Source organism: Papio anubis, chromosome 6, assembly GCF_008728515.1.
Source record: "Papio anubis isolate 15944 chromosome 6, Panubis1.0, whole genome shotgun sequence".
NCBI classification, from domain to species: domain Eukaryota; kingdom Metazoa; phylum Chordata; class Mammalia; order Primates; family Cercopithecidae; genus Papio; species Papio anubis.
Window position 1 is genome coordinate 102,812,864 of NC_044981.1, and position 213,473 is coordinate 103,026,336.

At 42.5% G+C, this 213,473-nt stretch overlaps 1 protein-coding gene, 2 long non-coding RNA genes and 1 pseudogene across 21 annotated transcripts; 2 read left to right on the plus strand and 2 right to left on the minus strand.

Annotated features, from left to right (window-relative positions):
* Positions 1-2,986: 2,986 nt before the first annotated feature.
* On the plus strand, positions 2,987-175,280 carry LOC101015920 (sine oculis-binding protein homolog). 17 transcript variants are annotated; one of them, XR_646291.2, is made up of 8 exons: positions 3,371-3,611; positions 16,256-16,394; positions 18,822-19,007; positions 45,193-45,344; positions 100,690-100,785; positions 147,773-149,731; positions 152,796-152,965; positions 173,334-173,401. XR_646291.2 is itself a non-coding variant. In XM_021937653.2 (8 exons), the coding sequence occupies exons 2-7, from the start codon at positions 9,515-9,517 to the stop codon at positions 149,726-149,728; spliced, it is 2,583 nt and encodes an 860-aa protein (XP_021793345.1). In that variant the 5' UTR covers positions 3,645-8,546; positions 9,416-9,514; the 3' UTR covers positions 149,729-149,731; positions 173,334-175,280. The 17 variants fall into 17 exon arrangements, 15 of the variants coding, with proteins under 15 accessions (XP_003898025.1, XP_009204039.1, XP_009204038.1 ...); XR_646290.2 differs by lacking the exon at positions 173,334-173,401 and adding an exon at positions 155,041-156,378; XM_021937653.2 differs by lacking the exons at positions 3,371-3,611; positions 152,796-152,965 and adding exons at positions 3,645-8,546; positions 9,416-9,568 and having other exon boundaries at positions 173,334-175,280.
* LOC103883906 lies at positions 22,370-24,375 on the minus strand. 2 transcript variants are annotated; one of them, XR_004184573.1, is made up of 3 exons: positions 24,090-24,375; positions 23,110-23,325; positions 22,370-22,432 (listed from the first exon to the last, which is right to left on the minus strand). It is a non-coding gene; the product is annotated as an uncharacterized LOC103883906 (long non-coding RNA). The 2 variants fall into 2 exon arrangements; XR_004184574.1 differs by lacking the exon at positions 23,110-23,325.
* On the minus strand, positions 36,420-58,172 carry LOC116275458. The gene is made up of 3 exons (XR_004184576.1): positions 58,089-58,172; positions 46,744-46,856; positions 36,420-36,561 (listed from the first exon to the last, which is right to left on the minus strand). It is a non-coding gene; the product is annotated as an uncharacterized LOC116275458 (long non-coding RNA).
* On the plus strand, positions 49,472-56,891 carry LOC103883904 (annotated as a pseudogene). Its single transcript, XR_004184572.1, has one exon. The product of XR_004184572.1 is annotated as a V-type proton ATPase subunit G 1 pseudogene (transcript).
* Positions 175,281-213,473: the final 38,193 nt, after the last annotated feature.

Below are 213,473 nucleotides of genomic sequence, written 5' to 3' on the forward strand. Positions count from 1 at the left end.
CTAGTGGTTGGGGAGCAAAAGGATACATCACTGGAGCAGGAGTGGGGCTCTTCTGTAATGCATATAATGTATTGTTCCTACCTGTGTAGTTATACTCTTGTGGATTATGAAGTTATTCAGGGAACATTATTTAACTCATGGTATATCTAAATTCGTAAAGCATCATCTGTTGTTATAATTGTCTTCATCTACAGTACATGTGAAGAAACCTAGGGTCATTAAAAGGTGTAACAATCATCATTACTTCTGAAGTTCATTCTAGACTAAAAGTTTTCCTCATATATACTTTATGAGCCTTCTTTCTGTCACCAAAGATGTGCATTGTGGATTTCAATACAATGTTCTCACCTCAGTTTTCTGAAGGACATATGCTTGTGAAGGAACAGGTGACTGTTTAAGATCATTATTTTTATTAAATGCCTGAACCATCACAGAGTAAGTAATTTTCTTTAAAGGAAGTATAGCTGCCTCTAAATATAACTCTGGGCTACAGTTCACCTTTTCTGTTTATTTTATTCTTAACTTGTGAAACTGTATCTTAGGACTTGGGGTATATAACTTGTTATTTGATACCAGCTGCTCAACAGTGAATCAATTGTAATGCTCCTGGCACCAAAGGAAACAGAGGGGGCTTAAATATGTTTACAGAAGACAAAAGGCTTATTTTTGCGTAGTTTACAACATATGTTTCCACAGTTTTAAATATTAAAAAGCATCCCCCCAAAGTTTTTTCACTATTTCCCTCATTAAAGACTAACAGGATCAAACAGAGAAAACAACTCTACAACCCACATATTATTTATCAGATGTTTTGGATGAAATTCAGATTTAAAAAACCAAAAGGCTCTCTCTTCCTCTCCCCCTCCCAGCAAGAGCATTAGGGAGATACTCCCCACTGCAAAATAGACCCACTCACACACTGGCCAATGTTGCACTATCATTCCAGGAGCAGGGTGAAAGTTGCTGCGACAGCCTTACGCTCCTCTCCGCGTTATTGGGTCGTCGTAGGTGCGCTGTGGGCTGCTGCGGGGTTTGAGACCCGGCCAGAGGACTCGCGGCTCACGACCTGAGTGTGTACCTGGATAAGTTCTCAGAGGCTACTGGGAACATTGCAAATACAGGACGCCTGTACTGCAAAGCTCTCCCTAAAACCTCATCAGTCCTCCTCTCTTGACTCTTCGTCGTCCCAGGAATTTTAACTTTTCCTCGGCGCAAGTGTTTCTCGTGCGGACCCCTTGCAGGCGCAAAGCCTGGCTCGCTCTGGCCTCCTGGCTTGCCCAGGATCCAGGCAGCCACGCGGAGCATGGTGCAGCTTCCCCCCGCGACGGTGAAGAGAAGAAATCAGGAGGGAGGAGGTACTCAGCCCTCCTGGGTGCACTCCCAGATGTTTTTAAGTTGGCCTTTATGAAAAACAAAATGATGCCAAAATGCAAAATAGGCAACGTGGAGGTACTCAGCTCTCCTGCGTACACGCCCAAATATCTCTAATTTGACGTTTACGAAACAGTGCTAAAATGCAAATTAGGCTTTGTAATACCCAGAATGAGCCTTGTTTGACAGGCCAAACTGAGATTTAATGGAAAGCTTACTCATATCCCCACACGAAATTCATTCTTTTAGGAACTTAAAAAAAAATTGTGTAATTTTAAGTTCCACCACTGTCATAACGAACACTCCACAGTAACACGCAGTGGAACAATGGACACCCCCCATATCGCATTGTGTCCGGTAATTATGAAGTGTCGCGGCGCGGGAAAGAGAAGCTGGGAACGTCAATTTGTCCTCTGCAGCGTGTGGGAGCGCTCAGAGCCGCGCGTCTCCCAGAAACATCATCCAACCGTCACCCCCAATGCCTCAACCCAGGGACAGGGACAGACTCAATCAGACCTCGGCCCCAGGCGTGGCAGGAGAGGGCCAAAGAGAGGACGTGTGAGCGCAGAGGAGCGAGCACCGCTCCATGGAGGGCAGGCGCTAGCTGGGAAGTCGGGAGGAGAAAGTGCAACCGGGCGGGGAGGGGAGGATCCCACCGGGGCGTGGCGAGGGCGCCCGGACTCCGGGTGAGCGGGACCCTACGCGGGACCGTGTTCTCCCAGAAGCTCCCACTCAGCCCAACCTTTTGGGCGAAACCCAGGGCAGCCAGATAAGGGTGCAGGCGGGGTCACGCGTAAAGCTGTTGCTTTGAAGCAGAGCATAAGTGAGAAAGAGATAAAGAGAGAAGGAACAAGGGGAAAAAGAAATCAAGGGGCTGAAGGCCGAGATGTCCTACTTCTAAGTGGTTCTTTGCGAGGCAAAAGCTTCATTGCCAGCGCAGTCCGAGGCAGCGCCGCGTGAAGGACCGGCCGGGTCGGGCACGGGGACCTCTCCAAGGGGTCTCCAGCCTCCGCGCACTCTGCGGTGGCCCCCGGAGGGGGAAACTCTATCCTGGCAGCTCAGTGGGGGGAAGCGCGTCGGGGCTGTGGGTTCCTTCCCCCGAGACCCCAGCGCTGCACCCTCGAGGCGGCAGGCTCAGTCAACCCTCCCCGGGGGACGGCGGCCCTCTAGCCAGGCGACCTCAGGTCTCGCGCCCTCCCACCGCTCAACCTCCTCGCTTCACCCCCATTCATTCTTCCTCAGCGGCTCCTAGGACGGGCTCAAAAACCAACTCCACACGCAACCCAGCCCACGTCGCAGAGCTGAGGAGCAGGGCTGGGTTCGGAGCGGGCGCCGGCGCCCCCGGCGCGTGGCTGGGAGTTAGCGGCCGCGGGGGGCGCCGCGAGCCGCCCGTGCCCGCCGCGGATGAACAGGAGGCCGCGAGCAGCCCCCGAAGCCGCGCAGCATCCGCGTATCCAGTGACGGCGGAAGCCACGCCCGCTCGAGAGCCTGGGGGCTGTCCTCGCCCCCCCCCACCTTTCCCCTCCCTCCGACCCCCTCCCGGCCGCGCTCCCTCCCCTCCTCCCGCGCCAGCCCCCGGCCCGCCCCCGGCTCGGCTCGCTGGAGGCGCTGGGCGCCGGGGCTGGCGCGCTCTCCCGGGCTCACACAGAGCCGCGCACGCACGCCCGGGGCCGCTCTCCGCGCCGGCCCTCGCTCCCCGCTCCCATGCCGACGGACAGAGCGACGGAAGATGGCTGACGACTCCACGGGGCCCCGAGGATGCGGCCCGGCGGCGGCGGCGGCGGGAGCGGCAGCGGCAGCGAGGGCGGCAGGGGCAGCGGCAGCAGCGGCGGCGTTGGCTGCGGCGGCGGCGGCGGCGGCGGCAGCAGGAGCCGGAGCGGCGGCGGCGGCATCCCCGAGACTCTTCGAACTACCCTTCCCCGTGACAGCCACTGACGTCCTCCGCCGCTAGAAGAGACCCCGCTTCTCGGCGCCCGCCCGCCCTCCCCCTCGCGGCCCGGCCCGGCCCCGCCAGCACCGCTACCTCCGCCAGCCTCGCCACCATCAGCACCACCTCCGCCGCCGCCGCCGCCGCCGCCACCACCACCACCACCGCCGGCGGCGGCAGCAGCCATTTCATCTCCACAGAAACCAGACACAAAAACATGGCAGAAATGGAGAAAGAAGGGAGACCTCCGGAAAATAAACGGAGCAGGAAGCCGGCTCACCCAGTGAAAAGGGAGATCAATGAGGAGATGAAGGTATTTTTGGATCTCGGGGGCCAGGGAGACTGACTTCTTACTTGCGCCCGCTCCCCGTGGGCCGTGGTATGGATCTGGGGGGTACCGGGGCGCGCTTGTCAGTTTCTGTAGGATGCCCAGAACGGCTCCGCGCCTCCAGGTGTAAAGCAGAGGCCAACTCGCGGGCTGCATCCCCGAAATTGTTGCCAACCTCAGATTTGATGAGGGGGGACCACATACTATTTAACCTTACGAACCCCAGGTTGGCACTGGCGCGTTTCAGAGCGAGGGCACCGGGGACCCGAGCGGCGGTGGGCAGGGGAAGAGGCTTTCCCAGTGGACGGTGCAGTTTCTCCCCCGCTTTTTGGGAATCATTCTCAGGTTCCCTCCAAAGTTAGGAGCCACCTGGCCGGGGCACCCCGGAGAGAGCTCTATTCCACCCCTCTCCCCTAGCTCACCCTCCTTCTCCTCAATCCCGCTTCCCCCCAACCAACCAGCTGCGACGGCGTGAAGAGCCCGTCAGTGCCCGGCGAGCTGCGGCCCGAGAGGCGCGGGTCTGGGCACGGTCCTGACCGCTCGCCTCGCCCACCCCCGCCCGCTCCTCTCCACTGGCAGCCTCCGCCTCTCGCTCGCCTCTGCCTGCCTCACTTCCCAGCGAAGCAGACCCCGGCCAGCCCCGCTAGAGGACAGCTGTCTGAGGGCGGCCTTTGCAGGGCGCCTGCCCATTGTTCCCAAAGGCCGGCCCGGAGTCCTCTCGGCTAGGCCGGGCTCCCCGCCAGGCCAGCGGTGCACCAGAGGTGGAGAGCGCAGTAGCCTGGCGCTCCAGCTGTTCGCGTTAGAGCGATTGCACAAGAGCACTGCTCGGCTCCGGACCCTCTCGTTGCCCCCCAGCCCCTTATTTTCCATGAAGTTGCGGCTTTTGCCTGGGTGAGGGTTTTATTCTGTGTTGATTTCACGAGTCTCTATTGATTTAAAACAATTTATTTTTCTGCGAGCCATCAAAAAGTAGCAGGTTTGCATTTTGCGGTCTTCTTGGTGTTCCCCATCTTCTGCATGAAATCCTTAATACTACCAGGTGGCTAAATACTACTACTTGGCCAGTTTTGGTTCAGTTTGTATTTAAAAGACAAACTGGATAAAAATGGTATGCAAGTAAGTCAAATTTATTGAGCTTTGACGCTTTCTTCATTAGAACAAACATTTTCTGTCATAGCTCACGCTTAGCAGGGGACGCATGGATATACATCATATATGTATGTGTACCTAGGTGCATATGCTTAGCTTTACTTTCCTCTCGGAAATGTCAGAAGCAACCTAAATATCAGAATTAGGGGTTTTATTACTGGATAAGGAACTTAGTACCTGGAAGCTAGAGGTGCAGCATGAGTCCAACGGAGAGTTAAGGGAGATTTGCCTTGAAAATCAATACCATTTCTTATGATGGAAACCACCGTTGATTCCAATGATGGACAGTTATATGTATTTTTAAGACCAGTAGAAGTTGTTGTTTTTTGATAGGAACAAAATTTAAACAGTCCATAATAACCATCCTTCTTCACTTACCCTTGCCTACTGTCCTGCATTTCCAGATTACTTTTGCATTTCATTTTAGGTTGGGGGTGGGGAAAGGGGAGAGAGGTGAAAGCCACTAGGAAATCGCAACCAGCTCTGGCCCTTTAAAACACTGCCTAATGTGATGTATATGGATGGCAGCTTTTAAGTTTCATAGGTTCTAGAATTACAAATTAGCTAATTTTAATCAAAACATGTGAAATGTTATCCCGGCTGGATATAAAGGCTGACTGTGCTCGATGCTTGGGGCTCGCGTTGTTGATTTTGGCTGCAGGCATACTCCGTGGTTTGGGAGATAGTTGTCCTTCTACAGTATAACAGATGTTTGTCTGAACTGGTGAGGAAGAAACAAAAACAACATTGTGTGAAGGGGAAAAATTACACAATTTTTAGCCGATGCTGCAGGACTAAGTATGGAATTAACCTTGGTGCACAGAAATTTCCTCTTTTTAAAATGTTATTTTCCTTCCAAATCACCACCCACTATTTGAAGTTTTAATCCTCACCCTTTCAATCCAGAGTAGTATTAAATAAGAAGTTTTACACAGCAAATAATTCAATTGTCTGTAGGATCAGTATTTTCTCTCTGCTTTGGACCAAAGTAAAATACCCCTAACCAAAATTTTTAGTCATGTTCAAGTATACCATGCCCGAGATCTAGTGGAATTGTTTAGGTGCATTATTCTAATATAACAGCACCAAAAGTCCTCACTTAAAAAGTGGTTTCTCAAAGTCAAAAGGTGGAAGGGTTATTTTGAACTCCTTAATATCTTTCTGTTTTTAATATTAATAATCACATCAACAAAACCCCTCCCCAAACATCATGATACTATTACTCCTCTAGCTCCCTGAACCTAAGTGTAGAGTAACATAACAAGTTGGTTGCCCTGTATATAGTTGTGTGCAACAAAATGTCACCGAGAACACAATGTGGCCTTGTGCAGCTTCATATCGGTGCCGCTGGAGCTGCCTGGCTGTGTTTGCCTTCATCTGAACGGCTTTCATCTGGACCAGTGTAAACTAAGCCCTGGTAAGTAATCACTGCCCGGCAGAAAGAAAGGAATGTATACAGCTAGCGTGGCCTAAGCTGTAAAAACGGAAACCTGAGCCCCCACCTCGGATCACATATCAAGGCTTGAAGGTAGGGGAAATGAAAGGGGGAAAGAGGAGAGAGCAAATGGAAAAGTCAGCCTGGGAAGTGGAGGATCAGGAGGAGGCCCTCCTTAGGGAGATTTGGCTCAGGGATTAGGGAATTTTATCGTGGTGTACAGTGACCTACTCAGGTTTCAACACTGGTTGGATTGAGTTGCTTCTCTGTGAGCTGAAAGAAAAAGGACTGGTGTGTATGTGATTTTTTCCCCCCTTCGGGTAATAGAAAGGACATTGGTACAAGTGTCTATTTTAAGTACAGCAAATGCAGGGCACTGAGAATGAGCAACAAACTTGCCTCATCATAGAGACTTCCTTCAAGATTTCCTAATTGAGATAGTCACATATTTATTTTAAAATGGCTGGAGAAGACAAACTGGCTGAGGTTTAGCTGACACCAGTAATGGCATTGAAGAGTGTCTTCATGTGGCTGAGAGCTAATGCTGGTTGCTGTTTCACTAGATCAGATATTGAGTTACATTTTCGTTATCACTGGTTTAATGTACATGGCAGTTGTAACAAATTTAAATTTGATACAATATAATTTTGTGTATGAAAAGTACATGACTTGGCATAGCTTGCTTGTAGTGTACTCCCTGAAAATATCTTCAAGTAGAAATGTTTGTCTCATTATGACCTTTACAATGTTTCTTTATCTTTCCTTTTCTTCTTCCCTTATCCTGGTTTTTCCTGATTAAAAAGATTGGTTGTACTAATGTACTTACAGTTACTTTGCCTTATTTAATTAGTGGCTAGTAGAGAGAATTTTTAAAAATCAGACAGCAATGCAGTGTATATGTTTCTAAAGTGAATATCGTGATTGTATCTAATATAATATGTCTCAGGTATACTGTTAGCTCACATGTATCATAATAAATGAATGTCAGGAGGGAATTCTGACATATGGGAAGGTTAATTAGTTTCAGGAGTTCATCCAGAGCATAGTAGATATAATATAGAAACTAACTTCTACTAGTGAATGTGTAAGCGTAAATATATGTATAAGGTAAATATTGATGCACTTAAGGATATGTGTTTTGGCACATAGATCTTTTGTGATCAGTAGCTACCAAACAACAATACAACTCAAAATATCCAAACTGTGAGTAGAGATTATGAGTCCAATTTTTGTCTTTTAAAATTCTTTGACAAAACCAGCATGATTAGATCAAGGATTCTGTGCCGGAAACTGTCCTAAACAAACCATAATTAATGCACTTACAATGTTTAACTTCTTTATCAATTGCTAAACTACAGGAGAATCTGTGTTAAATGTCAGAGATGCTTCTTTGCTGAAGAAGTTTTCTGTCTATAAATATTCTCAGTAAGTAATTTGTACCTAAAATTACGCTTCAGTCCTGATGCCTACAATTTGAGTCAGGCACATCTGTTAGAGTTTAGTAGTAAACTTACCACAAGATTTTCTAGTTTGTTTTCTGATGGTCTCGATTTGGCATTAAAAATAACCTGTGTCAATTGCATAGACAATAAAGCAAGTTGCAGAGCCGAGCTGGTGAGATAAATAGCTTGATTTTAAGAGAGAGAGAGAAATCAGAGCGTGGATTGGAAAAGTCAGCATGTTTAAGTTTGAAATTGGCTCATTATTAAAACAGGTATATTTTAAGTTTTGCTGTTGAAACTCTATCCTGGTGTCAGAAGCATAATTCTCAGGAACTTAGAAAGTGAACTTAGGACCCCAGATCCCACTGTGGCATTCACAAATTATGTTAGACTCTCCCTCTAAGCAGTGGCCTCAGGTGTGCCACGTGGCAGAGATGGGGACTAATGTTAGTGGGCATATAGCCCTGGCCTCTTGGAAACAGGTATAAGATGTTCCTGAGCCTTCAGCCTTGCTCTCACTTGTTCTGCCAAAGACTTCAAGCTAAACCTGTAAAAGACTGTCCTGTGAGAGCTTAGAGGGTTACGTATTATGGTCTGTTCAAACCAGGGGTTTTCTGGGAAGAGTCTCTTTCTCCATCCATGAACTGGTGTGATGTACAGTAGAGCATCATTCTCTAAACTTACTTATACAACTCGCAGGTTCCAGAGACGAGGAAATGGAAAGGAACCACTCCACTTCCTCTTGAATCTGAAATAAACATTTGAACTAGAAGAAAATGAGTCTGACAGACTCATTCCCTTCTGCGTTTCCTGCCTCTGTGCTTGCCAAGCACTGCTCTGAGAAGCCAAGCCCTACTCTCCTTGTGTGAAAGACAGACTTACAGAAACCAAGAGGTAACAGAATTTTTAAAGGAAAGTAAAAAACAGGGCCTCAAAAAAGGGCAAATATTAGCGAGCACAGTGGCTCTCTAAAAGGGAGAGTTCTAGGAAAAGGTAGTCTCTTGTTAGGGTAACCAAACTTTTTATATCTTATATAAAATTCTCTTTTATTTACTGAGTCTTCATACTTAACAAAATTATTAGAAGTAGTAGAAGGTATATCATCAAAATCCTTAAAGTCTAAAACTTCCTCTTGCGGAATGTGAATTTAGCCACACTTGTACTATCAAGCTGATAAGATTATTGAATATGTTCCTAAAGGAGAGGGGATATTACAAGTTAGAAGAGGAAGGAAAAAAACACAGAAGACTTTGTTTTTGATAGTGCCCATTGAAGCATGTAAACAGACATGAAAGCATGTGGTAAGTGAGATTTGCTGAATGTATATTTTAGGATCTGTAGACCAATGGGTGTTAATATCTCTTATATAACCAAAGGCCTGTGGAACTCTGTGCTGCATTAAGGCTAGTGACTTTGGCACAGACAGGAAAACAATGTAACAAGTCTTGGTGATTTTTTAAGGCAGTTCTGCAGCTGTGAAAGGACACAGCTGCACACAGCTGTACACCTGCCATGCCTGCCACAGTGTTAGCCTGAGGGCTGGTATTCACAATTTCACAGCATTTGTTTGACCCTTTTAGGACATTTGATGTCCTGGCAGCAGATTAAAATGTGGGGACATGATTGTCTGCTCTGTATCACGACGAGACAGTAAAACACTGTACATTTTATATGCAGAACCACATGATTTTGGTTTCATATGCCAATTATATAGCCATCCAATTTAGGATATATCAATAAGAGAGTAAGACTTTCTTTTCCAGCCTGTTCCAGACCAGAGCTGGGTATTAGTGTTAATGATGTGTCCTCTGCATTAAAATCATCGTGTTGTGGCAAAGAACAATTCTGCAGAATGAACCAAAATGGAGCATAGGAACCATCTTCAAAGAATTTCAAGCTTGAAAGCTGTAGTTCAGGTAAAAACAGCAGGGTTCAGTATGTAAAGTCTGCACTGAGAGTGGGAATCTGGCCACCCTTACTATTTCATGCACATTGATGACCCTCTAGTGGGTCATCTGTGGGGAGCGGCTCGTCCTAACTATACCATTGGATCCAGTGGGATCATAAATGAGGAAGTACTTTGTAATCTGCAAAGGGCTCTTCAAATATTTCTTTTGCACTATTTAAATTTTATGTCATGACCTTTTTCTTGGCAAAACCATAAAATAGAACTGATCCACTGGGTCTGTGTTAAGAAAGACAACTCAGACTCAGCCCTGGGCCAGGCCTGAGAATAGAGCTAGAAACTGACTTCTAATCAGATTCAATTCCTGCTTCACTCTGGAACTGGAACAAGGCTTCTGCCTATCTTCTGCAGATTCCCTTTCTTTATCTCTATTAATGAGTCCAATGATGCTTAATAGATATCTACCCCAGAAGTAAGTCAGAGCATATGGAGATGGAAAGGGAGATAAACTGTTTTCCAGAAATAACCATCATTCCACTATTCATAACCTTAACTAGCAGAGATAGTAGCATTTTTTGCCCCATGCTTTCGCAGTTGTTTGGAATTGGGAGTTTCTTTTTCCTTTGAAAGCGTTTCTCATGTGCTCCACTTTCTTGGATAATGGGTGTCAGAATGTTTTGAAGTTAAGTAATGTAACCGACATATCCTTTTTGTTGTCATTAGGACTGTGACTATCGCTGATGTAGTTGTCTGTGACTGAGACTATGTGTTAATTTTTAATTAAAACTAGTTTTTTATTTTTATGAAAATAATACATGGACATGACAAAAATGTAGAGTAGGCAATAGAAATAAGCAAAAAGAAAAACAAAGGCTGTAATTTTCCCACCCAGATACAATTACTGTCAACATTTTGATTTATGTCTTTTTATGTCCTTTCTCTATATATGATATATAGTTTTTATTAAAAAACTCATACTGTACTAACCTTCCTTTTAAAACTTAATATACTGTTAATAGCTTTTCGTGGCAATAAAAATTTATCTACAGTATTTATTTTAGTGGCAAAATAGTATTCCATTATATGCCCAAACTATAATTTATTTAACTAGAATTCCTATTGTTTGGCATTTAGTTTGTTTCTAAGAAAACAACACTGAGATAAACATTCCTGAAACATGCATATTCCCATAGCTATTTTCCTAGGATAGTTTCAACAGTCCCTAGAAGTAAAATTGCTAAGTCAAAGGGTATGTACAATTTTAAGGCTTTTAATGCATAGAGTCAAATTACTCTTTCTTACAGTTGTAGCAATTTAAATTCCCAATAGCATGAGAGTGCTTACTAATACTACATATTATAATTTTTAAGCTTTTACATACTTATTTTTAAAATCAGATTTTCCTGAATTTTACTTGATCATTTCTCTGTAACTATGCATTTAAATAAATATTTGTGACTGGATTAAGTGCTAAGCATTATGTTAGGTGAGGCATAAAATGAAATTAAGGGTTCCTGCCCTCAGGTAACTTACATTGTATTTGAAATAGATGACATGTTTTACTAGAACTGGGACTTGCAGTGAAAATGGGAATGATGTTTATGGAGAGGGGAAGGGCATGACTTGCCCCTCATTGGGTGAGTGACTGGGGCCTCTTTGAATACTTCCTGCTGTCTTGGGTAGAATATAAATTTGAAAGCACATTGACATTCAGTTTTGCAAGGCCCGGTATGAAAAAATCAGTATCTATGTTTTAAAATCTATTTGTTGTTTTCAAAATAAATAAAATCACCAGTTCTTTTTGAAGATTTTGAAGTACTTGTGTTTCAGAGGTATTTTGAGAATTTGTAATTACTGCTATTTTCAAAGTGTTTTGAAGTCAACTCTTTATTATTTACCTGGTAAAATGTTCAATAAAAAATCACGTAGTGTCATTCACAGCTTCTCAGAAAGGAAAAAAAATCACGTAGGTTGAACTTTGACATTTGTACAGTACTTCCAGTTGAATAAGGAAGGTGTTTGATGAATATCCTGGCAGTTAAGATCCAACAAAAATGATTTTGCTGGTCTAGGAAGAACTCAGGAGGAGTAAAGAAATAGTAAAATTTCCTTTCCACCTGTCTTTCTGTGACCTTTTTGTTTTTGTTTTTATTTTAATTATCAGAAGAGATCATGCTTTCAGACTAAATGTTAGGATTGTCTTTTTTCCTTATGAACCCCTGGAGGTGAGAGAGGAGAATTGGAGAGGGAAGGAAAGAGGCAGAGAAATTAGGTATTAGAAGTACAAAGCAGTTAGAGTTAGATGTAGTATCAAAACATTGTAAAATGAGGAGATTCCATTTTAATTGTGAATCTTGAGCACCCCTGTTAAGGAAAGTAGAGGTCAATGATCACATCCAAAAGCAAGCAAAGTCTCAACGTAAGTAGATATGCCCTATTTAGAAATCTCTTTATATATGATATTGACATCCTCTTGCGTGACATCTTTGCAGCTCTTCGATTGGTCCGGGAGGTAGCTTCTTTGGAATTGCGGACACATTGGGAAGTACAGAATTTATAGTAGAAAGAGATCTGGCTTAAGAATTAGAAAATACATATTTTAGTTTTGACTTTACTAGATCTCTCATGCCTGTCTTTTACCTTTTTGATGCTCTAATTTTCTGTCGTAAAAAGAGGATGTCATATAGGTTCACCAAAAGTTTATTGTGGAAATCAAATACCTAACACGTAGGGTTATTGAAAAGATCAGGAGAATTAAAAGATATAGAAACACTGTAAAGTGCTATAAGACTATTAGACATTATTATAATTACAGTGACCTATTTTCCAAATCCAAATTGGACCACATGGTTTGAGAGATTATTTTTGTGTCACTTCCAAGGTCAAGAAGCAGTCTGCAAAATGTAGTTCAAATGCCAAAATACTGAAATCTCTGGCACATTTTGATGATTTATGGGAGCAATGATAAAATATTTGAAATAGTGACTCAGTAAAATTCATGAGGTATGATCACTGTAATTATGAAATTTCTTTGCAAAAGGTATTTTTTTCTTTTATTTCTTGTATAAGTAGAAGTTCTTTGATTTTACAGAATCCTAAAACTAGGAGGGACTCTTAACAAAAGAGACTCTACTTCATTTCCTGCCCTAGGTCTCCAGGAGAAATGCTGGGTAAAGATTTTGGGGGAGGCAGATTTCATAACCTGCCTTAGTTCAGTGGCTTGTTTTATTACTGAACATCCCTATCTCAAAAATCTCTCTGCATTTTAACTACTATTACCTTTATTATTTTTCATATATATATATGTATATATAAAAGAAACTTAGGAAGTGAATAACTTTTTAAATAGGAAATTCCTTTTTAAGGGATAATAATACAAAAAAAATGCTGAAAAGTAACTGTTGTAATTCTCTGCTAGAAAGACTTGAAAATCTTTATAGGTCATAAACATTAAATTCATGTCTCAGAATATATTATGTTTCTTCAGGCACAGTAGCTCACACCTGTAATCCCAGCACTTTGGGAGGCTGAAGCAGGTGGATCACTTGAGGTCAGGAGTTTGAAACCAGTCTGGCCAACATGGTGAACCCTGTCTCTGCAAAAATAGAAAAATTAGCTGGGCATGGTGGCTCGCGCCTGTACTCCCACCTATTTGGGAGGCTGAGGCACTTGAGCCCAGGAGGTGGAGGTCGCAGTGAACCAGGATTGTGCCACTGCACTCCAGTTTGGCCCACAGAGTGAGACCCTGTCTAAAAAAAAAAAAAAAAGGAAAAGGAAAAAGAATATATTTCTTGGAGGATAATGTTAAAAATATATTTTATTTACTTTGGTTTAGCACCATAATGAACTATGACATATCTAGCATCAAACTTCACCTTGAAATTTAAAATTAAAAATTTTTGATTCCTTGGAGTCCTTTGACTTCTTCATACAATAGTGTATACAACAGAAGTAATAGTCATTTCTTGTAACCGTACTACAAGAAACTTTGGTGATCGTTTTCTCTTTCATCTTGCCCCTTTCGTGAAAGCTTTGAGATTTATGGCTTGAAGTTATATAAACCTTTGTTTTCTGCTTTTGTAGCAGTATATCAAAACATTAAGGTGTTTATTTTTATTTTCCATGACAAGAAAGGGAATGTTTTAGAGTTTATTTACCCTGACATTTATAGTAACTTGAAAATCATGGAATAGATCAAGTTCATATTGATTGTTCCATGAGGCCTCTGACTTTTCAGCACAAACCATAAACTAAACTGATGCAGTTTTGATGCTCAAATAATGTGAATTTGGTGTTAATATTCCAGGTGAGGTTTCAGTTTTTACCCAAATGTCTAAAACTTCTGGATCCCATCCCTGGAACTGGTTCTGAAAGGCTGAATGGCTTTGCAGCTAGACTAAAACAAATCTATATCCTTGGCTAGAGGGTTGCTCCATGAATTAAGCATTCACAGCCTTTGTGTGACTTCAGAGGCTAGACAGAAACAGGAGAAGGTGGCACCCATAGATGACCGGTCTATAAAACTGGATATAGTCACTAGGGTATATGCAAAAGATATTCCGTCTTGGCACAGTTTTTTTAGAGATTGGGGCAAATGGCACACCGACCAATCGGATGGCTTGCATTTGGCTTTTAATGCTGTTGGGAATTGGTTTTTTGATGAAAAGTATAAGCCTCATCCTTGGAGATTTCTGCTGCCAGACCATTGATAGAGGACCTCTATTTGTGTGCCTAGGGATTGTCATTCTCAAGCCAGGCTCTCATCTCAGTGAAAGAAATTAGGTGTTGGGGAGACTGACGCCTCATTAAAGAGATCTCTTTTGATTTAGTGGGGCAGCGTTCAACCCAGTCCTCCTCAGTGATATTCCTAAAGTTGCTGAACTTATTATTCATATTGATCATATTTTTGTGCATTCATGAAAAGTTTGTCTATTTAATGTGGACACGACCAGCCATCAGAGAGAATAAATGCCTCACTAAAGCTTGATATGACTGACTCTTGGCCTTGCGAATGGTAACACTGAATCAATCTGGCTAGTTTTTCTTAATGGTTAATACGCTGTACCGTCACAGATTGACCCAGTTGGAGTTCAGAGCTTAAGTGGGTACTAAAGCAAAAAACCTAGCATTCTGTGGGTAGTTTGAAATGCCAGGTTTGTTTTTGTGGAGTCAGTAGTGTAATGTCTTTTATTTTTTATGCAACCCCTGCTGAAATTTAAAGTCGTGAAATTCAAGAAAACATGGAACTCACACGTTGAGACTGTGCACACTCTGGCTTAGCCTTGGTGCTTTGTTTCAGGTATATAAATTATACATCGCAGTGTAATTCAGAAATGACAGCTTCTCAGAAGGATAATAAAAGATTCTTTGAGCCACAAAGAAGGTTAGAATATATAGTTTTTCTAGCTCAGCTTAGGAAGCTCATGGTTCCCTGCCAGATAGGAATGTTTAAGGCACACACAAGCATTAAGGTCATTAACACACAGAGTCTTACATCTTGTTTCCAGATATAGCAATTGATAAGGTACTAAGATATAGTCACTTTAATGTAAGATATTAAATCTGTCCAATTATACTTATTATTTTCAAAGTATGATATCCATAACAACAGCAACAGTGATATTATCTTACATTTATGTATTGATTTATAGTTTATAAAATGTTTTCTTACAGTATCCCAAATCTGGGCTGGCTAGTAACTTTAAAGTTATTTGGTACTTTTATGTTACTTGTCAGAAGACAATCTTAGTGACCTTTGATTTTATGGAGAAAGAACCTGTCACTAATATAAAGCAACTTATGCATTGATTTTTAAAAAAAAATTTTTTTGAGATGGAGCCTTGCTCTGTTGCCCAGGCTAGAGTGCAGTGGTGTGATCTCAGCTCACTGCAACCTCTGCCTCCCAGGTTCAAGCGATTCTCCTGCCTCAGCCTCCCGAGTAGCTGGGATTAGAAGTGTGTGCCACCAGGGCATTTTTTTGATAGACATGGGGTTTCACCATATTGCCCAGGCTGGTCTTGAACTCTTCATCTCAAGTGATCTGTCCACCTCAGCCTTCCAAAGTGCTGGGATTATAGGCGTGAGCCACTGTGCCTGGCCTGATTTTTGAAAAAAACTCTTGCAGAAGGAAAAAAATGAAAAAGAAAGACCCTTGTAACCTATTGTAACCTAGCTTTCTGTATGGTACTGTTAACAATTGTGAAATTTTTCTTTGTTGAAATTTGGCTTTATCTGCGATAAGAGTTATGTTAAGAAAACAACACCTAAATCAGAAAGCAATTTTAATTTAAATTGATCTGAACCACAAAAGGTTGTTTTCATTTTCAAAATCTTTTCTTAGCTGTTTTTGTGATTCACCTTTCAATATTTTTGTATTGATGTTAGATATAGACTTTATAGACTAATAAGCTAAAATATGACTTCCTATTCACAGGCAAAACTAACAAATGTAGTACCTTATTATCTTATTATCTTTAAATTACAAATATCTGAAGCCCTGTCATAATTGAATGCATCATCCTAAGATTTAAAAACATTATCGTTTTTGAACATTATTTGAAAAATGAACACCACACTAGGGGAAGTGAGGCAGGGCAGCAAATAAATGGGGTAGGACAAGCAGAATTCAATTTATGCATTCTTTTCAAGTAGTTATTGATTATAGAAATAAGTAGTACTACCTATGCTTCTCTTTCAGAACTTTGCAGAAAACACCATGAATGAACTCCTTGGCTGGTATGGCTATGATAAGGTTGAATTAAAAGATGGTGAAGATATTGAATTCAGGAGCTACCCTACAGATGGGGAGAGCCGGCAGCACATTTCTGTTCTCAAAGGTAATGACATTTAATGTCCTTTTGTTCATGCAAAGAAGGATTAACTATCTCAACCTGCCAGAATTGAGTTGCTTTGGGACTCATTTTGTTGATTATGCCAATGGTTGATTTAAACATACATCCCCAATAGTGCTTTCCCATAAGCAGAATTCTGCAGAAATATAAAAGAACAACATAAAACAAAAATAGACACAACTTAATCTCCTCCCAGCTATGGGAGAACTAGATAGAGACTAGCGACCTAAGTGCCATGGTCCTGCATACAAATTTAAAGAAAGGGACAATGTTTGCTAACTAGAGTTTCCTGATGCCTTTGATAGATATCAGTTGTTGGGGACTGGGGCTTCTGTTAAGTGAAATGTTAGGTTTAGATCTTCAGACTGCTAGAGAGATTCACTGTTAGTTTGGTAATCCTCCTTCCTTTTTATTTTTTCAGTGGGAAATCTAAATGATAGTACTATTTTTGTTTTGCTTGACGTTTTCATTCTTTCCCTGCCCCCACACACTTGAATAAGGTAAAAAGAGGAGTAAGAGAGTGGTAGATGATTAGAGCCTATATTACTCTTTAAGAATTTTTTAATCAAAGCCCAGCTAAAGAGTGAAAATTACAGAGCCTTGGCAGAGCTGAATTAACACCGATTCTACCAGTGGGTAGCAGTGCCAGATATCTCATGGGGGAAGTCTGTATGAATACTGAATTTATGAACCTAAATTAGGAATGAGAGCTTGCTTGTCAAAGAAGAGAAGTATGTGAAGAAGCAACCCATTTAAGGAACTTTAATAAAATGTGGGTAAAACAAATTGTACATCATCACTGGCAATTTGATCAATATTTGCATTGCATTCAAAATCTGTTGGCATAAACTACCTGTTCAAACATTTTATTTTCAGTCTTTAAGATAGAGCTTTCCCTTCATATATGCCAAGCAAGGAAATGTAATTGAGCTGTCCTGCAGGCAAGTGGAATTGAGTGTACATGACAAATTTTATGTTAAGCTTACTATAAAATTGTACACATCATGCTACGGAGATAGTATCATCAATTTCACTGTAAATGAAAAATGCACGTCATGAGTTTGTATTCTATAAACTAATAGCTCATATAATACTTGGCCTAGGTAATAATCTTTGCTTCTGGGGAACATACAGCATGCCAGGATATGCTATAGAAGGAAAAAGTTATTTACCATGGTTGAGGTTTTTGTTCATTTGTTTTTTTTAAGTGATTCACATGCAAGGATACGATGTACAAAGCTCATATCATTGTAAGTTTTACAAATTTTTATTTTTGTTATTTTTTAATGGGTATTATCCATACCTTGTGAAGCATCAGTTTTCTTCCCTGCTTCTTTCTCATTGGTTCATGTGATTATATTATGATATAAGTTTATAATACAGTGGGACCTAGTTACAATGCTGGAGGGCATGTTTTAGGCTTTCCCCTGGTAGCCAGAGAGCTATGTTTGCTGTATATCATGTTGTACATGGAAAAAAAGGTTAATTGCCTCTTAATTTTCTTTTCTTTCTTTCTTTTTTTTTTTTTGGAGACAGAATCTTGCTCTGTCACCTAAGCTGGAGTGCAGTGGCGCGATCTCAATTCACTACAACCTCCGCCTCCTGGGTTCAAGCGATTCTTGTGCCTCAACCTCCCAAGTAGCTGGCATTACAGGGGTGTGCCACTATGCCTGGCTGATTTTTGTATTTTTAGTAGAGACGGGGGTCTTACCATGTTGGCCAGGCTGGTTTCAAACTCCTGGCCTTGAGTGGTTTGCCTGCCTTGGCCTCCTGAAGTGCTGGGATTACAGGCCTGAGCCATAGTGCCTGGCCACCTCTCAGTTTTGTTTTGTTTTGTTTTTGTTTTTTGAGATGGAGTCTCACTCTGTCTGGAGTGCAGTAGCATGATCTCAGCTCACTGCAACCTCTGCCTCCCAGATTCAAGTGATTCTCTTACCTTAGCCTCCCGAATAGCTGGGACTACAGGCACACATCACCATGCCTGGCTAATTTTTTGTATTTTTAGTAGAGACGGGGTTTCACCATGTTGGCCAGGCTGATTTTGAACTCCTGACCTCAGGCGATCCATCCTCCTTGGCCTCCCAAAGTACTGGGATTACAGGCGTGAGCCACCTCGCCCAGCCACCACTTCTCAATTTTCTATGGAATTTTACAGTGCTAAAATTTATCACCATGATTCAACTGGAATATTAGCTATCATAGTGGAACAAATTATAAAGGAACCCGTTGGAAATTTATGGTAACCAGACTAAAAAGTTCCTGGATGAACTGGAGTTCTAGTACATTGTTTAAAGATTTGCAAGAAAAAATTTCTTTGGTTCATGGCCATTTTACTTGAGAAAATTAGGAAAAATTTAAGTCTACTGCATTACGTTCTTTGGTCATGTTGAATATGATTTTTTTCTTTTGCAGAAAATTCTTTGCCAAAACCAAAATTACCCGAGGACAGTGTTATTTCACCATACAATATAAGCACAGGCTATTCAGGGCTTGCCACTGGAAATGGACTCAGTGACTCACCTGCAGGGTCAAAGGATCATGGCAATGTGCCCATTATTGTACCTTTAATTCCACCACCTTTCATAAAGCCACCAGCAGGTAAGTCACTACTGGTGTTTTCAGTGATAACAATTCATAGAAAGTTGTTTTAACTATCTTATGAATAATTATTAAATGCTCAAGTTAACTTTGGTAGAGGCTGTCTTAGGGACCTTATAGGTAAGAAATGTTGATACAGGCATTACTTAGAGTATTATTATCATATTAGGAAAATTTCCTTACCTACTACTACTTAGGCTATAAACTTTCAACTGACAATAAACCTTTTCTACCACTGACTACAAAACAATGTTATTTTCCTTCTGTGAAGTCATCTGTTTAAAATGAGAAAAAAACATAAAATGGTTTTTAAAAATAAGATATAGACAATGACTGTTTAGTAAGAAAAAAGTAACCATGGTTGGCCTGTAATCCCTGCACTTTGGGAGGCCAAGGTGGGCGGATCACCTGAGGTCAGGAGTTTGAGACCAGCCTGGCCAACATGATGAAACCCTATCTCTACTAAAAATACAAAAAATTAGTATTTTGGGATTAGCTAGTAATCCCAGCTACTCCGGAGGCTGAGGCGGAAGGATCGCTTGAACCTGGGAGGCAGAGGTTGCCGTGGGCCGAGATCGCGCCACTGCACTCCAACCTGGGCAACAAGAGCACAACTCCGTCTCAACAAAAAGAAAAAGTAACCACGGTTGAACTGGGTGGTGCATAAGGAGGGCCGCCTCTCCTCTGGGGTCTCCTGAGGGGAGGGATAGTTTTATAAAAGGGCATGTGGCAGGCTTGTTCTTCTACATGCCTTCCTCGAAATCTACTAGAGAAACCACCTAGATTAAGCTTGTCCAACCTGTGGCCCAACACAAATTTGTAAACTTTCTTAAAACATTACAAGTTTTTTTTTGAGATTTAATTTTTTTTTTTTTTTCCGAGATGGAGTTTCACTCTTCTCGCCCAGGCTGGAGTGCAGTGGCGCTATCTTGGCTCACTGCAACCTCTGCCTCCAGAGTTCAAGTGATTCTCCTTCCTCAGCCTCTCAAGTAGCTGGGATTACAGCCACTCACCACTGTGCCTGGCTAATTTTTATATTTTTAGTAGATACGGGGTTTCACCATGTTGGCCAGTCTGGTCTTGAACTCCTGACCTCAGGTGATCCACCTGCCTCGGCCTCCCAAAGTGCTGGGATTACAGGTGTGAGCCACCATGCCGGGCCCTAAAACAATTTTTTAATCTCATCAGCTATCGTTATTGTTAATGTATTTTATGTGTGGCCCAAGACAAGATAATTCTTCTTCTAATGTGGCCCAGGGAAGCTCAAATGTTGGACACCCCTGAAGATTATGTATCTTCTCCACCCAGAGTTCTTTCTAATTCCTGGAAACCTCTCTGATAGTTTTTTCTTTTCTTTTCTTTTTTTAATGGAAATCTTTCACTTGTATGATAATGTAATTCATTCTTTTATATTTCCTGAAAATTAGATGGCAGTGTATTAGATCTAGATGGCAGTGGGCTGAGTGTTATGTGATATTGCAAGCTGGGCTATAGGTATGTTTCACACAGAGAAGTTAAATAATATTGTATCTGGCTCGCTATAAAATGTTGGAATCATCCTAGAGTGTTTAGTTGTAACGCTGGTTATTTTTCTGTGTGTTGAATTGAACAATGATAAAACTGAGTTTCAACAGCAGTACTTACTATAACATACTAAAGCTAATGTTTGTGTTTTTATTAGGGAAGATAGGTATTTGGTTATGCATCCATAAACAGTGAAGAAATTTGTAGATACAAGTTCCTCGACCTATGTTATAGATATACTTGCACTGTATTCTAAGTGTTACTCTCATTTTCCTTCATGGTTCCTGCTACATTCTTTTGCTTGGTCTGCTATATTTTAGCAGTAAAAATGTCCCTTCAGCCTGGCATGGTGGCTCACGCCTGTAATCCCAGCACTTTGGGAGGCCAAGGCGAGTGGATCACCTGAGGTCAGGAGTTCAAGACTAGCCTGGCCAACGTGGAGAAACCCTGTCTCTACTAAAACTGCGAAAATTAACTGGGTGTGTTGGCGGGCACCTGTAATCCCAGCTACTCGGGAGGCTGATGTAGGAGAATTGCTTGAGCCCAGGAGGTGGAGGCTGCAGTGAGCTGAGATCATGCCACTGCACTCCAGCCTGGGTGACAGAGTGAGACTCCATCTCAAAAAAAAAAAAATGTCCTTTCATATTGAGGTCTTAGATATGTCATTAAAATCCATTTACCTGTCAAAATCACTTGTAATTGTATTTGTCTACTAATTACTAATGTAATTGGTATATCACATAAAGTTTGCCTTACTAATGTCCCTATTCTTCTTTGGTTGATTGTTTTGTGATATAGAGGGGTCCATATTTATTTCCCAAGGACCAAAGACATACTTTACATAGGCCAAGTGGGAAAAAAAGGGTAACTGATTTTGTAAATGTACAGTTTATGTTTGAATATATGCCCAGTGGCTTAGGGGAGGGGAGATGATGATGAGGGTATCAATAAGGTAGTATGAGTAAGTGACAATTACATGGGGTTCAGATTCAGACAGATTGGGTTCAAATCTAGGCCTTGTCACATACCACCTCTTTGAAGGCGGACAAGTTATATAAGCTCTCTTCCCTTCAGTTTTCTCATCTGTAGAATGGGGATCCCAGCCCTACCTCATGTGGTTGTTGTCGAGATGAGATAAGAAAATGTACGTAAGGCTGGGCGTGGTGGCTCATGCCTGTAATCCCAGCACTTTGGGAGGCCAAGGTGGGTGGATCACCTGAGATCAGGAGTTCGAGACCAGCCTGACCAACATGGAGAAACCCCATTTCTACTAAAAATACAAAATTAGCCTGGTGTGATGGCACATGCCTGTAATCCCAGCTACTAGGGAGGCTGAGGTAGGAGAATCGCTTGAACCTGGGAGGATCGCTTGAACCTGGGAGGTGGAGGCTGCGGTGAGCCGAGATCGCACCATTGCATTCCAGCCTGGGCAAGAAGAGCGAAACTCCATCTCAAAAAGAAAATGTATGTAAAGCCCTTAGCATAGTGCCTGCCACACAAAACCAGACCTTTTTTCTTTTTTTCTGCCCTAGAGTTATCATGCAAATAAATTGTGCATAAGAAGGTGTACATCCAAATGCAAATTGATCTCTAAGATTTATTTGAGCAAAGCAAACAGCTTTAGAAATTAGCATAGCTGAGGCTAACATAAGTTTGGCATGCCAAAAAACCTGCCCTGGAGTTTCCTGGTGAGCCAGCCACGTGGAATTCAAGCACACAGCTCCTATTTAACTCTAATTCCACATCAGATCAGGAAATAAATATGTGAAGGGACAGAGGCCAAAAATTGAGCCTTGAAAGTCTTAGATGTAGGAACTCTGAGGAATTAGAAGCCAGAGTAACTGAACACCAGTGGTTTTATTGGTTTTGTGCTGTCTTCCATGGAATTCCAAGGCGCTCATCTGTTGAAAATAAAATGTAGGGAAGGACATGTTTAATTTTCTGTCTCTGCTCTCAACTTTGATTCTGTCCTACTCAAGGGTTCTATATGACAAGACAAAGATACAAAAAGATTCTCTACTTTTAAGGAGCTTATTCTCTTAGTTACCAAGCAGGAACTTATAGGAAAGTTGAATTTTGATTTAGTCATACTATCTAGGGCAGGGGTCTGCAAACCTTTTCTGTAAAGGGTCAGATAGTATTTTAGACTTTTTAGACCATACTGTCTCTATCACAACTACAGAGCTCTTCTGTTGTAGCAGAAAGGCAGCCATAGATAATACAGAAAGAAATGGGTGTGGCTGTGTTCCAATAAAGCTTTATTTACAAAGAAGACAGTGGGCCGGGTTTGGCCCGGGGCATAATTTGCTGCTTGTGCTAGGGTAAGATTAGCCAAAGTCTCCTGATAGCAGGAAGGTGACTAGAGTTTCAAAGAGTCAGACTGTGGACTTTGCTGAGGTGCACTATGTAATATTTCAAGAAAGGAAGTACAAGGGCAGGAAAATAGTGAGTTTTCAGGGTGTTTGGTGAGCTCTGTCACAATATTTGTTGAATAAATGAATGAATGACTGATACTCAAATCTTATTGCACATATATAAGCATTTCACTGAGAAAATATTTGTCTGGATTAGTCCCAACCTGTTCGACCTTGACCACAGCTTCCTTGATAGTGAAATGAGGATTCCATCACTCTTAATTATCCGTGGCTAAAGTCAACAGATTATCCAGAACTTCCATCTAGTGAATCGTTTTAACTCTTCCATTGCTGAAACTTTTACCAGAGTTGTGATTCAAGGTAATTGAGTTGAGATATGCTGTCAGTTTTCTAGCTATATGTAGGTTAATGCGGCATTCCTATGGGGAAACAAACAAAGGGTACAGTGGCTAGGAGCAAAAGGCCCCTTGATAATCAGCCCTTGAATAATTTAGCGTTGACTGTATCATGCAAGTTCACCTCTCCATATAGGGAAGATGAGGATCACGTGTATGCTTTGGATTCCTGTGTTAGTGTTCAAATTACTGTAAACTGGCTATGTGAAAATGCTAATAATGCCTTTTATTTTATTAAATTTTTTAGACTTCATGAAATTTATTCACATTGATTATTTTATTTAATTTGGGCTTCATATAACTCTGGGAAATAGCATGTTAGATATTGAATTTAAAGAGCTGAAGTTCAAATAGGGTTAAATGGCTTTTTCAAGGTCACATGGCTTCTAAGTACTTGAGCCAAGACTGGTACTGAGGTCTTCTGACTCCTAATCCAAAATTCTTTTTAATGTAAATTGCCTTTTAGCATATTCTTACAAAATTTCCCTAGATTGTATCAGAATAATAATGCCTATTAATATACTACTTCCAGATACCCCAATGACAGGACATACACTCTCTTCCGGCTAAAAGTTACTTTTTCAAGTCCACATTTTTGGGGATACTCGATGAGTTCTTCCCTAACCCTGAGAATCTGTGGTTCTATAAACGTGGATGGCCCATAGGGGTAAAATTTTACAGTTCTTGCCATCATGAGGCAAGTTGCTTCTCTTTGGGGTTACCAGAGGGCTCCATCCAGTCAGGTACTGTTTCCCAAGCATGTGTTTCATGTGCTGGGGCAGGCTTACCACTGGATCCCATCCATGTCTTGGCAGCCAGTGGGCCCAGTGGAATACTCATGATTGGGAACATGGTGATACTGCATTCACTTGGATTTCCACTCTCCTTTCTCACAGCTGCATACAGAATTGTGGGTGTAGCTTACTTCTGGGCCTGAAGAATTGCTCTTCTGGCGTTGCCTTCCCTTTTCTCTGGAGAAGGGGAGCTCCTGTGTCTTGGTGGTTACCACAGCATTGACCCTGCTCTGGCCACACGTGTGCATTCATCTTCCAACTCTGTGCTGCCTTTCCCCCAGCAGAGACAGCCTCTGGCCCTTGGTATAGTTTGTGACATCACAGGCATTACTATGGTAACAGATGTGTTATAAACACAGGATAATAGCTTTGCTTTTGCTTTCCCCATCCCCCGCCCCCATGCAGTGAAGGGAATCACCATGATCCTTAAATAATAATCACAGACTTTTTTGCAGACTCTAGGAAATGAACAGAATAAGGCTTTGTCATATAGGCAAGCCATGAAGAAAACTGTTATAAGAATATTAGAAAATAATAAAAGTATTGACCAACACTTTCTTTTTGTGCAAACACGTCTTTATTCTTTCAGTTTGAACAAATGTAAAAACCTCCTTTGCTAATTTAAAAAATCACATCATGAACATAATCTGAAGTGGCAAAAAATATATCAGAGAGAATTTTGAAAGATAACTTAGGTTAATTAAACTGTAACTTGGCTGTAATTCATCTCATGTTAGAGACTTTAGCATGGGTTCAACCCTTTGAGACTTCATTCGAAGATGATCATGCCTGTAAAGGGCTTAGGCATGGATTGTAAGAACTGTGCTGTAGTGAGTCTTCATTAAGATATTTGGCCTTCTCTGATTTTAATTGAGCATTAAATTTGGTCCCCTCCAAGTTTGATGATTGAGGTAAAGCACTCAGAAGGGATTTTGGATACACATCTTTGTCAAAGGCCTTATAATGGTCTTCACTGCTTTACAAGTGTAATAGCGCTTGGCTGCATTGACTGGCCATCAGCTTTCTGCAGTGGTAGGGCAGGTTTGGGTCTCCCCACCTTGTCAACTTCTGGTCAAAGTAGCCAGGGTAGACCCTGGCCCAGTTGAGACTCAAACCAGGACTTTTTCCCCTCTAGTTTCGGGTTTGCTCCATGACAACATTTTGCTCCCAAGAATTTTTTTTTAAATTAATAAAACTATCAGTGTGATTGTTTTTGTTCATGAGGAAAAATGAAATGAAGCAACTTTTTCTAGTGAGAGCTTTCCTGCTGCAGAAAACACTGTATACCTAGAAAACCACATTTTAGATCTGAATCTTTTGACAGGTTTTCCCAGAGGCTTACAACTTGCCTATTCCAAGTCCAGAATCCCTGTAAATCTCTGAATACTTTAAAATGAAATGAAATGTGAAAAAAAGAGGGAATATACTTCTCTTTATGCATTTATGTGGCAGTCTTCAATGAAGTGTCTTTTACCTCAAATGAAAAGTGCCCTTATTCTTATTTCTTACCATGTTCGCACATTTGAAGTAAAAGGAAGAGCATGTCCACATGGCCCACACAGGTTTGTGTGGAGCAAGATAAGATCAATCCCCTAAAACCAGCTTGATTTCCTGTGTGCAGAAATGTCTTGTCTTTCTTTGAAAACAACGACCATTTCCTGGCCTCCAGGATGGTTTGCTTTTCAGTTAGTTTTCCAAATTTGAGTTCCATTATAGTCAGGGAAATATGATATATTTTTTCAGGCAAATCTTGAAATTCCTAAGGGGTTATAAGAACTGGGCTCTAAGGAACCATTAGCTTAACGGAGAATATGGAAACAGTCACATGATCTGCTAACCTCTGTATATAGCTGAGTAACCCACAGTTAATAAGCATGTTACTTTTTGGCTTTTATAATTCCGACATGAAGTTGTACTTGCAGGGAAATGGGAATGAGAATGTGGTTTGCATTATGGTTATTATTTATTTTATCTGTTATTCAATATTCTTGGGGCTTGCATATGATGATGTGTTCCAAATAGCCATTGAGAAAACAGGATTTAATCAAAATTGCTTTGGACTTTATTTGTCCAACTTTTAAAATATGATTATTAAATAAAATTACCTAGAGTTAATGGGATTGGGATGACTTACTATTTATGAACCAGTTGCAATTCTCAAAAAAAAAAAGAAAGAAAGAAAAAGAGTTCACTGAACCCTCAGTTTTCCCAATCACTTAGGATAAGGACAGGAGGAATTAATGATGAATGGCAGAAATAAGAGTACTTAATAATGTAATGATATAATCTCATCATAGCTAATAGTTTCTGAGCATGTATTATGCGTTGTGCTAATAGATTTATGTCATTTAATTTTCACAACTCTATGTGGATGCTATTATTAACCTTGTTTTACAGATGAGAAAACTGAGGCCCAGAAAAGTTGAGCAACTTGCCTGAGGTTACACAGATACTGAGTGGCAGAGCTGATATTTGAACCTATACATTATGTCTCCTTAGCCTATATCCTTAACCACTGGATTATCCAAAACACTATGCCAGTATTTCAGTCAGTTAAGTATTTACTGAATGTTCTTTACGTTGTGCTAGAAATACAGATATATGTCATCATCCGTGACTACCAAGAACTTAATAGTACTGTTGGCATATGATCAAAACATCATTCTAGTTTGACTTTGGAATGTATGATATAATTTTAGTTGCATATGGAGGGTGGATGGTAGGACTACAAGGGTAATTAAAGTGGAGTAGCAAAAAGTCTATAGGCAGATAATCAATAACTGTTATATTTATACAGTTGAGGGGAAATGGTGCCTGAAACTTAATATAGGCTAGAAGATAGTAATTTAAAATTCAAAGTGATAAAGATCCAAAATGAAACCTGAAAATGTTAGCCACTATGATGTGGGTCCTGCTTTATTGTTCTCTTTATAGTTAAGGGTTCTTGAAAGTGTGTAAGGCATATTTTAGTGTGTTCTGTCATTTTTAATGCCAGATGAAATGTATAATTTGAGTGGTAGCATGTTGTGGTGAAGACTGCCAGAGCAAGAACCAGGAGACCTGGGTTGCTAATGCCAGCTCTGCCATTTATTGGCCATGTAATCTTGAATAAGGTAGTTTCTCTAAGCGTTAGTTTCCTTGTCTGCAAAATGATGTGGTTAGCTTAGGTGATCTGTTACTTCCCTATATTTATAAAATCCTTGTTTTGTGACTTGTATGGTTAGTTGCTCTCCTGATTTTATGATTTGAGGGGGTATGTTTTAATATGCTTTGATATGTACTTGTTAATTGAACAGATATAAAGCAAACTGCGTATATGTATAGTTACAGCAGCCAGAAGTCTGATGAAAGATTTATGCTGCTTGGGACAACTTTTAATGATTGTTACTTTTTACTTTGAACAAATAGTGAATGAAGTAATAAGATTTAACATTTTTTAAGACACCAAGTGCTAGAAAATATGAAATGTGAGTAAATAAAAAGGTTCATATGCTATTCGAACTAATCATTTTGATGTTATGCATAGTGATTACTAGAATAATTCCCAAAGTTTCTTTGACAGAGACATCACATTAGTTTAACTTACCAAAACAGACAGAAGAAATAGAAAACTTGAGTAGTCCTGTATCTATGGAAGAAATAAAATAATTGAATCTTTTCTACAAAGAATATTCCAGACCTAGATGGCTTCAATGGTAAATTCTATGAAACATTTAAGAAAAACAACAACAACAACAACAACAACAAAACCAAAACAACAACAACAAAAAAGAAGTTGGAGAAACTTTTTCAGAGAATAGGAGAAGAAATAAATACTTAGACTTATTTTATGATCTCAGCATAACATTGATCACATTACATGCCAAGGTCATTGTAAGTAGGGGAAACAATAATTTAATGTAATTTTATTACATTAAAATTGAAAACTTCTGGCTGGGTGTGGTGGCTCACACCTGTATTCCTAGCACTTTGGGAGGCCAAGGTGGGGGGATCACTTGAACTCAGGAGTTTGAGACTGGCCTGGGCAACATGGCAAAATCCTGTCTCTACTAAAAATACAAAAATAAGCTGGGCATGGTGGCACATGACTGTAGTCCCAGCTATTTGGGAGGCTGAGGCATGAGAATTGCTTGAACCTGGGAGGTAGAGGTTGTAGTAAGCCAAGATTACAACACTGCACTCCAGCCTGTGTGACAGCGAGACTCTGTCTCAAAAAAAAAAAAAAAAAAGGAAAACTTCTGTTCATCCTGAACATTGATGCAAAAATACTGAGCAAAATTATAGCAAACCAAAGCCAATAATATATACAAAATGTTAATACATATGACTATTTAGATTTTTTTTTTTCTAGGAATGCAAGGTTGGTTTAAATTTTAAAAATCAGTCAATATAATTAACAAAGTAAAACCTCTGTTAAGGTAAAACCGTTAACAGAATAAAGTAATAGCTGCAGCAGCAATTTTGATAAAATTTAGCACTATAAATGATTTTAAAAACTTTTGGCAAAGGAGGAATAGAATGGAACTTCCTTAATCTGTCCAAAGGTATCCACAGAACACTCCACAGCCAATATTATACTTAATAGTGAAGTATTGAAAACTTTCCTCTTGATACCAAGAATGAGATTAAGATGACCATTATTGGCCAGGCACAGTGGTTCCTGCCTGTAATACTAGTACTTTAGGAGGCCGAGGCGGGCAGATCACTTGATGACAGAAGTTTGAGAACAGCCCAGCCTTCAGGGCAAAACCCAGTCTGTACTAAAAATACAAAAATTAGTAGGGTGTGGTGGTGTGCTCCTGTAATCCCAACTACTCGGGAGGATGAGGATGGAGAATTACTGGTACCCAGGAGGCAGAGGTTGCAGTGAGTGGAGGTTGTGGTGAGCTGGGATTGCACTATTGTACTCCAGCCTGGGCAACAGAGCGAGACTCTGTCTCAGAAAAAAAAAAAAAAAGAAAGAAAAAAGAAAAGAAAGACCAGTATCTCCCACTTCTATTCAATTTTGTACTGGTATTAACAGACAATTATTTAATAAGGAAATAAAAAGAAGTAGGAAACTCAAGATTTGTAAGACAGAAATGCTATTTTGTATAGACCTCCCTACAGTCAATCTGCAGGTTAACTATTATAATTCATGACTCAATTTATCAAAGTCTCTAAACACTGTCAATATCTGCATATCAATTATATCTCTATATTCCAGCCATAAAAATTTCAAAAATGAACCTTAAAATATAATTTAAAATAGTATTAGACACATCAAATACCTAGGAAAATAATCACACAAAATATGTGTAAGATTGTTACACACAGAATCATAAACATTGCTGAGAGAAATTAAAGAAGACCTAAATGAATAGAGGGACATGCCATGTTTATAGATTAGAGACTAACTATTGTAAAGAGGAAGATTCCTCCCAAATTGGCTCTATATGTTTAAATCTAATTCTGATAAAAATCCTGCATAAAATTTTGTGGAAATTAAAAAGTTGTTTTTTAAAATGTATATGGAGATGCACAGGAGCAAAAATAGTTCAATCTTGAAGAAAAAAATAAAATTGGAAGACTTATACTCTTAGATATCAAGATTTATTGTAAGGACAGAATAATTATGATAGTAGGCAACGATGCAAGGATATGTGTATAAACAATTACAACAAGAGTCCAGAAACAAATCTAAATTGATACTTGACTCATGATAAATATATTAGTCAGCTCAGGCTGACATAAAATACCATAGACTGGGTAGCTTAAACAACCAAAATTATTTTCTCACAGTTCTGGAGACTGGAAATCAAGATCAGAGTACCAGCAGGGTCAATGTCTGGTGAAGGCTGTCTCCTTGGAGTGTAGATCACTGCCTTATTACTATGTCCTCATGTGGTGAAGGGAGAGAGAGAGAGAGCAGGCTCTCTGCTGTCTCTTCTCATAAGGGCACTAATCCCACTGGACAAGGGCCCCATCCTCATGATCTCATTTAACACTAATTATCTTCCAAAGGCGTCATCTCCAATTGCCATCATATTGGGGATTAGAGCTTCAACATGTGAATTTGGGGGACACACAAACATTCAGTCTATAATGACAAAGATGACATGGTAGAGCAGTGGAGAAAGGATGGTCTTTTCAATAAATATGTTTATGGTAAAAAATGTATGTTGATTCTCTACTTCACGTCATTCATAAAAAGTTCTACATGAATTGTTGATCTAAATGTGACAGGTAAAACAATAGAGCTTCTAGGGAATACCTAGGGGAATATATTTATGATCTTGAATACACCAATATTTCTTAAACTACATACATAAAGCACTAACCATAATGGAAAAAGTTAATTAAATGTAATAAAATTAAGAATGTTTGTTGATTTTTAAAAATCTTTCAGGTTGCTTGGTGGATACAATGTGCGTTATTCCAGTGATGGATACACTGAAGGCCTTGACTTCACCACAGTGCAATGTATCAATGTTGTTAAATTGTACTCATATCCCATGAATTTATACAAATAAAAAAAGAAAAAAATCTTTCAAAAGAATGAAAAAACAAATCACTGAGTACCAGATGATGTTAGTAATACATTTCCCTATAAAAGACTCATATTGACAATGTATAAAGAACCTCTGTCAATAAAAATAAAACAGCTCAATAGAAAAATGGGCAAAAATGTAAACGGGCCCTTCATCAAAGAAAATATCCAAGTTATCAATAAACATGAAAAGTTTTTCAATCTCATTACTCATTAGGGACATCAGATTTGAAATCATAGTGAGACCCCAGTAAACACATACGAGAATGGCAAAAATGAAGACGATTGACAATACCAAGTTTGAGGAGGATATGGAACAACTGGGACTCTCATGCATAGCTGGTGAAAGTGTAAATACATATAACCACTATTGAAAGCTGATTGGCAATATCTATGAATGCTGAACATACACATATGCAATAATTTATACAATTAAGTATTCTTGAAAATGTATAAGGCAATAATTCTGTCTTAGGTATGTTCTCAACACAAATGTGTATATATGTGAGCCAAAGGCACATAAAATAATCTTCATAGCATTTATTCATAATAGCTAAAAACTGGGAACAACCCAAATGTTCACCAGCAATCATTAACATACACTTGGGATTCCTTAGATGGGCTTAGGTGGGTATGTGTAGGTCCTGAAGTTGACTGTGAAATTGTGTATATATCATATGTGCACAATTTAGGAAAGGCTGGTTTTTTTTTTTCCCTCAAAAAGATCCTTGTCTCAAAAAATGCTAAGAATTCCTGCGTGCGTACGAGATCTAGATTTCCATCGTTTTTAAGAAAAGTTTAAACTCCTCCTAATTTAAGCAACTAAGCCCTGGAATGTAATTTAACTTTTTAATCCTATGTTTAGTCTGTTCATAGCTTTCTCAAATCAAGTAGAATATTTAAAATCTCATCATTCCTTATTATTAAGGAATTATCACCAAGTGAAATGCAAATGTATCATGGTGAAGCCTAAAAATTAAGTTATAGGCATAAGGCGTAAATATACCCCTCTGTGGTCTACTTCAGAGCTGCATTTGATATGGTGTAAAGTAGAGAGTAATTAGGGGACACTGGATGAGTGACAAAAGTAGAATATACAATATCTCTATACCAGTGGTTCTTATCAGGGGGTGACTTGGCCCCCAGGGGACATTTGGTAATATTGAGAGACATTTTTGGTTGTCACAGCTGGGAGAAGGGGTACTAATGGCATCTAGTGGTTAGAGGCCGGATATGGTGCTAAATGTCTTGCAATGTACAGGACAGCCCACACAAATTATCTGGCTGAAAATATGAACAGTGCTGTGCTTTAGAAACCAGACTCCACAGTGATGACAGGTCTGTGTGTGGGACACCTCTTGTGTTCCTCTTCAAATCCTCTTGACCCCACGTGTTACTCCCATGATTGCTGTAACACTTTGACTGGCTTGGGCTTGTGCATTCTGAAAGTTACGTGCCTTGCACCTGTGGCATATGTCTCTCGCTTCCTGCTCTGGGACTTCTCTGACATAGCAGCATGGGCATCCCATGTGGATCCTTTTGGCGTTCACTTACACATTTACAAACCGGCAGTGTAGGGGATTAACATATTATATCATCAGGGCATGAGAGTGGAATAGATTTTTCCTTCTTTTGTCCCCTGGGTCGATAGTTATGAAATGTTTTCATAAACTCCAAAGAATTACCTCTGCAATTGAACACCAGTCTTCCTTAGCAGTGGCTGACTCAATAGCACATCCTTCTGCTGGCTCTTTCTTCTCCCTAGGTTCATTTCTCTTGTCCCTCACTCCTACTTCCTGGCATCACATGCCCAATAAAGCACCTACATGCAAGTCTTTGACTCAAATTCTGTTTTCTGGGAAACCCAGGATGAAATACCATGTGTATGGAAGTCCACAGTGAAAGACCAGAAATTAATGGAAGAGAATATAAAAAAGTTAAAATTTTATGAATATTTGTCTTTTTCCCTTTAAAGTCCAGCATGAATATATAATGAAAGAGTAAAAAGAGAGCACCAGATTCTCAGTGACACAATAATGGAGCACTCAGAAAGGGCCATTTCTAAAATTGTCCTGTCTGCCAAAGAATTTTCTAAGCCTCTTATGATAGGGGTAAGGAAAAACAGTGGTGGCTACACAGAAAGAGAAGAAACAAAGAAACTGAGTCAGAAGTTCGAGTGAAAGAGGAAAGAAAAAAGAATATCCTTTGCCTCAACTCCATTAAATGGATTGTGTTATTGTGAGAGCTTTAGAATGCTAGAATTTTACTTAGAAGAAACCTAGAATATCATCTAATTAAATGTTCCCTTTTATGGAAGAGGAAATGAGGTCTAGAGAGGTTAAATGACCTTCTCAAGGTCACTCTGTTGCCTTAATGGCAGAACCAGGACCAGAACTCACTTCTGAAATGGGGACACAATCTAATCATGGATTCTAAATCACATACTTCTGTGATTCCGGAGGCAGCCCAGAACTTCTCTTGACATTCTCTAAACTCTTTTTGGAGTTATGACCTAGCTAGGATAATACTTTCAGGATACCCTGTCCCAGGTCAACAAGGAGCTAAGACGCTAACAGGAAATGAGAGGAAATGTCAGCTGTGCCTTTCCTTTCTTGTTAGAGGGTGGCTGTGTTTCTAGCATTTCTTGTTATTCTAGGGACAGTCCCAGTGCTGACTTCTCAAAGTTCCTGTTAAATGGAGAAGACTTAATTGATTAACTTGACCAAGGAGAGTGGTAATAATGATCCCGTTCTGTTTTAGGGCTTTTCACTGGTGTTTCCCTCTAAGACAACTTTGTTCTCGAAGGCAGTGCCCTTGGCTTCCTCCCACTATTTCCCCACTGGGTATCTAACACCCAAGGTGGACCCAGTAAGAATGCTTTTCTTCTCCTTATGCTGAGGCCCCAGGTCAGATATTTTATTCTAGTGAGCAAGACACATATGCTCCTGTCTTACCTGGCTCACAGTCTGGTGGAAGAGATAGACTTTAAAACACACACACACAAACAAAAACAAAAACAAAAAACAACTCAGTGAAGTCTTGATAATTACCAAGTCCAGAGTGCTGTGGGATCTGACCAGGTTTGGGGTCAGGGAAGGTCTCCCTAGGATGAGGTTTAAGATAAGGTACAAGGGACTGAATTCATCAGTAGGACTAAATTGGCAAAGGAATTTAGGGTTGTAAGGGAGGAAGCAGCACATGTAAATGCTGAGTGGAGGGAGGGCCTCAAGGAAGTGAAAGAAGCCAGAATCCAGAAAGCAGACAGGTGAGAGGCTGGTGTGGTCTTAGGAGCCATGGAGGCCATGTCAGGAGTGCCATTTTCTTCTTGAGGGCAGTGGATGCCACTGAAGGGTTTTGAGCAGGTGAGAGCAGTGGTCATATTTGTGTTTCAGAAGAATTTTCTAGATGCAGAATGGAGAGAAGGAACTACATGACAGTGAGTTCGGAGGCTACTTGTAGTATGGGCAAGAGATATGGGTGGCTTCACTGGGATTGAGAGCAACAAATTCCATGAAGATAAGGCACCTAGAACAGTGCTTCACATATAAGTAGACTCGATAAGCATTCATTGAATGAATGAATGATTGGGTGTAGTATGAAAACTTTTTTTTTTTTTTTTTGCGGCAAGGTCTCATTTTGTCGCCCAGGTTGGAGTCAAGTGGTGCCATCACGGCTCACCACAGCCTTGACCTCCCTGAGCTCAGGTGATCCACCTACCTCTGCCTCTTCAGTATCTGGGACTATAGGCATGCACCATCATGCCCAGCTAATTTTTGTATTTTTTGTAGAGATGGTGTTTCGCCATGTTGCCCAGGCTGGTCTCAAACTCCTGGGCCCAAGCAGTCCACATGCCTTGGCCCCACAAAGTGCTGGGATTACAAGCATGAGCCACCACACCCAGCTGTATAAAAATGTTTAGGAGGATCTGCTGATTAATCAGAATGTGGGAGGTGAGAGAGAGGGAAGAGGCAGGAAAGATGCTGGGTTTCTGCCATCAGGTAACTGGGTAGATAACAGGGCCAGGAACTGAGGTGGGAAACACAGTGAAGGGGACTGGAAATGAAGAGGGATGTGTATGCAGCTGTGGACTTGACTTACTAAGATGTCTGGGAGGCAGTTGGACATAGTAGCTCACGAAAGATAATTTTGTTGATTTGGGAATTGTCATATTATGGATGGTAACTGGAGTCACAAGAACACATAGTGCAGCTCAAGAGGGATATGTAAAGAGAAGAGAGTGCGCTGAAGGATTTCTTGTTAGTGTTGCTCTCTACTTTTCCCATAGCAGGACTATTTTGGCATGCTGTGTCTCATTACATTCCAGAATAGGGATTGGCATGGGGCCCCTTCAGAGAGTCCCTCAACCAATCTTTGCTCTAAGGAATCTAAATAAATATTTAAAGGTGGGAAGACTGAAGAGTGAAGTAAATTATTTTGTTGAAATGTTCTAGTAGGTTCATCTTGGTTCTTTTAACACATTTAGTTGAATGCAGTTCTGCATACCCTTCAGCCTACTAAACTTGACTTTCTGGATGTGACTGCAGTTCAGGGCACTGAGGGAAGAAAAGGGGCTGAGGAGGAGAACAAGCAGTGCTGTCTGTGAGTGCTTAGTCCCTCCCAGGTGTCCCCTTGACACCCAGTCTCTAGCCTGTCAATTTGCCTCCCCTAGGAGGTGGCCCCACGTGGCCTGCTGCTTGGCAGGACTGGCTGGAGCACCAAGGAGGGACTTGGCTTGCTCTTCTGTCACGATGGGCTGCTTGTGCTCCCCTCCAGTGGAAATGCTAACACCCTCCCTTCTACAGTCACCAACACATCTGGCTCCTATGACCTGTCATGGTGATGGAGCCCTGGGAGCAGGACAGGCTTGTCCTTGACCATTTTCTCCTGCACGTTGGCATTTTACACTAGGGGCAGCCATGGGAAGCTCCTTGAGGCCTTGTTAGTGTCCATGCATGTCTTGTTAGTCAGTGTATTTCCAGTCCCTCATACAGTGCCTGGCATGAAATTGAGTAAAGAAATGAATCCTCTGTCTACCTCTGGGGAGATTTGTCAACCACTGGGGGACCCATTAAGTGTAATTATTGGGACAGTCAGATCTCAGAAGGGGAAATGAGCCCCTCAGTTAAAAAGCAGATGACAGAAATGCTTTTCTTGTTCTGAAGCCCTGTATAAAGCAGCTTGACCTTTTAGTCTTCATATGCTGCCACCACTTTTGTATCTCTTTGAAGATGGTGCCCCTCTAGGCAGGGCAAGGCCTCAGAATTGGTTTTCTATGAGTGGTGGGTTTACTGGAGCACACTTTTTGATCGGACTCCCTTGTCCCTCGTCACAACGTTCATTTGTGAACTAGATGCTGAGTAGACTTCAGCCATGTAGGAGAGAGAAGTTTAGCGGACAGCAAATCCATGATTGCAGCATCATTGTCCCAGGACATCTTAAATTGCTCAGAGGTTCAGATTGAGGGCCCAGGGATGGGGATACGATTTTACCTGAGCATCCTGTCTACGGCAGCCACCCAGTGAACATGAGCTATTCGGTCTGTATTACTCTCTCTTTGCCTTGTTATTGATTTCTCCCATTTTCTCTGTAGGGCTTTATAGGAAAAGGATTGCCTTCTCTGTATTTGATGCGAGTAACAGACACCTTGGGACTTTGTGGACCATGGGTGTCTTTAATCAATCTGAACGTGCATATTGAGGACTAGTAGGTGTTGATCAGCGTGCCCAGCACTGGCCACATGGCTGCAGGCCTTGTCTTTCTGCCCAGTGCAGGCAAAGGAGGCTCCTGGCAACTGAGGATATAATTGTGGGCAAAAGACAAGAAACCTTCCTGATAATTAATGACCCACATGGAAATGCTCATGCCTCAGTGCTGATGTAGGGCAGTGGAGCAGCACGTTCCAGGAAGCTTCCTCAGATGTCCAGTCTTGGGAATTCTCTGTGAAAAGACATGTCCACTGTTGAATTTGTGAAATATGGCACACCCTGTCTCCTTTTCAAAGATTCTTAATTGTACATTGGTGGAACCAGAATGTCCTGCTGTAAAAAGCCTGTTGTTTAACTTTGTGTAGCCTGCTGTTTTCCATTCATATTTAATCATGGAAGTCTTTTTTAAAAATCACATCCATGTAAGTACCCTGTGGGCTTAGTGTTCTGTGGAATGTGCTTTGGTAAGTGTTGCATACAGGACTCTGGGTTTTCCTTACTCTAAAGCTCTACCTTTTTCCTTTCCTATTCCAGTTTGTTAGGGTGAGTACATAGGAAAGACAGACTCCACAGTGAACACTGAGAAGCAGAGGCGAGGTTATCAAAAAAACTTACAAGAAGAAGCTGCTTCACTGGCAAGTCAGTGAAATTATGGGGAAATACTCAAATTAATGTCAGGGAGCTGGAGGCATATGTACTTAGTAGTGTCCTGTTAAATAATCCAAGTTCAGCATGGTATTCAAGAGATAATTACAATTTTATGACTTCATGAGTCTCTCCTTTTGCTCTCCTTCTTTATTGGAGTACGGGAGAATAAATGAGGAAGGGACATTGACTGTAAAGCAACTTCATTTTGTTTGAATTTGACTCTGGAGTCAACTTCCCCAAGAATGCTGTGAACTTTTCCCTGGTCTGCTTTGACTAGAAACATGGGAAGATGAATACTATGAAATTTCGGTTACTTCTGGGTTGGCAACATTTCTACATTTTGATAATTGATTTCATCTCATTCTTAAATCTGTCCTCTTCATTTCTGCTGTCACCCTATAGGTTCAGGACTTCATCCCTTTTCCTCTGCAGCCATTTATTCATTTGTCCATTTATTCCTTCATGTAGCATGAGTGCTGCTCTGTGTAAGGCACTGAACACACAAGACAGAAAGAGACATGGACCTGTTCTCACTTTGCTTACTGAAGTCTAGATGTGGAACTGGATTCTAGTCTCTCCAAATTCTGATCCATCCTGTTACTCCTGTTGGAATAACATTTCTTAACACATCTCTGATCCTGTCATGTTCTTTTTTTGAGATGGAGTTTGGCTCTTGTTGCCTGGGCTGGAGTGCAATGGCACCATCTTGGCTCACTGCAACCTCCACCTCCCAGGTTCAAGTGATTCTCCTGCCTCAGCCTCCCAAGTAGCTGGGATTACAGGCAACTGCCACCATGTCTGGCTAATTTTTTTTTTTGTATTTTTAGTAGAGACAGGGTTTTTACCCGCATTAGCCAGGCTGTTCTTGACTCCACAGCCTCAAGTAATCCACCCACTTCGTCCTCTCAAACAAAGTGCTGGGATTAAGGTGTGAGCCACCGTGCCCAGTCTGTCATGTTCTGTTGAGAAACATTTGGGAGCTTCCTGTTACCTGTGGAATAAAGACGAGCTGCTTCCCTCCCGCTATGGCAAAATGACATCCATGAACTCCTTGTTCAGGCCCTATCAGCTCCTGTCTAATCTACTTTTCCCTTCACACAAGCTTGGTCAACTGGATGACTGCAGGATTCTTGCCCACTTCAAGCCTGTCTGCCACTCTCTGGCTCCTGTAGTTCCTCCGTCCTTTCTCTCCTCTGTAACTCTCCTGCCTTCCAAATCCTTCAAGATCCAACCCAAATGCTATGCTCTCTGGAGTGGCTCTCACAACTGTCCGAAACTCTCTCTTACTGCATTCTGCCTGTCATAAGATGAGCCACACACTTCAGGTCCTATCCAGCCCACATGTAAACACGTAATTCTTTCTGGAATCACATCCTTTATATCTATATCTATGTCTATGTCTATCTTCATAATATGAATGTAAATAATTTAAAATTGGATAGAATGTTCCATTAGAAAATTGAAAATTAATTTTAAAGTCTGTCATTTTTCTGTAATTTTGTATAATACATGCTCATTCCTTTTACTTATTGAAATGAATTTTTAATTTATGCATAGACTATTTAGATTTTACTTTGGGGCTAAATACTACTATGTTTAGAGAGGAGTGGACTATTTAAATTCTTGAAATAACTTCAAATCTGTTTTCAAAAGAAAATTAGGAATAATTTTAGATACTACAAAGACTTATGTAGTATTATGGACCTTTGTCATTTAATTGCATTATCCGTTTAAGGAGAACTAAATTCAATAAAATTTTATTATTTCAGACACCACTCTTTGGGAATTCTTGATAGTTCAATTACCAAAGTGGCAGACATTTTTAGTTGTTGCTCTGATACTTTTTAAATGAGCAAACTTCTCAGGCACTTAGGAAGATCCACCCATGTGTGGATAGTTAATGTAATAATTACAAAGAATTCCCATCTATTAATTACAGAATATCTGGCAGTGCAGTGATATATTTGGCAACATCTTGTCAACTATTAATTCAAGTTAAGTACTTTTTTAAAAGAATAGCTGTAAGTGAGGCTTTTATTAATTCTAATGGCTTTACTCTTAAATAATCTAAGTTAGTGAGATTTAACCAATTACTGGGTTCTTTGTATTCAAGGATAGTGGTTCTACAGATGTCATCCACAGGAGGGGATGTGATTGAAGAGACTGGTGCCTGGTCACTGGGCCTCTCCAGATTGCATACAGGTGACACCTACCCTTTTCTTGTGGTTCTAATTGCGACTCCTTCTAAGGAAGGCTCATTTACATATAGAATGTGCATATTTAATCTTATTTGATCCTCACTGAAGCTGTAGTTAGGGTGGGCATTACCAGTCCTTGATCGACTTACTCTTGTCACACACAACTAGAAGGGGCAATATTAGTACTTTCAGCAAAGTCCTCTGTCTTCATCTCTGTGCATCACCACACTGTCTTTCAAATAGTAGCAACTTAGGTTTGCAAATCAATGTACATCTACTACCTCATTTGCTTATAAAAAGTCACCCCCTTGAGATTGTCCTAAGTGGATCCGTGTGTTGCTTTTCTTTTCTCGCAATCCTTAGCTATATGCCATTGTCTACTGTGTTTCATATTCATACTTAAAAGGCACTCTGAACATATTTGACATATTCTACAGTGTCATCACCCTGTCCACACCACCTTCCTTTGGCTGCCCTCAGGTTGCTCTAGCTCTTTGCAAGGCTAGAGATTAGCTAAGTAATATGTCCCAACTCTCCCATCTTTGCCTCTCTACCTTTCTGATTGGAACCCTATCCTCAGCCCTTCTTCCCATTCCTTGTAAAAACATATTCTTCTGAAAGAATCATTCATTTCAAAACATAAATCATTATTTACAAGTATATATTGAGCCTCCTTGCTTTCAGGGAATTTGTGTTTTAATGGCTCATAAGAAACATTTAGCCAAAGAAATGACCTTCTAGTGGTAGAATTTAATCTTAGTGAGCAGCTGAAGGATAATTTTTTGAAGCTAGGATATTCTTATTGGCACCCTTGAAATTACAGAGGTAGGGGGTCTCCCATTTCAACACATGGAAAGCCGGTCGTATCCATGTCCTGCTGGGATCCCTGCTCTTTACAAAAGAAAAGGCTGGCAAGAGTATTGCTTGCCTGTGGGTATAGTAACTGCTTCTTGAGATCCACATATTATTGGGCCTGTCTTATCATTTAATGTTTAAGTAGCACTTGCTGGTGCAAGTTATACAGAGCGTTTGCAGCAATTCCATGTCTCATAGTCATAAAGAAGTAAAGGCTGGCGCTGTGGGCCTTTAACTTGTTTTTTAAAAATCAATAAACAAATATTGATTAACACTTCAGCTGTCTCCTCCAAGACATTTTGACCTTTTTGATTTCATTTTCTTTGTGTATTGTTGTGTTAACTGAGCAATGTGCTGTGTAAGTTGCAAAATCTGTGACAGCTTTTAGTCCTTTTTGTGGAGAGAGGTCTATGAGGATGGTTTATAGTCTTACTGCTTAGAAAAGCCGTGGTCTCTAAGGTGTACTGGTCAAGAGCTTGGGCTCTGGAATCAGGTGGCCTGGTCCTCAGTAAGACTCTGATATGTACTCATCGTGTGATTAGGAGCAAATTACTTAACATATAAACTCACTTTCCCCATTTGCACAATGGAGATTAATGTTAATACCTGCCTGGTTGGTGGTGGTTGTGAAAAAGATTAAATAACGTTGAAATGAGCCATGCACTGTGTGGGCACCTACTAAGTACTGCTAACAATCATTATGTTCTTTGTGGTTTAGTGGTCCCAGTTTTCTCTGGGTCTCCTTGTATGTTCACTCCTAGAACACAGGGAATTGTACAGAAGCTCCTGGTGGGCTCTGTAGAAACTTTAACTTAGATTGCCTTAAAGTCTTTGGAATTGAATTATTTCAAAGAGGAATTTCTTTCTTCACAGAAGCTATAGAGAAAGCAAACTTTAGTTTCTTGTCTGCTTTCCAGACCTTTACTTTATTCTGTTCTTAAATATAGCTGCTGCAACAAGTAGCTTGACACAGTGCAGCCCGGCCATGGGCCATTTCATGTCATTTCATGGCATGGGGAACACACAGGAGTCTCCTCAGACTGCCTTGTAACTTGTCTCAGATATAATCCAGGTCTTTCATTGATTATCTGGATGTGTGCATTCTAGGAACTGTTGGAGGAGATAGATGTCCCAGCAAATACTTTTGGAATTTCCCCTCAGTCTTGGACTCCCATGAAAGTTACAAAGGGGTGGTAAATCTACAGTTTAATTGCCTGGAGTCCATTAATACCCTACTGATTTTCTTTGGGTGCTGGTCAGGTAAGTTAGTATACATGTTTATAGCCAATTTAAATGCCCCAAGAAGATCGCTGACCAATGGCCATCCTTATTTTTTAAAGTCACCAGATAAGGCAATTTCTCAAACAACTTCAGCAGGGCATTCCAGAAATGCTTGATCTCATACTTCTTTGTACTGTGATAGATAAATACAATTTTGATTTTATCTTGGAGTAGTTAATTTGAATTTCTGGGATGTAAAGTAGAAAAATGTTCTACAGCTCTTTAAACATTAGATTGGAAAGAAAATGCCTTAAACATTCTGTTTAATTAAATTCTAAAGAGGTGGTACAAATTTTTCATGATTAATTGAAATATGCATATTTTGACTGATACGTATTTATATGATATTATTGTATGAAAATTTTATTATGTTATACAAAGCGTTCTCTGTGGGAATGTGATTTAATGCTGTAAACATTTTACATTTGTCAGTGCATTGTTTATTATAAAAATGCACAGGCTAATGGCTGTAAGATAATGTAATGTAAAAATCTGTTACGTGAATCTTCTCTCAGGTAATCTCAAGTCTCTAATGGCACAGACCGTTAGCCAAAATGTAAGATAGGTAATTAGGTTTTCCCTAGCTTGAAGAAATATTTTTTTAAATAGAAAAAAATTTAAAGCAGATCAAGTTAGAAAAGTTAAAGTGCTGAAACCTTCTATTTTGCCATTGTAAAGCCTGCATTTCATTTCCATGTTTCAGGTAGAAAGAGATGCAGATGTTGAAGTGGACTGATCCCTTTGGCTTTAACCACTTAAGAAGTGTTCACTTTTCTAGGGGTGCAGTCATAAGATAGGGACACCATCTCATGTCTGGTGACAGAATTTTGAACTATAGTTTGACTGACAATATTAATTTAGATAATCACAGTTCTTTATTAGTTTTTAAAATGTATTACTGATATAAATGACTTTTATTAATCTAGAATGCCTGAAATATCGGAAAATGTTTTTTAAATTTTTTGAATAACCCAATTATCAGACTGTTCTTTGGATCATTAGCTGCTGATAACAGTTTAATACTAGAAAAGGAGAAATCTGATGGGCTTTTTCCAAAGCATATACCTTTATGAAATAGAGTTGCGTGAAAAACTGCTGGGAACGTCGACTTATTTAACAAGGCAGATGCTAACCATCATTCTATAAGTCTTTCCAGCTGCCAGATATAAAAGTGCACAATTTATATGGTCTCATCTCATATTGTTGCTTTGTAGTAAGAATGATTTGTAAGAAATAATCTGTTTTAAAATTCTACCTTTTTGTTCGTTTATTTGTTAGGTCCATTGTAAGAAAGTATTCTTGCCTCCCTTTAAAAAATGACAAGTGGGTCTGTCTGGTGATGATGGATTGAAGCTTGAGAAAGACCCTGGAGCTGCCCTTTGGCCTCAAGCATCATTCCTCCAGGCCAGGCCCAAGCTGCAGGCTAAGCGCCTGGCCTTGTGAATAGCTTTGCACTCTATTCTTTCTTATGTCAGTGTTGGTCCATTATAGCTGAAGATCTAGGACTTAAACAATTTTATGCTTTGTTTCCCAAATCAGATTATTTAAAGGAAGAAATAATGAGGGGGATCTAATGCATGTTCTAAAATGGCTCCTTGGGAAGTGGGGTCTCCTCTTTAAACTGTGAGCCAGGTGATTTCCCGCATAAATTTTTTTCCTTACAGATTTCACCAGAATCAAGCTTACTGCCAGTGGATCATTTATGAGAATTCTGCTGTATCTTCTTTTTCAGGAATTTAAGATTTTAAAGCATCTTATCAATTGGGAAAAATAGAAACTATTAGTTGCTATCTAGTTTAGCAAAGACAGGTGATTATTTTAAAATATATGCTCTTTCTAATCTAAGAAAACTCCTCTACACACTAAGGTAAATTATAAAGCTTTGCTAATTTTTCATACCATGTAAAATGTTCATATGTAGAGAGATGCCATATTAGAGATCATGTAAAATATAAATAAAAGCTTACTTTTATTTATTTTTAAATTTTTTTTGTTAAGGATATTCCTGAAATATCAAAAAGCTTGCTTTGAACAGAGCAAATTATTAAATACAGTAATTGTTTGACATTTGAATTTGTATTATGCCATTTAAAGAAAGTTATCAAAAATGTTTGACATCAAAGGTCATTTTTTATACTATCTCATTTGATAACAATAGATCACAATATGTAATTTGTGAAATACAAAAAGGTCATTAGAATGGCAATATTTATTCCATTGAGGTAAATAAAACGCTGCACATAGTTCTGAGTGCTGATGCTCAGGGGGAAAAAAAGCCATATCACTGCACTACAAATTAGTTTGCTTCTAATTTTGCAGGCTGATGACCACACTGCCTCAAACCAAATCTTTTCCCTGGAAATGAAATGATTGCATGACAGACTCTATGAACCCTGAATATGTCAACACTCGTGGACCAGGCCTTGCTTAGCAATTAGTCTTTGGGGGATTTTATCCAGAAATCAGACAACACTATACTAGTGCTTGTTGGGGATTTTGTGATTACCATTCATGTCTGGAGCATGAGTGTGGGATAATAGTAATAATAAAAATTCCATAAAGGAAGAAGAGATGTGGCAGTCAGTCTCTCTCTCTCTCTCTCACACACACACACACACACACACGAAGCATGAGTGTGGGATAATAATAATAATAATTCCATAAAGGAAGAAGAGATGTGGCAGTCAGTCTCACACACACACACACACACACACACACGCACACACACACTCACTGTCAATTGGGAGGACAGAGAAAACTCAAGATGTAGCAAAAGCTGTTAAGAGGCAACAAGGAAATATTACTTAGGTGTCTACTTAAAGTCCTTTTATTCACCCCTACCCACCCCTCAGAGAGGCCAGTTTTTCCCAGACCTGAATATCACCATCATAATTTTTGTCGTAACTTCTGACTACCCGCACTATGATTTACTGAATATATTTTACTAATTGGCTCACTTTAAAATCCTTTCTTTGTTTTAAGCAGTAGTATTTGTGATATCATGGGCTCATTATGCTAGTTAAATTTGTTTTCTTCTCATACAAAGGAAAAGAAATACAATTTAAATAGTGGAAATGTTTGCAAACCGCCTAAATTCATTCTGAACAACCCCATGACATGACATGAGGGGCTGGGAGGACCACCAATCTGGCTGAGAATGATCTGACATTTCCATTACCATCCCTCCATCCAGGGCCCATGAACCACATCACATGGAGGAGAATTTCAATCAGGCCTGCATCTCCCTTAGGACACCAGCGCCGGAAGGCTGCATTGTCAGAGTCTGTTCAGCGAGCCAGGCTTGTCCCTTTCCATTGCCAGAATCTGGCCGCGCACATCTTTCCTTTTTTGACTAAGAGCATTGCCTGGGAATTATTACATTGCAAGAGTAAACAATAGCACATATCGTTTAACAGTAATAGGGAACATGCCATGGTTGAGCCTGGCGCCTGGTCAAGGTTCACATAAGGGTGTTCCATTTGTAAGTTAGCACCCTACAAATTGTCCCACCCAGTGCAGATCCTGCAGGCTTTCACAGGACCTTTGAAGAAACAGGTTATTTTACAAGCTTCATTAGTACTGGGGCTGGTTTAACTAGGCAGATGAAGCCTTTTTTTTTTTTTTTTTTTTTTTTTTTAACCAGGCTAGGAAGCCCTAGGAGCCCTTGTGGCTCTGCCGTCATGCTCTGGTTTTTAAGTAAATGTCTTTTGGAAACTTAGGAGCCAAAAAAAGAGAAAGAGAGAGAGAAAGAAAAAGCACTTCTCCTCCAAGGTCCAGAAACTAAAATCAGGCCTGGGTAGCTCTGTCAGGTTCAGGGTGTGTCTAAATTTGAAGGGATGTTTGCTTCTGATATGAACATTTTTCTTATACTTTTATTATAGAAGATGATGTGTCAAATGTACAAATAATGTGTGCCTGGTGCCAGAAAGTGGGAATCAAGCGCTATTCCCTGAGTATGGGAAGTGAGGTGAAAAGCTTCTGCAGCGAGAAGTGCTTTGCGGCCTGCCGACGAGCCTACTTCAAGAGAAATAAGGTAAGAGCACCGGAGAGAGAGGCAGCCCCCCACAGGCCTCACCAGCCCACACGCGCATGTGCCACGTAGCTTCTAGCGGAAAACACTGCGCACCTTTTACTCTTATATTTTTATTCTTTCTGTTTTGTTGATTCCCCTTTTGTGTCATGCTTAACCTTTTGGAATAAGGAATCCCCTTCTAATGTGTTTCTCTTGGCTTAGTGTTTGTGTTCTGAGAGGGTGAATGAATCTGATGAGGACACTGTGATCACAGCTGGTATCCTCATGGCCAGTGTCTTTCCAGCAGGAGAGTGCAGACTGCGCTCTGAGTCCATGACAGATAAGTGGTAGATATTCCTTATAAAAGCCAAGTAATTAGCCACAAAAGCATGGCCAGAAAGTTTTAGCCCACTTAGTTTAATTCTTGTACCCAGTGGAAATATTGCTATTGCTCTTTTCAAAATCTGGCCCACGAGTTCTTGTCAAGAAAAATGTTAAGTCTCTCTTGACATCTTATGTTAAAACTGATTGATATTGAGAAAAAATGAAATCATGAATACATGAAACAACATTGCTCACATAGCCAAGCATTTGCGAGAAACATGGTGGGTAAACACAGGAACAGCCATCATTAGAATTTTTTTTTGTTTTATTTTAAAGACATCCCAGGTCTGAAAATGTCCTTTTTGAATAGTGTTAGCCACCATGGATGGGAAATGGAATGCATGATATTTTTACGATCACACACACATGCACACAACTATTTTCTGAATCCTTAAAGAACTGCTGTAGCCTTTGCCACCAACTACTGAGGTAACTTGCTAGTCCTCAATTATTTTCCATTGATATGTAAAGCTTCCTTAATTCATAAAATCTTTACTAAAATTGTCCACATTTTGTTGTTTCCATTTCTATAATACAAGATCCAAATCTGTTCTTTCTTGAAGCAAACAATTATTATTTTTCTAAAAGTGTGATATTTGCAATCCCGAAATGCTAATTATGGGCTCACTGCATTGCAAGAAGCACTGTTGCAGCAAATTATCTCCTGCAAATTTGGGTCACATTCATTCTGCCAAAAAACATAATGCCGAAAGAATTAGGCTGCAGAATTCAGCGGGGTGGAATTTTAGTAGCAGTCTCTAAGAGTTAGGCTCATAATCTTCACTGGAACAGAGAGGCAAGTAAGGAAATTGTTTGGAATTCTTCTGGGACTGTCAGCAGTCAAGTTCACTTTCCCCTGGGAGGAGCCAGTGAATCTGGGGAGGAGGGTGGGAAGAAAATGGGAGACACGTTTTGTTTTAATATAGGGGGATTAAAATGATCTCCGAGACCCTGGGGCTCCCGTTTTGAATGCTGAGCACTGGAGTAACAACCCCAGGAGTGGGCCCAGTGCTTTCTTCTTCAAAGCCCTACTTACCACAACAAAATACTTTGCATTCCATCGCAGAAGATGGCTATAGAACAGGGCTTTTTGTCTTTCTATAATTCTGAAGGTTATGAGTCTGAATCTTGATGGGCTGCCTGTAGGGACTAAAATCAAGCAAGATGGATTTGTCACAATCCTGGTGATACATGTTATATTTTGCAAACTGTATTTTATAGTGAGCCTTTGAAGAAAGGCACCTGATTCCATTTGGAAAAACACTCCAGAATACCATATCTATATCTATATTGTTTACATCATTATAAAGTTTAAGGTCAAACTGAATTTAAGCTTTCATAGTGTACATTTTTGGAAAATGGATAACTGGGAGCCAGAATAGGAGTTAGCATTTGGAATACTTACAGCAGGTAAAGTCAGCAGTGGGAGGAAGCCCATCACATTTCACTTTCTACCAGGAGTTACTGGGGTATGTCTTTGAACATCTTGCTAAACCTGGAAGTTGCAGTGGTTTGGTGTTTAACCAGTGACTTTGCCAGCTGATCTCAGTTGTCTATTAGTGTACAAACAATTCCTGCCTTCTCTGTAGTCTTCATCCTTCCTTATATGTCCCAAAGCTCTGACATGCTATGCCTTCTTGTGTGTTTTTTTTTCCCCAAATAGAGAAATAAACTAGTCATATCACTTGCTGGCTTTTTTTTTTTTTTAATTTTAAAGAGTGTTATCTCTGTTACAATATTATATTGTATTACAATAAACATGTACAGCTGCTGCATTTCTGTTAACTGATAGGATTTTGTGGTCATTTTATTTAGGGCTTGGGTTTCCTAATGGATTGTATTAGATACCAGTCTCCATCCTGCCATTTCTAAGAACTGCTTGTAATAAGCCCCTGGGTGTTCCGTACTGAAGACAATAGCAAATAGCTACTTCTCTTCTTGTATCATTTAACAAAGTCCTTAGTCCTTGTTAATTAATTATGGACTTTCTTAATCTTAGAAAAAGGGCAAAATTCTTCCCATTCCTACATAACAGATTTTTTTTCTGGCTAAATTCTACCTTTTTTAAGTATTGAGAAGTGGATAGGAAACAGAGTGAATAATGTGTGTGTGCAGAACAGAATTTTGCCTTAGGTATAGTGTAGACTTAAAAAAAACATAAAATTAACTGTGCTGTAAATTATGCTTTATAATGACAGCCCGCTTCTTGCTGGATAGCATGCTGGGATCTAAAAATGGTCTCCAAGTTGAACCCAAATTGCATGCATAACTTTACAAAGAAAAATCCTAGTAGAAAAGGTAGCTAATTAGGAGCAGTATTCAGCTGACCTCTGTTTTGTGTCTGAGCAACACCTGCATTTGTGAATGTAAATTGGACAGCTGTGCTTGTGGTCTCTGTGCGTTTCTCTTCACACAGGCTTGGGTGTAGAGTCAGGAATTGATTTGCTGCTAAAAACAAGGACAAAAATAACCCAACTCTCAAAATGATGGCCCACTGAAAATGGGCTCTTTAAATTTCATTTGCCTGTCAATTCTTCATTTCTCTTTGGGTTTTTCTGTCTGTTTAATGGGGTGGGTTGAAAGTGTCACATACATCTCTCACAGATTGTCAGTATGCAATAAGGTGGGATGGATTGAAGCCAGGTTAACCTATATAGTATATAGGTTATATTTTTAACTGAATTTAAATTTTTATTTGAAGAGTTGTCTGGATTGCTACAAATATTAGGCTTTCTTCAAAATACTTCTGCTCAACACTGCCAGGAGAGGACCATGAATCACAGCTGTATTCACTTAAGGACTCTAACTACTAGTTTACACATTTCAGAATGTTGGCTTAAGAAATGGATAGTGTTAATTCATAATATATTTTGTAGGATCCTTATCCCCGAAGGCTTATTTGCTGGCTTAAAATTTTTGAAACAGTAGGTAAGAAAAATACTTGTGTAGTCTGTGGGCAATGTATGACAATGGGATGTAAATCTCATTATTTCATGTGTTAGAGACTTTTCAGGGAACTAATAGCTCACTCTTTTCCCAGCCTGTTTTTGGACCTGAGAGCATTTCTGTCCTTATGATTCACCTAGGAACTGGAAAGTTGCAGAGACTCCTTAGTGATTTTGCACTCTTGTAGAAACATTTAGTTCAACTTGCTAACACCAGTTTTACTTTACATAGTAATACGCACTTAAAAATTCTCTTCCCTAAGGGAGTAATGTCTTGTAACCATTATCCCTCTAAAAAGGAGTAACAAACAAGACCGCAAATATTAGTCACTTCCAAATGGCCTGTGTTTGATCTCTTTCCTTTTACATGGGAAATATCTTATTGTCCAAACTAATATCCAAAAATCAGGAAGGAAATCAAAAGTCAAGACAAACGGCCACTGCAGGCAATGTAAAGGATGATTGTTTACTTTTCTTGTTCAGATCTCAAGTTTTTAGTGTTCTTTGTGGATTAGGAATGTTGATAATTTACAAGTAAACACAAATTCCTAAGAGCACCAAAGTTTTGCTTCCTTGTTCTAGTTTTTCTCATAATTTGAAAAGCCGGGTGCCATGGCTCATGCCTGTAATCCCAGCACTTTGGGAAGTGGAGGTAGGAGGATTGTTTGAGCCCAGGAGTTTAAGACCAGCCTAGGCAATAGAGCGAGACCCTGTCTACAAAACATGCAAAAATTAGCTGGGTGTGATGGTGCTCACCTGTAGTCCCAGTTACTCAGGAGGCTGAGATGGGAGGATTGCTTAGCCCAGGAGGCTGGGGCTGCAGTGAGCCATGACTGGGCCATTGTACTCCTGCCTGGCCAACAAAGCAAGACTCTATCTCAAAAAAAAGAAAAAAAAAGATTGAAATACTTCTTCAATAGCATAATATTGTTGTTCCCCAGCAGTCCATAATGGGAAGAAACCAATGTGGCTCAGAGATGAGGACAAGGATGCATAAAAAAGAAAAAGATGATATAGACAGAAACAACATTTGCAAATGATGCCATTAAGATTTCCTAACAATCATTATAATAATAACATAAATATTCAAGGAGGAGAATATTGTATTATTAGCACTTCTTTTACTTTCAAACTATATTCTTGGTTTTACAGTGATCTCTTCTTAGAAGAGATTTCTTTTGGAAGAACCCATCTCTAATTAGCATGTATCATCATGTTATTTGGAGTCTATTTTATTTAGACATAGTCTATTTGTCTTTTTATTAAAGTTGAATATATCCTGGGAAAGATTTCTCAGTTTCAGACTTAATTATACAACCAAGTAGTGCAGAAGAAATGTGTAACAATTGCCATGTTAATCTAGTGATTAACCTGTCTACTCTTTTTCCTTTAAATACCTGCAAGATTTAATTTGCAAAATGGCTATCATTCTTGAAGGCTTGGAGAAGGACATTAAGAAATAACTTGCAATTAATGTCCCCTGACCACCTGAAGCTCAGGCCACAGACTTGCTTTTGCCAGTTGCTTGCAAATATCCTTGGTCCACAAGTAAATGCACCCGGGGAGCCCCAGGGTTCTTCCTGTGGATTCCCCTTGGTTTTGACAGCCACCAGTGAGCCTCCTGGATCTGTCCAGCTGCACCCTGGCCTGCAGGATGATTGTTTGGTTTTGCAGTGTCCCTTAGTACTGTGCTATAAGCCTATCCACTGCCTCATGTGTATAGTGGCTTCTCCTCCCAGGGATTTAGTCTGCAGGCCAGTGGCTGAGCTCCCTTTCGGTCATAGCAAACAGAGGTGTTCTCAGAAAGCTCTGGGGAAAGAACAACAAACCCAAGTGTTTGTTATTCTCTTGTATTTTGAAATACAGAATGGAATATTGGTGAGCTGCTGCAAATGGGAGGCTGGAGAAAGCAATCACAGAGGAGGGGTAAACGTCAGTCCTTGGAAACACATTTGGCAGTAGGGTTAGAGCAGGAAAGTTCTGGCTAGTGAGGTAAAGTGTAGGTCCATATAAAGTTTGACACACAGGCTCTTGAGGAGAGCCAGAAAGTGTTCCAAGGCAGAGGTTCTGCAGACAGAGTGGGACACAGTACTCTAGAAAGCCATCAGAAGCTTCGGGAGAGGCATGTGACCTCATGTTCACCAAAACACTTGAAAACCACTTGAGAAACTCTGGTCTAAGGGATACCTGGAACACAGCATGGGACAAGTGGGTTTGTACTGAAAGGAACAGCAACCACTTCTAGTTTTCAATGAGCCACATGTTGGGAGACTGTGAAGGAAACAGCAATAATTCTAACCCATTAGCCAGAATGGACATGTGTTTCTGAATAACATTAGATATTTTAGATTAAATGTGAAGAGCTGATCAAAACTCTAAATAGCTTCAAGCCCCAGTCTGTGTTCAACATTTTTCAGTGAACGGAAGGAAGAGAGAGAATTTTTCATAAATCAGAATCTGGTCACCTGGGGATCAATACACAGGGCTATTGACGTATATGTCGGAATGTTAATTTTCAGACATAGTACATCTCTGGCCATCCTTCTGGTGACGGCTAATGCTATTCACTTAAATCAAGTTTTTTCTCATCTGAACTGCTGGTAATTATCCAATCCATCTAAAAGGCACGCTCCCTTTTAACATTAACCACAGTGTCAGATTGCATCAGCCACATTGTGTTCTGGTGACTGCTTCTGCAGAGTGATGAATGTGCGTGTTTGGAGTTCATAGTCCGACTGTCTGTTTGGGCAGTGGGCAGTTCAGTGAAACAAATGATCAGGAAAGGATCTATTTATTTGGGACGAGCGTTCTCCTTATCGATCCAGTCACATTTCCCGCTCTCTCACCTTGCCACTAACAGTGTTCAGCTTTATCTGAACAATGAACATTTAAAGAATTATCTTAATAGATCATTTTGATGTGATTCTCTGATCATAAGCTGCATTCAGCACAGAGTTCCTCTTTGTGCCTGACTTAAAAAGGAAGGTGTTGTGAGACCTTATTAATAAAAACCAGAGGAGGGAGAAGGTTCTGAGAATGCTTGGTGAACTGTCCTGAGAAACCAAGAGATAATGATTATTCATTTTCCTGGAATAGTAGTAATACTCTGTTGATTCAGTGCTTTGTTAAAAATGTTAAGTATCTGAATAAGTGCATGCATAAAAGGGCAGGTGACTTGCCTTGAGATATTTTAAGGTAGTAGATTGAGTCCTGAATTTTTCTCATACACTTTTGCAATGTCTGGTCACAATGCCTAGTATACTCGAGAGGCCCCATGGGGGACCCAAGCTATAGATATGCCTGTGGTTATTTTAATTTCTCCTCCATTTCAATATCTCTGGATAGCTTTTGTACACATAAGCAGAAGTGTGAACTGGCCAAGCCATGTGTAATTCTTTGTTCCTTGGGCTCTTTGCTCTTTGTTTATATTATCACAGATTAGAATGAAATAAAGAAAATCTTGCTACAAATAGGCACTTAATTTCTGTCCTAGCAGTTGAGACTGAGAATGGGAAATTCCCTATGTTACAATCCACTCTTAGGGTGGCTGTGCACACAGTGGAATCTAATGTCTACTGACAGACTGCCTTTGGAGGTTACAAACATCAGTCTATTGCATTCTCTGTAAACACAGGCTGTGGGCCAGAGCTGGACTCTACTACAAGCTCTGTGAGGCAGATCAATGGTTTAATGAATCCATAAAGATGCTTGAACTCTGCTGCAATTTACTGAGCACTCTAGTTAAATGAAACTCCTGTAGTCTTTAACAAAGATAGCGATAATCGATGGTGGGGGATGGAAGTCCATGTCCAGCAGTCACAACCTCCCAGAATTTGTGTTGTCTCATTGCTAACAGAGGGTTAGTCACATTCAGGCTCTGAGGCTCACTGTGTCTATGTTGATATTTGCTCAATGTTTGAGAGCTGAATTTGGCCCAGAGATGACATAATCTTAGTAATGTTGCTTCTGCAAGGACTATTTTTAAACTATGAAATATTATTTAAAATAAATTTCTTTAAAGTGACAAGATTAAGCTCAAGAATTATATTTGTTCTAACAGGTAGTGTCTTTGTAAGTCATCCCCATGATGAAAAGTAAATAGTGGAATAAAATCCATTCCTGATTAAGTCCTCAAAATGTCAAATTGCATAGTGTTGGAGAGCCCTGATTAATTTTTCCATGGTAAAATATTCCTCATTAGTTTGCTATGGTTGAGGGTTAACCACTCCTATTATAAATTCAGACATTAATGTATTTTCTGCTTAATTCATCTTCGAATAGAGGAAAATATAGTTAGTAGATATGAATTTTTTACTTCCAAATGTGCTTTGGAAACATTATACTGATTTATGAGAGAGCTTTGGAGGCATATATTCTAATTCCTTCATAAATATGTTGAAATGTATTTAAAAGTATTTAACCACCTTTGATTGTAGAAAAACAAGTGCCTTGACTTTGAAATGATTATTTTTCCACAGAAATAGTAGAAGTTATGACATAATTCAAAGATTTTGCATCTGATTTTTGTCACAGAAACTTAAACTTTCTTAATGTTTAACTTTCTTGATTAGCTAATTAGCATTAATTAATCCCACTCCAATAACTATATTTTGGAGGTTCCATGGGTAATAGGAATTTTGAGATATTATGACTGCTAATTTTCACTGGCCTTTTGCCAAACATTCCATGATAAAGCGGTGATTTTTATATGGATCTCATAAATGATATGTTATCTTGTAATCTGTTTTGATAGAATGATTTCATACTATTTAAAATATGGTGAGCATTTTTATGACCGCACATCTAAATCTTTGATATAAGGAGAATCTTTGAAGGACGTGACACTTTCTGTGATAATCTGTAGGATTGTATGTTTCATAAGTGGAGCAATATAAATTGATATCAAAGAAAAAGGGGAGTTTGCCCAATAGGAAATAAGTACCTCCCTACAGCTTTTTGTTTGTTTTTAGCCACACTTAAAAGAAATCTTGTTATTTAATCATCCATTAATTCTTTAAAAAATAAAATAAAAAGATATATTGAGCCCGTGTACGACACTAAGCGTGTTTTAGTCTTGGTGGATAGACTTTTGAACAAGAGAAAAAGTCCCTGTCTTAAAGGGACTTACACTCTAGGGGGGGAGATAGATGATATATACAGGCTTAAAAATATCTTTGTAATATAATTTCAGGTAGGAAAAAGTGCTATGAAAAAAAAGCAGACTGAGGGAGAGGCTCGTGAGGGGCTGCTGTTTTATGTCTGAGGACCACAGGAGTTATTTTTGAGGAGGTGACGTGTGCTGGGGACAGAAGGAAGTGACGGAGCTAGCTGTGTGTGAGGAGCTGGCAGCAGAGTGTCCTGTGGAGAAGGGGGAGTAAGTGAGAAACAGAGGTCCTAAGGCAGGAACAGTCTTGGCATTTTTGAATAGCAGCAAGAAGTACAGATGTCTGGAGCGGAATGATCAAGGTGGTGAGAAGCCAAATGACGTAGGCTGGAGAGGCAGTAGTTTGGAGTTCATTCTAAGTGTGATGGCAGCTATTGGAAGCTGTTGAGCAGGATGGGAGATATAATCTGATTTTTGTTGTTGATTGGGCCTCTGTGAAGGAAGTAACACGTTTAGGATCCCGTATGCAAGGGGGATTTGGAGAGTAAGAAAGGCAACAGCATTCGCATCAAAGTTGGGTGTGTCTGGCAATAGAAAACTAAAAATATCTTGTTCACTGAATTATTCATTAGTAGTTATGAAACATTTCCCAGTAGCAAAAGTGTGTTGAACCAATTTAGTTTTGTGTGTGTGTGTTTTGTTTTTTTGTGTGTTTTGTGTTTTTTTGGGGGGTAAGGTGTGGGAGGAAAGGCATCAGGGAGGGATACTGTTCGGTAAGTGTTCTGACACAGCAATTTTCTTTCTATAGGGCAGGTGGGGCTTGTCCCCAATCTGGTAGAGAGGTTAGGGCCTCAGAAGGCAAACTCCATGCAGAATCTAACTCTTGCTCTGGGAGACCTACAGCATCCACGGGCCTTCTCAAGCCCTAGCCTTAGAGGTAGCATTATGGTAAAGAGATGGTAGTCTTGAAGGGACCATCTTTGGCTAAAGGGATTATTTTGAAGTCTGTTTTATTCTGAGAGTGGGTATAGTTTGGTGATTACTTGTAGGGTGTGTCAGGATTTTTAATACAAGTAACAGAAGACCTCAACAATAAAAGACATCATTTGGAGTTATAAAGTCCTAAGCTAGTATGTACTTTGGGGCAGGTTGATTCAGCAGCACAGTGGTCTTATCACGGTCCCATTTCTTTCCATCTCTGTGTTCTTCCATATAGAGTGTTGGCCACATTCCATGGCAAGCTCCCCAGTGGTTATGGGACAGCTGCTAGCAGCAATCAGGGCTACACACTTTCTTGTTGACATGCTCTGGAATGAGTGTCTCTGTCCTAGCATTCCAAAAAAGAGTCTTGAAATTCATACTCGTTGTCTATGCTTAAATTACATGCTCATACCTGAACTGGGGGCGCTATGACGAGAGAGAGCAATGGAATGTCTAGCATGAGCCCATCAGGGCTTCCCTCTGAAATTCAGGTTGAGCTCATTTTCCTCTGAAGCCCATGGGCAGCATGGGGAGGGGTAGCTACCAGAATGAAAGTCAGGAAACTGTTAGGGAGGGGACCAGAGTGATGGCTGATGGGAGATGCCAGCAAATGCCCACAAGAGAGAAAGAGAGATGATTTCCTGAGGTTATTTCATGAAGTTGAATTCTTTACACAATGGATGTGTCACACCTGTCTACTCTTGACATGTGGGAGAAATAATCCAAAGTGGATTGAAAGATAAAAATGTGGTTAGCATTCATCATAGGGTCCTTAGATGAACCACCTCTTCTACCCAGCACCAGCTGTTTTGAGAAACCTGATTATTAGAACACTGGCTCTAGTATCAGGACTGAGGTGATCACTGTTTCCACTCTTTTTGGACTTTAGAACATGAGATTGCACAGAACTAAAACAAAGGGATTGTGGCTAGCTGTTATCCCCATTTATGAAGAGGAACAGTGGTGCCATTACAGCAGCAGATAGCCCAGAATATAGTTTCCTCAGTGTAAGTGGCCTAGGAGAGGCTGGTCAAGGGCTGTATTGGATGTGGGGAGCTAGATGCTTTCAAGTAGAAGTCTGATGGGATGAGGCTGCTGTTACCCATCAAGAGTGAGCTGGTCCAGCTCAGAGTCACTGCCACCATGGCTAGTCAGTCGCAGGGGATTCAGCAGCCGCTGCTGGCCGAGAAGCGGGCAGCCGAGAAGGTGTCTGAGGCCCGTGAAAGAAAGAACCGGAGGCTGAAGCAGGCCAAAGAAGCAGCTCAGGCTGAAATTGAACAGTACCGCCTGCAGAGGGAGAAAGAATTCAAGGCCAAGGAAGCTGCGGCACTGGGATCCCATGGCAGTTGCCGCACTGAAGTGGAGGAGGAGACCCAGGAGAAGATGACCATCCTCCAGACCTACTTCCAGCAGAACAGGGATGAAGTCTTGGATAACCTCTTGGCTTTTGTCTGTGACATTCGGCCAGAAAGCCATGAAAACTACCGCATAAATGGATAAAAGAAGAGAGAACACCTGTTCTGTGGAGTGGCATTTTAGATGCCCTCATGAATATGAAGCTTTAGCACAGCTCTAGTTATATTCTTATGAAATGGCATTAAATTATTTCCATATATTATATAGTAGGTCCTTCCACTTTTTGGACAGTAGCAAATCTAACTTTTTTGTACAGACTTAGAAATTATCCAAAGATTTCATCTTTTTACCTCATATTTCTTAGGAATTTAATGGGTATATGTTATCTTTTTTTCCTATGCCTTTTGGCTCAAGCAACATGCATATCACTGTTGACTTTTTCTTTCTTAGATATAGTTAAAAAAAAACAACAACCACATAACCATTCTTTGAAGAAAGGAAGGGATTAAATATTTTTTTTTTCCCTAACACTTTCTTGAAGGTCAGGGGCTTTATCTATGAAAAAGTAGTAACTAGTTCTTTGTAACCTGTGTGAAGCAGCAGCCAGCCTTAACGTAGTCCATTCTTGCTAATGGTTAGAACAGTGAATACTAGTGGAATTATTTGGGCTACATTTAGTTTCTCTTAATCAAAATTACTAGATGATAGAATTTAAGAACTTGTTACATGTTATTACTTGGTGTATCAGTAATCATTTAAAAGTAAAGACTCTGTCATGCAAAAAAAAAAAAAAAAAAAGGAAAAAAAGAGTTAGCTGGTCCACACATTGAAGCTACTTTCTTTGTGGCTGAAAACTGTGTCTGCTAAACAGAAGGAAAAGAGAAGTATTCAGAAGAATTGTGATACAGTCTGAGGCTAAATGCTTCAAGTTCAGGTGGCCAAAGGAGTAGAAGTATTGAAGATTGCAGCTTTCACCATTATTATTTATTTATTTATTCATTCAACAAATATTTGTTGAACAGTAACTATGGGAGTTGCAGTGGCCAACAAAACCTGGTCCTTGCCCTCATGAATCTTATAGTCCATTGAGGGACAGAAGTTTATTTAAATAATAACACAAATGTGAAATTGTCACTGTGGCAAGTGCCTTGATAGTATTGGGCACAGTCCCATGAGAACCTTTTTCAGGGTGAGTTGACTTGTCAGAAGATCTTGAGGCTTCCCTGAGTAAGTGGGACTAGCACTGAAATCTGAAGGATAAAGAGGTGTTAAGTAAGGAAAGAGAGAAGGAAGAGCTTTTTGGGCTGAGGGCACCGCAGTGTGATTTCTAATTTTGGCATTGATTTGCTCTTTCTTTGCTAATTTCATGTTCTTTATAGAGGAATGGTCCTTTACCCACAAACAAGAAAACAAATTGAGCAAACAGATATTCCCTGGAATGATAACCCCATTCATCCATTTGTTTGCAAATTCATTCCTTCCTTCCTTCCTTCCTTCCTTCCTTCCTTCCTTCCTTCCTTCCTTCCTTCCTTCCTTCCTCCCTCCCTCCCTCCCTCCCTCCCTCCCTCCCTCCCTCTTTCTCTCTTTCTCTCTCTCTCTTTCTCTCTTTCTTTCTTTCTTTCTTTCTTTCTCTTTCTTTTTCTTTCTTTCTTTCTACCAATCCTTGGGGATTCATTGCTTGCCTGCTGGCCTCTGCCTGCTCTGACTTTTTGATCAGCTTCATGGACTATAGAGTTAGCACATTAATACTAAATCACTTCAGAGAGTATACAGCTTGTAACTCTTGAAGATAGAAGCATTTTATAAATACATCATAATACTGTAATAATTACAGTGATAACTATAAGAGCTTAAGTGTTTTTAACTATCAAATGTACTAGAAAAGCAACAATGACAATAGAAAAAAGATTGTGCAAAAATGCACTGATTTGAGAGAGGAGAATAGTGTAATTACTGTCTGATGAATGTGGTTGAAAGATAAATGAGATAACTCACTTTTTGCTGGAAAGAGCCACAGAAAGGGCAGATACCCTCATCCCCACTAGGTGAAGAGATGTAGTTTTGTTATATATAGAGAACTACATAATTACATTAACATTAATGCAAGGGCAGACAGAAAGTTTGGGTAATGATGAATTCCAGGACAGAGAACTGCTGATTGACACTCAGGTCCCTACGCAAGACAATTGTGATAAAATGGAAACAGAACACCATGTTTGCTGGCATAGCAACAGAGGGTGATTTTTGTGGTGCAGTGGTGTGGCGGGAAGGAAGGGATTCTCCTCCCTTTCTTTATATTCTTTGTTTCAGTCTCGCGTCTAATTTTAGTACCTAAAATCATGATGACAACTCTATAGAAATGTAGTGACAAATAAATAGGCAGGTGAGTAATTCAGATTTTATCTTCCTGGGTCTTACCTGGGTGATGTGGACATGGATATTCCTAATGAGAGGAATCTGAATCTCTCTTCAGGATGCCAAATGGGAGAGATGACCCTTTTAAGGCTACCCACACTTTTTCCTGCCTCAGGTGACTGTGAACCCGGGACTTCGAGTTCAGCTGGAGTCAGCAGCCCCTCTCCAGTTCTAGTAGCTCCTGAAAGCCACACATAATGACAGTCATTTCCAAAAGAGGCTGATTTTAAAACTGTGCTGAAAATGGCTAACAGCAGGCTGAAGGTTAAAGTAAAAAACTTAAAAACCATAAAATCTGCCTGGAGGCTATTTAAGCAAACTGTTTTAGAGGCACAGATGGTTCATATACCTCTGAGCCAAAAACAAAAAGGAAAAAGGGGACAGTAAAGCTGGCGTGATTAAGCAGACAAGTATGAAAGTTTTATTAGTACTAAAAAGGCATCCTTTAGAAAGTAAAAGAATCTGTCTCAGGAAATTCGGAAGATATATTAAAGACCAATGGGAAATGGAGAGGGCACACAGATGACATTTCGGAAAGCAACCAAAGATAGTGAAGACACACAATGTACTCATGGACACTGGATATCAGAAGCTGTGCTCTGAGGACCTTAGGAAGCAGTGTAAGAGAAAGATACCGTATATGGACAGTTGGGAGTAGCTTCCCTGTCCTGTATCTGTGATGTAGAGCAGGTTTTATAAGGGTTTTGTGCAACTTAAACAGTGGTTTGAATCTCCAAGGAAAATCAGTTGAAGCAAATTTGAGAAGCTTAAGTGCCATAAATCAGAGGGTCCAAAACATATGAAGGAAATAAAGTACGATGTTGCTGATAGCATTAAAAATAGCACTTATACTTGAGAGTGGAGAAGTCACTGGGGTGCAAGGGCATCCAGCCTCTCGAGGGTCTGCTTTGTTGCATCCTGGATGCAGTCCTCCAAGTATCTTCCCATGAGTGTGCAGGTACCTGCACTCATGTGCACACAGAAAGCCTCTGGATTTGAGATGGGTGAGTATCCATTATCATAATTTTGAGAAAAGCCAGACTCTAAGGAATGACAGAATAGTACAAAGTTTGCAGGGTCACTATATGAGGAGCCTCCTTTGAAGGAAAAAAAACAAAAAACAAAAACAGTATTTATGTCTTGAGTTAGCATTTGATACAAACCTAAATAAAAATGACCAAATATAGCCTTGCAAAAAGTAAGGTAAGTTGTTTGGATTTTCAAAAATCCAAGTAATTCATTTAGAGTTTGGCTGACTCCCCCTGAAGAGACCCTTGAGGAACATAAACAACTGAAGACAAGAAATAAGGCCCCGCCTTGGATTAAGAACCTGGGGAAGGAGTGGATGATATTCCTCAGAGTAGAGAAATTAATAGTGTACCATCCCAGGGGTTTATATTAGGAGTAGTGTCCCTTGGTAATACTGATGGCTTATTTGGCAGTAGATGACAGGAAGAAGGGAGCATTCCCTACTTTCTCTTAGTTGCTTTCATTTGAAAAACCACAGAGAATTACCCTCTCCCCAAAAAGAAACCCTTACAAATATATACATATAATGAGGTAACCTGACATCAGATGCAATTCCATTCACTCAGCCATCAGCGAGCACAAGGGAACAAAACGTTTTAATCCTCACGTCCCTGATATGAGCTGACTCTCAGCATCCCCAGAGAGGAGAACTTGGTCCCATCTGTAGGGGGCTCATTGTGTTGCCTGCCTAGAGTAAAAAAATTAACGTTTAAATGTTTGACTGCATTAAAGACAATTTTTAAAAGCAGACAAAAGTATGTCAAACAATATGCTGATAATCAAGCTATGTCCCTTCTCACAGGAAACGTGTAGTTCATTCTTCTTGAACCTGATTTTTATAAAAGGCTAATGCTGAACTTTAAAAGAGTTGACACAGAGGATTAAATGTATTTTTATTGTTGTGCAGGCTATACAAATATAGGATACAAAAGCCTGAAAAGGTATATTGTTGAGGACAAAAGAACTAATAATAAAACTAAAGAATTGATAAATGTAAATGTAATCAAAGTGTATTCAGTCTCAACACTCAGGGGTAACCTTTGCAGTTGGCCACAATGGGGAAAGACTGGATCAGACTCCATGGCAGATGGTTTAATACATAGTGCATATATTAATCCATGGAGGCAGCCCTGGAAATGCAAGCAGGTTGTTAATGATCACAGATAGCAGTTGTGAGCTGCTCCTGGTCTTGCAGTTAGGTGTTCAGATGTCATGCTTCGGGGTCCAAGTTGATGGGTTTCTAGGTTGGGAAAACATTTTCCCCCTTCTATTGCACTGCACAGCTGATAAGGCATGCTTCGGGGAAGGAGTGATTTAGACTATTGCAGGTGAAGGGAAGGGAGAGAAGGTAGACTTACAACCCAGTCCCATGATTTAGTTTGATGACTTCTTACTTCTAGTTAAAGTGGTACCATTGAGAGCTCATTGAGTGTGAGGGATTTGTAAATCAAATGTAAAGGGAGCAGACACCACTGCTGTAAATCCAATAGAACTTCAAATCTGACATCAAGTCAATACTGCTTACCAACAACAACAAAAGGAATCCCCAATCTCATGGCCTACTGGCATCAGAGAAAACCATGTACAAATAATATAATTTTCTTTTTCTGTGCGTGTGTGTGTGTGTGTGTGTGTGTGTTTGCGAGAGAGAGTCTTGCTCTGTTGCTCAGGCTGGAGTACAGTGGCACGATCTCGGCAAGCTCCGCCTCCTGGCTTCATGCCATTCTCCTGCCTCAGCCTCCCGAGTAGCTGGGACTATGGGCGCCCGCCACCATACTCAGCTAATTTTTTGTATTTTTAGTAGAGCCAGGGTTTCACCATGTTAGCCAGGATGGTCTTGATCTCCTGACCTCGTGATCTGCCCGCTTCGGCCTTCCAAAGTGCTGGGATTACAGGTGTAAACCACCGCGCCCGGCCAACCAATAATATACTTTTCAACTTTCTTTATCATGAATTATTTAATAAGTAGAAAAGAATATTGACCTCCCAAATTTCAGCACATTCAAAGTTGACTTAAAGAGTGAATTAAGGGCTAGGTGCAAAGGCTCACATCTGTAACACCAGCACTTTGGGAGGCTGAGGTGGGAGGATCACTTGAGGCCAGGAGTTCATGACCAGCCCGGACAACATAGCAAGACCGTGTTCTACAAAATATATTTAAAAAAAAATTAGGCCGGGCGCGGTGGCTCACGCCTGTAATCCCAGCACTTTGGGAGGCCGAGGCGGGCGGATCACAAGGTCAGGAGATCGAGACCACAGTGAAACCCCGTCTCTACTAAAAATACAAAAAATTAGCTGGGCGCGGTGGTGGGCGCCTGTAGTCCCAGCTACTCAGGAGGCTGAGGCAGGAGAATGGCGTGAACCCGGGAGGCGGAGCTTGCAGTGAGCCGAGATCGCGCCACTGCACTCCAGCCTGGGCGACAGCGCGAGACTCCGTCTCAAAAAAAAAAAAAAAAAAAAAAAAAAAAAAAAAAATTAGCCAGGTGTGATGGTGCACACCTGTTGTCTCAGCTACTAGGGAGGCTGAGGTAGGAGAATTGCTTGAGCCAGAAGTTTGAGGTTGCAGTGAGCTGTGACTGTGCTACTGCACTCCAGCCTGGGTGACAGAACAAGACCTTATTTTGTAAAAAAGAAAAAAATTAAAAAGTTGAATTAAAAACAGATAAACCGGCCAGGCACGGTGGCTCATGCCTGTAATCCCAGCACTTTGGGAGGCCGAGGTGGGCGGATCACGAGGTCAGGAGATCGAGATCATCTTGGCTAACGTGGTTAAAGCGTGTCTCTACTAAAAATATAAAAAAAATTAGCTGGGCATGTTGGCAGGCGCCTGTAGTCCCAGCTACTCAGGAAGCTGAGGCAGGAGAATGGCGTGAACCCGGGAGGCAGAGCTTGCAGTGAGCCAAGATCACACCACTGCACTCCAGTCTTGGCAACAGAGTGAGACTCCATCTCAAAAATAAAAATGAAAATAAAACAAAACAAACAAACAAACAAAAAAACAGGTAAATGCAGAGAATTAATTATAAAGAGGCATACTCCCAAGCCCTATACTGGGGTGGAGCTCATAGAAATCATTATATTATTGAAGCACAAATTGATTGTAGAAGCTTAAATCAAGACAACCAGAATTAAATAGAAACTCAGGAAAAAAAAAAAACCCTAGATGCCTTATGGTGTTTCATTTAGGGTGTCATTTTGCATTAAATGCGATGAAAGAAGAAAGTTAAAGTGCCCCAAAGTAAATGGAGTTAGAACTTTATATTTCCATTTCCCCAAAAGTACAACTCCCCTCCTCGTTCAAGCCCTTTTGCTCATTTTTTTGCATTTCTAATGTAGTAATTTAGTACTTAGTAAATATCAGTTAATTTTTAATTTTTTATGATCATATAATTCAGCTCTGGATAGGGAGATGTTTGATGTTCCATGGCCTAGATATTTGGCTAAATGTTTGATCAGTTGCAAGTAAAGGTGATGTAGAGTAGACCTCAATGTCCTTCTCCGTATGTGTGCAGGGAGATGGGGTGATGTACTGGAGAAAACCTGTGTCAAAACAACCATGATAGTTAACTCCTATCACCTGCACTCTCCAGGGATGTCCAGGAACCTGGTAAGCTATGGTCATGTTACTCTAACCCAGCAGTGCATGGGAGGAGACATGGAGAGATGGGCCTTACTCATTCCTGGGCAGCCTGGCACCCGTGGGGTCCCTCCTCTCTACACCTGAAAGGCCAGTGGGGACAGGAAGGAAGTTGGCAGCTTCCATTTTGGTCTTGAGTCCGGAAGCTGAAATAATCCTTTCTGTCACTGAGCCCCCTTGCAGGGCAGCTGCTAACAGGAACAATTGACCCACACTCAGCTTGGACCAGGATACTGGAATAGCGTGGGCAGTGAAAGGCTGGAGAGAAGCATAAGAATGCGTATTTGGGTACAGACTGGTGTCTGTAAAACAAGCACATGAATCAGCAATGCAGTGAGGTCCTCAGAGGATGGAACTTGTCTCAGGGCTGGGTGCTGTGGAAATTAGACATCTGAGACGTGGTTTCTGCTCAGAAGAGTGTCTGTTTGAGCGTGTGAATTTTTCTGTGCTTGTGTGGAAGTTGACCTCACACCACACATTTATTCACTTACGCATTTATTTAACAAGCAATATTGAACATCCGCAGCATGAAGGGCATTGTTCTGTGGCTGGGGATACAAAGATAGATAAACAGAGGTCCTTGCCTCTGAGGCTCTCACAGTTGAATGGGGAGAGCAACCAGTAAACAAATGACATGACGCGAGGCATGCTGGAACCGATGCGGGTAAGAAGAACCTGGGCACCACAGGGTGACTTACCCAGCCCAAAGGCCAGGCTCTATGCATGAGTGAGCACATGCTAATTTAGAGACCAAAATATAGATTCGGGAAGTGGAATGGATAGAAAAAAGGGCGGCGAGGCTCACAAAGGATGTGAGTCAGGAATGAGAGTGCCACATGTCACACATTAAAAAACAAATGCATAACCCTTACTGTCATTCCCATGTTGTGCTTTAACATTTTAAAATATCACAGACTTTGTAGGAATGCTTGAAACAATACTACATAACTTAAAAAATGGATTTTTGACATCATTTTTCCCTTGGGATGTTTTATGAAGAAGTCTTCAGGAGATAAAGGAGGCAAAGAAGCAGAGAATCTAACAGACAGGGCTCAGGGCTCATGGATAAAGTAGTGCAGAGACTGACAGGCACGTGAAGAGTTTAATATGTGTCTGCACATTTCCTGAACTGTACAAACTTAAAGTGATGGTAGAAAACTTCTCCAACATCCTCCTCCTACGGCCGAGAAAATTGTGGCCCTGAGAAGTTAAGTGACTTGCAGGGGCCACACATCTAGTCGGGGGTGGATACCACAACAGATACATCAGCTCTGATGAAGTTTCTGAAGTCAATAACAAGAGGAGGCTGTAATTGCAGTTGCCTGAAGAGCAACAGAAACTGGTCTCCTTCATGATTAGAATATCAGTGTTTAGTAAGTGTACATACAAACTTTGTAAAATGGCGTAGTATGCTATTTTTCAAGCTTTTATTTACTATGAACCAGTAGTAAGAAATTTGTTTTATAATTTGGTACGCACACACACAAACTCATAACCAGTTTCACGGAATCTAAGTCACTTTGATGATGGCGTTTTCTTGATGTTACCAGAAGGTATCAATGAAGATTTTCATACAATTATGTCACAGCTGCAAACTGGCTAAAAACAAGGGTAAAATGAATCGTGATTTCAGAAGCGTTAAAATGTGAAAAGTATCTGGATTTTAGAATACACAAAACAGGGCATATGTATTTAAAACTGAAATAAAAATTTTGTGAAATAATACAGTACTTATTTTCCTATGTGATGCATTCTGATATTTTCTGTTTTATTTTATTTAAAAAATTGTTGATTGGGACTGGGTGCGGTGGCTCATGCCTGTAATCCCAGCACTTTGGGAGACTGAAGCAGGTGAATCACTTGAGGTCAGAAGTTCGAGACCAGCCATAACAACATGGTGAAACCTCGTATCTACTAAATATACAAAAATTAGCTGGGCATGGTGGCACATGCCTGTAATCCCAGCTACTCGGGAGGCTGAGGCAGGAGAATCACTTGAACCCAGGAGGTGGAGGTTTCAGTGAGCCAAGATCACACCACTATACTCCAGCTTGGGCATCAGAGCAAGACTCTGTCTCAAAAAAAAAAAAAAAAAACAAACAAACAAAAAAAATTGTCGATTGGGACTTACTGATGAGCTGAGAAGCTTGAAAATAATAGGTAAATAGGTATATTTGTATGAAATGTCATTATCATGGTAGGTTGGGAGCCTTCAGTTTCTCACCATTGGATGGATTCTCCTTGACCTTAACTCTGCAATTTCACCAAGTTAAACCGAGCTATGATCAGATATTCTAAACTTTCATTGTGGGCTCTCTTAGCAGAGTTATATTTATCACTTAAAATGGCCAATGGCTGCTCCATTTATAATTTGTTTTAAGTAGGCATTTGTCTTGATGGAGAACTGCAGGTGATGTGTGTATTGATTGGATAGTAAAAGGAATGCTCACATTTTATGCTGTGCTATATGAAGCTCTTGCATCGGGTGAAAGTGAAGCAGAGGAAGGCAGAGGTGAGTTGGTGGGGAGGAGCAAGGGTGGGAAAGCCAGGGAAGTGGAGGAAGACCAGACAGTGAGGAGGGAGTAGACTCTCACCATGTGTGGCCTGGTCTTCTCCATTCCACAGTCAAATGAGATGAGGCCCAGGCCTGTTCCACATAGCTGTGTTGTTAACCATGGCATGAGACACATCCTTCACAAGGATTGGCCAACATCAGGGGAGTTGATGAGAGAACGTCTTGGCTACCAAATAGAAAGAGTGGCTGACTCTATTTCAAAGTCAGCCACTGGTCAGGGGTGGTGGTATGTACCTGTAGTTCTAGTTACTTAGGAGGCTGAGGCGGGAGGATCACTCGAACCCAGGAGTTAGAAGCTACAGTGAGCTATGATCACACCACTGTACTCCAGCCTGGGTGACAGCATGAGACCCTGTCTCTAGAATAAATAAATAAATAAATAAATAAATAGTAGACTGATGAAGACATGACAGCTAAGGCTTCCCCATTTAAATAGTTTGGTACTTAAAGCCAGATTAGAGATGGGGTGGGTGTGGAGTGGAGAATAAACCTGAGAACTTATTCATGTAACCAAACACCACCTGTCCACCAAAAACCTATTGAAATAAATAAATAAATAAGAAAAAGAAAACTCTGAGCTGGGAGTTCTTAACTGTTTGAATCATGGCCTTCTTTGATAATCTGAAGAAAGCTTCAGATTGGAGTCTCTCTCCATGGAATACACATGCACAGAGAATTTCACACATAATTTCTTGGGGTCCGTGGACTTTCTGAAATCCACTCATGGGCTTATTATTTTTTATTTTTATTTATTTTATTTTATTTTTTTGAGACAGAGTCTCACTGTGTCACTCAGGCCTGAGTGCATTGGCACGATCTCGGCTCACTGCAACCTCTGACTCCTGGGCTCAAGTGATTTTCCTGCCTCAGCGTCCCAAGTAACTGGGACTACAGGTGCACGCCACTACACCCGGCTAATTTTTTTTTTTTTTTGAGATGGAGTCTTCCTCTGTCACCCAGGCTGGAGTGCAGTGGTCTCTGCTTACTGGAACCTCCGCCTCCTGGGTTCAAGCAATTCTCTGCCTCAGCCTCCTGAGTAGCTGGGATTACAGGTACCCACCACCACGCCTGGCTAATTTTTTGGTATTTTTAGTAGAGACGAGGTTTCACCATCTTGGCCAGGTTGGTCTTGAACTCTTGACCTCGTGATCCACCCACCTTGGCCTCCCAAAGTGCTGGGATTACAGGTGTGAGCCACTGTGCCTGGCCAGTTTTTTTGTATTTTTAGTAGAGATGAGGTTTTGCTGTGTTGGTCAGACTAGTCTTGAACTCCTGGTCTCAGGTCATCTGCCTGCCTCAGGCATGGGCTTTTTGAATTCAGGTTTAGGGTCCTATCTAATGTAACATGCATTGGACATGGGAGAATTCAGCTCCCATCTTCTCTTCTGCAAACAAGGTTTCTTCCCTTAAGCCAGAGATGGAAGATGGAAGGTTTTCTGACACGTGCAGCCTAGAATGGAGGTTGGGACAGGTGGAGGTGAGCTGTAAATCCACCAGCCTGAGGGACAGTGTGGCCAGACTGGGTTTTGACTTGTACTGCCTGGTGTGCCTCCCAGCAGATTTTTTGAGTAACCCTCCAGTAATAAACTTTACAGTATTAAGGAAAAGGGCATTTGGCCTGAGAGCTAGAGATGATGCTCCTTCCAGGATGTAGGCCTTGAGAAATAAGTGACAGAGTTTTTCTGCAGTTTGTCCAATACTTAGAGCAGTCCCAGACCTCTCAAAATGGATGGCTTTAAAGTCACAAAACTGGTGATGTTAAGGAGAGATTCTTCCATTTGCATTACAGAGGCTCGATGGATGTAGGGGAGCTCTAGTCGTGGTAAGCTGTTGGATTAAACAATCTTGCTGCCTGGATGTCCTGTCAGATGCAGCGTAATACTTAACAGAACTCCTTACTCCTTGCCACCTCTGAGAGGAATTTAAACTGTCAGCCCATTAAGTGTTCATTTCTAATGTGAAATTTCTAGATGAAGGCAATTTAGCTTAATTTACCAAGACACCTCTTCATGTCTGGGAGGACTGCTGGGAGAAGTAGAGCTGGAATCCATTGGAGCCACCTCTCTGCAGACGTCTAGAACACAAGTGGCACAGAGTGGCTTTGGTGGGTCATTATGGCATTTGTCAAGGAAAAGCAACATTGCCCTCTAACTGACTCTCACTTCTGTTCTGGAAAAAAGGCATCATCATTCATGCCACCATCCCAATAGACATGGGAAAAAATTTCTCTTCAGATTTTGAGAGCGTCCAAGCATTGACTGTTCTTTCTAGAGAGGCCTGGGATGGGGCATGGGAGGTGTTAGAGAAACTATTATTCTGTGAGCCTGGCTGGGTCTGCAGATGGAAGGCTCTGTTCAAGTACAGCAGCATCCTTGTGCTGCAGTTAGTGGTTTTACATTTTTTAAAATCGCCTTCTGAGGGAAATCTGTGATTACATTTTTTTCTCTGCACAGGTGCTAGAATGCATTGCGCAAATACAAACATCCCACTTCATGAGAAAATTTGGAAGTCATTTTCCTTCCATCTGTCTGAAGTAGACTGTGCTCTAAAACTGGCCATCCACCCACCCGTTCTCCCACGCACCTTCTCGGTGACAGGAGGAGATGGCATTGTAAGAGAATGAAAAAAAAGAAAAAAAGATAAACCCTGCAAGGCATTTAAAAGGATGGCTTATTAGTATCAGTTGGACAGCTATGAATAACACATGATAGCTTCTGGGGCGGCATATTATTCATAGAAGAGTCGCCTTAATTCTCCTTCTCTCCTCTTTCCCATTCCACTGTCCCTTTATTACAGATACTCTTCTCCATCAAATTCTCACATCCTTGCCAAACCTGAGTATTTTTTGATCACAGATAATTTTCATATGTCCACAGTGAGTTCTCGCCCACGTAGGTAGGTAAGCAATGTTCCTTCAGAAAAGGGAGGCAGTGCCTGTTTCCAGAGGATGGTGCAGCTGTAAGCGCCTTGCACTCCAACAATCAGAGGCCCAGCAGGGCACCTTCCAAGCGCAGCTGCACGGCTCTCCAAGGCACTGCGCCCTACGTGCAGATTCCAAGCTACATTTAACACAATTGCCCATCAGCACTTAGGAAGCAGTTACCACAGAAACCCAGCAGAGACCAATTAGTCACATGATTAAATTAATTAAAATAACCCAGGGCATCTGCCATCTTGCCTGTTTCTGCCACGGATAGCGCATGACCCAGACAGAACCGCAATTGGTTAGCAATACTGTTGTGTCTCCTAATCCTAGAATTGTCTTCTTACCATGAAAGCGGGTTCTCCTGATTGACTTTTGTTTCCTGAAGAACTCTCTTGGGTTGTTTTGGAAGATACTCCTCGCCTATAAACTAGGCAGGATCAAATTTACAAAACATCAGACTTAATAAAAAATGGGATTTGATATGTTAGGGGTAAGAGGATTTGGAAACATTTTCCAGTTGCACAGTTGAAGACTTTTAGAGATTTTTAAAAATGAGGACATTAACAGTACATGCCAGAGGGTGCTCTGTAATATGCATTTACACTTGACCTGAGAATTCTGTGGCAAGTTGCAGAAACCAGATCATGGCTCTCCTTGTTAATGTAATAGGGATGTTATAAAGGGCACAGGCAGCCTGTGTTAGAAGATGGTTCCAGTCAAGGGTGGTGTCTAATGATCCCATTCAGTGGTTTGTCATGTGTAAAAAGCAGAAATGCACACTCTGAAGCAAACCCAGTAAATCAGTGCTTTGTCCTTGATATGCTGAATGACCTAATAATGGCCTCTCTGAAATCTCCATGTAGTCAAAGGTTTTCTATTATACCAGTGCTATACTTCCATGCACACACACAAATCAGCTTACCTGAAATCTCATAATGCTCACAGCAGCATGATTTCCATCACCTCAGACACTTTCTAGAGACCCATCTGATCCATCACACCTGAAACCAAATCACTGAATACAATTTGGAGGTATCCAATGAGGTAATAGTGTGGTTTCCCAATGTCTTTCTTTGTGAATTGGCTTGACAAAATGGCATGAATTAGTTATATAGTTTGACTGCATTAATGTTTGCCTAACAAAGCAAGTGGCACAACCTGGTCTATAAACCTTGACTCTGAGACAGGGGGATCATGGTTATACATGAATAAGAGGTAGCACGGAAACCATCAGCCTGGGCAGGTCTTTCAGCCGCTGTAGACATTGGGCCAGTCTGCACCTTACTTTTGCCTGGGTGAAACAGATTCTAGTCAAACCTCAGAACAGGTGTGTCCATCTGGCAGTTCCCAACATCAGGTGACTGATAAAAGGGAACCATGTGGTTAGATCCAAACTAAAACTGTGATCTAACATATATAATGAGCCTCAAAGGAAATTAATTGATAGTATATCATCAATAGCAGTAATAATAATAAGAATATACATTTATATCACATTTTATAATTGATAAGGCATTCACATACCTCCAGAATTCAACTTAATCTCTCCTTTCTAATCTTTACCAATTCTTATATTTGGGAGACTATATTGTGTGTGTACTTGGTATACTTATTTTGTTGGTGTTGCAAGTGACCATTTTGTGAATAAAATAAACGTAATATGACTGCCAAAAGAACTAAAACTGAGGTGTAGGAAATGTATTTCACATTTAGAGATTTTTTTCCTTTGAAATCAAGATAAAATGAAAACATATAAAACTTCCTTTGTATAAGTAATTAGTGAATACCTCTGATAGAAGTGATTTGAAAAGCAAAGATGTATTTTAAATATATCATAAGGCTAAATATGAGTGCTTCTGTAGGCTTGCTTTGTACAAGCAGAAATTTGTTTTTGCTATCTCTATATGAAATTGTTCTGAAACTATTAAAAATTATGGAAGATATAGCCATTTGGAAACTTAATGGCTACTCTTTCAAGAATGGCAAAATGAATCAAAAATCAAAGTATACCGGATGGCCTTTAGCTGTGTATCAGACTTGGTCAATATAAACCAAATGTTTGGAAAGTTACTATACAGTGTTTCAGCAGATGGAAAGAGTGCCAAGTAGTGGATTTGAAACAGAGATTTCACTTTTTTTGGTCCCATTTTGTGTAGACGATACCTGATTATTCATGAATTGAGCTCTCACACCAACACAGGGGATTTCCTGTCACCATCATTATTCTGAAATCTGGTTGCTAAGAAAAACTTTGAGGCTGAGTGACTGAGGTTGGTTATGGAGCAGGTTACTGGTTGATTATATATGTTCTTCTGTGATTTTTTAGGTTTATCCTTTGTCTGTGTCATTCAACTTTTCCCATTCTACCAAGGAGGATGAGCAGAAGATGATTCTGCATAATTTATGGATAATTTCTCCTGTCTTTCTGCCTCCATTCTCCCATGTTATATTGACATTCATTGTATCTAGAGTGCAAAATTTAAACATTTTAGACTTAGAATGTTGATTCATGAGATTAATCCTGACATGCTTCTGAGACTGACATCATGAAAAAAATTACAAAGTTAAATTTCTACAAAATGTATGATTATAAGATGTAGGCTGTATTGATTTTTAGCCTTTTCATTTGATCTTCCTTGGAAATCTTGGTTCTCAGGACTTAGTGATATACTTAGATTGTCCGAGAAATCAACTTCGAATGAGAGAACATAAAATACTTTGGAAATGAGTTTGTGTTTCTACTATTTTCATAAAGATCTAGTTCTTTTTTTTTTCCTCCAAGACAGAGTCTTGTTCTGTCACCCAGGCTAGAGTGCAGTGGCATGATCATGGCTCACTGCAACTTCCGTCTCCTGGGTTCAAGCAATTCTTCTGCCTCAGCCTCCTGAGTAGCTGGAATTATAAGTACCTGCCACCACACCCGGCTAATTTTTTTATTTTTAGTAGAGACAGGGTTTCACCATGTTGGCCAGGCTGGTCTCGAACTCCTGACCTTGTGATCCACCCGCCTCAGCCTCCCAAAATGCTAGGATTACAAGTGTGAACCACCGTGCCCAGCCTAAAGATCTAGTTCTTGAATAGCAAAGAGGCAGGGCGATTTATGTAACTGCTCTGTTATAAATCCTTTCTAGAATGAGGCAGGGAAGGTACAGGCAAATTAATAAAATATAAATATATTTTATGTAATGAAATATAAAATAATTAAAACTGCAGAATACCATGGGTAGCATTTTAGTTCTTGTATGTTAATTCATAAGACACTAGAGAGATCAGAAAAAATTTAAAAGTTATTCTAGTGATATTAAAAAGTGAGCACTTTTTATTTTATGTAACAGCTAGCTATTTAGATTAGCAGTTCCCATCCTCTCTAAATGCTTATAACTCCTTTCATTTTTCATAGCATATACTACTACTAGATATTGTATATCTTTTATAGATATTAATTTGTCGGTTGCCTGTGTTTTTCATTATAATAAAAACCCCGTGAAGACAGGGATTTTGTCTGTCTTGTTTACCACTACATCTCCAGTGTTTGAAACTTCATCTGCCATATGAAAATGTCTTGATAAGTATTCGCTGAATGAATGGATAAACTATTTCTGAACCAAATGATGAACTGAATAAACTAGGACTGGCTTTTTGAAATGAAGAACATTGAAAGGAATGTGAATTTGTTTACCAAATAAGATTAAATTTTTTTTTTTTAAAAAGCTGGCTTATAAACTAGTAGATTTCCTCATCTGTACTGTCAAGTGTTGGGTGCATTTTCTTTTCTTTTTTTGTTTTGTTTACTTCCCACACTACACCGATGTAAAGGGTGCATTTTTTGAACCTGGGAACCCATATAGAAGATGTGGAGGCTGTACAAGTAAAGGCTACACTAGTTGACCGGCATATTTTTCTCCCTTCAATATACACATCCTTTAGTACAAAGTATGTAAATGGATCAGAGATGAAAAAATTAAGATGAAATTTATTTAAACTAAGAAAACAATAGAAACAGGCATGAAATAAGAAAAAGAGGAGATACTGAGAACTACCATGTTCATCTAGTCCTGTCAAGAGTAAATGGATCCACAGTCAGAGGATCCTTAATCTCCTTATCATCCATCCACATGTCTTTATCAGGGAATCATGGGTTATACAAAACCTTTGCAGATTAACTAATCAGTCTTCCTAAATTTGTCATGGTAGGAGTAATTATCTTATTCTCAGTCACAGTTGTAATTGTCACGTGAAACCTCTTATTTTGTGTTGTGTGAGAGAATATGGATTTGTATGAAATTTGGGTGACATATAGATCTGATTAGTTTCTTTAATACACATGTGGTTTGTACCGTGCGGCAAACATAGACTCTTATAATCTAAAGTAGGAATCTCAGTCATCAGTCCCTCAGTGACTTGCAATAGACATGTCAGTTTCTCCTCTTAAAAGAAACTGTGTTCAGTGCACTGCATAGAACTGAGTTATGACTTTATTCAGGGGGCTGCAGTGGGGGAGAGGGTGGCCTGATTTCCTGGTGTCTATCAGAGGGAGCCCAGAAAAAGACAGAAAATGACTAATTCAAAATGACCCTTTCACAGTTAAAATAATGCTACGTGCCCTAGAATAACCATTCTTTTCTCTCCTCTAGTTTGTCTGGTGGTTTCTACTTAGCAGCTTCCTGCCTTCACCTTACCAATCTGTTTTTAAAAAACAGGATTTCAGGAGCCTTACCTATCCTTCCCCAGCCCAAGAGGTGTTCAGATATGCTTCATGCAGCTCTCTCCTGGGTCTCCTGTGTAGACCCTGGTAGTAAAGATAGGAGTAGCCCTGGAAGGATTTGAGAATTTCCATAGGGGTCTATTAAAGGACAGTGTGAAGCCAGGGTGAGAAGTCAGCCAAGTGTGACTCTTGAAGTCCGCCTGTTCCCTCTCCAGGGTCTCACCTCTGTCCACCCAATGAGGGATTCCTTCTGCTCTGGATTCTCTCCTTCAAGTACCTGACTCTCCAGGCCCACCCTCCTTTTCCCCAAAACCTGAGCACTGGAGCCTTCCTGACCCCTAACAGGTAGCATCCTCTTCATACACCTATGGATACTCACGGTTTCTCCCATTTTTAAAGTTTTCACTATATTAGATACTGGGCTAAGCATTTTATGTCGTTTAAGCCTCATAATGCCCTGATGACAAAGATGTTAGTGTCCGCATTTTACAGGGGAGGCAACTGAGACTCAGAGAACTTAATCTACTCACTCAGACAGCGCAGGAGTGACCGGGCTGGGAATGGACTCAAGTCTCTTTCCCCACCAGACTGTGGAGGTGGGTATACATGGCCATGTTCACAGCCTCTGTTCTGTTCTGCTTCTCATCTTGTCTCCTATTGACGCAACTGAAATCGCTGGAAAAGCCCAACCACCTTTTCAGGCTTTTTTTCTTGAGAGACTCAGAGATGTGTGCTTCCAGCTGGGAAGCAGCAGTGAGACCATTGTCAATAATATACTCGCTTTCAGTTTCATAAACACTTCTGATGCATGCCCTTTCTTCTGCAAAGGTCTGTCTCTGGGGGTATCTGACCCATCAGGGAGAGATGCCAATGAAATCCGCATGGAATCAGAACATACTCAAATCAGGACTGTGCCAAACCTATCAGCGTAATGATTCTGGGTGTCGTCAAAGTCTCGGGAGTATCTGAGGTGGTAGATGGATGTTAGGGTGAATGCTTCTTAATGTCTTGAGACATTTCAGCTAAACTTGTACTGGAAAACATTACAGAAGGGGAAGCAAGGCATATATAGTTCATGGGGTTTCTTTAAATTAAAAAAAATCCAGCTAAATATTTCATCATTCTCTGGAGAGAAATTAGACTTAGGAGAAAGGGGAGTTTTACAGCTAGATGTGTGGACAATTTCTCCAACCATAGCCCTTTAATGGGAATTATTTTCCATAGCCTTTCATTTCCTTAGATATTCTGTGCTTGCATAGATGGTTCCAAAAACCCCTGCCCCGACTGAGGAAGGCTTTCTCCATGAAGTTGAGGCGACAAGTCGGTCTGGGCTTGACTGGGCTGGGCTGGGCTGGGCCATTTGTCTGGGAGGAGGTGCTTTCTCTTTTGTAGTTCTGTGCTTGTGCACAGCTGCCTGGTGGGAGCTCTGAATATAATAAAGGAGCTTGGCTGGTCAGATTCCTTGTCAGGTGAAGAAGCCTTTTGTTTCTGTTTAGTTTTCTGAAACAAGACAAATTATGATATTTTCTGTTAATTTCTTTCCTTAATGAGTTTCATTAAAATCAAAGCTTCCGGAAGACTGAGCCTTGACAGCTGTCTAAGGGCTGTTTCATTTACTGGGGGCTGCTTAGATGGAATAATTATTACAGCTTGATAGTTTAAAAGGAAGTAAGAACAACAGAAAGAAATAGATCCCTTGAATGGTGTGTCATACATTTTTATTTCTTTCTGTGTGTGAGATTCTGTGGTGTTCAAAAGAGATCACAAAAATCGTGTATTCTTTGAACTAAAATATTACTACATCATCACACACTTGCTTCTTAGTGGCTCCCTGGTTCTTTTTTTTTTTTTTTTTTTGGAGACAGGGTCTCACTGTGTCGTCCAGGCTGGAGTGCAGTGGTGCAATCTTGGCTCACTGCAACCTTCACTTCCTGGGTTCAAGTGATTCTCGTGCCTCAGCATCCTGAGTAGCTGGAGTTACAGGTGCATGCCACCATGCCCAGCTCATTTTTGTATTTTTAGTAGAGATGGGGTTTTGCCATGTTGGCCAGGCTAGTCTCAAACTCCTAATCTCAAGTGATCTGCTGCCTGGGCCTCCCAAAGTGCTGGGATTACAGGTGTGAGCCTCTGTGCCTGGCCTCCCTGGTTCTTAAATAGTGAATTTTACTTAATGATGGTATGTTACAAGGAAGCCTTTTAGAGGTTAAAAAAAGATTGTCTTTAGACCCTGGAAAGCCATCTGGTGCATGGTGCCATGAGGTCTTGATGAGACTGTGGGCGGCAGCATATTTCATATTATGTTGACCAAGTAGTATAGTTAGCACAATCAGTTGTCTTCCTCAGATAATTTTTATATGCCAGTTGGCATAATAAAAGAGACTTTAAATTCATGACCAGAATTCCATGTTTTGTAATAAAATCAGAAGTGTTTTTGTTTTGGGGCAAACAGTTATTTCCTTGTCACCTTCTGCAAAGTAGAGGTGACAAAGTATGACTGAGACATGTTGAGATGCTGAGATCCCTTGAGGAAGGGACTGAACATTGTGAGATGGGTAACCTGAGGGACAAATCTAAAGAATTCTCAAAAAGGAAACTAAAATAACATCAAAATGATGGAAAAATTGATAAAGTGAAATATACTGCTGTACATGAAATGGGATGATGTCTCAGAATTTTCAGGAAGAAAAAAATAAGAAGGGATGGATGAAGTAAGTAAAGTAAAAATCTCAATAATCATTGAAGCTGTGTATTGAGAAATTGGAAATTCACCATTACCTCTATTTTTGCATATATTTTACAAATTCATAATGCAAATTTTGAGAGTAATAAAATGGTAATAGAAACATGGCAGGAGGATTGCTTGAGCCCAGGAGTTTGAGACCAGCCTGGGCAAGAAACTGAGACCCTGTCTCTACAAAAAAATTTTAAAATTAGCTGTGCATGGTGTCGAATACCTGTAGTCCCAGCTACTTAGGATACTTAGGTGGGAAGATTGCTTGAGTCCAGGAGGTCAAGGTTGCAGTGTACCATTATCACACCAGTGCACTCCAGCCTGGGCAACAGAGTGAGACCCTATCGCAAAAAAAGAAGAAAAATAAGAATAATAGATTGTAGGAGTTTGATGGGTCAAAATAATTTCACAAGAAAAACTTTACGTTATTTGAGAAAAACATTTGTACCATTGGGAAATTTATATCATTTGATAAATTTTTATGATTAGGGAATTTACATACTTGAGAAAAAATAATGAGATACAACTCTGTAATTATTCTGAGAATTCTGATTTTCTCAGCAGATAAATTTATCGATTTAAGAGAAATCTTAAAACTTTGTATTTTAGGGAAGGATTTCTAGGAGCAGATCTAAAATTTCACAAAGGACGCACCATTAGTAAAAATACGTTTAGTGGCTCATGTGAGATAAAGGAAAGATATAAATAGTGAGAAATGGACCACTGAAAAGAAGCATTTTCATTGTTCCTTTTTTATTGCTATTGAAAAAAAAAGAAAACAAAAAACTTACAATAGACAACAGGGCGTCTCGCAGTGATTCTCCAGTATGTCCGGAAAAGCAGAGGACAACCTTTCCACATGACTTTGGCCTGAGGGGATGCAGCCTCATAGCCACATTTCCCATGAATGTAGTGCTTCAGGAAAGCACAGTGAGGCCCTCACAGCTTGAGACAGAGAATGGACCAGCACCAGCTACTGGGAGGAGCCAGCTGGCCGTGGCAGCCCTTGATAGCATCCGGTAGGGTTACAGAGCCTCTCTGGAACACTTCCAAAGGCAAGAACTAGTATCCATTTTTGTACAGCTCTACTTAGTGATGGAGTTGGGTGGGTAGTCTAAGTTTCCTTCAAATTCTGAGATTCTATGATTATATAAGACAAAGAGAAATGGAAACATTTGGATGCAAAATAGGTATGTCTGTGAATGTGACAATGCACACCCAAATGTGCGCGCGTTTCCCTATAAAGGAAGACGTATCCATATTGTGAGCTGTAGGCTGGCTGCCCACCAAGTAGCAGACTGAATGTAATCTGGCCCTTCTATTTCTTAAAGCTTTTAATACTAAGGAGCCTGGTCTCTCTCAAGAACTCCTCATTAAAGTATAAAACACTCTCCCGTAGTTTCAACGCTAGGAAGGTGCTCTCCTTCCATAAAGTCTATCACTATCTTATGGAAATCTCTCCCCCAGGAGGTCACTGAGCCCAGAGCTGCAGCTGTGTTTTAATAAGGGCTGGATAATTTTATGACCAATAACATTTGTCGTTACACATGCTACAAGAAGGTTAATCAAATCTCAGCCTTCAGGGCATAATCTGCGTTCCCACAGGAATTTTCTTCCAGAATTCCGTGTTTGGCTGGGGAGGCTTATTTCCCTTCTCATATGTTAGTTGTTGACCATAGCTCTGTGATTCTGGATTTGTGCTTGTTTCTCTTACGGTCACTAGAATATTTCAGTAATAAAACTGTCTAAGGGCACAAACCTGAGTGGAGTGGCTCAGAGTTTCCCAGCTCTCAGAGCTCTTGCTTTCAGGCTGTTACTTTATTTTTCAACTTGAAACTTCTATGAGACTGGAGTATTCAATCTATCTGTTTCATTTGCCTCGGGGAGCCAAAGTTTAAGGCAACTTGCAGACCTGAGATACCAAATATTTTTCCAGCGTTTCTCTGTTGCTTAGGAAACCCATAAACTGGTTCAAACATCTCACTTGGGGAAATATTGAAGTGACATTTAACTCAGAAACAAACTGCCTTTGGTTTGCTAAAGAAAACAGCATCACTGCCTGAAAGGGCAGCAGATCAAAATAAAGAGGGCAAGAGGGAAACAAGAGATGGCTATTGAGAGCTGAAGCTGGGTTGGCTGTAACACAAATTGTGAGATTGTTGATGTTTTTCCTTTGGTTTGGAGTGTATGGCTAGATCAGTCTATAGTATTTCAACTCACACAGTGATGAAGGAGTAGTCTGTCATTTAAAGGGTCAAGAGGTGGTCAAGAAATCATCTGCTCAGGACTCAGTGATATTTAATGAAGCAGAAGAGGTGACATGGACAATCAGAAATAAGACCTAGTTGCCCATGGGTTCCAGAGTCTCTGCTAAGTCCCATTGAGTTCTTCTTCTCCATCTGCCGTAGAATCTGTCTGCACAAGGCTGCCCCTGCAGGTTCAGTCAGACCAAGGTCAGATTGCCTCAGAGACTCCCTCATGGTAGAATTCTATGTTGCTCCACCCCTTCGTGGAATCCAGTATAAGGCAGATGCGAAGGATCGGACCCAGATTGCATGATAGGTGGATGGAGTGGGTGGGGGGCGGGTGGAGAGAGAGAGAGAGAGACCTAAAGCTGACCCACTTCCCATATGGTCATCTGAGTAGAAGTGACTTGCACCTCCGGAATGAGATAGGTGTGGGATGGGTGGGTAGAGCCTCAGGAGAGGAGGAAGAGTCCTAGGGAGTGACAAGACTCTATTAAATTGTAGAATATGCACCTAATCTATAGGCAATAGTGCAGAGCCAGAAGGACTGAAAAATCAAAATGAACCTAAAAGTCATCTGAGTATCCAGATTAATTGACCAGTTTCAGCAACTTCCAGATCTGTAACTGGGAACACTATGGGAAACACAAAAGGAAATTGGAGTGGGAAGGCATCCTGGCTCATCCCGCGCCTCCTGTGCAGGGAAAGCAGTTGAAGCCATGTTCTCCAGTTGCTTCAAGCATAATGTTGTACTTTCCCCCAGTGGGTTTCAGCTCAGTTTGTGTCAGCTTATGTGTACAAACAGATTTTTAAAATTTGTCCCTTGCTAAGGGAGCTGACATCTGCCACTCTCAGAAATTAGAAATGACAGACACCCCAAAGGGTGAAAGGCTGTGAACTAATCGGCTGATTTTTCATCAAAAATAGAATCTACTCCAACTCCACTATTAACTGAACAGACAGCGTTGTCTAATCTGTGCATTTAGTGGTGATTTCAGGTGATGAAGGAAAATGGGCAACTTAGTTCTGTTTAAACCAAAACCCTTCTCACTCATGTGTTTCCCTTTCTTAGATTTAATGCAGTGCCCAGTCCACCTGGCTCAGCAGGTGATGGTGGGTTGTGGATGAGATATTTGATTGTTTCAAAATCCTTACGTTTGTTCACCCTTTGAGGCTCTTTTCCTCTGTAGGATCCCATTCCCCTCTCCCCGAGGGGGAGAAAGAAAATAAGCATCAAGACTTTAGAAAGGGATGGGAGTGGAGTGAAGTTGAAGGCAGAAGATGTTACTGTGTATTTTAGCCAGGCTCTTCAGGAAAGGGGGCTGGAATTGGAAGCAGAAAGCAGTGAGAACTGAGGCAGCTTTGGGCTTGGCTTCTCTCCACCTTTCCTTCTCTCACGGTATCTCTGATTTTCTCTGGCTGTCTGCTCCATGTTTTTCTCGCCGTCGACCAGACCAGATTTCTTTGCATCCCTGTAGCTCCTGGTCTTCATCACTTCAACACATACAAATCCATCACGGCCTCTGCAGCGCCTCTCAACATTGTGTCCTCTCAGTTCAGCTCCCATTCTCACCTGCTGCAGTCTCTTAGTGTATTCTAGTTTACATTCCTGAAGGAGGAAATTGGATTGAAGCTGTACATCTTCTCGCAGCAGAGTGTGTCATGGGTTGCTCGACACCTTCTCTAGTAGCTGCCCTTGGGTCATGTGCCTAACCTTGGTCCAGTCAACTCAGACTAGAGCATGTGATACAAAACCATGGCTACACAGTCCTGAGAAGGGGGTGTGTCAGGCAGATACCTGCAATGATCTCTCTGCACAACATTTGTTACAGACATTTAGTGTAACATTGAAGTTCACTACACAGCATTTACTGAGCACACGTATCAAGCACTATGCTGGACATCAAGGGTGATCAAAAGTGCTGAGTCTTTCATGTTTTAGAAGGACTCACTTTTTCCTGCATTTCTTATTTATATAGTAAAGAAGGAAGGAAAAAATGACCGTGACTAGAAGTAGAAAAGAAATAGCAAGAAGCACATTGGGAAGACAGACAGATTTGTGGTTCTGATCTAAAATCCAGAACACATTTTCTTCCTCTTCAGTCTTGCTCCTTGAGTGTGGAATTGAAAGAGGGACATATCTTTAAAAATTATTTAAAATCCTTATTGAAATCTTACCTACGGTACTCAACTAAAATCCCATGTCCTTCTAACCACTCTAGCCTACGAGGATGGCTATATTTCACTGCCTTGGCTAGCAGGGCACATATTTAAACCAGCATCTGCCACTTATTTACTTTATTTTCCATTAATGTGTATATACCTAATCTTAACCAGGCAGAAAATTCCCTGAGAGAAGGCACCAGCGCTCATGTGTGTCTTTCCTGTAATTCCCGTAGTTGGTATTCTGTGAGATAAAGGAAAATGAGTTCAGAATACTGGAAGAAGTTCCTCTAGAAGGGACTTGGCTCCTGATTGAATATACTTTGTATTAAAATGAAATCCAATTCCAAAATTTTGTGTGTAAAATATGTAGGAATTTTGATGATACAAAATAAAATAATAGTACTTGAAATGCCTTAGAATACAGACTTTAGGAAGTCATTTCTTGATCCAATAAGGACATGGCATAGAAAGCAGCTGCTCATACCTGGGTGAGCCATAATGCTAAGGTGTGTCTTTGCTCTGGGAGGCCTGGAACAAAGGGAATTTCCAAATTCCCTTTGAGCTAGAAAAGGGACTCTAAGAGTAGCCCAGAGAATCTCCCCAGCTCCACCTTTTCTGGCCCCAGAGTAGGTGTGTGGAAGAATGGGCAGTATTTAAGCTCAACTGGCTGGTTCCCTTGTAACCTTGTTAAAAGGTCCATTTTAAGAACCTGGGACTTTATCCAAGTATGTAATATGTCTTTCCCTTAGGTTTTTATATACTGCTTAGAAATCTCCATTAAGAATTTCAGCTGTACCAGTAAGAATGATCACACACTATTGTTAATAGATAGGGTTAAATGACGAGAGTAATTTCCAATTATTGACTTCATTGTATTTTCATATATTTCAACTCATTAAGAAAAAAAAGCAACCGTAAAAACAGAACAAAGAAAAATAAACCTGGAAAATGCTAGTGCTCAACAGTGGGAAACACGGTCAAGTTGCCTGTGGAGTCCTTACAAAACACAATTTTAAAAATATGTATTTTATTGTTTTTAGAAATTTGACAAACTAAAACCATATTGAAGATGAACAGCGGACTCAAATGAGCCAAAGCATGCCTCAGACAACTCTAAGCTTCCCACCAGTTTGGGGCTAACTCCCATTACTGCAAACTTTTGTGAGAGTATATGATTCTAAATAGCATGGAAACTAGATCACAAGTTCTACACACAGAATAAATTAGGGTGGGAGCAACATGCATGTCAGCATTATTAAGCCTGCTGCTCCTCTACTACCTCTGATGTTGCACCATACGAAAGGGTTAGGAGGGAAGAGATGTGTTGAATGAGAAGGAGCTGCCAATCGATAGGGACGCGAGCGGGTATTGTGGTGGATACCTTCTGCCCTTTTCCTTGGGTACTCTAACTCTGTATCTTATGAAGAATCCTGTATTATAATTCTTATTCTGTGCCTTCGGTCAGATCGCCTGGCTACCTTTTGGTTTCTTCATTTGTGAAACAAGAAGGTGTTATCACTCTCAGCAGGCTGAAACAGACTGAGAGAAACCTTCATGCATTGACTCTGATAAAACTGGCTTTATTAACACAATCTTTAAACTCCCACACTTTGTTATTAACGCATATAAGACTAATAAAAAAGAAAGATCTGTGATTGGAAGTGAGAAAGGATTTTTATACTACTCTCCTTATCTGGAGAACAGTTGTTTTAAAAGAGTTATTTTAAAAATCATTATTTGGGGGGCAGGTAAAGGAAGAGTGGGAAAAGAAGAAAGGTCAGAACAATCCACCACTTTGCCCCTTTAATATCCAAAATATACAGGGAGATCTGAATCCTAAGCAGTATCAGATTTTGCTTTTAGAAACACTTAGGAAGTGAAAATGATGCCAGTGACTCTCTAAGGGCAGCGGCATCCCATTGCAGAACAGTAGGCTGAAGACTTCAGGATAAGAAGACAAAAATAACGATTTCATCACTATCCGCTACCAAGGCAAATCTGAGAAATTTTGCTGAAATTGTTTTTCCATATAAATTTCAAACGTTCTGAAAAATAAAGCACCAGTGGATACAGGCAGAGGTTTCCCAGAGGGCATAGTGCATGTGGAAAGGAAGCCCATTCATTGGACCTGAAACCACAGGATGAAGGGGGATGAAATAAAGGCTGGCTGAGAGTCCCCACCTTCCAGAGCTGCCTTTGTTGCAATGAGTGTGAAGCACACGCCTCAACTTTTCGTTACTTTGGCTTTTTTTGGCTAGTGTTGCATCTTATAAGTCACAGTCTAGCTTCTCCTGTCCGTATTTTTACTGCACAGAAGGTTTCCCAATTTGCAAGCGTTTGCAGCACGGCTGGGCCCGGAGATAAAACAGAATGTGTATGTAGTACAGTATGCATTCAACTGATGCACAAGACTCTTTCCACCATATGTGCAAAGTAGTGTGCTTTTCACTCGAGGTGCCCCTGCCAAAATTGCCAGGAGCACATGAATAAGTGGAGGAGAGACGCCCTGTGCGTAATGCAGCTCCAGGCCTCACCCCACCTGGGAAGGAGACCCATGCATTCTGCAGCCACCTGCATTCTTGCCCCCCTTTTCAGCCCATCTCTCACATTGTTTTCTGCTTACCTTTATACACCTCGAACCTCATCCTTCTCCCTCAACTGGGGCCCGTGATGCTAGCCATTGTGAAGGGCAGGTGTAGGGTCTCAGTTGCCCTTCCAGGAAGAGAGAAGCAAGGGTAGTGAGCACTTATGCTAATAAGGATAACAAGACTGGTTAAACAGTCATCAGTTTCAGAGGAATACCACTGGAGGAGAGCAGGTTGGTGTTTTTTCCTTCCCCTTACACATTTATTGTCCTTCGTCTCCTGCAAAGTGTAGCTTACCAAGCATTTTTATTGGAAAGTAATATTGGTCTGGTCTTTGAGGGTAAATCTTCCGGTGGAACATCTTTCATGATAAGATTTATTTCATGATAAGTTTTAAAAAAGAGTGAAGGATATAAAAGAATTGTACTTTTCACTCACCTCTTTGAATCTGTCTTAATCTCCTTGTATCTTTTAGTCTGAATCAATCTAGGGAATTTTTACCTTGATATTCACTGCCTAAAAATTGAATCACCACCTTCCTTGGCTTTACTGAAAATGTGATGTTGATTGGAAAGCATACAGTATTTTTGACTCAAAGTTGTCAGTAGGACACACAACTCAGAATCTTTTGTTGAGTTTTAACTATTGGTATTACATGGTGGTTACAACCACGCTCTCATTCTACCAAGTGTGGGTAACAGGTACGAGCCCTGCTTTTTGGATGGGAAACCAAGCCATGGGGCAGCCACTTCCATTCACCTATCCTTTCATTCTTTCAGCCACCAGTCTGGGAGGTAGGGCTCTTCCACCCACGGGCCCTGCAACAGGGTATGCCTGGCAGAGAGGAGAGATTGGTCCACGTTTGGTGAAGATCTACATTAAGTGTAATAGCAGTGCTATCATAATCCATTGTAAATAGGTCAATATCTCAGCTTTCTTCCTTGACTTTATTTGAGTTACTTGCAAGCTTTCTCCCTCAACATATTAACAAATAACCTTTGGGCCAATAAAAATGCAATTTTTGTGCTTATGGTTTTCATGAATGCAAAGGGATTTTCTGTGTTTGACAGTATTCATCTAGAACCTAGAACAACGCAAGACTCTGTAGGCTGCTTGTATCTACCACACCACTCCTGATCAGTGGATCTGGGGAATTCCTTGCCTGGTGAGGGTACGCTTGGAATGTCAGGGCTGTTGGACTTTGGCATTGTTCTTTGTTACCATGGGGTCTGGTAGCAGATGATGTATATCACAGAGGAAAGATATAGGATAAATACGGCAGATAATGCCCTGTTCACGTGGAAATCTGGGTGGCCAGAGAGACAGTTGTGCCAGTGGGTGCTTGGTGACAGGTGAGGATGATGTGTTCTGGAAAAGTCAAGGAAAGGAAGTGGTGGGGATGGTGTTGAGTTGCCCAGAAAACCTGGCTAACCATTCATTTGTGTCCCTGTTGGAATCTCCATTACTGAAGGGCAGGGGCCAAAGGAGAAATGTCCCGTATTTTATCAAATTCAGCGTAGAGCAGCAAAGGCTTCTTGCAGCCCTGGAGAGCATCCTTGGCTGAGGAGAAGCCCAGACAGAGCCTCCCCTTAACGCCTGAGCTTCGGATGACACATCATCACTTTGCAATGGTGGCAACAGTCGCACTGGAGCTTGATTCTCATTCATTTGGTAATTGGTTATTTCAACACAAACTGTGACTAAGGAACATGATTACACACCTGTCAGCCATATGATGGAGAAGAGAGCTGTCTGCGAGCAGAGGAAGAGGCCTCGTTTCTGCTGGGGTCTCCGTGGAGTCTTTTCCATCAAAGATGTCATTTTTCATTTTAACCTCGAAACAAGACAGATATTATAGCTACTGCCTTGTCTGTATCATTTATAGGAATCGCTGCCACAGATGCTAATCTAAACTAATACAATTTCATTTTGATTATATCTTCGTAGGCATCGGATTCTAGTGCACAGGAAGGCAGGATGTAATAGAAAGAAACAAATGAGCATAAACATTATGTGGTACCTGTGGAGCAGCTTCCTGTGACGAGGCAAGGGACAAGGAGAAATAGCAATTAAGATGTTTTGCACAAGGAGGACATTTTACTGTAAGATGAAATAAATCAGTAAAATAAAAGACAGCTTTTTCAGGTTGCACAGCTGACTCAGGGAGGGGAGTTCTCATTTATGTAGAAGAAATTGCCAGATGATGGAGAATCATGTCTAAGGATTATAAATAAGAGATGATGTTTCAGAAAGATAAGGGTGGACACATTTAAACAAAATCAAACCCCGAAGACAGCAGTTTTGAACTGAATTATAAAATGAAGGAGGACCTAATAAATCTGGCAACACTTAGTTAAAATGAAAAGCCCTAGCCTTTCGAATAAGAAGATAAGAGCTGCAAATTTGCACACTTTTTTTTTTTTTTTTAAGGCAGAGTTTCACTGTATCACCCAGGCTGGAGTGCGGTGGTGTGATCTCAGCTCACTGCAACCTCTGCCTCCTGGGCTCAAGCGATTCTTGTGTCTCAACCTCTGGAGTAGCTGGGACTACAGGTGCCCATTACAATGCCCGGCTAATTTTTGTATTTTTAGTAGAGACAGGATTTTGCCAGGTTGCCCAGGATGTTCTCAAACTCCTGAGTTCAAGCAATCCACCCACCTCAGCTTCCTGAAGTGCTGGGATTACAGGCATGAGCTACTGTGACTGGCCTTAATTTGCACACTTTCTGGAAATGGTGAGCCAAATATCAGATTGTTCAGAAAATCTCCCTCTCATTTATCTTTTCTGCTCCTCACTGTCTTTGGTGAGGTTACTCAGTGTGTGGATTTCAATGTATGTGTGCCCAAGCTCTGCTGAGCGCTGAGCATATAAATCAGCAAATGATAAAGGTGTCCTCTGTTATTGATTTAGAAACAAAGTTTATATAGGGTGAAGTTAGTACCTGGAAAATAAGGAATTGAAAGAGGTGACATAAATGGTAATCAAGGGAAATAACACCAAAATCTTTTTTTTTTTTTTTTGAGACAGAGTCTCGCTCTGTCGCCCAGACTGGAGTGCAGTGGCCAGATCTCAGCTTACTGCAAGCTCCGCCTCCCGGGTTTACGCCATTCTCCTGCCTCAGCCTCCCAAGTAGCTGGGACTACAGGCGCCTGCCACCTTGCCTAGCTAGATTTTTTTGTATTTTTTAGTAGAGACGGGGTTTCATCGGGTTAGCCAGGATGGTCTCGATCTTCTGACCTCGTGATCCACCCGTCTCGGCCTCCCAAAGTGCTGGGATTACAGGCTTGAGCCACCGCGCCCGGCCCCAAAATCTTAGTTTGAGTTATTTGGCAGAGGTGCGGTGAAGGCCATGGAATTCAACATACTGCAGTGCCCACGAATCCTGGGCTGCTCACGTGGGAGCCCGTTGGCGAGTGTGGAAAGTTTGTTGACCGAGATGGTGCTCTGGATATACTAGGAGTAAAGAGATACGAAGGAAACAAAACAATGCCTTTTTTGCAGGAAGCAAAAGGGATAGTCAGATGGCCGAAGAGAGATAGAAGTGGTCGTTAAGTACTGATTGTGTCCAGATTGTGTAGAGGGTTAGGATCCTGATTAGTGGGTGTGTTTGTGCATTTCTAAAATTCCTCCAGCCTTTGGCAGTGTCTTCTGATTGGCATTTGCAGTGGGATGCTGGGCATACCCTTATAGTTGCATGCAATTTAATTTTAATCAAGACTTTAATGATAAGAAAAGATAGTGAGTTCCTATTGCTTTCTTGCCAGCTGAGGTTTTCTTTTTTTCTCTGGAAAAGGAAGCAGATTTGTGAAATTTAAGTAACTGTCATATATTGAGTACTTATTCTGTGCCAGACATTGTGTGACGGATTGTCTCATTAAATCCTTGCAACAAATTTCTGAAATGGATGTTGTGGACCCCATTTTGCTGATGTTTAGGTTCCTCTTTTCCCCATCAGTGGTGGCACCAGGAATCCAGAAATCAAACTCGGGTTGGAGTGGCACCATGTGGCCCTCCTCACCCCTTTCTTACTAATGTCCTGGGCAGGGCCAGAGTCAGGGTGAGGGTGGTGAGCACATGGGGTGCTCAGCCCTTGAGAATTTGCTCTCACTTTTTCTTGCTTTTTACTTCCTTAAAATTCTTGCCTGCTAACAAGAGTATTTTCTACTTCTTGCCTTTCGTAGTTTACTTTTATTTACCGCTATAAAATTGTAATTATTTAAACATCTAAGTTTTAAACAGGATATAAATATATGATCTTTGACACTCCAGATTGGATATAAATAGAGCTTTCAAGGGACCATTTGCTTTATTGTTATCATTGAACTTAAAAAATTAAAATGTACTGAGCGTGCGAGCTGAATACCATTCATTTTAGGTGCTTGATTATTCAGTTGTATACTACTGCCCGGCACACAGTAGATGCTCAGTAAGTGAAGAACAGATGACTAAATGAGTGAATGGAGACCTAAGGAATACATTACTTAAGTGCCCTTGCCCCACTGTCTGCATTCTGTGGGGCCACAATGACACATATAGTGCTTTGGTATAGATATAGAGTATTGCATTCTACAGTTTATGGAACCAGTCAAAACATTTTTATAACTCAAAGGCAAAAAGTCTTTTATCCCTTAAGACAAATAAATGATGGAAATTTCTTTATTATAATAGGATACTTGACTGCATGTAAACACTGCCTGTTTTTATTAAGAAGGGATGGCTGATATCAATAATCTTATGAAATGATCATTCTTATTCCCCTTTTACTATTTTCCACATCAAAGAATAACAATTTTCTATTCTGTGATTAGGCAAGAACCGTAGGAGGAGGTTTATGAATCTAGAATCCCGTGTCCTTGAGAACATGTCTCAGTTTGTCTAGGAACCTGAGAAAAGATTTGAGCTCACTCTCACTTTGATTATGGGATCACTAAAGATCCCATAATCTTTCATTTGTGGGATGTGCACATGAAACTGGAATTTAAGAGATTTCAAAATGAGTGAGCCCTCTGGTGAGAAGTCTGTCAGCTTCAGGGATGTCTCCTTCCCCATCTCTATGCAGGGTTTCTCACGCTGACTCACAGGACTTCGCTGGCACCACTCCTATTTCATCTGCAGCCACCATCCAACCATCCTTGCCTCATCTTGGTCCCATACTCCAAGTCCAGAATACATGGAGAGGCCACCCCGCTGATACTGGTGGGCTTTGGGTTTGGGTCTGCTCAGCCTTTGGCTGTGTTCCTCAGCCTATGAGATTGGCTCTCAGGTTCCCCCATGAGGTGCCAGCTCCCTCACCATCCCTCCGTTTGAGCTGCATTGGACACCAATAATTCACCATGAAGGGGAGAGACCAGAGGGCGTGTTCCCTCTCACCCACAAGGACCTGCAAGGATGTGAGGGTTTGAGCCACGACTTCTCTGCCTTCTAGTAATCCCTGCAGTTTCTGTCACTCATCGTCACCATGCTGCTTCTGCCAACTGTGCTCCTGGGGCACACAAACAGTGTGGCATGGGGGTTGAGATCTGCGCCTGGTGTCATGACACCTGCATTTAGAGCTCAGCTTTGCCTTTTATGGGCTCTTTGGTCTTAGACAAGTTGCTTAACTTCTCTACATGTCAGTTTCTACACTGGCAAAATGGAGGTGGTGAGTAATAGGCAATTCCTAAAGGTTTAAGAAGCTTTAATGAGCCAAAGTCTGTAAAATGCTTAGCACAGGGTCCGGCACAGAACAATCATTAAATCTTATTATTATTGTAAAAGTGGCTTCTATATTGAATCTTCTTCCTTTGTTCCTGATGACAGTTCCATGAAGTAGTCACTGAGTTGGAAGGTTTTGGAATTGGTGGTGCCCTCCCCAGTGGGGTCCAGCCTTCATACAGTGGGGTTTCCAGTCATCTCTGAGATGCCATCTAGAGCAACTCTGTGTGGTTGAGAGATCAGGGTGCAGAGGAACTGGGACAGCTTGAAAATTTTGGTAACTAGAAAGGTTCAGTGAGGGAGGGAATGGAGCAAACAGAAGGGGTAGGGCTGCTCACTGTGCAAGGCAGAACCACATATTATTGTTCTCAGTTTATACTAAGAAGGGAGAGGATGTGGAAACCCAGGTCACTTTTTGTCTTTCTTCACCTGGGCTTTGACCCCAAAATACGCCTCCTGGAAATGTAATAATAATAATAATAATAAGAAGAAGAAGAAGAAGAAGAGGAAGAGGAAGAGGAAGAGGAAGAGGAAGGAGAAGGAGAAGGGAGAAAGAAGAAGAGAGGGTGACAGAGGAGCAACAATTAACTAAAGTTGTCATCCAGAAATGAACTTTAACTTGATACTCAGCTGTTGGCTTCAACAGGTGTGTCCCTAAACCCCAGTCAAATTCTGCTGAAATGATTATCCACTGTTTAAGCATGCCACAATCCCACCTTTTATTACCTCAATTCATCATCTGCAGAATGGCTGGGATTTAAAACAAAGACTCCAGAGAGTATCGTTGGAGCAGAGGTCATTATTTATGAAGCCTCTTCGCCTTCATTGGTCCTGGGTTTGGAAGCAGAGTAATTCAGATATTTTTCTTCCTTAAGTCTGATAGCACCTCCGTTAACAGGTCAAGTGGCACATGGGTCATATTTGGAGCTGTCAGGAAGACCATCCTGCTCAGAATCATGTTTGAACTTCACATTCTGAAAGACCAGGGATGTGTTACCTCATCTTCTTCCTTTGCCTACATCCACTGGCAGAAGTCGCAGTATTGCTGCATATCTGTCAGAACATTTATGTGGCTAGCGCACAGTAAAAGTCAGGATTCTGTCCTGGTTCTAGGCTTTCTCCTTCATGTTCAGGCTGATTTTAGATCTTTACATATATTGTATAATACTCATACTTCTTCCTAAAGAAATCTTACCTTTAAGACAAATTATATTTTGGACAACATTATGCAATGCTGACTGTAACACTGTCCCAGGCCAGAGCAGTGACCAGGGTGGAATACTTTCCTATGTCTGTCCAGAATAAAGACCAGAGTGGCAGGACCAAGGCCATACCCATGGAGGACAGTCAGCTCCAGCCAGGCCGAGTACACAGATCAAAGGGCCAGGGCAGGGCCAGAGTCAGGGTGAGGGTGGTGAGCTGGGAACCGTATGGAAGTGGGCTCAAGCTGAAGCTGCGGGGAATGAGTGGCGAGAGTGCAGGGTGATGGCTGGGAACGGTTTTGAAGCATCTGCAGGCCTGCTTTGCTGGTTGGTGGGCATCTGGGGGATGAGGTGAACTGAGGCTTAGCATATGGACTGGCCAGAACAGATGTAGGCAACCCTGGTTATACCCAGACCCTGATTATAGCATTTCTGTGGTTGCTGGTGGGAGAAAAGAACGTTAAGTTGATCTGAGTGCTGAGCTCTTGTTACAAATAACAATTGTGACGTCATGTCTTTGACAAGTATTGCTGTTAGTAGAAAATTTATAGTCCTTGACCTCAGGATTAGTAACTAATTCACGGACACCATTTGTTTCAATTTGTGACTCAGCTATCCATGACTACCCTCACCAGCATATGCCCTGTGAGTTATTTCTTCCAGAAGCAGTGAGAGATGTGCACTGATTCATCCGCATCCTTTCACATGTTTTCTGGTGTCTGTCTGCCCTTTGCCAAGACCTGTACACATGTGACATGGCAGGTCATGACGAAGGGTGTGTTCTGTGACAGTGACACAGAGCAAGCTAACTCACTCAGGGCAGTGACCTAAGCCTCTTGCTTTGTGCTCCCACCAACTTGAGCTAATTAGCCATCGACCTGCTCAGGGCTGCATTGTTGTACTTCTGTCTCTATTATTCCTAGGAGTGGAGGGCGTTGTGGATGGAGCAGAGGTTGGCCAACTGGCTTTTTGTGCTCCACCCCCTCACCCCCCAAAACAATCACCACAGTCTGGGCAGGTTTCTTGACAAGGCACATCCAGGGACTCAGTTTCACTGATTGGTCCAGGGATATCCACTGCCTTGATGAACTGACTCATGTTGACCAAAGTCACAATCTGCATTCGTATACCAAGTGCCAGAAATATAGGAGACAAGATAGCATGAATGTCCCTTGTAGTCTGTACAGCATCACCTACAGGATTAAAAAAAAATTGTATCATAATATTGATGATGTGTTTAAAAGTCCACAAAGGAGATTGCTAAAGGACCTGCAGAACTGAGTGAGTTTTGGTAGGACATGTTTTTTCTGGTATTGAGAGACCTAGGTGTCATACTTGATGATCTGAGGTTTATTTAATAAGAATCAGATTAAAGAAGTTGGTTTGGCCAGGCGCGGTGGCTCACCCCTGTAATCCCAGCACTTTGGGAGGCCAAGGTGGGCGGATCACGAAGTCAGGAGATCAAGACCGTCCTGGCTAACACAGTGAAACTCCGTCTCTACTAAAAATAGAAAAAAAATTAGCCAGATGTGGTGGCGGGCGCCAGTAGTCCCGGCTACTCAGGAGGCTGAGGCAAGAGAATGGCGTGAACTGGGGAGGCGAAGCTTGCAGTGAGCTGAGATGGCACCACTGCACTCCAGCCTGGGGGAAAGAGTGAGAGTCTCTCAAAAAAAAAAAAAAGAAGTTGGTGTTGAAGATGTTGAAATACCATCTTCCGCAGGCTTCACGAGAGACCTACTGACGTTGCTTCTGAAGCTGCAGGGAACCCTTTTCTTGGGCTCTTTGCAGACTGCCTCTTCCCCTTCCCCTGCACCCTCCTCCCCCATCTTCCCCACCTCCCCACCCCCCGATTCTGTTACATTTGTCATTAAACACTCTATTTTCCTAATTTTCTTGGTATATTCAATCTTGGAGTGCTAAAACCAAAGAAATTTGGAAACTTCCCTCAGTAACATGTTTTTAAAACGTAATGACACCCATGTTTTCAAGTTATTGTACACGATTTACCTTTGCCATCAGCACGCAGGTGGGAGATCATCAGTGTGTAGAATGGGGATTCTGGAACCAGACTGCCTGGGTCTGAATCCTGGTTCTACCACTTGGTAACTGTATGAGTTTGTGTGAACTCCGTAATGTCTCAGTGCCCCAGCTTCTTCATATGTAAAATGGAGATAATGATAGTACCTACTTCATAAGTCATTTTTTTTCCTTGATATATGTATGGGTGTGTGCATTAAATGAGTTGATACATATAAAGCACTAAGGATGTGTCTGGTGCATACATGAAAAGCTGTAGAAATGTTAGCCGTTATTATCAATCCCGGATGATAACGGAGCAGCATCTTAATCTGGTTAGTATTGTGTTTTTTAATCCCATTTGAGGCCAGGTTATTTCTGGGCGAGGCATCCTATAGATAGTGAATCTCCTCTGTAACATCTGGATCCTTTTCTAGCCTTACAGACAGGGTCCTGGAGTTCCCTTCTAGCCCTTGCCTGTTTAACATTTTCTCTGATTTCTCAGGTCCATCATGAGGTCTGCATATGAGCCCAACCCCCTTCTGCCTAGTAATTTCAGAGAAAAGGAATAAAAGGACTACCTGAAATGCCTCGATTAGGTCTATTAATTAAGCATTTTGTGGGTGCCAACCAGTAGCAAAGTGGAATCATTTGTGTTTCCCTTCCTTTTGTTTCCCCTCACTGTGTCCCTGGGTAATAGATGCAAATGACTAGTAAAAAGCCAAAAGGCAGGCAGTGGGCGGAGGAGGAAAGTAGGGGAAGGGGAAGGAACCTGGATAATCCACTGTCGATTAAGCTTCCGGAGTAATCAGAAGCTGCCTGGGGCTTGAGGTGGCATGGCCTTAGCAGAGAATGAAAAAGAAGGGAGCTGCATGCCCCTAGCTGCTGGGCCTTACCTATAGATGCTGTGATATAAAAATTCTTACCAAACAAAGACACTCAGGTGACCTGAGAAAGAGCCCTGCAAGATAAATGCAAAAGGGTCACCTGTCCAATAAAGGAAAAATAGATTTAAAAATAAAAAGTAAAAACAGACATTTTCAGAACTGCTCAAGCAACTGCTCTGATTATTCCAGACACAGTGGTAATGTGCTGGGATGAACATGATATATTTTAGTTCATGTGGAAGCTGTATTTCAGGCTGATGTGGAATCTGTTGCCATAACTGTCATGCAATCCATTAGGGCCCCCGAGTAAAGGCAGCCATTAATCAGGCACAAGATCAGCCCCATAGCCTCACATGCATGCGGCTCTGAGGGGCTCTGACCTGACATCATTTAAGGAGATGCTCATGGAGGCCATAAACATGATTCGATTCCCATTATCTTCATGTTGCATATTTGTTACCATTATTCTTTGAAGACTCCAAATTGGATATTAAAAATTTATGATATATATAAAGGTTTGCATGATGTGAAAAAATAGCTGCAGCAAATAAGTCCATCTCATCCATCAGAGGTGTGTGAGCTGTCAGAGGAGCCTGAAGAGATATGGAGAAGGCCTGTCAGTTAGCCAGTTAAGGAGGATGGAGAATTAGGAGGGCCTTCTCTGTTAAACAGCTTCTCCTACAGCCTACACGCTAAATGGGAATTTAAATACATTTGGTTAAAAGAACGAAGTAAAACAGCACCACTGCAGAAATCCCCATAGACAATCAACAAGCAGATGAAAGGGAAGGCAAGGGATCCTGATGCAGACATTAGTAGTAATGTGAATGGAGCAGATGCCTGGGTCCAGAGATGGATGTTTCTGGGTTACTGGCATATCTCCAGAGCAGAGAGCCTGATGCCAGGTGGGAGCCCTGTGTCCAGGAGAAAGCCCTCCACCCAAGCTGCATGCACACATAATTTTATTTGAGAACCATGCAACTTTCTACAATCTGTTCAGTGACTTGAATATTTGCATATAAATAACTCGTACTTAAGGGATATCCATTCATAGAGGTAAGCAGTTCAGAGTAGAGAAAAACAGAACACTCCAGGCCTTGGCTTAAGGAAGAGTGAGGGCTAATGAAACCATTCGATATATATTTACAGGATTGTTTGTTATGTAAGAGACTTCATACATAATGCATGGTCTCTGCCGTCAAGGAGTTTCCAGTCTGGTAGAGGAGATAAGATATGGATGGTAACCAAGGAGTCTCAGACAGACCTGGGACTCTAGGAGAAGGTGAGATATCAGAAACAGGGAACAAGGTGCCCAGTTGTTTAATCAAGGAATGGACTTTTGAGGGTGAGAATTTGTTGGACAAAGACCAGAGGATCAATCCAGCAGGGATGTGGAGGAGAGAAGCATGTAGGGCGAAAAGATGATTGGCCAAAGTCCAAATTGAGTGCAAAATCTTCTGTGAGGCCAAGACCCTGGTAGCTAACCAAGTAGGAGGAACAGATGTTGGGCAGAAGTGCACTGAATAGTTGGTGAAGGTCTAGGTGTGAGGAAGGTGTGATCAGATAGCTCTAGGAGAGCCCTGCTAAGACTTGGGTATGGAGAAGACTCCTGAGGTTCAGAGGCAGAACACTCAACTGGTAGGGACTCGAGGGCAAGGCTGAATATCCAGCCATAGTGTTAAAGGATAGAAACCCATTCATTTATTCATTTGCTCACTCTGTCATTTATGGAACCCTTATAGTATGCCAGGCACTAGTCCAGGATCTGGACATTTGAAGCTGGACAGAACGCAGTTTCCACACTCAAGGACCTCTTTGATTAGTAGGAGAGGCAGACACACACATGGTCATAATGCAATGCAATAAATCGGTGTGGAATGTAAATACATACAGGGACAGAGGGTGCAGAGCTTAGGTGAGGACAAGGAGGAAGAGTCACCAATGACTTCCTAAAGGAGCTGCAGTCTGAACGAAGGCTTAAAGGACACGTAAGGATCTGCCAGCAGAAGGAGAGATGGAATCTAGTTCCATCAGAAAGAATGGGGTTGAAGGACAGGAGACCCAGTAGAAGGGCACTGAGAATTCAGACCTGAGGAGTTGGGCCACTGAGATGAGCTCAACAGTGCAGAAACTCCAGGGGAGGCAGGGAGCTACTCTGAAGACCTCCCTATGTTGTTCCCATCAGAGGCAGGGGTGGCTGAAGAGAGGTCCCAGGTATCTGTCCACTGCAGGACAAAGAAACAGCACTGACCTTTAGTTCAAGTTCACAAAGACATTCACAGCACACTGAAAGGCAGTGTGTGATAGCTGCTATTTATTCCTGAGCTTCCTCAAGAGAACGTGTGGACACATTTGAGAAAGGAAGGCTAAACCAGAAATGAGATTTCAGAAAATGAAATTCCATGCATTTTCAGAGCAGTGTCCCCATGCTTTTACCTTGAATTTCAAAAAGAAATTCTATTATTTTTGGTTCCAACAATTAGTTATAAAATATAAAATCTATGTCCCCTATTTTCTCCTCTCCAGTTATTCAACTATACACTTATTCTCACAACTTTGAGTTGCACTGTTTTTGGTGTTCTTAAGTCCGGTAACAGTGCCACATGTGTGAGCTGACATGTGCTGTCTCTGCTGCAGCATAGGAGGGCTAAGCTTGGAAACTCTGCTGTGCTCTCCCCAGCCCTGATTCCAGGCAGAACCTTTGCTTGTTTTCAAAAGAAATCCTGAGATCACAATGACACAGAAGTGTAAACTCCCATTCATCACAGGGAGGTATTAACTCTGAAGCCTAATTATTTTTCCACTTAAATGGCAATATTGTTAACCTTTTCATGGAGTCAGAGACATCACACTTCTCTGGGGTAGGCAAGTGGAGCTATTTCTAGAATGTGTTCCACCTTTTCTAAAGGCGTTCTCCAGAGGAGGAAGAATGCCGAGCTTGCTCCAACACGCACATGGCACCGTGACTTTGTCCCAGAGGAAGCAGTGAATTCTTTAAAGAACTAAAGTTTGCCGTATTGTAAGAATCAAAATAAGAGAAGTGAATTGGTGCTGATTCAGAGGGAAAGAGAGGTGAATACAAAGTTTGTTTAAACCAGAGGTTTTTGAAGTAGAGAGGCAATTACTGTAAATTTCTCATATCATCTAATATTTATCTAAATGTTAGGCAAACCATGAAAATGGATACACAACTGTCAGCAAGACAGGGAAATTGCTTGCAGTTTAACTGAAGGATTTTTGTTTCTGTTATGGCAAAAAAAAAAAAAAAAAAATGAAGTTTCCTTTGAATAATAGGTCAAAAATGCACCTTTGTTCTGACAATCACATTTGTAGTAAAATGCAAAAAAATAGTCCCCCATTTGCTTTTCCCTGTAGTTGGCGTAAATATCTAGCACATTAGTCAGAATAAAACTGTTGAAAATAAGACACAAGGAGAGAGTTAGTTCATCATGAAGTGCCTTGATGTGCCTTCTTTCAGAACTTGTCACTCTGGAAAAAAGTCAGACATGAACACAATTCTTCTGGCCCCAGCAGATATCTAGAGCCGACAGTGGGGTGGTCTACTCTCGACAGGCAATTAGAGAATGCATTGTCTGCAGAGGATTTAAGAACAATAATAAAACCAGCCAAAAGTTGGTCTGCTTTATATTATTACCATGAGTCAGTGATTCTGAACAATTTTAGTGTTCACATATTCCTCCCTGAAGGGGTCATCGGTGTCATATGTCCACCCTCCTTGTTAAGTCATTGTCTGGCACCCCAAGTGGGGGCAGATGTAGAATATATTAAATATAGTAAAGCCTCTGACTTTAATGTATAAGAGGTTGTAAAACAGTATGAACTGATTCTCTATGTAGGGTAAGGAAGGTCCTATGGATTTTGTCTAACATTGCCACCAAGTTCTGTGAATGATCCAGCTCATTCTTACAGATCACTTACTGGGCATCAGGCAGTGGCTGGGCTGAAGATACAGTGGTAGAAGATCAGACTCCATCCTTGCCCTTAGGAAGCTTGTAGGCTAGTGAGGGAGACAAAAATCACACCAGTGATTCCAAGGTTGCAACCATGTTGAGTCTAAGAAAGACCACAGCGGAGATATTTGCCTTGGATGGAGAGGTTTAGGAAGGCCTTTTTAAGGAAGCAGTACGGTAGTTCCTCCAAGATTATTGGTCATACCAGAAACTAAGAAACAAACAAATAATGATAGTTTTTGCCCACAAGCAACTAGTTGTGTAATCTCTTAAATCTTTTTTTCTTGAGACAGAGTCTTGCTCTGTTGCCCATGCTGGAGCCTGGTGGCGTGATCATAGCTCACCGTAACCTCGAATTGCTGGGCTCAAGCAATCCTCCTGGCTCAGCCTCCCAAGTAGCTAGGACTACAGGTGCATGCCACTACACCTGGCTAATTTTTTTTGTTTTGTTTTGTTTTGGTAGAGATGGGGTCTCCCTGTGTTGCCCAGGCTTTTTGAATATTTAGGGTAAGATCTATCATAGGGACTACATCCTAGAGGTAGAGTGTTCCTTATCCAAAATGCTTGGGAACAGAAGTGTTTGGGATTTTGGAATATTTGCGTTGTATATGCTTACTGGTCGAGCATGCTAAATCTGAAAATTCAAAACATGAAATGCTCCATTGAGCATTTCCTTTGAGCATCATGTTGGCATTCAAAAAGTTTTGTATTTTGGGGTGTGTTGGATTTCAGATTTTTGAATCAGTGGTGTTCAACCTGTATATCCCCCTCCCCACTGGAGCACAGTGGTTCACTCCAGTGCCTGGGACTGGAGTGGTTAGAGAACATTCTGGCAGCTATGCCAAGGGCCTCCCCTTGATAGCTGTAGACACTCCCCTTAGATCAGCAGTTCTCGCCCTTCCTTGGTACATTACAATCTCCTGAGAGCTTTCTAAAAACCACCTGTGTCCAGGCCCCAATTAAAGCAGAATCTTAGAAGGGAGGGGGGTCAGATACCAATATGTTAAACAAGCCAAAAACAAACAAACCACCCCAGATGATTCTAATATGCAGCTGGGGTAGAGAATTCCTGCCTTAGATGAATGCACTGAATTCCACTTATTCCTGTCATAGTAATTGAAAATTACACATTAAAAACTTCACAATGCAAAGGGGATTACAGTGGTGAGAAGTGTGCGTAAGTTCTTATGTGTGCACACAAATACACGTGAAGGTGATGGTTGGAGAACTCCTTATACTTTGCGTGCTTTTCATTTCTGTGGCATGTGGTGGAAACATGGCAAATGGCTGAAGGATAGAATTTCTTGGACTCTGGAGTCAGGGTGGGTGTTAGAGGACAGGGCATTCCCAGAGCCATGGAAGTTTGATGCAGAGGTGAACATAATAGTTCAATAAAAAAGCAAGTTTCTAGCCTTCTCTCTCCACTTCTGAATCTCTTCAACCCCCCTCTCCTTTCTCTTCCACTGCTACTTTATTTAACCTCATAAATTATGTGGCTTTATATGAAGTGCTTTGAGGAAGCACATTCAAATCTTCGGTAATGGGATTTTTTTTTGTCCTTTAAACACACAAAAAACATTGTGTGCACCTTACGTGTAAGTGGAATGAATGTATTTTTGCCACTAATGTTGAAAATATCCCTAGGCATCTGGTGTGTATGAATGTGTATACATAGTACATGCATAATAAACACATTCCACCTTATGAATATTTATATACAAGATACATATATATTGAATATAGACATACATATGTAAATAGTAGCCCTTGAAAACTATATGCAAAGTGTGTTTCCAAGCATATGTATCATAGTGCATCAGGAATATAATAAAGCTACTACCAAGTTTAGCATATTTTGAGGTGGCATTTTCTACAGAGTTGTTTATGGTAGGGTCTACTTACTATCCACGTATGCGTTTTTTCCATCACTTAAATGTTTGCTAAATATCAACTAAAAGCAAGGCACTGGGCATGGCAGAATAAGAAAGATGAAATTGTTGTGATCCCTGCCTTTAAGAGACCTGTACCTCATAGAGTGGCTTAACATTTTGTTATGAAGAGTCTAATATTGTCACTGCCCATTGGCATCTTCCTGCTTTCTTACAACTGCCTTTCATTTATGTATGCCACTGCTGCCTTTGCCAGTTGGGATTTAAAATGCGACCCATTTGAGCTATATTAATTTAAACCCTGGCATAGCTGCAAAGTTGTTCCGATGCCGTCAGAAGATGCATTGGTCTCAGTGCCTTGTCAGCCACTGGACATGAACAACAATTAAACTTTTTTCTCTGTCACATATAGCCAATCCTATAACTGCATTTTTATTTTAGTCTGATTTAGTAGGAAAAAAAGGCACCAAGCCCTAGGGATATTGATAAATCTCAAAAGTGAACCAAAAGAGAGCAGTCTCTTTTCCCCACAAACTTCTTGTAACCTAAATATTACTGACCATGACATTGCACTTCCAAGTTCCATCTAGTTCCTTCCCTGGGCTAGGTAGCAGCAGCTTTCTTAAACACAAGCAATACATTCTAAAATGTACAAAATATGGATCTCTTTCTAAAATGACAAGCCCCAGTATAGCCAGGGAGCTCTGAGTGACGCTCATCAGGGCAGATTTTACTCCATTAAAGGAGAAACAATACATAAGCGTTGTCATCTCTGCCACAGTGTATGCTCATTGTTTTCTGCCCCCTCAATCCATACATAACAACAGGTAGTTCTCAGCTGTTCCCTTGGTGCCAGACATACATTTTATCTAAAGAGACAGCAGACAGAACTACCTGCTGCTTCCTGTGCGGCTCTCCCTGTGTTTCTCTCCTTTTTCCTACTTCACTAGGGCTTTTAAAAATCAGCTGGCAGGGAGCCAGGAGCTCATCATTTTAATGCAGTGTAAAATGGAATATGCATAATTATATGCAAGCCATATGTGAGGGAGACAGCTCAGCTGTGAATTTCAGGAGGCCAGGAAAGAGAGAGCAGTTAGGGCTAAGATGAGATGAGAGCAGAGCGGAGTGCAAGTGTCACCCAAATGAATGGTTTAATGAGTGTGCTGCAGACACGCCCCCTTTCACCTACCTCTGCCTTCTCTCCCACTCCAAACCAGAAACCGGTGGAGATTAGAAAGAAGACTGTATGCAAGCGGTATTGCTAATGGGTTCTGTTAATGTCTCCATTTAAACTTCAGCTTTCTTAATTAACAGCGTAGATCAAAATAACCAGTAACTTTTTAATGCAGCTTTTAAATTAAGTCTATTTTTTTTTTTACTGCATTTGATTGAAGAATCATGGTTCTTACCAGATCATCGCTCCTTTTAGATCTTTATTTAAAATTGGAGGGGAATCAGTTTATCTCTAATAGTATTACAATGCAAAATATAATTATGCAGATTGCTTTTCTTATGGCCTTGCTATTAGAATTTTTTTAAAGTGCATTATCTAGAGATTGCTTAAGCATGCCAAAAAGTTTAAACACGTATGTATGTCGTATAATCCTAAATGTGCAATGAACAATGTGCACTGAAAAACTAAGGTGGTGGTAATTGCCAACAAAATTATTTGATTTTGGTTTGCTTGATATTGTTTTAAATATTACACCACAATGAATTTGCATGTTCAAACTAAACAATGTAAAGAAGAATAAATCCCAAATTTTGATACCTAAAAGGCGTACTGCGTATTTAAACAAACTTCTTAATATTGTTGTTATTTCTGGATTCCCGTTTGTTGAATGATCTGAGCTGTTGTGCTTTTAGCTTTTTTTCTTCCATTATTTGTAAGTCCCTAAATAGGCCATTATATTTCCCTTCAGGCTAGAGATGAAGATGGACATGCTGAAAATTTTCCCCAGCAGCACTATGCTAAGGAAACTCCAAGGCTTGCCTTCAAGAATAACTGCGAACTACTTGTAAGAATAACATACTTACAACAAGTCTAGAATGTTACTTTAGCACAGTGAAAACAGTTTTTGAAAGGGTTTGTTCATGATTACATAATTTATGAAATATTATAGTTTTCTGTATAGAGTTCTAAATGCTAATTCTGATATCACTGAATATTAATTTTAAGATCTCAAATTGTTTGCACATCTTTTATATCTGATTATAGAGCTTGAATGGCCCTGTACTTTATTAGCTTGTTTTGTTTAGTAGTTTATAAGCAGCCACTTGGAGAATGGCTAGTAAAGTTAAAAATATAGAGAAAGACAGTTGATATATGTAGCTTGGGAAAAAACAACCTCACCCTCACCCCTCCTCCTACGTCCTCATTGTACACTATTTTAGGAGACGACATGGTAATATTTTGTTCTGCTAGGGAAGATAGCAGAGTTGACACGCAGTACTCCCTTTAGAATTCAAGTATTCCTCCACTCTCTTGCCAAACTTAATCGTCTCTCCTATGCAGAAGGAGTCAAAGCAGTGACAGGGTGCGGGGATGTTTACAAGTCGTGAGAGGGAGGATATCAGCTGTGACATTGAGACTCTGTTCCAATGCAGGGTTAATTTGCTGTTCATTTTAGCATTTACAGCCAGGCAAGATGAAAAGCAAGCAGGAATGCCTATTATATTTCTATTAAATGAATCTGTTGGGACCTAATGTTCTTGATTAGCTTTTGAAAATGAGTGCTCTGCAATGCATTTTCTGTTTACCTAAAGTAAACAGAGAATGAATTGTCATTTATTTAGAGATTCAAACACTCCTTTTGAAAATGAAGCTTTATGAGGGATCTAGCTATGTTGTCCCTAAATGTTCTTTTCTTTTCACTTGCATTAAAGCAAAACATTTGTTCCAACTAAATGAAAACACTGAAAGAGAATGAGGATGCTCAGTTGTTACATTTTGAGGTAGTCTAATTTCTGTTTAGTTTTTTGGCCGAATATAGTACAGCTCTGCCAGGTCTCTGCATTAGGAAATCCCACATGTAACAGTCTTTGGATTTAGCTCTGATACCAACTGTTCATTAAAAACAAAGTGTCCAAAGAGCAGGAGAAGAGACAAAAATATAGTTCTTACCCATTCTAGCCGCAGTAGCTACATGTTGACAGCAAGAACCTCCTTTTCCCCCTCCACAGTCTGCACAGTTACAATTGCACTACTCATTCTGTGTGTGTAGTCCCTTGACCAACAAATCCACAGGCAAATTTGCTGCTTATAAATGTAATTTTTTTTTCTGAAAATTTAACTTACCTTATATTTTATCTTAGGACTCTTAAATTTCCAGGACTGCTAGCATTACCTATTCTGAGGAAACCCTTTTTGTTCATTTTGGTTTTAATGTTTGATTATTCAGCAGAAGACCACAGAGGCCCTTATGCTGTGTTTTGGTATCAGAATGCTTTGGGGTAGCTTACTTCTTTTTAGAGACATTGGTAAAAGTAACATGCCATATTTAATTTTTGTCTATTTGTTGGAAAAATGAACATGTTTGAGTCCTGGTTGTGGTCAGTTTATGCTGGAGGAAGCAAAACATATATGTGAACATCGTTTTTAGCTGTCTTTAGGGAAAGTAGATGTTTTGTCATTGCTGTGCTTAAACACATTGTTGTGTTGGCAGTAGTTTTGAGCAATTTGGTACAATCTTTGTCCTTCTAGTCACTGTTAGAAATGCTTTATTTTGGTCAGTATACTTTCCTGTGATAAAATAAAAGGAATAAAAAGAAAACATAAGTAAGCTTATTTCTCCAAGGAGAATTTTAATTTTTTTCAGCTGTAAGAAAAGTGATGGTGTTTGGCTGGTTATGAAGCCCTTCTCTGAGAAGTTATGCTTCTATATGAAAAAGACTTGTTCATTCATAAGAAAGAAATAGGAAATCCTTGGAGTTTTCTTAGTGCAGCTTAGAGCAGATTTTTAAAGAATCTGTCAGAGAAGATTGCAAGCTCCACTCCAAAGTGCTTTTTTAGCTGAAGGGTGGTTCTGCCATCTTCTTGCATGGATTGCTGCAAGAGCATTAGCCAGTTTAGAAAGCGTGGGAGCTCTGGAGAAAGCACTGAGGCACAGGGTGCCTCTGGGCCCCCAGATGATCAGGAGCACATGGCTGGAAGACTAGTCCTCTGTGCCACAGACACTGACAGAAAGTGCCCTGACCAGGTAGATGGGACGTTGCCTTGACTTTATGACTGACTCTAATGTCTCTGCCCGCTCCCCACCCCCACATGACTGCTTCTTGGAAGAGGGAGGAATATTAAGTAACTTAAACAAAAGCAAAGCAAAATCGATGCCCGGAATACACAAGTGTGTGTAATCAGAAGGCACTGACAAACAAAGCATTGGCTGATAGAAAAATCTGCTGTGCAACTGTAGATTTCCTGTAGGGTATTGATTTTTCCATTTAAATCCCAAACTGTGATATGTGCCTTCACACTTAATGTACAACACAGATGACTAGATATTTAGCTTTGTGGCCAAGATCCTTTAGTTGGTGACTGTGCAGCAGTTTCCTTATGCTTTTTATTAATTTTGAAAATGAAAGGCTGTCAAGATGAGTGACATTAGATGAAACGAGTACTATTTGATATGTCACAATTCACTGTGGCCCCACCTACCTCTTCATAGATAGGCATGCACACTTGCACGCATGCACGCACACATGCACACATACGGGTATTTTGCTGGCATATCTAAGTTTATGACTAAAGAAAACTTTTAATAAAATAAAATGTAGGAATTTTCTATCATGTTAACACTATAGCAGCCTGGTTTACAAGAGCCTGGAAAAGGGAACATTTAGAGCCAGCCACGGGTGAAACTAGCCCTTGCCCCAAATTCCAGCTCCATTCTTGGTCCCTTTATCATTACTGCTTCTTTCTTCTGGGACTGGAAGGCTTCTCATTTCCTCGATTCAAATGCTCGTATCTCTGGCGAGAGGTGGGTTCAGAGCTAGAATGAGGAGGACCATAAACACGTTATGAGCTCACTTTTTCTCCTCAGCCATGACTTTCTCAATTTTTGAAAGCCCACTGAGAGTAAAGACCTTGCAGAAATACAGCATGAGCTGGGTCATTGGAGGGGAAAGACCTGTAGTGCGAAGAAGAGGAACACTGAGAGGGTTTTGAGAAGGAACTGAAGACTCCTGAGCCTACTCCCTGAATTTTCAAAAGATCAGTCCAGAGAACATCCCTGTGTTCAGGAAGAAGGTCAAAATATAACCAAAGAATAACAGCAACTGATGGAGTATTATGTGGTTGGATAAAAGCCAGGCTTAGGAAGTTTGAAAGGGGAAGTAAGAGAAAAGAAACTCAGGGGGGTAAAATCAGCCTGTCTCCCTCAGTTCCAGATTCCTGAGTTATTACCTAGACAACGTCTGAATTCCTTTGGCTTTTCCTGAGGCTGTTAGGGGTGAGGGCTTTGCAGAGGGAAAGGGAGGGAGCTCACAACTGGGAGGTGAAATAAAAATAGCATCGGGGAAGAATTCTTCCTGGTCACTTACAATGCCAGTGTAGGGAGAATATGAAAATTACTTTAGTTTTGTGGCTGTGTGATCAGAAGTGATGAGGAGAAGAGATGCTTAGGCTGCTTTTCTGTGGGCTGATTTTTCCATTTCATTTCCTTGTGGATGTAGACAGGTGGATTATAAGAGTTGCATGTAGGCCTTAGGCAGTAGAAATACCCCGTGCTAATCCAGTGCTCAATAAACATGACATTATTGAGCATCTTCTATGTACAAGGCATTGTATTAGACAGTGCAGGTAGGGACACAACATAGAAAAAGACACAGTCCCTTCCCTAAAGGAGCATGCAATTCAGTAGGAGAAATAAGGCACATACAGTATCATAGACATAAAAAATGTGGGCTCTCAGGTCTTGCCCCAGCTAGACTTTATACACTGTCATCTTGGTGGTATAGCTAAGGATCACAGGCACAAAGGCTTAACATTTATTGTAACATATCTGATATCACATCACACTTTTGGATCCCTGTTTCACACCCTTGGATCTCTCTGAGCTTCAGATCTTTTGTAAAATGTGATAATAAAAGGAAATAACCTCAGAGCATATCATAAGGGTGGAAAATGATGACATATATAAAGAGCCAGGCACATAGTAAGCACTCAGTATATATTAGCTGCTGTTATTATCATCTTCTTATAGTCATGATTGTTATTGCATAATGAGCTGTGCCCCAAAAGAACACTAGCAAAGTTCTTGGAGTACAGAGGAGGAAGAGATTTTTTCTGTATGCAGTCATTAAAAACTTAACAAGGGAAGACACCTTTGATCTAGGCCTTTCATGGGTTGGATTTAGATCGTTGCCAGAAAATGTAAGGGAAGAGGGTGTTCCCAGCAGAGGAAAATAGCACAGGCATGGAGGTGGGAAAGTATGGGCCAGGTGCACCACACACAGGTTAGTATCTAGGCTGGCCAAGTGTAGAGTACCCGAAGGCTAAGGAGTGAACAGGCAGGCAGTCCCATATGCAAGGGTCTCAATAACTATCGAGTCTGGGTTTTAGTAATTCTGCTTCATGGGAATTCCTAGCACTTCTGTGGATTAAAAACATTATTATGGAAAATTTCTAAGTATACAGAATTAAAGTAGTGGGAGTCATATAATGACTCCCCATGTACCTTTCGCCTAGCTTCAACAATTGTCAACTCAGGACTAATCATGCTTCATTTTCCTTCCCCACATCCCCCTCCCCCAACCTGCTTTTTTTTTTTTTTTTTTTTTTTTTTGCTGTACTATTCTGAAGTATGTATTCTTTTATGAGGGACAGATTTGGATTTTTAGTGTTTTGGGTTTTCTTTTTCCTTTTGTAAAATCTTTAGGATCCCTCTTCTCTGGCTAGAAAGAATCCATTGATACTGATTAAACCAGGAATTAGAGCTTTGGGACAATGCATACATAAAACAAATCACTCTTGGTTATATATTGTGCTTTTCTTTCCCTGCTCAACACAACCTTGGTAAAGCTTGGCCAATCAGACCCAGTTTTAAAAGCCCTTAAAGTGAAAGACATCACAGTGCCAGTGATGACTTGAACTTTCTTTATTCTCAGGCCCCTGGTTCTAAGTGTATTTATTTAAAAACAAAATCAGATGTCTTTGCAACCCAGCCAGACTCACCAGTACATGTTAGCTTCTCACAGTCGTGAGGGGAAATTCTCGATGGCTGCCATGTATTAGCCATTGCTAGAACTTTTCTGCTAGATCACGAAGATGTAACAAGGACTCCTGAAAGGTGATAGAAACTGTCCTATTTCATTTGAAACTTAATAGGTGTCTCAGAATAGGTGCAATTGACTAAAGACCCTCCCCCTAATGCTGTTGGTCTAATGAAAGTCAAATTTATGCCCCAGCTCAACATGAATTTACATACTATTGCTTTGATGTTACAGCTGAGCAGCACAGGCACTGAAAATTAAAATCATGATGGCACACACTGGAACTCACATCACATCAAACAAAACATCATATGATATATGCATGCATTGTGTACTATGTACCAGTTTCCTGAAATAGTCACTGCAATAGCCCCACAGGTATAAAATAACCAGAAAATCCCAGGGGACTGGCTGCTGTCTAGAGAAACTTAGCCTGTGTCACCATTTTTTTTTTTCCCCAGCCATCTTCCAGATCCCTTTAGTTTGTGGTTATTCCTGTATTCCCATAGTTTTCTAAACTATCTTGGAAAAATAGAACTTTCCAGAAATAAAAGTCACAATCTTAGACTAAGCAAGAGGCAGTTCTGATAGAGGTGGCATAATTATGCTCTCCGCAAGACCATCTAGACTTTAATACAGGCAGAAGGGATGGATTCCACTTGAGTCGTATTTCATCTGCACATTCCTCTGTTCCCATCTGTGCTGGTGTTTCACCTTCTTCTTCAGCTGTGTCTGCCACTTCCCTCTCACTCTTCAGCCTCTTGGCTCCCATTTCTGCCATAGTCTTGTAGTTCAGGTCCTTTCACTTTTCTTGTATAAAGACCCTCTTGACCACAGTTGACCATCTCCCCTCCTTTCCTGTGCATGCAAACCCTATTTTACCTCTCTTTGTAATTCCATTATTTGAGAGAAAATCCACATGAGGGAGGGCTAGAGTTGCTCAGCTTCTGCTCTGATATAGGGGCCTTATTGGGGGACAGAGTCTTGATTTGGCAGGCTCTCCTTTCCAGAGCATGGGGGATCTTTGCCCTTCAGATTTCAGAGCCATTGCATACAAATGTCAGAGGTATAATGGTTTGGTTTTCATGCTGGCTTCTCACACAGTCCATCACAGTGATTCTTGGAGCCAGAGGGAGGTATGAAAGACTGTGTGTTCTCCAAGGGAGGCACTGTGGTCTGGTGGATAAGAGTGGGAGTCCCAGTCCTTTCTCCGCAGATGTGCTAGCTGTGCACCCTGGGCAAGTTTCTCACCCTCCTGAGCCTCAGTGTCTTTTCAATATGGCGAGGATAAATACAGCACCTGCCTCCCTCATAGGGTTGTTTTCAGCAGTCGATGAGATCATGTATATGAAACATTTAGTATACCTAGCACCTAATAAAAGCTCAACAATCAGTAGTCTTATTACTAACAAAATGGAGCTAGAAAGATACAGTAGTTTAAACAAAATCTTGAGGCAGATGCTGGGAGTACCTGTCTTTATTCTTCAGCTTGAGTCTCCTCCCAATTTGTTTGGATAAAAACTCAAATGTAATATTTTTAATTTGGGTAAAAGAACTTCTGAGAAAGGGTTGAACATCTATCCACTTGCCTTTTTATGCCCCGGGAACTAGAGATGCTTGTTGGCGGCATCGGAAATGTTGCTGACTTATGAAGTACTGCAGTATCTGAATACCTTTTCAGAGGATAATCTAAAATTTCCAAAAAATAGTATAGTATTGCAGTGAAGAACTTGGACTCTTAAGCCAGATTATTTTGTTCATATTCAGAAATCTCCTCCACTCCACCCACTGGCTATGTAGCAAATTACTGAATCTCTGTGTGTCTGCGTCCTGATGTGTGAAATGAGGACGATAGTAGCTGTTGGGTAGGGTTGGCCTGGGGTCTAAGTGATGACTACCTGTAAGGTGCTTAGAACAGTATTTGGTAAACAACTGGCACTCAATCAGTGTTGCTGTGATTATGATTATGATTATGATTATGATGATTTATTCCAAGGTTGCTTGCTTTCCAGTACATCATAGACTACTACTTGACCAAATTTACTAGCAATGGAGTACCTGAAAGTTTTACATATGCACATTTGCATGAAAACCCCACAAAATTTCCTTTTGAACAATGAAGGGGACAGCACAAAGATAATTCTTAGCACTAAGCTTAAAGAAAGAAAAAGACTCAAGGAAAACTCTCTACATGGTCCCAGACCTCTTCATTCTGCCTAACCATTTAATAGTAAAAATTTTAATGTTAAAATATGCAACTAAGAACATAAATGCGAAGCAAAGGAAAAAGATGTAATTTACACAGAGCCCTATCTGCCATAGAAAATGGGTGTGCCTCTGATACCGTGCTAAGGGAAGGAGACAAGAAATCCACCTTTGTGAGGCACCTCCAGTGAACGAGCGCTGTGATCTGTCTGTATAGACCCCTTTTAAGGCCCTTTATTCTCACTGTAACTTTTCTCAGTAGATATTGCTGTTTCCATTTTAGAAGTGGGGAAATTAAAATGCAGAGATGGGATACTCCTTGCCCTGGGTGAGGGCAGGAGGCCCGGTGAGCAGGCACAGAGCTGGAGCTTGACCCACATCTCTGACCACACACCCATGCTTGTGCTCAGGCCAACACATGCCGCTGCCTTCTCAGGGTAGGGGCCAGGTCGTACACATTTTTACATTCCAGGATCAGAGAAGGAGTGCAGTCTGTGATTGTGGAAGGAAGGGATTAAGAAATTAATTCAAAATGACTCTTTCTAGTTTCTTTATAGTAACAATTCTTTGGTAGAATTCTGAAGCCAGAAAGAATATTTATGGGGAATGTTAGGAAGGGCAGTTTATTCAGAAAGTCATGGCAATGTTTGCGGATTCCCAGTGCATAATAAATTGTGGGGAACAGAGCCAAGGTATATAGTTTTTAATTTGGTAGACTTGGGACATTAAAAGAACAGCTGTAGACTATAGAAAATATATTTTTCAATGTGATATAAACATTCGAGTGTCTTTTTAAAAATCTGACTGCTATAGATTTTGATACTTTTTTTTTTTTTAGGATCACTAAGGCCTTTTAAAAAAATCTTGAACTATTTTGGTTTGTTAGGGTTGTATTCCTTAGAGTGAATGGATCTATTTCTTTTGAGATTTCTGGCCATAAAATAGCATATGGGAGTCAGTCACATTCTCCTTTATTGTTTTAATTACTAGAACTGAACAATTACCTAAAATACCAAAGAGAATTCACCTCCAGTGGCTTCAAGGAAACTATAGATCATATGTCAAGCAAAACCAGGAAATCAGATAGGATATCAGTTATCAATATTAAAATGTACCAGTAACCAGCCAGAACTAATATTAATCATATTCAGTTATGTGCTTAGTTTATGGTTAGAAGAACAAGCTAATGAAAGTCTCTTGAGAGGAAAAGGGAAAGAGTATAAAAAATATTTGAAGTGGAGAAGAATGACATATGTGAGTAATAAGAGAGGCAAGAAATTAGAGATGGGAGGACTGGTAAGGGAATTTTAAAAGGGAAGAAGGAAGATAGCAGCCCATGCTTAAGCTTCAAATGAGCAGGTTCAGGAAAACAACATTCTTCAAAATAATGTATTTCATTGCATTTTGGCTTAAAATATTTTTCCTAATTGTATTTTTTGCATACTTCCTACTCTTTGTCTCTTCCTGGAGAGCTACGTGCCACCAGGAACTAAGACTTTTGCTAGAGGACAGTAGGCATTCTCTTTTAATTCCAGATGAGTCTACCCTGGCCGAGAGCTTTGTGTGTCAAGAGCCTTGTCTCTCTCGTTCATTGCTGGATCCCTGAGAACCACGCTTAGCTCACACCATTTTTCATGAATTCTGAGATGCACTTTTCCCCCCTAACATTTTAATATCTCAGAAATGGGAGTCATATATTACAATTGATGACCTGTCATTGTTTAATTGCCTGTGTGTGTGTGTGTGTGTGTGTTTCCTGGTGGTATTAAAATAATGGCATTGTAACAGTCAATGGTGATATAGATTCAAGGAACCATGGAGGTGGACGCTTAAGAATTATTTGTTGAATGAATGTATGTAATCAAATATCTCCCTGGTTCTAGTTCAGGTAAAAATGAAATACTTATGAGTTGGTTCTGGATTGTATGTCTGCCGCCAGTGAGGCGGGGTGGAGGTTGGCCTCTGGCTATCTTGGCTGAGCATTTTAATGCTGTTCACTTTTCCTTGAGTGGAACTGATAGATGGCTTGTTCATTCTTGCAAGTGAAATGTTAAATCAATTAAGACATACCCCAGATAAGCCGAGTTTAAAATAAGAAACTTTACTTTTGCCTTATTTTTCTAGAAAATTGCTTTTTGTTCTATTTTGGATTACATATCCATCAATATTTCTCTTGCAAATTCATGGAGATACATTGGTAGATGAGCAATAATCTCTTTCTCTGTCTCTCTCAATAAAACAAGCTATAGATTTCATTAGGATAAAGTATGTTTCTATAGATTAGGATGCCCTTATCCATCACCACCACCGCCACCGCCACCATCTCTTAGAGAGCTTCCCAACCTACAGAAGAGACAAAGTATATATAGGTATATTATCTATACTTTAGAATTTCATAATCTGCATTCAGTATATCAAATTGTGTAGGAGAAGTTATGCCTCAGACTTAACCATGTGAAGTACTCTGCTGTTTTTTGGTGTTCTGATCTCATTTTAGTTTGGTTTCCTTTGAATGGAAAATTTGAACCTGATTTTGATATTGGAGCAGGATGTGCTATTCATTTCTCTCTGTGAACAGGGAGGAGAAAAGAAACACATGAACATTTTTAAATGGCAAAGCCTGACATGGGAAGGGAGGCAATATTTGAATATTGAACATGTGCTAGGATAAGACTTTCACCTAAAAAGTGTTCAGATATTAAGATATGTGAAATATTTGGGGCCCTTCATTAGATAGCTATTTCAATAAGTGATGCTTTTAAGTTTCAAAGTGTCTGGTAATTGTGTAAAGACACTCCCAGTGAAACACCATTTTTGGCTTAGGGAAATATTTATGTACTTACCAGATAGCTTGAATTTTGAAAATATGCAACGTTATTGCATAGATACACATATAAAATACAATATATGAGGGCAAATTTATATATCCCATGTAGAAATGTGGATATTTATATATAGGAAAAGGAAAATAAACAAGCATTACTGAAGTATTTATGAGTTTATGGCATTTAACTCATCTCAAACATTTATGCAGTATTTTTTCTATACTAATTTAATGTTTATATATGAATACATAAAAATAAATAACATGGAAAAATTAAGTTGTAATGGAATTTTTATTTTCATTTTTCCTTAGCCTTCATGCATTTTGATTTTTAAACAATGTTCTGACTGTCATCAAATCAGCCAAGTTGAAAATTGAGCTGCATCAATGGAGACAGCCGGTCTTGATAATTCAAACCAAAAAAGACCTTTTCTCGAGGGATATATTCTCCCTGATTTATTTGGTCTGAGTTGTTTCTCATAGCTCTAATTTATTCTTTTGTATACACTACATGAAGACAATGTCTGTAGAGATTTAAAGCCTTAAAAAAAATCTGGGTATTTAATGTCGTGGACGCATCTCAAAAAGTGGAATTCACATGAGAGCAGGTGGTTATGGGGTGTGTGTGTGTTACCCCGATTTTGAAGACATTTGTCTTTCAGTCGACATGCATTTATTAGGTATCTACTGTCTCCCTAGAGCTGGGCTTAAAAGTCGTGTGTTGTAGTGCAAACAAAGTATAATGTAAAATGTGCATCCTTCTCATAAGTTTACAAATTTGGGCTAGACAAAGAGAACTTTAAAAAAAAAGTTTACAAGCTATGCTTATGTGAACAGTGTACTTCCGGTGTACAATAAGGTGCCAGGTGGGGTAGCATGGTGATTAGACAATGGAAATACATATTAAAATATGTATGTGTGCAATAAGGAAGTAAAGTCTGTTCAATAGGGAAGAAATGATGGCCTGGAGTCATCAGGAATAGGTCCTTGGAAGAGATGAAGGTTGGGCTGGCCCTTGGAGGGTGAGTAGCAATGGAAGCGCATCCTAGAGAAAGAGAAGATGTGGAATGATGATGAGGGGGGTGCGCATCATGCATATGGGGGCCAGTTGGGAGACTGCCTGCACTGGCATCATTCTGTGAGTGGTGAGAATAAAATTAATTCAGTAGGTTGTGGTCAGATAATAAAAACAGTAACAGCCAAACAGCTAATTTTACATTTGGTATTTTGGCTATGGGGATCTCTGTTAGGTACCTGAGCCAGGAAGTACCATTATGAAAGCACTGCCTTCATGGGTTGGAGGAGGGGAGCAGGGAGACTTCTAGAAGGCGGTTAGAACAGTCCAGGCACCCTGTGATGAGGACAAAGACTTCTAACAGCTGGAAAGGCAAGAAAGTGACTCTGCAAATGACTGTCCAAAAATATTGGTCATCAAGTTTTTATGATCATCTTAATATAAATAACTGGCAAAGATTTCATCTCAAGCCAATTTTCCTGTAAATTTAGATTTTGGATAACAGTCTTAAGTAGCTAGTTCTGTGCGGTGGGAAAAACAAGATCGAAGTAGAAGCAAGAAACTGAAGTTTAAAAATATTTGTGATCCAGAGTGATTCAGGGATCAGTACGATTTAAACTACAAAAATGCAAAATAGGAACGAAAGATTCTTAAATGTGGGTAGAGTCTCTAGTACGAGGAATGCAACAACCCCTTCCCCCTGAAAGAGCAGAGAGACCATGTAGTGTATATGCCCTGGAATCACTTCCTGGCTGTGTGGGTTACCGGCTTTGTGGCCTTGGGATGGTCAGTTTCTGCATCTGTAAAACAGAAAGAATAACTGTATGTGCCATTTAGGGTTGCTGTAAAAGCTAATTGAGATAATAAATGTAGTGTGCTTGTCATTTAGTAAGTGCTCAATAAAATGTAATTAATAAAGAGAAATCCTTTTGTACTCAACTTTTAAGAGAAAGAAGGAAATACTAACAAAACTCATATGAGTAGTCTGAATCCATTTTAAAAATGAACCATCTTATGATATACAGCTTTCAATCATATGGATTTAGCTTATTCTTTACACTTTGCACATGTATAGGACTCTAGATAGAGAACTGGTATTTATCCAGTAATAATCCTAAATATTTTCAAGATCTTCATCAAAGAAAAAACATTTTATTTAATTTGCTGGGTTTATAAAGGTAGAACATTTGATTAACATAAGATAATTTTTGAGAAAAAAAAAAAAGGAGGCTGCTGATCTCCCAAATTAAATTTATTAAAATCCCGCATTTCTTAATTATTCTAATTACCTGACCATTTAAAATCCTGACTTTCTTTTGGAAGTGAACACAAGCACCCACTTTTTGGGGTCATCTTTTTTGTTTATATGCTGATAAGTTTCAGAATATATCAATTAGGTACTTATTATTGATTTGATAAATCAGTTTTCCTTTGTTCTGGCTTAGATGTCTGGAATACATTTGGGACTTGTTTCAGTTGTAAAAATGAACAAAGAAAGAAACAAAAATCCACAAGAATGTGGGCAAAATGTCATTTAGTCAAAACTCAAGAGCATCTCCCCTTGATTAGAGCTCCTCTTTGAAATAGTTGGGCTGCCCATACACAGATTATCAAGGTCATGTTCAAGATTAAAATGAACTGTGGGACAATAAACTGCCTATTATGGTAAGAAAACATGCAAACAGAAATTGAGACCTAATGTCTTTCCTCTGTCCTGGCTTTTTTCTTTCTGAGCCTAATATACCTATTTTGTCTGATTTAGTTTTAGCTTTAGTTATGCTTTCTAAAATTACAATGTGTGTGAGGATTGGAATTTTTCTCTTCCAACAGGAATTAGGGTCTGTGTGAAATGCCTTTCCTCCTACGGGAATGGGAAGAGCCACATACCTCCCTACGTGTTGTGCCTGGTCAGGGCTGCAGTGTGGAGCCTCTCACAGGGCCCATGATGTGAATATGCCTCCAAGATGCAGTGGCCCTGCAGCCTTGCTGCTAGAAGGCTGGTTCTCAGTGTTAGCCCCTGCAAACAATGACAATACAAGGATTACTTTTTAGATGATGAAACTAACCATGCAAAGTTAATGTTTAGATTTTGAAGTACAGGTTTAAAAAATATATATGTGGTTGAATCTACTGTTTAAAAAAAAAAATACCAAAATTCATGGGTTTACATTTTAAGTTTTCTATTGCAAGAAAAAAATGACAGGACTGTTAAGGACACTGATAGTTGGAGCTGAAGCCTGAGGATAAGGGCCTTGGAATCAGTTCTCTTTCAGTATCAGCTGCCATAATCATCAGCTCTTTGGTTTATCCTGGCCAAGATATTAGTTTCCATAAATTAGAGAACTTTATGCAAGTGCCATATACCATCATGTTTACCACAGAATCCACATCATCAATGCCATCTATCTAGTCAGCAAGCTTTTATTGGGTACCCACTATGTGCAGGGCACAAAATCATTTTGGATGGGCATGAAATGAACTCGATTTTTACAGATCTCTACCCCTCATTTTTACAAGATCATTATATACTTACTTTATATTATTAAATTATTTAGAATTATATTGTTAAATTATATAATGTATATAAAATAATCTTAATAAAGCCTTTGAATAGACACTCAAGAAATATTGGCTGTATGAATGAATGAACAAACCATACCGGTGTGGCTCTCTATTGGCAATTTTCCCCAGTCAGCTCAGACTCCAAGGTCTCTCCTGTGTCTAGGGAGTTGTCAGGAATGTCTAGAATGTGGCAGCATTGGCTCAGTTGAGTTCCTCTCTGACATTATTTCTGAGTTGTGGAGTTTCTTGGGCAGAATGAATAGAAGCAGAAGTTGTGGCAGCCACCTATGGGCTCTGACAGCTCTCTGTGGCCCCATCCCTAAACTACGGCACATCTCGTGGTCTCCCCATACCCCAATAGCCCAGGTTTGTTTCCCATATAAGAGTGGGACCTGGAAAGAATTTTCTCCAATTTGCTCTCAACTCCCCATATTCACGTGTATGTTTGAATTTAGCTACTAGAGAAGGTATCAAATATTGTAGAAAGACATTAGGTTTAAAAATAAGTGTTTGTCATCTTTTTGAAACTATTTAGATTAAATTTTAAATGCAAGAAACACTTTGGAAATTACTTTGGAAACACGACTCCATTCCTAAATTTAAGTGTCACATTTGCCCTGGCTGGTCTAGCAGGGCAGGCCGGTGCCTCCAGAGCCTCTTCCCCCTTCTGTCTCTTTCTTTCTCTGTGTGTGATTTCCACACAGAATGTCAGTGGGTCCAACATATAGTTGTCTTTGGAACCCCCATTCAGCTAAATTGACCCCATAGAATAATCATACTTCTTTTTGAAATGGAACTATGCAAAGTCTTGAATTTTATTACAGAATTTAATACCAATAATTACTTAAAATTTAATGAATTTCACTACTGACTTAATTGCTTTTGAGTAGTTCCACTTAATTTATTAAAGAGAAGCAAGGACATATTCATTTAATGAGCAGCAGAAGTCTTGCCCTCACATCTGCCTACATTCTCTTTTCAATTAATCAATTATAGTCCAATGGTGTGTAATTACACATTAAGAAAGTTATTGGATAGCTCAGCATGCCTGTCCCAGGAGGCTCATGAATACACTACTATAACACACCTGTAATGACCTGTGCTTAGATCTGCAAATTGTACTCATTGCTCTCTCTCTTTCTCTTTTTTTCCTAAATTAAGATGAGAGCAATTTCCATTAACTTTTTGAGTCACATCTAGTCCATGTGATATAGAGAAAGGGTAAAAGAAAGACTGAAACAAAAGTAAAACTGGAAGAAAAAGATTTGATCTGCAATTATAAGTAATCTGCCTTTTGAAATTAGCTTCCTGAGACTCAGTCCTGATTGGAGAACTGTTGCAGTGTTTCAGAGGAGCAGGGGTTGTCTATCTGAACAGTGTCTCCTGAATCATACCAAATACTTGAGAAAATCAGACCAGCTTTATTTGAACTCAAATAGTGACTTGCTTCTCAGCTTCCTTCAATCTCCTGATGAGAGAAATAGGAAAACAGGAAAACCTTTTGAAATCACATTCAAGCAAATTTGCTTGGCTTGTTTCAAATCAAACCAAAGTCTGGAACTGATCCCCATGCAGGAGCACTAAACCTCTGCATAGCAACTAAGCCACGTTAAAAAAAAAAAAAAAGAAAGAAAGGAAGGAAGGAAGGAGAATCCACTAGAAAGGCAACACAAAGAGCAAATTTTACTTCATTAATGGCCTAAAGGCTCAGGTTAGTGAAGGGGTCTATTCCAGTTATGTCCTGATTTATGCTAAACCAGTAAAACCCAACAAGAACCTCTTAATCCAAGTTACATAGTCAGAGACATTCTAAATGCCTAAACCAACCAAGCGATTTTAAGCAAAATAAGCTTTTGATGTCTGCACAACTCAAAACTCAAGAAGCAATCTGTTGACATTTTCAGCAAATGCTAACTTAGTCTGAGACAGAGGCAGCAGTGGGCTTCTTCACAATATTCTTCTGGGTAAAGTGATTCTTCTCCCATTCCCTTTCCCTTCCCCCCAACAAAAAAACCTCTGCTTCCATTATCTGTTTACTGAAGTACTGACAGGGCAGATCTACTGTGATTAATGGCTGTCCATCAGAATAGAAAGAAGGATACATTGATACTCAGCTAGCAGATGCTCATGAACATGCAAATGAATGTGGTAAGCCTTCCTGGTCAGGAAGGATTTGCTTTGTTGATGTTTTAAACTCTGCAGCCAATTTTGGGCATTTTGTGTGCTGTTTTCCCTGCTACGGCCACTGGCCATGGACACTCTGCTGACACTTGGGCAAAGCCTGCCTCCCAGTGTGCCTTCTGGGGATGCCCTGAATGGAGAATGGGTGTCAGTGGCAGAGGCACCCCGTGTACTTTCAAGGTGTGTCCTTTCCTGGCACTCCTGGCCTGTCGGGACAGATGTCTCTGCCCCAGGGGCTGTCTTCCTGTGTGGGCTACGTTTGTGGCATCTCATGGGCCTCCATGGGGTTGAATTGTAAATAGTGGCCACCACATAAAACATGCCATCTGTACCCCTGTGGGTAGTAGGATGGAACACAAAAAAGATTTATTCCAGGAATATGAACTGATGTTTACAGACATGCCAGGGCTGACTTTTAAAACACAGTGGAAAACTGTCTCAAAAGCAGCTTAAGTACCATGTAATGGAAGACCCCCAAAAAGTACTTTGGGGGCATGAAGGAAACCTCTATGCTCAGAGAGATGCACTAAGCTAGCATATCCACGGCAGGCCCCTTTTCCCTGAAATGTGAGATACCATGAGGTCTCATCATGAGTTTCTGAGAAAGTAGGGCTACACTCAGGGTGCCTGTGGCTCTCATGCTTTGGGGACCTAGAGTTCCCCAAATCCCCAGCCCCTGCAATAATGTTCAGAAAATGAAGGGGAAGGAAATAACTTTGGATTGAGCAATTGGGTCTCCTTGGGAAAGTTTTCTTATTTTCTGGCTGGGACTCAGGGCTCTATTGGGGGCATCCTTTGTTGGTGGCATTATACTCACAGGCAGACATGGGCACCTTGGCTATCATGTGATGACCATATGTCCCAAGATTTGCACACCCTTTTCTGTTTCACCTATAGTGTCTGTTTTCATAAATCATTGGTCTTCAAATGAGTTCAGGTGGCCCAGCATTTGGAAATGTGCCAGTCTTTTGAGAATGCCGTGAATTATTGACATATTTAATTCCCATTGTGTGAACTGAGAGTCATTTTTGCCATCTTTAATACGGTTATGAAATGAAAGTCATAAACAAGAGCCAACAGGTTCACAAATCTATAATCAAGCTGTCTAAGCAGGCTGGACTGTTTCTGGTGTTCTATTAGTATTCCTTTGCCACTTGCTTGTTGGTTTTGTCATCTGTGAATGCTTGTTAGCAGATACAGTAGCCTTGGTCTGTGAGATAAATCCTTGCCTAGTGAATTTGGGCAATTCTTATTTATGCATGCTGTGGTTATTGTCTTGTGATGTAATTTTGTTTCACTGCTCGTCCTGTTCTAGAGACCTGGCCACTCCTCTTATGAAGAGTGGCTCCTGCCCCCACCCCCTAATCCCCCCACACCCTCTATCCCACCTCTACCCCTACCCCACCTCTACCCACATCCCATCCCCACCATCCCCCTCCTTATTACCTGTCTCCTCTCCCCACCTCCTTCTCTTTGGAAGCTAAGAAGGTGAGGTCAGGGGACAGGCGGGCTCCCTGAACCTTTACTGCAATATGCCTATGAGGGCACCCCCAGTGACAAGGCATAATAACACCCTTCAAGTTGGCCCTGAAGCGGGGTGAGGTTTCTGGACCCAGACCTGCACATTGTGTCAGCACCTTGGAGCCTGTGAATCTCTCATCAGGCAGTGGCATGTGTGTGTCTTCATGGGTGCGTGCATGTACATGCAGCAAGTTTCGCTGAAGATTCAAGTTAGTGAAGGGCATTTATGTCACAGCACTGTGAAAAATTTAAAATTAAATATGACATTTCAGTTCATAAAAATTCTTTGGCCATCTGGTCCCTGGAATTTCTCCCTGGCCTCACTTCCCTTCAGGTCCCTGTCACCTGTCAGTCTGCTCAGAGCCTTCTTCCACTTCCCCCCTCCACTCTGCATGTTCATCCCCCATGCTCAAATTTGCCTCAAATTCTGATGCTGAACAAATTAGTCGTCAACCAGACAGCCTTTGTGCTTCCTGTATTCTCTGGATACATTTCCCTTTTGTTCTCATATTTTATATACATACTACAATAGCTCTTTTTCAAAGTCCCAGTGGGAATAGAGCAAGTCAAAGGAAGGCTGACACTTGTACCAGAATATTAAAGACCAGGCAACCCCATTTCCAGGCCCCCGTGGGGCCAGCAAGCTGAAGTGGGGGACCCAAGAGGTGCTGCAGTTCAGGGGTCTCGGCCTCTTGACTGCCCTTATCCTAATAAGAGATGATGGCTTCTAATTAAAGGAAGGAAAATATGTAGGCGAAAAACAAATTTGCTAAATCAGTGCGTTAACATTTCTTTCCAATGGTCTGGGAGAAGAGAGATTTGAGTGCAGTAGCAGCTTCAGCTGATCCAGTTTACCCACAGTGTGTCCTCCGAAGCTGAGTTTGGGACCCACTGTCTCTGCTGTCTGAGAATGTCCCAGGAAGCATGAACCTTCAGCATCCTGGTGTGACTCCCAGACTGCCTCTGGCTCCAGGAACAAAACCCACACCTTTCCTCAGACCCTGTGCCCTGGTTCAAAATTCACAAAATACAGCTCTCATGGCTGTGGCCCGATCTTTCATGTCCAAGTTGTCTGTAGCCTCTCACTGTTCAAGATGTGGCCCACCCACCGGCAGTGGGGACATTGCCTGGGCCCCTGTTAAGAATGCAGAATCCCAGGTCCCACCCAGACCTCCTGCATCTGAGCTGCATTTTGATGAGATCGCTACAGCATTCTTGTGCACACTAAAGTTGGAGATGCTCTAGGCTAGGGGGTGATGATTTTTAGCCTGTAAATTTAGGACAGCTTCAGTGAACTCCTTATCAATATAGGACACATACCCACTACACATTCACACCCCCCAAACTCTTTCATAGCCGTTGAGAAACATATTGTGTACATCAGATAGTCTACTTTTTTTTTTTTTCCTGAAATGGAGTCTCGTTCTGTCTCCCAGGCTGAAGTGTAGTGGTGCAATCTCAGCTCACCACAGCCTCTACCTCCTGGATTCAGGCAATTCTGCCTCAGCCTTCCGAGTAGCTGGGATTATAGGCACGCACCATCACACCCAGCTAATTTTTGTATTTTTAGTAGAGACAGGGTTTCACCATGTTGGCCAGGCTGTTCTCGAACTCCTGACCTCAGGTGATCCACCCGCCTTGGCCTCCCAAAGTGCTAGGATTACATGTGTGAGCCACTGCGCCTGGCCCCTAGATGGAATTTTATCCACAGCTGAGAGAATGTCTTGCTGGAATCGCAACAAGTAACAGGTTGGGGTGGGTGGCAGTGGGGGTGCAGCAGGGATACAGCATTCAAGGGAACGCAGCTCCCCAGGAAGTTCAGCTCTCTTCTTCACTGCTTCTAGATATTTGATGTCTGAGCTTCAGGGCTCCAGCTGAGGGAGAAAAGGCGAGGCAGCTAATAACTATCTAAATCCCAAACTGCCTTTGTGTGCTTGTAATTTGGGCTCTATTGTTTAATCTCTGGAAGGAATAGAGGGGGTTCCTACATTGAAGGTCTGGGTGGGGGATGGAATCCCCTCTTCCTTCCACCTTGCTTTCTGCCTACAGGAGCAGGAGAGGCTGGGCTTGGCTGGCTTCCCTCTGCTCAGGCAGATGAATGTGCACTGTGAGGAGAGGTAGCCAGGGGCAATCCCAGCCTCCGCCCCACGACTTCAAAGGAACTGCCTATAGTGATGTCCAAGTTGGAGCTTATCACCACCCCCATCCCTTGAACAGGTCAGGGAGCTTTGTGCCTGGTAGACTCCTTGGCCTTGGGTTTCTCCTATTGTTGGGAGAGAATCTGCCCTGAGAAAGGGAACTGGGAAGAAAGTGTGTGTGGCAAAGCACTGGGGCTGGTGAGCATTTGACCTTAAGTCCAGTCCCAGGGACGTGCTCTGGGTGATGTTATTGATATGGCTCATGTACATTTTCCAGGACACCTGGTTTTAAATGTTCTGCCTGTTGTCACACTATAAATCATGGAGAGGACTTGGGGCTCCAGCTACACATCCCAGTCTGCCTTACATACCCCACCCACAGCAGAACAAACATTGGTCAGATAATGTGTCCTGATTCTTTTCAGGCAATTGGTGACAATTTGTTGCACAACAGGAAGTGGACAGTAACTTAAAGGATCATGTCTGTAGCCACCTGGAATTTCTGGGACAGGCCCAACATGAAATATTCTGGTCTGTTATCATTCAGCTCCCAAGGAACACTGGTGCGCCTCCAGCTGGCCCCTCGTGCTTTGCTGCTGATGTCAAATGCTGGCATTGTTGCAGAAAAAAATTAAGTTAATGAATATAATTTTTTTCCATTTAAGAGTTTCTCTCCTACTTTTTCTTACACATTTGGCACCTGGTACCTATTGTAGCAAGCATATGCTAGCACTTATCAAACTGAATAAGCAATAGGAAAAAATGAGCACTGGTGAACTCAGAAAGAGCTGATCATGTGTAGTTCAGCAGCCTTTTGTGTGCATGTGAGCAGTATGTGGCTTGAGGTTGGGTTTTCTTGATTATGCACATGCAATATAATCAGTATAATTATATTTTGGGGGTATAACATTGTTTTCAGTTCAAATATAGAATTAACCGTATCAGCATCTCATGGGGTTCCATAGAGAACTTTGCCCCTTACCAGGTATGAGACACACTGTGTCAATCCAGGATCTTAATGGCTGCTGGAGCTATGGGCCTCTTTACAGGGCCAGCTCTAGAGAGACATGAGTTGGTTTGTAGCCATGAATGTGCTGTGATTTGAGAGGCTACTCAAGTGGAAAGGATGGGCTACCCACTCACACAAAATTCCACTATTAGAGGTACTTTCTTTGGGTTGTGAATGCCATCTAAGGTAAGAGCCTTATGATGACTGGCACTTTGAGTTTCATTTGCCTGGGACTAGGGTCCTGAAGGAAGGATAGATAACCGACAAGGAGACAGAGAGATGAAGAAGGTGGGACAAACATCTTACATCTTATACATTATGGTTTCGTTCAGAACCGGGCTTGTCTCTCCTTTGACCACTGGTAGGGCAAAATGCTGCCAGTGATTTGGTTGGAATTTGTGTGTTGTTGTTTCCCCTCACCTCCGAGTTTCCTCGATGGTGATATATGGACTGGGGAATGAGGAATGAGATGAGAAAAATGCGGGGGGTCGGGGGGGTGCTGGATGTATACTTTAGGTGGAGGTGCGAGGTCCTGGTCCTTTCTTGGGGAGGATTCTCTTTTCTTTCTGACTTGATGTCTTTTATAGTTGCATGGTATTAGAATGTCTTTTTTCTTTTCCTTAAAAAAATGAAATGAATTACTATTTTTGAGATTTCAAAAATAAGGCAGCAGTAATTTAGAGGACTGACATAGGATGGTAAGTTTAAAAGCTATTTTTTAGCTTTTGCTGATTATGGAATCTAAAGCCAGGTAAATGCTGCATGCTGCATCATGCCCAGTGACCTGGCTATAGAAATCGACATCTCTTTTAAAATGAAGGGTTCAATTATGTTTCCAAGTATTCTCCATCTGATACTGCATGCAAGGTCCTCAGGAGATAAGTTAAGAAACAGATACTGCCCTCAAGGGCAGATACGACAGGAACTCAAGAGACAACAGAAATTATAGTGACTTGTGCTTTGAGCAAGGGAAAGAGTATCAAAGAGGGGTCCCGAGGAGGAACAGATCACATCCTGTTGCGGGGAGGGAATCAAGTGAGTCTGTTCGATTTGGCATCAGAAAGCCCCTTAGCCTGACACAGAAACAAGAGACATCCACCACTTTTGATCTATTCTTTAACACTACTCCCCGGCCCCAACCCACCACTACCAAAGGAAAATCTAGGGAGTATCAGCAAATATGTTCCCAGCTATTCACACCCTATTTGATACTTTCAGTAAATGACAATGAGGCCAGACTGTATCACTTAGATCCATGATCTCAGCAGGCTTTTGATCACACACCTCATCAGTAAAAATAATTTTTGAGCATATGCCCACACTGTTTACTTATTTGTAAATTGTATAGATGTACTGTTATAGTATCTTTATATAATTATAAATTCTCACACAAATAGAAATGATTAACAGTAACTATAAATAGGCATTCTAATATTTTCTTCCCTTACTTCCGTGAATGATCTTTGTACCCCCTGGAATACCCCACCCCCAACTTGAAGACCACCACTTCAGAGAGGTATGTATAGGCTGTCAAAGGAGATAGGATTTTATAATAATAGCTCTTATAGATAAGAAAAGCCCCAGGTTGTATACTCTTAGGCTACACTTCCTGCTCCTGAGCAAATCCCAAGAATGAATTGGTGTCTATGGATAGTAGAGAGAAATTACAGAACAGCCATGGAGCACAGTGCAGAGATTCTTTGTCTTAAGTCAACTCATAGTGTAGAATTTGTACTTAACACGTCAGTGACTGATACATTTCCCAGGACTTCCTGCTTGATCTTGAGGGGCTGAGGTAGTAAGTGGTGTTGGCAGCCCTGGTGAGAGGGTAATCTTGTTGCCTAGCTCCATCATGCATAAGGAGTCCTAAATATTAGGAAGAGGACAGAGGTTCCAGGAAGGCCTGCTGACGAAGCCCTACTCCCACCAGACCATCACTGGCCCTAGGGGAGTGCTAAAGTGGGAGCAAAACACTAAGTCAGGACTGGGCAATGGGGTCATGATCTTAAAGTGCTACCCAAGTGTTGCCAGCTCCTAGTCATCTGGTGCTCTTTAACCCATTCCTGACTGAGGATTTCCAGTTCTACGAGGACCTCTCTTCCCACTCTAAATACACATATCCAGTGTCCTTAAGACAAGTTGGGACCCACATAGGGCCCACTTCATAGGAACTCATTTACAACCACCTCTTCTTAGTCACATCTTCTCCAGTTGAAGGCCACCTGTACTGCCACGTAGGTTGTAAACTCTGGGGAAAACTGAGAAAACACTTGACACGTCCACAGACTTCTATCAAGCATGCATCAGATGTCAGGTACCTGGGAGGAACTGCGAGTAGAAGGGAAATGAGATGGATTCTTCCCTTTCCACAGTGCCCATTTGGTCCAGAGCTCGCTGGGGTCTCCCTGAGCAAGACAGCCCACCCAGGGCTGCAGAGCTGGCTGTCTTCCTTTCTGGGGATCTCTCTGGACTGTCTCCTGTAAGATGTTTCATGGCCAGAATCATTGCTAGCTCCTGAAGAGGAGGGTGTATCAGAGGGGAATGGTCCACAGAGGCAGCAGGGAGTGAGACGCAGTGATCTGGGAAAGAAGAGACACAGTAGGTCTGAGCAGCCCAGGAATCCACATGCTAATGTATGGCCTTTGCTCGAAAAGTCCTCGCAGGTGCCACATGGCTACCATGCAAACCCTTGGGAGGCTCAGCCCATGCAGAATAGTTGAATCAAAATCCCCAAGGAATTCTGGGAGCCTGAGGAGAAGCTCTTCAAGTGATTTGAATGTGTTATAAAGCTCTTGAGCATTTCAAAGCATTCAGGTCTTGTTCCAAACATGATTGTTTGGCTGGTTCTGAACATACCTAAAGCAATAATACCATTTGCTCCAACCACATGCCCACCCCCTCCCCATCTTTCTCTTTTTGTGTGTATGCTCGCACGCGTGCGCGCACACACACACACACCCCCCCCCATGGAATTAATGAAGGCAATTGAATACTTGCCTTGAGAAGAGTTGAACATTTGTTTCACTGGTAATTTTTAAATAAATGCATCATTACCATAGTTACCATTTGTAGAGTATGAATTTAATACCTGGAAAACAAAATGATTCTGGCAGGCTGGAGAGAGCAGGCTGTTTGCTTGGCAGGTGCTTCCCAGTGGGGCCCAAACCCAGAAGACTTGCTGTCCAGTTGTGCTTTCCACCCTGCCCAGCCAACCCCATCAGCCTCCGTTCCTTTACTTCTGAAGGTCGTATGGTTCTGCCCCTTGTAGCTGCCCCAGTTCCCTCTTCACTAAAGGCTTCAGAGGTGGAGGCCTGTGCTAATAACTGAGAACCGACATGAGGTCTTTGTGGGACTGTCTGAGCCTGGGGTGTTTATTATCCTTCTGAATGGCGTTCTCCCAGAGAGGGGAAGAAAGGGGGGGCCCCAGCAGAGCCAAAGAACAGTAATCTTTCAGAAAGAAAGGAAAAGGCCAGCAACAGCAACAAAAACTTCCTGCAGATGTGGAATTTGAAGGAATCCAGAGAAAGCAAGCCTATTTTTAGCAGGAGTAAGAGTGCAAACCATGATAGACGCCACAGGCTGCTGTCACTAACATTTGACTATAAGCAACATTTTCATATTTAAACATGACAGCCCTGCAAATTGAAAAGAACCAACACTATCTGCTTGCTGAGTAGAAGCTATCACTTTCCTCCTCATCCCAGTAGGAGGACCGGCTGTATGTGCTGTCTGGCCAGGCCAGCATTGGACTCACCCGTGTTGTTGCCATGACTATTTACATGTCAGCCGCTGATGTCAGGGTACACAACGGTGGTGACACGGTTCCTGTTCTTTCCGGTCCAGAATCTGTGCAGTGTTACCTCTGTAGAGAAAATGTCCAGCAGACTTTGCTCAATTCAGCATGTATGTGTGGAAATACAACAGTCAAATGAGCAGGAATAAAAATAGATTAAATTTGAAGGAGCTAACTAATTCCATCAGGAAAACTGGTGAACTTGAGGTGAACCCAAGAACGTGAAAAAAAGAGAATCCCAGAAACATGAGCTCTGGAGCAGTTTACCAGACCGCAAATGAGACATACGCATTACATCCTCTATACCTTTCATGAATATCTTGCCCAGATCAGTATCAGGAGGGCTGGCACACAAGTTCTTTTGAAATTTTAAGCAGCAAGCATTTTTCTAAGTCCTATTAGAAAATAATTTACTGTTAGCATAGTGAGATTGGACAATTTGGGGCAAGATTTCTGAGGACAAGGCCTGGAGGCTGACTTCTCCACTGCCCATTCTGACTTGCACCTGTTCCCACTCTGCTTGAGTAGATGTTAATTATTGGCATTCCAAATGGTCAACAGTGGCTCAACACTGAGTGAGAAGAAAAGGCAGAAGAAAACCAAAGGGCAGAACTGATAGCTTCAGGTCAGCCTGAGTGCAGAATGACAAACTCAGCTGTTTTTATTATTTCCAGCTTGTTGACCTTGCTATATATGCACAGAAGTTTGAACTTTTCTAGATAATCAGCACAACAAAGCAAGATGAGAAGAGAGTTTGAAGGGTTTGTTTAGCCTCCTCTTTGTAGACTTAGAGCAGCAGTTTCAAAATTCAGTTCCAGCAGCATCAGGTCACCTGGGAACATGTTAGAAATGCAGATTCTTGTGCCCCACCCAGGCCTACTGAACCAGAAACTGGGGAGGGGGCCCCAGGAATCTGTGGGCTAATTTTTTTAAACATTGTAGTTATATATATATATATATATATATATATATATATATATATATATAGCATTTTCTATTTTAACTGTACAATTCAGTGACATTCACAGTGTTTTACAGCCATCACCATTATCTGTTTCCAAAACTTTTTCATCACCCCAAACAGAACCTTTGTAATTATTAAGCAATAATTCCTCACTCCCTCCAATCCCCAGCCCCAGATAACCTCTAATCTGCTTCTGTCCCTATGAATTTGTCTATTCTAGGTGTTTCATACAAGTGGAATTATGTGGCCTTTTTAGTCTGGTTTATTTTGCCTAGCAGAATGTTTTCAATGTTCATACATGTTTTAGTATATAGCAGTGCTTCACTACTTTTTATGGCTGAATAATATTCCATTGTATGGCTATACCATGTTTTGTTTATCCATTCATCTGTTGATGATGCTTGTGTTGTTTGCACCCTTTGGCTATTGTGAATAATGCTGAAATGAACACTGGCATACAAATATCAGCAGTGTGTCTTTTAACAAGCTCTCCGGGTGACTCTGATGCATACTGAAGTTTGAGAAGCCCTGAAGTTTCCAGAGACCAAGTGCTGTTTTTATGCAGGAACTCAGAATGCTAGGTGGAGTCTGTGTGCCCTACTGCAGCTTTCTGCATCCCAGCCAGGGGTCAGGGCTATAGCCACTTACACCTTATTTCTGCTGCCAACATCAGCATTTAGAGCTTCTCGAAGGTCCTAAGACTAGACTCAGGAGAAAAATGCCTTTCTGGATTAAGGGTTCTCTTTGACCTCGTTTCAAGGTGATGTTTCAGAATATTTCAAAGGGATGGCAGAAAAACATTTATTAAAAATACATAGCCATTCAGTTGTTTTTGACTAGACTGTCTGGACTCAGATGTTTTATGTTACTCCATGATTACCTTGATATTAGGTATAGGAATGACTCACTCTACTTTTATGTAGAGAAATCAGGTCTGTTTTCGGAGAATTATAGAAGTAGTGAGTGAGAGGAAAAGGAGAAAGAAAAAATTGTTATAAGTTCACAGATACTTGGTTTACATTTGATTATGATTGTATAAGAATTTCCAGGTTCAAAGACCTTCTTAACTAAATCCTTTATGTGCAGAAAGGTTAAATGATTTTCTTGCAGTTTTACAGCTAGGAAATAAGAAAGTCAGGTTAGAATCCAGGTCTAAGTCCAAAGTTGCTGAATAAATCAATTTATACTGGCTTCTAGAAGCTTAAAATAGTATGCCTTTTGGAGATATTTGGATTTTTAACAGGGGACTCCTGGATATATAATATTTTAACCTGAAGAAATCCACCTTCAAAGGTAGAATATCATACCTAAGGCAGAGGAAGGGGAGGCCTTTTCAATTATCACAAAATCATCCATGTAATCTGCAAGCTCAGCTCTAGCAATCTCTGAAGTGCAGGTTCAGAAGCGTGTTGTGTTTCATCTTGTGTCACATGTTAAGAATGAAATGGAGGCGTAAGGCAGAGCAGCCTGGCCCATGATGGTCTGGATATTATGATGCCTTAAGTACAGCAGGAGTCGGGCAGGTGCAGTGACTCACGCCTATAATCCCAGCACTTTGGGAGGCTGAGGCGAGAGGATCACTTGAGGCCAAGAAGTAGAGGCCAGTCTGGGCAATGTAGCGAGATCCCATCCCTACAAACAAATGAAAAATTAGTTGGGTGTGGTGCACACCTGTGGTCCCAGCTACTTGCCAGGCTGCAGCAGGAGGATCCTTTGATCCCAGTAGGTTGAAGCAGCTTGAATGATAGAGTGAGACCCCATCTCTTAAAAAATATGTATACAAAAGGACAGTAGGAGTAATTGAGGATATTACCCCTGGGACAAAAAGGCCAGGGAGCACATGACACTGTTGCCAGGTTTATGAAGGGCTGCCATGTGGAGGAGGATGTTGTGCTAAGTAGCTTTGAGAGAGAGAGGGCCAGGCCCATGGGTAGGGTTTGCAAGAAGGCAGTTCTCTTCTCAGTATCGGAGTATCGGAGTCTGCCAATAAGAGTAGGATAAACACTTTTATAAAGTAGTGAGTTCCCCATTGGCAGAAGCATCACAGTAGACTCAGATGAACAGCCAAGTATATGGCAGCAGGGCTGCCTGCATGGATTGGAAAGTGCAATGAAATGACCCCCAGTGCCAGTGATCAACTCCAAGGTGTTATGACCTTGAGGTTTCAAAAATTGCTGGATTGTTATTTGCTGAATGCAAAACCGGTATCAAAAGGGAATTTGATATTGATCTATTGTGTTAGCTGTTTTAAAATATGCCCCTCCTTGTAAAATATCACTAAGCATCATTGACGTAAATTTCTGAAATATTTAGAGTTAATTACTGTTTGGGGATTTGTTTCCTTCTGGTTATAAATTCAGTGGGAACATCATTTTGAATGTTTCCTGATAACTGTGTACTGCTCTGACCTACTGGCGTCTCTCTTTTTATGCTGATAATTAGAGAACTCAAAATGGAGCCACTCCCTGAGTAAGGACCTTGGGTTCTCGCAAAGCAGGAGAGATCCAGCTGGAGCCTGCAGCACCCGTGGGGACTGTTTGTGTTATTCTTTATATTTCATGCAGCCACATTAGTGAGGTTTGAGGATTTGGGTGGTCGGCATGATCATGGTCTTCAGACATTTGAAGGACATAAACACAGAGGAAGGAAGGAATTTATTTAGCTCGGAACAAGGGGTATAATTAGGGTAGGAGTAATGAAATAAAATTAAGGAAAGAAAGATTTAGACTGAATATTAGTGGGGTACTTCCAAGCAATAGATTTATTAAGCTTTTAGGTATTTTCTAGGGATTATTACTCTGTTTTCCAAGTCACTTGGAAATCAGAGGGATAAAGGCTGAGATAATCTTGAGGAAACGACAACCTTTGGGTATGGGGCAAAGTGAGAGGGCTTCACTTTGTCCCTCACCTGCCCCTAGTCTGTCTTATAAATGTGGAAAGCTCAGTGGGCAATTCCCTTCTGAATTACTTCTGTCTACCTATAGCACGTGCTTGGTGTTTTGTTCAGACCAGGAATTATTCAAAGGGTGGTGTGTTCCCCAAGGGAAAAATCTGATTGTGAGAATCTGGGGAGAGTTCCTACCTGCCCTGGGGTTGGGCAGGCTGATTTCTGCTTGTTATTCCTGCCTCTGGAGGGCAGGAAGAGGAGGCAAATTAAATCAATTCCAGTTATGGACAGGAAAGGATTTTGAAACTGTGGGTTAAAAGAAGATGACTAGTTAGAGACCAGCCTGGGCAACAGAGTGAGACCTTGTCTCTACAAAAAATTTAAAAATTATCCAGGCATGGTGGTACACACCTGGAGTCCCAGCTACTCAAGAGGCTGGGGTTGGAGCATCACTTGAGCCCAGGAGATCAAGGCTGCGGCGAGCTAGGATCATACCACGGCACTCCAGCCTGGGGTGACAGGGTGAGAGTCTGTCTCGGGGGAAAAAAAGAAAAAAAAAAGGAAAGAAAAGAAAAAAAAAGGATGCCTGCTCATTGAGGAAGTGGATGGGGCGGGGGGGCGAGCTTCAGCCATTGTGGAGTCTCTAATAAATCGGGAGCTTTTCTTTCCTTTTGGAGCTTTTCCTGTGCACTCTTGGGATCTACTTATGCTTTTCAAAGTCTAGTACAGCCAACTCTCCCATAGGGAAGGAGACACTCAGCTTCCTGGGACCACCAGTCACAGCTTTAGGACTTTAGCTTTCCTGGACCAGCCCTGACTGCACCATGCATTGCCTAGATGGTATGCACGGACCCAGGCTTCCTTCTGAGACTAAGAACAGATATTTGCGTTGTGGTATTTTGCATATGCCATTGATAGCACTGAAAAGTAAAACAGTAGAACAATATACTAATATCTGGGAAGATTTTCTTGGGACTTTCAGTGCATCTAACTTCCTTTCTGGTCACAGGGGTAGGCAGCTGGGGACTCTTTTCTATTACTGGGGTAGCTCCCTTGTAATTTTCCACTTTGAATCCTACATCTTTTTGTATTAAGTTAAATGGTGTTTTGCTCTTTAAAATAACCTTGTAATATGGCTGGTCTGCACTGCTCGCTTTGTCTTAAAAGGGAATAAAATTCTTAAATTGAAACCAAATCAGAGAGGGTTCTATGGCGCTCTCTGCGAGAGGCCGAGCGCGGATTCCGGTCTGATGATTACTTTGACTGCGGAAACAGTGGGGGCTGTAATCTCCGAAGCAGCGGACACTCGCAGCGACGGTTCCCCCAGTCCTTTGATTTAGACAGCCCTTGGCTGTCTTGCCTGGCCTAGAATCCCTATTCCATTGAAGTCTGGCCTCAGGCTGTCTTCTTGGGCAGTGCCATTTGCATCCAGGCGTGGGGAGGGCCTCTGTGTCCTCAGGGTGCCGTGTGTTTGTGGCCAGAGAGGATGAAGGGGCAGCAGAACCTCGGAGCAGCAGACAGGGGCTCCCGGGGAGTTGCTGGGCTGCTGCTCTGAGCGTCTGCCGGGGATGATGAAATGGGAGGAGGCAGGGAAGGCTCCAGAGCAGCAGGGTTCACCCATGCACCTGAAGTCCTAACGGCGTGCAGGTATGGTATAAAACAGGTGATCTCTTAATGAGGTTTTGATGTGTGCTCTGGCTTTTGAATTTTATGCTGGAGTGTCACCGCAGTGTGGAGTAATCTCCAAGGAAACCCTCACATACCTTCGACATCCATTTTCTAACCCTGCTTCTGAAGAGGGCAGCGTGCCCCAGTGATCTTAAGGGGCATTATAAAACTCTCAAGATAAGATTAATTTAGATTCTTGCTAATTTGAAAAGTCAGTGTAGTCATGAGGAATGTGTGAGTGTGCTGAAAAAAAAATGGAACAAGCCACTTTCTAAAAGGCAGGGTAATTATTGTGCAGGGTTGGGTTGAACAGAGGGTTTGTGTCGCGTTTACTGTTGGTGATCATCAGAGATGTCTTAAGCTAAGAACACAGTTGTCTGTCTCAGTGTGACTCCCGTTTACTGCGTATCAAGCTGCAGGAAGTCCAGCTGATGTAAATAGATTAATATTTTAAAAGTAATACAGAAGAATGAGGTTCCAAACATGTAATGTTTAATTATTGAAAACCCGTAATGGAATTCCAATCCAAACTCATCTCTCACATCTCACTAGTGTTCAGCAAAGAAGCTCAATTAGCTGGGGAGCCTGCCCACCCCACAGCTTGATTTGACCATCCCAGGGCCAAGCCCGTGCTCTCTGTTTAAGTGCCTGGCAACACAGATATGGGCAGCTTGGGTTTTTGCATGCGTCCTTTTTTGTTTTGAGACGCAGTCTGTCTCTGTCGCACAGGCTGGAGTGCAGTGGCTCAATCTCGGCTCACTGCAACATCTACCTCCTGGCTTCAAGCAGTTCTCCTGCCTCAGCCTTCTAAGTAGCTGGGACTACAGGTGCCTGCCACCACGCCCAGCTAATTTTTTGTATTTATAGTAGAAATGGGGTTTCACCATGTTGGCCAGGCTGGTCTTGAACTCCTGACCTCAGGTGATGCGCCTGCGTTGGCCTCCTAAAATGCTGGGATTACAAGTGTGAACCACCATGCTTGGCCCTTATGCCTTCTTATTAGATAATTGTTGCAGCCCTTTTTAGTAGAATTAATGGGTAAATGACTGTACAGTATGAACAGGACAATAGAGGAGAATTTGAGTAACTTCTAACTGGTACAACTCGGGAAAGTTAGGTGACCTTCCAGAAATCACAGTATTAAGGGCATTCATAGTTCCTTTGGGTTTATTAGGCCGTGAAGTATGTGTCTGGTTAGAAGAGTTTACTTAGTCTACGGGTAGCTGATCACCCATTCTCCTCTGGAGACCATAGTTCTTTGGCCCTTTAGGACATATGTGTCACTCACTCTGGATAAGGCTGAATTTGCACAGAGGCCTGTGGCAGAGAATGGCCAAAGGAAGAGATAAAATGATCAACATGACTGGAGTAAACCCTCATCCATAGACCAATGGGATTTAGTTCAAAATCAGTGTGCCAGCAAGGCTGAAGTAGTTTTCTTGATTTTGTGTTTTTATTTAGCATGACAGTTAAGGACAGCCCTTTGTGTATAAATACAAAAATAGCGATATGCCATTTGTTGTTGTTTGGTTTAAGTGCACGTGAAGAGGCTGCTCAGTTGTGGCTCCTTTCTCATGTAATGCTGAGGAATTCATCTGTCATGCAGAAAATGCAGCTGTGTGACCTAACATGCTCTTGAGGGGAGCCTCGGGGTTTGGAAGGTCACACCATAGGTACTGGTATTCATGATATCCTGTTGGGCTTGTGGGCTGCGTGGGGGTAACTAGAACTGAGAGGACAGAAATTGAGTTTGTAGTGACTGCTGAAGCTGAAACCACAAGATGAAATTTAATAGGGTCTAGGCCTCGGTGAGCACAGGAAGCTGATTAGAGGTGAGTCGGTAGGGGAGCACTGAGGCCGAGAAATAGTGCCACAAGGGGACAAGTAACCTTGATTTCTGGACAGAGCCTGTTAGCATGCAGAGGGGCCCATGTGTAGGAATCACCTTCACCTTCTCCTGCAGTTCAGTTACAACTGGTAGTTGCATCCTGAACCCTTATCATGTGCAGGATGGGGTTCTGGGGTATAAAGGTGCCAGAAGATCCAGGCCCAGTACCACAAAAGAAAGCTTTAATGAAAGAAAACGTGATAAGGCTCAGGTTTCCTGGCCCCATCTTAGGCATCCAAGTGATTAAGGTAGCATTTTTCAAAGTGTTTTCCTATAGGAGCCTACTTTAAAAGTAAGAGTTCTGTTTTTGAAAAGCTGGGGAAACTCTGGATGAATTAAGTTAAGCATGTTTCTTTTCTGCAGATCTCCTCAAAGGCTTAGGCATGGCAGCATGCACTGAGGAGCTCCAAAGAAGAGCATAGAATATGCAACATTTCCCAAGCTTATTGGGCCATGGGATCCTTTTTGAGGGGCAGAGCATTCATTGGTGGAGCTAGTGCTTCTCAGCATACACTTGAGGAAATAGAGTTGGGGCATACTGGTCAGTGGTAGGGTCAGTGGCGGGGGGGCAGTTGGAATGGGTTTAGGAATAGACAAGAACCTGAGAGAGTATTCATGTTTCCTTTCTATGGAGACCCTCAGAAATAGTAGTGCAGGTGTATGCAGGCTTCTATAAGAGGCTGTCCTGGTGTAAACTTTATGCTTTTGCACCTGCAGAAGGCAAGGCCTCCCAGCCCTTGGATTTGAGTTGGTCCACCCAGACGGAGGCTGTCCTGGGTACCCCACACCCATAGCAAGATACAGGGTCATTAACCACCGGGAGGGAGGATTACGGGATTAGTTAAGGACCTTGAAGTCACTGCCCCTTCCTAGATTTTCCTCATTTTTTTAGCAGAGAGTAATACCTGGAAGGTTATGGTAAGGATTAAATCTGAGAGTCTGTCAAGCTGGGTGAGACTTTTGGTCTTCCTAAAGTTATGGAAGCTTGCCATAAAGAAGCCCAGGAAAATCAGGAAGATGGGAATAACCGTTGCCACTCATCCTTGTGGTGCCTGGGCAATTGCTCTGGCAATGAATGGTCCCGCAGTGCTAATAACTGGGCCATTGGACTGCCTTACTGCTCCCAAGGAGCAGGCATCCTTGCTTCCTGATTTAGCATGTGGCCGTTAAAGATTTGCAATTCCCTGTAGCTTGACTTCTACTCCAACCACTTCCAGCTCCCTTCTCCCCACTCTCTAACTTGTGACCCATGCTTCCCTGGAGTTTCTGCACATTGCCTCTCTCCTCTGTGGTCCTCTGGCTTCATTCCCATGACCACTCTCTCCACCACTATTTAGTCTCTTGGCATTATATTGATTCCAGACTTCCCAAATGAGAACATCTAATTGGTTCATTGAGTTACTCTGTCCCTTTTAGGCAGAGCCCACACCAACATCTTGAGGTGTCTTTGGGTCCAGGCAGCTACAGCCAATGAGACAGCAGGGCCATGACCACAGCAGGCACCAGCATCTCATGGGCTCTGTTCTGATACAGAAGTAGTTAGCACACAGTTCTTTTTGTCCTCCTCTTTCTTCCCTCTCCTGTCCCTGCCCACTTTTGGAACATGCCAGTCTGTATTAAAGGCATGCCTATAGCAGGAAATACCCAGTAACACCTTTTATTTCACTCTTAGATACTAAGCACTGAAAGAAAGGCCTGCCCTCACATATTTAGAGCATCTGCCATATTTCTTTTTTCTGTGTCTCACCAGATCCAGGGCATGTTATGCAGGCTGTTTGAATTAGGCAACTCTGTTATGCTCATTTCCCCTCTTACCCAGGAGCCAAGAGTCCAGTTGTACGAAGGGTAAGATGGCAGTACAGTCTTTTTCTGCATCTCATTTCCTCCTTCAGAGTAGGCCAAAGAATGATGTCATTAGTCATACAGAGGTTAGGAAATGGGGATTTCTACCCAAATACTGACAACTGATACGTAATTGTTGCTAGTCTTAATTTACTTAGCTGTAAAATAAGCTGCTTGTCTGGTGGCTGCTTGTCTCTTTACAGATTTGTGGTGAGTGATAATATGATAGTACTATTGAGCCACTTGAATTTATTGGAAGAAAGGAGCTATATAAATAACAGGTGTGTTTAAATATATATGAATACATATCTGTGTCCCGGGTTGTCTTGGTTCACACCATTTAACAGTTCAGGCATTTGGCCTGGATGAGGAGATTCAGTTGGGCTAACCCAGGATTTGCTGATGAGGATGAAGTTGTAAGAGGGATCCTTAGTGGAGAATCCAGCATTTATGGAGCATTGGTTTTCAACCAGGTAGTTAGCACAGCAGGATGGCTAAATTCACAGAACAAAGACAGAAGAGAACTAGGCAAACCGACAGTCCACAAACAGGAAATAAGCTTTTCAGAGACAAAGGAACCATTGTGGAGATCCAAAGAAATCAGAAGCAGTCCAGCACATCCCTCCCACGTATCTAGGAAATTGTCACTAAGCAGTCACTCTCACACAGTTTTTAATTAACTAAAAAAGACGATAGGCAACCCAAATTATTCCTTCTCCCCAAGTTCGTGAGCCCAACACACGGGGCCTTTTGAATTTGCAGCATTATATACCAGATGCCATAAATGTCACATTTGTGTGTGATGGAGCATAAGGGATTCCATTGGTAACTCTGGCCCGGGTGACTGGTGCTGGCCTGAAGCTGAGCCTAGGGCTAAAACATCCATAGTGAGCTTTAAGACCACAGCCTGGCCCGAAAACCTCCTCATTATTGCAATTATATTGCTGTCAAACACTCCACAAACCATTAGAAGCATAGTAAAGAATTTGCGGGTCAAGTGTTTTGTTGGTTTGGATTTCTGGGTTTTATTTTTGCAGTGTGCTTTTTACTTTGAAGTACACATCAGAGGAAAATTTGTAGTAGGGTATTTTTCTCCTTCTCTTTTTTTAAAATAACAGATTAACAGAATAAAGGGTAAGAGTAGAGTATAGGTAAAACAGTTGGCCCTGTTTTTCTAAATAGGAAAATGTGTTACCTTACATTTGTAATAATACATAAAAACATCTGTATTTATGCGGCACTTTTTATTTTTTAGAATGCTTCCATTTGCACTATTTGTTTTGATCTTCCCAGCAGCTCTTGAAGGTAGGCGGGGTGCCAGAGGGCACAGGGGCAGGACCCAAAGTTGCAGAGTGGGCAGCATGTGAGTCTTCTGAGCCAAATGGAGTCAAAACCTGAGGCACTGATTGAAAATTGGGAAGAATGTATTTACAGATTTAAGAGTCTAATCAAGAAAACTTTCAAATGCTAGATGGCGAGCAGAGGCAGCAACTATCCCAATAAACTTGAAAACTGGACATGATGAAGGCAGCTGGGATGATACAAGGAGAGGTGGGATTGTGGAGAAGAGCCAGTTCTTCTCAAGAGTAAACAAAGACATTAGCAGAAACAAACAATTGACTTCCAGAGTCTCTCTGCCAATGCAGAGAATGGGAAGGACCAAGTTGCCCTGGCTTGTGGGCACAAAAAGGTGAAAACAGTCTCAGAGATCCCACTGAGACTTGGCAGTGTCTTGTGCCTAGACTAGAGCTAATACAGAGAACTAAAATATAAAGTGACACACCCCACAGATATATCTAATAGGTAGGTAAAATGCTTGAAAATATATCCTTGTATAGCAGTTGACACTCTTGAGGGGGAAATGCAAGACAGGAATTCTAGGAAAATAAAAGGAAGCATCAAAAGAATAATTTGGGGATATTTAGTACAAAATATGGAGCAGACATTTAAAATTTATATTAATGAGCAAAGAAGCAGGATATGGGATAATTTATCTTGATATATACTAAAAATATTATTCTCTTCAAAACAGAGCAGTTAATAATCCCCCCCATGCCTTGTGGAGAGTTCTGAGAAGGTGGAGGAGCAGTGAAGGGAATCCTGCTTTGACCACCATCTGATTAATCTAGGGTAGAGCTACTTGGAATGTGGCTGGAGTGGGGAAGTGGCACTATCTTGGAATATGTGATAGCAGAGGGGAAGAATGCTGGATATGATCAGCCACATTCCCTGGAGTTTAGAAAACCAGAGTTTTTTTGAAATGCCAAGGAAAAGTGGATTTGGTCCCACAATCAGAGGCTCAGTGCAGTTTGGGGAGTTATTTGGGGCTTTGTGTAAAGTTCTGAAAATGAAGTTATATCAGGAAGGCTGGGCTGCAAAAGGAGCTGAACCCTTGGGGGAATGCCCAAGTCAATAAAAAGGAGCTAGTAACACTATGTTCATAGAAGGAAAAAGAAGTAGAAGTGGATAGATCAGTGTTTAGAGCAAGTCGTGTGATATTTAACAAAAGAGGATGAGAAGGCAGGGGTCGGCAAATTTTATTTGGTTTCCGTTGTCTCCATAAAGAGAATGTTCTCTACACTGCAAAGAGCAGGGAATACCATAAAGAAGGGCACCAATCCCAAGTCAGGGTGAGAGAGAGAGATAGGCAGAGAACACCTGCTATGCTAAGCAAATTAGATCGCTCACAAAAGGAAATTGGTAGATGATTTCATATCTACATTTGGTTAATCTTTTGCTCTGTAAAAAATATAGAAACAGACAAATGTTGACCAAAGTTTTAAAATTGGGAAAGGGTTTCTGATTTCTGAAGCTCTAGATGAGTAGTTTGATGGCCTACCCTCAAAAGACCTTGAATATATTATTAAAGAAATAGTTGATGAGCACTTAGAAGAAAAAGATTTCGGCTGACCAGAAACTCAGAGTGAAGTAGGCAGCATAGTAGAGTGAAAAGAGGATGGGTTCAAAGTTCTGGATCTGAATCCTGGCTCCACTATTTGTAGGCTGAGACAGTTTAGGGAAACCACATCAACTCTGAATCTTTGCTTTCTCATTTTTAAGTAAAATGGGGAAAACAGTAGCTCCTTTACAAGTTTGTTGCCAGAATTAAGAGAGATAAGTGAAAGGCTCAAGCTTGGAATATAACGAATAGTCAATAAATGTTTGTTTTTAAAAAGCAATGACCCTGGGTAAGCATATGCACAGAGTAAAGAATAAAAAATATATATATAAAAAGCAAAGACCTAACAGTGGGACATGACTGCTGAAAAGCACATGCATTCTTGGGTGGCATTAGCAGAGGTATAGTGTTTTACACGAGGGAGGGAGCATTCCACTGGACTCTATGCTAGTCAGGCTACTGCATTCCATTCTGGGCTCCACCCTTTAAGAGGGGCATTAACAAGGTGAAGTATATTCCTGGGTCAATGGCAGCTGGTCTCACTATCATGTCCCTAGGAGGACAGATAGCATAGAAGGGCCCTGGGAACTTGTGCCCGGGGAACTGGATGCTGGAACTGGGGATGTTTAAAAATAACAGTCTGGAGCAAATATGATGACTCCTTTTAATTTTTTCAAAGACTGAGATTTGGAAGAGGAGTTGATCTGTGTTGGGAGACCCTGGTAAACAGTAGGTAGAAGTGACAGGGAGGTGGAGTGGTTAAACTTTCTAATAATCAACGCTGCTTGACAACAAAATAGACTGCCTCAATTATATTGCATAGAGACCTGCAGTTATGTTGCAATCCTCTTTAGCAAGCCACCAGGAAAATTGGTGCAGAGGAGAAAGATCGCTGTGGTATGAATCACTCTTTTGGCTGTGTAGATGGGTATGAATGTTTGTCTCTGTCACAGGAAGTATGGATGCCACCTGGAAGATGACCTATGTGTAGAAGGAAACCCAAGCTTGCTGTGGGAGATAGGTTGGGTTTGACCTGTGAAGTTCCTCAGAGTTCTAAATGTCAGGGATTCTGGAATTTCAAAACAGAAAGTTATTATCAAATATTAGTCACCTATCTTAATCCTGTAATTTGTAGTAAAATGCAAAAAACCCTTGAGATAGTGGAGCAGTGTGAGTTTTGAAGCCAGACAGATTTAACTTAGAATCTGGATCTGCCATTTCTTATCTGCATAGGTAATCTTGAGCAAGTTATTTAACCTGTCTAACCCCCAGTTATCTATACGATAAGGTATTTGTGGAGATTCAGTGAGGCAATTCATATAGCATTCTCAGCATGGGTACTAGAGCTTAAATAATGCTACCTATTGTTACTAGTGTATAATTTATTAGTATTACATCAAATTGGGGCTTGCAGTAGTCACAATAATAAAAGCCATGACTTTCATTAGAGTGTCCTGGAGATATTTGAGGACTGGGCAGAAATGGACACCAGGATCTGAGTTGAGCAACCTAGAGTGCCCACAGGTAGGTTCAGGCTATGGCCCAGGGTGCAGAAAATGTGCAAGAGACTGTCAGAAGAGAACTGAATGAAGCAATGCAAGTAAAGCCCATAGCCAGGTGCCTGGCAGAGCCCAAGCAATCAGTATGTAGTTGGTGAGTGGATGAGATGTCACTGGGAGCAGCTGTGGACTTTTGAAAAGCAGCCAGAGAGTGGGCTAAGGTAGTGGACACAATGAGGAATTATCAGAGGTGCCATTAGTTCTGCCCAGCAGTGCCCTTGACCTGGGCCACCTGCACACAACGTAAGCTTGACCCTGTGGTGTTTCAGGGGTACCACCCATCACCGGGGCGAGATACAGCCCAGGGAATGAGGAGGCTGGAAGGCAGAGTCAAAGTCCCTGGGTGGAGGTCAGGGGGACTGCTTCAGATACCACTGATAGTAACAGCAGTCCTTCAAAAAGTCCTCTTACTGATGTCTGATTAGTTGTGTTGTGGAACTATAACCACATATTTTAGAACATGATTTTTGCCATTTTCTGAAAAGGTTTGCAGGAAGGAAGAAATGAGGTGTGTGACCACAGACAGAAGCTGGGCAACTAGCACACTTCACTTTTTAACACATTAGTTTGATGGGTTTTTCTTATATACAAGTACAACCCAAAGTCCTTCCCTGCAACTTTTCTTAAACTTTTGTAGTCACAAATAATGAAACTTCAAATACTCATTAGAAAACAGGAAGAAAAACAATAAATGACACAAAAGAGAGCCAAATATATACTTGAAAAACAAAAAGTTACAGTAAACAAGGTAAATACACATCTGAAAAAAGATTCAGATAATACATTTTAAAAAAAGAGGAGTCACAGTATTGGGTTAGAAGAACAAAGGGAAATTTGACATTGAGACAGTAGATATTAAGGATAATTTTTTGCTAAAAACTGTTAGTTGCATTTTAACCTTTAGAACAAATCTGTTGATAGAGGACAGTGTGTGCTAATTTTTCCACTGATTGTTAATAGACAGATTTTGAACTCCACAAGGGCAGGTGTACTAAGTCTCTCCTGCCCTGTTCCACAGCCCATTGTCTCCTGGAGTGCAGCGCAGTATTTATTTCAGAATGAATGAAAGTGTTACAAATAGAAGATCAGTTTTCTCTTAAACTTCAGTTTGAAGCAGAGATGCTTGAATGAAAACAAAACAAAAACTTGTGCCTCCAGTTTCTTGGGGCAGATTCTACCTTATATGAGGGCAGGAGCTGCATTTTACTCATGTCCGAGGTTCCTAGCACAGTACCTCACCCATGATAAATGATGTTCTGAATAAATGTTCACTTTTCAGTGAGTAAAGTGGATTATGTGATGGCAAATTTTTCAGGGCAGAGAGTAGTTATAATACCTGGAGCTGATAAAATGGGCATGGGACGGCCTGGCAATGGGAGATGGGCTAGGACGTTGCTTCCTTCTTAGGAGGCACATTTTCCATGTCTGTAGTCCCTTCCCAGTTTCCTTTCTTTCTCACATGTTTCCTGGGCAGGATCATCACTGTGGATGATCTCCTTTTCCAGCTGAGCACCTGAGGCTCAGAGGGATTAAATGCCTGGCTCCACCAGGAGCTGGAGGTTGGAGGAGAGGACAAGATGATCACCGAGGTTCCTTTCAGGGCTTAATTTCACTGCTTTGAGATTTCTTAGGTGATTTCTGTGCCCTCTCAGGACCAAATAACTGGAAAACAAAGAGGCAGGCATTTGGTACCAGGCAGATCAGGTTTTTTGATGTATGATTGAATTTTTTAGTTTCCATCTAGATGACTTGTATTGTGAAGGTGTAAGTTGCATTCATCCAGCTTAAATGAAGCAGAGAATTTTATCAGGGTATATTAATACTCTTAAGCAACCTAAAACATCAGTGCAAAGAGAAAAATCATCTTCTGAATCATGTGTGTGGCTGTCAGGGTGGGCCTGCAGTCACTGAATACAGACCAGGATTCCATCTCTTGCACTGGCTGTAGAATCAGAGACTTGGGTCCGTAATAAGCCACTTGGTAAAGCTCATTGAGATCCTGAAAACCAAGCCCATCTCTGCTAGAGCTCATGGCACATGAAAAAGAGAAGGAAGGATCTGCTCCTGTGACCTGGGTCAAGATTTCTAGAACCCAGCTTAAAATTTATAAGATAAGTAGAACCTGAGTCATGGTATAAAGTTCCTACAGGTCTGTTTTCTTTTCTTTTCTTTTTTTTTTTTTGAGACGGAGTCTTGCTCTGTCGCCCAGGCTGGAGTGCAGTGGCCGGATCTCAGCTCACTGCAAGCTCCGCCTCCCGGGTTTACGCCATTCTCCTGCCTCAGCCTCCCCAGTAGCTGGGACTACAGGTGCCCGCCACCACGCCCGGCTAGTTTTTTTGTTTGTTTGTTTGTTTTGCATTTTTTAGTAGAGACGGGGTTTCGCCGTGTTAGCCAGGATGGTCTCGATCTCCTGACCTCGTGATCCGCCCATCTCAGCCTCCCCAAGTGCTGGGATTACAGGCATGAGCCACCGTGTCTGTTTTATAATGAGCCCAGGTCTGTTTTCTAATGAGATTTTTCACTTCTAACAAAGATGTGCTTTAGCCTCTCCTTGAGCTCCAAATCTTATTTAAGAGAGAGAGGGCTAGAGCAAGCTAGAGAACGAGAATGAATAAAATACAAAGCAAAAGAAACAAACAAACAAAAAATAAACCCAAATGAAAAGAACTATGTAGCAAACACCAGCATGTTGGAATCTAAACCTGCAGAAAGTTTCTTATTTTGAAAATGAACTTCTTCGTGCATTTCTTTTTATTGTATAAGAGCCCTTGCTGTTTCTACTTTAAATTCCTCTCTCAATTCCGTATGGCTTTGCATGTCTATGACTAGGTCATCTTTTTTCTTCCTTCACTCAAATCCAGCTCTGCAAGAAAAACTTGGAATGGTGAGCTTAGTGTTGGTGTGCCCTTCCCCACTTTGTGAGGGCGCTTCCCTCAAGTGAACATTCTGCCATGGCAGAGTGGGGTCATCCAATCTTAAAAGGCACCTGATACTGTGGCTTCTGGCCTTTCCTTTGGAAGATAGTTCTGCCATGTAATGAGTCAAGCAGATCGTCCATCAGCTCTGTTTTTAAATAAAATATGCATAGCACAGTTTATGGCTTCCACTATTCAAACAGCAGTTGAGCCGAAGAGGAATGATTCATTTTAATGGTTCTAACGCTCATTTCCAAGCAGCCATGTCGCTTTATCAAGCTTTTGCCTGAATTAGAAAATGACTGGCCTTGGAAAAAGAAGAGGACTCAGCAGGAGTTGAATAGAGGCTTTTCAGGATGGTGGGCAGCTGGGATGCACATAGAATTGTGGGCTGGTTCCTTGTCCCTGCAGACAGCTCCTCTGTTAGCCCTAGGACAGAGCCTCCTAGGGAGCAAGGTAGGGGCTGGTATCTGTGAGGTGTAGCATGAGTTTGCCCAGAGAGAAACGTGCCGTTTTATCTCACAGGCTCATAAGAAAACAGTGGATGAAAATCTCCCTTTCCCTCTTCATGCAGCCATAGAAGCATCCTTCCCATAAAACACATGTAAAACATGTGAGACAGGCTGAGGATTGAAAATATATACTCTGTAACAAGCTTAGTGATATGCCTAGCAAACAATCATTAGCTCCATTTTACAGATAAAGAAACTGAGGCTGAGATTTTCATAAGGTTGCACTGCTAATAAGGAATGAAGCCCAGATTCATGCCAACATCTTTTGATTCTAAATCCCATGTGATTTCCATAGCCTCTTTTGCCACTCAGGGACACTGAACTAGGGCTCTGCTGGTGGCAGTGCCTAGACCCAAAGGAACAGTTGATGCTGGAACGACGGCACTCCAGGGTAGGGCTGGGCGCAAGTGCTCAGGTGGGTCAGTCTGAGGCCCTCAGCCCATGCTGTGAGGTGACTGTCTATAGGCAGAGCAGACCCCAAAGCCTTCAAAACACTGAGCACCCCTGCCCACGTGCTTCCATCCTCCTCTTTTTTTTTTTTTTTTTTCTGAGACGGAGTCTCGCTCTGTCGCCCAGGCTGGAGTGCAGTGGTGCGATCTTGGCTCACTGCAAGCTCCGCCTCCCGAGTTTAGGCTATTCTCCTGCCTCAGCCTCCCGAGCAGCTGGGACTACAGGCGCCCGCCACCACGCCCGGCTAATTTTTTGTATTTTTAGTAGAGACGGGGTTTCACCATGTTAGCCAGGATGGTCTTGATCTTCTGACCTCGTGATCTGCCTACCTCGGCCTCCCAAAGTGCTGGGATTACAGGCGTGAGCTACCGTGCCCGGCCTCCATCCTCCTTTGCTTCACTTGAATGAGTTCATGATTTTTGAGCTGGCCTAGACTACAAGATCAGTGCCACAGTCAACATGCCAAGGCCCAGAGAACCTCCCTCTTATGATAAGCTACAGTTTTGCTTAAGGAACTATAACTTCTGGGCTGTTACGTAGGAGATATATTAGTAGACAGTCAGATGAAGTGGAAAGCACATGAAGATTTTTTTGTTTTATTTTTCAAATTGTTGATGGCATTCACAGAGGTGCTAATATCTTTTTTCTTTTCTTTTTTTTTTTTTTTTACTGTTCCGTTGCTACAAACATCTTTGCCCAGTTAAAGATTTCAGCAAAAGGGTTTCTTAATTAAATATTGCCTGATGCCAGATTACCACTCAGAAGGCAGTGGTGGATTCCATTAAAGGCTGAACTTTACTCCCACAGCTAACAGCTGATTAATGTGTTAATTACGAACCCTGTCCCCCTCCCCCAGTTGCCTGAGTTTTCTCTTAAGCCCAGAAGAACCTGTATATTGTGCCCATGTGGGTAACCTTATGGCATACTTTGGCCTTGACTTTGACGTTTATATAAAAATAAAGGCTCAGTTGCCAACATGAATAGCTTTCTCTCTTTCCGGGGAAATACAAGATGGAAAGAGTTATAAGAACCTCAAGTCCACAAGTCCTGCCTTTCGGCTTTCTTATATCAGGAGCAAGTGATATATCTGCTGAGGCAGTGTCTTTGGAGCAGTTGAGCGGTGTAGGTTGCCACACATTTATTTCACAGGAAAGGAGTGAATCCATCAGGCCACTGAGCTTAAAAGTACTACCCTGGCAGTCAGCCACCCAAATATAAATACTCTAAATGGACTAAAGGAAATGTTCATTCTGTTGTTTAGAATTGGACGCATCCCAGGAAGGTAAATTTAATCTTTGAGGACTGCTGTTATAGGGTTGAATGGAATACGCATTTGTTTATCTCCTTTGTGATCTTTTTGTCTTCCTGGTGATACATTATGTATTTGTGATACGAAGCATTTCAGCTGTCTCGCTCAATGGCATTGCATTTGCTGATTGTTGGGTCCCCAGATTGGCATCGTTAAACAGCTTCAGCCTCTGTCCAATCTGGGACCTGTTAGTGAGAGAAGTGGAACCAAAGAGGCCAGATTCCAACAGAAACAAAGCCGGGGTGAAATTAGGGGGAAATCATTCCAGAGCTCAGTGCGTAAATCCCTGCACTTCTTAATCTTTATCTTTTAAAATATCTGAAGGAATTTTGGTACTTCTTGGCATAATGAGGAAAAAATGATTCCTCAAAAAGTTAACAAGTGAAATAAAATGTAAAGCTGTCAATGAAAGAAGGGAAGAATAACCCACCACCCCACAATTCAGAAAACCAGAGTTTGAGACACATGCTGTGTTTCCTGGATATGCAAATGTTGTTTTATTAAAGAGAGAGGGATATAGTATATATTTTCATCTAAATACACATCTTATGTAATCAGTTCAGGCTCTTATGATGAAATCTTTAATTACTAGAAGTGTGTCATTAGTTAGATGTAGAATGAATGATAGTACCGTGTTTTATTGCCTCACATGATATAGCCATTTGTGCCATAAATTCATTGACCTCATCTTAAATGATGAGTCCTGTAAAAGACTTGATTCATTATTTCTTAAGTGACAGTTTTTTCCTCTAATAATTTTTTGCTTCATCAGAAAGATTGCTTTTCTGTATTTTTAGATCAGTATTTTAGATCAGTATTTTAGATCAGTATTCTGAACTGAGATTTAATAAGGCAAGGACACACACACACACTCTCTCTCTCTTTCTCTCTCTCTCTCTCTGTTTCTCTGTCTCTCTCTCTCTCTCTCATGTTACCCAAAACAAGATAGTCAGGAACTGTCACACTTTGGGATGCTGCCGAAAATCAAGCAGCTAACTGTAGGCCTTTGCTTTAATGGGAAAGTTTGATGAAATAGGATTTTGCTTCTAATGTTGATGTCTGTAATTCTTTTTATGTCAAAATAGATGAGATATGGTGGAGAATTCTCATTTGACAACTGGGATTGATCTATGAGCATTCCTTATTCATCAATGGATTACTGAAAGTGAAGGAAGGGAAGGGAGAACATATAAATTATATTTAGATTATTATTATTTTTTACTCCATTTGAAAATATTTATTTGGCTTGAGGAAACAGGAATCCTTTGGAGGCAAATAATTCAATCTGGCAATTTAAAAACCAATTAAGGATTTCAGAAAACTCTTCTCCCTTATGGCTAAAAAATAAGATCCAAAAAAATATGCCAGAAAATGGGTATATTATTTTAATTAGTTTAATTCATTGATAATTTTTTTTAGTCAATGATTAAAGAAGCTATTTTTGATCCTTCACTTCAAGCTTGTAAATTTGCACTTCAGGCTTTCTATGGATGCCTAATATTGAAACATAAGCAGGTGGTTTTATTTCATAGTGGAATTTAAGTGCCACATCATTATACATTAATTTTATTTAAATGATCAAGTTTATAAAACAATAACTTACATGCATCATGTTTCTAATACTTGTTTACTTAACCTTTATATGAAAAATTTGAGGGTCTGATGGATTCTGTGGGTCTCTTCTCATCAGAGGCAATTCTGCACTTTTTTGTAAACTGGGCATCTCAATTATGATAAAAACTTCCCTTAATTCAGGAGTAACATGAAACACTATAGTGAAACACAGGAGTATATTAGCATTGAATTTTTTTTTTACCACTTTAATAATTGCAACAGTTTTGATAGCTAAATTGAAAGAATGCCTTTCTAATTAATCATCAAAGGTAACTCAGCAGTTTCCTCACTCTCAAAAATTTTTTGCAAGAAGTAGTTTGAAAGGGCAATTTGATGAGACTAAACAAAACACGAATGTGTGCCAATAAGTATCTTATTCAGTCTCACACCATCAAGTTTATTACCTGCAAATACCAGTGGAGAAAAAGTGAGAAGGAAAAGAGTGGATTTACACATACAGACCCACATCTGCCACGTGCGTGTTCGCCCATGATCACATACCAGCATGCCACCACTGTTTACAATCAAGGAAAGCTGAGAGTTAAATGAGATGAGTAATCAAATGCCCAGCATATGTTGTTTTTGCATTGTTTATGTGACCAATCATTATTAAAATTTGTCATCTTTTAATTATATCAGTTTATGATAGTTTTTTTAAAAAACCAACACGCACCAACAACAGAACAACAGACAGCCTCTTCAACAAAAACAGGGTCTCATTTAGAACAATATTGGAACCAGTGCTTTATTGGGGGAGAGACTCAAATTCAATAGACTCACCATTGCACTGTTTCACAATTCTTTCTTTGCTGCTATATATGGCTTGAGTGCTGAGAAAATGGCCAAAAAAAAAAAAAAAAAAAGGAAAAAAAGAAAAAAGATTGTGTGTGTAAAACTCTGTCAAAAAAAAGTAAGGCACTGAAAGAACTATTGAAAATTTTGACATCTGTTTATCTGTTTATAGCTATGGCAAGATTACTCATATTAATTCTTGTTTAAAATGCCATATGAAGGAAAGACATTTGTGCAAACAAGAGTCATATTTGAATTGTAGATCATGTCTTCACCATCTGTGAGAGCTGATGGTGTTGCAAAATTAATGTGTTAATGAAATCACAATAATTTCTCCAAAGTAATGGGTTCTGAAGCTGAGAATGAGTATTTTTTGAACTTTGATGTCTAGTGATTTCCAATTGGGAGAAGCTCTCAGCCTTTAATTAGTTCTGCAGCCCAACTTTAAAATAAATTTGGTGATGTCTTTCTTTTGCCAGGAGTAGATCTGAAGGGGGGAAAAAGCCATAACAACTTTTGGAAAATGTTCTCTGGTGTTTGAAAAGTTGTTAAATAAGACTGCCTGCCAAGAAATGTCACCAAAAATTCTGACTACTGAGAGAGAGTGGGCAAACAGCTCAAAAAATAATTCTAGCTTGCTGCAACATCACAGGTTGGGAATAGCTAAACCTCACACAGACTTCATGATTAATTCCAAGTTTCTCCTTGGAAGCCAGACATAATGATGTTCAGCGCTTTGTGTTATTGGTTAACACAGTACACCCTTTCCAACTGCATTATCAAACATAGTCAACAGTGTAAAGTGACTTCGCATGAGGAGAATTGTAAGGGGTAATATTTCAAGCCCATTGAACTTTTTGGAGAACATTTCCCTCCAAAACTCTTTAGGTTTGCATTTACAATGAGCCTTTCTGACAAGTGAAAATGTGTGGGCAGGTACATTGGACAGGTATATATATTCCCTTTTCTCAGAACCGTCTTTAGGTCATGCTTAAAGGGGACAACACAATTTCTTTAAGAAGGAAGAATAGGAGGTTGTGATAATTGGTATTCTGAAGGGCTCATATTTATAAAGCCAACCCATCATTTTACAAACATTTCAGAATTTTACCTTTTAGAAGGAAACAGTTCTGCCTGTTTGAGAAATGCTGGTAAAGTCTAAAAGAACGTTTATGTGAAACACGAAACGTCATCTACCCAGGTAAATTGCTTGTCTTACCTGTTGTGGTTTTTTATTACTGTGTTGTAGGTATGTGACTGGTGTAAGCACATAAGACACACAAAAGAATACCTGGATTTTGGGGACGGGGAAAGAAGGCTTCAGTTCTGCAGTGCAAAATGTCTCAATCAATACAAAATGGACATTTTCTACAAAGAGACCCAGGCCAATCTTCCAGCTGGGCTGTGCAGCACATTACACCCTCCCATGGAAAATAAAGCAGAAGGCACCGGGGTGCAGCTGCTCACTCCAGACTCTTGGAATATCCCGCTAACAGATGCTCGGAGGAAGGCCCCCTCCCCGGTGGCTACAGCTGGCCAAAGCCAGGGCCCTGGCCCGTCGGCGTCCACCACCGTCTCTCCATCTGACACTGCCAACTGCTCTGTCACTAAAATCCCCACGCCAGTGCCCAAGTCCATCCCCATCAGCGAGACTCCAAATATCCCTCCTGTCTCCGTCCAGCCACCTGCTAGCATCGGGCCTCCCCTTGGCGTCCCGCCTCGAAGCCCTCCCATGGTGATGACCAACCGCGGCCCGGTGCCGCTGCCCATCTTCATGGAGCAGCAGATCATGCAGCAGATACGCCCACCCTTCATCCGCGGGCCTCCGCACCACGCCTCCAACCCCAACAGTCCCCTGTCCAACCCGATGCTTCCCGGTATCGGGCCCCCGCCCGGCGGCCCCAGGAACCTGGGCCCCACTTCCAGCCCCATGCACCGGCCCATGCTATCGCCCCACATCCACCCCCCGAGCACCCCCACCATGCCCGGGAACCCCCCAGGCCTGCTGCCCCCGCCGCCCCCGGGCGCCCCGCTGCCGAGTCTTCCCTTCCCGCCGGTGAGCATGATGCCAAATGGTCCGATGCCGGTGCCCCAGATGATGAATTTCGGGCTGCCGTCGCTCGCCCCGCTGGTGCCGCCCCCGACCCTGCTCGTGCCATACCCCGTGATCGTGCCCCTACCGGTGCCCATCCCCATCCCCATCCCTATCCCACACGTCAACGACTCCAAGCCCCCCAACGGGTTCTCCAGCAACGGGGAGAACTTCATTCCGAGCGCCCCTGGCGACTCCGCGGCTGCGGGCGGCAAGCCAGGCGGACACTCCCTGTCCCCGCGGGACTCCAAGCAGGGCTCGTCCAAGTCCGCGGACTCGCCCCCTGGCTGCTCGGGCCAGGCCCTGAGCCTGGCGCCCACGCCCGCCGAGCACGGCCGGAGCGAGGTGGTGGACCTGACGCGGCGAGCCGGCAGCCCCGCGGGCCCCCCGGGCGCGGGCGGCCAGCTCGGCTTCCCAGGTGTGCTGCAGGGCCCGCAGGACGGCGTCATCGACCTGACCGTGGGCCACCGGGCCCGGCTGCACAACGTGATCCACCGCGCGCTGCACGCGCACGTCAAGGCGGAGCGGGAGCCGGGCGCCGCGGAGCGCAGGACCTGCGGCGGCTGCAGGGACGGCCACTGCAGCCCGCCCGCCGCCGGCGACCCGGGCCCGGGCGCCCCGGCGGGCCCCGAGGCGGCTGCGGCCTGCAACGTCATCGTGAACGGCACGCGCGGCGCCGCCGCCGCCGAGGGCGTTAAGAGCGCGGAGCCGCCTCCCGAGCAGCCGCCACCGCCACCGCCGCCCGCGCCCCCCAAGAAGCTGCTGTCGCCTGAGGAGCCGGCGGTGAGCGAGCTAGAGTCGGTCAAGGAGAACAACTGTGCTTCCAACTGCCACCTGGACGGGGAGGCGGCCAAAAAGCTGATGGGCGAGGAGGCCCTGGCGGGGGGCGACAAGTCAGACCCGAACCTTAATAACCCCGCGGACGAGGACCATGCCTATGCTCTGCGGATGCTACCCAAGACCGGCTGCGTGATCCAGCCTGTGCCAAAACCCGCGGAGAAGGCTGCTATGGCGCCGTGCATCATTTCCTCGCCCATGCTCAGCGCCGGGCCCGAGGACCTGGAGCCGCCGCTCAAAAGGAGGTGCCTCCGAATTAGAAATCAGAATAAGTAAAAGGTTTGTATGTCCGCCGGGCGCTCCTCCGCACCAGCCAGTGCACCTCTCCTTACTTCTGACAAGGCAGAGGCGAGAGTTGTAATAATAGTCATGATTTTACCGTGTGTGTTTTATATTGCACCCGGTGTGGTCACGCTATCAACATTCTGAGCCAGCAACTCTGATGCTGAGTTGTTCAGTAGCATCATTCCCATTTTACAGCCGAGGAAACTGAGTCACAGCATGTGAGTGCCAAGCCCCAGGTCACTTACTTGAGGGGAGAGCTCAGTCTCGAACCTGTCGTGAAATACTCTGTCTCTAATTACACGTTTATTATCATGCTCATCTCCGTAAATCACCCTGTTGGAGAAGAGAAGGATGGGGGGAGGAAGAAGAGATTAACTGGGGACACCTAAATGTGCGATCATGAGGTTGCAGGGCAGTAGTGAAATGTCCAGTGAATCCATGAGCTGGGCCACCTCCTAAATAGAGTTGGTTGCCTCAGTGGCAGAATGTCACCAGCTTTTCTTGATAAGGACGGAATTCCATTTGTAAAGTGAGAATGAAACCTAACTCTTACATGCATATGTCAACTGAACCCAGGCTACTAAGTCCTATTTGCCTGGCAGGGTATCTTTCCTGTTCATGGGGTCTCCTTCCTGCAGTTTGGCACCAAGCAGCATCCTCCAGGGTAGGCCTCAAGCGTCACTGACCAGCTTTGCTCTCTCCCCGTTTTGGGGCCCAGCAGCTCAGCTGCTGAGTTGCTCACCTTTGTAGGTAATGGGAGGCTTCGATAGGGAAGAGGGTGGCATTGCTAAAGTGAGTGACGCTGCACATCTCTGACCTCATAGACTCCTGCTTAATGCCAAGTGAGCTGCTGAGAGTGAGTTAAAATTTTCAGCATTGGAAAGGGGAACTAACATGTGCCTGTGACAGGCAGAGGTGGCCTCATTTGCTCCTCCTGCCAATCCTGGTGGAGTAGGCATCATCTGTATCTCACCAAGGAGGTAGATGAAGCTTAGGGACTGTGCCCAAAGCAGAGCTGGTACATGGGGACGCAGTATTCAACTCAGGCCTGTTGGACACAGCCCAAGCTCTCCCCTCTATCCAAGTGGGTATCAAACAGGCCGAAATTCAGTTGAGTTTATCAACTTCTTATGGAGAGGAAGAGGAGAGATGAGCATTTATCAAGCACCTAACTTGTACACTGCTCCTTCCAGGGACTGGGGAGATACAAAGGCAAATATGGTGGCGTGCCCCCATCTGGTGGGAGTGCAAACTCCAGGAGGAAGGAAGCGGGGCCAGGAGAGTGGATCTCATAAGATGAATAATTGCTCACATTTGTATGCAGGCTGTCTTCTAAGTGTTTTTCAGTAGTATTTATTTGGATCTGGATCCATAGGACAATTATCGTCTTCATTTTATTGATGAGGAAACCAAGACAGAGACATTAAAGTAACTTGCCCAAGATTTTACCAAATTTGCAGAGTTGAGATTCAAATCCAGGCTGTCTGACTCCAGAGCTGCATTTTTTTAAAAAACCACTGTAGGAGAATAGGCTAATGAGTTTCTTTATTACTCCACATACTAAAATTGTTTTACCCACCTCAGTGGGTAAAACAACTCCCAGGTGTCGTAGGGGAAAGTTTCTTAAAAAAAAAACAAAAACAAAAACTAAGTCTACCTCCTAAGTTCTCTAAGTGTTCAAACAGTTGAATTCTTGTTAAGCCTACATTACCAACCCATTACTCCACAGTGGGAAATACAAACGTGGAGCACAGCACTTGCTGTGGTGTGTCCAGTCCATGATTTCTAAGTTGGGCCTCCAGCATAGCCAGGAGATTGCTTGGGAAGCACAGACCAGAGAAGGAGACTTGTAGGTTGTGGAAGAAAGGTTTCTCAGCTACCATTGTTTGAGGTTTCCTTTTCCTCTGATGGCTTTGCCAGTAGAGGAAGAATACTAAAAATGAGTTCACCATTCCTTCTTGATTTTACATCTACAAGTTCTGCTGCCTGAAGACAGATGGCCTCAGCCTTCTCACAGTCACCTCAATTGAAAATGCCCCTGATTTCTTCATGAGAGTAATTTAATCTGGTTGACAAAGCTGTGAGTAATGGGAAGATGTGTGACCAAAAAAGTGATGGCCTTCAGAAAGTCAGAAAGCACTGGGAATTGTCAGTTTAAACACATTCTAATATCACTCATTCAGGTGAGGCTGAAAGAAGAATGGGAGGGTGAGAGATTTTACTATTATACCATCACTGGAGTGAGAAGGGACCAGGTCAAGAATAGTGACACTAACGTATGAGTAGCATGAGACCAAAAGAACATAAAAACATAAAATATACGATGGCTATTTGGATGATATATGTTTCTGAATAAAGAATCAGTCTTGTATGTGGACCAGAATCATTAAAAATATTAACTTGGCTCCAGCCAATTTCAGAAGATGTAGTGATGAAATTGCCCACTACCTCTTGAGACTGAAGAATTCTTTCAATGATGGGTCCCCCAAGAAATTACAGCTTTTCTTTAAAATCAGAAATACTCAGGCTTTGTCAGCTATGAAAGAGTGACAAGGCAAGTGATTTAAGATGGGGGAAAAACCACCTCTCCTCCACTAAATCACATTTCCTCTTGCCCTCGGAAGTTCCGTGTCACCTCACAGCACAGTCTCAACCCACCATAATTTACTCACATTCTCTGGCCCTTCCTGGCTTATTTATTTATTTATTTATTTATTATTTTTTGAGACAGAGTCTCACTCTGTCGCCCAGGCTGGAGTGCAATGGCGCGACCTTGGCTCACTGCAACCTCTGCTGCCCAGGTTCAAGTGATTCTCCTGCCTCAGCCTCCTGAGTAGCTGGGACTGTAGCCACGCACCATGATGCCCAGCTAATCTTTGTATTTTTATTAGAGATGGGGTTTCACCATGTTGGCCAGGTTGGTCTCCAAATCCTGACCTCAAGTGATCCACCCGCCTCGGCCTCCCAAAGTGCTGGGATTAGAGGCGTGAGCCACCACGTCCGGCCCCTTCCTGTTTTTTTGTGCACATGTGGTGCTGTTTTTCTTCTATGCCTTCAGAAACCCAGACCATTCATATGATTGGGGAAACTGGAAATGTATCCACTAAATAAAGGACTGTATGGCTTTCGTGCCCTGATACTGAACACTGGTGACAAGTTAAAGCTGAAGTGGAAAGCATTACAAACCAAAAGCGAAACTCAGGCTGAGATATGGTGGGTGAGGTACAGGTGAGTGATTTCTCCATGTGCTTGGTAATTCATTATATATTATTTCTCATATATATTCATTATATATTATATAGGATAATCTGTCAACTTCAGTCAGCATCTTCGTTCTTCTCCCTATGTCTGCCTTTTTCATACGGTAGTACTATTTTATTATTTTTATTTTATTTAATTTATTATTTTTTGAGACAGAGTCTTGCTCTGTTGCCCAGGCTGGAGTGCAGTGGTGTGATCTGGGCTCACTGCAACCTCTGCCTCCTGGGTTGAAGCAATTCTCCTGCCTCAGCCTCCTGAGTAGCTGGGATTACAGGCATGTGCCACCATGCCCAGCTGATTTTTTGTATTTTTGGTAGAGATGGGATTTCACTATGTTAGCTAGGCTGGTCTCAAACTCCTGACCTCAAGTGATCTGCCCACCTTGGTCTCCCAAAGTGCTGGGATTACAGGCGTGAGCTGCCGCGCTCGGTCTGTAGTACTGTTTTAAAAAATCATTTAAAATAGATCAAAAGCAGACCAAAGTATCTAGAAATTAGCAACCCAGGCAGCTACAGTTGTCTTCAAGGAAGTCTTATTTGCTAGTTCTTTTTAAATTACAGGGTTTTTTCCCCATTTGGAAATTATTCTTTTCCTGGTTACCTGCCTTTATGCATTCTTGTGTGTTGATATGATTACAAATTATTTCAGTGGGCAGCTATTTTCTCCAGATGCAGAACTAATTAAGTTTAGTTGAAGATTTTAAAAGGTTGTAAACTTCCTTTAATCTTCAACTTTTGAGACTCCAAATGCCAGTTCTGTAGCTTCTGTAAGCTGGAAAAAATATCCCCCCAAATAATAAGGAAAACAATGTACAAACATTTTCCAAACTATTCTATCCACAAAGAATTCCATTTATAAATGGAATACTCCCTTCTTTGTCTTTGCCTAGGAGCTTGGGGGATAGCTGTTTGTATTTGTACATTTTCTGAATTTCTACAGTTTACACTTGTTTATGGTACATTGGGGAGTTCAGAGTAACCATTTGCAAATGTTTGAAGATATTCAAAAGAAAATATTCCCCCTCCTCAGTTTTCCAGGGAAATGACATAGACTCTTTAAGTAAAATAATCAATGGAAAAAATGTGTACGAGGAGTAACCCTTTCATCATCACTTTTTCCATTCTCAAGGAGCAACAGGTCCATACAGCTTTCCACCTTTGTGGCTCCCAAATTTCTAAGTTTCAAAAACCAGAAAGAAAATATGAGACCCTTTTTCCTAGTCCCAATTTCCTGATACTACTGCAGGCTCAGCAGGGGGGACTTGACTTCTTATTTTCTCAGGGAAAGCTGGAGGAGGCACCTGTAGTTTGGCTTTTCGAGTTTAGTTATTAGTCTGGTCATGGAGCGACAGTCCTAAAACAACTGTTCCAAGGCAAGGAGTTCGCTTCATTGGGGAAGCCAAAAGGGTGGAGGTCACAAGTAACTTTTTTGCCAATTTAGTTTCTCAAACTGAGAAGTTCAAGAGAGGAGGCTATCTGGGAGGATGTTGGGAAGTCAGTCCATACATTCAAAACAATACTATAGGTGCCTACTTTTAAAACAAGGAAAAGAAGGAAAACTGAGAGTGACAAGAGGAAATCAGTATGAATGGGATGTGCTCAGATTCTGTGTCAGACTTGCACTATCTAATGGTCCAGCACTTGACTATTGGGAATGTTAATTGGTGACAATCCCTAAGTTAAGGAAGGGTTAGCTTGTCTGTTAGGATGCAGTTGGCACATATAGTTCTAGGTAGAGGTACTTCAAAGAGCCAGAAAGAAGACACCAGGTCTGTGCCATGGACACATGTGAGTGGGGAGGACCCAGGAGTGTGCTTCCTGTGATCATTTCAGACTTGTAGAGGAAAGTTTTCTGAAATAAATGGTGTCAAGATTGGCCTTAGACATGTCCCATTCAATGCTGCTGGGACCATGTTAACCCTTATAACCAGGGACTTGGAGGGAAAGTTTTAATGTACAGGCATCCAACTTTTAGATACTATGTCAATCAGATTATGATGGAATATGAGATGTCATCTGTGACTGGATATTTATTACTTTCAGACATACCCATAAACCTTCCATCTTCAGCAGGATTGGGACTAGAGTGAAGCAAAGGAAGTGCTTAGGGCAGAGACTTTGAGGAGGCACCCACTCAGGATCATGCTAGTGCAGCAATGGTCCTGGCTCTATCTCCAGATCCATATGGCAGTTCCCTAAAGCTGGTCTCCTGGCCTCCTGGACTCGTCCATGAATGGCCTTCAGCAACTCTCCTTGAAATTTCATGGAAAGTTTTATGTGCCTATGCACAGAGGCATTTTCATGGAAGAAGAGGTCCATAGATTTTGGCTCCAGAAAAAGTATGCTCTATATCTCTGAAGGATTATCTTACCTTATTATGGAGCAATATCTGAGTTGAAATATTTCTTGTTTCTCTGAGGAAGCCGAATTAATGGAAAGTTTCTCTTAAAACTTAGAATACATTGTTTGGCAATTTCTGCTGTGGACCTCATATTGCAGAATCAAAGTTGGAGCTACATCATGTAGCACTTGCCTCAATAAGATTGCCTTAGTGACACAATGCAAGGGGTTATAGACCTTTCTTCAAGTTACCATTTCCCACAAGGGCCTGTGATGAAAGAAGAAAAGAGAAGCAAGAAAAGAAATAAGCTATATACTTCCCCAGCACTTGGACTTTCAAAATTTATATGTTATAGGGAGACACTGTTCTTCTGTGGAAAGATCTTCTACCCTGCCACTGAGGCCAAGAAAGCAGAATGGCCAGAGTCAGAGAGGTGGACAGGTCGGTGAACACCAGGGCATTGATGTGGCAGTGTCTGGGAGTGCTGCCCATGCTCCCTAGCTCCCCAGTTTGCCTCTTTACATGGAGAGACCGCACTTGGAAAGAGAGATGCGTTCGGCCAGCTATTAACCAGCTGTTGCCCAGGAGGGCACTGGAAATCAGCTCCCTGACTGGTTTCCAATAAGTCACTCCCTCACCGGCCTAAGCTGCTGCCTGTGCACCATGTTCAATCATTTACACCTACCTTCATGCAGACAAGTGCTGCAGAGGGGCGGAGATGTCTGAGGACCAAAATACACTGCACCGTGGAACACTTACCTCATGTTGTGGAACACTTACCCCCACCCGAACGCCCCGCCTTTTCCAGACTTTCCTGTCTAAGATATCGTGCCAAAGGGACGGGGGTGGCCATGCTGTTTTCTTTCACCATGTCCTGCACAACTTATTTTGTATCCCTCAGTCGTTTTAAGTACGTAGCACTTTCTATGTGGATGGATGTTAAGTCAATGCATTCTGCATGTGTAACTTTTTCTTAGTGCCTCAAAGGGCATAAATGAAATTCGTTCAGAGAAAGAAATAAATTAGCTTTAGAAAATAAACAGTTTAGCACTGGCATCGTTTAATAGGGTCCCATTCTCAAGGAAATGGGGTAAATGCCGTTTCAGACACCAGCTCCAAATACTAACTGCAGAGAGCTCTTCTCCAGATTTGTGGATTTCCACAGCACAGAAAAAAAAAATAGGGTGGGGTCAGGATTGGGAACATGAGACCATCAACAAGGAGGGGAAGTACACACACATGCGCGAAACTTATTTCAAGGGTCATCGAAAAGATTCTAGTGAAAATGACTGGAGCAAAAGCAAATGACAATAACAAAAACTTGGAATTATTCTCTAATGCTTTAAAATAGTCCCGAGTGTACTACATAGTTTTAAATTGGAAAACAGTCAAGTTACCTAACTCTGCCACTCCTTGGACTGAATTATGATCATAAGCAAAAAATGCTTGTGCAATTGTACTATGTTGCCCAGATGTACAGCCCTGAGTAGAGAGATGGGGGCAGAGCAGACCTGGCTTTCCAGGTAGCCAAGGGGTCAGGGCTGGGGCAAATCAAAGCTTCCAGTGTTCCCAGCCTCACTCCCATCCAGATATTTGGCTGCACCAGCATTAGTTGTCTCATCATTTTCCCCTCTGAACCTCTGGTTTGTTGTCTGTCTTTGGTATAGTAAGCTGTGTTTTTTGTTTTGGGTAGAAAGGGAAGTAAGAATGCGACTGATAGTATTTAAAGAACAAAAGGGAGAAATGTTTCATGGATTCATTTGATATGGAACATTGACTTAACATCCCTCCCCCCCAAAAAAAAATACAACTAAAAAGTAGATCTTTCCCTCATTTGCATGCCTTATTTCCCCAGTCGTGTTTTTGGTATTGAAAATGAATGGTATTCCCATACAACATGTGTCTCAATTTGTAATGATATCCTCCTTGCAGCTGGCTTAGTTCTGCAAGTGTTTCTAAAATGTTACTGTCTTAAATTTGAACCAACCTACAATAACAAATTATCTAGAAGCAAAGTGGCTAAACGGCATTTGGTGAGAGAAGGGGAAACCCTATATTTCATCCTTCAACTCTTGTTTTAGAAATTCAGACTGTAACATGATCTTTTTCTAAAGAAATCTACACATGCACACTTTAAAAATTGTGCAGATTGGGTGTTGTGGGAGCAAGAATGATCAGGTTTAAGTTTCTCTGCAAAGCTCTGCATCCCATCAACAAGCCCTTTTGATATTTTAAACCCATATTTAGAGTAATTTCAAGATATTTGGAGCACATGTGGTTAAATGTAAAACTTTGTCATTATAATGTGTTAGATGCTTATAGTTTAAATATTTATAAGCTTTTTTTTTTTTTTTTTTTTTTTTTTTGAGACGGAGTTTCACTCTGTTGCCAGGCTGGAGTGCAGTGGCGTGATCTCGGCTCACTGCAACCTCTGCCTCCTGGGTTCAAGCGATTCTCCTGCCTCAGCCTCCCAAGTAACTGGGACAACAGGCATGCGCCACCACGTCCAGCTAATTTTTTTGTATTTTTAGTAGAGGTGGTTTTTCACCATGTTGGCCAGGATGGTCTCCATCTCCTGACCTCATGATCCGCCCGTCTAGGCCTCCCAAAGTGCTGGGATTACAGGTATAAGCCACCATGCCCGGCCTTTATAAGCAATTTTTAAGTACTTTACCCAAAAGCGGTCTCCCACTAGAATACTATAATTGAGTGGTATCTGAGCATCATTATAGAAGATACAAGATGAAGTTGCTGCAGCATGCATTCACATTCTTCTTGCTTTTCTGGTTTTAATTCAAATGTCATTTTTAGTAGAATCAGCTTATTTTATTATTTTTAAATTGCATTACAAAGTCATAAACAAGATTGGTTGTCTGTGATTTAAAACAAAGAAATTCCCCAGCACTCAAAAGTTAAAGTGTTCTAACTTGAACTGTATTGAGTCCCATGCATGAGCGTGGTGGTTCACTCCTGTAATCCCAGCACTTTGAGAGGCCAACGCGGGTGGATCAAACTTAGGTCAGGAGTTCAAGACCAGCCTGGCCAACATGGGGAAACCCTGTCTTTACTAAAAATACAAAAAATTAGCTGGACATGATGGGTGTAGCTGTAGTCCCAGCTACTCGGGAGGCTGAGGCATGAGAACGGCTTGAACCTGGGAGGCAGAGGTTGTAGTGAGCCGAATTTGTGCCACTGCACTCCAACCTGGGCGACACAGTGAGACTCCATCTCAAAACAAAAAACAAACAAAAAACTTCCCATTAGAGCGTTGGATCTCATGTCCACATGAACTTAAAGTGTCATATTGTTCCTCTGAAATGTCTTAGGGACAATTTATTGGTGGTTGGATCGAATTCTTTACTATTTACCTTCAGCCATCTTGGAAGTTAAGACATAGGATCCTGTCTTTATCATAGGTAGCCTGTTTGTGCACTTAATATGAAAAAGAGGAGGGGGAAACCCTTTTTCCAAACACAGAATCCATTTAAGCTTTGGAGGTTATAAATTTCAAAGTGATCACAGGCCCCTGGGGCTCACACTCTTTTATGGCTGGCAAAATACAACTTTCTGGTAAGAACGGGGAAAAGAAGGCTTTAAAAGGCTCATAAACTTGCTTGGACATCTAATAGCTCTTACCAAACAGCATTCTCATGAGTTAAGTGTAAATGAGTCAGAAACATATAGATCAAATTTCTTTTAAAATACACATGGGTTTAAAAATTAAGGCCAAAGTGCTTGGCAAAGTAAGTTTTGGTTTTATCCAAACCCAAATGTTGAAAAAATAGTTCTAAGATTTGCCAAACCAAAAATACATGCAGGTCTCTTCAGTCCTCCCATTAAATAAGATGGCATCATAAACATGGGACTTAGTGGCTATTTTCACGATCCCCCAAGGTTTAGGCAACATGAACCTTAAATATTGATGGAAAGACTATGAAAAATTTTTGGTGGAAAAACATTATAACCTTGCAAATGAAGATGAGGGCCACTGGTTTAGGGTTCTAATCCTGATTTTGACAGCTTGTCTGGTCAGGTGATCAACTTGTCCTTTGTCTTAGCTCTGGGTGTGTGTGTGTGGCCTATGCCTAGCAATAATAACTTTTAAAATCCTATTTTGGATTTTATAAATCCTAAATTTATACTTAATTCATATATTACAATCTGCAAAACTTAATAACTCCTCATCATATCCAAACAGAGGAAAGCAGTCCCCTTTTGCTGAGTCATAGTTCAGAGATAGTCTTCATTTATTTCCCTAGAGAGTAAAACATAGCCATTTTGCACTAACAGTAGCTATTGCTGACTTTGCTCAGGTCTGTGTTATTAAAAGGAGAGAGAGAGAGGGAAAGAGAGAAAAGAAAAAAAGTGGGGGAGGATGCGTGGCAGGAGTCTTTGACTTGATTTGAAGAACTAATAACCTACTGAGAGACAAAAAAAAAAAAAAGATAGCGAAGGTCACTTTTACAAGCAACATGCAGAACCTGCAAACTGATGTGACACTGCAGACAGTAGACTTGAGCAAGAGCAGGGACAGGTCCAGTTCACTCATTGTTGTAACCAAGTGCCTGCACAGGGGTGGGAGGAATGAGCACACAAGTATTCAGTGATCATGTGAATGAAAGCGTCTCTGTAGAGGAACAGCTAATGAAGTTGCCTTGATGGAGTGCCTTCAGGTCGATGAATTCTGAATTCAGAACCTGAAGAGGGACGTGGGCTGGCGATCAGGGGTGGAGGAATGAGGGGTGAAGTAGCATGTTAAAGGGCACAGACACAGAAAAGAGCCAGCTGTGTTAGGGATGACCTTCCGGTTCACTTGGCTGGAACAAAGGACTTGACCACAGAGAGTGAGTAGCATGAGGCTGGAGGAGAGTGGGAAGGTGGTAGAATAGGAGGTTGGGGAATTTATACTCAATACATTGGGCAACGTCACTGTGGCCTCAAGCACAAGAATGACAAGATGAAATCTGTGTTTGAGGAAAATTACTTGAGCAGCTGTTCGTAGTCTGAAAGACTGGCATTGCTAAAGCTGATGGTTGCATTCTGATGGCAGGCTAATTGCCAGCAGTTGATTCTAAACATTGCAGAACGTCATCGCTGGAGTGTGAGGGACATGTGCTGCCAGATCTATGGGTTAAGTTTGGAAAGCCATTGTCTCTGGACAGTGAGAAGAACTTTCTTTGTGCTGAGTGGGCCTAAGGAAATGTCACAGTGCCCGGTGGAAGGAAATCTCACAATCAACAGACCATTCCAGGGTCTAAAGAAAGAGGATGCTGGCTGGGCTCCAGATGGCCATGGAAACAGAGGCCCCACCCTTCTGACCAACCAGCAGCTCTGAGCCTTAAGCCAGCAGGGAAGGGCAGATGTGGGCTGCTGTTTCATGCGTGCACAGAGGCAGGCCCTGGCTCTTGGAACAGCGGACTTCACGGATGCGGAATGTGGAGATTGCACAGCGATGCCTAGACTGTCTGTCCTTGGACCGAAGGGCAGTAGAAAGGCTCAGGAGGCTTGCTCTATATTCCTTAGACACCTCTGGAGATTTTCTCAGAATCAGAATCAGATCCTCCCATGGCCTGCGGCTACTTTTAAGAAAGTTTGATAACCTTTTGGAGATGTCTTCTTCTCTTTTTTGACTTTCCAGGCCGTAAACCTTCAGAAGCTTCCACATGTGGTGCCAGTGGGCTCCTGGTGGTGAAGGAAGGTGGCAGTGTGATTTAGTGGAAAAGAACATCTGCTCTGGAGTTGGGCCAGCTTGGGTTCATATCCCAGCAGAGACACTTACCAGGTGAGGGAGAAAGGGACTTCACCTCTCTGAGCCTCAGTCTCTATGTCATGAGTAATAAGATTGCTGTAAGAGGTAAGGAAATGTATAAAGGGTGGCTCATCACAGATGCCCTAAAATGGCAGTTGCCATCCTGTTAGAAAGGTTTCATTGCCTAAGGAAAGAGCTTGGGACTGGAGTGAGACCTGCCTGGGTTTGAAAACTGGCTGTGTCACTTACCAGCTGTGAGGACTTGGACAAGTTTTATAACCTCTCTGGGCCTGCATTTTCTCATTAAATAATTATAATAGCTAATATTTATTGAGCACTTTCTACATGTAGGCAGTGTTTTAAATGCTACATACCAACAATGCATGAGACTTAGCATTATTAAGCCCATTTTGCAGATGAAGAGACTGAGACATGGAGAGGTTAAGTATGCCACCCAGAGTCATGTGGCCAGTAAATAGGATTGCTGAGGTATGACTGGCAGCCTGGTTCCAGAGTTTCCATGCAAAACCACTGTCCATGGCTTGTGTATAAAAAATGAAGATAATAACCCCTACTTCGTGCAGTTATCAGCTCCAATGTAAATAACAAGTTAAAATGTCCGAGAGCTACCTGGCTTATAGTAGATGCTTATTACAAAAATTGTCATGGTAGCCCCTGCAGCCCAGAACTTCTTCCCTTGGATGTGTAATGGAAAATAATGAAACACTTCCACGTTGTCAACCTCAGAGGTTAGGGAAACCATTCCAGAAATTCTCATAAAATCTCTGGTTGCACTTTTACAAGTCGAGACTGCAACAAAGTGAGCGAGTGCCCAAGGTCACAGGGTGGCGCAGCCAGGATTAGAACCTGAGTCCTCATCTGCCTTTCCTCTCGGTGGGACATGGGATCCGACCGCAGCTGCTTCAGTTACATGCCTTGTGCCAAGCACCAGAGTCATATTTTTGCCACCCACGGCATGGCTTCCTCACATCAGGAAGCCAATTCCAGAGAGAAAATAGGTTGTGCCTGAACATCTAGGGTTGAGGGGTTAAAGGGTTTCAGAAAAGCAGTTATTAACCACACTCTCCATCATTTTTGCTGTTGGGGGAGAATCAGTATTCTAGCACTTACGTTTTGCAATGGCATCTCTACTAAGATGAAGCTTTCTCCCTCCCTCTCTCTGCTAATAGGCTGGTCGTAAAGAATGAATCCAGTGTGGGGAAGACTGCGTTCCCAGACCTCATCTAAATCCTAAAATCTGCTGTTGACCCCCAGGTCAAAGCTACTTGCCACATGAAGCTGCTTTTATCTCTGTATTCTTTCTCTTTCACCTAGAATGCCTCTGTTCATATAACGTAGAGAACTAACACACTTAATCTTAACACAGTAAACATCTGGGTTTTTTGTCACAGGCATAATTTTTGGAAGGCCGCAGTCTTGAGAGTCAGTGTGGTAGAAATCAGAACAGGACAAGGACCCTGGCCTTTTCACTGACCCCTTGAATGAGTCTGAGTCTCCGAATTCATCTAGGACTTAGCATCTCCCACTTTAACAGGGACACAGTGACACCTGCTTCTAACAGGGACACAGTGACACCTGCTTCTGTAGTCACAGTAGGGAGAGGGGAGCAGAGCTATGGGCCAGGAGCTTGCTTAGTTCCATGAACTGACATCAGCTAGTTCGTGTGTTGGATGAGACTTGATGAAAATGTGCTTTTTTTTTCTTACGAAATAACTTTTCAGAGTTCTTGTTTGCAAAGGCAGGGTGTTAGGCCATGTATGTCTCTAAGGCACCACACAGCTCTGACATTGTGACACTACCCCCTCCACCCTACTGTCAGGGCAAAGAAGTGGGGAGATGGAACATAGACTAGGGGTCAGCACTCCCAGTGGGAGGGGGAGACTGGACTTTGGGGTTCTAGAAGCCGGACTTACATCCACCTTTTCCTATTTCTAGCAACCCTTCCTGGCAAAGTTCTTCATCTGTAAAATGGAGATAGTAATAAATATTTCAGTAGCATTGCTGTTTGCTTCCAAGTGAAATAAGTATGTAAAAATGCCTGGTGCTGTATTTGACATAAATTAGGTGTGCAATAAAATTTGACTCCTAGCCTGAGCCCAGTGGCTCATGCCTGTAATCTCAGGACTCTGGAAGACTGAGGTAGGAGGATCATGAGCCCAGGAGTTCAAGACACATCTCTACAAAAAATTTAAAAATTAGCTGGGCGTTGTGGTGCATGCCTGTAGAACCAGCTACTCAGGAGGCTGAGGCCTAGGAGTTTGAGGCTGCAGTGAGCTATGATCATGCAGCTGCCCTCCAGCCTGGGTGACAGACCAAGACCCTGCCCCGCGCCCGCTACCAAAAAAAAAAAGTCGGGAGCCATGACTCATGCCTGTAATCCCAGCACTTTGCAAGGCCTAGAGGCCAAGGCGGGAGGATCACTTGAGCCCAAGAATTTGAGACCAGTCTGGGCAACACAGGGAGACCCCATTTCTACAAAAAATTAGAAAAATTTAGCCAGACTTGGTGGTGCATGCCTGTGGTCCCAGCTACTTGGGAGGCTGAGATCGCTTGAGCCCAAGAGGTTGAGGCTGCAGTGAGCCATGATGGCACCACTGCACTCCAACCTGGGTGACAGAGCAAGACCCTGTCTCAAAAAAAAAAAAAGAAAAAAGAAAAAAAGAAAACTCCTTTCATTGAAGACGTAAACCACAATAGGAAGTACTTAGTTCTGAAAGCCAGGGCATAGGACCTAGGCTCCTGTTCAAAATTTCCTGCAGAACATTAGCTCTATCATGTAATTCTTCTTTATTCTATTTTTCTTTTTTGGAAGTGAACAGAGCCATCTGCTATAGCGTGTTTGTTAAAAAAAGAAAGAAAAAAGAAAAGTACACTGTTAGTCATGAATCCCTCCATGGTTTTGGAAGAGGGCCTGCCAGAGACCGGGTCATTTGGTTTGCTTAAACTTGCAGGTTCCAGAAGAACTTAAAGAGAATCCATTGTCCAGGGTGAAGATAAGGACTCACTTAAGTGAATGAACAAGAGGGGGCTCCGTAGTTCTAGGTTTTTTGCCCCTCAGAAACTTTTAGAGGTCAGCAAGAAATAGCAATGACCACTTGTAAGAAAAAACAGACCGCTGTCTCCTAACCCATAGAACCAGCAAAGGAAAACAACATTTTCATTTGTAAAACAAAGACTTAAAGATAGAGTTATCCCAGCAGGGAGTCTTATATGGTTGTAATTTTTACTGATTAACGAGTAAAATAAGGGATATAGCTAAAGGAAAACGTTATTTAAAAATTAAAGAAAACAAGGCCTTATAATTGGTTAATTTTAATTTTAATTTTAGTACTCAGGAACCTTAGCTTCACAGAGCCATAGGGTGAGTAGCATCACGGTGATGAAGCTGAAATTCAGACCAGAGCCTAACACTGAGCTAAGATGAAACTCACCCTTGGCTCCCATACCCTCTCCTTACCACAAGCTATAGACTCGAAAGGAGAAGGAATGTTTTTCAGTTGCAGGCATATCTCACTTTATCATGCTTCACTTTATTGTGCTTCACAAATATTGCCTTTGTACAGATGGAAGGTTTGTGGCAACCCTGTCAAGTCTATGAATGCCATTTTTCCAATAGCATGTTCTCACTTTATATCTCGGTGTCACATTTTGGTAATTCTCACAATGTTTCAAACATTTTCATCATCATATCTGCTATGGTGATTTGTGACCAGTTATCTTTGATGTTACTATTGTCATTGTTTTGAGACACCATGAACTGTACCCATGTAAGAGGTGAACTTAGTCAATAAACATTGGGTATGTTCTGACTGCTCCACCAACTGGCTGTTCCCCCATCTTTCTCCTTCTCCTTGGGCCTCCCTATTTCCTGGGATACAAGATTGAAACTAGTCCAGTTAAGAACCCTATAATGGCCTCTAAATGTTTAAGTGAAAGGAGGAGACACATGTCTCTCATTTTGAATCAAAAGCGAGAAATGATTAAACTTAGTGAGGAAGGCATATTGAAAGCCAAGACAGGCCAAAAGCTAGGCTTCTTGTGCCAATCAAGTTGTGAATGCAAAGGAAAAAGTCCTTGAAGGAAACTGAAATTGGTACTCCATGGCTAGGCACAACGGCTCAAACCTGTAATAATCCCAGCACTTTGGGAGGCTGAGGCTAATGCATCGCTTGAGCCCAGGAGTTCAAGATCAGCCTGGGAAACATGGCAAATCCCTGTCTCTACAAAAAATATGAAAAATTAGCTGAGTGTGATGGTGCACACCTGTAGTCCCAATTGCTCAGGAGGCTGAGGTGGGAGGAACACCTGAGCCCGGGAAGTTGAGGCTGCAGTGAGCTGTGATCATGCCACTGCACTCCAGCCTGAGTGAGTGAGATATTGTCTCTAAATAATAAATAAAAGTGCTACTCCAGTGAACACACAAATGATAAGAAAGCAAAACAGCCTTATTGCTGATATAGAGAAAATTTGAGTGGTCTGGATGGAAGATCAAACTGACCACAATATTTCCTTAATCCAAAACTTAATCCAGAGCAAGGCCCTAACTCTCTTCATCACTGAAGGCTGAGAGAGGGGAGGAAGCTGCAGAAAAAGATTTTGAAGCTAGCAGAAGTTGGTTCATGAACTTTAAAGAAAGAAGCTGCCTCCATAACATCAAAATGCAAGGAGAAGCAGCAAGTGCTGACGTAGCAGCTGTGGCAAACTACTCAGAAGATCTAGCTAAGATCATTGATGAAGGTGACTACACTAGACAACAGATTTTCAATATAGATAAAACAGCTTTATATTGAAAGAAGATGCCAACTAGGACTTTCATAGATAGAGAGGAGTCAATGCCTGACTTTGAAGCTTCAAAGGACAGGCTGACTCTCTTGGTAGGGGCTAATGCTGCCGGTGATCTTAAGTGGAAGCCAATGTTCACTTACCGTTCTGAAAATCCTAGGGCCTTTAAGAATTATGCTGAATCTACTCTGCTTGAGCTCTCTCAGTGGAACAACGAAGCCTGGGTGACAGCACATCTGTTGATACCATGGTTTACTGAATATTTTAAACCCACTGTTGAGACCCACTGCTCAGGAAAAAATAATCCTTTCAAAACATTACTGCTTATTGACAATATACTTGGTCATCCAAGAGCTCTGATGGAGCGGTACAAAGAAATTAATTGTTTTCATGCCTGCTAACACAACATTCATTCTGCAGCCCATGGATCAAGGAGGAATTTTGACTTCCAAGTGTTATCATTTAAGAGATATACTTCATAAGGCCCTAGCTGCCATTGATAGTGATGCCTCTAACAGATTTGGGCAAAGTACATTGAAAATCTTCTGGAAAGGATTCACTATTCTAGATGCCATTAAGAACATTTGTGATTCATAAAGAGGGGGTCAAAATATCAACATTAACAGGAGTTGGGAAGGAGTTGATTCCAACACTCATGGATGACTTTGAAGGTTCAAGATTTCAGTGGAGGAAGTAACTGCAGATATGATGGAAATAGCAAGAGAATTACAAGGGGAACCTAAATATGTGGCTGAATTGCTGCAATCTCATGATCAAACTTGAACAGATGAGGAGTTGCTTCTTATGAATGAACAAAGAAATTGGTTTCTAGAGATAGAATCTGCTCCTGGTAAAGATGCTGTGAACAATGTTAAATTACAACAAAGGATTTAGAATATTCCATAAACTTAGTTGATAAAACAGCAACAGGGATTGACTACAGTTTTGAAAGAGTTCTATTGTGGGTAAAATGTTATCAAAGAGCATAGCATGACACAGAGAAATCCTTTGTGAAAGGAAGAATCAACCAATGTGGCAAACTTTAATGTTGTCTTATTTTAAGAAGTTGCCACAGCCACCCTAGCCTTTGGCAATCACCACCCTGATTAGTCAGCAACCATCAGTATCAAGGCAAGACTCTCCAACACCACAAAGGTTATGGTTCGCTGAAGGCTTTAGATGATTGGGAGCATTTTTTGTTTTTTTACAAATAAAGTATTTTAAATTAAGAAATGTACATTGTTTTTTAGACATAATGCTACTGCACATTTAATAGACTACCGTACAGTATAACATAACTTTTATATGGACTGGGAAACCCCAAAAAATGCATGTGACTTGCTTTATTGCGATACTCACTTTATTGCAGTGGTTTAGAACCAAACCTGCAATATCTCCCACCTTATGCCTGTATCTTCATCAGCTAATGAACTATAAGAAAAGAGATGCCATCCTCTTCAAAAATGAAAACAATTTGTATCCTGCAAAAGCCATTTAAAAACTCTTCATGAAGCAATGGTTGATGGAGGAGAGAAGGAATCATGTTTTGGCAAAAACCTTCCTTCCTGGGATGGGTTTGGTGTGGGGACCACTATCTGGCATCGCGCTCAGAGTTTATCAGCTGGTGCAGGCGGCTCTGTTCATTGACCGCAGGGCTCTACCCTTGTGAGTGTACCAGAATAGCTGCGGCTACCTGAGAGCAATCCAGTCCTCAGGGACTCGTTATTGTCCCAGATAAACAGCGTTGCCGCAGCCAGCACTAATGGCTGTATTTAACTGTGATAAGTGATGGGCAGACGTGCCCGAGTGAGTGGATCTCTGCTAGGTCCTGGGTAATTGGACAAAGGCAAGCTGGCTGGCAGCAGGCATTTCTTGCACATCACAGAATTGATGCCACAGGGTTTTAGACTCCTGGGGATAAATATGACAGACATGGGGAGCTTGCCTTCTAAATGAGGAAGACAGGACAGACCTACTGGATTTTGATTATGCTAATTACAAAAGTATTTGAGGAAGGAAATAATGCAAGTTTAGAAAATGGGTTAGATTAATACAGGCAGGCTTCCTGATAGAGGTGGAATCTGCCACCACAAAAGAGCTAGTTTGGAAATGTTGGGTTGTAGAATAAGACAGACATTTTTCTTTGGACACACATTTACTTTTGGGAATGGTTGCCTGGAAGTTTTATGAAATGCTGCAAGTGTAAGTCTTAGGCTATAAAGGTCAAAGAAGTAAAGGTGAGAGTGGCCATATTTTGACAGTATCAACATTGAGAGAATGTATTTAGGCACAGTTTTGCTCTCTATAATTCTCTGGAAAATTTTGTGTTATAAAGGAAGATGAGTATCTAGATCACATTCTTGGCCATGCTTCCCTGATGAAACAGAAGAGTGACTCACCAGGTGGACAGAGAGTCTCTCAATGCATTTGGTGCGCAGTTACAATTCATGAAGAGAAATATTTCATTCCTCTGGCCAAAAGGGGCAAGCAGACCTGGAATTCTGAAGATAGCTGGTCATACATGCCCGATGGAGACCATGCCTTGTGGTGCTAGCGTGTATGTATGGTACATCCATAGTACATGTATGATACATATATGGCATAAGAAATGGGCTTATTTGTACAATTGTGTGTGTCTGATGCTCCATGTAGCAGGGGTGGATTATCCTGCCTTCAGACAAATGCCCAATTCAGAGGAAAACCCAAGTGTGAGGCACAAGTATGGCCACTTCCCCAGAATCCCCTGCTTTAAGGGGTATTCCACAAACCTCTGCCATAGGGAGGGGTGTGTGTGTGTGTGTGTGTGTGTGTGTGTGTGTGTGTGCTGAGAGAAGGAGACTCTTTCTGAAATTTTGGAGTTCAGGGTCCGAAGTTCATGGGCTTCCTTATATACTGGTAACAGATTAAAATCCAGTTTTTCAAGTTTATAATTCTACATATTTGATACTGGCTTTTGTTGAAAGATTCCACAATCTCAGCATGTGAGAAATGGAAGACTTAATACTAAAGCTCACCCAGGCCCCCCCACTGCACAGAGGAAGAAGAATCGAGGCTCTGGGTGAGGGTGGCTGAGGAACATGGAGGAGGAATTGAGGCTCTGAGGGAGTGTGGTTGAGGAACATGGAGGAGGAATCAGGGCTCTGAGGGAGGGTGGCTGAGGAACACAATAGAAGAATAAAGGCTCTAGGGGAGGGTGGCTGAGGAACATGAAGGAGGAATTGAGGCTCTGGGGGAGGGTGGCTGAGGAACATGGAGGAGGAATCAAGGCTCTGAGGGAGGGTGGCTGAAGACCGTGGAGAAGGAATCAGGGCTCTGAGGGAGGGTGGCTGAGGAACATAGTAGAAGAATCAAGGCTCTGAGGGAGGGTGGCTGAGGAACATAGAAGAATCGAGGCTCTAGGGGAGCTTGCCTGAGGAACATGGATGAGAAATCGAGGCTCTGAGGGAGGGTGGCTGAGGAACATAGAAGAATCAAGGCTCTGGGGGAGGGTGACTAAGGAACTTGGAGGAGGAATCGAGGCTCTGAGGGAGGGTGGCTGAGGAACATAGAAGAATCGAGGCTCTGTAATCCCAGCACTTTGGGAGGCCGGCAGGACGCATGGATCAATGCAGGTCAGGAGATCGGTGACCATCCTGGCTAAATACAGTGAACCCACTTCTACTAAAAAAATACAAAAAACTTAGCCGGCTGCAGGTGGCGGGCGCCTGCAGTCCCAGCTACCGGGAGGCTGAGGCAGGAGAATGGCGAAACCCGAGGCGGAGCTTGCAGTGAGCTGAGATCCGCCACTGCACTCCAGCCTGGGTGACAGAGCCAGACTCCCATCATCTCAAAAAAAAAAAAAAAAGAAGAATCGAGGCTCTTGGGGAGGTTGCCTGAGGAACATGGATGAGAAATCGAGGCTCTGAGGGAGGGTGGCTGAGGAACATAGAAGAATCAAGGCACTGGGGGAGGGTGGCTGAGGAACATGGTAGAAGAATCGAGGCTCTGGGGGAGGGTGACTAAGGAACATGGAGGAGAAATCAAGGCTCTGAGGGAGCGTGGCTGAGGAACATGGAGGAGGAATGGAGGCTCTGAAGGAGGGTGGCTGAGGAACATGGAGAAGGAATCAGGGCTCTGAGGGAGGGTGGCTGAGGAACAGGTCCGAGGTCACACAGCCAGTCAAAGGCATTTGGACTCTAACTTGGGTCTCTGTTTCACTTACTGTAGAAATTTCCCCTTTGCACAGATGAAGACATTTAGACATGGAGGACAGTTTTTTGGTAAGATCTTCTGCTTGACAAGGGCAAAATCGAACCAGCTCCAGACTCTGGAACTTCCTGCCATGATCACTTTCTAAAAATCCCAAGCTTGTTTCCTCCCCACTCTGTTAGATTTCATACCTTGCATACCAATACATATCAGAAAAGTGAAGCCCAGCTTGGCTCTTCGTTTTCGTCGATTCAAGAGTCTTTTCCTGTGTCACCAACAAGGGGGCTGCCCTGAACCAGCCAGAGCCAGAAGGACAAATGAGGATGCCTTCAATACTACCCCCTCCTCAAATGTTATCAGCAGAGAGGGACTTGTACTGCCACCATCTGGCCTTTGTAGGTGTCCCAGACATGGCAAGTATGTGGTGAGAGGGAAGGAAACAGTACAAATTGTCTACTTTACCATTCTCTTAAAATAAGCTTCATGTGAGCAAGCTTTTCAGAGCAGCAGGACTAGGGCTGCGAAAAATAGAGTGTGGTGCAGCTGCACCCTTTAGAACTTTGGGGGAAAACACATATTATTTACCAGACAATAATAGATACCAGAGAATAATAATGATTATTATAGTGTTTGGGATGGCAAATGCTGTAGTTAAGGTTCCAGAATGGCTCTTATTATAAATCCCGTTTTCCCGAGTCTCTTGTGAAAGCCTGGAAATTTTCTTTAAGTAGGCTGATGCTGTCCATGTTTGGTCTTTGTCCAAAGGTGATTTAAATATAAAGAAACTTACTGGAGAAATATTCCTTTTTTAAAATAGTGGATGCATTAAAGAAAAAAACTACATTATTAAAAAAAGCAGTTGCAGCATTCTTAAGTAAGCAATTCAAAATGGTGGTGTTTCCCAGTTACTGGAGGAAAATGTTAAACACTCTCCCTTCTCCCTTTTAAAGAAAGAATTTGGAGGCCCCCTCTAACTACAAGATTCAGTCACTCTTGGTTCCAGGCCCAGAGGTGGGGATGGCTTCCCTCCCTCCACAGCAACTTCCAGGCTGTGCTTGCTAAATGCAAAAGAACTGTCCCCAGAAGAAGTGACCCCGGTGTCTTTGGATCCACTTGTCATCTCTGCAGCTCCTCAGTTTTTTGTGGCCTCACATTTGATGGTGGATCTTGGTGCTTTTGTTTTTGTATCCCTTCTCTCCATTGTCACTTATTTGAAAGAAAGAAAGAGAGAGAGACAGAGAGAAAGAAAGACAGTCAAATGTGAACTCTTTATTCAGAGATAAATATCCACATTTCCAAATCTGACCGTGCCAAATGAAAAGGTTTCCATGGCCTTGTAATTCCACCCCCATTACATATTTGTGGTGTTTTGCATTTTCACTTTGGTTATTTAATATACATATTAAGTACACACAGATCTGGTGATTTAATGTGATTGGGGGAACTCAGGCATTTCCTGTCGTGCACAGTGAAACTTTCAAACCTTGTGTTTGGCTGCTGCTGATTATTGTTGCCATTAACACCAGGATTTGGATAGCAGGGTTCAAAGCACAAGCTTCCACTTAGTCCTCCCAATGGGCATTTGACCTCCTCTTGCTCTTGCTAAATTCATGTTGCAAACACTCCAAGCAAGCTTCCAGGTCGCTTTGTGGCTCCATTTCTTCACTATAAAATGAGGAAATGGTACTGTATTATCTCTGGGGTCCCTTCAAGTCCTACATTCTATCACCTCTCTGGAGTTATTTGTTCGTTGTTCTAAGAATAATCTCAACAGTTGTAAAGACGTTTACAAGTCCTCTGTCACCACCTCACCTTAGCCAAATTTTACCCATTCACATTTCTGACGGCCTCATTTATTGGCAGGAAGAAAAGGTGCTGTTTTGGGGCATGGCAGAAGAGAGCCGCCTGACCCACTCACGTGATCAAAGTGTGTCGCGCGCCCACAGCGGGCCAGACTCTGAGCTAGGAGTTGGGTGTAGAGACACGAGCAAAACAGACAAGCCCCTGACCTCTGGGGCTTTACCGTGCAGTTGGCAGACTTCTAAGTGGCTGCTCCCGGGAATGACTGAGTGGCCTCAGGAAGCTGTATTTCAAACCAAGCGACTGGCAGCAAATGAAAGAAGCCTGCAGGGATAAAGAGGCAGAGCCTCATGTCTTGGTGAATGTTGGGATGAGCCTTCCCCAGAAACTAACTTTCCTGGTGGAAAATCCTGTTCAGAGCCTCTGCCCTGGGACCCCAAGGCTCTTGGTTGGTTTATTTTCTTCCAGTCCAGTGCTACTGTTTGTTTTGGACGTGAAGACATGTGAATGGCTCACCTTTTACAGGCAAGACCCACACACGGAGAAAAGCAGGCATTTCTTCCAGCTTAGTTGCCTTTGTGGGAAACTTCTGAAGATAGGTATATGTGTCCATGGTAATTTTCCACTTGCCAAAAAGTGAATCTGTTGGCCCTCTTTTCAGCAAATACCAGAGCTGAGACATAGGGTTACAGGAGTGAGGTCTGGAGCTCCAGGGTCCCCCGTGACCTTACCTGGCTTTGGAGTGACCTTGGGTGACTCAAAAGACCTCCTGCTGGGGCTGGGCACAGTGGTTCACGCCTGTAATCCCAGCACTTTGGGAGCCCAAGGTGGGTGGATCACTTGAGGCTGGGAGTTCAAGACGAGGCCTGGCCAACATGGTGAAATCCTGTTCTCTACTAAAAATACAAAAATTAGCTGGACATGGTGGTGCACACCTGTAATCCCAGCTACTTGGGAGGCTGAGGCAGGAGAATCCCTTGAAACTGGGAGGCAGAGATTGCAGTGAGCCAGTTGTGCCACTGCACTCCAGCTTGGACGACAGAGCGAGACCCTGTCTCAAAAAAAAAAAAAAAAAAAAAAAAGAAAAGTAAAGACAAAAAAAGCCTCCTGCTGGTTAAGCATGCAGTCATGTGGAGGGGGAAGGGTTGCTGGGTTGCAAAGGATGCTGTGGTCTTTGGATGAGGGCGTGGTACACCCTGCTCATTATGGTATTCCAAAAAGCGACTTGAGTTTCATTTCCTCACACAAAGCTGGCAGGGCTGACCTGAGCAGACCGTGAATGAAACTCCTGTTGAAATCACGCTGTGCTGCAGCGGTTCTGGGGCTCATCCTAGGTCTGCCCTGGCGGCTGGAGAGTGCGGTGCTGTCTGACTCATGCCTGGGTTCTCCCCAACTGGGTGGAGGGAGGGGGATCGGTCCAGTGGATTCTGACAGCCCCTTCTGCTCTTTTTCCAGGAATGCTCACTCACAGGGTACGCTCATGGAGAGAGGGCGCAGAGCAAACCATGTCACGCCATCCAATGACACCAGCTGGTCAGCTCACCACCCCCTCTGGCTAAAACTCAAGCAAATAAAGCCGCTTCCTGTCATTAAGCATCTCAGAGGAAGCAGCCCTCCCTCGATGGCCTCTAGCCCAGAGAAGCCCGCGCGTCTTGGACCCACCAAGCAGGCCCAGCCTTCCTGCTGCCACCATCTCTGCTTCTCCCCAGAGGAACTTAGGGATTTCACCCCTGGCTTTTAAAAAAAATGAAATACCAACAAGCCACAAGGACCAATGTAGGTATTCTCCCCGCCCCGTCTTCAAGGCTCAGCGGCTGAGGCTGGAAGATGATATGGATTGGAACACAAAAAATCTTTTTTTAATCTTTTTAAAAACTGCTGTGGTTTTGCTGCTACACTAAGAATTGTGATTTGCATTGTATGGTTTTGGACCTATACTGTTCACGTTTTGATGGCGGAGAGGGGTGGTCCTGGAGGCCCAACGCTTCAGAGTCATCTCTGTCCTGCCCAGGATGCACTTTTAAATGAAGAGTTAGAATATTTTATTGGCTAATATACTTTTCTTGTTATTTTTACAAAGGCCACCTTTATCCTTTTTGATGCCATATTTTCAGTGTTACACTTTTATGGCTTTTAATTTTCGATTTGACAGATGTAAGAAGCAGCATGAATAGTTTATACTGTGGTTTTTCAGAGACTGAATGCCAAGAGAACTCGGTAAATGTTTATTCTTCTCAGCTTTCTCTTTAAATTCCCCTAAATAGCGCCCCATTTGGGAACAGAGCAAGAGTGTTGAACTGAAGACCAAAATGCCCTCAAGGTGTAAAATAATCCGAGGGGGAATATTTGCTGGGCGTCAGGAAAGACTCGGATGAAATTTCAACCCTGATGGTTTTTGGTGATCCAGGAAGTCAGTGAGACAATCTCTCTATACGCAGAGCCCTTTCATGATAATTAGAATGGTATGGACAAACCAATGAAAACAAGAGGGAAAGTGAGAAAGATCACCCATGATTCTGTTTCACTGTTTGCTTTCTCCTGTCATGGTTAAGAGAAATGTGCAATTCAATCCTCAATCAGTGGGTGGAGGATAACAGGGTAGATTCACTTGTGTGCACTTGTACAGTTGTAGCTGCGAGTCCAGAAGTCCTCTAGAGCATGTGTACTGGCACTGAGTTGGTGAGACAGTTGTGGAGTATCCCATTCTGATGAGTACAGAAAAAAAAAAAAAGAAAAAAAAAGAAAAGAAGAGAAAAAATTAAGAAAAAAATCAAAAAAGGAAGAAAACTAAAAAAAAAAAAAAAAAAATCAAATCACCTTGTGATTCAGTGTATCTGTTTACTAACTCAAATAAAGCAGTTGTTCCCTCTGGAGGGGTCCAGGTTCCCCTGCCCCACAAGGCCGTGGAGCCTCAACAGGAGGGGTGGCGAGTCGCGGGTGGGCAGGGCCAGGACGGTGTGGCACCAGCCTTGAAGCGCCACGGCCCGAGGATGCGGTGTACATACTGTATTTCTAGATTCTCCTTTGTACAGAGTCACTTCACAAGTCAAGCTACTGTTTTACAGGTGCTCCTTATTTATTAGAGCTGTGAGAGCTTGGGGGACACACCTGGCGAGCAAGCTCGCTTTTTAAAAATGAAATTTGGGGGCAGGGGAAGGGGAGGTGGGAGGGAGGGGAAGCTCGCAAGCCTGGGGAGAGATTTATAAAAGTAAACAAAAGAAAAACTTCCAGCAACAAATTAAAAAATAATAACAAATAAACCCCAGCACCAAACCCACCCAGGCAGGAAGAAGCCGCCCCTCCTCTGGGGCCGTATTTTTCTGCTGGGTCACAACATTCTCCTCTCCCTGACTGGTGTCAGATTCATCAAACAAAAAATAAATCTCGAAGGAAAAAAACGCACTTACATGTGCTTATTTGGCTTTTCTCATTATTATGACTACTGTTGTTATTTTATTTTATTTTATTTTATTTTTGTTACAGAGGTGTTCATTTTTCTCCCCCTGGGAAACATTTTAAAAAATAGAACTAAGGAGTGTTAAAAGATGGTAAGCTACAGGGATAGCACTGTCTGTTCCTGACCTGCTAGACCACGCTTGTCTGCAGACAAGAGCCCACTCCATCCGTTCCACGGCCTGCTTCCCAACCATGCCCATCACTGACGGCACACAGTGTGTGGGAAGTGAGTGCTTAGGCCTGTAGACCCAGGTGTGGTGTCCCTTCCAAGTGTTTTTCAAGTCCTGATCTTTTTTGGCTCCAAGAGTTCAGGCCTAAGGTTCAAGAAGCACCATCAAATGGAGGCAAACATGCTCCACGGGTTCCACTCACATTCACACACCATCTCATCCCACTGACTAGAGACTTTTATTTCAGCCTTATGTGAATGGGGTGGGTCCGTTTGGCTCTTTGGTACCTGAGTTAAATATCAGAAAGTTCCTAAGGTGGAAAGTATGCTAATATCTAGTGCTAGTCATTGTAAATCTAGTTCAGTTCTCTTGTTCTACATATGAAAAAACAGAAGCCTAGAAAAGCAACTCGACCTGTTCAGAGTACCACACTTAGTTGATTTCTCTTCTCAAAAAATGAATGCTCATTAACATCTGAGGCACCATGAGCAGTTCCCTCAAAGAGACCATCCTGTGGATTCCGGAGACCTGATTTCCTTCTCCCTTGGAGCCCGAGAGAATCTTGGAGGCTTCTTGGTGCAGGGTTATATTTATGGCGGTGACTCCGTCTGAACTCTGCCGAGGCAAGCCCCGCCAAGGCCGTGCCAGTGGCCGAGGCACCTGGCTGTGGTTGTCCTGATAGCATTATTCATCTGGACTTGGCCATGGAGACAGTCATCCAGGATATTGATTTTGCTTTTGTCTGTAGTCCAAGATTGTCAAGCAAACATTTTGACCCTTTTGGAAACAAAAGGTACCTTTGTTCCAGCATAGAGAGATTCTGTGGCATCTCATAAGCCATCAGCACCCCTTTTCCTCCTCTTCCTTCTCATGATCTTACTGCTGTCTGAATGCACAATTCTCTTGGGATATCAAAACCATATATAAAGATAAATAGAAACAATAATGTATGTAAGCGTGAGTACATGTTGAGTGTTTGCATATTAGTCTCATTTAATCTTCACAATAATCTTCTTTATGGGAAGGGCCTTTATTTTCCCTTTATTACATACGAAGAAGCAGGAGCTCAGCAGTTTAGTAATCACCCAAGGTCACAGGGCTAGTGAGTTGCCGAATGGGATTCAAGCCTGGAGGCTTGATGCCAGTACCCCGCCCCTACCTCCAGTGTGGAGAAAAACTGTTGACATCTTCATGAAGAGTCTTTGACTTTCTGTAAATGTGTGGCAGTGATTCAGTTTTATTCAAAAGTGGTCCTCATTTTAAACCAAGCCAGAAGATTGTGTGTTAATGGTGAGTGCACACCTCGCCTTTACTGGATGTGGGGACTTGCAGAGGACATTCTGCTTTCTGAAAAGTAAGTCAGGCAGGATTTTCCTTGGTGGTTATCATTCCCCCATGGAACACAAAGCCCTATGCCTGATGCTGAGGGGAGGCCAGAGAGGAAGAAAACTCACAGTCCCTGCCCTAGTGGTTTATACTTGATGGGAAGACAGGGCTGTGGAAAAGATGGACCACTTCTTGGTCTCACTAGGATGCTCTCTCAGTGTTTTCCAGGGTTTATGTAATCACGTGTTTGGAGCCTGGATTCATAACTTTGCAAAGCTGCCCTCCCCTTGCAGGTAGGTGCTCCCCTGATAAGGGATGGGCAGCTTGAACCACAAGTAGACCTATAAGTGCCAGGCCATGCCACCCAGATGGCACAACCAAAAGCCTGACTGAGGCGCAGGTGCACAGGCACTCAAGACTCTGGCGAACTCCTTTCCCTCCTCAGCCACCCCGTGTACCCCAAGGGCCAGATGCTTAGCCTCCTTTAATAGCTTCAATAGGGACCCTCCCTGATACATGTAATACCTCCTTGCAGCTTTCAGTGATTCCTGTAGCCTACTAAGTCAAAGTCAAGGGCAGGGTATAACACGCAAAGCCTCCCCCCCTGCCAGCTCTGGCCTTTGCTGCCTCCCAGCCCAGTCCACTCCCACTCCCTTGTCACCAGCCTTGCCCACATGCCACCTGCCTAGGATTAGGAGCTGGTTCCTGATGCCCCTACTCTCTCTCCCTCCTGTGCCTTTGCACATGGGATGTCTGTCCTTCCTCTTCCTTGGGCAATTTCTGCAGCCCAACTGCTCAGATGAGGTCTTGCCCAGGAAGCTGCATGGACCAGCTCCTCCCCTCCCCTGTTGGGGCAGGCACTCCCTCTGTGCTGACCTCTCCCCTGGTGCAGATCATACTCAGCTTTTCCAGCCGCTCATCTGTCTGTGCGCTTTACCAGTCTGCAAAGTCCTTGAGGATGAGAATTGTGCCTTATTTGCCTCTCATCTCCTGAGCTCATGCACAGCCCCTGGAAAGTCCTCATTGTCATTATTTATTTTAAAAACTAATAAGCCATCTCCTTCAAGGATCAGTTTACATGCCACCCCTCCATGAAGCCAAACTTGAATCCCTGAGGGGCAATTAATTGCTTCTCCCTTGGGCTTCCATCACCCATGTTTAAATGGACAGAGGCCACTTCTGGCACTGTGCTGAACAGTCTTCCCACATTGCCAGGCTCATTGGAGGGATGCACCGTGGCCCTCTTCACTTTGCATCTTTGAAGAGCTACTCACTGCCCTTGGAACTGAAAGTGTTGGCTGAGTTGAACCAAATTTATGCTACTAGCCTAATGACAGAAGAAGACAATAAGACCCTGGAAATCAGAGCAGTTGTGCAGCAAACACAGAAAGACTCCCGAGTTTCATTTTGTGTTTCTAGTCCTTGAGGGAGGTGCCAGTGCTACTCCCGAGGCACCCAGTGAGCCAGCACACTTTGGGCTTCTGAATGCAAGGCCAGGGCTAAGTGCTGGGAGCAACACAAATGGGATAAGACTCAGCCAATGCCCTCGCATTTGTGCTGAATGCTGATTCCAGGTCATGCAACTGTTACGCGTTTTGCCAAGAGTGCCTTCCAGATGAGATAATTCCTTGACCCTTGAACACATTTATAGATGGAAAGATAGTCTTCAGTACCCAGAAAATGCCTCTTCTTCTATCTCTCAACTATGGGTAGGAAGAACAGTTGCCACCTGTGTATATCATTCTTCTAGTGAAGAGGGACTTTGGCTGAGAGGTGGCTCCCAGCCATTAGGTGCTTATTCTGTGCAGGGCCCTGTGCTAAGGGCTTTCCTGACAGTCACTCATGTACTTCTCACATCAGCCCAGTGAGGGACTGATAGTATCATCATCCCCATCTCACAGCCAAAGAAACTGAGGCATGAAGACAAAGGGTTTTTCTGTCCAAGGTGTTACAAATAGTAAGAGGCAGGACCCAATAGTGGGCTCCAGGGCTGAGCTGCCTCGCTACGGCCTGAGGCGCTTGGCAGTTGAGGCCATAGGGCAGAGTTCAGATTGTTTAGTTGGTGCCTAAACCAACTAAATGAGATCAAGACATCTTTGACGATCATATTAGGTTTGTAGAAAAAAAAAATGACTGCTACTTCTCCTGACACCTGGTTTTGGACAAGATCTAAAACAGGACTGTCAAGGTATCTGTAGGTAACATTTGAAGGAGAGGGGCTGGGGGCCTGTGTCATAGCTCAGAGAAGGGAAGGAGCGAGGACACTTTGGCATATGTGTTAAATTTCCTGGGGCAGGGAGCAGAGGGCAAGCGAGCCAGGGGCTTTTTCCACTTCCCATTGTTCCGATTTTTTGAACTGCACACCAGGCTCCCCCTGCCTCGCACTTGCTTAGATGGGACGGTGAACAGGAGCACCAGTAGAGCTGCCGGGGCCACACCGACTGTGACCCATGTGGGGTCACTTTGCATAGGGTGCAGGGAACGGAATCCAAGCCCCATGGTCACTGTTGGGCTATGCCTCGGATCCCCAGTTGACCAGCTGAAAGACTGGATGAAACGACAGACATGCTGAGAAACTCCATGTGTCAGGCCCCACAACATTCACCCAGACTCTCTCAGGCAGATCTCACAAAACCACGTGCTACAGGCACTGTGATCCTCATTTCTGGATGAGGAAAATACAATCCAGGAAGGTTCAGTGGTCTGCTCAGCCACTCAGCTAGGACGTGATAGAGCCCAGATTTGAACCCACTGCCCCCAAGGGCAGTCTGTGCTCTTGATGGATGCAGAAATACCAGCATCAACTCAGCTCATAACTCAGTTTGGATCTCAATCAGCCAGAGTGATGCATGTCTGATGATGCCATTCCATCTTGCTACAGACCTCAGGCAACAGATGATGCTCTCCTTCCTCAGCTGTTCCTCACGTGCAGATTTGGGCCAAATCAACAGACAGTGAACTCCTACAAGAAGGAATAGACACCACTGTTAATTGTAATGTACATTTCTTCAAGGACTGCTAAATGTCGTTTAGTTGAATTACTTCATTTATACCTCACAACAACCTGTGAGGTCAGTACTAGTATTCCCATTTTACTGATGAGGAAACTGAGCACACAGTTGTGGCACAGCCTGGAACTATACGTGGGGAGTGTGAGCTCAGAGCCCGCATTTCACTGCACACTCCCATTTGGGCCTTTCTCTTGTGGATGGATGCATGTCTGCATGCTGTGTACATGAGAACAGAGGCAGTTTATGGAATACCTCATTTCACTTTCACACGTGTCAGTTCATCTTGGAGAGCATCAACCTTGGAAGTGACATAGAGGAATGTAACAGTGATTCTCATCTCTTGAGTTACAGAAAAAGTCAATTGCCCATCTCCTTTTTACCTAACAAACTTCCCATAAATTCCCATCCTCTATGAGAACTCTGTGTAAACATTGCTGCTTCTGAATCTAATAAGAATGCTCAAGGAGATCCACTCTGTGGCCCTTTACTTACTGTTCTTATTTCCCCTCCTCTGCTTTCCTCTAAGCAGCCCTGGAGCTCCTGAAAGCAAGGGCCAGGGTAAGGCATCTTTGCCCTCTGCATGGACAGGCGGAGTTGTTTGGTGTCTAGCTCCCTGGCTGCTGTGCCTCTCATCCACTGTTGGAGCAGTATCAGTTGAGTTCCTTGAATCTTCTCCATGTCCTCTGTGTCCTTCAAAACCCCCTTTCCTATTTCCTGCTCCGGGCTTCCCTCCAGACCTTCTGCAGTTAAAACTGTTGGAGTGTACTGGTGTCCTGAGCAGCAGGCAAGGGGTCACTGCCTCTCCAGCTGTGTGGACACGGCTGGCTCACACGACGGCATGTAAGGGTCTCAGCTGGAAGTCACTAGGTCTCAGGGATAACAGGAAAAACCTCTCATTATTTCCAGTCTCCTACGTCTCATGCAAACAATCGCATTCCATTTTAATGTTTCATGTAAAATAATTTCTGGTGTTGGAAATACTTGAAAAAAACACTTTTTAGGAAAGGCTAGGTTGTGAGTGAGTGAGCTCTGGAAGGCTCACTCACACACAAAGGCATGCCTTTGACATTGGTAAAGAAAACGAAGGTAGAGACCGAAACATATTTAGCCAAAACCTTCAGACTATGTGTTTGTTTTTATTCTTCTTTCTAGGTTTACTTAAACAAAAGAGAAGGCTTGGTACAAAGTAAAAACAATGAAAACAATGGTAGAAAGGAAAAAAGAAGAGTTTTATAAAACAGCAGGACCGTACCTAAGCCCTTGAATTTCACACTCCCCAGCGTGACTGAACCCCACCCAACACCAAGACCTCCCTTCTCAATCTCCACCACAAGCCTCACAGTATCTCCTTCGCACACAGTGGCTGGATTAGGGCTCGGACCGAAGGCCAGGAATGCAATAAGATACTTTTATACTTATTGATCCTTTAAAAAAGAGTTTGTTTTCATGAAACTTTAATTCACTTTTTTTTCCTCCTTTTTTAGCTTTTTAGCCTAACTGCTACACATTTTCTCCCTGTTCTTTGTGAAATGCTAATCCAGCCCAGGGTTTTCGTTTTCCGGGTGTAACTTTTCAGAAATTGTATATCTGCATAGCAACCCCGCAAGGGCTGCCTATGTCACGGTATCACATGTCAGAAAGATGAAAAGGACTCCAAATCTAAGCTCTCCACAAACTTGGCCCTCCGATTCTGGGCCAGAGAGCTTCTTGGCCTTAATATAAATGGCAGGAGAGATATTTCAGGGCCAGAAAGGTGCAAACTTTTATCTTGTTGATGACAGAAAACGACACATGACCTCAGCTCAGCTCGGTGGGGACGATCAAACCAGAAACAAAGGCCGTATTTTTCTCTGCTCTTGTCCCTGCTGTCAGCTTCCAAGTGCAACCTGAGCCTGGATTCCGAACCCAGTGTCCAGATTAGAGATTGTTGACTCAGATTTAGTGGTGAAACGTGAGCCGCACTCTGTTGATGGCAAGCCTTGAAGAAGCAAGTTTACTTAAGCCAAGAGAGAGATTGTATGTCAGACCAGAGCCTGGCTTTTCTTTATCACAAACTTCCTGATCTGCCTCTGTTTTAATAGTTTCCACCACCACCACCGAGAGCGAGAGAGTAAGACAGAGAGACATAGAGAGAGAGGAAGCACCCCTCTCAGTTCCATCTCTTCAGTGTTATAAATCAGGAAATTAACAAGTGTATAACTGGCCTTTGCCACAGTCAAAGACAATGAGCCTTTTGTGTTTCTAACTGGGGGCCGGCACTTAACATAATCAATGAAGAGCTCTACTCAGAAGGGATGAAAAATGGAGGCTTGATCTGGCCATTTAAAGGATCTTTCCTAATACTCAGGCACATGGCTTTTATGAGATGCAAACACAGCTTAGAACTTTGCCTTTGGTCTGAAGGCGGGTCATTAAGAGAAATCATTACATTGCTTTCCCTGTCTCTGTCTCTCTCTCCGTTTTTCTTTGGCTCCCTCCTGGCTTTTCCTTGGCTTCTGATTCCATCCCTCTTTTAGATTCTCTGTGCCTTCAGTAATTTATGTGCAAGATATTTTCCCAACCTCCAAATGTTTTTCCATTTGGCAAACCATGTCCCGAAGCCTCCACACAATGTAACTGTAGAGTTCATTTATGCTAGAAAACATAAGCTTGGTTAATGGACAAGCCTAAGTGGCCAATGGCAGTGACCCTGTGGACCTGGGCTGTCACAGACTGATCCTCAAGGCCGCCCCGGGGATGCAGTGGAGGTGGGTGTCAGAAAGGAGTGTCTTTTCCAGGTTGCCACAGATGCTTGGCTTCGACCCTCCTTGTCTCCAAAAGGGAAAGAATTCCTTCCAAGCCCCTTTCTCGTATAGTTTTTGGAAGCTTCAGGGCACCATATGGAGAATCATTTCATGATCCTCCTGATGGCTTTTACGTGAGCAGCTATAAATTGGATGGTTTCCTTCAGGTCTGATACCCTGCAGTACCTGCCATGGATTGTCAGGAAAGTCACTGAATATGTTAGTCCTGTGCCATTCTTTGGGAGAAAGAAGGCCCAGACCCTCCTGGGAGGGACCACTGTTACTTTGAGAAATGAAAACTAGAGAAGGGGGTAGGGTGGCACGTGGTGAAAAAGCCTGGAAGCTCAGGAGGGTCATGTGCCCCAGTGAATTTTTCATTCCAAAATCTTAGATTAGGACGAAGGCAGAAGTTGAGGCTGGTGCCTCTTCTCAAATGCCATGCTCATTGGCTTCTCCCTTGAGGCTCTTAATAAGCCTGGCTGGGCTGGGCCACTCTGTGAGATAAAGATGAGGTTAATGGGCTGGGTTTATGTCCAGGTGCTCACAGGGTATAACTAGACAGCATTTGGCTTCTGAAATATGAGCTCTATTCATTGAGTAACTGGCACTTTTTCTTTCTAAACAGTTGCAATGATATAATGCAACTCTCTCCATTTTACTTCTTTAAAAGGTGCCACGTGAAAGGTTTTCTCAACTCTTGATCCAGGCATCTGTTGATTTAATAAGCAAATCAAAAGCAAAGAGCCATTCTCATAAGAAAAAGGCTTTAGGTGAGTTTTTTAAGGGGACTTATTTTGCTTAGACACCATTTCCTTAACTGAATTCCTTTGACCCTATACATCCGAGCCAGCAGGGCAGAGGTTGGTTAGTGTATTCTACTGGGCCACCCATAAACGAGGAATGGAGCCCTTCAACCGTTTCCCAAGCATCTCTGAAAAAAAAAGTCACAAAAATCAGAGTACTGAAGACTGGTTGGCTCTGGGAACTCATTCACTCAGATGTATATTTAGGCTTTTGTTTACCTGTCTTGATTGATAAAGTAATTATCAAAATGCATTAGAAAATAATAGCCAACTGGTGAGAAATGGAACAGTTGGAGGCAGCGCGGCAGTAGAGGAAAGCATCTCAGACTCCCTCAGACTTTCCAGAGAAACTCCGGGAAAATCCATCTTCTCTTTTCCTTTCTCCTCTGTGGAGCTGATCAGGGCTCTGGCTTGATAAAGCCCACCTCCCACCCCACCACATCACAGAGTAACTCATTAACTCCCCCAGAAAGGCGGCCCGAGTCCTCCTTTCCCTCTCCTCACCTTTCCTCCATCCCTCTCCACTCTGAAGTCTGCTGCAGGCCAACCAGAACCCCAGCAGATGTTTGTGTTTTATGAGCCAAATGGGAGCCTGAAGGATCAACCAAATACCAGCCCCACTGAGAGGGGAACAAGGCCATCAAACATGAGGAACACAGAAGGCCGCCCGTCCAGCAGGGCTGGGGCTTCCAGGGAGCAGAAGGAGGGCTGAATAATCAGCTGGCACGGCCTAGTGTTGGCCCATTGTTCTGTCCTTCTGAAGAACTCACAGAGGCCTTTAATGGGGGCTCAGAGAGGTTGGAGAGGCCCTCTGTGAGTCCACATCCCTGGCTGGTAGTCCTGGCCAGGATGGCCTCCTCTCATGCCAGAGCACCATGTGGCACCCTGACCATGGCTCCTGGCACAGGAATGACCAGAAGGGTACGGACGGCTACCGTGGAACCAACTTGGAAGTGCCATGCTGCTCAATAGCCATCCCTGCCTCCACACTGCTGTGGGGCCACGGAAGAATGGACGGGGTGGGTGTGCAGACGGAAGACCAAAGTTTCCCTCTCAGCCCGGCTACTTCCTGCCGTGTGCTGCTGACTGTGTTGGTCTTTAACGTCTCCAAGGCTCAGTTTCTCTCTCAGTGATACGGAGATGATGAGACCTACTCTTGGGGTTGCTTCCAAGGTTAGATGATAGCAAGTGTGCTGGCTCTGGGCCTGTTTGCTCTAAGATCCATTTCTCAACTTTCACTGCTCTCCTCCACATGGCAGGGCCCTCACCCTGGCTGTATTCAGCCAATGGGAGACGGGATTTCTCTCCCTCTCTCTCTCCCTCAGCCACCTTCCTCGGTTCCCTCTGGAAAGCTCTTAGGAACTGCAGCTCCCATGAAGTCTTCTTATGTTTGTTCCTTCAGCCTCAGGGTTTTCTCACTGTCCCCTGCCCAGCTTCTCAGCTCTCCATCACTGTGGACCCCCCTTCCCTTCCTTGCACTCCCCTGGCTGTAAGGGCCTGAGATGCTGTTTTCCTGGTTGGGCCTTGGTTGATAAGAATATGTGAACATGTAAACGTATTGCACACCAAGACAGAGACAGACCTCCTGAAGACCCCAGTCCATAAAGCAGAAGGGGGATGGTGCAGCTCACCTGGGGCTTCCCACCCTGAGCATCACAACCTGGAGCTTAACCATAGGTCAGGGTGATCTATCTGAAACCATTCCCCGAGGGGTTCTTCAGCTTGGGCCTTTAGACAAACAGAAAAATGGAATAGGAACTACGTATGGTTTTTTTAAAATCATATATTAGTTTCACTAAAAATATGGATAAAAAATATGCAGTGGACTTCTGGTATGCCTTCCATTTATTCTTTACTTTAAGAAAAAAACAAAAGAGATGGGGGTTCTCACTCTGTCACCTAGGTTGAAGTGCAGTGGCACAGTAATAGCTCACTGCAACCTCAAACTCCCGAGCTCAAGTGATTCTCCTGCTTCAGCCTCCTGAGTACCTGATGAGAGGTGACAATGTGCTAGCAGCCCTCACTCTCAGCGCCTCCTCGGCCTCGGCGTCCACTCTGGCAGCGCTTGAGGAGCCCTTCAGCCCGCCACTGCATTGTGGGAGCCCCTCTCTGGGGTGGCCGAGGCCAGAGCCGGCCCCTCTGCTTGCGGTGAGGTGTGGAGGGAGATGCACGGGCGGGTGGGAACCTGGCTGCACGCGCTGCGCTCACAGTCCAGCACGAGTTTCGGCGGGCGCAGGCGCAGGCTTGGTGGGCCCCACACTCAGAGCCGGCCGGCGCCACCGGCCCAGGGCAGTGAGGGGCTTAGCACTCCGGCCAGCAACTGCAGTGGGTGTGTGGGGTCCCCCAGTAGTGCCAGCCCGCTGGCACTGCGCTGGAGTTCTCGCCGTGCCTCAGCTGCCTCCCCGCAGGGCAGGGCTGGGGACCTGCAGCCCACCATGCCCGAACCTCCCACTGCGCGGTGGGCCCCACGCGGCCAGAGCCTCCCTGACAAGAGCCTGCCCCCCGCTCTGCCCCGCTCGGTCCGGTCGACCACCCAGGGCCTGAGAAGTGCGGGGGACTGGCGAGCAGTCCCGCCCATGGCCCGGTGCCGGATCCACTGGGTAAAGCCTGCTGGACATGTGAGTCTGGTGGGGACTTAGCTTTTATGCTGGCTGAGGGATTGTAGATACACCAATCAGCACTCTGTGTCTAGCTCAGGGTTTGTAAATTGGTGCTCTGTATCTAGCTAACCTAGTGGGGACTTTGAGAACTTTCGTGCTTAGCACTCTGGGTCTAGCTAAAGGATTGTTGTAAACGCACCAAACAGCACTGTGTCAAAACGAACCAATCAGCTCTCTGTAATATGGACCAATCAGCACTCTGTAAAATAGACCAATCAGCTCTCTGTAAAATGGACCAATCAACTGGATGTGGGTGGGGTCAGACAAGGGAATAAAAGCAGGCTGCGGGCGCCAGCAGTGGCAAGGTGTTTGGGTTCGTGGAAGTGTTGTATTTTTGGCTCTTTGTAATAAATTTTGCTGCTGCTCATTGGGTTCACGTTGCTTTTATGAGTGGTAATATTTACATGAAAGTCTGTAGCTTCACTTCTGAAACCAGCAATATTGCAAACCCTCTGGGAAGAACGAACAACTACAGACGTGCTGACTTTAAGAGCTGTTAACACTCACTGTGAAAGTCTGCAGTTTCACTTCTGACAGCGAGACCACGAACCCACCAGAAAGAAAAAGCTCCAGACACATCTGAATGTCTGAAGGAACAAACTCCGGACACACGATCTTTAAGAACTGTAACGCTCACTGTGAGGGTCTATGGCCTCATGCTTGAAGTCAGTGAAACCAAGAACCCACCAATTCCGCACACACCGGGACTACAGGCCTGTGCCACTACACCTGAATAATGGAAGAAAACCTTAATTGGTTGGGCGTGGTGGCTCATCTCTATAATCCCAGCACTTTGGGAGGCCGAGGCGGGCGGACCCAGAGTCAGGAGATCTAGACCATCTTGGCTAACACAGTGAGACCCCGTCTCTACTAAAAATATGAAAAAATTAGCCGGGCGTGGTGGTGGGAGCTTGTAGTCCCAGCTACTCGGACGGCTGAGGCGGGAGAATGGCGTGAACCAGGGAGATGGAACTTGCAGTGAGCCTAAATGACGCCACTGCACTCCAGCCTGAGTGACAAAGCGAGACTCCGTCTCAAAAAAAAAAAAAAAAATCCAAAAAATGAGCTGCGTGTGGTGGCATATGCTTGTAATACCAGCTATTCAGGAGGCTGAGGCACCAGAATTGCTTGAGCTTGGGACGCAGAAGTTGTAGTGAGCCAAGATTGTGCCACTGCACTGCAGCCTGGGTGTCAGAGCGAAACTGTCTCGAAAAAACAAGAAACACCTTTTTAAAAAAAAAAAAAAAAAAAAAAAAAGGAAAGCGTCTCACTATGTTGCCCAGGCTGCACTCCTTGCTATGGAACCTATAGACAATGTCTGGTGTGTCTGGACTCTCCTCCTAGGTTCTGCTGACCTTGTCTGTGTCTCCTGTTATTCCTGTTCCATACAAAGTTGCATTTTCTTGGGGTTTTTTGTTTTGTTTTGTTTTGTTTTTTACTGATTCCCTGTTTCAGTGCATGTATGGGAAGAGTTGTCTTATCGGGTGCCACTGAGGAAAGCTTTTTCCATCAAGCTGCCTCCTGTGCACGTTGCCTGGGCTTTGCCTACCCCTGGTGCTGCATCTCCCTGTGTTCTCTCTTCTGGTTCTGCTGTGCTGTGGGGGCGGGGACGCTCGTACTCCTTTTGGCAGGAAGAGTCACTTCCACATTGAGGTCAGAATTGAAAATGGCTTTCCCCATAGGGCAGAGGGATGGAGGCCTGTACTTCCTGTGTAGTGTAATTAATCGCTGCCCCTTCCCTGCCTGCAGCCCTCCAGGCTCAGGGCCGGCCATGATTAACCACTTCCTGCCCAACTTTGTGAAGGCTGCGAAAGACCTGTGTGAGCTTTAGCGTGCTTCCTTTCTACAAGTTCGCTGTTAATCTCGGTGAACACCATCCCTCGGGTTAGGGAGCTCTCTGTGCTGGGCTGCCTTCTGCCATGTGGGGAGAACTCAGTGCCCAAGAGGCTCCACAGAGCAGAAAAGCCTAAGTCCAGAGGAAGAGGGGCAGGAGCTTAGGAAGCGAGGATGGCAGGGCCCTGCTAACGGAGCAAATTGTCTGTCTTTCTCACTCCGTTCCCATTCCCATGGCTATGTCATCTCAAACGGACAGGGCTCGAAAGAAGGCTTCTCTTCTCCCTTCTGGCTGATTTTGATGTCATCTGAAGGTACAGTGAGTAAACAACATGACCTCACAGATGACGTTTGGAAGTCTTTAGGTCCTGCAACTTCGGAGCTGTCCCTTTCTCACATGTGGGTAAGCCATGACATTTGAGAGCTGGAAAGGACAGGATTGTTTGTATTGTTCAATGCCCTCATTTTTGCACATGAGGGAAGTGAGGTATAGAGAAAGGCGGAGTGGCTTGCCTAGTGGCAGATAGCTCGTGAGTAGCAGGATCAAGATGGGAATCCGGGTCTTATTGAACTCTCCGAATGCTTCTTTCAGCAGTCACTTTGGAATTAGAACCAACTAAAGTGTTTGCTGCCTTGATGTGGGGTGTGAATTGTGTTCCACGGACACAAAACTCAGTGGATTAATGGTGTGCTGGTACATGTTTAACTGTGGGCTCTCTGAGGGGAAAAAGCGTGATTATCCATATATACGTAAGTTTATTACACATTTTGCTGTTATGAAAGATGTGGAATATGTAATTTATAAATAATGATAAAATATATAACACTGTTATAAATTCCATAGAACCAATAGATGCTCACAGAATGCTGTTGTTTATTTTTGTTGAATTCTTGTAACTACCTGGTTGCAATTGCTGAATGAGTGTAGTTCTGATATAAATGTTGAATGATATTTTCTTGTATGTTAATGTATTAGACAAAAGTGAAACCATGAAGACATAAGTTAAAACCTCACTCATTCATCAATGACATGAGTGACTTATTTTCTAAATTAGATAATAATTTTCAAATACTGGGAGAATATTTCCTCAAATTTTCATTTTATTCACAATGTAACAGCCACAGACATGGCACTTTTTTGAGTTTAATCTTCATTATGAACATTTCTCATTACTTTAAGTCTAGACAAGCAACAAAACAATAAATCAAGACCTGATTCCTAGCACTTGCCAATTTACATCCATGGTGTAAATATTCTCACCATGACAGATTTCAAGCTAACACTGTGATGTCACAGAACTCAGTTAGCAAGGCATGTGTAGCCACACATTCTTATATAATTTTCTACTATGCAGATATAATAGATGTAAATAACCTCAAGAGAATAGATGATAAGATAATGTAGTAAAATAATGGAAACATGTTCTTAGCATTTATTACCTTTGCTTTTAATATAACTTAAGCATGTATAATTTTAACTTTTAATAATGTCTATACTTAACAGCTTCTCAGAAAATTTCTGCAAATTTAGAATCAGCTCTTGTGAGCTGATAGAAGCAACCTCCAGTGTGTCACTAGCAGAAGATGAATGGGATGGTGCTTAGCCTGGTTTTACTCTTCTCAGTGTGTACCCAAGGCCACTAGACTGAGGAGGCCAGGATGATGACTATTTGAGTAAGAAGGCATGGGCCGAACTCATGCTGAGGGATGGGGTAAATTTAAGAACAAGAAATTAGATCCCATGTAGTAGGTAACTAAAGATATTTCCAGGTACAGTTTCCAAATACTATAGAAGATAGACAGTTTTAAATATCAGACAGTCAAGAAAATTGAAAGGAAACAAGGGGAGAAGAAGAAAGAAATAAGAAGGAAAAAAACTGATTAAATAGTAAATGCCTTTCACTAAAAGCATAATTTGCTAACACAGAACTTAGACCTGCTTTTGTGGCAACTCCCTGACCCATCGCTCCCACAGCCTCCCACAGGCGCGCTGTGGTGGACATGGAGCGGGGCCCCTTGGGCATTCCCTGTTTGAGGACCTGACCTCTTACTTCTTTGGAAGGAGAAGATGAGATTACCAGAGCTTTGGATCCATTTTTGGATCAAATGAAAACCACAGGCTAATCCTTAATGCATCCCTCTCCTCTTACAGATGCTGGCCTCACCCTAGGGGCGGGGCATCAGATGCCTCACAGGCCCAGCCCCAGGAGGAGGCTGAAAGTCACATGCTGCTCCTGAGGTCTGGGACGGCCCCTCCTTCCCCCTCAGCAGAACTCAGTGCCCTGGGGAACCCACTTTTCCTGACTCAACTCCAGTACTACCTCCTCTGTGAAGCTGCCTAGTTGTTTTCTGTTGCTGTAACTGCATGCCTGAGACTAGGTAATTTATAAAGCAAAATAAAATAAAATAAAATATATATATATATTTCTGACAGTTCTGGAGGCTGGGAAGTCCAAGGTCTAGGAGCGCATCTGGTGAGGGCCCTCTTGCTGGTGGGGCCTCTCTGCAGAGTCCTGAGGCGGCCCAGGGCATCACACGGAGAGGGGCCTCATCAGAGAGAGCCAACCTGGCCTTTTGTAACAGACTGGCTCTTGGGATAACTGACCCACTCCTGTGACGATGACCATTAGTCCATTCATGAAGGCAGAGCACTCACCACCCAATCAGCTCTCAAAGGCAACACCTCACACTGCTGTTACATTGGGACATGAATTTCAATATGACTTTTGAGGGGACAAACATCAGAATGGTAGCAGAAGAGATGATGCCCCCAGGTAATCACCCACTGTCTTCTCCTTTTCCTTACAGCATTTTTTGTAAGTTACTGTACCTTTTTATTCACTTGTCTATGTTCTCAACAAGACTGTGGGCTCTTCAAGAGAAAAGACCTCTTGTCAGTGCCTGGTGCATAATAGGTCTCAATAGATCTTAGACCCTGCATCACTTTAATGATTCTCAAATATGTGTGCATAACAATTACTTGAAGAATGGGTTAAAATGCAGATCCCCAGACCTCAGATTAGTGCTCTTATAATCTGCATCTTTTAATAAGACTGTGTGATTCTGAGGCATTCATGTTCACAAACCACACTTTGAGAAATACAAATTTGTTCAAACATTTCATTTTATAGGTGGGGAAACAGAGGGCTGGAGATTAATTAACAGAGGGCTGCTTTCAGACTCTTGACTACTCAGTGTAATGGGAGATCCTGGTGCTTTCAGATAGAACTATCTTAAATTTTTATTAATCTAAGTTCACCACAGCCACACTGATGATCATTGTTTGGAATATTAACAATGCCTTGAACTGAAATCATTGAATCCCACATTTTAAAATAGTAACAAGGCTTAACAGGGTAGCTCACACCTGTAATCCTAGCAGTTTGGGAGGCCGAGGTGGGCAGATCACTTGAGGTCAAGAGTTGAAGACCTGCCTGGCCAACATGGTGAAACCCCATCTCTACAAAAAATACAAAAATTAGCTGGGCACGGTGGCTTGCATCTGTAATCCCAGCTGTCAGGAGGCTAAGGTGGGAGGATCACTTGAGCCTGGGAGGCAGAGGTTGCAGTGAGCCGAGATTGTGCCACTGCACTCCAGCCTGGACGACAGAGCCAGATCTCATCTCAAAAAAAAAAAATTTTTAATTAAAAAAAAAATAGTAACAAGACTCTCTACTATTTAGTTAGATCCCTTTACTCAAAGGGTAGGCATGCAGACACCGGGCACCCTCTCCCACTGCTGCCATTAGTGTCTCCTTAGAATTTGAATTGTTTTTCCACTGACAACAGAACAAGTCCCTCGGGTGATTTACGCCTCCAAGGTGTCATTTGCCTCAATGGCTGTCCCCGGAGGCTGTTTGCCACAAGCTCTGTTTCCAGCAGGGTGTCCTCTGACCCCTCTGATGCCCACACTTTATGGTGGCAGATATAGGGCCCCAAAGTACAACAGTGTTCAGGCGTCTGGCTCATGCCTGTTTTTATGAGGAAATCCTTATTTCACCTGCCAGTCTTTTGGTGAGCATTGTGTGTGCTGGTTCCTGCCTTGAGCAGCAGATGCCACCTAGAGGTCCCTGTGACTGCCACCGTGGCTTGGCAGGGGCTGGGCAGCCCGGGTCCTGAGGAAACTCAGCGGACATCCACTGAGGGTCACACAGGCCCCTAAGCAGCCCTGACACTGAGCCGCCCTGAAGCCCTGGGCTTCCCAGGAGGGGGCTGTCGGGGAACCCGGGAAGAACAATAGGAGGTGGGCCTGGTTCCTAGCACTCAGCCACCTTGCTTGACGTTAATTCTGAGAGGAAATGGGCAAGAACTCTGTTTGCCGGCCACAAGGTGTCAGCAGCGGGCTGACCAGGGGATGACTCTGCGAGCAGACCCGGGAGGAGCTGCAACACGCAGAGAGGGTGTTGCTGGTTGCTCTTTGAAGTTCCTAGCTTGCAGAGACTGCTTTTCTTATTAGTGGGGACCTGATGATTATGTTACCAAAAGACCCCTCTCCGCCTTGCCTGTGGACCAGCCACATGCCTCTCTCTGCTTTCAGATGGGTAAAATTGCCGCCTCCGGACATCTCAACCAAGCCTGAACTGCAGCTTGAAGAGCTGGATGCAGGTGGAGATATGGGGATAACACCACAGAAAGCAATGATGTAGGAGGTGTGCGAAGACGGAATAGTTCAGGACACTCCTTTTCAAAAACTTGGATGTGAGTTCTGGCTTGCCTACGCGCTAGGTGTGAATTTGAAGTCTGGGTTTGCACCCCCATCTGTAAAATAGCATGTTCCCTGTCTTTCAGACGACAATATCCACAGGGTTCTTATGTGGGTCAAATGAGATCAAATAATTTGCAAACTATGAGGTACTATACACACATGGGTGCGATTGCTGGGGCTCATCTTTTGACCCAAGCTGTGTCCTAGAGCTTCCTTCTGACTAAAGGAACAGATACTGAAGCACAAAGGGGTGGCTGACTCTTCCGAGCGGGTCATGTGGAGTCTCCGTGTGAGCTGCCAGCCATCAAGTTCTGATCCAGCCTGATAGAGTCATCTTCCAACTAGATTCTTCCTGGATGCCTTTGCATGGCTCGTGTCCAACTGGAAAGCTGGCAGTGGATGCTCGCTCTTGCCTCTTCAATGAGCCTGCTTTTCCATACTGGAAGAAGATGAAACACACATTTCAGAATGTAAGTTTTTCCTGTTGGACACTATCCCCCCTGGAGTGATGGAGAAAAATATTAGATGAAGTCAGGGGATAACTGAGTAACATACTGATTTAGAAACTCATGGAATCAAATGAAAGTGTTTTTTCCACTGGTGGGGTTATTTATTATATGCTGGCTGGACAGGTCCCAGAGAGGAAAAGGCTTTGGTCCCTGAGCAATAGAAGTTAGCAGGAAACAATATTCTCCATTGCTCTGCTTAAAAAAAAAATAGAACTCACCTGGGTTTGAAATTCATCCCACTCATCACCTTTGGAGTGAGTGGGGACTATCACACAGGCCCCATCATGCTGGAATGATGGCAAAGAAGAGATGAGGCTGTTGCTACTGGTCATTGCTCTGTGGAGCTTTTCATGTGGCCTGTTTCCTGGTGGAAATAAACTACCTGGAAAGTATATTATGAAAAACTCTGATGGGATTTTGATTGTAATTTTACTGTTTATATTAATTTGTGGAAAAGTGTCATCTTTGTAATATAAAGTTTTCCCGTCCATGAACATGGTGTATCTTTCCATTTATTTGATTTCTTTTTTGTACCTTTCAAAGAAGCCTTTTAAGTTTCTGTATAAAGGCCTTGGGCATCTTATGTTAGATTAATTCCTAGATAAATTATAGCTTTTTCATGCTATTGTAATGGAATCTTTAAAAATATTTACATTTTCTGATTGTTGCTGTTATGTAGGTAAATGTTTGTGTGTGTGTGTGTGAGTGTGTGTATGTGGGTGTTGATAGAAATTGACTGAAGCCTTATCAGTTCTAATGGTTTGTTTATTGTTTTGGATTTTCTGTGTAAACAATCATATTGAATAATGCACGTTTCAGCTTTTCCTTTTTAATCCTGATACATTTTGTTTCTTTGTTTTGTTACAGTGTCAGTTAGCATCTTGAGGTCATCCTTCTTCTTGTCCTGACTTCAAGGGAAATTTTTTGACATAAATGTTTTATTTTTAAATAATTTTAAATTTATTTTAAAAACTTGCAAAGATAGTACTTAGGGTTGCCATAGACTCCTCACCCAGTCGCCTCCTCTGTTAACAGTTACAGAATATGGTATCCATGTCAAAACTAAGAAACCAAAACTGATATATCAATATTCACTAAACTCTAGAGTTTTTTTAAGATTTCACTAGTTCTTCCACTAATGTCCCTTTTTCTGTCCCAGGATCCCATCTGGGATACCCCATTCTGTTTAGTCGTCATGTCTTCTTAGTCTCCCCTGGTCTATGACAATTTTTCCTTCTTTCTTTTTCATGACCTTGACAGTTTTGAGGCATATTGGTTAGGTATTTTATAAAATGTTTCTCAGTTTTGAGTTTGCCTGATGTTTTCCTCATGAATAGAATGGGTTTATGGTTTTTTGGGAATAATATCAGAGCAGTGTCCTTCCTATCATGTTGTATCCAAGAATACATGCTGTCAACATGAAGCATCATTGGTGAAGTTAACCTAGGTCACCTAACTAAGGCAATGTACAGCAGAGTTTTCCGTAGTAAAGTTACCTCCCCTATGCCCTTTCCTTTCTCAATCCAACCCCTCCTCAAGTGGGAGAAGGGGGAAAGGGGAGAGGGATTGTATTAGTCTGTTCTCACCCTGCTATGAAGAAATACCCAAGACTGGGTAGTTTATAAAGAAAAGAGGTGTAATGGACTCGCAGTTCTGCATGACTGGGGAGGCCTCAGAAAACTTACAATCACATGGCAGAAGGCACCTCTTCACAGGGTGGCAGGATGGAGTGAGTGCTGAGCAAAGGGGGAAAAGCCCCTTATGAAACCATCAGATCTTGTGAGAACTCACTATCACAAAAACAGCATGGGGGTAATTATTCCCATGTTTCAGTTGCCTACACTGGGTCCCTCCCACTACACGTGGGGATTATGGAAACTTCAGTTCAAGATGAGATTTGGGTGGGACACAGCCAAACCATATCAGTGAGGATTAAGTTTCAGCTCCTAGAGGATGGAGTATATTCATATACTATATTATCTGGAAACCTTCTGTAAGAAAGACTTGTCTTTCCTATTTATCAGTCCGTTTGCTTATTCAATCATTTATTCATATCAGTATGGACTCATGTATTTTCTTATACTCTAGCTTATAGTATGTTATTTATTTTCTTGTTCAAATTGTTCCAATTTGGGCATTGGAGCTCTTTTGGGTTGGCTCTGGTGTCCCTTTGACATGCCCCTATTTTTTTATTTTTTGGCATATTCTTACTTTCTGGTTATACAACAAGATCCACACTCATTTTATATTTTCTCTGCCCTAGCCCTAGAATCAGCTGTTTCTCCAAGGAGATCTGGTTCCTTTTATTGGAGAATGGAATTTGGAAACCAAGATCTGGGTGGTGTGTATGCTCCTTACAACTGGGATCTCACTGTTTCTAGTCTTCTCAGCAGACAGAACTAAGAATATATGTATATATACTAGCCCATGTATGCACATACCTATAATTATGTCTGAATCTATACATTTGTATCTTTATTAATCTCAACATGAGCTCATACTGATGTTTCCGATTGTAATCCAGTATGACACGGTTCATTCTAGACTTCCTCCTTTACTAACTGTAGTTTTCCTCTCTAACAGGAAGAAACCTAGCTTCCACCATCCACCATCTGCTTACTTAGAAAGAGAGTAGTTTTAATGTTCTATCATTAAGTTTGATGAAGATTTTTGTTAGCTATCCTTACCAGGTTAAGATTTCCTTCTATTGCTATTTTGTTTTAAAAAATTAACCTTGAATTATTAAGTCATATATTTTAGTCAACTGTCTCTTGAGGTGATAATATAACATGTCAAAATGACAATATGATATGTTAAATTATTTGTATCCCTGGGTCAAATCCAACTTGGTCATAGAACTCTTATTTATTAGATTGAAGTGCATGAATTTGCTGTCTTTTTGTACATCAAAATTTGGCGACCAAATACATTGCTGAATTGTGTTTGCTAGTGATTTGTTTAGGATTTTTGTGTATATGTTCATAAGAGATTAGTTTATTATTTTCCTGTCACTCACTGTTCTTCTGCCCCTGAAATACAAGGGCTTACTCTTAAGAAGCCAGGATATCTTTTAATTATCACTAGGCAAGGTTATAAGCGTGAAGGTTATTGCCTTTAGAAAGAAAGGAGATGAGTAAAAGAACAGAGAAACAAGGAGAGGGAGGGGTGACAGAACTGGAGAGGAGGAGGAGGAGTTTTGGCTAGTTCCAGATGAACCCTCACCCCCGCTTGGCCTACCATACAGCTGCAAGTAGCTCTGTCATCTTACTCTAGAGGCCCTCCCCTCACCTCACATTCAATTCACACACATCCTTAGAATGGGGCAGGAGAAGACAAACTTCACTGGAGATGCATCCGTGCTGTTTTCTTAACAGACTTGAGGCAGAATAAGAGCTCGTGTCCTATGTGCATTGGGTGGACTCTTGTTTTTGTTTGCCCAGCCTTCCCTTCTTCTCTCCTCAGATGACAGCACACTTTATTCCTTTAGAGAATTGCTCCTCTATGCCTGTGTCCTACATTCTGATGAGGCCTCCATCCCTGTACCCTGCCCCATCCCCCAGCTACAAAAATGGGCACATGGCCCAGGCTTGGCCAATTATTCCCTGGCTTTAATGACTGGTCCTCATGGTGGACAGGAGGCTCAAGTTGGTCTAATGAGTTCTTCCAAGACAGTGAATGCGCTCCCTTTCTTTCCTTGCAGATCCTGAGCTGGAGGAAGGTAAGTCTGGAACTGCCTACTGCCAGTTTTCCTTTCTTTGGTCCTACCCTCTGGACAGAGTTGTTTGAAGAAAAACAGAATGAGATCAACACAAAGAGAGAAGCTGAGATGCAAACTGCAGGTATACTTTGAGTCTCCGGATCCACCCTATTCATTCCAATTAGATAAGCTATAAATAACTCCCCTTTTCTGCTTAAGCTACTTTGAGTTGGGCCTCCTCACAGATCTGTGGTGAAATCTACTGAATCAGGTCAGGACTGAGGGAGTTTGTGCTGCCTCTGTGTTCTCAGTTTACTAATCTCACCTACAGGGTGACACAGCTGTGACTGTTGGTAGTGATGGCTCAAACCAGCTATCCTTATTCACTGGTGGGCAGGAAGTAGATGGGACCCCTTAAAAGAGACCCCAGCCCAGTTAGTATAAAGAAACCTCAAGGTTCTCTGCTATGATAGTGATGAACACCTCAATTGATGGAAAGTGGCACTGTAAAATCAGTACACGTGGGAGGGGGTGTATAGACGTTGGTATCCTTTTATTTATTGCCTGTTGAGCTTAGAAAAGGGTAGTATCTTAAAGGGAGTTCTCCGTCAAAATAAGCCATTGTAGCTGAGAGTTATTTAATAAGGGAATAGGGAAGGGAGGTCTACTTTTCAATAAGGGAGAGCCTTGTTTGCACATGATGTCCCTGTCCTTCTACCCACCAGAAGGGCAGTCACGGTGGAGGACAGCTGGATTTAATGTCCAAGTGTACATGCTCTGTGTAGGAGAATGATGTGACCTAACAAAGGCTGGGGCATATGTTCAGTGAACAAAATGATGATTTCAGTTTATTTTTTCTTGTGATGCGTAATGGCTTTAAAGACCATTTCCGCACAAGGTTAGCAGAAAAGTTGCGTGATTTCTCTAAGGCCAAAGAACAAAGGTTTTCTTTGTTTTTGTTTTTGTTGAGAGGGAGTCTCTGTCTATCGCCCAGGCTGGAGTGCAATGGTGTGATCTCGGCTCACTGCAACCTCCGCCTCCTGGTTACAAGCAACTCTCCTGCCTCAGCCTCCCAAGTAGCTGGGATTATAGGTGTGCACCACCACTCTCAGTTAATTTTCCTATTTTTAGTAGAGACAGGGTTTCACTGTGTTGGCCAGGCTGGTCTTGAACTCCTGACCTCAGGTGATCTACCCACTTTGGCCTCCCAAACTGCTGGGATTACAGGTGTGAGCCACTGCACTCAGCCTTAAAGAACAAAGTTTTAAAGAAATATCTTAATTTTTCTGATAAAAAAAGTACAAGCAATTCTTTTAAAATGCAAAAAAAATTATGAAAACAGCGATCATTTAAAATTCTATCACTCAGAGATAAACACTATTTATATTTTGGTGTATTTCTCCCAGATATATTTCTATCAAATGGCAAGCTTAGAAGCTGACCCCAGACCAGAAATAGGGTCTTTTGATGCCTTTTATTTGTTTTTTATTTATTATGACATTTAAAAATATAATTATAGAAAATAATGTGATAAAATCCATGGACCTAAAGCCCACATATGACAAAACTTAGCATTTACTCTGTTTACTTTGGATGACTTCATTTTAATAAACACAATACTACATATTGTTTGATCCCTCACGCCCACCCCACACTCTTCCCCGATCTCATTTTTCTTTCCTGGTGTTAACCATAATCCTGAAGTTGGGAATATCTTTCTGTGTTATGGTTCTCTAGAGAAAAAGAACTGATAAGACATATGTATATTTACAGAGGTGCAGGAAAAAAAAAAGGAGTAAAGTCTTTCTTCCTCTACTCTTTGTTCTATTCAGGCCCTTAATGGATTGGGTGGTGCCCACCACACTGGAGAGAACGATCTGGTTCAAGTGCTGATCTCATCTGGAAACACTGGCACAGACACACCCAGAAATCATGTTTAATCTGGGCATCCCATGGCCCAGTCGAGTTGACATGTAAAATTAACCATCACACTTTTTCACATGTGGTTTTGTTGTTGTTGTTTTTAGAGACAGGTTCTTACTCTGTTTTCCAGGTTGGAGTGCAGTCGTGCAATCATGGCTCACTGCAGCCTTGAACTCCTAGGCTCAAGCAATCCTCTTGCCTCATCCTCTCGAGGAGCTAGGACCACAGGTATGTGCCACCACATCCAGCTAATTTTTAAAATGTTTTTTGTAGAGACAAGGTCTTGCTATGTCACCCCAGCTGGTCTCAAGCTCTTAGCCTGTCTCATACATGGTTTTATATTTTTCTATGTATGTATGCATACTTAAACAACACAAAGCATCATTTTTTGCTTTTAAAAAAATTTTAAACAAATTACATTAATATGTGTGTCTTCTTCTAAAACTTTCTTTTTTGCACTCACCTTTATATATCTGACATTTATTCATGCGATGCATCTATATCATTTAGTTACTGTATACTACCATTGAATGAATATATCAGAGTTCATTTATCCATTCCTTTATGAATACACTTTTAGGTTGTTCTTTATTTTGCTATTTCAAACAATGTTACCATGGACATAGTTGTCCTCACCTTGTGAACACCTGTGAGAATTTCTGGAGGTGGAATTTTGAGGTGGGAGTACAGGCGCATCTTCAACTTTTTGTTAAATATTGCCACATTGTTTTCTAAAACAGTTGTATACTCTGCAGTGAATGCAGGTTATGGCCACAAGATCTACAGATTCTCCTTGGTTTTTGGCTGGAGCAGCTCTCACCACCACTTGTGCTGTTGTTTTGGAGCCAGTTGGCCACTGCTGCCTCCACTGTTGCCGTGAAACAGCAGCCTGCTTGTAAGCATAAAGTCACAGTGCTCATGGTAGAGTGTTTGTAAAGGTGGCTGCAATGACCCCTTTCATTGCTGTGTGCATGCCCCATTACAGTATGCCTACTCTACTCCCATCAAGATGTCTATTTCCCTTCTCCTTGAATCTGGGCTGGCCTTGTAACTTCTTTGACCAACAGAATGTGTAGAAATGAACTTGTGTGACTTCTGAGTCTCAGCTTCAAGACATCTTGCAGCCTCTTGTCTCCTCATCTTGGAATGCAATGCTGCCATGTCAGAAAGCCTCCAAGAGGGTGAATGATCATATGAAGAGAAGCGACCATGAAGGATGACCATATGATGAAATGGTGCCATCAGGAAGCACCAACTGCCCAACATGTCACTGTGGCCATCTTGGACCATTCAGCCCCAAGTGAACCACGAGATGACTACAGCCATGTAAGTAACCCCTGGAAAGATCAACAGAAGAACCACTAAGCTGAACCCAGTCCATATTGCTCGCCTATAGTATTGTAAGCAAATAAAATGGTTGTTGTTTTCAGTCATTGAGTTTTGGGAGTGGTTTGTTCCACAGCAATAGACAGCTGATGCAATGCCTCTCCTCACTTCCTGTGCCATAGATCTTTTGCCTCTCATTTGCGGGCATGGGACTTTCCTTTTACTATGGAGATTCAAGATACTATGGGATCCATTTGGTATTCATACACACACAAATCCAGGAATGGTAACTAGCAAACTATGACCAATTGGAGATGGGAATTGGAGGAAAATCCTGTCCGCCTCTCCTGAGAGGTACTATTTGAGGGTGGATAGTCCCATATGGTCTCTCTGAAGACATCCTGCAGGACTGAATCAATTTCTCATTAAGCTGTGGCCAGCTTGGTAATGCACTTTATTTATTTACTTTGAGACAGGATCTCGCCCTGTCTCCCAGGCTGGAGTGCAGTGGTACAATCTTGGCTCACTGCAACCTCTGCCTCCTGGGTTCAAGTGATTCTCATGCCTCAGCCTCTCAAGTAGCTGGGATTACAGGCATGTGCCACCACACCTGGCTAATTTTTGTATTTTTAGTAGAAATGGGGCTCCTCCATGTTGGCCAGGCAGGTCTCAAACTCCTGGCCTCAAGTGATCTGCCTGCCTCAGCCTCTCAAAGTGCTGGGATTGCAGGTATAAGCCACCACACCTGACCAGTAATGCACTTTATATTTGCTAACTCTCTTTCTCTGTGTATCTCTTTTCTTCACTCCTGCTTTCCTGGAATTTCATTCCCCCTAAAAGCCTTAGCATATAAGATTTGCTCAGTCTCTATTTTCTAGGGAACCTGGAAAAAGATGATTTCAAGAATGGTCTTAGAAAGCAGACCTTCAAGATGGAATTTGGAGTTGAATTGCCCACTAGTCTAAAGGTGGAGGGCCCCGATTGCTGGTGGTAAGTGGACTGGTAACAACCCTTGTTGTGCGTTGGTTTCACTATCACCAAGGCTTTTGCCTGTAGTTAATTGTGATGAAGTATGGGTAGAAAATGAGGCATTCAGAGATGCCAATAGTTTCTAAATTGCTGTACATTAAAATCATGGGGAGAGCTTTAAAAAAAATCCCCTTGCCTAGGTTTCACCCCGAACTAATTAAATCAAAATATCTATGGATGAAAGCCAGGTGACAGTAAGTACGTTTTAAAAAATCTCCAGGTGATTCTTATATGCAGCAAATTTGGGAACCACTGGGATATGCATTGACTATGGCTCTTGATTGATAGAATGTGGTGATCATAATTATAAGGATTGTAGTAGGTACAAGCTGCTTTTGATGACATTGGAATGCCTGACAAAAAAATTCAGAACAGCTTGTTGCCAACTTAGAGCATTCTGGGAAAGCCAGAGGGCCTCTATGGCAGCCCCTAACTTCTGCTTCTATAGAACAAACTACTGAAAATCAGACCCAGGATCTGATAATACTAGTAGCAGAGCTGCAAAGCCTACTGAATTTGCATGGTTGGGTCTCCTATGTCAAATTCACAGTTCTAAAGGTGAAAGAGTGGTACCCTGAGACTAGGGATAGGGACAGTATGTTGGAAGTGCATAAGAATCTCCAGCCACCAATTCTCCGTAATTCTCCAGGCCAGCAGAAGCAGGCCTCTCTTATTTAATACAGGAAAACAGCTTCCCTTTGCTTGAAGATGATGTAAAGACTTCCTCTGAAGCCTCACAAGATGGTGTATATACTCTTCAAGATCTTCCTAACCCCCACTTCCAACCCCCGCTGCCTCTAGGTCATTAGCTAGGGTCAAGTCTCAGCATAGCCAAATGAGGAACTATAGTCCCTGCCTCAGGATGGAAGTGCTGCATGCCAAGGCATTGCAGGACCTGGTTAGTCTGTTGGCAGAAACAACAGGAACACGTGTGAAAGTGGATTTTGGGAGGACGGACAGAGGAAGATGGACTATAAGGCTGGCTATGAAAGACTTCATTGACATGGGTCCCACACCTGTGCCTCAGGATTCAATGTTCTAACAAGGATGTTAAGCCTAATAGTTTGCTTGAAATTTAGATACAATGATAGTCCACAGTAAAGGATGGACAAGTCCACTGCTACTGCACATGGCATGTACAGGTATATCTGCCTGCTGAGAAGGTGTTTTATCCATGGCTTTCTTCAGGTGGCCAAAATAAAATCTCTGTCCATTTTTGTTCTTGGGGTATCAGTAGCTTTTCGGAGGCTTATATCCTAAGACCCTCAAAGAAGTAAAAGGGGTCCACCTAGACGGAGGAATGGGCCTGTTAGAGTCCATTCTTGCCTAGAGCAGAGGCCTGATCACATTTTTGGCTTCTGGATAGGTTTTCTGCAAATACCTAAGGCATGCATACATGCTGGAGGTGTTTTGGGAAAGCAGCATTGGCATTAAATTAGAAAAAGAATGGCGAAGGGACTTCTAACCATCTGACTGTCATCAGGATCCATGTAACTCCCTAGGTTTGACCCCCTTCTCCATCTGTGATCACCAGGGACAGAGCTGAACATTATTCAGGTCATCAGTGAAGCTAATGGTCACTGATTTGGGAAGTGATCAACTCATTTAAATAGTCTAGTCTCCAGGTTTTTCCCTTGTCCCTCTGCCAACTGCCTTTTAGATCTCTTGATAGCCAGAAGCTCCTCTGCCAGAAGGTAAGTAGGAATGTCCAGTGGAGGTGAGGCTCAAAGCAGCCTCAAACCGGCCCACCTGCTCCCAGGAGGGCTGGTCAGGCAAAAGGTGAAGGAAGTGAAGAAGAAGGAGAATGTATCCTTTGCTTAACCTTGAGTTTCCTCGTCTGAAGTTTAGGTTTGCCTGTGCATTAATTTACCCCACCCTCCGTGCCCATTCCTATAGATGGTAACCATAACAGCACTATTATCAGCTAAATTTCATATGTATAATGGTAGAGATGACGAGATGCTCACCAATCCCATTTTTTTTCTGCCTGCATACCCAGGAAGACAATTATATTTTTCAGCTTCCCTTGTACTTAGATGGGGTTTGGGTCAATGCAGGTAGAGTGATGTATGCAGTTTGCAGGCTTGGTATAATTCCCTCTGCGCAATCCTTCTTTTCTCTCTTTTCCTCCCATGGCAACTGCAGAGGACACATGTTGAGGATTGTAATGTTACAAGATGGAAAGAGACTAGATCCCTGGGTCTCTTCTTCAAGGAGAACGCTTGGACCCACATCGGGCTGTGGTATAAATGAAACACAAGTGTTATGTTAAGCCCTTGATATTTTGGGTTGTTTGTTACAGTAGCTTGCTTTACTTATCATGACTAATACAAGTGCTTATTCTGTGACAGATATTAGACATGCATGACCTCATTAAGTGCTTAGAACAATCCTATGAGATAGGCCTACTACTAGCACCCCTGTTTTACAAGTGAGGATGCAAAGATGTGGAATAACTTGTCCAAAGACTCACAGCTAGGAAGTAACAGGGTCAGGAATCAAATTCTTATAGTCTGGCTCCCAAATCCCCATGCTTGGGCTTCCTGCTGTGTTCATTACTGGGAACTGACTACTGCAGGATCCTGTGAATGAGGCAGATCATAGCAAGAGGATTATAAAAGAAAAGTTATAAGAGCTACTAAAATATTATCTTTGTCACAGTGACTCCAATTTTTTAGGGCTAGGCTCAACTCTAAGTTGTGCAGCCCATACACCTCACTACAGGAGTAAGGTAGTCTCAGTGAAAGACATTTTGTCTTTCTTTCCTCTCCTTGTCCTAGCCAGTCCCATGTGCAGTAGGCTGGAGGGTGGCCTAGCCTACTCCACTTCCTCTTAGATGTGTGAATCTGGGCAGGAGGTTAACTGAGTAACCAAGTGAAGACCAGTTCAGAAAGGAAAGCTGGCCTGAATCTTGATCCAGAAAGGGAAGCCCTGTGAATGAGTTTGTTTTCACACTGCTGATAAAGACCTACCCGAGACTAGATAATTTATAAAGGAAAGAGGTTTAATGGACTCACAGTTCCACATGGCTGAGGAGACCTCACAATCATGATGGAAGGCAAGGAGGAGCAAGTCATATCTTACTGTGATGGTGGCAGGCAAAAAGAGAGACTTGTGCAGGGAAACTCTTCTTTATAAAACCATCAGATCTCGTGAGACTTATTCACTGTCACGAGAACAGCACGAGAAAGACCCACCCCCATGATTCAATTACCTCCCACCGGGTCCCTCCCACAACATGTGGGAATTGTGGGAGCTATAATTCAAGATGAGATTTGGGTGGGGACACAGCCAAACCATATCACCCTGCCTCGCCCTTTCTTGGTGACTTCTCTCATCCTTCCTGGGAACTTTTCTAGTCTCTAATCACCGGATAGAGAACATTCTGTTTGTCCCACTGGCCCAGACTCCTGGAACTGGTGAGTCCTCAGTGACGCTGGGAGTTGGAGAAAGGAAGAAATGGTTGGGGGCTTTTGTCTGTTATCTTCTTCCATTCTCACTTATAAAAGCTACTACTGATTATTATGTTCATGTTTCAGGTGAACAAGCTAAGGCTTAAAGAGGATGTCACTTGCCCAAAGTCATGGGGCTTGGAAGATAAAATAGAGTCTGAACACTGGTCTCCCTGGCTGCAAAGTTCCTTCTTTCAGGATTCTCTTGGTAGGGCTTGTTTCTTAGTGAAAGTAATCAGCTTTCTAGTGACCATTTGGAACCTCCTCACTCTTATAAATAAATATATTTAATTTTCTGGAATACAAATGTCATCATTCACCATTATTTTCCTTCTACTTTGGCTGCCCTCCATACTTTTTAATTGTTCAGGGACAAGTCATTTCTTTGTGGGCTCTGAGTGCTGCCCTGTAAATTCAATTTACTTTCTGTGGATAACAGTGAAAGGCAAAATTGGCCAAGTCTAGGCTACTAATAGCCCACCCATCTCAGGGAGTCTTATGACCTTTTGTGGAGGTGTTTAATAAGAAACAGATTTTTTGGGGTTCTGCACAGAGCTTGAAGGTCCATCCTCTTGCTGGGGAATAAGAGGAAGTGATAATATATTTATTCTGTGCCCTGCCAGTTTGAAACAAGGGCAGGAGTATCTAGATAATTATTTTTTTTTAATTTTTTGAGACAGAGTCTCACTTTGTCATCCAGGCTGGAGTGCAGTGGTGCAATCTCAGCTCACTGCAACCTCTGCCTCACAGATTCAAGAGATTCTCCTGCCTCAGCCTCCCAAGTAGCTGGGACTACAGGCACCTGCTAGCACGCCAAGCTAATTTTTTTTTTTTTTTTGTATTTTTAGTAGAGATGGGGTTTCGCTCTGTTGGCCAGGCTGGTCTCAAACTCCTGACCTCATGGTCCGCCTGCCTCAGTCTCCCAAAGTGCTGGGATTACAGGTGTGAGCCACTGCAACTGGCCATGTCTAGGTAATTCTACACTCACCTTGCCTGTACTCTCTGGATAATAAAACGAGTTTAGCGGGTGATGATGATGATGATGATGATGATGATAATGACTCATCACCTGCAGGTGATATGAGATTATTGGAAGGACAGAATGACAGATCTGAAAGGGACCCCAAAAACCACTGGCTTCCAAGACAATTTTTACAACAGTGGATTCCTTTCTTCAAACATAACCATACACTCCAGCATATGAAGTAGATCAAAGTGGAGCAGTTCTAGATGACAGGGAGCAGGAGGCTGAGGCCTGGTCTGTCCCCCTCAACCCTCAGGGACCCTCAGAACACAACTTCAAAAGCCAGGCCTCATTCAACGCCTTTGTTTTACAGATGAGGAAACAGAGGCCCAGTCTGTGAAGTTACTCAGCAGAAACCTCCAAAAATGGGCGAGGGTGGGAGGCTGAGGTGTCAGGGGGTTTCAGAACAGTTTTCCCTCTTTTGGGTGCAATTCTTGAAGGCCATCAGGCCAGGTGTGCTTTCTCCCTCAGTGGCTCTCAGCTGTGATGGGGCAGAGGCACCTGAGAGCGTCTGGGAGGACTGTCACCTGCGAGTCAGGAAGAGCAGAGCCTGGAATTGCTCAGTCTGAGGTTGGAGTGGCCATGGTGGCCTCTTCTTTGAGGACCCAAACCCAGTGGAAATGGGATTAGTCTTCCCTCAATTCTCATCAACCACACTAAGGAGAATCAGGTCCTCTCAAGGCTGGACTGCCCCGCCTCTGTCCTCATGGAAGCACCCAGACCTCCCACACAGGAGCTCCTGCCAGCCCCTCAGGGGTGCCTGAGCTGTCCTCACATGCTCAGCTTCCCCGTCAGGTGCACACAGTGCAGGGTCATTGGGAAATCAGTCAGATGTTATGCCTGAAGCACCCAGTGCCTGGCCTGGCCCCCAGGAGGATGCAGCCTTGGTCTTCCTTCTCCTGTGCTTTCAGCCAGAGTTGGAAAACCGCTTTCCCAGGCCCTGAGTTTCCTAAGGCCCTGCCCAGGATTTTCCTGCAAGCTCTGATTGCACTCTGCTGGTCCGCTTAAAACTCCTAGCGGGGAGCTGGCTCATGTCACGAAAGCTGCTTTTTAGAGGGGACGCCGCCCAGCTGCATAATCAAATATTAGAAGGCCAAATGAGAAATCACAGCTTGGAATGAGGTCTAGAGCCTTGACCAGCTTTTCAAGTCATAAATCATATTCATTCTCCAAAAAGGGTGGGTCACGAGGACCTCTAGGCACCTCAACATGAGCTGTTGCAAACAGCAATGGTAGTGTGAGCCACGGGGTAGAAATCCGGTGAACAACCCATCGGGCTCAAAGCTCCCCACCCGCGGGAGAGATTCTGTGTCATCAAATGGGGGTAATGGAACCCCAGAGCCCTTTGTCCCGGCCCTTCCCTGAAGCCCTGGCCTCCCCGCTAGCTTCCACACCAGCATGATGCAGACAAAGACCCACTGGGGATTTTCAGAGCTTTTACTGGATGCCTCTTTAAAGTGTCTAATTTTAATGAAGAAATCTTTCATCTGCCATCCTGTTTCCAGGAGACAGGTTTGGAAGGAATTTTCACAAGTCACTAAGGCCCCTTGGAAATGTGTTTTTTGGTGGAAAATGTAAGGCTGTAAGACATGCACAGAGATGTTCTCACTGGGGGCGGGAGTGGAGGAGGCAAGGGGAAGAAATAAAACACCAAGAAAAAAACGCTTCAAGAGCCAAGTGGAGGAAGGATGCAGAGGTGCAACCGAAAGGGGAAAAGTGTTTGGGAATATATAAAGAATAAGTCAGCCAGAAAACACAGAGTCTCTCCCTGGGGAAATTATATGCAGCTCTAAAAAAATGCTACGGACTGGAAAGTGCATGGGAAGGGTGGGTGAGAGGGGTGGGGTGAGGGGAGAGAAAGGGCGGGAAGGAAAATGTCATCAACAACTGGAATGAGGTAGAGACAGTACATGCACACAGAAAACATGCCAGAAAAAAAAAAATACCCTCAAGTTCCTCCCCTCTGCAGCTTTCTGAGCCAAAAAGAAAAAATAAAGGCAACAACTGCTGAACTGGAGAGATGATGGAGATGGAAGAGCAGGTCTGCAGGGTCACGCAGCTGTGAGTGCAGGGGATGTGCTCAGACACAGCCCTGCCCCTCTGGAGGTGATGTCGGCTAGAAAGCCTCCCTTGCATACCCTCCTGGTTTCCAGATGCCTTTCTCCCAAGAACCTCCTGTCCTGTATTTTTCACCAAGGGAGCAGCTTCCCTTGCGCACCCCCCCCACCCCACTCCCCTCACCCAACCCCTGGACTGGAAGGAGCTCCCACAGCACTTCCTGTCCGCTGCATGACACTCTCACCATTATGCCACATGGGACAATAGTGCCATCGTGGTGGGAGGTCAAGGCTGACGTCAACGAGTTCAGCAAAACCTGAGACTTCAAGGAGGTTCCTGGGCCTGACAGGGAAAGGGATAGGTGAATATGCATAAACTCACGCAGAGGAAATTTGGCCGCTGATGCTATGGAATTTAAACACAAACATGAGTCAAGGGGTGGAGCGGGGAGGGTGAGAGAGTGTTGAGACAAAATTCATAGACTATTCCATGATGAAATGGCAAGTGAGAATCACAGGGGTTAATGGAGATGGTTTTGTTAAAAGAGAGGGGCCCTCCCCCCATCACTAAATCACTGGACAAGGCTGATGAGCAGAGCCACCTAGGGTTGGTGGTGACTTGAGTTAGGCTTTTACAAGCCTGCGAATTTACTCTTGGTGGCCATGACAGGGTATCTCCTGAAGCTGATGATGAAAAAAGGTGTGTTTTCCTACCTCTTTAGGATATACAGTCCAAACCAGCACCAAATAATGGAGGAGTTTGGCAGGGGGGCAGGTTTACATGACTTTGAAATTTCTGAATGAAAATATCATCCTGAATTACACACAAAAGGCATTTCCCATGTGCTTCTGTTTACCCTGTTTCTGCTAATGAGATATTACTTATAAATGTAAAATGTTAAGGATGTTGTCTTCAGCCTGGAGAGAAAGAGAGCGTAATTTGCGGCTTTTGCTCAGAGTGATAACCTTATTAAGTAATGGGATTCGCTGATTAACTGCTGCTAACAAAACATTGTTGCCAAACCTGATAGTCTGAAACCATCAACAGAGATGCTGTCAGAACCACTTCTCCATCCCACCAACCCTGGGGGATTTTACAGAGATATTTCTCATTTAAATAACACTCATTTTTCAGTATTTTTTATTGCTTCCACTAATAGGTTAACAATAAGTTAGGAGCCACTCCTAAATGGATATCGAATCAACCTTGGTGAAGAGTTCAAGGAGAAAAGCAATTCTACTTAAAAAAATGATTTTTTAATGAAAGGGGTAATGGGAAAATGTGCGAGTTCATTGAGCACTAGAATGAATGGAAGTTCTTAGTCAGAGATCAGAAGGCAGGATCTGCCCATGCTCAACATATGTGATGGCACTTTAAATTCCTAGAACGGAGCAATATCTCTTTCACAGTGATTCACATAGTATGTGGGAAATTCTCTTTTCCGGTAACTTGCCTAAGAAAATCAACTCCATTCTGGTCTTAAGAAATACTTTACTACTTAGATAATCAGGAGAGAGACCCCTGAGGTAGGTCATCATCGTCTTAGCTATATATCTCCTATAATTCCTCTCTTCCCTACAGAGCCCCGATGAGTCCCACCAGCTCAGGACTCTCAAGGTCATGAATCTAGTCATAAACAGCCCGTTCTGCAGCTAAGTCATAGACCCAGGGGCTATTAGAGCGGGCCAGGGTGGGGCTGTGGAACGTGGACCTTGTCTAATCCAACTCCCTGGGGTCTGGAAAGGTGAACTGGCTTGCCCAAAGCCCTCATCTGGTCAGTGAGAAAGCCAGGACTGAAATCTGGGCTTGTGGCTTCTGGTCCAGTCTGTCTTCTGGCTTGTGAGAAACAGGGAGTGAGGGGGGCAGTGTACGTACATAGGCATATTCCCATGTGCACACACCTGTACATCAACTTTGAGCCTCACTCTGCTCATTAACTGCTGATCCCGTCTCTCCATGATGTCTAATCATCCACATGGCACAACTGTTTTCCCAGGGCAAGATGCTTCCCTCCTTTTTTTTTTTTTTTTTTTTTTTTTTGAGATGGAGTTGCACTCTGTTGCCCAGTCTGGAGTGCAATGCCACGATCTCAGCTCACTGCAACCTACGCCTCCTGGGTTCACGCCATTCTCCTGCCTCAGCCTCCTGAGTAGCTGAGACTACAGGCATGCACCACCACGCCCAGCTAATTTTTGTGTCCTTAGTAGAGATGAGGTTTCACCATGTTGGCCAGGATGATCTCGATCTCTTGACCTCATGATCTGCCTGCCTCGGCCTCCCAAAGTGCTGGGATTACAGCTGTGAATTACCGTGCCTGGCCGCTTCTCTTCTTCTTTTCTAGGCCTGAAAGTGTTCAGGTGTTCAGGTAGCCAAATCTGTGTTCAGATTTGACAGAAAAATATAACATTTATGTCAGGATTTCTTCATCTTGGATCATTTATAGGTAGGATACTATTGTTTGTACAACTGTAATGAGAAAAAACTAGTAAAAGAAGCTGGGTTTTGAGAGGTTGTGTCTAACTACTGGAGGAGAGCAGACTCAGAGAAGGGACCCTTAAATCCGGGTAAGTGAGGGCACTTGGAGGTGTATTTACTTGTGTTGGCTCAGAGACTTAGACTTCCTGGATATATGAGAGAGGTCATTCAGTGTGGACCCGTGCTGGGGGAGAGAGGATGGATATGAGCTTGGAAATCATTTTGTTCAAGGCGGGGCAAGTAGCAAGATTAAAATTCTCAGTCTATTAAGTTGTAAGCAAACCAAGGGCAGATGATGAGAGACGGCTTTGGAGGCCTGCACCCAATGCTCCCCAAGACTGGCCTTCCTTGCTGGCCTCACCCAGCCATCGAGTACACGGTTATGGGAGGATTACCTCCTTTAACCCCCTGAATTGCTTTCATTGAGAACCGTGTTGCCTTTGCCAATGATCATTGCTAAGCATTAGGGACAGGGTAGAGGCCTCTGGGTAGGAAATCGGCAGGTCAGGATTGGGGCTGGATCAAAATCCAGAAGGAATCGTGACCCTCCAACTAGAGCCACAATCAACCAACAGGAGTAGACTACCCTGGAGTAGGACTCCAGATTCTGCAGACACTGTCTGAGGGCCTTTGACAAGCACTGTAATTTATTTTAATCCTCTCCCTAACAGAGAAGGGAGGCCCTCTTGTCTCTGGTTACTGACCAAGAAGGAGACTGTGTTAGCCATTCTTGCATGGGTATAAAGAAATACCCGAGACTGGGTCATTTATGAAGAAAACAGGTCTAATTTGCTCACTGTTTTGCAGGCTGTACAGAGCATGGCGCTGACTTCTGCTCGGCTTCTGGGGAGGCCTCAGGGAGCTTCTACTCTTGGCAGAAGGTAAAGAGGGAGCTTGCACATCACACAGCAGGAGCAGGAGCAAGAGAGGGCGGGAGGTGCCATACACTTTTAAGCAATCAGATCTTGTGTGAACTCACTCACCACTAAGGGGATGGCGCTCATCCATTCATGAAGGATTCACCCCCATGACCCAAACATTCCCACCAGACCCCACCTCCAACACTGGGGATTACATTTCAACATAAGATTTGGTGGGGACAGAGTTTCAAACCATATCAGAGACCCTAGAGGAGAGACTGGCCCAAGATGACCCTGGGTGGACACTCCCCTCGGGGCTCTGATCAAATCTCACATTTCTTGCCTGCACCAGACCACCCCTTTGTGATCATAGGAAGGTCAGGGGAACAGAGTAAGCTTCTTAGAGAACCCTGGACTTCTGTAATGAGTCTCTCCAGGCCGAGTGCAGTGGCTCGCACCTATAATCCCAGCACTCTGGGAAGCTGAGGAGGGCGGATTGCTTGAACCCGGGAGTTTGAGACCAGCTTGGGCAACATGGCGAAACCTTGTCTCTATAAAAAATACACAGCTTAGCCAGGCATGGTGGTGTGCACCTGTAGACCTAGCTACTCGGGAGGCTGAGGCACAAGGATTCCTTGAGCCCAAGAGGTTGAAGCTGCAGGGAACTGTGATTGCACCACTGCACTCCAGCCTGGGAGACAGAGTGAGACCCTGTCTCAAAAAAAAAAAAAAAAAAAAAATTCTCTCCTGAACCAGTGTGGGGCCTGGGCTGGCTGCCCTGAGGTACAGCAGGTCTCCAGGTGACGGGCGCCTTCCAGGTAGCAGTGAATCAGCCTCTGTAGCTTCAGTTGTCTATGGGCCACCTTGAAAAAGCTTATCCTTGCTCTCTACCTATGGGAACCAGTCCTAATGAAAGAGTAATCAACATAGAGAAGTTGATCAGATAAAACATATACAAGCTCACATAAATTTTATTCTTTATTTAAAATACAGAAATACTTTTTACAGCATGAACAGAAAGTACTACATTGTGTTGAAATCTTAAGATTTAGAAATCTCACTGAATCATACCCAGGCCCATGATGCATTGTACTAGAAAAAAATACTGTATCAAAAATGAAAGCAAACAAACAAAAACCACCCCAAACTATTAAAATCATTAAGGCCAGTAGTGGTTGTTTAATGAAATTGTACATACCTGACTGTGGTGTACATACCAATCACTGTTTAAGAGAATACATTAAAAACAGAAAAATTGATCTCTAAATAATGAACTAATTGCCCCCCTGCAAAAGTTACAAACAATAACAGGCTTTGAAAGATTTAAAGCACCTTTTGATGGCCAATTTATGAAAACACTGTGTATGATAAAATAAGTACATCCAACTCACTCCTAAGTAACACGCTATACTTACAGCCTGCTTATGACAAATGAGAGATCGTAAATATATGCAGTAAGAATACATGTGTGTTCATACTCAGATAATGTATATGTATGCACAGTATGTGATGAAATTAAACTAGAGGATAAATAACTTTAATAAACTCTACATTTTGAGGCACATGGGGAATAAAATTCATGTTGTTTCTAAGTTATAGACACAGCATCTTTTTTTTTCCCTATCTCGGTACCTTAGTGTAATGCCGATTTGCATTTAACCTAGTTATCTTATGTTTGCATGCTTTGCAAACTGAATTACAGGACCAAATTGCTTATTACAATTTTCCATTATGTAACACAATTACATAGGAACACTTTGAGGTGAGAGGATTGTCCCAAAATTAGGAAACACTGATTTCAGCATGCTTGCAAAGAGCAAAGATTAAGGAGAGGCCCTTTCCCCAGGTAACAGGGTTTACTGCTGTCTCTCTCCAATGTAAATGCCACTCACCATTACAATGAGCTATATTCACTAATGTCTAGTCTGCAAAATTAGATCCACTGGTTTTGTTTTGTTTTTAAAGAAGCTAGGACCTAAAACGACACCATTTCCTAAGCTGAAAGCTTCTCTCTCCCCGAGCACTTCCAAGTAAAACATGGAGTTGAACTAATGTTCCAAGATTCCATTACGTTCATAAGAAATGAAAGCACAATGAATTTTCATACAATTAGAATATCTGCAGTACATACGCCGAGTCCTTCTTGCACATGTGCCTCAGCACAAGCAAATGACGTGCAAACTTTCACTGATGACCTTTCTCTTTAGTTTGCAAACCCAATCATAGAAAAACACATGAACATGTGCACACACCTCCTCTGAAAATCCTTAATTAGAAGGGAGGAAAGACTGTCTCGGTAGAGAAGAGGGAAGGTAGTCAACCCTGTTTCTATCTTACCGGGATGAGGAGATGACCTGTTTGCACCGTTGGTTTCTGGTTGTTTCATAGTGTGCAAATAAAGTGAGACGTTTTACCAGGGAAAAGGTGCAGCTGCCGCTCTCCCAGATGGGGCGAGATCGGGAAGTCTCCCAAGTGGGTATATGGGGTAGAGAAGT

Coding starts and splice junctions, on each gene's coding strand:
- LOC101015920 (XM_003897976.3), top strand. CDS start 3,516: ATGGCAGAAATGGAGAAAGAAGGGAGACCTCCGGAAAATAAACGGAGC. Junction 16,395..18,821: donor GCACATTTCTGTTCTCAAAG/GTAATGACATTT, acceptor TTTCTTTTGCAG/AAAATTCTTTGCCAAAACCA. Junction 45,345..100,689: donor CCTACTTCAAGAGAAATAAG/GTAAGAGCACCG, acceptor ATTTCCCTTCAG/GCTAGAGATGAAGATGGACA.